At 42.6% G+C, this 288,358-nt stretch overlaps 2 protein-coding genes and 2 long non-coding RNA genes across 6 annotated transcripts; 2 read left to right on the top strand and 2 right to left on the bottom strand.

Annotated features, from left to right (window-relative positions):
- Positions 1 to 150,450: 150,450 nt before the first annotated feature.
- On the bottom strand, positions 150,451 to 191,284 carry SLC16A1 (solute carrier family 16 member 1). Of its 2 annotated transcripts, none has more exons than XM_081009865.1 (5): positions 191,160 to 191,284; positions 166,763 to 167,020; positions 157,107 to 157,250; positions 155,145 to 156,011; positions 150,451 to 154,484 (listed from the first exon to the last, which is right to left on the bottom strand). In XM_081009865.1, the coding sequence occupies exons 2-5, from the start codon at positions 166,977 to 166,979 to the stop codon at positions 154,207 to 154,209; spliced, it is 1,506 nt and encodes a 501-aa protein (XP_080865991.1). In that variant the 5' UTR covers positions 166,980 to 167,020; positions 191,160 to 191,284; the 3' UTR covers positions 150,451 to 154,206. The 2 variants fall into 2 exon arrangements, with proteins under 2 accessions (XP_080865991.1, XP_080865992.1); XM_081009866.1 differs by having other exon boundaries at positions 191,137 to 191,238.
- Positions 191,285 to 191,516: 232 nt separating this feature from the next.
- Positions 191,517 to 231,651, top strand: LOC308479339. 2 transcript variants are annotated; one of them, XR_013987616.1, is made up of 5 exons: positions 191,517 to 191,632; positions 194,238 to 194,340; positions 225,365 to 225,489; positions 227,926 to 231,195; positions 231,542 to 231,651. It is a non-coding gene; the product is annotated as an uncharacterized lncRNA (long non-coding RNA). The 2 variants fall into 2 exon arrangements; XR_013987617.1 differs by lacking the exons at positions 225,365 to 225,489; positions 227,926 to 231,195; positions 231,542 to 231,651 and adding an exon at positions 197,296 to 197,457.
- Positions 231,652 to 238,462: 6,811 nt separating this feature from the next.
- On the bottom strand, positions 238,463 to 240,546 carry LOC308479345. The gene is made up of 2 exons (XR_013987624.1): positions 240,365 to 240,546; positions 238,463 to 238,820 (listed from the first exon to the last, which is right to left on the bottom strand). It is a non-coding gene; the product is annotated as an uncharacterized lncRNA (long non-coding RNA).
- A 112-nt stretch (positions 240,547 to 240,658) lies between these two features.
- On the top strand, positions 240,659 to 287,495 carry LRIG2 (leucine rich repeats and immunoglobulin like domains 2). The gene is made up of 18 exons (XM_081009801.1): positions 240,659 to 241,004; positions 262,723 to 262,788; positions 264,085 to 264,159; positions 264,781 to 264,915; positions 266,272 to 266,415; positions 267,134 to 267,277; positions 268,078 to 268,221; positions 268,434 to 268,577; positions 271,139 to 271,219; positions 272,252 to 272,323; positions 272,450 to 272,518; positions 275,009 to 275,172; positions 277,170 to 277,490; positions 278,795 to 279,076; positions 280,653 to 281,105; positions 281,766 to 281,915; positions 282,628 to 282,912; positions 283,388 to 287,495. The coding sequence occupies exons 1-18, from the start codon at positions 240,760 to 240,762 to the stop codon at positions 283,615 to 283,617; spliced, it is 3,204 nt and encodes a 1,067-aa protein (XP_080865927.1). The 5' UTR covers positions 240,659 to 240,759; the 3' UTR covers positions 283,618 to 287,495.
- The last annotated feature ends 863 nt before the right edge of the window (positions 287,496 to 288,358 follow it).

Here is a 288,358-nt window from a genome sequence, read left to right as displayed (position 1 = left end):
TGGGTCATAAACCAAGGTTTTGTTTACTCAGAAAAGCAATGCTAGATCTTATGGAGTGTTATATTCCAGTATAGGAAATGGCATAGTTAAATGTCCACATCCTGAATTCTCAACAGCTTCTCCCGCAGTGCTGCTTAGCTTGAGAAGAGCTGAAGAATGGCCCACAGACTGAAAAGTTCAGGGCCAAGGCAAATGAGACACCTTTAAAGAAAAACATTTGAAAATTAGCATGTGCAAGAGCTGCAAACCTGGTCAGAAGGCGATACTAATGCCTTTCTACTTGGGCCATATTTCTGATTGTATAAAACACAAGAAATCATTGTTCTTTTTCAATTACCAATTTCAATTACCAATTTCTTTTTCAGTTATCAATTTACCAATTACTTATTGGTAAAATTAATTAGACTGGAAGGCATACAGGGGGGAAAGATATGGGGGCCCTGTATGTTTTATTTCATGGATAGAAAATAACCTGGTGAAGAGAGGGACTGTTATGAGACTGACCAGATATCTCTGGGCATATTGTCCAATTCAGCCATCAACTGTAGGTGCTAAGGTTGTCAGGGACAACTTCACTAATTGGGTCTCTTGCTTCTCATTACCTCAGTACGCTGGCAGAAGCCCATTTTCCCTTGGGCATTGATGAATGAATTGGTACTCAGGTCAAGGTCACTTCACATAATATATTTTAAAGTAATGTGGCAAACCTATTCATATTTGAAAAAGAACACATGAAACGTAGAGAAGCATTCATTGTGGAGCCATAATTGGGTGGAGTTCCCTACCCTCAATGGGAACCTGAGTTTGCCACTCTGTAGTGTTTGGAACATCCTTCATTTTGAACAGATGTACTTGAGGTGAGTTTGTAGCCATGGCTGGCCTTGCAAAGGTTAATGCAATAATCCCATAAGTCAACACACACTCTGTGCACTGTGTCACACAAACGTTTATTTCTCTGTGTTGGAAACCACAACCAATATCATAGATTTCATGAGTTATGCCACAGAGAGAGAAAATTTTGTGACAGAAACTCTTATCTTTTGAAGTGGTCAGATCTTCAGCTGCAATAGTGGAGACGAACATCTGCTGCCGTTGAGCATGAGAGACGAGAGAAGCGTATTGATTTGTGGTAGCTATACTCTCCACTGATCAGGCTGACATGCATCCAAAGTTTCTGGCAACAGAAGGCATGAGAGGCCGCAGAAAGGGCATCAGGAGAACATGCAAAAGATCTTCTTGTCCATTAAGCCAGAGGGCAATTGTACAGTTGAGGGGAGCTGTGACACGTATAGGTTTTCTATGTTTATAGGAAACATAGTGGCTGAATAGGAAACCACCTTTGAATAGACCTGTTCTTGCACCATGTGCAGTTGTTAATCTCAACTTCTTGACTCTTAACACCATTCACTAAAAGTGTATGATCAAGAATTTGTGAGCTGCAACTTGACAGGCACTGTAAATACAAGAATTAATTAGGAACCCTAAAATATGTTACTATCCTTCCTCCTTCCCTTCCTTTTTAAGACAGAAAACCAAGTAAAGACCTGCTTTTCAGGCTGAGCTGAAACACAGAAGAGGTGGAATGGTTTTCACAAGCTCTTTTCATGTTTGCAATTGTAAAGAGAGAGAAATCAATTCAAATTAAATGAAAAAGAGTGGCTTCCCTTGGGAACCACAGCTGGAGTTTCGTGGAGATGCGTTATCAGAAAGAAATGTCAGGAGGAAGGACACAGTAAAGATGTCTGCTTTATAAGGATTTTTTGTTGTTTTTTTCAATATGAGTGGTCTGTCTTTTATTCACACATTTATAAAACGAATGCCCCACCACCCCCTGTTTAAAATAAGTTAAACCTGTTAAAGTACATCCAGCAATCTCAAGGTACCATTTCTAGGTAGCCTCAATCAAATTCACTGCACTCCTTTTTACCATGTTTCCCAACTTTGTGCTGGACAGGTTGAAAGTAACGATTGGGAAAGTTTAGAGTTCTGTCTCAGAAGCACTTGATACTTTCCAGACATAAAGTGTTGTTGTAAAGGAGCAGCCATTTCGTAATAGATAGGAATCAGTTCACAGATTCAACCTTAGGACATGGAAATTGCAGTAGAATAAGACAAAGGCAGCTGTGAACAATACACACTTCATATGAATGAATAAATGAACAACTGAATGGGGCAAAGGGGGAAAGGAAGGCAGCACTGATGATCCCAATGTGAAGACTGGTCGCAGTTAGTGGTTGCAATCAGGCACAAGTGACAGAAAAGATAATCAGTGCTATAAAACTGTCACAATTATAGATCACTTCACAGTAAACAAACGAAAAAGAGATACCAAACAGGATGCTCATTGCAACCTGGCAACTAAACCCATGACCTTGGTTATAGCCCAAATACCATAGCAACCAACCCTGTCAAAAACATCTGAGCAGGGAAAGTCTGGCATGTCTTTGTTAACTTTTAAGACACTTAACCTCATGAATTCTCTCCCTGTGTCACTGGTCTCCCTTGCCTTTCCCTCTGTGTGATTTGAAAGCTTGTTAGGGTACTTTGCTTTTTGTTTGCCTAAAACAGATGTTGCTGGACTACAGCTCCCATCCTCTCTGACCATTGACTATGCAGGTTAGGGCTGATGGGAGTTGGAGTCCAACAACATCTGGAGGGCCACATCTCTGGTCTATCTATCCCTCCATTCATTTGTGGGCACATCTACTACACCAGTGACAACATATAGGGAATATGTTCACAATCCCCTACCATGTCTTGTTTTCCTGTGGTATGGTAGCTGCTAAATTGGAAAGATAATGCAATTCCTCAATAATAAAGGAGCCAACATCCAAGGTAATATGCCACTGCACGTTTATCACTTTGTGTTTGTTGTTTAGCACAAATTTAAAAACCCAGAAATGTCATCAAAGGTTCGGGCGGGGGGTTGAGAGAGACAAATTTCAACCATGAGTTTTGGTAGTCCACTGCTATAGATTTGGAGGGTTGGCATTTGGTCTGGAAAAAGTCCAGAAAGTATTCTGGTACTAAGAAGAAGTACTAATTTTGTTCTTTTTCTGATATGGGAAAATCTGCATCAACAAAGGGAGCACTGGGATGTTTACAACTCAAGCATGATGCCATGTGAGTATGCACACATCCACCCCCCCCCCCAAAAAAAATGAGTGCATGCAAATAGACAGTAAATGACTGGTGTGAAAGTGAAAGTGCCCTTCCAGCATTCTACCCTTCATATTGCCCTCTATGCAGTAGGATTCTGTAAAGTTAGACACTTGGGCTTAGCACACCACTACTGTAGCAGCCATTCATTTTGTTAATCCAAAGCTCAGGCTGGGATGAGCAAGAAATACATGTGTTTTTGGGATACCAAATTTATTTCTGGAACAAAACCAACTGGGTCTGCAAATCTCTACAAGGCTCTTCTGTAAATAAGTCCAAGCCAGTTGAATTTTCCCTGTTGAACAGCATTATTAAGAAATAATAAATTAAGGAAACCTCATTTGGGGAACACCCCTTAATGGTCATGGAGGGTGGGCAGAGTTATCGTTACACTGTTCGGGTTATATGCATAACTGTATCCCACAGCTGCTTTCACAAAAGTTATTGAAGGCAACTCAAAAAAGTTTATAAAACGTAAACAAAGACTATTAGAGCATTTTAAAATGACTTTTAAAAGTGCCTTTAAAAATGACTTGGTAGCAACAGGGAAAAACAGAAGCCTGCTAGTAAAGTTTATATTTAGAAAAGCAAAGTCAATTTGACATATGAAAAGTTTCTCTTCACAGGTATAAAAATTGTTTCTATCAGGTAGTAGCCATCTGTCCATCATAACCACATCTGAGCTTGTGTTAATAACTGAACAGCTTAAACAAAACAAAAGCAGACCCAGCTGTAAACTGAGTTGTGAAGAGCAATTCATTAATGCTTGCAAAAAGCTTTGTTGATTTCTGAGGAAGGTGGCATAGAAATGCAAATAAGCACTGTTGCCTGGATTGTTGCATAACTCCCGGAAAAAGCAGCCAGAGCAAATCCTCCATTTGAGAATAAGCCCTGCACACTTGTATCAGGAAGACACCAACAGAAATAAACAAATATGACCTTTCCTCTTTATGACTGTACTTCTAAAACCAAGAGTCAAGCAAAAGTCTATTAAAAACTCTCTTAAATAAGTATATGCACCAGCCATAGGAACACAGGAAGTTGCCGTGTACGAAGTTAGACCATTGGTTCCTATAGCACAGTACTGTCTACATTGGCTGGTAGCCAAAGACATTCTCTATCACCAACTATAGCTGCTCATGTTTCCCACCATTGTTTTCATTGGTAGGTCCAAAACAAGGATCCACAGACTTGATAGCTATTTAATGAGCGCTCACTATGAAGCTTGACAATATTGTATCACATATATGCAAAGTGCAGAACAGACCAGAGTCCTATCAATTTCCATAGGTCTTCTGTGCAAGCAACAAGGCACCTTTGGGAGTCAAATGTTCTGTACTTGATAGCCTTTCTGTTTCAATGGGAGGGTTTCACACCTCAGCATTTGAATGCTCCATTGGGGAAGAAAAAGAATATACACACCTTTGAAATTCTTTGCAGTTCTGATGGTGTTGTGGCTCCAAATGCAGTATTTCAAAAATGCTTCCATTAAAATGTCCTTTGAAGCCAGCATGGATTGAATATTTGCTATAGATTATGCTCCTCCAGTGCTCCAGTTGGTGTTTACAAGCAGATGTTTAAAATTCAAAGCCCAAGCCTATGTTTCAAAGTTGTTCTTTCTGGAGGCGGTAGAATCTATTTGAGCAGAAATTCCTCAGCCGAATGAACTTCTAATGTGGCATCTGTGGCTTTGCCTCAAACTAAAACGCCTTTGAAAATTTGCATGACCTGAAAAAGAGATTTAGAGTGATTTGTATGCAGATAGGTTTGTTTAACCTGCATGTATTTATGCAATCATTTTCAGATCAATTGAGAGAACCTTCTCACAGGTGCAAAAGCCCACCCACCTCCCACAAATTCCTCCCAAACTTCCTAGCCAGAAGGAAAATCTCCACATATATAGCCTAATAACATAATCAGATACACATTGGGAGTCTCCCTGGAGAGTTGGGTCTTTGAAAACCTTTCCAAAGGGAAATAAACATAGGCTGTTAGATTTCTGCCGTTTCAATAGAAGGACAGCGGAGATTTGAACAGGCAAACTTCCAATCTGTTTTCTATTTTCTAAGGGTTTGTTTTTGGGTACAACAGCAAGTAACAGTCAGGGCAAAGCAGTCCAAGTGGAACCCATGTAAGAAAAAGAAGGAAAGTCAAACTGCATTTTAAGCTCTGGAGACGAAACCTTTGGGACAACGATAGCCCTACAGTTTCCACTTTGCTGGCATTTTCTTGCCTTTTCTTTATATGTCACATTCTTCATTAGTTAAGTGCAGAGTAATCAGCATTGTGAAATTGTGGACTTCCTCAGTTCAGGGTAGTGCAGAAGGCTGAACACAGGAAAGGTCAGGGCTCTTTTTATAGAATTCCACTCACAGCAGATAAAATCAAGGGTTCCCTAAGCAATTAGTGGTTAGGTCCCTGTGAAAGTAAGTACCTTTCAAAATGGTTTTGACAGATAGGGGAAAGAAGTGAAAAGGAATTAGAGATTTATTGAATTTGGGGGAGAAGCAAGATTGCAACATACTCTAGCTTATCTCTTGGATGCAACTGGCTTTGCTATTTGGTATCTTCAGAAAAAGTGAAAATGAGGGTTAAACTCAGCTTGATGTGGTAGATTCGTGAACAGAATCTCCTGGGGGGTTGATATTTTTAATATACCTATAATGCTTCCACTACAAGGCAAATAGCAGCTTTACAAGGTGATTTATATAAGACAAATGGCTCACTTGGATTTTTTGAAAAACAAAAACAAACCTGTTAGGGCCCTGATCAGAATATATATTTTCAGGAAATCCTTTCACAAATCTCCTGCATCGCATCTAGTTTGACACTGATACTCTTGTGCCAGTGTAATTCAGAGCATAGAATGCTTGAATTCTGGAAGATGTGCTACTCAAAAATACATTTATTTCACTCTAGCAATAGTTTCTAGATCAGTCTAGATGTCAGATTCTTTGGCGATCACTCATAGCTGAGTAAGATTGTCTTCCATGAACACGGTCTTAACAGTGAGTCCATAAGTGACTGCGGAGGCCAATTCTGGATCCACACGTCCTTCCACAGCGGGTACATAGGTTTCTGGATGAGGGTTTGCCAAATGTGCCTTCCTCTTAGCACGTTTCTCCCTTTTGTCCTGAGTTCAAGTGTCTTCAAAGTCCATGACACCTTTGATAAAGGCTGTTCTCCAACTGGAGCACGCGCAGGCCAGTGTTTCCCAGTTGTCAGTGTTTATACTACATGTTTTTAGATTTGTCTTGAGAGAGCCTTTTAAACCTCTTTTGTTGACCACCAGCATTACACTTTCCATTTTTAAGTTCGGAATGGAGTAGTTGCTTTGAAAGACGATAATCAGACATCCAAACAACATGACCAGTCCATCGAAGTCTATGTTGAAGAATTATTGCTTCGACACTGGTTATCTTTCCTTCTTCTAGTACACTGGCACTAGTTCGCCTGTCTTCCCAAGTGATAGGTAAAAATTTTTGGAGATACCTTTGATGGAATCTTTCGAGGAGTTGGAGATGGAGTTTATAAGTGGTCCACATTTCACAAGCATACAGTAAGATTTGTAATATAATAGCTTTGCAAACAAGCATTTTGGTTTCCCCGGTCCTCAAACTCTCTGCACTTCAATCAGGATAAAGCTGCCCTCGCAGAGCTCAGGTGATGCTTGATTTCGGCATCAATGTCAGCCCTTGTGGAAAGACCAGGTAGAAGTGATCAATACTTTCCAACATTACACCGCTGAGTTGGATTTGTGGTGCTACAGAAGGGTTGTTTTGTGCTTGCTGGTGCAGCACTTTGGTTTTTTGGATGTCGAGCGATAGGCCAAGCTTTTCGTAAGCTTCTGCAAAGATATTTAGGATGGTTTGGAGGTCGTTCTCTGAGTGTGCACACACTATGTTGTCAGCAGCATACAAGTTCTATGATGGAAGTTATGGTAACCTTTGCTTTCAGCCTACTCAGATTAAAGAGCTTTCCATCTGTATGATATATGATTTCTACTTAGGTGGGGAGTTTCCCTTCGACAAAGTGTAGGATCATGGTGATGAAAATAATAAATAAAGTTGGGGTCATAACACAACCCTGTTTAACACCTGATCCCACTGTGAATGGTTCACTTTGAGAGCCATTGTTATCGGTGATTCTTGCTGTCATTTTATCATGGAGGAGCCGAAGGATGTTCACAAATTTATCTGGGCAGCCGATTTTCAGAAGGACAGTCCACAGGGCATTATGATTTACAGTTTCAAAGGCCTTAGTCAGGTCAATAAACACCATATACAGGGGTTGGTTTTGCTCTCTGCATTTTTCTTGAAGCTGTCGAGCGGTTAAAATAATGTCCACTGTCCCTCTAGAAGGTTGAAAACCATTTTGGGATTCAGGAAGGGTAGCCTCAGATATTATTAGGAGATGGTTTGCTAAGATCCTTGTAAGAATTTTGCCGGCCACAGCTAATAAAGAGATGCCTCGATAGTTTCCGCAATAGGTTCTATCACCTTTTTAAAAAGAGATTGATACTTTTGGCATCCATAAAGTCTGCTGGGATCTCTTCTCTCTCCCAGATTTTTTCGATGAGCTTGTGAAGTTGTTGTGTAAGTTCAATTCCACCCACTTTGGAGACTTTGGCAGGTATCCCATCAGGTCCGCTGGCTTTGCTGTTTTTCATTTGGTTAACGGCTGTACACAATTCTCCCAGATTTGGAGATCCTGCAAGCTCATCTCTAATTTGTTTTTGTGGAATTTGTGAGAGGACCTCAGCAGCTATGTGGGAGTTGTGGTTATGGAAATGCTGGTAATGTTCTTTCCAGTGCAGTGCAATAGCTTCTTTATCTTTTAGAAGTGTGGTGCTGTCTATTGAGTGTAGGGGGCATATACCATGATTTATTGGCCCATGGATGGTCTTTGTGGCTTTAAAGAAACTCTGTGCATCATGAGTGTCGGCTAAGTGTTGGATCTCTTGAGCTTTTTTTATCCACCAGGTGTTCATTAGTCCTCTGGTTCTTCTTTGAACCTCAGCCTTGGCATTGACATAGCTTTCTTTCTTAGTGGTGCATTTTCTCTCTTTGCCAGATCTGAAAGGCCTTCCTTTTCTTGTTAATAATGCGTTCAATCTCACTGTCATTCTCATCAAACCAGTCCTGGTGTTTCTTGGTTTGGTATCCAATAGTTTGTTCATAGGCTGAAATAATGGATGTTTTTAGCCTCGTCCAGTGTTCCTTGATGTTGTCAGGGAACTCCAAAAGCAGATGGTCCTTAAGATCACTTAGCCTAGATATCAGATTATGTCCACTGGCACTATGGGATAACCCTTTTGCAATTATAACAGTGCAATATCAACTTCCAGCATTTATTAAAAGTAATTTCTATAACACTTTGCCATCTATAAAAGCCATACAGTTTTCATGCTGCCTTCATAAGTTAGACTAGAAGTCTGTGGTTTATGTGTGGCTTCTTTCTTAATAGCTGAGCAGGTGCTTTGAGATTGGATCATCATTCAAGTAATCAAATCCAGTACCCTGGCCGCTACGCTAGGAAGCCTCCCCACCCATCTGCAATGCTGGTACATGAAAATGGCTGCACTGCAGATTCAAGGATAAGTGATCCCATTCTATATCCACTTTATTATAAGTACAGTATCTGTTTTCTCTGGATTTGACCCTAAAGGGTTTAGATAGAAATCCTATTCACACTTACTTGGACAACTGAACACAGTGCCATACAGACAAGCATAGAATTGCATTGTTAATATGTAACCCAGGCAGGTTTATTTGGGAGTAACCCACTTAGTGGTGTTTGCTTTCAAGTTTGTATGGTGGACCCATACACATGATGGGGCCACATGTTCAGGACAGTTATCAGCACTCACATTAATTATTAGGAGCATTGTGAAGTTGGACTTGGTACCAGAAGTCATAGATATGTTCACTTCCAATATTGCATTATGTATTGCAGAATACTGGTTTTTCTGCAAACAGCTTTCGCAGACTCCCAAGAAAGTGAGTTTTCATTTCAAAAACTTTACTTGAATCTAGTCCTCATGACTGCAACTTATAGGGGAAAACCTAAATCCACAAGGGCAGTTTCAGTCTTTCACTTAAAACATAAAAACTGGAGGAGGTATGGTTTCACAAGCTCCTTAGGATTAACCAGCCATTACTCAGGACAGTTCTCATTCTCTCTGTGTGGTACCCTGTCTCCACTGTTCACAGACCAGCAACCTAGGCTGAAATATTGAATCTGCAACAAATTCCAAATTAAGGAAAGGAAAGGAAAACTCCCAAAAGCAATTTGTGCAGCATAAACCATGCAAATTGAATAAAAGCATTGGTGAATATAACCGGTTTGCACAATATATCTCCATCTCAGCAGACTTTAGGGATTTGTGACCCAGAATTCCTGCCCCTTTGCCTATAAAGCTAGGCTGCTATCTTAGCCATGGGAGCCCTTCCCATAACAGTTTGCTGAGAGTTGCTGTCTGATCATGTTAAAGAGCTGCTACGTGTGTGCTGGTGTCACATCTCAAGTGAACCACGAGCATTTCCCCATGCCTTGTAGAAAGCCTAACACAGAAAGAAGTTTGTCAATTACATTTTTAATCAGCCTTGAAAAATCACTGTGTAAAACAAAAGAGAACCTTTGAAGAAGAAGAAGAAGAAAAGGACATTGAAAAATGGGCAAGATGTAATAGGGGAGAAAAAGTCTGTGATAAAGTGCTGTCTGGAGAAATGGATGAGGAAATATGCCCTGTGAAATAAATTGAGAAACAGCAGAAGATGAGAAGATCTCATTTGTCTCACATGCTCTCCTCTCTGTGATTGAGCAATAACAGTGCAATCAAAGGGCTGCTTTGAAATCGTCTCTCTTGTTCTGGATTCACAAGGAAGCTATCTAGGAAGGAGGAACAAGCACTGGACAACACCGGTGCATTCTTTAAAACTTAGTAACTCTCTTGACGCATCTGTTCATGTGTCCTGGCAGTGGCAGCACATCGTGGGAGCAGAGTTGTACTTAATTTGGAGAGCGAAAAGTCATATCAGTTCAGGTCTTTCACAATTGGTGACGTAAAATAAGTTCCTTGCTTGCAGGATCTGGCATGTGACTAAAATCGAGATGAAACTGCAAAAACAATGCATTCTGAATTAGCAGGAAAGCATGCTCTCTGGAAAGCTTGCCTTCAAGCAGTGGTCTTTAAACTTTGTACCTTTGTACCTATCTGGCTTCTCAGTCTGCCAAAGAACCCTTATGGGTCCACCATAATTCAGAGCCGGATATGGGGTGGTGTGGGTGGTTCCCCTGCACAGGGTGCTGAGCAGAGGAGGCGCAAAATTTAGAAGATCCATAATTGAGAAGATCTATTTGGGGGCCCTAATTTTGACCTTCACAGGGTGCCCTATTATGAAAGATTACCAAAGTCTGCCCCTGCATCATTGCACACTGCCAAGGCTTCTGTTATGTACTGAGCTTGGATCCTAGAACAATAGGCAGGTAGTATCTGAGAAGGCAGCAACCTGATTGGTCTGCAGGAGCTGCCCAATCCGACCCCAGGATGAAGTGAATCAGCAACCTGATCGGCCTGTAAGAGCAGCCCAATCAGGCTCCAGGAGAAAGTGAATCGGCAACATGATTGGCCTGCAGGAAGAGTCCAATCAGGCTCCAGGAGGGGAGCTGAATCAGCCAATCACACGGGACCCATTGTATAAATAATGTATATATAGCCAGGGGTTTTAGGGGAAAGCACTCACTCACTGTTTACCATGAGCTGAAATAAAGAGCGTGAAATCAGCACTCAACTCCGAGTATATTTCAGCTTCTGAGACTCTCTGCACTCTCATTTCACTGAGATTGTGACCCAGAGCACACCAAATATTCTTCTCATGTCCTACATACAGGTGCCCTTTAGATTGCAATACGATTTAGCCACAGCCAAATGGATATGATGGGGGCTGTTTGGAGGCCATCGTGTTGGCTCCCCCTACCCTACAACAACTAGGTAGGTAACCAGGTTTAGGCAGAGATAACTGAAACAATTGCATACTGTATTCTTCTCCTGTGTGCCCCATCTCCCCCTTTTCTCTGCTGTTTTTCTTTATAATTTTTAAAATTGTTTTCATGAAAGATTTTCTCGGGTTACAAAAGTACATACATCGTCTCTGTTTTCAGATCACAAGGTCCTTTCTAAAGATCAGTTCTGTTCAATGTGAGATGTTGATGTTGATGTTGTATACAGTCATACCTTGGAAGATGAATGGAATGGAAATCGACTTCCAAAACGTTCGGAAACCAAAGCGTGGCTTCTGATTGGCTTCAGGAAGCTCCTGCAGCCAATCGGAAGTTGTAAAAGCCCCGCCGGACGTTCGGCTTCCAAAAATAGTTTGCAAACTGGAACAGTCACTTCTAGGTTTGCAGCGTTCAGGAGCCAAAACATTCGAGAACTAAGCTGTTCTACTTTCAAGGTATGACTGTATAGTTCAAGGTTGGGAGAGAAGAGAGGTGGGGGAAAGAGAGCAGGGAGTGAGAGAGGGGGGTTAGTAAACTTTCATTCTTTTACATAGTGTATGTGCAAGGTTTTTGTCTCAGTGTCACGTAGGTAGGTTTTCTTTCTTATTCATGTATTAGTTTTTATTGGCGGTGAGAGAGATTTTGAGGGCAGTGCATGGCTGGTTGCCTATAGTTGAATGCAGTGAGTTTTGTTTGCATGTGGGAGGAGGGGTGGTTGTTGGGTTAGCTTATCCATATTGATTTGTATGCTGTCAGTGGGTTCTTGTTATTGTCTTGTTGAGGTGTGTGTGTAATGAAGAGGAGCCAGACCAGATGAAGGCATCCTCTTTTATTTGTCCCCATGCTGTTTCAGTTTTTGGTTAGGTTTTCTAGTAAGCCTATTTCCATACAGTTTGGTACCATTGGTCCATGTTCACTCCTGACAGGCTTAGACCACAGTTTAGTCCATTGGGTAGGGGTGCTACACAGCATGTGAATCAACTTATAGTAGCTTCCTACTGAATCGATAATTCCATTCTGTGGGCTATTCCACAAATACTGCATTATATCCAATGAAGTAGTTCCATCCAGAGGTCCACTAGGGCTGCCATATGTCCAGATTAATGTGAATTTCTGAAAGGTGGTGCTTTGTCCTGGATCTTAGGCAAGTCAATTGAAAAATTGTGGTTTGGGGGTGATTTTTGGGGGCGGGGACAACAATTTTGTGGTCTTCCTAAGGGTGTTCTGGTTTTTACCCTATTTCCTCTCCTCTCCCCATGTGTCCACCATGCCTTCCGCCACAAATGTATTCAAGAGGGTTGGGGGGAATGCAGAACGTATCATGCAAGTGTATGTCATTGCATTAACAGAACAACTTAACTGTATTCAACCCATTAATTTGGCAGAGAAATCAACCACCATTTAATGCATTTAGCACTAGCTCCTGAGCATGAGCATATGAAGTGGCCATCCCGTAATTAAATGGTAGGCTGGTGACAGTCATTGACTTTGCCAGCAAAGTGTTGTTTCCCCAGTTTTCTTATGCATTACTTTTAATAGTCCATATTGTCTATCTGTTCGTGGGTCCATCAGCAATCCATCACCTTTCAAGAGGATGCCTGAAGCCAGAAATAATGTCAGGATGTCTTCTCAAGCCCCTTTTCCCACCCCGCTCTTGCAGACCATCTAACTGTGCAACACTTAAGAGCAGACACAGTTAGTCGATGGTAAGATAATCCGTGGTTTGTCACTACTGAATATTTTATGTGCTTCTTCCACCAAAGGGATTGTCCAAGTTAGCAGCAAAACAGACAGTAGCAAAAGGGGGGGAAGGAGGGGAGCACTGATTATTGTACTGTCAGCTTTGACTCTCACTTTAGTGAAAGTAAGAAACAGCAAAGCCAGACAGTCGGTGCTTTGGAAGTTTCTTCCATTTTGACAACACAACATTTCCATCTGACTCATAAATAGATCCCATATTATTTTTCACCAATTTATAAAACGAGGGGATTTCTTTCCAACCCTATCTCCCCCCTCCCTTTATGTAGATTGTTTTGGTGGGAGATAAAAACATTAATTAGCCTAGCTCTCATTTTAGATTTCAACAATAAAATCCTACCCAATAATATCAGTTTAATAGCATCAGAGTTGTGGATTTACAAGAAGAAACATTCTGTGTCTCTGCACTGTGGAGAATATTGAACTTTGACACCATTAGCCAGAATTTATTTTCCTTTCCACATGTTGGGGGGGAAAGAGGAAAACAGCAAATGAAAATGCAGCGAGCATTAACTGTCAGCACTATAGAACAGGAAATGGAGAGAAACATAGTGGCAGCTAGCAAAACTCTTCCTGTAGACCATAAAGAAATCATTAACTTGTAATTCAGGCTAGTTGTGGTATTACTGCAGAGTAAAAGAGTGCTGAAAGCCTTTGCACAAAGAAACCTTATGCAGCCCAAGGAGACCCTACAAGGTTTCTTTGTGCCTTTCAATTGGCCACTATTGCTTACACCTACTGGCACACCCAGTAGGGACCAAGGAGAGTGGACTGGCTACAAAACAGCATTGATCTAAATTGTGTCTGTGAAAGCACTCAAACATTCAAATGATGAAAGCCTCCATAACAGAGCATAACAGAGCATCATAGTCACTGCCACTTCCACAGTCCCACTGCTGGCCAAGGGGCAAGGTGCAGGCAGAATTCATGCTACACCAGCATAGGCATAACAATTGTGCCTACACCAACATTAGGCATAACAATTGTGCCTACATCAGGGGTCAGCAACCTAAGACCCATGGGCCACAAGTGGCCCATGGGGGTCATTTAACTGGCCCACAAGCCGCCCCTGAACTGAGCCGCCCACTTGGCGAGTCGCCACACACTACACTAAACCAGCACAACATGGCATGGGGACTCACTTCTACGGCGCTGGAAATCGCGTCTGCGCAGACACAGATGCTGGAAATCGTGGGCGCACGCGCTCACTCACACACACACACACAATCAGGCCCACGGAGGAATCTCCACTGGAGTGAACCAGCCCAGGCGAGGTAAACCTTGCCGACCCCTGGCCTAGATCTAGCCCAATGTTGTGAAGTAATGACAGTGAAGCCAGCTGAGAAACCAGTGCATCCCGGGCCTACTCTCCCCTTCTACTCTTCTGGAGCAGCCCATTTGGGTGGGAAACCTGCCAGCAATACCTGAAGGGTATTTTCAACAAGTGAGACAGGAAGCTCCACATCAGTGAAGTGACTCTGGTTGAGTTCTTCTGGGCTGGTGAAGGGAGGCCTCCATCCGAACCAGCCACCAGCACCATGCAGTGTGGTAGAATGTGGGTTTGGACTGCAGCCCAGCTTTTTGCAACTCAGCAACAGAGAACCAGTATGGAGTAGTGGATGCAGCGCTGAACTGGAAAACCCAGCTTCAAGCTGGTGTTTCAGTTTAGCCATGAAGCTCGCTGGGTGAGCTCAGGATCGTCGTCATCTCACAGTGTAATGTTCATGACCGAGCTGTTTTGTGAAAATAAAAGGAAAGATGGATATCTACCTCTAAATTAAGAACAGAAGAATTGCTTTACAGTATTAGATCAATGTCCTACCGCACAATCTTCAGCAGTGATAAGCCAGATGCTGCTGGAGCCCTTAAAAGCAAGGCAAGATCTACTGCCCCTTGCCCTGTTGCATTTCCACAGCATCTGGGATTCAGGGATATGGATGTTTCATATGGTTATTGTTGGTAAGAGCTGTTGGTAAGAAATCTAAATAAACATTTATGTGTTTTTTTTTAAAAAAAAAAATCTTAGTTATAGCATAGCAGAGACTTTCCTGATCCACAACCACCACCATCCCTATTCATTTGTCATGCTGGTTGGAACTAATGGGATCTGGAGTCCAGTGAAATCTGGACAGCTGCAGGCTCCCCGTCGCTGGACCACATGATGTAGGGGAACACTTACATAGACATTAGCATAAGAAGGTGGACTTTGGGCAGGCTGGACAGGCAGAAGCCATCACACATTGGGACATCCTGCAACCCTTCTGTGTTTTCTAACTTGGCCGAGAAGTTAAATTTGACTTAGTTGATCTAGTTCTCATAGTTTAAAAATGCCAGTGGAATCTCTTTTTTTCCACTTCATCAGCTGCTTAGGCAAATTAAACTTTGTCAGAAGAGGTTATCTTAAGGAAAGTGAGGCTCTGAGGCAAATGCAGGGCAGCATAATAAATCCTCATAAAGGCAAGGAAGGAAATTGCCCACTGCACAGATAAAAATCAACGTGGGTTTTGCTCAGAGTATTAAGGAAGGAGAAACAAATGAGAAAGCAATTAAATGATTTGTCAGTGGCCACAATATCATTCCTAGGAGAGATTTTAAAATGGTAAATTAGATTGTAACCACCAAGATTCACAGCAAATGGTTCAAATGTTCGCTTAGTTGTGCTCTTCACAGGTACAGGTAGAGATTTGCAAACTTCTGGATGGAAACACTAACACTGGACCACATATTTGCAACATATGCAAAGTGGGCATATGCAATGAATCAACAAACTTTAGATTTATTAATTTGACACTGAACAGTTGTCACAAAGAGTTGTTCATCATACCGAATTAGCAACTTTTTATTCGATCATTCAAGAAGAAGTGAGAGGGGTGGGATCCCTGTTCACATTTGGATCTACCAAGAAGCTTGACATGCAAATACGTATTGTTATTCTAAATTCTTTGGAAAACAAAAACCCCAGTTCTATGACTGGGCTGTTCTATGATTGGTATTCCACTTGCCCCGACATAGAAACAGACACCTGCCATTTTAAATTGATGGGGAAATGAAGCTGGTAGGTAAACAAGTAGGTGGGAAAGGACTTAATATCAGTGTGTTTCAACATGGCTAACATACCTTTCTAATAAGAGAAAGCAACTGGCTTTGTCAAGCTTTAGACTCGCGCCCTTGTAAAAGGCACCAAACCATTCATGAGCAAAGCCACAAACCCAAACTGCTTAATGACGCACACAATACAGAGTGTAAAAGTTTACAAGCTTGGAGCAGAGTGCTTTACCGAATGCTTGGCTATCTCCTGCTATACAATGAGCACTGAAGCACAGTCAAAACTGCACCAGTGCACAGTAAGTCCTGAGAAGCAGTCTTTTAGCAGTTCGCCTCTATTTGCTTGAGTCATTAAACGAGATAAAAGTCACTTCAGTCGACACTTAATTTGGTTGCTTCCAGTACCTAATGCTGTGTGATTGCCACTAATCATCCTCCTTTAGAGGATTTTTTTAAAAGAAAAAGACTAGAGTTGGGTAAGCACGGGCATTTGAGGTAAGGTCACTAGTCCTTGCCAGGACTTGATTTTATTGCCAGTAATGTCCTCTTAAGGTGGTTCCTAAATGCCTAAAATCTCAGGTGTCTTTGCTAAAATGTTTTGAAAAAGAAAACAAAAACGTTGTGTGCTCCATGGAAATGTGCACCATGATCAAATATGACTTCCTACAGCAACCACAGTCAAATGTATTGTTATGGTTACTAAATATCATGAAAAACCCGTGAGCTTAAGTGTCCTTGACTCTGAATTGCATTGTGACCAATGGGTTTCTGTCATGTATGCAAGGTAATAACAGATGTGTATGCACTTAATGCATTAGTGTTTTTTTCTGTAGGCAAACATTATAGGCTTTTAAAACATACCTTTCGCCGTGGCAAATGCATGACCTGGCACTTTGCAGACATGCATAAACAATCACACCCACAGAGTTGTACTAGTGGGGGAAAAGGGAATGCACTTTGTCCCAAGATATCTACACAGCATTGTAATATATAGAGTTAAGGAGTTCAAAAACCAATATTACTGACATGCTGCATACTAGCATATAGTGTCAGATCAGATTAGGCAGTGGCAGCATGGTGGCGCACCTAATGGAGCCACATGCCTGGTGCCAGTGTTATCTTGCACTGACAGGGCTTGGGTAAGAATGAGGCATGTAGAATTCATTTTGCAAGCATGGGTGAGAAGTGCATGATATTCAATAGATACTCGGTTTGTAACCAAACTGGCTGCTTTTTTGTTTGAGATTCTAACAAGACTTCTGCCCTGGGTCGCAGACAAACTCTGCATGGGCCTGCTGACAGCACTGTAGTAATAAAAACTACCTATTCCCCCCCCCCCAAAAAAAATCATTCTTGTCCTCACAACAGCCCTGCAAAGTAGACCACATGACAAGCAGCTGCTGCTTCAGGTCTTTGAAATATGGGTATGGTCAGGTTAGAATCCATTATAAATGAATGGTAGAAACAGGAATCTGGGCCCTTGTCAGATCCATGTCTGTCTGTTTTCCCCACTTTACAAATACACAAACTGATGCCCAAATTTTAGCCACTTTCTCGCATGCTTCTTCTTCTTCTTCTTCTTCTTCTTCTTCTTCTTCTTCTTCTTCTTCTTCTTCTTCTTCTTCTTTATATCATGCCCATCTGGCTGGGTTTCCCCAGCCAATCTGGGTGGCTTCCAGCAAAATATTAAAAATACATTAAAATTGTGCTGTTGCACAATTAAACTGTTGAAAAAGGAAGTTAGAGTAGTCCCATGACAAAGCATGAATTTTGAACCAGATCTCCTAAATTCACTTGCATGCAACACACTTCCATTGAATCATAAGGGCAGATTGACAATGATGTTGCTGATGAACACTGATTGACTAGATTGCATGCCAGTTTGGCAATTTATGGTCCACAAGGTGATTTTTGACCATTTTCCAGTTCCAGTAATTCTAAGCAGATTGATAACTCTCAGGCACAAATGACACTTTTCATTTCCTTATTTATTTATTTTTATAAAAAGGAGACACAACTGGGCAGATGAACCATAATTTACTGATGAAATGTGGCAGCTTGTCTTTGGTGCAGATTCTTGTTTCCATGTTTCTTTTACACCCTGTGTGCCCAATGTATCCGAGAAGGCACAAAGCCAGGCCAATAACAGATCAATCCAACAATAAAACAAGTTGTGATGCTAGGAGGGTACCCTTGGTGCAGTTGTAACTGCATCATACGTTCCAGAATTCCTTTCAGATCTAGCCTACTTGTTTGAGGTGTTATGTGTTTCCGCCTTTTGTAATGACCCCCACTTTGAAAAAATCTGAAGCACTTGCATAAACATTGGGATTGTAGAAAATGGAATATATCTTTTAGGGCCCTGTAATGGAACAGTCCATTTTCTGCTCAGATATTTGCATAGAACTGTTTAGACCCCCAGGGTGTAGCCCTGTTTGTTCTACCATACGTGATAGCATTTGACCCAATCCAGGCCTGATCACTGTGTCAGCTTCAGGCTGGCACAGTGATCTCACTGCCTACTCTTTCACCTCAGTGACTGTAAGCATCAAGACTGAGGAGGTGGCAATGACCCTGCTGATCAGTAAAGTTTAACCAAGATGGGGGTGGAGTGTGGATTATGCCCGGAGACCCTGACAAGCTATTTTCCATCCAAGTACTGGGCTAGTTGGATCCGTGGAATAAATCATGCTTGCGTCTGGAAAAGTTTCACAATCCAGAATCCAAACCTGTGCTCGATTCTACCTGTTCATTTCCCTCCACTTGCTGGCTCCTTTCATTATTATTTTTCCTTCAGCCAGATGATAAATGCCGTCTTGGAGAGGAGTATATGATGAGGTTCTGCTGGGCAACTCATGTGAGCCATTATAATAATAGAGTAACATTAAAGGTGTTATAGGATGATGACAAATGCAAATGTGCCTGTGTCATCTATTACAAGGAACAGCCTTAGAGATTATTACTCCTTTGTTCACTCAGCAAGAGAAAATGCCTTGACTGTGCACTTGTAAAGAGGATTACCGTGTGAATTCACTAATCCTTCGATTGCCATGAAGCCAGTTGTTCTTTTGTAGTGAATAATCAGCATTAATTCTGGGAAGTCTTCTCTTCCTCCACCCTCCTTTCTTCCCATATTCCAATAAATGTCACAAAATCATTTATTAGACTAAAGGGACAGGCTGCAGAATCTAATTTGATTTCCCTCTGAGTATGCAGTGGGGGGGGGGGAGTGCAGCCTGCACATTTCCCTTGAGAGAAATAGTCATTTTTGCCACTTATTTTTAGAAAATGACATTGCTAGAAATGCCAGTAAAGCTTTTCTTTTCTAGTTTCAAAAATCGGTTCTGCCATCACTGGCACCAAAAGCAAGTGAAGCTTAAATGTCTTGCCTACATTTTCCATGATCCAATGATCATGTTACTATGATCAAAGAGTTCTTTAGTGTCAGGTATATATAACCGGAGGGGACAAACAAAATCTGACTGGCTTTGTTCCCAATGCAAGCAAATATTCTGGTTAACTCACTCACCACCCTTTCCTCCTCCTCCTTCATCTTTTAAATTTCTTAGCTCTCCCCTCTTCAAGGGGTAATCTAAATTGTTGGTGGGCAAGTGCAGGAGTTGCAGTTTTGTAGAGCTGAAAGGAACTTGGGGCAAAACATCCCCAATTTGTCTCCTATGCTAAATGTGCTAGCAATTTTTTATTTTTATTTTATTTAAAAGCATTTCTAAATCACTTAACATTTAGTGATCTCTAAGCAGTATACAAACATGCAACATAAAAAATGATGAAACGTTATCATAAAAACAGAGCTACAATATAAAAACCAGTAAAACAGTATTATAGAAACAGCTAAAACCAGACTTTCAGTAATAACTGGGTCCAGTCTTACAGTTCAGGAAGAGGCTGGAAGGGGAGGATATGTCTTTACAAGATGTCTGAAGCAACTGGTGAATGATGCTTCACATATGGCAAAGGGAAGAGCATTTCAGTCTTTTATGTATTCTCTTAATTTGAACTTTTTATACTATTTGTAAATTTGGATGCTTTTAGATTCTGCAGTGTTAAGGGGGAAACTGTGTGTTAAAAGTATCACAATCAAAATATGATACTTAATATTGTTACTTTAACTTTTCCCATCAGGAAATATTTTCAAAGCAAAATATGACATTTTGCAAAATTCAAAAATTCGAGAATTCAGATTTTGAAATATTGCCACAGTTTGAATGTTTCATTTTGCTCACAACTACAGAAAATCTGCTTTTAGACAGAGTATTGACATGGTTTCATCTGCTTTTCCTTTCAGTCATAAACTAGAGTGGGGTTTAGGTTGCATGCATGTTTGTCCTCTCAAGGGTTTGCATAGGCCTAATGTTCTAGAAAATGTATGTTTAAGAATGCTTGTTGGCATAAACCAGGGATGGGGTGCTCCAGAGGTTGTTGGACTCAGCCCCAGCAGCATGGCCAACAATAATGGGAGCTCTATTCCAGCAACATCTGCTGGGCCACAGGTTCCCTCTCTCCAGTGTAAACATTTCTGCGCTCAATGCTTTGATTAGCACTGCATAAACTACAAAACCCATAGTGGATGGGTATTTTCATAGTTGCTCCAGATCTTTGACATAAAATGTCTCTCAGCATATCATTTCAGGGAACAATTTTCATTGTGGGTCCCCCTGTATCTCCCCACCCCAATGGCTGGTTCCTCTGGGTTTTGCACAGTAGCGAATGGTGGGGTGGCAGAACTCACATGACCGCTGGTTGTTGCTGCTTATCTGGATGTAGAAGCATGGTTGGCATGGTGCGAACGCATTGGTGGGAACTCCAGAAAGGCTCCGCCACTGCATTTGCACCATGCTGATCTCGTCGCTCCCTCGCCCTTCATCTTCTACCACCTAGTAAGCATCTGCAATAGACCAATAGAAGGTCAGGAGAGCATTATCACCCCTCCATGCCATCCTCTACTTTGCAAAACCTAGAGGAGCCAGCCAATGGCAGCAAACAGAAGGACCCAAACTGAAAACTGTTCCTTGAAATGATATGCTGAGAGACCCTTCGTGTCAAAGGTCCATAGCAACTGTGAAAATACTAGATTCAATGTTTAAAGAAGAGAAGCATGACTACCTACTATTTACCGAGCCCTTTGCTGCATCAGCACAGGATGCTCAGTGTACCATGACTGAAGGTGAAGAAAGCTGCATTGTTCATGAAGGATTGAAGAGCAGAGCTTCAACTGATATTCCTTTTTCAGCACTGTATGCAGAGAAAATCATAATTTTACATTTAGATCCAGTCTAGACACCCACAGGAAACTGTAATAATTGTGCCCTGCCATTGAAGAAGGCTGACTTGTACATCAGCACTAAATGCTCATTGTGCTATTCCTCAGTAAAATAATTCTACACATTTGTCATGTGTCTCTTCTTCTTCACTTCATGTTTTGCTTCTGGCATGGCATCTGGGTTCAAACAAGGCATCTTCCTTGATTTATTTGATAAAACAATTTTGCAATTGTTTAGAAATTTTAGAAAGCAGGGTTGTCGTTCTCAACCCTTACCATCTAGTTTGCATTTGTACACTGTGTGGAAAGTGGATTATAATATTATAAATAAACGAACCTGAAGTTTATTTACATTTTTATAAAATACCTGAAAGAATCTAGCAATATACTTGCATGTAGTGATGTTTCTTTCCCTTATGTCTACATAGGGATTGAGATGCATTTCTTTTCCTTATTATGTTGAAGGCCATCAGCATGACCTTCAGTAACAATGAAGTATTCATACACTTTTAGATTCAGAATGCTAAAAGGCCACTGGAATAAATGAGGAGTATGTCCTTAGCTAACTAGCTCATTAACGGTCTTATATTTGTGAACCTCTCTGAGCATATTGTGGAGAAGAGGAAAGAAAACCTCAGTTCAGGAATACGTATGAAGACAGGTAAATAAAATAAACATGGCAATAAACTAAGGTGCACAGATTGCCATTGTATAACTGGTTTCTAAATAATAGTTTAAAATAGCTGGTGCAGGGGGAGGTGAGCATGGAAGGAGACCATGGTGTTGGGGTCTTGCCATCTGGATCAAAACTGGATATACACTTGTGTGCAAATATCTGCTATTCATAATGGGAGGAAAGCTCCTCATGGCACCAAATTAAATGGTGTAGGATTACAATTTTGGTTGCATTTGCCTCCAGGTTCCGCTTCGGACCAGAGCAGGATGCTGGTGCAGTGGCAGAATCCACATCTGAATACTGGCCTGAATACTGATGCACCTTGTGAAGTCCTGTCAATGTGACGTATGCTGGGAGGGGGGTACATCTAATACAGGGCCTCTTTCTTTTATCATTGTGCAGAGTTAATTAAGAGCTTAATAAAGAACAAGAAAAAATTCCAGCTTGCAAGTTTCCAAAGAGAACATCACCACCACCCTGCTCTTCCCCACACCTGGAGCTGGTCCTCTTTCAAGTCCCCTCATCCGGCAGCCTGTAGAACTCGGGGGGAAGGGCAGTGTTGGATCACTAAAGCCCTAGGAGCACAATGCCTTAGTTGCCAGTTACAAAGGCAGGCAAGGGGGTCCTGGGGCTTTAGTACCAGACTTTCTAGAGTCCCTTCGGCTTCTGAAGCACCATAGCTCAGTGGTAGAACATCTACTTTGCATGCAGAAGGTCTCAGGTTCAATACCCAGTATTTACACCTACAGCTGAGAGAAACCCTGGTCTGAAATTCTGGAGAGTCACTGGCAGCCACTGTAGACAATGCTGAACTAGAAGGACCAGTGGCCAGACTTGGTATAAGGCAGCTTCCCACGTCCTCTGACTGGTTGCATTGCAACTACTTCCCATGTTCTAGAGCAGAGAGGGAGAGGCAGCAGTGAGGTTAACACAATGGATTGCCAGTGCATTCATACTGCACCAAACTTGCCATTGACCAGGGGCGGAGGGAGGGGGTGCAGTGGGTGTGGGCTTCCCCGGGTCTCACCATTGAGGGGGGTGACAAAATACCGGGTGGCACTCTCCGCAGGGCCTGCAGTGCGCCCGAGCCACACATCTCTCCTGGGAGAGACACAGTGGTTTGGGCGTGCGCAGGCTCCGCGCTGCCCAAATGGTCTGCCCACTGCCTCCCCCCCCCCCCAGCTGTAGGGCGGCTGAGTGTGAGGAGGCAGGCAGACTCTAGAGGCCCCGTGGTGCGCCCTGCCCCTATGGGCAGCTCACTCCACCCCTGGGCGCGCCGCCCCAGGCGCCTGAACGGCTTCCTCTGTTGCTACCATTGCCTCATCTTTCCTAGTAAGCAACACATCAATATGGCCAACTAGAGGCCAGGTGAGCATTGCCACCACACCATGCAGTCCACCATTAGTTCTTATGTTCTTGAGTCACCTCACTGAGGGCCTCTTTGCTCTGCTGAAGGAAAGTAAGTGATAGATCACTTAAGCTGTTTCCCTTCAGTCCCCTGAACTTTTTAATCCTGCCGGCCAAGTCTGTGTTGACACATTGCTCTCTGATGCCAGGCAGCAGAGCCTATGTGGAATCTTTTCCCCACAACAAATTGGGGGTTGGGTTGTGTGGCAGTGGGACCATTTCCAGATCTTACTGGGTTATTGTTGTTTCAATAATAGGTAATCTCCACATGGATAAACTTCTTTCCAGCTCCGTCTGATCTCTCTCCCAATTTCCCACGCTGCACATCAACATGATCCGAGACTGCAAAAAGAGAAAATTACAATGTGCCCTCCATATTGAGCTGGTAACAGATATTTATTAATATAAGTATGGGTTTATATATATAAATTGCTTTTGCAGGAAAACTGTCACAAAATGGCTTACAATAGCCGAAAGAATACTAATATCATTTTAAACAATAACCATAATTAAACAACAATTTTTCATAAGAGTAATACAACCACAGTTGCAAAATCTGAGCTGCAGTGGTTGAAATAAAACCCTGTGCTGCACTTTAATAAACAATAAATTAAGCCAAAATTGATAGCAATGTGGATCTGTAAAAACCAAACATAGTACTTTAATTAAAAGATGATTGGAACAGATCAGTTTTCAAAGCCTATTTAACAGATAATAAGGGGGCCGTATGTGTATCCCTAGGAATGCGGCTGGCACTGTGTGTTAAACCACAGAGCCTAGGACTTGCCGATCAGAAGGTTGGTGGTTCGAATCCCCGCAACAGGGTGAGCTCCCATTTCTCGGTGCCTCCTCCTGGTAACCTAGCAGTCTGAAAGCACGTCAAAGTGCAAGTAGATAAATAGGTACTGCTCCGGCGGGAAGGTAAACGGCGTTTCTGTGCATTGCTCTGGTTTGCCAGAAGCGGCTTAGTCATGCTGGCCACATGACCCGGAATCTGTACACCGGCTCCCTCGGCCAATAAAGCGAGATGAGCACCGCAACCCCAGAGTCAGCCACGACTGGACCTAATGGACAGGGGTCCCTTTACCTTTACCTATGTGTATCCCTTATGAAGGAGTGCCAGTAGCAGTCAGCAGGGCAACACGAGAAGGCAGTGCTGCTCACCTGCTTTCCAGACACTGAGCATTGCTGCCAGTTCCTGCAAGAGGGGAGAGGGGAGAACTCAGGGCGGTGTGGGCACAGTGGCAGAGCCAGTCCACCACTCCTGCTGCTGCACCTGCACCACACCAAGCTCTCTCCACCTCATGACTCTCCCTCACAGGAACCAGCAGCGATGCTTAGCATTCAGAAGGCAGGTGAGCATTGCCACCCAGCCTGCACCACCCCGCTGACTGCTACAAGCAAATGCCATCATTGAAAAGGCTTCCCCTAGGTACAGTGGTGCCTTGGTTTAGAAACTTAATCTGTTCCGGAAGTCCGTTCTTAAACCAAAGCACTCTTAAACCAAGGAGTGATTTCCCATTGCAGTGGGGAACTCAATTTACAAATGGAACACATTCAACAGGAAGCAAAACATGTTCTTATTCCAAGGCAAACTTCACAAACCAAAATACCTACTTCCGGGTTTGCAGTGTTCTTAAAGCTAGTTGTTCATAAACTAAGCTGTTCTTAAACCAAGGTACCACCGTACTTCCAGATGGGGCTTTGTTGTGGGATTGGTACTCTTCATGTATGCACGTTTTTTGTCCGCACAGATTCAGCAGCATGAAAATGCCAGTCCATATACCCCTCATTCATCCACATTTTACCATTTTTCCCAACAGAAATCCAATAAGTAACAAACGAACAAAATCCCTATTGCCAATGACCCATTTGCAAATGGAGAGCCCCCGTCTGGAAGCGTCACCTTACAGCACTTCTAAGATATATACTTTGAAAGAGATTTGATTTTAACCAAAATGAAAATAATCTTATAATATGGTGAAAGTGGTAGAAGTTACTTGTGCTCTGTGTGTGGTATACAGAATGGTATGTTTTCTAAAGTGCTCTTGCTTCTAGAACATGCACAAGGCAAGTGTTTCTATCAATCCGTCTTTGCTTTCTTTCAAAATTCCTCAGAGATGTCTCACTTGAGCAAGAACTCCAAATTCCAGGAAACACACTTCAAGTGAAACTCTGCAGCTGTTCCACCTGAGCGAGAACCTCCCAGTTTACCTCAAACGTTCGATTTACGTTGAATTCCACTTAAAAGTCTTTCAACTTGCATTTGCTTCCTCTATTTTGAGGACAATATGGAGATAAACAGGAATGCAGGGGATCTTAAGTCATGAGGAAGAGAAATGAGAAAGAGCCCTCTGCCAGTTAGGCAAAATTGTAGCTCTCCTCATACCTGACTGAGGAGCAAACCAGGTGTCAGGATTGTTTCCTTCATTTAGCCATCATTTTTATGGTACCGGGAATAGCATCTTGACTGTGCTTGAGAGAGTTAGCAAACTCTGCCAGAGTTTAAATTGACTTAACAAGGTCCTGTAGTGTGTTTAACCTTTTGCCGATGGCTGCTCTAGGAAAGGGGTGGTAGAAACTCTTTTGAAGCTGACAGCTTTTGCTTCTACCAGGAGTAGGTGGGTTAAGTTATGACAATGAACACACTCCGCTTTTTTCTCTGAATATATTCATACTCAGGACTCCTATGATAGGTACAATGTTTGTATATACATATTCAACACAGAACATATTACTGACTAGGCAAGGAAGCATGGGATTCTGCCTGGGTTTATTTATTACACAGATATGCTTACATACTTATTTACTGTATTAATTTATGAGCCCTCCAGTAACTAGCATAAGAAGAGCCCTACTGGATCAAACCAAATACCTGTCTCATCCTGCAGACTGTTTCTCACAGCGGCCATCCGAAAATGTTGCTACATTGCAGATATTATATATATATGTGGGGAATAGAATTAGCACCTGGGCAGGATACACACAAGTCACCTCACAGTCTTTTTTCACTATGAAGAGATGTGCTGTATTTCTATTGTCAAAATTTTCTATAAATCTATATTAGCACATACACGTTTTCTGCAAATTAGTGTCCTCTTTTGGCTTTTTTTTTTTTTTTTTAGTGATGCACTTCCTCTTTCTTGGCAATGCATAAATGGCTGCCCTACCAATTGGCGCAGGATTCCTCCTTGTGTGGAGGTGCTTTATGTATGTCAGTGTGTTTTGATGGGCCACTTCACACACTCACCAAACATATAGCCAGCAGCGGTATGAATATTAGCTGTCAAAGATATATGTTTGATATGCATAAAATGCTATGTTTGAATGCATTGTATTAAAAATGCTATGCTGAAAGGTTTGCATTAGACAGTATGTTTAACTATATTATTATTATTATTATTATTATTATTATTATTATTAATTTAAACCCCGCCCATCTGGCAAATGTGGCAGAAAAGGTTGGGTGATTACTGGTTAAATTGATTACTCATCCCAGAAACCCAAGTAGGGATCTCTCTCAGCATGAGATGAAACCTGAGAACTCAGCATCTTGGTGTTGGGTTGAAAATCACGACAGACGAGTGGCAGGTGTCATATGAGAGGCGTCTGCCGGGGCAAGCCCCGGGAACTCTCTTTTATTGAATATTACAAACATTGCCACAGGTGTGCTTGTGGCTGATTGGTTGATACAAACACAAAGCAACTTGTTGCTGATTGGTTAACATAGGTACAAGGCGGGAATTACATATAACCATTTATCACTGATAGATCAAAGGCTGAGAAACGGAGCTGGAACTAGACAGGCATGAATCCTCCTAATTAAATTATAATTAAAGATTAATATTGAGAGAACATAACATGAAAGAATACAACAATCACGTTCCGTAGATGTGGTCAGCAAAGCATTAAGAACAGGTCAGGGTACACTGTTTCATGAACTCAATGGGAACTGTTCAGAACATTCTCAGACTCATGTGCAGAGGCAAAAACTTCCCAGCATCTTGGTCAGTCATGGAAGCTCAGCTCAGTGTTGTTGAACAAGCAAGGTGCTTAAGCAGGGGTCAGCAAACTTTTTCAGCAGGGGGCCAATCCGCTGTCCCTCAGACCTTGTGGTGGGCTGGACTATATTTTGGGGAAAAATATATATGAATGAATTCCTATGCCCCACAAATAACCCAGAGATGCATTTTAAATAAAAGTGCACATTATGCTCATGTAAAAACACCCAAAAAAAGCTGATTCCCGGCCGCATTTAGAAGGCCATTGGGCAGATCCGGCCCCGGGCATTAGTTTGCCTACCCATGTGCTTAAAGATCTCTCCCTGGGACCCCTGCCAGTTGGGATTAGATGACGGGAGTGAAGATCAGCATCTGAATTAAAGGCATTGGAATGAAAGCAGAGAGTGTAGATTAGGTTCAGAACAAAAGGGGAAAGTAAAGAGAAGCATTGGAATGAGAGGAGATGGAGGAGCAGGGGGTGGCAGAGGCAACAGCAGGCAGATTGGACACCCCTCCCAGCAGGTCCAGTTCCAGGGCCTGAAGCAGGTTCCTCACCCTCATTCTTGGGTGGGCCGCCCCACACACCCCATGGTTTGTTTATTTTAATGCATAAAAAACGGTAAAGGGATCCCTGACCATTAGGTCCAGTTGCAGACGACTCTGGGGTTGCGGTGCTCATCTCACTTTATTGGCTGAGGGAGCCGGCGTACAGCTTCCAGGTCATGTGGCCAGCATGACTAAGCCGCTTCTGGCAAACCAGAGCAGTGCACGGAAACACCGTTTACCTTCCCGCCGGAGCGGTACCTATTTATCTACTTGCACTTTGACATGCTTTCGAACTGCTAGGTGGGCAGGAGCAGGGACCGAGCAACGGGAGCTCACCCCATCGTGGAGATTTGAACTGCCGACCTTCTGATCGGCAAGACCTAGACTCTGTGGTTTAGACCACAGCGCCACCCGCACTTTTAATAATACAGCTTTTAATAATAGCTCTATGTCTCTTACCCATTGTATTGATTCTTATTTTTTGGTTTTGAAAATCATTTTATGTAAATGTTTTAGAAATTTTGAATATTAAGAGGTATACAAATACCTGGAAATAAATAAATAAATTTATTACTTATACCCTGCCCATTTGGCTGGGTTTCCCCCAGCCACTCTCGGTGGCTCCCAACAGAAAATTAAAAACACGATAAAACATCAAACATTAAAAACTTCCCTAAAAATATAAATGTGTGGGAGTGACTGGTAAGAACCCAACCATGTGGCTATTTTGATTCTTTCTTTTTCAAAGTAGAACATATGTAACTTGACATGTGCAAGCCCTTCATAGTTAATGAAGCTTATGCATTGCATACACATAAAGCAAGAATTGGTCCCAAATCCCACATAGGATGCAGTCCTATGAACACTTACTTGGAAAGAAGCCCCAAAGACACAGCAGGCCTTCCTTCTTTTGATTAAACATACATAAGATTGAACTGCACACCAGGACTTACTTTCTAGAGCACTGCAGGACATTTACTTGCTTATTAGATTCCGTTAGCTCTGAAGAAACTGGATGGCGGTGTTGCAGCTTGTCTTCACCGAATTGCATTTGCCAATAAAATAAATAATAAACTTCAAGCAAGTTGCAAAATAAAAACAGGCATGTAAGATACATCTATGAAATTCGAGGAGGCTGCTACTTTTTCTGTTTTCCCCTGTGTTGTTTTTTTAAAAAAACGAGACAGTGCTGGAATATTTGATCATCTAGTTTTGATCTTTCGTGAATCACCTAATTCAATTTACATTCCTCATTTGAAGAACTTAATCCCACCCAGTCCTCCTCCATTGTGAAATCTCAGACTCAGGTCACTGCATATATCTGAACTACTCTTGTGGATTAGCTTTTACACTTCTCACCCCTTCATTAAGTTTATTTGTCCTTTAGGGCTGTTTCAAAGAATTAATGAGAGAATTTCTCCTCACCAGCACTTCTCACTTCTGTCTCCTTTTTCTTTCCAGAGCCTCATTAGTATTCAGAAGCACTGTCTTTAGAGCTATGTTTTCAAGGTTAAAAAAAATTCTGATGGCAAGTAAGATTCCGGGTCTGAAGTTTTCCTTTGAAGTCTTTTTACAAGCCATTGGAGAATCAACTATAGGCAGTGGAGCAGTGCTCAGAATACTGACACTAGAAGGCAGTATTCAAACTGTATTCGGTGCTCATGTTTACTCCAAGTGGAACCCAATCAAATTTGACAATGATTCATTAAAGGAAATACATCTAATGCTGGTCTTGCCACATTTTAATATAATTTTTAATTGTTTTAAAATAGGCTTTTCTTTTCTTTAAAATTGCATTGTTTTAATATTTTGATGTTTGCCAACCTGGGCACCTTTTTGAGGAAGAGTGGGGCAGAAATGAAATCATCAAAGGGTGGTGGCATTGCTGGCCATTGTTCGTTTTTTTAAAAAAAATGCACATAAAATTTCCCACTTCTGGCTGCTAATGGCTGCTTTTTGCTTATCAGTCACCCAGATGTAAAAATGCACCTGCCTGAAGACTGTTCCATATCTGTACATGCATTAAAAATTGCCATTTTTTTCTTAGCAAAATATACAAAGGCTGGAATCTGATCCTGCCCTTCCACCCAACTTCCATATATTTTGCCAAGAGTAACCGTTATCTTAAATGTACAAATGTCCTTCAGACTGATTCAAGGTCCCGATTCTACTCTAAACCAGGAGTAGCAGATATAGTACTCTCCAGATGTTGTTGGACTCCAACTACCATACTCCCGGACCCAACCCATTATGCTTGCTGACCCTGATGGGAATTGCAGTCCAGCAACATCTAGAAGGCACCTCTGACGTATACATATTCATACATATGAAACTGACTTTGGAGTCAATTCATAATAATGTAAGAAGAGCCTGCTGGATCAGGCCAGTGGCCCATCTAATCCACCATCCTGTTCTCATAGTGGCCAGCCAGATGCCTATAGGGAACCCCCTAGCAGGACCTGGGCACAAGAGCCCTCCTGCCTCCAGTTTCCAGAAACTGATTTTCAGAAGCATTACTGCCTCTAGTCATGGAGACAGAGAATAGCAATCATGGCTAGTAACCATTGATATATATGTCATCCATGAATTCGGCTAATCCTCTTTTAAAATCACCCAGTTTGGTGGCCTCCTGTGGAAGCAAGTTTCATAGTTTAACTATGCGGTGAGTAAAGAAATACTTTCTTATTTCTGTCCCAAATCTTCCATCATTCAGCTTCATTGGATATCCACGAGTTCTAGTCTTAGGAGAGAGGGAGGAAAACTATCCTCTATTCCCTTTCTCCTTGCCCTGCAAAAGTTTGTAACCTTCTATCATGTTGCCTCCTGCCCACCTTTTCTCTACACTGAAAATTCCAACTCCTAAGCATACACTCCAAGCTGAGCCCCCCTCCATGCACATAACCCGTCAAGTGAAGAGTAGCCTTTGATTAGCCTGAAAATGCACACAATGCTATAAATGGGAGGTGAGAACCAGGGGTAGCCCATCCTGGTTCGCTGCCAGAGGAGAAATGGAAGAGGGTTGTCCCCAGTGCCCCTGCTCCACTGCTGAAGCCTTACTGGGGTCACGTGGTTGCGGCTTCCTTGTTCCAGTGAGAACTCATGAGATATGTCTGCGAGATCTTGCCAGAATGTGGATGCCACAGCCACTTCTCCTTGCTTCTTTGGCAGCAGCAGTGGGAGGGCCAACTGCCTCACTCGGCTATGGTAGCAGTGAGGAGAAGTGGTGACAAGATCTCACCAGAAACCGCCATCATTTCTCCAGGGTTGTGGCAGGGGCAGGCAGGACGCCCCCATGGCATTCTGTCACCTGATGCAGCTGCCTCTGTCAGCCTCATGTGCAGGCTGGCCCTGGTCAAAACAGTTTAAAACCACCAATATAAATAGTAACAACAAGCAAATAAAGGGGAAAGGGAGGGAGCTTAAACCCTCTCATAAAATCTCACGGAAGAAAATGAATCACTAAGGCTATGTTTCCCAACGACAATTTTTTTTCCAGTCTGTTATTAGTCTTGAAAGGTTTTTCAATATGCTACACAGAGCCAATTATAGGCATTGTTTCCGTCTCCTTTTCACTCTTTATGTCACATATTGTGTGAAGAAATAATTAGGATCCATCACTGTGAAAAGAAAGCAACATAATTACCAGTGTAGAAATAAATCATTTGGTCTTTTTGTCCTTAAGTAGGTGATTTGGCTTAAGGTAATGTACTTTGATAATCAATAACCAATAAAGAAAATAAGTGTCAGCCACACAGTACGTCACATAGCAAAAGCAATCAGGATGCATGCTTGCAAGTACAGCCATTTTGCTAATGGATTCACTGGCAGCACAAAGTAAAAGATTTGTAATGGTAACACACCTCAGCATGTAGCAATAGGAAGACATGCTAAATTAGAGATTCTTCTGGTCGAGTGAAGTTGAATTGGTGGCAAATTGTTATCCATTGTTTCACTGGGAAAATATACCTATTTTTTTATACACACACACACACACACACACACATATACATATATATATATATATATATATGTATGTATGTATATGTATGTTCAGAGCTCTCTAGTTTACAAATCACACCACAAACTGAAGATATGGAAAGCCTGTACCTTTTAAAAAGCAATCAAAGTTTGCTTGCCACGTGGTAAATCTCATTTCTAACAAATGACAACCCTCTCGGGGTGAAGGAAATCCACCTGCAAAAATAATAATAATAATCTCAGCCCAGGGGCCAAAAGTGTCCTATAAGCTTCTCTGATTGGCCTCCAAGACTCACCCCTACCCACTTTCCCCAGACGACACCCCCAGTGACCTTCCTTGAATGTTCTTGCCTAACTTGACTGTGTCTTTGAATTCTGATAATGCCCTGTGCTTGCCCGAAGAGAGGATAGAGAGGGGTGTGTGAGCATGTGTAAAACTAGTCTTCTGCACATAGGTAAAAAATTGCATTTGTTTCTCCACCAACATTTGCTCTGCCCACCAACTGTGAATTTGAGGATGAACATGTTAATTTCAGTATCCTATGGCCAAACTGATCGTGAGTCTCTTCACTGCTGTTCCTGGAGTCTAAATTCAGGTAGGTAGCTGTGTTGGTCTGATGCAGTCGAAACTAATTAAAAAATTGTCCAGTAGCACCTTAGAGACCAACTAAGTTTGTTGTGGGTATAAGCTTTCGTGTGCATGCACACTTCTTCCGATGCAGAAGTGTGCATGCACACGAAAGCTTATATCCAGAACAAATTTAGTTGGCCTCTAAGGTGCTACTGGACAATTTTTTATTTATTTCACCTGGAGTCTAAGGTTAGTGGTGGTCAGCAGGAGTATTTTAAATCATTTCTACTTGGTGACAAGATGATAGATAGATGATAGATAGAGAGATAGATAGATAGATAGATAGATAGATAGATAGATAGATAGATGATAGATACATGATAGATGATAGATGATAGATAGATAGATGATAGATGATAGATGATAGATGATAGATAGATATAGATAGATATGACACATACATAAACACACACACATCATATTCAGGCCTAGCAGTCATCAGTCATGTTTTCATGACCTTGAAGTTGGACTCATGTAAGGCAATTAAATGGATCAATTCTTGAAGACTATGTTTGTAAGCTTCAAAGGGCGTTTAATACTGGGGTCGCCTCCTGACACAGCTGGGTTACTGAGAGTACATAACACCAGTACTCCAGTGGCTTCCTATTGTCTTCTTCTGGAAATAATTCAAAGCACTAACTTCTGTCCTTAAAGCCTGAATGGCTTCAACCCTACATGCATAATGGACTTCCTCCTCTTTAATCTTATCCTAATTTCACAGATCAACCAAGAATAGGCTCATCAGTGTGCCAAGTTCAGATAGCATAGTCTGTTTGTCAAGAAGAAAGCAGTTTATGATTATAATTGTGAATAATAATAATAATAATAATAATAATAATACTGATAGTTTTATTCTGCCTTTGGCTTAAAATAAAATGAAAATGAAAAAGCTTACAATAAAAATATTAAGCCACAATAAAATCACTATTTCAGCAGCCTCAAAATCAAACCAGGTATTAAAGCTGGTAATAAACCTATGCAATTTCCTGAGGGTAAATACTACTGAACTCAGTGGGGCTTACTTATGAGTAGACATATATGGTCAGTACTCTGTTTACTGCAGGAGACACAGATCCATTGTTGATATTACTGGTTACATATATAGTGTTGCATTATTAGAGTGGGCAAAATGGTAAGTGCTATCTTTAATTGTCTTATACTGGGGGAAAATAACGGTAAACCATATTGCTTTTAATGCTAAGCAGAAGTGCACTGCCTGTCATTGGACAGATTAATATTCTAGATAGGGTGTTTGTGGATAAAATAGATACAGATCTATCATGAGTCTTTCAACACCTTTGTTTGCTGTGTTAATTATCAGTGCCCTGAATCAACAAATGCTTGATGATGTCAACTATATTGTGAAAGTTGGAGCAGCAGCTGTTTTCTTAATAAATAATATCTCAAATTCTCTTTACCCTTAAGCAGAATCAACAAAGGGAGGGCTATTGAGAATAACTGTGAATATACCAAAGAAGTGATTGATGAAATATCTTTCCTGTCAAGCTAGTCACTTACCAGTCTGAATGACAAATAGGGTTGCCAAGTCATGAAATCAAAAAGTCTGGTTACAAGTGAGGCCTGGTGACAGAACCCTCTGGGTCCTAGAGGGGACAGGCCAAAGTGGGATTAGGAATGGAACTAAGGGACAGAGAATGCGAAGGTTTGTGGGCAGGCAAAGGAGCAGAAAGGGTGGCCACTTACACACCAGCAAAAAGAGAAAATGCATACCCCCCAAAAGGGGACACACTTCTATATAAAATTCCCATGTGCTAATATTGTAGATGTGCATCATGGAGAAGTCTTTGGATCTGGTGGCTTCTGTGTCTGCTCAATTGGTTGTCCAGGTACTCACTGATGATGGGGCAACTTCAGACTTCTGTTCTCCCTTCTGATGGTTCTTTATCTTTAAAGCAGACTTGGAACAGGCTCTGCATCAAACATATGTGTCCTGTAAAATTGGGCACATGCCTATCCAAGGGGTAGAGCCCAGCACAAAAGCAATTTAATCATATAAGATATACAGCTATTAAAAATGCCCAAATGGGGAAACGGCCTTGCTCTCTTATAGTCTTCAAATGGGCACGAACGTTATGGAGAAAATACGGCTTTACTCTCAGCAGAAGTTGATTCAGTCTTCAGTCAAGCATCTACCCAAATCCTTCAGTCCCTTGAGCCTGATGAGGGCAGTAGAGGTGTGCAATTCAAATACTGAGAGCACTACCACCCTTTCTGAAGCCACAGGAAGTTAGTGTGTAGTTGAGATACGAGAGCAGATGGAATGAATGGTATCCAGCTATCACGGGTTGCTAAAGCTTCATACTTATTCACAGGGCCGTCTCTAACATTTAACAGGTGAAAATGGCAGCATTCATGTGCGGCTATAATGCCTATGTTCATCAAGGATCACTATCAAATCATGCAACTACAGTCATACCTTGGAAGTCAAACGGAATCTGTTCCAGAAGCACTGGCAGAGGAAGGGGATGCAGTGGGGACGACCCACCCCGGGTGTCATCCCTGAGCGGGGTGGCATCGCCGAGCCACCCCCCTGGGACGCTTGCCCTGCCCCCGGGTACACAGCATGTGCGCCACTCCAGGTGCCGGAGCAGCTAGCTCCACCTCTGTCCAGAAGTCTGTTTGACTTCCAAAACGTTCGAAAACCATAGCGCAGCTTCCAACTGGCTGCAGGAAGTTCCTGCAGCCAATTGTAAGCCGCAGAAGCCCCATCGGACGTTCGACTTCCAAAAATAGTTTGCAAACCACAACAGTCCCTTCTGGGTTTGCGGCATTCAGGAGCCAAAACGTTTGAGAACTAAGCTGTTCGAAAACCAAGGTGTGACTGTACACTGTTATTGCACATTGCTAGAGGCTCTTTCTTGACAGCGAGAAAATATGTGTTTCTTCTGCAAAATAGTTTTTTCCCCCCTCCACCAATAATACAATGAGTTAGCAAAGTGTCCATAACAGTTTAACTTTAAAGTACACACTATATTCCTCCTTTTCATTCCTTTGGGATTTAAGTCTTTTGAAATGTAAGAATGTTTTTAATAGAATGTACTTGTTATAAGGGATCTGCAATTCCAACACAATCGACAATAGTTACTAAATGGATAGGCAGTTAAGAGATTGGGGGGGGGGGTAGAAGCTGGTGTACTTTACACACACATGTGCATATGCTACAAAAGTTAAAAGACATCCCAGAATCTACCCTAAAGGCAATAGGGTCAGGATTCAAAAAACAGGGACTATTGGTACCCAAGTATAATATATTCAAGCCCAGGACAAAGCTGATGAGATCTTTGGCTGCATTATCAGAAGCATAGTTTCATGATCATGAGATGTAGGCTCAGCTATACCGCTGCAAATAAAACGTTTTAAGTGTGTTTTAAGTGCAGTATACAATGTGACACTAGATGGCGATGGTGAGCCTTATGGAAAATTCAATGTATTTTTTAAAACACTTTTTTAAAAAAGCATTTTCAGAACGGTTTTTATAGGTGTGTAGATTCCACCGTTATAAGCCCTATATGGGCATTATTTCCTTGTGTTGAACAACATGGGACCACTCATCATCATCCCACCACCAATTCCCAGGCTCTGAGTCTTATTCCCTTGTTAATTCCCCAGCTGGTTTCTCCCACCATTCTTTGGCATCCAACCAGTCTGTGACAAACATTCTTCAGACAGCTATGGATGGGTATCAGGCGCTTCTTAGAAGAAAGCTATAGCTGAAGAAGATTTTTTGCATGTTAGAAATTAATGACAATATTAGAGTCGAAAAATTCTATTGGCTTCTTGTAGTCTTACGCATTTTGTCTACACCACTCAGTCATAAACAGAAAAGTAGAGTAAGTGCCAGAATCAAATTAAACAAAATGAGATCCCCTACACTTATTTGTGTGCGTTTGTTTTTTTTATCCCCATGTGTCTGTTTCTGCCTACCTATTCAGCTGCACATGTGAAAATGGGTGTGTGTATACCTGGAAATCACCCACTCTTCTCTATTAATTTATTTCCTGCAATTTGCACTTCAAACAATATCTCTCCTCTTCATATCTTCATGAGAGCATTCTGAATTCTCTATAGCTGGAAGCATGGACAGAAATTAATCAGGGCTGATTGTTCCTCAGCAAGGTTAGAGTGAGGAGAACTATACCCTCCCTGTGGGGTGAGCACCATGCAGAAATGTTTCAAATCCAGCTAGATGTTAGAGATACAAGGAAAGGAACTGATTTCCAAGACCTTTAGGGCTGCTTTTCATGTACACAAAAACCCTGCCTGTACTTTGCACAGTTTCCTAACTGTGCAAATACTTCACACGTGACTATGGTTGCATCCACATTTAAAGCACCTGCCATCCCCCCAAGAACCCTGGGAATGACAATTTATCCCTCACAGAGCTACAACTTCCAGCACGTTTAACAAACTACAGTCCCCAGAATTAACTGTATGGTGCAGAAGTGACCAGTGTCCATGTGGGGCTTGACACAATTTCACTTTCATTGTGGAATTGTTTCAATGTGAAGCAGCCTTTAGATGGGTCGGGGGGTGGGGTGTTGTTCCTGACTTCGGTGACAGCCTATTTTCAAGTAAACATGTGACAATAATGTACAGCTGGGTGCAATCCTTTCCAACATGATCTTTAGCAAATATATATTGCAGACAAGTCAACAGAAAGACAAATATTCTGCCGGTGTCCCTTCAATAGCAGAGAAAGCTAATGCATCAAGTGGACAATAGGGAATAAATCACATATCCACATAAAAATATGAGAAACTTGGGGCTATGCTATGTATGCTACCTTTTGCCTGGTACTGACACTGCTTCTGAGCCAGTGGCAGAGATAGCAGGGCAAATGGTGTGCCTACAGGGTGGCCGCCTTGAGGCCTTCTGCCTCAGGCAGCCACTTCAGTCTGCCTAGTGGCAGAACCGGCTACACCCCATCACGGGGACATTCCCAGGGGAACTCAAGGAGGCAGTGGTGCGCCCGCTCTTAAAGAAAACATCATTAGATCCTTTAGATCTATCCAATTACCACCCGGTTTCGAATCTTCCGTTCCTGGGTAAGGTGATTGAGAGAGCGGTTGCTGAACAGCTTGGTGGGTTTCTGGATGAAACATCGGCTCTGGATCCATTCCAGTCCAGCTTTCGCGCTGGTCATGGGACCGAGACGGCTCTGGTTGCCCTAACAGATGATCTTCGTAGACAGCTGGATCGAGGCGGGTCGGGGCTGCTGATTCTCCTAGATCTGTCAGCAGCTTTCAACATGGTCAATCACGAACTTCTGGACCACCGCCTTGCCGATGTGGGGATCCAGGGCACAGTCCTTCAATGGCTGCGCTCGTTTCTCTCTGGTCGGGGACAGAGGGTGGCGCTTGGGGGGGAATTGTCATCGCGCCACTCCTTGGTGTGTGGAGTACCTCAGGGTGCGATACTCTCCCCTATGCTTTTCAACATCTTTATGCGCCCCCTCGCCCAGCTTGTTCGGAGTTTCGGGCAGGGTTGCCATCAGTATACCGATGACAACCAACTCTATCTGTTGATGGATGGCCATCCTGACTCGGCCCCAGACACACTGACCAGATGTTTGGAAGTTGTGGCTGGATGGTTACGTGGGAGCCGGTTGAAGCTAAATCCTTCGAAGACAGAGGTCCTGTGGCTGGGACGGGGCGATATGGGATTGGGGGGGCAACTCCCATCTCTTGCGGGGGCGCAATTAGTGCCAGCATCGGCCGTTAAGAGTTTGGGTGTAATCTTCGATACCTCCCTCTCCATGGAGGCGCAGATTGCAGCTATAACAAAGGCGGCATTTTTCCATCTCCGCCAAGCTAAGCAGTTGGCTCCTTACCTCTCTCGCCCTGACCTAGCCACTGTGATCCACGCGACGGTCACCTCCAGACTGGATTATTGTAACTCGCTCTACGTGGGGCTGCCCCTGAGACTGACCCAGAAACTCCAGCGGGTGCAGAATGCTGCAGCGAGACTCCTTACGAGGTCTTCGCTGCGAGATCACATACACCCGGTGCTATACCAGCTGCACTGGCTCCCGGTGGAGTACAGGATCAGGTTTAAGGTGCTGGTTTTAACCTTTAAAGCCCTATACGGCCTAGGACCCTCGTACCTACGGGACCGCCTCTCCTGGTATGCCCCACAGAGAAACTTACGGTCTTCAAATAAAAACATCTTGAAGGTCCCAGGCCACAGAGAAGTTAGGCTGGCCTCAACTAGAGCCAGGGCTTTTTCGGCTGTGGCTCCGATCTGGTGGAACACTCTGTCACAAGAGACCAGGGCCCTGCGGGACTTGACATCTTTCCGCAGGGCCTGCAAGACAGAGCTGTTCCACCAGGCCTTTGGCCAGCGCACAGCCTGACTCCCTCCCTCGGCAATCTTCGCGGAGCTCTGGCCCAATGGTTGCCAGTGGCTTAAATTAATTAATTTTATAATGAATGATTTTAGAGTGTTGTTTATACTGTACTTTTGTATTGTTTTATTGCTGTTAGCCGCCCTGAGCCCGGCTTCGGCTGGGGAGGGCGGGATATAAATAAAATTTATTATTATTATTATTATTATTATTATTATTATTATTCCAAAGATACAAAACACACATGTAGGGCATAATTTTTGAAAGATGCCCACTCACTGGGTTTTGGTCATACAATACAGACAAGTATCACAGGGAAAGGATGTTCTCTTCTGAGTTGTAGGCAACTGAAGTCCTAGTGTCCTCTAACACCCAGCTACCAAATGTGTCTTTAGCTCCTTTTGAAAATTCTGCCCAGTAAAGATGTGACTTTGATGTATGTATTCAAAGGAGAAGCACTTTTCTCAGGTCCAGAAAAGAATGGGCTGCTGCTACTTGTTACAGAAGAACAGTATCTCTGACAGCATAGAATATTATGGCTATGAGTGCCATGCATCTCGTGACTGAACAAGCACAAAGAATTTTAATTTCTATATGAAAGTGAGGACCCTGGCAGATTAGCTCTTGATTGAAATGGCCATTCCACTTTCTCTCAGACAGTTTGATTTTCCTGTAGACCGGAGAAGGCTGGCTATTTAAATGCTTTTTGATCAATTCTTTCTTTCCCTCCCAACTGTTATTTGCTGAAATTAAGTGAGTTTTGATTGGAAAATAAGCTTAACCAACTGCTTTATTAGTCAGCGGAAATTGCTTTGGCTAATTGACAGCGGAAATATTGGAAGAGAAATCAAGACCTGGAAAATGTTACTTAACAGGAGTACTTCAGCCTTCCTTAATCATGTTAGAATACAATTTTGCAGAGATATTGAATGCAGGGATGCTGTACTGTTCTCTTCAAGGCAAAAGAGTAAAAATTCTCCCCAACAGCAAAGAGTAATTGCATTAGACTTACCGAAATAAAGGTGATTTATCCAAGTTTATGCCTGAGCATATGAGTTCTGGAAATGGAGAAGAAAATTGATTATTTGATTCTCTTTCTCATGCAATTAAATTCCTATTTCTTGAAAATGAACAGGATCAATCCCCACTAGGTTGCCAACATGCCAACAGGGGAATTGCCACCTAAACTATAGAGCTAACCAAATTCTTCAAGATTAAAGTCTATGCAACTTGGACACAGCCATTTTGATTCCTGACATGCAGACAATTGTAGATCTAAAACAGATCTATCAATGAGACACAGTGGTTGGCACAACCTCTTTGAGACAACAGGGAGAATTGAGTGGTGATAATGCCCAGTTATGCAAACTGGATAATATCTTACGGATAGGCTGCCTTCACCCAGCAATTTATTCCATTTCCTTGATGTTTCCCTAGCTGTTGATTTCCACATTGTATTTGAGGTTTCACACGACATAAAAGCCACTTCCAGAAAACTAATGGAATATAGTGCATGTTCAGCATTCATTTCCACATTATTTGATTCCAGAAGAAATCAGTTTGCAGCCCCCTTAATCCAGAAAATCATGGAAGTAAAGTGACAAAATTAGGAGCATAAAGTTCTGTCCTGCTGTTTTCATGGAGTAAATGTAAGGGAACAGAAATACATATGTGTGGAAATGGTGGAGGAGTTGCAATTTGGTCCAATGACGTTTGTTGCTGTGTCACATCATGTCTACAGGAGTCAGTGAAATTTAGCATGGCATGCCTGTATATCAGTCAAAAAAGCCACAGTACCATAACACAACAGTGAAAGGAACTTTAGAAAATGGGACAGAAGCACTAACATTATAATCAGGAAAACCAACACAATATTCTCCATGTCTCAATTCACCCAAAGATCCAAAGATGCACAAAACTTTTCTTGTTTCTAGTCCATAATTCTTACTAGGGGGAGGCAGGAATGAAATTTGCTCATTTTAAGACAAAACGACCTAATTCACATTTCTCAAAGCAATGTGACAAAACTAATTCACACTGCTCTAAATTTTGCATTGGTGCATGGTGTTAGCATTATGTTTGCAAAAATAAATTCAAGGGTTCAAGGATTTAGAGCAGTGGTTCTCAAAGGATGTAGCATGCCACACTGGTGTGGCAGGAGAGGATGGCAAGTGTGGCCCAAAAATACGGAAAATCAAACAAAACATATATATGTAGTTGTGGTTTGTAACAAATTATGTGAACACCCAGCAGGTAAACACACACTGCTGAAAAGTTTTTTTCTCATACAGCTGCCATGCCACCAAGAAACAAGCCAGATTCCGGTATCAAACCCCAAGCTTGTAGTTTGTTTTCCCCTGCCTAAAAACAAACAAAACAAACCAGTCACACACAAGGAGTAAACAAACCTTGGTTATCACTCATGGGTGCTTTTTTCAGAAAGAAAGAAACCATGAGCCTGAGTTTGGATATCACAATAAAGACAGACTCTGACTTATTTCCTGGCAGTGTACCAGCTACAGGACCAGATTGAGAACTTTTCATTCACATCAAGCCAGAGCTTGTTTCTAATTAACATTGTTTTAATGTGATGTGTGAACTGAGCCAATGTGAAGAAAAGTGATGGTGCAAGTTCCTTCTTCTTCCCCCTTCTGAAAGCTTAGAGGAAGTGATGGATTCACACGTTCAAAACCTTAATCATCTTTCCACCTCTGTCACTGGTGGGGTGTAAAAAGGAAAGAGAGAAAAAACCTCCACAGACAGTTCCTTTCCAAGGTAACTGATTCTTCTGGATTTTGCTAGCAGCAGGTTGCCTTAATGAAAACAAATCCCTGGTTTTGGCTTCGAGCACAGCATCTGACTAAAGAATCGTGGAAGGCACTAGCAGTGCAGAGAGGTGAACTAGAAAAAGAGAGAAAAAGAGAGATGAAGAAGAGAAACAAAACCGCATTTCCGAGCGTTGACTTTCAAAGCTGATGGCTCGTCCTGGTGTTGAGTGGGGGCTGCCCGTCTGGGCATTCTATCATGCTGACAACCTCTTGAAAAACTGCCTGTGCCAGCTGCTTTGCATTATTGTTAAGCTCTCAGTCTCCAAATAGCCCCATCAATCCAACTTGTCAAGGTTTGTTGTCCCCTTATAGTGGCCAAAACAAAAAGTAAATCTGGGCAGCAGCTGTGTTAGGAGGGGGGGAAGGCAAGCAAGAGAAAGGGAGGAACAAAATCAGAACCCTTGTTGCATATTCCAAAAATGTGCTACTGTTCAAACAATTCCAAAAACTCAGGTTGGCAACAAGACCAGAGCTAGGAATGAGGGATATTACCCAGATTGACTGTTGTAAATTTATCTTAAGGTTTCTGTGGGGTCTCTGTGGAGCTCCAGGTACATAATAGGAAGGAAATCTGAAGTCACCAAAGCTGAACAGATTGCAGAGAACTCCAGTGAAATCTCTCCAAACATTATTAATTGGGAACAGAACAGCAATTGAGCTTCAGTATAAGCGGAAAGTGATAGAGACGGGGGCAAACAAAAAACCCCACAACTTTATTTTGCATAAAGTACAAAGAGAGCTTGGGATCATATTGAAAATATCACACACAAAAAGGAAAAACCACATCTACCACCAGCTCAGTGTGCTGTAGCAGTGAAATGGGAAAATTCAGAGTTGGGAAGTATTCAGGAAAGGGTGGAAAATAAAACAGTACATACCCACATTTACAATACTGCTTAGGATTGCTTTCACCACTTCTCTGAGAGAAAATCATAGAGCTGGAAAATTTGTAGAAAAATGAGGCATAAAATGATTGAAGGGTTGCAGTGTCTTTCCAAACAAGGAAAGGCTGAAGGCAGGTGGGATGGAGGGGAATCGAATTTAGAAAAATATATACTAAGTGGAGGTCACAATAAAGGTTTATAAAATTACAAACAAAAAAGAACAGAGAGGGTGATAAAATTACAGAAAAAGAAAAAGAACAGAGAGAGTGGATAGAAAGAGAGATCTTTCTCTCTCTTTTGCATACTACCAAAACTCAAGGTCACCCAGTGAAATTGATTGGAAATTGGTCCAGGGCAGACAAAGGAAGCACTTCTTCACACAATGCGTAATTAACATGGAATGAGCTACCACAAGATGTGGTGAGACACCCATTAGCTTAGTAAATTCATGAGGACAGATCTATCAAAAGGCCATTAGCCATGACAGCTAAATGGTCTGCCCATGTTGGGAGGCAGAACACCTTTCCTGGCTACCACAGTCGTGCCCTGCTTATGAGCAACCCATAGCAACCCATGGCCATCTGGCTGGAGACTATTTGGAGACAAAATGGTGAACAACATGAGCCTTGGCTTGATCTACCAAGACTATCATGTGCTCTTTTTCAATTAATATTTTACTATTGAAACAAAGTTAAAATGCAATGTAAGTAAAATCTTTTTCTTTATTTTTGTAGAAGTAGCTTTCTTGTATTTCAGCCATATTTTAAAAAACATGTTATATGCCTTGAAGAATGTGCCGTGTGTTTTTTCCCTAGTACTCATTAAATCCTAACTATGTCAGAGAGTTTGTTTGTTTGTTTGTTTGTTTGTTTGTTTGTTTGTTAAAATAAAACCACCTTCAGTGGTTAATTGTAAATTTTAAGAATGGTGTTGTATTCTGGTTGTATATGTTTAAGTTATGCTGGTCTATTTTTGTACTGGCCTTTAGTGGTATTATCACATAGTAGAAAGGTTTGCTTTTTTACAGGTTTCTAAATTAAGTATCTTTGTCTCTTGAAAAGTGAATTCAAGGCCAGAAATTTCTTCAATAATGTTCAAATGCAAACCAAAGCTTTATAAGTCTCTGCCTGCAGACTACCTGTCCCAGGCTCCTCGCCCTTGTGGAGAACTTACTCTTAAGGAGCCAACCCTCTGCCCTGAAAATGAGCATTCCTCCTATGTTTCCATGGCCACCAGCACGGTCCCTGTGGCAGTGGACCAGCAAGGGAGGTATTTGGTTCCTCAGGCTCAGAGGGACACACCCATAAGGGTCTTGCACTGGCTCTACAGGCCCTGGTGCTATGGGAGGTTGTTTTGTGGTCTCCTGCCTGCTAGCATCAGTTTCAGTGGCCTTCTAATCTCTTGCAACCTGCTCAAAGCTCTGAACCAGCTGGGGCACTACAACCTCAAGACTCTGTGTCCAATTTGCTGCTAGACTTGAAGGTTGGTGACATGAATGTCCAGCCTCTGCTTGAAGACTTCTAGCACAGGATAGCCCATCATGGCTCTTAGTGGTGGTTATATGGTTTAAAAGCTTTGAATTGAATGGTCTTGTGGCAATGTGCAGTTGTTCACTTGTGGAAGAAGAAGAAGAAGAAGGAAGAGGAGGAGGAGGAGGAGTTTGGACTTGATACCCCGCCTTTCACTCCCCTTAAGGAGTCTCAAAGTGGCTAACAATCTCCATTCCCTTCCTCCCCCACAACAAACACTCTGTGAGGTAAATGAGGCTGAGAGACTTCAGAGAAGTGTGACTAACCCAAGATCACCCAGCAGCTGCATGTGGAGGAGCAGGAAATAGAACCCAATTCACCAGATTACAAGTCCACCACTCTTAATTACTACACTACGCTGGCTCCAGACCTGCCACCTTTGGGGACCCTCCTGCTTCTTCTGATAAGCAGGCTTTGGATTTTTGCCTCAAAGTCCTGCTTCGAGAGCACCACTACTGTCAAGATGTTTCTCCTGACATTCAACCCCCCAAAAACCCTACCTCCTGTAACTTAAGGCCAATAGCTCTAGTAGTCAGCTGTGTCACATCAGATGGGCCACCACTGCTGTGCCACCCTCCCAGCTGTTGTAGTGCTGGTGTTTCTCACTGGAGTCAGGATGGAATGGGACAGGGAGGCAACAAGGGTAAAGGATCATTGGGTTGACAGCAGATAGCACAGATGCATGGACATATGCACCCATTGCTTCTAACCAAGTGCTCCCCTGTCCTTACTGCTGTCCTGCCCTGCCCCACCCCATCCTGGCACTGGTGGTCAGCAGCAACACTACAGTCACATGGCATGATTGGCTCTAGTCTGTTCTCTGAGGAAACAGAGAAGATGTGTTTTCCCAACTCTATGAGACAATTCTTCTGGACCCAAGTCAATGCAATTAGTCAATGTTAACATTATTGCATGATCATATATGCTGTTTTCCAATTCTATAATTGTATGAATTGATGGTGCTTTTCATATTTTAGAGTAACATGTTCTTACTGTAGGTTTTTTAATTTATTGTTTCCCCTCCCCAAAAAAGTGAGTCATTCAGTAAGAGTAACAAAAGGCCTAAATCTAATTTGATATGAATTTTTATAATGATTGTTGTATTACACCTAAGAAATTGCATAAAATAAATAATTCAAAGGATTCTAAATGTTGGAAATGTCAAAAAGAGGAGGAAGTTATTTCCACATATGATGGATGTGCAAATTGGCAAAGAAGCATTTTGAAGGGATGGGGGGGGCAGATAAGAGTAATTCTACTGTTCTTTGAATGCATTATGCAAAACAAGTAAATACTTGCAAATCAGCTAAATTTGCATTATTTATGCAGGTTACAAATTCAACTTTTCTCAACAGAGAATTTGGATTACTAGCTGCAAAATTTAGAGCTCTGGTTATAGTGAATCTTCTATATAGTGAATCTTCTATAAAGTGGATTTTGGAGCTTATAAAATTAAGGGAGGTATCCAATTAAATCATACACAGTATGGGAATCAATGGGCAGAAGTTAGTTATGACTAACTTACATAAGAAGTTGTCTTATACTAAGTCATATCATGCATTGATCCATATTGCTCAGTACTGTTTACACTGACTAAAAGTGGCTCTCCAGGGTTTCAATGGGGAAAATTTCCAGCCATACCTGGATATTATGTGGATTGAACTAGGGAACTTCTGCATGTAAAAAAGATGCTCTGCCACCCCTAAGGTATGAGTCCGTTGATTTTACTGGGTCTGCTCTGAGTATGAAGTAGTCTGATACCACCCATACTAATTCACCTTAAAGCCTTTATCAGCCTTCACCCAACCTGATGCCCTCCAGGTGTTTTGGAATACAGTTCCCATCAGACCTATTCACCATAGTCAATGGTCAGTGATGATGGGAGTTGTCATCACTATTTTATTTATGAATCACATCCCAAGAGGCATCACTTGTACTCTAAAATACTTGGAGGGCCCCAAGTTAGGGATGGCTCTTCTAACTCAGGGCTAGCTAATATGGTGCCCTCTGGATGTTGTTAGACTACAGCTTGGACCACCATCCTTGAACATTGGACATTCTGATGGGAATTGTAGTCTAACAACATCTGGAGATCACCACATTCACTATTGCTCCTCAAATAAAGTTCTGCATTATTGAAAACCTGCCCTTGGTTTTCATTGCTGGATGTGAAGCAGGCTCTCTGGAAATGCCATTCTGAGCCAAACAATGTAATCAAGCCATGTGTTAAGTAGACACACAAAAGGAATATGAAAGGGGAAACTATTATACCTATATCACAGATGGACTACTGGCTGGCTGAAATCTTGAAGGTAGTGGCAGATCAGAGAAATACAGTAATCCAGATTCTAAAAATACCAGTCAAGAGATTTCTAACACAGCCCTTATCAACACAAGTGCTCGTTGTTACTTATTCCTGCTTATTTTAAATTACATAAAAGATTCTAATCCATATAGGGTTTTAATACCAGCTATCCCATTTGGATTAATAATGAGATGTGAACAAAGTTCATGAGAGATAATATCCTATAAATGGTTCGCACCAACAGTTAGGCTATGTATTTAATCATATTCTCACCCTAGAGAAATCATTAAAATGTTCACTATTATATCATGCCTCAAAATGCCATTGTCTCTTTATAACATGTGCTGTTTTATGGTATCTGCTAGATAAGGACAGACATTAAATCATCATTGGGCAGCTGAAAGCTGTTGAAATGGAAGACATAGATCTCATCTTCCCTTCACACTAATGCTAATGGCTCTTAAATCCATCGAAGTATGACCCATGTGGTACTTTGGACCCAACAACCTTAGGATAGCTCATACGTCTCAATGGAAGAGGCAGAAGCAACCAGTCACTGGCCTACTCATCGTGAGTAGGAAGAAACTGAAAATTGTTGACTTCATTTATGCAGTTAAATTGTGGAAATCCCTCCCTGTAGGGGAGCCTCTAGCACAGCCTTTCTCAACCTTGGGTCCCTAGATGTTGTTGGACAACAACTCCTATCATTTATAGCCAGCATGGCCAGTGGTCAGGGATGATGAGAATTGTAGTTCAAGAACATCTGGGGACCCAAGGTTGAGAAAAGCTGTTCTAGCATCTTCACTGTACAGCTTTAGCCATAAGCTGAAGAGATGTGTCCGTAGCCTGGCCTTTGATGGTTAGGGTATTTTGTTTTGTGCGACACAGCTCTTTTGCTAAATTTATACTGTTCCACTCCATTTGGAATAGCTCTACTTGCTTTATAATTGTGATGATTTTATCTGTTTTCATAGTTGTGTATTCTATTGTTGTAACCCACTCTGAGACCTTTTGGTGAAGGGTGGGTAAGAAATCTTATAAATAATAAAAATATTGCCAAAAAAAAACCCCTACAGACTGCAGTGAGCTATTATGTAAACAGCTGCAAAAGTAGAGGTGTGCTTGAACTACTCAATTTTTGCCAAAAGTCCATGGGGGACTCTCAAATGATGCCCAGATGCCTTTTTATTCTGCATTCATGATTATCTTTGTTCAGGATGGTGTCAGGGAAGTTATACACAACCCTACTTTCAGTCTTATTTGCACCTGCAAAAGTGTTGCACCTGCTTCATTTCCCATTTATGCATGTCCGATAGCTTCCTGCTGAAATCCTGCACATAACTTTTCATACTGCAGATGTTCTGGAGGCAGGGAGTGAGGAGTGTTGTCCTGCTTTTGTTGTGTTATAGAGTTCACCTCAAGAGGGCAATGATGCAGTAACATGGGGAAGCATCACAGAACAATTTAATAAAGTGGAATGATGCATGGATGGTCCAGGATTAATCCACCACTAATATACTGTTATTGCAGCAATGACATATTGCAGAATAAACCTGCAAGGAAACAAAACCCACTGGTGTGTAGCGGCCCTGTATCGGTCCCAAGTACTTATCAGGCATCTGCTAAAATAGTCTCTTAATGCTTCTCACAGATCTGGCACTTGATACTTGAAAAAGCATTTACTAGATATGTAAATAAGTCACAAAGAAATCCAGAGGTTCATCCAAATGAACTCAGGTGCCTGCAAAGGCACTAACAACTGGCCACCCCCCTTGTACCCTCTAAAAAAAATTCATCTCTATTCATAATGTGTAGTTTGGTCCTAAAATCTTAGAAGAGTGAGTTATTAGCTGGCTGATAAATGTAGACATTGTCATTTTCTACACCATAAACATTTATTTCCTGCACTAATTAGTAGAGATTCATTGTTGCAGAAGTTATAAGTATCTCTAAAACCCTGCAGTTGTGTCTTAAGTGTTCTCCATACAGCTGTGCCCCCCTCAAACCTGGCATATAATAGCAGATGGCAGGTATTATGGTATAATTAGCAAGAAACACAGGGCTATCAGCTTACCTGTATAATGAAAGAGGATGGGGAGAGGGAATTAACTAAATTAGAGACTAATAGTTCATTTTCAGCCCAGACCTTGTGTATGTGTGTAATACATATCAAAATAAATCTTGAATGAGGGTGTCTAGATTTCTTTTTTAAAAACTTCACATCATAAATAGTCATTAATTTTTAGACATGTGAGTATGACATATACAAGTTATTCTTCAGCAACGTATGTAAGGAGCGATGACAGATAATGGTCAGCCCAGTGCAGGAAGTTCCTGCCTTATCATTTTAATTACAAGCCTAATTTTATGTCCCAGGAAAGGCCTAAAAATATCCAATTAGGACAAGAGAGTATGGGATCTTGAAGCATGAGTATTATAATGAAGACTAACTTTCCACGAGAAGACAAAATAAAGAATGTCACTTGGCCGTTTCTGCAGCAGTGCCTGATTAAATAGCTAAGGCGGGTGGAGGAAACTTGCAGTCTCAAAAATATCTCCCAAATCAGCATATGATTGGCATGGTTTCTGTCCCACTGACTACACACTATTGGGCATACGCAGGCATTTGAGGACTTGCTTTGGAATGCCACAAGCCTATGCCAACCCCCAAACATGTTCCATACTTGAAAATAAGACCTACTTTCTCTTACTTCAAATTGTGACTGGGAACTTCCTAGGTTACAAGAAAGGGTGGGATCCTTTCTCCCACTGGCTCTTTACACCAAACTACACACCACATTTATTTCCTAGCTCTCCTCCCAATTGTGTAACTTAATTCCCCTCTTCTCCCTCCTCTGGTTTTCTCTCTGTTCTTTATTCTTATTTGAACAAGATTTCCTCCCAACTTCATTCATACTTGCATTTCTTTTATCTCTCCTTAGATCCTCACTCCTGCTTTTCTCTCAGCCAACATCTGCATACCCTCCAACATTTCTCCAATGAAAATAGGGACGTCCCATTCCATAATGATAATTTTACTATTTATATCTCATACATCTTACTGGGTTGCCCCAGCCGCTCTGGGCAGCTTCCAACATATATAAAAACATAATAAAACTTTAAACATCTTTTTAAAATTCCCTATACAGGATTGCCTTCTGACCACTCAGGAGTCAGATACTCCATATGCTACAACATTTCTCCAATGAAAATAGGGATGTCCTAAGGAAAAGCCTGGACGCGGATGGCGCTGTGGGTTAAACCACAGAGCCTAGGGCTTGCTGATCAGAAGGTCAGCGGTTCGAATCCCCACGACGGGGTGAGCTCCCGTTGCTCAGTCCCAGCTCCTGCCAACCTAGCAGTTCAAAAGCACGTCAAAGTGCAAGTAGATAAATAGGTACCGCTCCGGTGGGAAAGTAAACGGCATTTCCGTGTGCTGCTCTGGTTTGCCAGAAGCGGCTTAGTCATGCCGGCCACATGACCCGGAAGCTGTACGTCGGCTCCCTCAGCCAATAAAGCCGCAACCTCAGAGTTGCCCTAATGGTCAGGGGACCCTTTACCTTTAAGGAAAAGCCAGACATTCCAGCATCAAATCAGAAACCAGGGCAGCTTCTCTAAATCAGGGACATCCCTGGAAAATAGGGGCACCAAGAGGGTCTGCAACTGTGCTTTTGCTCCCAGTGGCTAACCTTTTATGCAGCCATGGTGTTTGCAATAACATCTTTTCTGACTCACCTTCACTTCAGCATTTCCCTTTCAGCCCAACCACATTGATAATCAGAGGGATGCCCAAGCCACCAAGAGCAGGTGGCTTTGCTCGTCCTTCTCAAGCACCATGATTTGAAGTTGGCTTGTTTTTTTAAAAAAAAGCTATAGTTATGATTAACTGCAATTTGTTGGGTTAAACTGAATAATCTACATCTAAAAGGCTCCTTCTTCTACCTTTGCCAGAAGGGAAACTGTGCAAGCCAAGGTCACTGTGTCACACTCTCTTCATGCTCAAAGTTTAGCATACCTCCAAACCAAGCCATTATCTTTCATCACAAAGATAAAGGTAAAGTCTGGGCAGTCTTAGATACTCCACTGTTTATGTTTAAATCAACATCCTCAAGCCTTATTTCAACAAGCTTTGTAGCTATTATTTTCTTTGAGGCTCTGTTTTGGAAAATTTGACAGGTCATCATGTTCTTTCCTCATATTATCTGGCATTTCATTGATGCTTTCTGACCTTAAGACGAGGATTAGTTTTTTAATCAGCAAATTATGATCTCTGCCTCACTCACCTCTTCAGTAAATGTCAGCAGGAGAGATTTCCCTTCCTTAATGGAGTCCAATGCTGGTGTTTGTTGCCTTTCATTTCTTCATATGAGAGTGAATTCACAGATGTACCCACTTGAAATAAGCATTTTGAAAAATTATAATTGTTTCCAAAGTGTGACATTCAAAGGATTTCTGCTCACCTTTGAAGGTTGCCTGTGAAATATGTTTACTGCAATGCCTAGAGTTTGGGTATGAAATATAAACTTAGTTTGCACTGAGCTAGTATAGCTCAGTATCTGCAACGCTTCAAATGGAGCTCATATATAGAAACTCTAGCATATTATGTCGAAGGCTGGGCTGGACTCTGATTATCAGTTACTAGAGAATACTTACTTACTTACTTACTTACTTGCTAGCCACTCATTTTACTGGGGTACCCCAGCCACTCTGGGCAGCTACCAACAAAAGAGTAAATGGTTTTTACTTTTTGAAATATGGCAACCCTATTCCTATGTCATGATCACAAGACAGTGGCAGGATTCAAACCAGGACTTCTGCAGAATGCTCTGCTGAGAAACTGCATCCAGCAATCTTTGAATGCTATTTAGGAAAGGAAAGAAGAGAAAGTCAGGACATATAGTTAAAGCTTTGCTCATTTTCAGCTAACAGGAACTGGAGATGTTGAAAATGTGATTCCTCTGATCCATTTCTAGAAGAAAGCTGCTTCTTAAATAAGAAGACTTCTTTACATAAATTCCCAGGAACATGATCCTTCAGGCAATGTGCATAACTCACTTTGCTGCTCATGAAACTGGCAATGAATTTCTCGAGAATTCTGGCATGTGTTTGGAGCTGGACCTGGAACAGTTTCTGCTTCTGAGAGCTCAAATTAGATTTGCCAGAGGTATTTTAAAGGGTTGTCCTCCTTTATCCTGAACTGTCCCAATACATCCTTTTCAATCCTTGGTACATCAGGACAGTAGATTTCAATCCAGATGTCCCTTCTATCAAATAACACAGTCTCAATATCCTTTCTTTATTTTTGACATTCTCCCTTGCTTTCTGGTTCAAGGAAGAGGTGGTGATCTCTTGCTTGACATTTACAACAGTATCTGTTCCTGAACCTATGACTCAGGTGTGGACCCTCCAGTTATTGCTGAACTACAACTCTCACCATCTTTGGCCATTGGTCATGCTTGCTGGAGATGATGGGAGTAATAATTCAGCAACATCTGGGAAGCCAAAGGTCCCCCAGATCTGCTATAACCCATCACTACTTCTGTCTTCCCCAAGGAAAGCTAGAGCTGTGGCCTCCAGTTTGGCCATTTATCATCTTTATTTTTTTTATTTTTTTATTTAAAATATTTTTATTTGTTTGCAATACCTGTATACAGTGGTACCTCAGGTTACATATGCTTCAGATTACATACGCTTCAGGTTACAGACTCCGCTAACCCAGAAATATTACCTCAGCTTAAGAACTTTGCTTCAGGATGAGAACAGAAATCGTGCTCCGGCGGCGCGGCAGCAGCAGGAGGCCCCATTAGCTAAAGTGGTGCTTCAGGTTAAGAACAGTTTCAGGTTAAGTACAGACCTCCGGAACAAATTAAGTACTTAACCTGAGGTACCACTGTACAGTCAATATTAAGAAAAAAAATATCAAGGTGCTGAACAATATAAAAATTCATAGAACAAGTAAAAAAAAAATCACAAATCAGTAGATCAGCTTAATACATCAAAATCAGCATAGCTGGATCACATTCATTTCTGAATAAATAAAGTGGTTCACAGCATATCTTAAAACATCACTTACAACATTTTATAATATCAAAATGAAACATTACAAATGAAAATCAAATAGAAAATACAATAATGAACCACATTTAAAGCAGCATAATGGGGAAACAAAATATCCTGTTACGTGTTTTAAAAAGAACCCAGCAGAGCTCAAATACCAAAATTAAAAATAGACCCATGTATTAATTCCACATATTTTCCATCACAGATGGAAAAGGTGGCAGGTACTGCAATCAGAATTGGAGATTTTAAAGGCTGTGCCCTTTGCACACAACAGCTAGCAGAAGCCAAAGGCCAAACATAAGAGAATTTCCTCTCCTCCTCTTGATATTGATCTTCTGCACAAAGAGTGAGCATAAGGTTTTGGCAGTGCTTCACAGGTACGGATGACACTTTTTAAAAAAGGCTTTAGACCGGATATTATAAGGGCATGAATATGTGAGCAAACAAAATGTAGGATATTAAACTGCTCAAGATCTTGTTAAACAGTTGTAATACACTTGGGTCATGATTCCCGGTAAGTTGCATGTACGCCTGCAATTACATTTGCATTGAACATGCTGTACGTGGCACAGATGCTAGTGGATATCCTTCACCCATAACTTGCTTAAGGAGAATTGTGAAACCCAGTTCTGGCCAGAGGAGTGAACCATCAGGAAACCATCCAGATCATCAAGGAAGCATCTTAACAATTGGCTGCTGTACATGCCAATTAATCCATTTAAATATCTCAAGTATTGCTGGGAAACACAGGTGTGCTTTCGGTTGTTAGAGATCCTGGAAATTTTCTCCTCAACCAATTCTGTACTAAGCCAAACAGCTTCCTTAATTATCTTTATGAGAAGCCATTTTACCCTTTATCATAAGCATGCATAATTCCCTTGACCTATCATGTCTCTGCCTAAATCTTCTCTTTAATATGAAGTAAAGTCTCACATGGCCTGCCCTATTTGCTCAAAATCCCATTGTAGCCAGATCAATTAATTATCTCTGTCCTGCAAATATCACTGTTAAGCATAAGGTGAGACTCTCTAGGCACCTGATACACCCTGGAAACAATTCCTAGCCGAAAACTTTGTTCAGATCTGTACAGTGGTACCTCGGGTTACAGATGCTTCAGGTTACAGACACTTCAGGTTACAGACTCCGCTAACCCAGAAATAGTACCACAGGTTAAGAACTTTGCTTCAGGATGAGAACAGAAATCACAAGGTGGCGGCGCAGCAGCAGCGGGAGGCCCCATTAGCTAAAGTGATACCTCAGGTTAAGAACAGTTTCAGGTTAAGAACGGACCTCCAGAACGAATTAGGTTCTTAACCCGAGGTACCACTGTAGTTTGAAAGCTAAGCCACTCAAGCAGACCTACAAATATGGGAGAGATTCAAAGAACGTTTATTTCCCCCTCATGTATGAACAGTTGTGGGGAACATTTTTTCACGGTGAGAACCACATTCAGCATATTGTTGAAAACATACTCCAAAGCTCTCGGTGACCCCACTCAGCAGTTTCATGTAGATGTTAAACAGCATGGGAGATAAAATCAAACCCTGAAGAATCCCACACTGAAGGTTCTACAGGACCGAAAAGCACTCCTCAAGCATCACCCTCTGGAAAAAGCCATCCAAGTAGGACTGGAACCACCACAAAGCAGTGCCAATGAGCCCTAACTCAGACAGCCACTCTAGGAGGCTATCAAAAGCCTCTGAGAGGCTGAGGCAAATTAACAAGTCTAGTCTAGCATCCTCCCTGACATGCCAGTTTTCTATGTGCAGAATTATATTTTATTGTTTGGCATCAGCACATGCAAAAACCCTTCCTTGCAGTTTGAAGCAGTGCAATCTAGAAAGGTTTGCCTGACATTTGTGAGGCCATAACCATGGCCTTTTAAATAAGAGATAATGCATGCAGGGTACATATTCATGCAGTATGATCCTAATTATATTTACTCAAAAGTAAGTTCCCCTGAGTTTATTGAGACATTTCCTAGTCAGTGTGCTTAGGATTACAGCCTTAAGTGATGGAGCACATGAGATGCTGGAACTGGCAATCATTTAAATCTAGAATATGAACTTTACCATTTCAAGCCACGTTTGGTTGGAAGCAAGACAGTTGGAAAATCTTCGGTGACCCTTTTCTTTTAGAAAATGCTATTGCATTAAGAATCAAAGCTGTCTGTCATGGAAAATCTTCAGCCATTTCCTCATGTCGCTGACAGGGTGTTTTTTCACTCTTGATTCGCCTGCTGTCTTGTTTATTTGCTGAGAAGCCCGTGCATCCATTTTGGAGAAAGAAAGCATATGTCCATAAATCTCACTGCAAAAGTGGCATGTTTCCCATTGAGACAGTCAGTCATTTCAACTGCTGCTTTTTCATGCTGACAGGGTCCAAGTCCATGTCTCTTCCAGCCTGTATTTGCCTTTCTATCACACCTTGTCATCCATCCTGAAAGAAAGCCTGAGGGGTTCAGCTGGAGTAGATGAGGATGTCCAGACCAAAAGGAACTCAAATCTGTGTGCATATTTTAGACTCCTCTGTATAGGTGTCATAAGGATAGTAGGCTCCTGGCTCAGGTATGAATGCATGTTTGGTTCCTTGCACCCTTGTCAGATAAGAAACAAAACTGTAATTTAGGACCCAGAAGATATTAGCAGTGCAATCTTATGTATGTTAATCTGGAAGAAAGTTTCACTGCTTAATAAGGCTTACTATGAAGTAAGTGTGCATAGAATTACAGTCCTAGACAAAGTCATGCTCCTCAGCCTAGACTTCAGTCCCTTGCACATGGAACTTAATGTTCCAATCAGCCAGTGGTGGATATTCATGAAGTCTGATGGTGCAGCAGCAAGGCCAGCAACCCAAGGAGGGCAATGAAACAAAGGCAGACAATGCACGATGGGCAAGTTAGTGGTCACAACATGAAGGGCAGCTCCCAGTAGGCAATTTGCTCTGAAGAGGCCCAGACAGAGGCCTTTTGAAGTTTCTGCCACCAGTCTGCCATTCTTATTCTCAATCTCCTTTGCTGAAGTACTGCAGACTCTTAAAGAGCCTACCTCTGGCCTGAAGATGGGCACATCTCTTTTGAACTGTGGTCCTTTGCTCCACCTGGAATGTTCTCTGTACTGTTGAACCAAAGAGATACTTGATTCCTTGGGCTCAGACGAGGCACCCATCAGTGTATGCCTCTAGTATTTTGGGCCATGGTGCCATGGGATCCAGGTTGATCATTTTTCAATCTCTAAATTTTCTCCTTGTTGTTATTCTCAGGCATATTTTGATCCAGTGATACATACACGTACAGTGGTACATCTGGATGCAAACGGGATTCGTTCCGGAGCCCCATTCACATCCTGAGTAGTACGTAAGACGCGACTGCACGTCTGCGCGTGCACGGTCATGTTTTGCCGCTTCTGCACATGCACATAACATCATTTTGAGCGTCTGCACATGTGCGAGCAGTGAAACCCGGAAGTAACGCACTCCATCACTTCCAGGTCGCCGTGGAGAGTAACTTGAAAACACTCAACCTGAAGCATATTTAACCTGAGGTATGACTGTATATTTTCCCATTTTTATTTATTTTTTTATGTGTTGCATTCACTCTTTTTTCTCCAAGGAGCTCAAAATGGTCACATGGTTCTTCTCCTCTTCATTTCATCCCCCACCGTAACCTTGTGAGGCAGGTTAGGCTGAGAGGCAGTGACTGGCCCAAGGTCACCCAAGGAGTTTCATGGCCAAGCAGAGATTTGAACACTAGTCTCCCAGGTCCTAGTCCAACACTCTTAAGCACTACACCACATCGGCTCACCACAGTATGATTGTACCAGCATTTGCTTGTCAATATTGTGTTTAAGGACATTGTTGTGAAGTGTATCCTAATATTCCTAGTTCACACATAATTGCAATCCAGAGGAAAGTTTGAAGGGGAGGGGGGAGCATCCACACAATATTTCCATCTACACATGAAACGTCTGGCAGCAGAAGGGTAAAAGTCAAATGCTGATAGCAGAAGCAGCCATGTATTGAGACAAACTGGCCAATAGGCAGGGTCCATATAACGGCTGATATTGCAGCTCTGCCAACCTGTTATCTGTTCTATTGAAAAATACAAGAGTTCAGTCTCCAGGGCTATCAACCCAACAGCATTTCACCAGCAGGGAATGCATTTGAAAGTACAAACTGTACTATTCTCAGGCAGTTCTGTAATGCTAATCAGCACCTGCAATGAGGGTTAAGCAGTCCTGGCAAATGAAAAGGAGCAAGACAAGAAGGAATGATTAAAACAGACAAATGAAGGACAATAGGAAGGGGCAAAGAGAGACACATGTGAAGATCACACTTTCTTTTGGTTTTTGCTACCTGTACGCATGCTGAGACACAACAACTGATAAAATAAACATGGATGCAGCCTTGACAAAAGTTGGTGTGTTCCCTGCACTCTTGTTGGTAAAGCATCGCAGGTGAACTGATCATCAATCAGAAAAGACCATTAATTAGGCAGAAAAGAGTTGTGTAGCTTGTAAGGCTCAGTTGGTTAATGTGAGGATCAGCATGGTGGAGAGAGAGAACATCTAGTCTGTACCAGGCAGTTGTGAAATTAGAAAGCAAGTGGCTGTGAATTACTTATTGCTTGGCTTTTTTCAACAGGAAACAGCAACTTTGTGAAAAGTGAATTTTTCAATTTAAAAGCATTCACTTGAAATAAAGATATTGATTCATTGTGGCATGAAAGTTCTCCAACTCTGGCACACACTGAACATTTTTTAAATTGGTGGTTTGATTTTTAATTTTTACCTCAGGAATCTGACATCCAGATCCTTGAATAAAAATCTGAAATGTGTCTGTTTCGGTTGACTGACTGAATAAATTAATACAACATTTACTAAATGTTTACTGCATGTCTGTTGTCAGATATTGTCAAATGTTGATTGCTGCATTTCTGATATAGTCCAATGTTGACATCTACTATTTCATGTCAAATATACTAAGACTGCATGTTTGCTGTCAAACACTGGAAGTTGCTGCATGGCAGCCAACATGAGGACAGTTGACTGAACTACTGAAGATTTTAAAATAATTTTATTTTCCAACTTATAACATTAATCAGTGTGGATGTGATTAACGTGCTTTGTGAGTAAAGAGGTGAGACAAATTCTTTACTTTATTGTTATTACAATCATACATGAGCCATTAAATTACAGTGAAACAAGTACAGTTGCAATTCACAAACAAGTATTGAAGGATCGCCAATGAGATGAAACTTTAATTTATATGTAACCCCTAACCTCATAGGATGAGACACTGCAGAATCTATCTCCATCTTCATTTCCTTACATAGTGGAGCCCGCACTGCCTCAGAAGTACAAAGGAGTAACCAGTTCTGGCCCCTGATCTTCACAGCTGATCTATCCAATATGTGTAGGACAGGAGGCCTGTCTGAGTTACCATCTTCCAAGCCTCATGGCCTCAGACAGCTGGCCCCAAATGAATTCGTGTCTCTGAACCCCCTGAGTTTAATTCCCCTGAGAGGCAAGTCTGGATAAGTGCCTTCATCCTGAAAGTGATGACTCAAGAGCGCTCAACATATGTCTTCCTTAATCAAACCACCCTTTAAATTGCATGGACCCTGCGCTCTGTGACCTATTTGAAGGGTATCTCTTAACTGAATTAAAAAGCAAGCAAAAATGAAGCACAAAGGGATCTTCCAGACATTCATTCATTCATTCAGAATATTTTTCTCGCTCTTCGTCATACAAGATGATCCCGGAGAGGGTTGTGATTGCCAGATGAAATATATAACCAACAATAAACCATTGATAACACATCAACAAACTGTAAAATTGTGAAAGAGTAGCAGAATAAATAATCTACATAGCAGCAGGCAGAGAGGCCAATTAATCACCCAAAGGCCTAGGTTAATACGGTAAATAACTTTTTAATTGGCTCCAAAAACTTAGAGAAGTGGTGCAGCTTAAATTTGTGAAGGCTCAAATTTGTGGAGGGAGTCATTCCAAATTTGGGGCACTTGTACCCTTACTGTGTCACTGCACATGTATGAAGGAATCCTTTTCCTGTGCTGGTGATTTGTTTTAACTGTTTTTCATGTCAAATTTTAGATTATTGTAAGCCACCCTGGAGCCTGCTGCTGAATGGCTAATAATAATAATATCCCCAAAGACAGGCAATGCCTTATATGGTATGGCATGAAAAGTGAAATTAGAACTAGGACTGAAGTCCAAGGCAGGTCTGCATGTGAATTTGCTAAGGCCATTGCATCATCACTTTTAGACAACAAAGGAGCTACTGTCAATCTCATACCCTCCAGCATTTCTCTGATGAAAATAGGGACGTCCCATTCCATAGTGATAATTTTACTATTTATACCCCAACACATCTTATTGGCTTGTCCCAGCACTCTAGGCAGCTTCCAACATAACAAAACATTAAACTTCATCCCAAAGAAGCTCAGGTGATAAAGCATTAAAAACACTAAAGCACTAAAAACATATTTGAAACACCTTTAAAAGACCTTAAAAACAATGCCAGTACAGATGTATACGAGGAAAGAGATAAACTTTAAAGTCTTCTTGAAAGAGGAATGCCTTCCATAGGTGCCAAAGAGATGACATCTGTCTAGTATTCTAAAGGACAGGTGCCACAAGACTAAATGCGCAATTCCTACACTGAATGGAATGGCTACTAGGCTTCATGGCAGCTAGCCATGACAGTTATACCCTGTCTTCACAGTTGGAGGCAGTCTGCTTCTGAATGCCAGTTGCTGAAGGAGACAGGGTACTTGTGCTCAGGTCCTGCTTTCAGATTTCCCACCTGTACCTGATAGACTGCTGCGTAGGGCTGCCATACGTCTGGAATTTCCTGGACATAGACGGGAACCGGCCATCAGAAACAGTGTCCAGGTGGAAATCGCTGAAATGTCCGGGAAAATGTCGGAAGTATAGATTTTGTCAAATTTCCTTTAAAATATCTCAAAAACTTCATATTTTTTTTAAAAAAATAGATTTTCTTCTTATGTTCTTATGGACCTCCTGATAAGATGGTATCTGCAGGAGGCCCTCACAACATGGAGATGGGCCTGGGAATAAATGAGTGCCAAACTAACCAAGAGCTGCCCAAGGAGCTAGAGTCAATAACTTGGCCATCTGGACTTCAGTTTTCATCAGCCCTGAAGTCTAGCCATGCTGGCTGGTGCTGATGGGAACTGAAGTCCAACCACAGGCCAAATATTCCCCACCTCTACTTTACACCCTTAAGCATCCTAGTTAAATACCCACCTCCCACTGCCAAGGGAAGGCAAAAGGGCAAAGTCTTTCTCCTCATCGAGAATAGCCACTTGCAAAGTCTTCCTCCTACCTCCACCTGTTCTGTGGGAGGGGGCAGGAGTTTGTAGGAATAAGTGTTTAAAATAAGCAATTCAGAGTCAGTTCCCAACGATAAGGCACCGACTATGTATGTTTATAGAGCACTAATCCTTTTTTTAGCTTAGAATCACTCTCGGTAAATACCAAAGAGGTCCTGGATATCTCTAAATTGTATAGCAGCTTCAGGCTTTCATCGCCGAGGTCTTAGAAGGAAAAAACAACTAGCATTAATGCCGAGGAACGGATTAACTCCTCAGCTAGCTTTCCTAGCAGAGCCACTCTTAATTAATTATATGTCTAAGGATTACATAACACAGACATGTTATTCAGAGCTTAGCTAAAAATGCAAAAGAGAAATGAGGAAACAATGCAAAGCTGTAATAGGGAAGAAACTGTAAGGAGGCAGAGAATGAAGGGAAGAGACAAAAGGTCCTATTATCAATGGCATTATTTGCATTCTCAGTGGCTTAATTCATTTTTCTTTTCTTTCTTTCTTTTCCCCAAAGCTTTAATCTCTAAGCTCAACTTATTAAAACTGAATGCAAAAAGCGGCCTACACAAAATTTACAAAGGGAGAGTGTCATTGAGGACTCCAGGATGGAAAAGAAGTGGATCTTTGCATTTTAGTAGATGAATTGTCAGGTGTACTTCCTTTAAACTGACACTTCCTTATCTCAAAGGGTTGTTCTAGCTTCAAAACATCACAGCCCCTTAGAGAGAACATTCATTCATTTATTCATACATACATACATTTAAATGGCTTAGAAACCATCCTTCGTCCAAAAGGATTTCAGTGTGGTATATGCGATGGGGAGTGCCATTTCCCAGACACCGGCAGTTTCATGTACAAATGGGCGGATCCGTCTATGTGTTCATTCATAGAATCATAGAATTGTAGAGTTGGGTAAATCCATTATGCCCTAGCTCCACATGTATCAGTATTTTTTAAGGGGAAAAAATACAGGAAAATCGTATTCAAGCACATATTTCATCACAAAATACATATTGAGATAGTATTTCATCTCAGTGTGTGCATTTCTAAATACAGTCATACCTTGGATCCCGAATGCCTTGCGAGTCGAACGATTTGGCTCCCGAATGCTGCAAACCTGGAAGTGAGTGTTCCAGTTTGCGAACATTCATTGGAACCCATTCGTCCAACGTGACTTCCGTGGCTTCTGATTGGCTGCAGGAGCTTCCTGCAGCCAAACGGAAGCCACGCCTTGGTTTCCAAACATTTTGGAAGTCAAACAGACTTCTGGAATGGATTTCATTCAACTTCCAAGGTACGACTGTATATTGTTATGAGTTTGTGGGTGCTAGACACTCCTGTGTTATGAGTTTCTGAGTGCCAGACACCAAACCCCTGGATTCAGCAAATGTGAAAAAATAAACTAGGCCAGTTTTCTGATGAGGTATTTGCTTAGGAAATTAGCCATTAGTTCCCTAGTCCAGATGGATGGGAGAATGCCTGCTCCTCAGGGGGTTACACTCCCCCTTAAGGAGCTTGGGGGATGCTCCTGGACCCATTACTGTTGCTTGAGGCCCAGGTGACCTCAGTAGCAGGAAGTGCCTTCTGTCAGCTTTGGCTGGTGGCCCAGCTGTGCCTTTATCTGGACAGGGATAGCCTAACTACTGTGGCCTACGCTCCAGTAACCTTCGACACAGCCTTGAAGTTTACCCATCAACAGTTAGCACCTGGACAGTAGGCTCAGCAATTACCCAGGTCACAGTCATCCTCAATATGGTGAAATATTGTGCAAACATTATGCAGATCTGCAACCTCTCTTCTGCTGCTGCATTTCCTGGGTTTTGCCTGTGCATACGTGGCTGCCCCACCAATCAGTTATATGCCTTTATAGGGGTGTGCATTCATTTTTAAAATAAATGGGACACAGTTGATATGGCCCTGTTTTATGCTGTGTGACAGCACTTCCTCCATGAATTCTATACATAGTTGATTGAACAGTTGATGCATGCTTTTGACAGCTCTTAGACAGCACAAAATCTCGAATCAGCTCTATATTTACTGCAAGAGTGGCTAAACAAGACCAATTTCATGCTGTGTTAAGGTACCCCCAAGTTCCTAGATTTCTTATACACCTTAAACAAGGGGGAAATGCTCTCCAATGAGATACCTTGCACAGCAAAACCAAGATATTGTTTAGTGAGGTGCAAACGATCTTTTTCCAAAAAAATTTCTTCTTTCATACTTCAGTGAATCAAATAGCAGTTCTCCACATGCCAGAAAAGTGTGTGACATAAGCCCTATTTGAGCATTCAATTCCCACCCCCATCCCACCCCTTGGCTGACCCCACTCCTCCATCATGCTTCCATGCCTCGCCTCACCGTCTCCATATGTTAATCGCACAGGATTCTGAATTGCACGGGGAGCCTCCATGATGAGTACAGAAAGCTTCCCATTGCAGTCATTTTACATCCAGCAGGGGGATGCAATCGAAGGAGAGGGGCCAGAGAACACAGCCTTGCTCTTCCCCCTCATGCGACTGGGAATGTACAAAGCTGAACACCCAAATATGGTTTTGTGTCACAGTGTATTTAAGATAAGGCTTGTGTACTTCAACAATGTTTGTGTTTATAAAGCTACATGCATGCAATGAACAAGGTACATGGTTCTTCCTGTTCAAGCCAACTGCACAACTACCACTGATTATAAAAGAGCTGAAGTGCAAGTATAGTTACCGTATTTTTTGCTCTATAAGACTCACTTTTTCCCTCCTAAAAAGTAAGGGGAAATGTGTGTGCATCTTATGGAGCGAATGCAGGCTGCGCAGCTATCCCAGAAGCCAGAACAGCAAGAGGGATCGCTGTTTTCGCTACGCAGCAATCCCTCTTGTTGTTCTGGCTTCTGAGATTCAGAATATTTTTATTCTTGCTTTCCTCCTCCAAAAACTAGGTGCGTCTTATGATCTGGTGCGTCTTATAGAGCGAAAAATACGGTATTCTCAGTTGTCTAAACAAAACTACAATTTTATCTGGTGCACTCCTTTCAGAGTCTAGAGGGAGCCTCCAGCTAGATGGATCTAGCAGTGCAGGGACTTTTGAATGCATGAAGGATCTTCCCCTCTCTCTGTGCCCTCTAAATCTGTTCTGTGAGTTTCCCGAACACTCTGGAGCAGATTTGAAGAGGATGCGATGGAGGTATGTGAGAAAAGGAGATGGAAGGCAAGTTCTTCTGTGTAAGCAGAAATCCTTGCACTAGCAGATCTATTTAGCTGGATACTATCCTGGATGGACAAATACAGTGGTACCTCGGGTTACAGACGCTTCAGGTTACAGACTCCGCTAACCCAGAAATAGTACCTCGGGTTAAGGACTTTGCTTCAGGATGAGAACAGAAATCGCATGGAGGCAGCGTGGCGGCAGCGTGGCGGCAGCGGGAGGCCCCATTAGCTAAAGTGGTACCTCAGGTTAAGAACAGTTTCAGGTTAAGAACGGACCTCCAGAACGAATTAAGTTCTTAACCTGAGGTACCACTGTAGTCTGACCTATTAAAAAGGTAGCTGACCATGTTCACTATCCCTTATTCATATGCAAGAAGGAAGCTGAGGGGATAAATGTAGCCTGGTGAGTTATAGTGACATGTTTTGTATGCAGAAGGTCCTAATCCGATCCCTAGCACAGAAATGAAAATAGCTAGTGGGTGAAAGGGAAGATGTTAATAATAGTCTGACCTGGTAAAAGGCAGCTTCCTATGATGCAAAAAACCTTGGCCTCACAGGTTTTCTTGCTGTACACACCGTATATTTAAAGCACAATTTCCCCATTTCCAAGGAATCACGAGAGGTGTAGTTTACACCTCAAAGAGCTACAGTTCCCAGCACCTTTAACAAACCTCAGGTCTCCGGCTACTTTTGGGGGGCATGGGGAATGTGTTTTAAATGTATGTTGTATACACAGCCCTCTTCTCTCTTGGTGGAGAAGAGATATGAGTCCAGAACTTTACTATTTGAAAGGCTAAAGGTATTTTGAGTAGAATCAGCCACCTCAGGAGGACAGAGCCCATATTACTATTTGATGATATAAAAAGGTTATGGGTAAATAGATTTTTTCCCCTTGTTATTAGCTATCTTTTGTCCTTTCACCCTAGAGATTACACAGATGTTCTTATAATTTGCATTTCAAAGTAATATATTCAAAGGTAATAATACATTTCGGCCTCTACTATATTAGCAGATTAAAGCAAATTGACTGTGGGTCATTGGCATTTATATGAAATCCATTCCACCTTTCAGTTTCCCAAATGCATTTACAAACAAACTGAAAAGTAGCTCTGCTTTACTGGGTGAGAGGGTTTTGGTTTTCTTTTCTTTTTTGCTTTTTTAAAAATCATGTATTAATGGATTGCACTAAACCTCCTGCCCAATGCCAATCTCACTGTGTGCAATTATTGATTCTCCAGAGGGGAATTTCTCCCAGAGGATGAAGAGAAAGAGAAGCATACCAACCATTAAAGTCAGGCTGTGGATTAGATGTCTGATGAGCTCTATGGATTCACATGGCCTTAGACTGTTATATGACAGGGGGTGGTGAGGCTCAGAGACACAAGATGAGAAGGAGCCAAAGGAAAAATAATGGACAGAACAACTTCAAAAGATGTAGGTTAGTTTATGAGACCAGTGATTTGTCTCTCACTAGTTATCGTTTCATCATGCATCTGATGTAGTCAAGGAAAGGTTATGCCGTAGTAAGTTTACCAGTCTTTAGGGTGCCACAAGACTTTTTGCTGGTTTTGCTGAAACAGACAAATACAGCAACTCCTCTGGAACTCATTACTGCAAAAGGAATAACTGTCAGTGTCAGGTGCCATAGATCTCAAACCATGATTCCCAGAGAAGGATCTAAGAAGAAACTACTGTACAGCGGGAGACAGCGATGTTGTTTTCTCAGAGTGTTGAAGGGGATTTGAAAGACAGATAACTGCCTGTGGTGAATGCACTCATTTCACATCCACTTCTGATAAACAGGTTTAACAGGTTTTGATATGGTTTCAGGAACCTGCAAAAATTGTTTGATCAGAGATGACTGTGAGACAAAAGAAATATGTGTGTATTTGAGGGGAAGCAATGCCTCTCTCTCAAATCATTTTCAACACTGTCAAGGAAGCAGATCCTTAGGATACTGATGCATCTCTAAAAGTACCCTTACTCTCATCAGTACCTAAATGTACCGATTGCTTTCTGTGGTCACTGGGGGTGAGAGGTGGGTGAAATGGATTCTGCAAGTTTGAAGCAGAACCAAGCCAAGCAGAGAGGCTGTGTTGACAGTCCCAGAGCACTTTGGAAGTCTGGCATCAGTTTTATTTTGTAAGCAGTATGGGAGAAATGAAGAGATAAAGGTGGAAATATTCAAGCAGCCCTTTTAAAAATAAAAAGGTGGGAAGCATCATCTGAGTGCAGGGAGAGACAAGGCTGAGTAGCATTTGGCTTTGTCTGTACGGGACTCACTTTGTGGCTTACAGGTCTTATCAGCTCTCTTTGATATCGTCTCTGTTTTCACCCTTAAAATAAACACTCTTTTTCTGTCTGCAGCCTAAAAGAGCAAACCAGCCACCCCTTATGTTGGGGTGCTGGGGGCTTGGGTTGAGCGGAGACGTCCCTTTGCTCGGCTCCCTCAGTTGAGACAGCCTTCTGCTCTGTGAGTGGGTGGCAGTGCCATCAAGGGAAAGAGATTTTGAGAGCAGGGAGTGGGTGGGGCTGAGCTGAGCTGCCATGAGATCCACTAGATCCTGAGCAGGTCTCTGACCAGCAAAGGCAGATTTAGGGCAATGTGAGTGGTAAGGTTGCAGTGGGCTCGCGGCCGTTGCCATATTTTGAAGAGCAAAAAAGAGGACACATTTGCCAACTTCTACTTTTAACTATGGGTGGATCGCTATAATGACTCCACCCATGAAAAAGAGGATGTGTCCTGGAAAAAGAGGACCTATGGCATCCCAGGGTCCTAGTGTCCTCACACCTCCTTCCCAAAGCCATGCAAGCACTTAATGGGCTTTGGGAAGGAGTTGGGAGTGCTCTAGGGCCCTGCCAGAATCTTGCACCTGCTTCCCAAAGCCTGGCTTAAGCCGGTGCCATGAGGGTTGGGGGGGAGGGCATCAAATGGCCTTGCACAGGGCAGTATATTACCAAGGTCCACCCCTGTGGCAGACACTGGGTCCAATCCAGACCTGATCATTGCACCAGGCTGAATCTGGTGCAGGGACCTGGCCCAGTTGTCTTGCCCCATGCGCCTTCCACCACATATGAATGTGGCGGGGGCTCCACCACTTTGCAGAGCCCCAGAAGCAGAAAACTGTGTCCTTAAACTTTCATTGTTGCTGTTTTTTCCTAAATGTACTTTTGTTAGCACACCCAAGGGCTGGTCATGGAATTGGGCGGAAATAGGAGATTAAATACATGAATTAAAGGAATGCATGATGTCATCAGAAACTAGAACAGTAATCTGCGGTTACTTTTTTCCAGGCAGAGGCTACAGCACCTGCAGCTGCTGACATCAGCTGACCCACATCCAGCCAGTCTCCTTGCAAGCTTCTTGTCTCAGCACTTTTATCAGAGACCCAGTCGCGCTTGCTTAATCTGCTGGCACCACAGATGGAGTACCAGCCTGCCTATTAGTTCTGCCATTGGCCTCTGTCCTATCCTCTCTAGTAGCTTGCTTTGCCACAACAGGATTTGTCATGCCCAGTCCTAAAATGGTCACACTTCTCTTGAACTCCCGACTGCATATTACAAGCACCATGGCAGTCATGGACTAAGCTGCCCTCCTAACATTCAGCCCTATGGCACAAGGCTATGTCCTATTGTATAAATAAGAATCATTGTCATTTCTAGCTCCAGCAGCACCTGTTTTGTTTGTCAGTACATCATACCATTTTGCATCTCTTGTTTATTATATATTATTGAATAGTCAGCTGGGTGTTGTGTGAAAAAAACACTCAATTTGTAATATATTTTTCCTTTCTTTATTTTTCCTTTCCCAGGTTCTATACAACAGCAATCACCATAAAACACAAAACAAGAAGAAATGGAAGAACTGCAGTATTTAAGACTCAGTTCAAAGACTCTCTTCGGTGATGTCATCTTAAGGGCCAAACGTGTCTCTGCCATGGGAACCTGGAAGCCATCAATTCTATGTGATGTCCATATAGGCAATAAAGTCAAACAAAACCTCATGAAAATCACCTCTTTCTTCATTGCCTTCTGCAGCTCTAATCCTTCCCATTTAATTTCTCCAATAGCTCAATATCCCACACCTGATATGCCATCTTTCCAAGTAAACTGATTTCCAAGATCTCACAATAAGCATACTCACTTCTACAGTAATAAAAGTTGCCAGCTCTTTTCTATGGAGGTCTGCCCATTCTCCTTTAAAATAACAGCAGCAGTGGTAGCCCAGGATTAGCTGTGTAACTTCTTGGCTTCGTCGGATACCTTCTTTCGTATGGAAGTCTTGGATGCTGACCTTAGAGTACAGGTAGGTGTCCATTGGTGTCCAGAGCTGTAAAAGGACTCAGCTATAGAGCTGCAAATTAAACATTTTGTGTTTTAAGTGCAATATACAATATGACACTAGATGGTGATGGTGAGCCTTATGGAAAATTCAATGTGTTTTTTTAAAACTCTTTTTAAAAAAAGCATTTTCAGAATGTTGCAGATTCTACCTTAGTCTGTATATTTTAAACCAGCACTTTGAATTGGCTCTAGAAATCTATAGGCAGACAGTGTAATCAGATCAGGATGTGTGTTTTATGTTCAAAACATTTGGTCATTGCATTCTGCACCAGCTGCAGTTTCCAAACTGTCTTCAAGGCAGCGCCATGTGTAGTTCATTGCAGTAATCTAATCTGGAGCTTGCCCGGGCACAAACTGGTTTAAAAGCTTGGTTATCCCTGTCCAAATAGGGACACAGCTGGGCCACCAACCAAAACTAGCAGAAGGTGCTACGCACCCACCTGAGCTTCAAGTGACAGTAATGGATCCAGGAAAAACCCCAGGCTATGAATCTGCTCCTTCAAGGAAAGTGCACAACCCATCCCAGAACCAGTTGAGTGCCTTCTGTTTTCATTGAAATGATGGCAGACGGAGATTCAGAAACACAAGGGTTTAAGCAAATGTGAAGATGGAAGAGATGTGCAAAGCTATTGGTGGGGGCTGGAGGATCATGCAGTGCTGGCCCTGCGAAGGAAAAGGCTAGGCTTTTTGCCAGAGCTAAGAACCAGCTGCAGGCAAAATGACAGGGGAGATGAATTAGTGTAAAGATGTGAGAATACATGCATTAAAGTGCATGACACAAAACGAGGGAGCAAAGTGCAGATCCAGCTGCAGATAATATCCAATTGCCATGCAGAGTGAGGAACCTGCTCCCTCCTTAGCTGAAGCTGATTGTGCTTTCCAATTAAGAAGCACACTGTTTTCCCCTGCTGATTAGTACTCACCAGCCAGCATGCAAATGCCAACAAACCCTCAGTTCATCATTTCCCAATCTAATTACTGGAGGAGAAGGCCAGCAGTGAGCACTGGAATTGAGTGTGTTATTGACTGCCACATACTTTGCCTGCTGTACATACAAGGCAAAGATTACACATTAATCCTCTGGGCAGCTGATGTCTCTTCTAGCCTGTCACCAAATGAAATACTGCTTATAGAACTCATGTTCCATTACAAGGCGTTTCAGTTCCAGAAGGATTGTTCCTAACCATTTGTCATTAAGCTTTTGTTGTTAAACTCTGACTTCTCAAAGCCCATGAGTTATGTACCACTATTGTACCCATTTCCCAGAGAGTTAAGAGTATGACAGGCGATGGAATACTGAGTTTAACCCAACCCTTGAGAGCCCACGGCTAGATCAGCTAACTGTTGGTTCACCCTGAATGAGCCGTACGCTCTTATTCTGGCAGACACATTTTACCTAGAAACAAGTAATGTGGTCTTGGGTGCTGTTTCTTTGAACATCAGAGAAATATCATATTATACTCTGTTTTTTGTAGGATAACCAGCCTCATATAGCCAACCTGCTTAAGTCTAATTAATGCATAAAGGGGTTTATGTGTTGCTTAGCTATGGCACTTCCCCCTAAATGGGAGGAAATAGGTGATCAAGCCTTTGTTCCCTTCCCAGTCTACCTGAGAAATCATTGTGGTCTGGTTGTTCCAGCTTAGCCACGTGGCTTTCACCAGCCTCTTTCCAGTTCCTATACCAATAGTTAGGGAAATTTTAGAACTAAGCTAAGTTATTCTGCCTGTGCAATTTTTCTGACTGATCTATAGAAAAGCACATGAATCGGACCTTTGAAGAATTTGTAAGCAAACCATTTTTAAACTTACCAAATGTGTGGTCTTTTCTTATGGTGGGAAAAGAGTGAAACTTTGGAAGGAAGTTCTACAGAGTTTTGGAACTCACTTGGAAGGGCACATCTTAGAGGCTTTACAGCCTATAGTTCCATGCTTTTCTTTGCCGCCTATTTTATGAATTTACTTTTTATAATGCAGCCAATTTCAAAAACAGTTGGTCATCACTACTGCTTGTGGCAGTGAATTCCTTCATTTAGCTATACACTAAGAAGAAGAAAAGGTGCCTCTGATTAATTGGACATGGAAGTGATATGAATATATGTATTTTAAAGTACTTATACCTTGTTTTTCTATTCAAAGTTGAACATCCAAAGCAGCTGCTTATAAAAACTGTAGATGGCAAGTGTCTTCTTAGAAGCAGCATTCCTTGCTGTGTGAGAGAGCAGAGATGTCTTTTATAATACGAGTTCTGCTGCAACCACATGTATGTGTCACCTGAAGACAGTCTCCTTTCTTAGAATTATTTCTTTTTTATTTTATCTTCTCCTATCATAATATTTATATGGCACCCTTCTTCTGGCAAGCTGTCAGGGTTACTTATTGGTAAACAAAGTTAAATAAAATATTAGTGGTCTAAAATATACAGGTCTGAATAAATCAAAAGGTCTTTATCTGGTTATCAAAACTGGCACTAGATAAGCCTTTCTGGGAGAGATGTTCCACATTCTAGGGAGCCACAACTGCAAAAGTTCTGTTTTCCAGTCACCACCTGCCTAAGGTGGCCTCAAAGAAAGATGATGGACATAAGAGTTGGGCAGGTTCTTGTGGGTGGGGCCTCTTTTATGTACCAAGATTCTAAGCCATTTAGAATTAGCTCAAAAAACTTTCAATTGTGCCCATAAATGGACCAGCATTCAATGAAATTGCTTCAAGTCTGACCTGGTATGTTTCCTAGGGATGTCCCAGCAAACTGCCTGGCTGCCATGCCTTTAACTGAGCAAAATTCCTGAACTTTTTTTTTTCATGTACAAATGCATGCAGATTAATTAATAGTTGAGTAAACTAACATCCAGAGGATTAATCGGCTAAGGTTTCTTTAATCAGGTTTCAGTCCTACTAAGGCGTATATTTGGGAATGGATTTGTGTACACATATTGGCATTCTTTAAGAGTGCATGCAATCCAGAACATGTGTCTCTGTACAGTGATTATGTCAATGGGAGTGAGTACATGAAGATTTGTGCAATAGATGCCCAGTAAAAACCAACAGGGTCTCATTGATAGCCATTTGTCTGACAATGTGACTATTTCAATTTATGACCATCTCTTGCGGTTCAGAAGAATGCTGTTGATGTTGTTGTAAAAACATCCCAGATTTAAATGAAAACAAAACACACACATACAACTGAAGAACTAAATCAAATACCATGACACAATAACCACTAAGTATTTGTTTTTTCAGTTTAGCTTCAAGAACAAATGAGTATCTCTGAAGGAATACGTGAATTCAAGATTCCACTATAGGGAGAATGCAAGTCAATGAGAATTCACCTTCTGTCTTTCCTGCTTCTCCTCTCCCCAGTTGGAGGCACCCCTAGCTTGCTCCATCTGCTCTGTCAAAAAAGTACCTCACACTGCCATCTAGTGACAGAATATCTTCAATATCTGTCCTGAATCACTGTAGAAAAGAATGTATTACCCACTAAAAAAATAGATGAGACTAATCCAGTCTAATGACAGAAGGCTGCCTAGTTAGGGTGTGCAGATGGAAATATAGGATTTCCCTCAAATCTTAAAGGAGAATTCATTCTAATTTGCCTGAATCAATTCCATAAATGATCTAGGCTTTTTGTTACAGGTGAAGACTAAATATAGCTATAGACAGATATCAGAGATCAATCTCTGTAGAGGTCTTATGGAGGAAAAGTTTAGGAATCTTTCATGAAATGTTTTAAAGACAAAGGACATGAGGGAAGTGTGTTGGATAAGATCAATGGCCAATTCCAGTCAAGCATCCTGTTCTCACAGTGGCCAACCAGAAGTTCTACTCCCATCAACCCCAGCCAGGATGGCGAATGGTCAAGGATGATTGGAGGCACAATATTGGCTATTATATTGGTGTAAAGAAAGGGCCGCAGCTCACTGGCAGAGAATCTAATTTGCATGTGGAAGCACCCTAAGCTAGATGGAACGAGAATTTGGTTCTATAGAAAGCAGCTTCCTGTGTTCCTAGTGAACTCACAAGTGATTGAAAAGTTCTTGTGTTGACAACGAACAATTAAGCTATTCTTACCAGTAGCTGAGAAGTTCCAGGAATGCAGCATTTGGCTAGAGGCTTATGGCATTTTGTAACAATTGAGTTGAACACAACTGGAGCCGCAGCTTAAATACTCCAACAGACACTCATATACAGTACACTACTAGATGTAAGATATGTAGAGACAGGCAGCCAGCACCCCCAAATGCTGTTTTCTTACAGAACCCAAACTTAGCTTTCTTTGACTTGGTCCATCTCTCATGTCTGCCTTAAGCACTATTCAGGTGTTGAATTCATGCCATCAGAATCATGTGAGGGAGAGAGAGGGTGTGCTGGCTGACCCCACCACAATGATGCATATAAGGAACCTGTTGTAGTTGTGGAGGTTCCCTGCATGATTTAGAACCATACGTGTTCCCCTGTACAGCAAGCATCCTGCTGCAGATTTTACCTTCCAGTGTCTGGAGTATGGTGGGGACAGGTGAGACTATACGAACCTTAGCTAAGAGTCAGGGGAAAGAGGCAGGCCCCCTTTCATTTCCTATTTGTCCAACAACAAGCTCCCATGGAAGCACATCCACAAAATGTCCTGGCTATGAACACTTCTTTGTCAAGTCCAAGATTCTGGCCAGGTACTACCTCAAAGTATCTCACAATGATCATCTGACAGCAAAACTGATAGCAGGATTCATTACAATACATAACATAGGGATCTTGGTTTTGCTCATAACTATGACCCAGAAAAAACTGTCTGCGGAAGCAGACAAACGTCGGCTCCCTTGGCCTGTAAAGCGAGGTGAGCGCTGCAACCCCAGAATCGTTAGCAACTGGACTTAATTGTCAGGGGTCCCTTTACCTTTACCTTTAAGGGCTTCCTTTGAGCGAGACCAGAGGCTGATTTCAGTGTTTAGGTGCAGTCTTGAAACATGGGAAGGCATAATACAGGCCTCTGCACATGGCCTATGGGCAGATACCAGCAAATTCAGCTTGAACAGTTAAAGTTGATTTAGAGCTCATGCACAACAAACCTGCTTCCACCTGCTTCCCCCACCTCCATCAGACTTTTTGCAATAATAAATGATAGGAAAATACACTGGAAAGTGTGGGGCAACACTTGCTTGAGGCAATATCATGTAACCTCCCTGAAATCAAATCACAATGAATGCTCAATGAATAGCCAAAATTGTGTAGCCTCCCTGAAAACAAATCAGAATGAATGTTCAATAAACAGGTCATACAGAAGTGCCCTGTGGCATATGTATCAGGCAGGTATCAGCTCCAACTTTATTCCAGAAAATATTCTTGGTGGTGTTACAGTGATCCTTGCCCTGCTCTGCCACCATGCTGTCTCTGTTTGCAAATTGTTGACTATACTGGTGGGGCTTTGGTTTCTGGCTGATGTATTACACATTGATAGGATGTATATATATATATATATATATATATATATATATATATATATACACATACATACAGAATATGTTGCATGGTGATATGTGTGAGATCAGAACCAGCAATGTCCCTTCCCTGCGCTCTTTAATGAGCAATAATGAGAGCCACACCAGCTGATACCTTTTCCTTAGCTGCTGGCTCTCTTCCAGCTTCACCACTGGCTCTCTTTTAAAAGGGCTGGGAAAGGGACATTTTCTAATGAAAAGCATCTTTTGAAATGAAAAGGGAAAGCCGCCTGCATAATGACTGCAGGGGGATAACATGCTTAATCCTCGGAAGCAAGGGAAAAGATCACATTTAATCTATACAGTGCCAGGAGGAGAGTATAGAAGAGAAAGCGGAGGCCAAGCGAAGGAGCAGCGAGAGCACAAAGGAGCCACGTCTCGTGACAAGGGATTACGGTGCCCTCCAGGGCTGACACCACATTGTACCCAGGCCAGGATGAAAGATGGGATTCCCATGTGGAAGTACAGTTATATTGCCCTAAGTGCATCTTCTGGACACGAGGTCCATAGAGTTGATACACTAATGTAAGATGAGGGGGTTTTTTTCTTTGCATGTATATATTTATAGTCTTGCCAGTTCCATATATCAAGTATTCAGCATTACTTGTTAAGGGGGGGGGGAGGGATAAGTTTCATGCAGTTCCCAAACAGTTTAATATTGCATTAAGCAGCACACCAGCTTATCCAAATATCTTGTTATCCAAAGAAGCTAGTTACAAATTACTCTCTGGTCTGATTTGTTCTGCCAGTCATCAAAAGCATATTTTATTTATTATTTATGAAGACATTTATAAGGCGCTCTTCAGCTTAAAGACTCAGAGCTGCTCGCAAGTCATTATAAAAACTAAAACACCGTCGTATAATTATATTCATGAATAGAAAATGCAGCTGAACAGGTTTAAGAACACCAGTTAAAAATACACATCAGAAATTTTATCAGATTAAAACAATGTAGTTGATATATTGGAAGGCAGTGAAAGGATCTTTGTTGGGAAATACATGATTAGGCTCTCTCGAAAGTTCCCCAGGAAAAGCATTTCATATGCAGGGGTGCCATCACTGAAAAGGCCCTTCCTCTGGCCACCAGCCACCTAATTTTAGATGATGCGTATGATTAGCTTTCTGGCTCCTGCAGGATGAGGCAGCCTTATGGAAGCCCTGTATGGGATATTTTTAAAAGAAAAAAAAAACCGATAATGCAAGGGTAAACTAGTTGGGCCATAAGAGGAAATATGATCAAAGTGACTGGCAGGATGGCTGGGTTACTCTTGATATATTCCGCCCCGCGCCCCGCCCCCCAAAAATTGAAATATTGTAAATGAAAAAGAAGTTGTTATCACAAAAAGAACAACTGATGCAGAATAAACCCTGTTCTGATAAAAAAGACAGAAGCAAACTAATCAATTGAATGGGTAGCAATGTTTCTTCAAGATGGTTACCATCATCTGCATGTATTGCATGTAGCTACACAGCCAGCTGCTTCCTCTTGTCTTTTGTTAAAATCAGGCACCTCCTGGATATCTTCTGACGTGATCTTGTAACACTTGCCTTCATGGGTTGAAAAGAAATGGCATATCCTGGGGTTGTGCAATAGTCTTTGCCTTTCCTACCAAAAAGGAAACTGGCCTTGTTTTGCTTTTAACTTGATGGGCCAACCCCAAAGAGTGCTCAGGAGTGGCTTCTCATCAAACTACAAGAGATGTGGCAAGTGAGGTGTCATGGTCTTCAGTCCTAGCACCATTGTAGTTCAGCATCCATACAACTGCCTTGGACAAAGTCATAGAAAGGTGTTTATCAAATTTTCACATGATACCAAACTGAGGGTGGAGCCAATAGCTGGGAACTAGGAGTCAGGAATCAAGAGCAACCAAGAGACAGGGTCAGACACAGGAACTGTAAAGGACAAATAATGACCAGGAATGGCAGCAATTTCACAGATGCAGAATCCAAAATTTGAGGAAGGGATGGGCTGCTTGAAGTGGACACGGTACCATTTGTACACCTGAGAGTTGCATGTTGTTTTCCTTTCTCCTTTCTGCAACTCACCAAAAGGGGCACCAGCCCATAGAACAGGAAGCTCGTGGTTCAAATTCCTGCTTGGTATTGCATCACCCTCTTCATTTTGTTTGTCCTCACAACAACTCCTTAGGACAGGAGTGGGGAATTTTTTCAACCCGGGGCCTGCATTCCCTCATTGGCATCCTGCCAGTGAGCAGTGGAACCAGAGGCAAAAGTGGGTGTGGCTAGAAGTGGGTAGCGCAATAGATATGTACCTTACCTTTGCACAGCAGACTACATTCCAGCCTCACAGAAGTCAGAGATTTCTATATACAGTGGTACCTCAGGTTAAGAACTTAATTTGTTCTGGAGGTCCGTTCTTAAGCTGAAACTGTTCTTAACCTGAGGTACCACTTTAGCTAATGGGGCCTCCTGCTGCCACCATGCCGCCGCTGCACGATTTCTGTTCTCATCCCAAAGCAAAGTTCTTAACCCGAGGTAATATTTCTGGGTTAGCGGAGTGTGTAACCTGAAGCGTCTGTAACCTGAGGTACCACTGTACATTCCAGCCAGGCAGAAGCACTCAAGGAGAGCACAGAGCAGGGCTGGTGAGTTGTGTGGTCTGGGGAAAAGAGGTTTGGTCTAGGAATCTGGGCATGGCCTCAGATCAGTCCTGAGGAAAATATACTGAGGCCTAGAGAGGAACATTCTGTCCTGAGGTTCACCCCCCTTGCTTTAGGATAAATCATTATGGTCTCTGTTTACAAATGTGGAAAGAAGGCTGGAGAACAATGTCTCATCCAAAGCAGAATAATAAGCCTATGGCTGACTAGAAACTTGAAATAGCTTTTCATCCTCAATTTTTCCCTTTGATCTGACACCAGTTTTTCTTCCAGGGACCCAGAGGGAGGGATAAGGCTGATTCTATCAAATAAGCCTACAGTGCTGTACCCCAGCTTTTCTCCCAGTGGGGATGTGCAATATTAAATTTTAAGCACCAGCTACGAGCCCTTTGTCTCTGGCAGCCCAGAATCCTAGGCAAAAGAAATTCCAAACACACAGCTTGATCTTTGGACCTTGGCCTCTTAGCACTCCTTTTATTATAGCCCCAAAGAGCAGCCCTCGTGTGCTCCCTCCAGCTGAATAGCCTGGCGCTGCGTCTTCAAATAGGGCATTTGCCTCACTCTGTAGGCAGGCGATGCTGTGAGAATGTACCTTAATGAGGAGAGGAGTTGTGGAAGGGAAGTGCTGTTGGAACTTGGCAGGCATCTTACTGACTGCACAATTAGCACCGAACAACTCCCTAATGATTGTTATAAACTTTTAAACCAACTAATGGGTCCTGGGAAAAAGAGGTTCATGGAAAGTACAAAGCATAAAAGAGTGAACACAAGCTGTGACATTTTAAATGAGAAAGCAGAAACCAGTCTCTCTGAAAGTGATTATGGAATTATAGTTCTGCAGTCGTTATCTGGTAGTCAGTGATGTGCTCAGAATTCAAAGCCGAGACTCTGTCCTCATTCTGAGTGTAGTCAGTGCAGCAGGAAGCAGTGATGTATTGATGGTTGTCATGGCTGGGGAAAGGGTCTTCCCTTGAGTCAAGGGGCCAGTTTGAAAGGGACACAAAAATACTCCCTTAGTCACTGTGCTGATACAAGGGGCACTACTGAAAGAGCAGGACCCATCTTATTTCCTTTCATCCTTCATTAGTTATTCCTGTGAACATGCAAAGATAGGTGAATCATTCCCCGTGTGACTACCCCAAAGTTACTGTTTCTGGAATTTGGATACTAAATTACTCGTTGTGTTTCTCACTGCGGTAAATTTGACATTGGAGTGGGGAAAATGGTTCAGTCATGCCGGGGGATAATGAGTAAATATATTGTTTCACATTAAAAATCAATTTGTTTTTCTAAATTAAAATATTGTAATATATTATTGTACTGCAACCAATACCATCATATTCTTTTATGTTATGTCATGCTTGTTAGATACAGTCTATACTGTATTGGCCTGAATATAAGCCTCACATTTCCCCCCCAAATTCTGACTGTGAAAAGTTAAAGTGCGGCTTAAATTCACAACCTTATGCGAATTTATGAATTGGCTTTTACGATATCGCTACTGAAAGAGACATACGGTAAAATGGAACAGATGTGAGTGCCTGCAGAATTTTAAGGGAGCAGCTTATTTTCAAGTATTGTCTTTGTTTTTTTGTCGTCCCACCCCCTTTGAATTTTAAAGGTGCGGCTTATATTCAGGTGCGGCTTACATTTGGGCCAATTTGGTGTTTGACTTAGCAATTCAATATGATCCAGAATTGATGTAGTTCTGGACCTGCATGTGCCAAAAGGTATAGTTTTGTTTTGCCTGTTTATTCTGTGATTGAAATTGCATTGCAGTTATTATTAGCAGAGATAGTTGTGTACACTAAAAACTGAGAGAATAGCCCTAATTTATATGCTGAATTTATCTGATTTTTTATTAATAGCATTGAGAACAAGCCCTCTTAATTGCCATTTAGCATTTTCCAGTATTTAAAGTGCTTCACATGCATTATCTCATACCTTACAATATCTTTATAAGACAAGGCAGTATTATCTATCCCTCACATTGCAGATGGGAGGACTGAGGCAAAGACCACCTAGTATGTTCATGGCAGAGGTGATATTCACATTTAATATCACTTCTTGATTCATAGCTCAGTCTCATAGTCACTAGGCTACACAATATTACTAAGCTAGTGGTCTGAAACCTTTTTGATTTGGTACCCCACAAGTCCAAAATTACTTAGTATGATGCCCCATTGATTTATTATCATATAAACGTTGGACCTTGCTCTTTGGCAGCTATCAGTTCCGTGTGTTTTAGCTGCAAGATTGCCTGTCTTAAAGGTAATCCAAGCAAAAAAAAATAGGTATAATATGCCTATTAATTTACAAAAAGTTAGTCAGTTTTGTTTATGGGAATTTAAGAATACCAAGAAACTGATTGCAGGATAATCAGAGAGTTGCAATAGTCGCTCAAAACAACTCCCTTTATGAGCACATTCACCACATCTGCCACCAGCCGGCAGAGAAAAGTCCCAAGTGTTAAATGCAAGACTGGAGACTTTATAATGCTCAGTTACAAACTATAAAAGGTTTGGTCACTTGTTGTAAATGGTACTTATCATACTCATGAAGGATTAGAAGAAATTATTTGAGGTTTGCTTCTAAAGCCTATGACCCACTTGCACATGGTTTGTGACCCACCTGTGGTCATGACCCACAAGTTGGAAAACACTGAGGCAAGCACAGATTCCAAGCTGCTGCTGTCATGATGCTGTAAAGCTGTGATCTATGTTCAGAGGAAATATAGCACTCTGCCAAATTTTGGGGGGAGTAGGGTTTAAGCAATAGGGAATGGCTATTTCCATCTAGCTCTGCTTGTGAACTTTCCAAGAATATTTGGTGGACCACTGTTGTGAACAGAATCCTGGACTAGGATTAGTCATCTTCATCCCAAGCAGACCCAAGATCAACTTCTCAATGTCTTACCATACATTTGTATGGTGGAGGTGGTGCTGTGGTCCACCCTAAGTCAGGCTGAACCCAGTTGAAGATCCAAAATCCTACATCCTGTCCAAGATGAGAATGCATCCTCCACTCTGGTTCTTGCACTAATCAATATCTCCACCTGGTAGTTTCTGTGGCAACCAGTCGCCTGCACCATTAATCACACAAAAAGATATGTAACACTGGGCTGGAGTCATTAGCTTATCAGTGCAACTATTTTGGCCCATTTAACAGTCTCTTTTTTCTGCATATTTCCATTTTACAGATATAAATCACTGGCTTGGAGACAACCCCAAAGATGCCCTCCCACCCTAGAAGCCTGTAATAATACATGTGATAAATTTTCCACACCTGCAGACTCTCACACACAAGGCCTCATGCAATTTCCTACCTAGAAATTATTTCTGCACAGAAAATGTTGCCACCTGCAAAGTGGCCCTAAGTAGCTTAGATCTCTGGCATTTGACTCCCAGGGTCAGAATGTGGGCAATGTGGCACGAGTCCCTTTCCCTTTGAGTCTCTTCCTTTGCCAGCCTAGGGCTATTGCACAGCACTTCTTTCAGCTACATCTTGAAAAGCTTTTCTCTTCTTTCTTTTCAAAAGCGCTTCAATGGCTTCTGGGAAACTGAAGGCAGGGAGAGAGAAACTCTCTCCTGCTGACATTTGCACATTTGCTGTTTCCTCTCTCCTCTCTTTGTCAGCATGAAACTTTTGGTCCCTGTGCACATCCTCTGATTCTTCCACTCTTCTCCCGCAGAGTCTGTCTTCCTCGTTGCACCTGGCACCAAGGAAGAAGATAAATCCTGACCCGGGAAGCTGATACTTTGTACCTCAAGCGAGATGAGATGAGATGCACACTCTTTGGGGAAAGGTTACAACTTTGGGGACTTCTTAGTATGGAGAAAAGGGAAGTAAGACGTGACATGATAGATTACGAAATTGTGCATGGCTTGGTGAAAGCGGAGAGGGACAAGTTTTTCTCCTCTCATAACATTAGAACTCATTGACATCTACGTGAAGTTGACAATATGTATAGTTGAAAAGAATGTTTTATTTAAGTTTTTTATGTATTGCACTTTTATGTTGTCTGTTTTTTTTCTTTAGTTTTTTCGTTTTTGGAAAACCTAATAAAAATCATTTAAAAAGAAAAGAAAAGAAAGAACTCATTGACATCTAAAGGAGCTGAATGTTGAGAGATTCAGGACAGGTTTAAAAAGGTACTTCTGGTCATGACGACTATGTTCTGCCTCCACAGCTGCTGTTTGTGTCACAGGTGACCTCTCTGCCTTCTCAGGCTTCTGCTGACAAGAAACCTCAAGGCCCTGTGGCGACCACACAGGATCCCCGGACGTTTCACCGTCTAGTGAACCCTGTGCCACCACTTTATTTCTCGCTGCCAACACCCAGGCCCTACCTGGGACAATACTGAGTCCAGTCAGGGTTAAATTGAAAAATAAACTTTTATTTATTGCAGTTTAACAAGCGTGTGGTTTCATAAACGGTCTCAGTCAATTACATTCATGGGGTGCCTATCCAGACCTATAACTTTCGCAACCTGCTCTCACTCACTAAACCACCTCTCAGATATTTACTTGTCTGCCTAGCCCCTAACTGTTCCTGACTCAGCCTATTTCGCTACACTAACTCAACCTACCCACAAACTCTATCCCAATTCACTCCCACTCCAACCAACCACCCAACTCCCAACGAATTCCTCCCTGAACTCTCCCCAGAGCTGGTTTTATAGTTCCTCTGACTCCCCCCCCCCCCCGGTCCTGACTGGGTAACCTGTTTAACTATTTCTCCTCCAGCACTCTCATGTTAATGTCACAGCCCCTGCCCTTTCCCTTTTTTTGTCCTTGAACTGGGCTTGACAGCCTTTCCAATGAAAGACTCCTACAAAGAGATAGATGCCTCTCTTTTCAAATACACGTCCATCCTGTGTAAGATGGGACTCATGGCCATCCTATCAGCAATGGGTCAAGGAAAGTAGGAATGAACTACATAAGTGTTGTTTACACATCACATGTGTTTGAATAACATACTGTTGAGTGCAGATTGGCAGAGCTGTTTCATTTTTTTAAATAAAATTTTCTCAAAGCTTTTTCATAATACAGTAAGATAAAAGAGACTAATCTAAATAAAAACAAAAACATAGAGAAAAGAGAAGAGAAAACAAAAAGTCCTATCTCAAAGGTAGTTCTTAACCCGTGTCGCACACAGAAAGTGGTGGGCCCTCCCAGCTCTCATCTAAGAACTTTCCTTTCTTCTGCCTGCCTCTCACCCAGGATCCTTCCAACAACTATCCATCACCTTCATGTGTGTGTAATCTTTGGACCCCAACAACAGGCCAGAGCAGATGACACCAAATGAGAGAGAGAGAGAGAGGAAGAGAAGAGAAGAGAAGAGAAGAGAAGAGAAGAGAAGAGAAGAGAAGAGAAGAGACTTCTGATTTTCCATACACCAGTTCCATAAAATAAATTATTCAAAACATTCACTCTAGGATGACATCACAACTGTTCTACTTTCTGTTAAGCAATATTTCCCCAATCTTCAGACCAAATGTCTCAAATTCATTCATTTTCCTTTTCAGACAAAAAGTCCAAAAGAGGTTCTTGAATTATTATTATTAATAATAAATGTAAGCAATGGTTTTCTCTGATCAGACATATCAGCTTTGCCTCCAAACATTTCTCCCTATTAACAATAAGAACTCTTTCTGTCTGTCCATATAAAAGTCTCTCCATTGTAATCATATGTTGAGATATTATTTCATTGTTCTTTTCTTGTTCTGTACCCATTATTTTGCACCCAGTTCTGTATCTGAATCTTAAATTGGCAGAGTTGTTTCAGAGCTCTTTGACAGAGACAATATTAACCATTTCACCCATGTCATTTTCCCACTGTAAATCCATCCTGTGCTCAGTTTGGTATTATGTTTTGAAATTTTTTCTGTAACACTGCTTCATTTTTAGCCATTATCATTTTCATCCAGCCATTATTGCAGGTGTCTGTGAGCTTGCTTGCAGTCCTAAAACCCGAAGAGAGCCAGTTGGGTTATCTGCATCGGCAGCTGGTGCCATATTGGACTGTATATGTTCACTGGGGTTTGTAATTTCTGCCACTGTTCATTGCACAAAATCACCTTATATGTTGTCAAATCATAAAAGGGTTTTCAACCTTGCCTTTTAATGCTCTACTCTTATGTTTAAACACACCAAGGATTCTCTCATTAGGTGGAATCATGTACCAGGATCCAAATGAACCATGAATTTCCTCGGTTCAGTCACAATAACATCAAGTTCCAGCATTTAGTTTCTCTGAACTGGACCCAGCAGTACCAAGAGTTTTGAATTAACTCAGAGGCATAGTTAACCTCAAAATTCAGTATCGGAACTCTTATCAAATCTGAATGCATTTGCCCTCTTTCCTAGTTGTCATAGCTATCTTACAGAGATACAGACAGAAAATATATATATATATATAAATATTTAAAAATTGTCCAGTAGCACCTTAGAGACCAACTAAGTTTGTTCTTTGCTTTCATTGGTCTCTAAGGTGCTACTGGACAATTTTTTTATTTTTATATATGTATTTCTACTTTGTCAGACCAACACGGCTACCTACCTGAAGACAGAAAAAAGTTAGCTGCTCAATTCTGACAAGAAATAGTTAACAAAGCCAACTAACTTCTCTACCTATGCACCTTACCGCATCTCACGGCACACCTCAAAAAAACAGTCCTAGAAAAATCATTGCAGCCAAAGGACTCTCCCTTTAATTTCTGCCTCTAGTTTTGCAATTCTTAGATTCCCCACCCTCCTTGTAAAACAAAGGGAATAACCAGTTTGGGGTTCCTCAAGATAAAAGCAAGGAGGTGAACGATCCTGCTCTCAACCCAGGGAAAGCCAAACCAACAAGGTGAATCAATTGATAAAGGTAAAAGGTAAAGGAGCCCTGACGGTTATGTCCAGTCGGAGACGACTCTGAGGTTGTGGCGCTCATCTCGCTTTACAGGCTGAGGGAGCCACTGTTTGTCCGCAGACCATTTTTCCGGGTCATGTGGCCAGCATGACTGAGCTGCTTCTGGCGCAACAGAACACCAAAACCAGAGCAGCACACAGAAACGCCGTTCATCTTCCCGCCAGAGGGGTACCTATTTATTTACTTGCACTTTTTGGTGTGCTTTCGAACAGCTAGGTTGGCAGGAGCTGGGGACAGAGCAATGGGAGCTCACCCCGTCATGGGGATTTGAACTGCCAACCTTCTGATCGGCAAGCCCAAGAGGCTCAGTCGTTTAGACCACAGCGCCACCCACATCCCAATCAATTGATAAGAGACCTGCAATAGGTATTAAAGCAGGAAGGGAGTGACAAGAGAAGGAGACCTTTCTTGCCATTCCTCCCCACCTTGAACCCCATCACTGCTCATGCCTTTTTGGAAGGCATGCTTCACACTCTGTGAAACATAGGTTTCTTAAAGCTGACAAATGATTCATTGGTTTGCCTGTCCTTTCTTTCCTTTTTAAATAGTAGCAGCTGGAGATGAGAATAGAATCCAGTTTAAGGAGGTGGTGCAGAGGGAGTGGGATTAAGCCTTTCCATGCACTATATTTTCAAGCAAATATCCCCTCCCCCTGCCCAGCCTGCTATTTGCGATACTGTTTGCTGTAAATACCAGCTATAGGGAGCCATTTTCAGTGGGAGGGAAAGGGTTAAGAGTTCTCCCCACTTCGGCTTCTACTTTAAGGGAGGGAAAACACAAAAGAGACAATGACATAAGCCTAGTTTTGTCCTGACCCACTGTGAAATTCTGGATTTTGACAGCTACAGCATTTCTGAGTCCTGCACTAAATTCCCTCTTCTAATCCACTGTTAATAAGCTCTGTCCTCATGGGGTGTTTTTAGGGGGTGGCTTAGGGGTCCTGCCCCACATGTCTTTGTGCTGAGCCCCAGATATCCTCCCCTCCCCCTTCTGTTTAAAACGTCCACATAAATTTGTTTTACAGGGCAGCTTTGTGCCTGAAAATTGGCCTAGATTTGCACCTTTAAACATTTATTTTGATTTTAAATGATTATAAATCACTCAAGTTATAAAATCAGTGGTGTATGGGGAGGAAGGGATGAAATATAAGCAAAAAATAATACAATTAAATAACAGTACAACATTAGAAGACAATCAACAGACAATATTTTTTAAAAAATGAAAAGGTCTTGAATTATCATAGGCAAATACTATGCAAATATGTGCCCATGGGGCTGCGCCTCTAATAATGTAAGGACCCAGCAGCACCTCTTCCTCTCCTCTTTTGCCTCTGAGTACCTTTTCTTTTTCATTGGCTCCACCAAGATGTGGCTGGCAGACGTCTAGTGAGGAGACCTGTCTAGTGACACCACTAGCTAAACTTCAAGAAGTGCAAGGTGTCTGAAGGGGCAACGAGAAATCAATCGTCATACTGGATAGATTCATTGAAGTGAAGGAGCCGGGAGAGGGAGGCAGGCTTAAGCTGCTTTGTTAGATAAATTGGCCTTGGCATTTTAAATAAGGAAAGATGGATGTGGGGATAATAGGGTAAGTGTGGATTATTCTTCATTCTCCTTGGCTGCTCCCCCCTTTACAGTGGTACCTCAGGTTACAGACGCTTCAGGTTACAGACTCCGCTAACCCAGAAATAGTAGGTTACAGACTCTGCTAACCCAGAAATAGTACCTCGGGTTAAGAACTTTGCTTCAGGATGAGAACAGAAATTGTGCTCCGGCGGTGCGGTGGCAGTGGGAGGCCCCATTAGCTAAAGTGGTGTCTCAGGTTAAGAACAGTTTCAGGTTAAGAATGGACCTCCAGAATGAATTAAGTACTTAACCCGAGGTACCACTGTACTTGGATGTTTTGGGCAATGGGAATAATCCAAGCAGGAGAACCACTCAGGAATTACAGGTGCTTTTAGCTGTCATCCCGATTCATGGGAAAGGTTTACCTCTGATGTCTTCTCCTTGTAGTTCCATACACTATACCTCCACTGGCAGAAACAATATGTCTTAGAAGGCCAAGATGGTTCTGGCCTTTGTTCACCACCTTCTTCCCAGTACACCCCTGGTCCAAGCAACTCCTCCCCATCCGTCTGCTACCCCAAGCCTTACTTTAAAGAGGCATATTTCTCCTCTGAGCACAGCCTGCCCCCTCCCCGTCACCTTGGCAACCCTCATCTGCCCAGGCCCAAGGATTCCTCTTGGATGGGCCCTCATGTTAACACCTCCATCCCAGGTAAGGCCCTGGCTTGGAAAGGAAGTTTTCCACTGGACTGGAATCTTTTCTTCAACACTCCAAATATTAACTAGATTCTGACATTCGTTAATTTTGTTATTTCTTGGGTTTAGGGGGGTTTCCCCACTAAAAAGCTTGTAACCAAAAACTTCACTAGGCTATGTTTGAATGGAGGCAATTGCTGGTCCTTAGTGGTTAGAAACAATAATAAAACAGCAGAAATTAGAAACTTAGTCGTGTTCTCAGAATAACTGAGTAGATGGGTGGGAATAATTTTGGCTACAACTATTTGCCATGTAATAAGCAATCTCTCTGCCTTCTGTCTTTCTTGCCAATGATCGTTTTTACAGCCCAGATAACTAATGGCTTAATGAAACTAAGTCTCATATATGCTATCTCACATGCCACTGCCAGTCTCAACACACTCACTAGTAATCATTTCCTCTTCCAGGGGAGGGTGGGGGAGCTAAATGCAGAGGTAAATGCATTTAATTAGTAGTGATGCCATTCCACTCAAGGCAATTTAACTTCATTTGGCCATGAAGATGTTTGCAGCTGTTATTCCAAATTCGGTTCTCTAGCACCAAGGATGTCTCATAATTGTCAAGAGAGATGCTTCTGAAACTTTATCAAGCTGTGCAGTTACCTAGAGCAGATTTAAAACAAAAGATAAAAAAAAACCCTCTGTGGTTCAATTTGGGCGGGCCCTTTTGCCTCACCGAATAAGAGGACAAAAGAAGACACAGGTCCCCATGGGTGGAATGGAGTCCCTATGGTAGCTTCCCAGCAGGTGGGTCATATAGCTTACTGAGAGGAGGAGGAGGGATGAGGGCAATAGGATAGTCAGACCACTGCCTCCTTTCTCTCCCTGTAAGCAGCACTGACCCACCTGCCAGGAATCTAGCATAGCAGCTCCACCCCACTCAGTGAGCTACTTGTAGATCTGCATATAATTTGGATACATACATACGTATGTATAGATGCACATTTAGGGGGAAAATACTATAATTTATATAGACATGCAATGCATCTCAGCACACTGTGGAAGTTTGGGACCAGGCAACCTGTTTGCCTGCACAGTCTGCTGTCTGGGTGCTGTTAATTAGCAATTAAGAGGTTCTCTCCCTTCTTAGCATTCTTTATATTTACAGCAGATGTTGGCCTTCAAATAAAGAACACCTTCAAATAGAAACCATCTGTATTAAATCAGCCATTCAAGTACTCTACAAAGAAGGACACATAGCCACCATAGATGAAATCTCAAGCAATCATGTGGGCTTTTATGAAAACTCTTAAATACTTATCTGGACATCTCTGGATATTGAATCTAAGTAGCCTAAACATTAGAACGTTTCCCCCCCCAATGGTTTTGCAAAATAAAGAAACATGCAAAAAAGGAAACAGAGACGATCTCAGTAACATATGTCAGAGCTTTCCAAACTTTTCATGTTGGTGACACACTTTTTAGACATGCATCATTTATTAACACAGTAATTCTGTTTTATGAGCAAACCAAAGGTTAAGCTAACCCCTTTCCAGCCTCTGGAAGAGCACAGGGAGCGTTCACATGACATACCTACATACTGCAGCCAACACACTAACATGTCATGACACACGCTTTGGAAAGCTCTGATATAAGTGGTTGAACCAAATGATTGGAATGGTACCTCTGTGACTTGATGCAAAGCATTTTGAGGATAAAATTGCTTGCATCCACCAAGACCTTGACTATGCTGTTATAGCAGATGAATCTCATGGGGTGTCAAGAGCACAGTCTACTCCTGTTGTGTTGGATGAGTTTCAGTTGGTAAGGCTGGAGGATGTGGACAAGGTCCTCGGATCAGTCAGGGTGACCACTTGCGCTCTAGACCCTTGTACTTCTTGGCTGATAAAGTCCAGCAGGGAGGGAACAGCTGGCTGGGCCAAGGAGGTGATCAATGCCTCTTTACGAGAGGGGGTGGTCCCTGCCTGTTTGAAGGAGGCAGTGGTAAAACCACTCCTTAAAAAACTTTCCCTGGATTCAGAAAACCTAAAAAACTACCGGCCAGTTGTTAATCTCCCTTTCTTGAGCAAGGTTCTGGGGCAAGTGGTCGCAGACCAGATTCAGGTGCTCTTGGAAGAAACTGATTTTCTGGATCCATTTCAATCGGGGTTTAGGCCTGGTTTTGGCACAGAAACTGCCTTGGTCTCCCAGTACGATGACATCTGTCAAGAGAGAGACAAGGGAAACATGTCCCTGTTAATTCTTCTCGACCTCTCAGTGGCTTTTGATACCATCAACCATGGTATCCTTATGGAGTGACTCTCCAAACTAGGAGTGGATGGTACCGCTTTGCAGTGGTTCCAGTCCTACTTGGATGGTCGCTCCCATAGGGTGTTACTTGGGGAGTGCTTTTCAGCCCCATGGAACCTCCAATGTGGGGTTCCGCAGGGCTCAATTCTATCGCCCATGTTGTTTAACATCTACATGAAACCGCTGCAGGGTTATCCGGAGGTTTGGAGTATGTTGTTAGCAGTAAGCTGATGACAGTCACCTTTATTTCTCCTTTACATCTGCAGGTGAAGCAGTGGAAGTGCTGGACCAGTCTCTTGCCTTGGTAGTGGACTGGATGAGAGCCAACAAACTCAATCCAGCTCAATCCAGATAAGACTGAGGGACTGTTAGTGGGTGGTTCCTCAGACCAGATGGCTGGGAAGTCGCCTGCTCTGGATGGAGTTACGCTGCCCCTGAAGGAGCAGGTTCATAGCTTGGGGGTACTCCTGGATCCTTTGCTGTCACTTGAGGCTCAGGTCGCCTCAGTGGCCCGGAAAGCCTTCCATCAGCTTCAGCTGGTGGCCCAGCTACACCCAAATCTGGACAGGGATAGCCTAACTACTGTTGTCTATGCTCTGGTAACTTCAAGGCTAGGGCTGCCTTTGAAGACGGTTCGGAAACTTCAGCTTGTGCAGAATTCAGTGGCCAGGTTGCTCAGCAGAGCAAGACAGTTTGAGCATAATACACCAAGCCCGGTCCAACTGCACTCACTACCAACTAGTTTCCAGGCCCAGTTCAAAGTGCTCCTTTTGACCTTTAAAGCCTTAAATGGCTCAGGACCACAATACCTCAAGGACCGCCTCTTCCCATATGAACCTACCCAGACCCTGAGATCATCTTCTGAGGCTCTTCTTCATGTGCTTTCTACTCGAAGGTCAGGAGGGTGGCAACACGAGAACGGGCCTTCTCTACCATGGCTCCCATTTGTAGAATGCTCTCCCCAGGGAAGTTCACCTGGCGCCTTCACTATACACCTTTAGGCGCCAGGCAAAAGCATTCCTTTTTAACCAGGCCTGACTTGATCTATATCCTATACCCTTTTCAAAATGCTGCCTCTTTTGAGGGGGGGGTGGCTTTTATTGGGTTGTTATTTTTGCTTTGATTTTATGTATTTGTTATTTTATGTGAACCGCCCTGAGACCTTCGGGTATAGGGTGGTATAGAAATTAAATAAATAAATAAAATAAGTATCATTGGAAATAATTAAAGATGCTTGCCACCTGCATCCAGCCAGGATGGGTCCCACGTTCACTGATGCAGGTGCTTCCAGAATGCCTTTGCTCTGATCTAGTGACAGATATTTGGTGGCATGCTGCGTCAGTGCGCATCTTTTCACTTGGGTTTATTAGTCACTTTGAATTATATGCCACAATAGGAAACCAAGAATGCAGCTTGCCTGAAGGGTGTGCTGTGCAACCCCTTTGTCTGTCCTTACAGAGTCATTCTCAAGGTGTCTACCCTACTAACTTCAGCTGGCTTAATAATTCATCTTGGGACTCCTCCCACCCACAATTCAGAATCTTAAAATCCCTATTGGGACCAGGCTATCTGAAAGACTGTATGAACCTGTCCAGCTTTTGACATCTTCTGAAATAAGGAATTTTCTTTGTTTTGCCAACATCCAAAGTTAATGATTCATCTTGGGAACCCTCCCTCCTGCCATTCAGAATCTTGCAAGCCCTAAATTGCTATTCCAGAGGGGAAAGCAACATGGCATTTGGCAACCATATTATACATTGGGTTTCAAATAACCCATTTTGAGAGTCCAGCAACTAAAAACAGTCTTCATAGTACAATGTCTGTCTTTGAAACTTGATTTTGATTTTACTGCACAGTCACTGCCATCTTCTTATACTGGTTTTAGGTGTTGTATTTATTGTACAATTGTTTTATGTGTCACATATGTGGGGGGTGCATTTTTGTAAGCCCCCTTGAACTCCAACTAGCAAAAAATGAGGTTCTGAATTTAACTGGAAATAAGCAAAGAAATAATAACAACCAAACTGTAAACAACAGCTGTTTGTTGGCTTTCCTTGGACATACCATATTTTTCCGTGTATAATACTAGGTATTTTCCTAAAAGATAATGTCAAAAATTAGGGGGTGTCTTATACAGGAATATTGCCAAGGGTGGACTGGCGATTGGTTGTTGCCGTAAAAATAGGGGGCGTCTTAAACATGGGGGCATCTTATAGACAGAAAAATACTGTAACTCACCTCTATGATTCTACTTTTTGCCTCCGTTTAATAAGATTTACTAAGAATTTCACATAGTAAAAGACCAGAAACATATCTTTTGGGAATATTGAACAGTGATATTCCAAAAGAAAAAACTAATTTTTTTCTGTACATGACATCAGCTGCGAGAATTTTGGTGGCTAAGTACTGGAAGGGTAACCAGGTACCGACCAAAGAGGAATGGTTATGTAAATCATGTGAATATTTGGAACTGGCCAAATTAACGGATATACTGTAATAAGACTAAAGTCAATGAATACAGTCAAGAAGGAATGGAATTGCTTGAATGACTATTTAGAAAGACAAGGTTCAAATGTAAAAATATGGCTGCGTCTAGAATGACCTCGTGAATGGAAAAGGGCAAATATACATATATACACATCTATATATTAAGATGAAAATAATACTGAAATACAGATAAAATATGAAAGGTGAAAGGAAGTGTTGTGAGAGTGGTGGAAGTCTATTATTATTATTATTATTATTATTATTATTTTGTAAAATAGTGTTTATTGCATAATATTGAAATATTATACTTGTCTTTATTCATTTACTGTCTACTTTTCTTTGCATTTTTTCTTTTTCTTCTTGACTTTTCCTTTCTTTCTGTTTTATTGGATATTATTCTTTATGTATGGTTTTGTTTTGATGTATTTACTTTGCAATATAATAAAGATTTAATTTTAAAAAATAAAAAAGATTTGCACACACCAATATATTCAAGGTATATTTTGGGTCACAGAGAGTGGATAGTGAACCCATCTGAGCAAAAGCGCCATCTGTGTTGCACACTAGGAGAGCATGACATTATCACAGTGTGGAAAGACTACAGCCAGGTCAACACAACACACATGAGCTAAAAAATAGCTATTCTTCAAACTCTGCGCTTCTCCAAATCTTGCAGTACCATTTTTTTCAACAAGAAAATGTATGCAAAAATGCATATATTAGAGGGAAGACGACATTATATAAGAGGGGAATGCTTGAAAGAAACATGCACACCAGGCAAGATTGCATTCAGAAATTTGTCTATTAGGTGAAGTGTGCACTAAAATGCTGGTGAACTTTTGTGATGACTTAAAAAATAAAATCACAGTATGATGCAGAAATGTGGTGAACCTAAGACTGGGAAAAGGAGAAGCAGAGTAAACCTGAAATGCACAGATTCTCCCACTCCTACCACCCAGCAAGGAAGAACAAAGAATAAGGTTTGGAGGTTTGATTCAGCTTTGCCTAACTCCTCTGGAGATTCGTGAAAACTCCCAATGTAGATGTCTGCCTTCAGCCTCTACAGATCACCCATTATTTAGGCAGCACTTATTTCCCTGCCTACACACAGTTCTATTCTTAGGTCTTTTCGTTCCTGTGAAAGTTCACTGCCTCCCCCAGAACATACAGTGCTGTTTGGGGGGCTTTGTGAGGCTGACTGTAAAGGGAGGCAGCTTGCACACTCCTCCTGACCCACCTTTGCCACCAGGCCATCAGAAAACAATCAGCTGCACAAAGCTGGGTGAGCACCTGCTGCTTGGTGACACGGTCGCTCTGACCTCCAGAATGTCATGTTTGAGAATGGGCCTCCAGCTAAATAACATCCCTTTAGCACCGTCTCGTGTCTTCCTTTGTTCTGTGACCTGGAAATGGGTAAGGGGTGGAGAAGTTGCCAGGATATATACCACACTTTTCAGTCTTAAAAAAAAACCAGTTTTAGAAAATCCTGTTAACTCCTCATTAGTTTCTGCTCTTCAGGCAAGGCTCTTGCAGCCCAATCCTACACATCTGCCACTGAACCCACAATGCTCCCAGGTAAAATCAACTGGGGAAATTCTACTCAAAGTACCACACCCTAAGGAATATCATAGGGTGATGATCCAAAAAGGGGTATTTTGCTGTTGCCTGGGTACTGTGGAATATCCTTCACTCTCTTCAGCAGTTTGCCCTCACCCCTCTCTTCCTCAAGGAGGACTCAGGAGAATGGCTGTATTGGTGCTTAGGAATCCTCCTTTGTCTTTGTCTATTAGTCTTTGCCATTGCCTGATAGAGTACAATGAAACTAAAAAAAAAGTCCAGATGGGTGGTGTAGGAGGCTGGTGAAAGATAATGTACTGAGCAGTACAGGGAGGATTTAAGTAGGAGACATGGAGGTGGAGCAGGAATGATAAACGTGAAGCAGAGGAGAGAAGTGATGATGTCTAATGATTACAAGTAAACCAGAGACCTTGGACAGCTCCGTCTCTGATCCCAAACAACTTGTAACTCAAAGGCAATGTACTTAACATCTTCCTCTCTTCACCATTCCCCAAAAATAAAACAACAAAAATTAATCATTTAGCTGCTATTCACTTCCCAGGGGTGCTGTAAAGATTAAAAATGCCTCTAAATATTTTGACACATCAGAAAAACCTTCTGGTGTTAGGAGTACTGTTACGGTCAGCAGCTGCTTGCCATTTTGATACACCATGTGGGCATTCTGGATTGGGGTACCAAAATCTACTTTAAGCATGTCTAAGAGACACCACCCAATGGGGTTTTTAATTCCACCCCTCTTCCAAAAAGTAGATCCTCATGTTCTGCTTCTAAGAAGTCCTCTCAGTTTCAAAAGCACTTTCTGTTTGGCCTAAGGTGCTACTGCTGCTTGAGAAATACAACCCCCTTGGCCCTGTGGTTGTGGGGGCATTTGGGGCATGTCTCTTTGCCCACAGTGACAACAGCTAAATCAGTGGTTGGCAATGTGGCACCTGTGGGCACAATGGCACCCATGATGTCTTCTCCACCACCCACGAAGTTCCCCACACTCACTACCCCCTTAGCCATAGGATAGTTAGATTCTTTTTTCCTTGGAAAGTACATACAGCTGGAGGAAGTTGGGTGCTCTGTCAAGGTTCAGTTTCATTTGACTCCATCCAGCTTTTTTCAGATTCTTTGGGAAAGTGAGGTGTGTCCACACATTCTTTCTCTCTTTCTGTATCAGGAGGCTCATCCAAGAGAGTGAGGGAGAGAAGTGACAAGCAAGGGTGGCCCGCCACAGCGCTCACTCAGAAATCCAAAATATGTCCATGAGTCTAAAAAGGTTAGCAACGCCAGAGTCAAATATAACTTTTTACATGGGCCTAAATGGAAAATAGACAGTTCTGGCTAAGAGCCACACAAGAAATACGCGCTAGTCTTGCTTTCAAACTACCTATCATTTCCCCTGAAGACCTTTTGTCCTTCCTGCTGCTCACACTGCAAAAACAGTTGCCAAGAGTGGCTGCTTTGTCATGAAAAGGAAGAAGCATGCTTTATAGCTACAATCAAGATGGCATCAGTAAACCAAAGTGACACTCAGCAAAGGCCAAGGGCTAAAGGGTGGATTCTTGAGGAAGATGCCCTAATATTTATAGTGCTAAACAAACCAGGTTTCAGAGCAAGCGGCAAATGTCACAAGGAGAAGATCAATATAATAGTTAATGGACACCGAAGGGCAATTAAATGGGTGTTGTTTGATAAATTATTAGCGGGGTTAAGCTCACACTGAAAGCATCACAGGCCTGCCTGCTCTGCAGCTAACTGAGTTAGCCAACACAAATTGAGCCCCCAATGATTAATGTTTATGGGCTTCATTGTTTACTCAGTTGATGAGTTGTAGGGAAGAAAGACCCAAATTGGAACTTCTTCTTTTTTTAATTGGGTTATATATGTTTTGCCATCAAAGTTGGTTAGAAGAGGAGCTTCTATTGCATAGGACTCTCACTACAGGACAATTGTGGAAAGCCATTGCAACATGGAGGATCCCACTCCTCCTGGCTACTACAGCACCAGCGTGGAGCTGCCATCACCAGCAGAAGTTGGCAAGGAGACCACAAGAGGCTGATCAACAAGGAATGGGACAAAGGGTAAAGCCAGAGTTGCCTGGGCAAATCAAAAGGGAGGTAGGAAGTCAACAGTGTTGGAAGTACAACAGCAGAAAGCATTCCATTATGTTAGTATTAAAGTCAACTAACCAAGAGGGGGATGTGTGGAGGTCTTGCTTACCAACCAGGGAGAATAGCATGATGTTTGCCAAGGTAGCACAGCCTCTTATTGGCTGTGTAGTTTTGCAGGAACTCTGTATGTTTGGTTGAATATCTCCCTGCTACATTCAAGGAATGAACTCTGTTCCTTTATCCTCAAATTATACACTTCTCTTCTGGGTTGCATATGGGTGCTTCCAGTGTGATATCCCAAGGCTGGCATGTTCTGGACATTGTGGGGCTAAGATGTCAACCCCTCTCCCCAGGAATGGCCCATGCCTCACTGAAATAACCAGTACTTTGCAGTTCTATTATATGTATAGAAAGCTCTGAGATTTTACATGGGGTTTTCAGTTGTCTTTCAGCTGGTGAGATGTGAGGCGAGGGACAGAAAGGTACAATCCAACCATCACCAGAAATCTGGCTGAGAGGCCATCGGAAGTGGTGTAAGTGCCCCACCAGAAGGACAGCACATACACTGAACAGAAGTACTTGTGCACAGCAGGAAAAAGCTCCAGCAGGGTGGGAGGGAAACAGAGTGAGGTCAAGGCATATTTCTCAAGCATGCCCACAGAACTGGTGCAACCCAGTGCCTGCTTGGGGGCTGCCACAGTTCATTCCCTTCTATGAAAGAGAAGCAGAAAAGGTTCCCTTGCTTGGCCCAATGACTGAAGTGGCAGGACAATGCATGTGGCAATTGTTCTGCAAGCGCATTTGCCACCACCACCCTGCCACAAATATATGCTGAGATTGCTCTGCCCATTAACTAGAAGCAACCTTATCCCTTTGGCCCTGCAAAGCAATTGGCCATTAAACACCTACGTTGTGTTTTTCTAGAGCTTCTAGATGTTGTAAAAGATGGATCAAAGTAACCCTAGTCCTCTTCAGGCACCAAATACTCACATTAATAGAACACATGGGAAGGTGCAATAAAGACAAGAGCACTAAGTTCTGCCCCCTTCCCCACCTTCCCTTCCAACAGCCCTCCACAAGTTGGAAGGTGATTTTCTGAAGTGAGAAAGCTCCTGGCCTCATAGAGGTTCCCCAGGGTAGAAACCCAAAAATGTGCAGGGAGCCTCCAGAAATTCAGAAGAACCTCTGCATCAGACAACCACTCTCCTACTTGAGAACAGCAACAAGCATGGGGACAGGGGACTGAGTTACCATGCTCATCCCCACTGTTCCCTCATATGTATACTTAAGGCAATACATGAAGCTCCTGTCTTTACTACTGGGATAGATGACTTTTCGTGATGTGTGAAAGGTGTGTCGTTGCAATATGGTCCTATTGTAGGTGTGATGGATGTGTTGGGTGCCCTGGGGAATGAGATATAATAGGGAAGGATGGTTCTGGCTTTGAGCATCTCTTGCGTCCATTCATGTCCCTGCCAGCCAGCTCGTACAATGAGTAATTCTGCAAATAATGTGTTTACCTGTTATTATATTTATCATACACTTGCAGTTTTATTATGTAGGCAATTAATTCATTACATTCAGTTTCCTTTTATTTACTACGGTAAATTATACAATTGGGAAAGTCACTGCATGTTGAGGGTGAGCACTCCACTGGTTGCAGTTCTATTAGTGCATAACTTATAAAAACATCGATTTACACTCCGAATTAGCTTTGAGAAAATACAACAGGCAATTGATTGCTTGGAAGAAAGTAGCAGCGCTTTGGTCTCACATTTAAGCCTGTAAAAATGTTGCAATATATTACTCAGAGTACAGCCACCATGGGAATTGAAGCCAAACGTAAGCCAATTAAAATTTTACACTCTCCCCTTTTCCTTCTAGTTTCCCCTATCATTAAAAATGACACCTCTTCTTTTCAACCCTTGACTGGCGTTGAGAATGTTGCTACAGAGGCAGAAGCTGGTTTATGGAACCAATTACGAAGGTCAGACTCACACTCTACGGTGGAGGGAGGGCTACGTAGCTTTTTTGGAGAGGGTTGCATTTGGCCTCTGGTCTTCTGTGCTGTTAAAATTCCCACTCTCTATATCCGAAGAATGAAGAGGCAGAAATGGGTTCTCATATACCATGTCATAGGAGAAGAGAGCTAGATATCAGGACAGAGTAAAACCAGGGGTTTGGACTAAGGGCTGAGGGCACTTATTACAGGATAGAATCTGTGGGTAAGCAGGGATGCTCAACCTTTCTCTCATCCACCAACTCTCCATGTCACCCATCTGTCTTTAAATTGATTACTACTCAAACAGGCTCCAAACTGCAAGTGATGTGCAAGTATGTGGGGCTTTTTTATACACTCCAGTTATATAAAGGTAAAGATAAAAGGACCCCTGACCATTAGGTCCAGCCGTGACCTACTCTGGGGTTGCAGCACTCATCTCACTTTATTGGCCGAGGGAGCCGGCGTACAGCTTCTGGGTCATGTGGCCAGCATGACTAAGCTGCTTCTGGTGAACCAGAGCAGCGCACGGAAACGCCGTTTACCTTCCCACCGGAGCAGTACCTATTTATCTACTTGCACTTTGACATGCTTTCGAACTGCTAGGTGGGCAGGAGCTGGGACTGAACAACGGGAGCTCACACCGTCGCAGGGATTCAAACCACCAACCTTGTGATCGGCAAGTCCTAGGCTCTGTGGTTTAACCCACAGTGCCACCCGCGTCCCACTCCAGTTGTATAATTGCTGTTTATTAAGATGATATTTTTTCCTCTTGCAGACCAAACAGTATATTCCTTTCATTATGTGGCAAATGCTATTGAACTGCTACATAAAGAGGGCTGTAAATGCTTTTCAAGAATTCATACTGTAAAATTATTCCAAATGGTGTGCAAAATGTCATTCTAGCCAGCAGACCCATCACATGCCATAAAGCAATATCCATCTGGAATATTAAGCAGTGCAACCTCCTAGGCCATTTTCACAAGCGAGGCTTAAGTCAGTTCTAATAGTTTGCAAATGTGAAGCCTATGTTGACTAAAATGTACATTTGATTTAAAATTGGCCATCTTCCACTTTCTATCCCATACTGCCAATGTTTGCAAGTGTCACATTCCAGATTCAGCAACAGTCCTAGAGGCACATAGGAAAGTGACCTAAGGAAGCTGATGAATAGTCACTTCCACTGCAAAGAACCTACATCTTCTGAGCTGTCTGAGTGCCATGCACAATCAGTGGCGTAGCGTGGGTTGTCAGCACCCGGGGCAAGGCAAGTAATTTGCGCCCCCTAACCCGTGGATTTTAGCAGGGGGCAGAGAGCTGCGAGTGAGAGCGCGCCCCCCCCAGATGTTGCGCCCGGTGTGGCCGGCCCCCCCTGCACCCCCCACGCTACGCCACTGTGCACAATGCAGATATATGGTGTTGCAGGGTCCAGCATTGCACTTGGGGAAAGACAGCATAAGCTACCTATGACATTTTCTTCTATCAAGCATAACTGTAATGGAAGTCTTACCATTCCTGTTTTAATAGCTATAACATATATATTTTTAAGCACTCTACAGTGTCCATGTGTGAAAGTGAAGTTGGAAGAAGATGAAGATGGAAGAGTCAGGTAGCTGCCCATCTCACAATAAAATATCAAAATATTCACATCTTTACCACCTTACAGGGACTGCCAAGAATAAAATACAAATAGATGCCTCGATTGTAGCTTTCTGGTGTGCTGTGAGTGACCTTGGGGCAGGGAGCAGGGATGTGCACTAAGTTTGTCACCATCCTCCTCTACAAGCTGGAGGGCAAACATCTAAGATGACATTGTGAAGACTCTCCACACATGCAGTCAGAAGTGCTCCTCACTGCAGAAGTTCACCAACTCATAGAGGGCAAGGGGTATGGGGACAGGGTTTCAGCCTATGCTAGGGGTCACTGAAGCCAGCACACGACATGCAGTGTTGACAAACCTACCGAATGGGCTTGGAGAGAATAGTGTCAAGGGTGCCTAGAATGAGGATGCCTAGAACGTAAGTGGCCTGTGGCCAGACACCACAACAAGTCTCACACAAGATTGAGGATGCACTTCCTTCCATAATTGTTGAGCCTCAGAATGCAATGGATGAATCACATATTTGAATGATTTCTGTCCAAAACTGGAAACCAGGAGCTGATGTGGTAACTCTATGTCAGAATAATTTACTCTGGCATGCAGGGTTGTTGCCTACTTAGCAACTGGCCTTTGTAGCTGTGCCTTGAATTTCAGCTTGATGCTTAGTCATGAGCAACATCTGCTGGCAATCGCCTTTCTGATTATCAGCCTGCTGTTAAAAGGCACAAGCGCAGATTCAGCCACTTTTTTTTCAGTCAGTTGGCAAGACTACTGACATGTTAGCAGTCAGTGGCACGGAGGTTTTGACTATCCAATATGTGATCTCTCACCTGTGTCCTCTTTTGCCCTCTTTTTTGGAAAAAGCATAAAAGACCACCCTAGTGTCATCACACAGGTGTCCTGGGGGGCAGTTCAAGCCATCAGACTCAGCAAGGGAGAAAGAGTAGGCTCTTTTGATGGAACAGGAGACCTTCAAAAATGTATTTTCAGTATATCTAAAAACCAGGCCATGTTTAGAGGTGCCTGTGTACATCAGAAACCTCCTGCCTTTAGGCTTCCTACCTTTGAAAATATCATCTCCAGAACAATGGTGAGCTGAAACAGTGATTTGTGCTGCTGAACTCTCTGCCTGTTCATTGACATTTGAATTCATTTCATTCTGTTCAGCGCATCTCCGGCTCCTAATTCATTTACAAAATATTACTCTTGTGCCTGGACATTTTTTAATCTGATTGACCTTTATGTGCTGATCACAAATATCCTTTTCATATTGGGTTGATATCTGAATGATGAAACATTTGTAAATGTTATTCTCACCCCCCCACCCCCAATGATTTTGGACAATAATAACGTTAGGGCTGGTTTCAGTCATAGATTTAAAAATTACAGCAGGTGCTTTCAAACAAAAGGACTAGATAATAGAATAAAGGTGATGGCGTCCTCTGTTGGAATTACTGGAGCCCCCAGGGCAGAACACAATATCGGAATGAGCTTGCAGACAACAAAGGTGTCTAAAGCTTTTGCAGAGTTCTTCTGGCTCCTAATTTATATTTTTAATTGGCAAATGTCAGTGGTACTGTATGTTCAAGGAGTACAAGCCATTTATATGTCTCTAATGAATGTAAACTGTATTAACCTGGCACTTGAGTATCCTTATTATGTTTTAGGACTGCAAGAACATGCAGAGTAGCATTCTTGGTGGGTACCTTTCCACTGCAAAATACCTTTCCCCAGAGACTCACCAAAACTAGAGCATCTTCCAGGAGTGATATCCTTGTGCAGATGAATTTTTGCTAAAATGGAACGGGAAGCAGAATTAGAATGACTTGAAGGTTTAATCATCATCATTGGGATTTTGGGTTGCATTCAGCCCTACTCAGAGTAGACCCATCAGCATTAATAGACTTGACTATGGAATGTTTCTTTTAATGGGTCTACACAGAGTAAAATTTTGTTGACTACAATTCCTTTAACATCCCAAGCCTTTGAGGCTCAATAAGCCACAATCAAATCATTTAACATTTTTAGAAGATAAAAAGAACTCTGCTGGATCAGATCAAAGGCCATATAGCCCAGCACCCACACAGTGGTCAGATGCCTGTATGACTCTTGCAAGCAGGATCTGCATGCAATGGCATTCTCCTCACTTGTGATTCCCCAGCAACTACCTTCATTAGCTTCATTAACGTATGACACCTGTTTGGAGTTACCGGTAATCTGACAAGTTTGGATTTTTGGGCATCAGCTTGTGACCCTGATTTGCATTATCAATTACTCAGTTGGGGGGGAGGCAAAAAATGTGGGGTTTGCAGTACAAAATGGCACAAAACTTTGGCATCAATTTGTGGGGGATCCAGAATTTTGGGGTCACACATTATTGAAGCTCCAGCAGCTTCAATACAGGGGCATACTGCCTCTGACAGTGGAGGGGGAACATAGTCATCTTGTCTTGAATCCTTGATGCGTTTGTATAAATCTATTTGAAAGCCTTTCAAGTTGGTGGCCATTACTGCATCTTGTGGTAGCAAAACCTATAAATTAACAGTGTGTTGTGTAAAAAGCTACTTCCTTCTGACTGCCTGAACCTTCCAATATTCAGATTCATTTAAGCAGCGCTGCCTTTAGCATATGTGCCGCCGGGGTGCAAAGATCCTCCCAGTGCACCCGAATTTAGTTTAGCCCCCAAATTAACTTTTATTATGATGTAAGAGTTAATTTTGCGTGCACGGCGCCATTGAGAACGACAAGCGCTGCCGTTGTGAATGACAAGCGCCACCGCTAGCGCAGCACGTCTTTGGCAAATGAGCCCACAAAGTCGCAAGTCCTTTAGTGAAACAGTAGGTATACATTTTGGTAATACCTAGGTATGTATGTATTTAGTTTTTCTAGTTTGATCAAAATTATTTATTATTTCATAACAGGTAGATAGTTAAGAGCTTAGGCGGCTTAAGCGGCGGGCACCTGGCACCCCCCAGAATTCGGCGCCTGGGTGCCCCGCATCCCTTGCACCCCCCAGGTAAAGACGGCCCTGCATTCAAGGATCTTGGGTTCTAGTATTATGAGAGAGGGAGAAAAACCTCTGGACTCATTTCATTAATTTACCAAATTTCCATAAATACATCAGCAAAAATTCTGTTGCAACTACTATCTAGATCTTCTTGACAATGCACTTGTCATGGCCCCTATCTTCAGGTATTAACCTTCTTTCAAAGCTTGGACTTCAGGTATTATTATTTTTTACCTTTGGTGCCACTTACACCAAGGAACTGCATTCTCTCCTCCTGTTTCCTGCTTGGAAATGTAAAACGAGAGTCAGCCCTAATCTTTTAAGAGCAGTGAAAGTTTGAAAGTTTGGTGAAAGTTTTTTGGCTTCACAGGCCAAATCCAACACTGAATGCAAAGTAAAATTCAGTAACAAAATTTAAAATGGAGGTGGAACAAGCATTAAAAGCAATTCCAAGCAACAGAAACTAGGAAATCCAATAAAAGCTTTCCAGTTGGGGGGCGGGGGGGCTTAGATGACACGATAAAAGACCTGGACAGTGTTTCTTGGGGTTGAAAAGGTATAAAATTTAGCATCAAGCAAACATCTCTAGAGAGGGCATTCCACATGTGGGGTGCCGCAACTGGAAATATCCTCTCTCTTTTCACCACCTTCCAGACTTTAGGAATTAATTGGTAAACCACTCTGGAATGACAGCTCTGTGATGAGATTAAGGGTCTCCTAGCCACTCTGAGCACCCTTTAAAAACTACATTCCCAAGGATTCTTTGGGAGAAGCCATGACTGTTATATAATTCTGCTTTAAATATATAGTACAGATAGGGACCTGGCCACTGTAGGAGCTGCCCTGGGAGTTTTGCCAAAGTGAAGAGTGGCAGCATACAGATGTTTTAAATATATAGATGTTGTATAATGTCCTAGTTATATAATGATATCAGAGGAAGTGCAGAAACAACTGCATCAGGCACACACAACTCTGCTATGGAAGTGTTCTATCAGCATGGACAGAACAGCTGGTCCTCTTGATGTGAGGTTGGGGTTTTTTTAACATCTTCCCAAGGCCAGGCTGAAACGCTAATCTCTTGCTCAAAAGCAGGTCACTGTTAACAGAACACCTGCAGAGAACACCATGGAAAGTATTAATTCTCACAGAGCACTTGAGTGAATGTGAACTACTTTCTCTGGTTGAAGCTTAACATAATCCCATGGGACACATTTATCTACCACCGGCCTTTTCGTCATTATCAGGACAGCACTTTTGTTTGTTTGCGTGCTTGCTTGCTTGGTTCGGTGTTCCTTTGCAATAGACGTTGCTGCTCCCATGTTCTGACATTGCTCTGCACCAACCTGCACTTTGTGATGGAGGGTGTGAGCCAGGTTCGAGTGAGTGATATTTGTGTCAGGCTGGTGTCAACTCTTTGACTAATAGGACATGGTCAGTTCACTGGTGCTGTGCTGAGCCAAACCTGGCGAGGGCCCAATCATTTCAAGAAATACTTATGGGGAATTCACAGCCAAGGATTGAGCTTTAATTGAGTCCTCTCCAGCCCACAGACATTTATATGGCCAGTGTTCTTATGCCATCATCAAAAAAGTTACCAGTCTGAAGATGCTTTCCCCCAGAAAAATAAGTTCTGGAACTATCCAGGTAACAATGATAAATTATCCCCCCACTTATATGAGGCTAGAAATAATTATCATGGGATCTGGGTCTCATCAGCAAAATAAACCCTAATGTTGTCATCTAAAACCCTAATTCTGTTGCAGGGATGTAGAAGCAGGGCTTTTTTTCCCCCAGCCAGAACTCAACAGAACTATTGTCATTATATGAGAACAAGCAAGGTGTTCACGGTGAGTTCCAGTACCTCTTTTTTGAGGAAAATAGCACTGTGTAAAAGTGTGTGTTTGCATAAACTCACTTAATTTATGTTAAGTATTTTTTGCATTTTGATCACTGTGTGAGGAACTATAGATGGGAAAGAAATCCCCAGCCACTCTTAACCAATACACTACCCAGAATTCTTTGAGGGAAAGAATGTGTTTTGGAGGTATAGTGTGTACACAGCCTGAAAGGTACATGGCCAATTTTTGCATCTATGCATATAAATTAATATATTCAATTTTATGGCTTTGTGTCCTGAGTCTTTTAAGGACCCAGCAATGCCCCTGGACTACCCATACTAGGCTGAGCAGATGAGAACAAGAGCCAAAATTTATAGCAGGCTATAGCTTTGAGCTACACAGAGATATGGGAGTCCAGAAATGACTTCATTGCCTTGAAAAGCAATCTCATCATCTCTCCTCCTCTGTGCTGGACACACACACACACAATGCTATCTCTATTCATCTTCATAGAGCAGAAGTTTAATAGCAAGCTCTGATGCAGAAAAGCTCCTGTTTCCAAGATGGAAACAGATGATAAAAATGATAAATCATTTCCAAAGAGTTATGATAATGGATTATTGATTAATAGGAGAGGGCAAAGGAAACATGGAACATGATGGAGGTCATAAATCCTGTAAATTAGTTAACCCTTACAGCCCCTGAGAACTCTGTGACTGTTGTGTTCAGAGCAAGGCAAGGGAGATGCAGGATTCCCAGGTATTAATCTTTGGGATCAAGAGGTGATAACGGACAGGGATCAAAATTAATGCCTGTCCTTCTTCACCTTAGCTCTTGAACTGCTTATCCTATGCACCTTTTGGAATAAACCCCATGAAAATATACTGCTTAGGCAAATTCATATTAGACACAGTATCATGTCAAAAGGTACTCCTGACAAGTTTACTGCATTTCTTTTCCCTTTACTCCTACACTGTACTGGTACTAATCTTCAAACTACTTTTCCCATATTACATACTTGCCTCATTTTCCCAGAATTCCAGATTGGCAGCTTGCTTTTGTTTTGCTTTTACATGGCAATAACTGTAGGCTTTGCATCATTGTCTTTGTGCACAAACCCTGATGAATTTGTATCGGCTTTGCCAAATAATAAAAATAAAGAATAGCAGAATCATACAACAGAATACAAAGATAGCTAGGCCCTGGGATTCTGGAACAGGCAGGCTTGTCTGCTGCTTAAAGAATTTCAGCTCATCAAATGAACAAAGTGTTGAGGTAAAGGGTTGCAATGGCACTAATGCCTGGAGTTTAAAGGTTCGGGAGGAACTGGTATTCCTGTAATAAAAGCGAAAGGATGGCATGCACAATGGCCAAAACATAGAGTTGGGTCCTAAGAAGTTAACTTAACCTAAGAAGGAAAGTTTCCCATCTCCTTTTTCCTCTGCAGTCCCCTGTAACCCCCAAAAGGGTTCTCTGAAGAGTCAGGGACTGTGCTAAACAATGGGGCACAGGGGTTTGGTAGGAGAAGAGGGGTTGGGAAACTTTCCTTCAGTGAACTTCCCTTAACTTATCTTAGACTTTAAGCTGAGGTTGGGGTGATTCCTCCTCCCCAATCGACACCCCATCTGACCTTGATCAGATGTGGGTCCAGATCCTCCAAAGAAGCTGGAGGGGTGACACAAGTTGCTGCAGTAGGGAGGAATAGATGAGAAACTTTTCTACTAGGAACCCTCTTAACTTATTTTAGCATCCAATCCACAGAGTATATATCTCTAAAGAGGCAAAAGCTTTTTATTTTATTTTTTTTAAAAAGAGGAACACTGTTTATGGTATTGTCACGACTCATGACAGACTCTGAGATGCAGTGTGGACTCCTCATACAGATGTCAGCAGCAGACTGGGCAATATATATAAATACCCTATGAAAAGCTAATTCAAAAAACCATGATTGATCCTCAGTTTTTCTCAGTCTTGCCTTTCTTCTTTGCCTTCTCACCTCTTCTGCTGTTAGAGACACACATTTTTTTGGCCCCTTCCTCCTCTCACTCCATTTCTCTTCCTCCACTTTGTGACAAACGTTTGCAAATCATTTACCAAATGCAACGCTGTAGGCTGGAATTCAAAGCTACCTCCTGTTCCAATTAACTTGAAGGACAGTGTATGTTAGAGTGTGTCATTGCACACACAACATTCCGTGTGGTGCCAGGCTAGCTAACAGTAGCCACTGATTCCTGCTTAGAAAAATTCTTCTCTCTTGCTGTAAACTACAGTGTATAATTTTTACAACCCTTCAACTCACATTTTATATGCTGTTGGAGTTATTTCCAGGTGTCTTAGCTTTACAAGCTTATAACTGTTGCTCTTATTTTTGTTTTTATTCCACACATACTCATATTTCCTCAGTTTGCATATTATTACATGCACCCAACTTCTCCAAATACTGGGAAGTTCCAAGGATGTGGCATTTACCCAGGCTTCATTTCTTTTGGGAGGAAGTCACTGGAGGCTTATTGGCATTCTGTAACATTTATGTTCATTTACAAATCTATAGGTTGAACATAGGTGGAGGAAAGCTTAAAATACCCCAAAAGACAGAGTCTATGCTCTCACATCAGATATCCAGTGGGACAGTTATCATCCCAAAATGTGACATAGACAGCTGAATTTTTGGACTCTGTAAACTATGTCTCTTCATCTCTGTTGTTACATCATGGGCACTAGCCAATAAGTGCTTATGATACTTTCATAATCAGAGGCCAAACTGCACAGCTACTTGAATAGGAGCTTCCTCTCCAGGAAAAAAACTCACTTCCCCAGCAACAAAATAGCATGCTTTGAAACTTTAAACCCAGTGTCATAGCTGGGGTGGCTACCCAGATTTTTGGCCCCAGGTGAAGCCCCCAGAGGGGTGCCATTGAGGCTCCCAGCTTGTGTGTGGGTGTGCGTGCACAAATGCATGTGGAGGTGCCAAACTGAGTCTTTGACCTGGGTGAAATAAAGCTGATGCCCTCTAGAAGTTTTGGACTACAGTTCCCAACAGCACCAGTAAGCATGGCCAGTGGTTAGGGATGATGGGAGTTGAACTGCTAAATATATTGAGGGCACCAAAATTGATATGATTTCTTTGGACCAGAAATTTCTACTAGTGGTCTATGAGCTTCATTCAGGTGATCTGCAGCCTGCCTGGGAAGAACACTTTGTACAATAAAATGCAATGTAAGAAATAAAAGGAGTGATGCGGTTTAAAACGTGCAGCATCTAGCACAGCATGTTATAATTGCTAGAACAAGCAGAAAAATCTTTCAGTGGTCTGTCAGGACTCTCAGTAATTTTCAAGTGGTCCGTGGGGAGGGGGGAAGGTTGGGAACACTGCTTTATATAATGCGGTTTCCTCTCACCATAAGCGCTAAAGAACATGTTGCAGTTGTTTGAGTGTCACACCAGAATTGGGAAGACCCAGCGGCAGAGGAACCCTCTCTGGCACCTGGGGCGGCGCAGCCTGTACAGACTGAGCATGTACAGCATCCCATACAGACTACAGCCGCTGCACGCGAGAGCGGCACCCCGTACGAACGGCACACATACAGACTGCGGGCGCCCTCGGCCGCTCTACAGCTAGGGGGAGGCAGGGGCCATCTTGTCACCCCTCCCAGAGTGGCACCCAGGGCGACCCTTCCCCTCCACCACCCCCCTTCCTACGCCACTGGGAAGACCAAGGTTCAATTCATACTTAACCATGAAACTCACTGGGTGGCCTCGAGCCAATCACATACCCTCCAACATTTCTCCAATGAAAATAGGGACGTCTCATTCCATAATGATAATTTTACTATTTATATCCCACACATCTTACTGGGTTGCCCCAGCCACGCTGGGCAGCTTCCAACGTATATAAAAACATAAATGAAGCATTAAACATTTTTTTAAAAAGCTTCCCAATACAGGATTGCCTTCAGACAACTCGGGACTTGAATACATAACTCCATACCTTCCCAACATTTCTCCAATGGAAAATAGGGACATCCTAAGGAAAAGCGTGACATTCTGGGATCAAATCGGAAGCCGGGATGGCTTCTCTAAATCAGGGATGTCCCTGGTAAATAGGGACACTTGGAGGGCCTGGAATCCCCTTCTCTCAGTCTGACCTGCTTCACAGGATTGTTGTGATAATGAAATAGTGGGAAGATGATGGACACCACCCTGAGCTTCTAGGAGTAACAGTGGGATTGATTTGCAGAAGAGAATGTGGTTCAGATATGTATTCCTTCTTTTCTTTTAAGCTAAACTCAGCTGTCTACAAATCTCACATCTGGCAACAGTGCTTCTGAAATTACAGCTTCTCATCCTGGTTCTCAGCTATGAATGTGAATGACATCTTTTGCCAGTGATTCTTATCAGTCCATTCCTACTGTAAATGTTCGTCGCTAGTGATACTGGAAAGAGGGGAGGCGAAATCACTGCTTCGCTTTTGCTAGAATTAATCCCCCTGAGTGGAACCTTCCCACTTTCTCCCCAGCACAGCTATTTTTTGCCAATATAATTTTCTAACCTGCTGACATTAGACAATGAAATCAATGCAACAATCAGTCTGGAGATGTTTGGGACTGTCTTAATCACACTTTAAAGGAGTATATTAGCATTGCAAATGTTAGATGGCGAGCATTCTTCCCCCCTCCCCTTTCCCTTGGGTAGATCGTTCTGGCACTACACTGCCCTCTTGTGACTTCCTGGCAAAAGGATTGCAATAAAGGACCTGACAGTCAGCAAGGAGAGGTGTTAATGTTTCCTTGACCCTGTGACCTGCTGGAATGAGCTATTTTTCCTCCCATGCGACCTGCTGGATGTTGAGCCCAGCCCAGCTCAGAAAACAGAACAAGCTATGTAAGAACAAACAGCAAAGAGAATTTTCAAGAAGAGAAGAAGCCTTCAACGAGATGTGAAGCAAGCATGAATCTGATGGATTTGAAATTCAAAGCCTGGTCTATGGAGCCATTTTGTGTTTCTTCACCCCTGTATCCCTAGATATGGTAAGATAGTGTAGGGTATCTCTTTGCATCTTAAGGACTGGTATCCATGCAGATTTTATTACGTTAACACCAAGCCTGCATTGTCCTTCTCTCCTGCCCCCAATTTGCTTATCATCCAGCCTGATTAAGAGTTCTGTAGAACCTGAAAGCTCGCTCGGTATTTTGTAACATTTTGGAACACTGTGGATTTTTATATTATTTATTTATTTGTAAAGCAGAGACATACCTTGCCAACAAAGGTCTGTATAGTTAAAGCTATGGTTTTCCAAGTACTGATGTATGGAAGTGAGAGCTGGACCATAAAAAAGGCTGATCGCCGAAGAATTGATGCTTTTGAATTATGGTACTGGAGGAGACTCTTGGGAGTCCCATGGACTGCAAGAAGATCAAACCTATCCATTCTGAAGGAAATCAGCCCTGAGTGCTCACTGGAAGGACAGATCCTAAAGCTGAGGCTCCAATACTTTGGCCACCTCATGAGAAGAGAAGACTCCCTGGAAAAGACCCTGGTGTTGGGAAAGATGGAGGGCACAAGGAGAAGGGGATGACAGAGGACGAGATGGTTGGACAGTGTTTTTGAAGCTACTGGCATGAGTTTGACCAAACTTCAGGAAGCAGTGGAAGACAGGAGTGCCAGGAGTGCTCTGGTCCAGGGGGTCACGAAGAGTCGGACACGACTAAACAACTAAACAACAACATTTATTTGTAATGCCTTCCAAAGGAGAAACAACCTTGCGTATGGAAGATCTATGATGTATTCTCCTGACATCCTTTTCTTTCTCAAAGAGCAGTCACACACACACCATTCCCCCATGGCCAGGGGAATACATAGGCACTTCCCCTTCGCGCTAGGTCTGAGCTAAAGCACACAAGCACACCCCATGGTTGCTTTTAGGAAAATAGATAGTTTGCATGGCAAGGAGGAAAGAGTCAGCCATTGCCGTTAAGGGACAGGCAGTGGCCTTTTTTACACATCACACTAACCATAAGCATAACTATTATGCATAACTAATCTGCTATGCAAGTAGCTCAATGGTGGTGGGCAATTTCAAGACCTCTGCTCTCCCTTCTGATGGTTCTATATCATTAAAATGGGTTGAACTGATACAACTCTTCATACAGAGTACAGTGGTACCTTGGTGCTCAAATGCCTTGTTACTCAAACGCTTTGGTTCTCAAACGCCGAAAACCCAGAAGTAAGTGTTCCGGTTTTCTAATGTTTTTCGGAAGCCGAACATCCAATGAGGCAGTTGGCTATTGTTTCCGGGACACCTGCACCAATCAGAAGCCGCGCCTTGGTTTTCAAACATTCCAAAAGTCAAACGGACTTCCAGAACGGATTAAGTTTGGTGCTTTAGTTTTTGCCTTTTATTTTGCGTTTTTGTTTTTGAGGCTTTTTTGGTTAATTTGTTTTTGTGACTATGTGGAACCCAGTTCAGCTACTGATTGATTGATTGATTGATTGTGTGACTGTGGAAATGGATAAAAGCCCTCCATCCAAACAATGACTGTCATCAGTGCATGTAAGAAAACATTTAAATTTAAATTTTTATCATCTACAATACTGTCTTATTTATTTATTTTATAGTACAGATTATTGCTTTCATTTTATGGATCAATGGTCCTGTTAGATAGTAAAATTCATGTTAAGTTCCTGTTTTAGGGGTTGTTTTTAAAAGTCTGGAATGGATTAATCCATTTTGCATTACGTTCTATGGGAAAGCGCACCTTGGTTTTGGAATGCTTTGGTTTTGGTTTTGGAACAGACTTCCGGAATGGATTAAGTTTGAGAACCAAGGTACCACTGTATCATGTTTTGTAAAATAGGACAGTTGGCCACCATAAGATCCCCATCCAAATGTAGCTATTTGTGCTTGGGTACATTTAGAAGTCTAACCCTTGCTGGTTATTTCAGGCCCCTTCCTGAATATTCAGTTGCTATTCATTTAAGTAGCCCCTATGTGAATATAAGGAAAACAGAGTGGGTCGTATTTTATCCAATTCTTCACAAGGAAGTAAACTCCTCCTAGCTGTCTTTGATCTGCCAAATGAATGGGAAGGCTCTAGGATGAATGATAAGCACTACTGATTAGATGCTCTTTTGATTTTAAGCATGCAAAAAGTCTAAATGTCTATTTGTTATTCACATAATTATACTTATGTACTAACATCACCATTTGTGATTTCATATCTCTTTTCTATTATTCCAAGTCCAGGATCAAAGATTTTTAAATTGTTCCTGCCTCCCCTCCATTAATCATACACATTTTGTAAGTTTGGACATCATAGCAATATGCCATACTATATGAAATCACTCTCATTCTGTGGGCATTTTTAGTGTATGCCATTTAGCAGTTGATTGGGTTTTTTATGCAGTTAATACGTTTCCCACCAAAATAGAGTGTTCTGGGCGTGCATCATTTTTTTCAAATAAGCCAAAATAATCTGTACTAACTTTAATGGTATAGGACAGCGACGTCCAACCAGTTGACCGCAATTGACAGGTCGATCCCTGGATGTTTGTGGTCGATCGCAGTATCCCTCTTCATCTGTGGCAGTGAAAACTAATGCAGTGAAAGTCCCCGGCCCCCTCCTCCTTTGCTTTTTTGCGTCAAATGTGTGGTTTTTAATTGTAGTTTGCCGACGAGTCTGGAAACGAAAGTAGTCGTTTCAGCTGCATTGTTGTTAAAAGTGAGCGGTTCCCCCAACAGAACATCAACAGCTTTTAGTCCATCCTCCCCTTAAAAAAGGTCAACAACTTAGGCTTCCCACCCCGTAAAAATGGGTAGATCACTGCCAGTTTTTTATACTGGGAGTAGATCGCAGTGTCTTTGGAGTTGGACGTCCCTGCTATAGGATAACCAATCATATCTACTATATTCTTTATAATTTTCTCCCTGACCTCATCACAACCCCACAAAGCAGGCAAATTTTCCTCACATAGATTCCAACATAGATTACTAAGATTAGGATGAAATAAACACCAACAGTAAAGCATTTTTTGACATGTATGTGGATTTTTATGCTGCCTTTTGATGTATTTTGATGTATCTTAATATATTTTGACGTTTTGTGTAGGATTTGTTTTTGTTGGTTGTTTTACTTATGTAAACTGCATAGAGATCTTTATATGACTTAAAATGTGACATGATGATTAGTAAATATAGGACTGTGCTTGGTTTTGAACATGCAATCTTACTGTACAATATTTCTTATATTGTTTCCTTTTTTGGGGATCTGTAAACTGCTTAGAGATTTCTATTGACATATGAAGTTGTATATAAATTAAATAAATCTCCTAAGGAGTTATATTATGCTTATACATGGTGATAAAGTCACATTCGTGGGAAATACATTGCTCCACACCTCCTCCGCAATATTCATCTGTAATAGTCCTTCCTCTTATTTTGAGAAACTACATTTTATCATTTGATAAGAAGGTCTCATATATATTTTATATCCTTTTTTGTATTTTTCTTCCTTGACTACGTGTGGGTTTTTTTCAAATGATACTTCCAACGGATCACTCCATTTCAACTACTTGTTCTTTTTAAACTCAGCTCCAGAAATGGTCAGGCAGACCTCCTCGCTCTCGCTTCTGAATCCACCAAATGAGCTTGCCCAAGGGGAAGCCCCCTCAAGCACAATTTATAATTATTCCTCTTGCCTTGGTATGCCATGGAAATCAACCCACGCGGAAATGCTCTCTGACTGTTGTTCTGCTAGGTTTTCCTCAAGGTTGGTCACACAGCCACAGCTGGGAGAAGACTGCAGACTGTCCAGGGAGGTGGAGATTCACCGAAATTTCTTTGGAGCCTATCTCCACTGCTCCCTGCATCTCCACCTAGATTTTCATAAAATTAAATGTAAATTAATACACTTAAATAACTTTAAACATTGTGGGTGAGTTATATTTATGAATCTAAGTTCCCAGTGCTCTGCAAATATTGCCTACCTCCATACATTGGCCTACAGGCACTGGATATGGGACCAATATATAAAGGAACCCTGCCTCCCTGGATCGAGGTGAGGAACCTGTGGCCTTCTGGGTGTTACAAGGCTCCATCTCCCAGCAGCCTTGGCAACCATAGCCAGTGATCAGGGATGAGGGGAGTTGGAGTCAATGACATGGAGAGCCATGGGTTCTCCATCTGTTTCCTAGAAGGTTTCAGACAATTCCCCAGCTGACGGGAACTGGAAGAGGCAACTAACTTCACTCTAAGGAGAAAGGATACCATGAAAGCTGCAAATGACATCCCAACAAGCTGCAACCCACTGCTAAGTGTTTCTGAAAGCTAATTATATGACACAAAGCAAGTGTAGTCGTCTACAAAACAATCTATGAGAGGTACTTCCCTTTGTTCCTCTGGTGCCTGAATGGATACGTTCAAGAAAATTAACAGGAACTTCAAAGAGACTTGTAAAAGCCACCAGGACAATGAAAAACAGAGCCTTGACAGCTTTCAGATGTAACCAGGAGGGAGCTGGGAGGACTTTCTTTCCACAGATGTCTGTGCCTACTCATGCCAGGAAATGGCAAGTGGAACAAGGATTTGTTATTAATGATGGTGGTGATTTACCACCCTACTTGAAGGGAATACTAACTTATCAGCAAGATAATGGAGATTTTCCATTATCATTTTCAAGCTTTACATGCAGTTCCAGGTAAGAATTTGATTCTGCTTGAATCAGATTTCAGATCCAAAATCCTCAATGCTGCTGGCTAGGCAGATTTGGGTTGTTTCCTATGTTAACAAGTGTTTAGCAAGTATTATCATTTCACTGTCAAGCTGAGTATCGTGCCAACCCCTGCTGAGCCAAATGCTTGGGAGTTATAACTCTTTTGTTTGCTATGGACCATATGCGGGGCTGGTGGCTCTCCAGATTTTGCTAGACTACAACTCTCATCATCTCTGACCATTGGCCATGCTGAGTGATGGAGCTGGAGTCCAGTAACATCTGGAGGACTACATGTTTCCCATCACTGGAAGTTATCTAAAAGTTTTCTATGTTGAAGACTGTTTTAACTCTCATGGCTTCCCACAAGGAATTGTCACTCCCTGAAGATGCTGAGAATTCTCCATTAGAGATTCCTCCCCTGGGGGGAAGACAAGAAGGCACTCTGCAGGGGCTCATGACAGCGCGAGCAGCCATCATGCCACTGCAGCCTCAAGTGGAGGATCCTCCGTTCGCGGCTACAGCCACAAGCAGAGGATCCCGGCACTGGCGGCAAACCACTATGTACAGCGCATGTGCAGCCTCTGTACGTTACAATGCCACACATGCGCTGTACATAGCAGTTTGCCGCTGGCGCCACTCAAGTGCCATATGGACGGCAGTGGAATCTGCGAGCAGAGGGTCCCGGCACCATCTGTAAGGCACTGGAGCGACGCTGCCGGCAAACTGCTATGTACAGCACATGTGCGGTGTTGCTACATACGGCACATGCGTCATACGTAGCGACGCCCCGCCCCAGGTGTCACAACGCCTTCATTCACCCCTGTCTAGTCCAGCCCCCTGCAATGCAGGTATCACAAGTAAAGCATCCTTAACAGATGACTATACAACCTCTGTTTAAATGCCCCCAATGAAGGAAAGTCCACCATGTCCCATGGGAGTCCATTCTACTATTGAACAGCTCTCACTTATGGAGTAATAAGGCTATCAATAGTTACTAGCCACTGGAGGGAATGGCAGTTTTTCAGGTTACCTGGTCCAGAGTTGTTTGGGGCCCTAAAGTAGCAGGATCTTAAAACTGGTTTGGTGGCAGCCAGTCTCAGTCCCTTAGCACTGGTGTGATATGTGCCTGACAAGGAGACCACTCAAAATCATAATCATCATCTCTGGAACTGATGGCCCCTAAATCTGGCCCTGACTGTAGCGTCATAAGAAAAGCAAGTGACGCCTGTGACCTCCCCTGCAAAGCAAAGTCTGCTTGGTGAATTTGCTCAGAGGAAGCTCACCAACCTAGTTCTTTTTCCCCCTCAAAAGGGAACTTCCACAATTGGCTTCAGCTGCCTGTGACAACGTTAACTACCTTGTCTCAGAGAGTGCAATGTGCACTCACAAATCATTACAAATAATTATTGAGGCTGATATTCCAGTCTGATATCCCATAATTAAGCATAATGATTTCATGGGGCTTTGGCTGACCAAGAACTAGGCATTTGGAGATAATGGCTTTCCTTGCCTTTTATTCAAAGTGTATTAACTTCCTTCACTGCCTGAAAGGCAGTTATTAACACAAGTGCATTTTATAATTGGGTTTGTTCTGACTTGCATGCTATTCATTAAATACTTACAGTCAAACCTGATAAGATCCCATTTCTTGGACAGAGAAGAACTATGTTCTTCACTAATGGGCAATCTTATCCCTTTTGACATGACCTTTTATCACTGAACCACCACCACCATTTTAACATCTAGATAACGTTTGTAATTGGGTTACAAAATAGATATGCCACACCAAAAGAGGTCACCAATGAAGCAAGCACATATAAAGGATAGGAGAAAAAAGAGAGATAAAGATTTAAGGCAGGGCCCCTGGGCCAACTTGGGCCCACTAAGAGTTCTAATTTGACCTGCCAGGCCATTCCTGGCAAACCACATCCATCTGTCCCACATCAGGTGACATCAGGTGTGGGAAAGGGGCAGGTGTGGCTTTAAAGGAGCAATCAGGTGATTTTAGTAAGCTCCTGGATGTTCCTTTGCTGGAGCAAGGCATGTTGCCACAACCCTTCAGCTCAGGGGATGGGTGGTAGGACATGCCTTCCTCCAGGATTAGGAAGAGGTTTGCATTAAAACTCCTGCTAAAATGGAAGAAAAATCTGCAGACCCCCTAGTAATGTTAAGTACAAACCCCATGTTTGACGTATAAATTACTCAGTTTGTGGGGAGCAGCAAAACGTGGGGTTTTCCATGCAAAACACTGAAAAAGGTCAGCAAAACTGTGGCACAGGTTTGCAGAGGATCCCAATTTTGGGGGTTCATAGTTAATGGGCCCATCTGAGGAGAGTCCTGGGGTACGAATAAGGAGGCTTGGAAGGCTGTATTTAGCCTGTGAAGCTGAGGTCCCCCACCGCTGCTTTAGCAGGAATGGGACCCTACTTTCTTGAGAGCAAGCTTGCAAGCACAAGAATACAAATAGAAAACTGCAAATGGAAAAGGCTACCAACATTTCTGCAAATGATGCCGGGATTTTGTGAGCAACGTTGCAGGCATTCAAGTGTAAAAACAAAAAAAGTTTTAAGCTGCAGCAGGAGTGGTTTTTTGGGACGCGGGTGGCACTGCGGGTTAAACCACAGAGCCTAGGACTTGCTGATCAGAAGGTCGGCGGTTCAAATCCCTGCGACGGGGTGAGCTCCCGTTGTTCAGTCCCTGCTCCTGCCAACCTAGCAGTTCGAAAGCACGTCAAAGTGCAAGTAGATAAATAGGTACCGCTCTGGCAGGAAGGTAAACGGAGTTTCCATGTGCTGCTCTGGTTGCCAGAAGCGGCTTAACCATACTGGCCACATGACCCAGAAGCTGTCTGCGGACAAACACCGGCTCCCTCGGCCAATAAAGTGAGATGAGCGCCACAACCCCAGAGTCGGTCATGACTGGACCTAATGGTCAGGGGTCCCTTTACCTTTACTAGGAGTGGTTTGTCCTATGGGCTGGGGCTGCAGAAACAGCCTCTTGGCCGGAGCATCACTGCCACTTCCTGTGAGGGGAAGGGGCAAGGGGTTGGCAAAGTGGGAGTTGTGTGGGTGCACTGGTGGGAGTGCCAGATACAGTTTGTACAGTCCCCACCTCATCTCCCTCACCCTTCATAAGCAGCAGTGCCATTACTGCTGGAAGATTATTGCTGAGGCTCTGCCTTGCTGGGTGAGCAGCAGAGGCCGCGAGCTTTATCTGCATTAGTCTTCATTGAAAGGGACATGAGAACATGAGAAATGCCTGCTGGAGCATCTCAATGGCTCCTTTAGTCCAGCATCCTGGTCTCACAGTGGCCAACCAGATTCCTGTGGGAAGCCTGAAAGCTGGACTTGAGCTCAAGAACCCTACACCCAGCAACTTCAGTCCTACAGCAGACGCAAATCCTTGCAGTGACATCGTGTCATAAAAGCTGCTGGGGCAGAAAACTGCAGCAGCTAAATCTCATAGATGACAAGCTTCCTCATGTTGACTTTGGCTCAGAAATAAGCCAAACTCCTCCAAATACTGGGAAGATGCTCTGCTTATTTTCAAGGCAAAGCCAATTTCTATACCACCCTACAAATCCAATACATTATCCCATCCAGCAATACTGCAATGTCAATAGTCCTTGGGAAACTACATTTCCCAAGAGCCACTGCAGTATTTTGTCCTGGCATGCTGAAACTTAGCATGCTAGGGACTAGAGAGGGAAGGGAACAGATTGCATGAATTGTTCAGTTGCTTCTGATCTAGCAATTTTTATTTTTTAAAAAGTCTATTGCAAGGGTAGCAAACAAGATGGTGTCCTGCAGTGGGCATTAGACTCCTGTCAGCCCCAGCCAGCAGGATCCATGGTTAGGGAAAGTGCAAGTTGTACTCCAAAAATACCTAGAGGGCACCACATTGGCCACTGATGGTTTTATTGCCTCTTTTTTTCTCAGAATATCTCACACTCTGAGCATCTTTCCTCTGCCTTTTTTCAAATGGGCAGTCGCAGAAATATTGTTGACTTTTCAACTCAGCTAAGCAGTGTGGGGAGGGAATAGTGCTGTACCACCTTGCAGGTCATATCTAAGTAAAACGGAATTATTCGGGAAGGCCGTGTTCATTTCACAGTAATACCAGCTTTATTAGCTTTCTGAATTATTTAGCATAAGCCCCCCTTTTAAAATATTGAACCATTAAAAATGCTCATTGTTAAGTTCCTAGTGATATAAGAAACCAGCAATCCTGTGACCTCTTATACCCGTTATGTTCTTTCCAACCCTGTGTGACGTATCTTCCGAAACATAATCTTGGGCCGGGATGGTTCGGGGACTTTCTTCATCCATTTTTAAAGTTGATTTCAAAGGCCCATTTGCAGAGCGACGGCAACCGAGTTAAGTCTGTGCTGCAGCTTCTCATCACAGGATGTCTCTGAGAAATTGCACCACTTACTGACCTTTGTGCAGCGTGCCTTTGCTTTGAGCTGCAACAAGCTCAATAAAGAACTTCCTAAATATTTTATAAAGCCTTGCAATTGTTTCATTAGATCCTGTGTACAATTTGGCCGGGACATAATGTTCAAAAGGATATGCTGCTGCCTGCTGGGAAACTCCGCGGAGATTTTTATTTTATTTTTTAACTTCTTGTTTGATGCTTTGCAATTGTCTCTGGTGCATTAATGCTCAACAACAAAACAAAATCCTGTTTGCTTAAGCAGCCCATTCTAGTGCTGATCTACCCGCGTTAATTGCCTGTCTTCGGAGTTGTGGGGCGGGCATGACTTGCCAATGCTTTTTCAAACAAAGATGCTGGGCCTTCAACAGGTGCGTGGCAAGCTGAAAGAAATGCTGTAGATTTTCTTGAAATGGAAATGCGATGTTGAAGACGCTACTGAATGATTTCTGACATCATTGAGTTGTTAAAGATGCATACCTTCTTGGGTGGGAGCAGAGCCGCTGACTTGAGCCTCAACCCATCGGTGCCAGCGGTGCATGTGAAATGTGACGTCATGACCATATACACCACCTTGAGCTACTTGCCTCAGGTGTCAAAATGCTCTTGGACCAGCTTTGGGTATGAGTAAACACAGGTGACTGGCAGCGCAGTCTCGTACATGTGTACTCAGAAGGAAGTCTCAGTGCTTTCAACAGGGCTTTCTCCCTGGTTAGTGCATACAGGATTGTAGCTTGAGTCTTAGATTCTTTAGGCGGACCACAGAATCAGGACAGAGTCTCATCAAGCGCCTAGTGTGCTCCAACACATGGCTGTCATATTTTATACAGCCTGGGGCCACCCTTTGTACAGGCCTCCCAAACGCAGGTCGATTCAAAAGTGTGGTTTTGAGCATTAATGAACTCTCAGATCAGCTGCACCCATAAATTTTCAGGGAAATCTTTCACATCTTCCACCCAATCCATTTTTCTTTCCCAATCTCATAAATATCAGCACTCAGGGCAGAGAGCATTCATAAACAAGCAAGAAACCCCCTGGGATCATTCTCATCATTCTCACTTCCAACTTCTACACCGTACAATTAGCCGAGATCCAGCCTTTTACTCAAGGCCAGGAGGCAAATGAAAGAATCTGTCCATTGGGACGTTTTTTCCATAGTTGGTATGGGGAAAGAAACACTGCTGGTGAAGAAGGGCCTCGTGTACTCCATCTGCCCACAATTAAATCACTGTCCAAGTTTTTGTTTTTGTTTTGCCTTTGAGATATGCCTTTTCTAACATTGTCCTAGCATGAGGGGGAGGGACAAGCTAGAGGTGTTTTTAATTCCATCGCTATCAGGCATTTCCCCCCCTGGGGTGGAGGAAGGGGGGTGCGGTGGGTGCGGACCGCCCTGGGTGTCACTACTGGGGGGTGGCCAAATGCTGGGCAGCGCGCCCAAGCCACGCGTCTCTCTAGCTCCACACTGCCCAAACAGTCTGCCCGCTGCCTCCCCCCCCCCCAGCTGTAGGGCGGCTGAGTGGGAGGAGGCAGGCAGGCAGGCAGACTTCGGAGGCCCTGCAGTGCACCACACCCCTAAGGGCGGCTTGCCCGGCCCAAGTGGCTTCCTCTGCCGCTGCCCCCCCCCCCTTTACTTTCAAATGCTGGTGTGTGCGTGTACCTACGGGACTGCCTCTCCTGATATGCCCCGTGGAGGACCTTAAGGTCCATAAATAGCAACACTCTAGAGGTCCCGGGCCCTAAGGAAGTCAGATTAGCCTCAACCAGGGCCAGGGCCTTTTCAACACTGGCTCCAGCCTGGTGAAACACTCTGTCTTATGAGACCAGGGCCCTGCAGGATCTGATTTCTTTCCGCAGGGCCTGTAAGACAGAGTTGTTCCGCCTCGCCTTTGGCTTGGAATCAACTTGATCCCCTTCCGCTCTTTTCTTTCTTCTTCTGTGATGGAACTCCTATTTGGGGACTTCCCTGGCTTTTTTCTGGCCCACGTAGGACCAGTCTGGATAGTTGGCCTTGGTGAAGATTTGACGTTTTCATCCCCAAAAAGTTTTTGATTTGAGTTTCTACTGAAATGAGGCTGCATTTTAATGTTGTATTTCAATCTTGTTTTTAAGTTGTATTTTAATCAATTGTTTTTATACCTGGTGTTAGTCACCCTGAGCCCAGTCTTGGTTGGCTAGGGTGGGGTATAAATAAAACTTATTATTATTATTATTATTATTATTATTATTATTATTATTATTTATTAGGAAATGCAGAATGCAAGGAGAAGAGGCTTATTCCTGCCTTCCCTAAATGCAGTGCTGATGAAGACTGTCCACTTGCACTGCAATGAGCCTTAGGAAAATAAAACCCCTTGGTGCCAGCGTAGGGAGGCTGCCTAAGGTTAACTAGCTGGGTGGGGCACTTCATTGGGATTGTGACTAAGGACAGAAGCATTAAATTCTCCCTCTCTAGGTGCTGCCGTTCTGATGCAAATGGAGGGGGCTGTTCTCCACCTGTAATTAAAGAAGACAAAAGAAAAACCATGCTTCCCCTCTGTGCATTTAGCATAACAGTGTCGTTTGACCCTGAGATGCTACAGTTGCCCCTTGATATAGATCTGCCTCCTCCCTGCTCAAGCTGAGAATTAATCCATCCATAGCGGAGGCCTTCCATCTCCTCACAGTGTCTAATGGTGCCATTTCCAGCAGCATTACAGGGCAATTTCTGCAAATCCCTGCGAGAGAATTTGCAGGAATCGGCAAATAACATCTGTCACCGCTCACTGCACAGCATCCAGCAGAATCACAGGTATTTTTTAATATCTCTATCACTCAGGACCCCACGCTTTGCAAATAAAACAAATGAGAGCAAACCCCAGCAGCTGGAATCCCTCCTGCTGCCAGATACACTTTAAATAAAGAGATTTGGAGCCACTTGATCCTGGCTTATCTCCTCCTGAAAGAAGGGATTTAACAGCCGGCTTCCTGGCTGACATCTTCTTCTCCATTTTTCAATTGAAAGCTACTTCTCTACACAAAAGTCTCATCCCAGCAGCAGCCCCCTCCTCCCCTGCTGGGCAGTCAACAGCTGGCCCAGGGTCATCTCCAGCCCTTGTTTATTAAATGTCTACCTCCCGGGTACAAGAAAACTCAGGGCGGCTTATAACAGAGTGGTAAACTATTCCATAATATATAACATAATTCCAAGGCTGTCTGCTATGTAGTTTGGCTATGTGAAAAAGCATACAGGACTTCAGCTGAAATCACAACTATTTTAAAATGTATGTAAGAGTAAGATTTCTACTCCTTTCTAGGGGTTTAAGGTGGCTTACATAAAGTAAAAGTCACAACCATAACAAAACATATTAATAAAATACAATTTAATATAAAAAGACTGGCATGAGTGACAGATAAAAGAGAAGAGAGTTCTCAAACTTTTATCTAATGTGGCATAGCAAAAGCCTGCCAATATAGAAAACTCTTCACTGACCAATGAAAAACAGCAAGAGAGAAAGAGTCATCTGAGCCTGAAAGGACAAGGTGTTCCATTATCTGCTTTGTGGATTTTTTCCTGCCCTTATACAGTGGTACCTTGGGTTAAGTACTTAATTAGTTCCGGAGGTCGGTTCTTAACCTGAAACTGTTCTTAACCTGAAGCACCACTTTACCTAATGGGGCCTCCTGCTGCTGCCACGCCGCCAGAGCACGATTTTTGTTCTCATCCTGAAACAAAGTTCTTAACCTGAAGCACTATTTCTGGGTTAGCGGAGTCTGTAACCTGAAGCGTATGTAACCCGAGGTACCACTGTACAAGGAAAATATACAGCCAGAAAACTATCTGGATGAAATGGTGGACTTGGGTGTGAATCCCGAAGCTTGGCAAGATTCTGTGGGTGTTTGGTCTGCAGGTCTGGGTCTGGGTAGCAGTCAGTGTGCGGTTTCTAACGCACCATGATCCAGTGTGAGTATAGTCTCACCCACTTCTCTCGTGGGCATCCAATGAAGCTGGATTCATGAGAAGTAAAAGAAAGTACTTCTTCACATAGTTAAACTATGGAACTTGCTCCCACAGGAGGAGTGATGGCCACCAACTTGGATGGCTTTCAAAGAGGATTAGACAAATCCGTGGAGGATAAGGTGACGAGTGGCTTGATACAATATGCTTCTGAATCCCAGTTGCTGGAAACCAAAGGAGGGGAAGAGTGCTGTTGCATTCAGGTCCTGCTCAGGGGCATCTAATGGCCACTTTGAAAACAGGATGCGGGACTACACGCCTGATCCAGCAGGCTCTTCTTATGTTCTTAGGTGTAATATTTGCCTGTTGAGTTCAGCAAAAGGTTTGTCAATTATAGTTTCCAGCTCAGTTCCTCCCTCCAAAAAAGTAACTAACACGGACAAGTCCATCAATAATTGAATACATGCAGCACACACGCACATGTACGTGTGTGTGTGTGTGTGTGTGTGTGTGTGTATGTGTAAGCTGCCTCCATATATTACAAGAAACACAAGGCACTTCTAGACCATCCTTATTTTGCAGGTGAGATTTAATTGCATACCAGCAAATGTAGGTCACAGAATTAAAGTGGATTTTGCTCCCTTGAGGAGCATACCTGCTTTCAAAACAAATCACACTTTCAAAACAACTCAAAGTCTTTGGAGTAAGAAAAGTGTCAGGAAAATGAGAAGTTGTGAGATAGCAATTGCTTGGCACAACTTTGCGTAACCTCCCTCAGCCTGAGGGCTGGATTCAAACATGGCTGACCGTCCAACGGCCACATTCCAATGCAGATGGGGCCAAAGGTGAAAGGCGACAGGGCCAAAGACTAATAGGAAAGAAGAAATGTTTTTTTCCCCTAGTAGAATAAATTAAAATAAAGAAAAACAATGCTCTCTAGGGAAACCATACCTTCTCCAATCCCCTCTGAACATTTGCCTTTCCCCTCCATTTTGCCTCACTCCCTGCTGCTGTGATTAAAAGCCGATCCCACATCAAGCTCACCTGATTCATTGGTGATCCTCAGCACCTCCTGTGAACTTTGTGCAAGCTAATCAGGATGAAAGCTCAATAAAAAGGGTCATTCGGAAGTGACCAGAATCATTAGCTGAATGATCAGCCACAGTCACTGGTGAATGTACTCATCTAGCTGCCATTCCAGAGCTCTGAAGGCTATGCTTCTCTGGGCGCCCCTACCAAGTGCCATGTGACAGGGAAAGGGAATTTCAGCAGTGACATCTGGTTACAGAATGCCCTCTCCTTCTCAGGCTCACCTAGGGCCCAACCTTAAACTCTTATTGGTGCCAGGTGAAGATTTTTTATTTTATTTTGCCAGGCTTTTTAGATCTGGGCTTTTTCAATTCTGAACTTTTAGATCTGCTTTTAGTCACACTGTTTTGAACTATTTATACTCTTTTATTTGCGGCTCCTATTTTTATGTTGCTGTTTATTTACTGATTATTAATTGTTTTTTTTAAATTGTGTTTTGATTTTGTAAGCCACCAGAGAACACTGTTGTTACCCAGATATGTAGAATGTGGACGTGTGTTTTAATCTGTTTTCAGTTTATCACTGATTTTATATATATGTATGTGTATATGTGTGTATATATATATATATATATATATATATATATATATATAAAATAAATAATATATGTATATATATTATTATATATATATATATATATATATGTTTGCCTTTAACTGGTTTTACTGATAGTATTGCTATGAAGCTTTTTGGGGTGGGGGGGCGTAGGTAGACTATATGCAGAAACGTTCCTAACCCCCGGATCCAGCAAATCAAAATGGTTAGGAAAAGGTATGCTGCACATGCCCAGAGGCACTGGAGCATTTAGCCTTTTAATAATACAGTCTCAAATTAAGGTCTACCTGGGCACTAAATGGAGAGATGGAAAACCCATTGACCCCCATATGTTGCTGTCATTGCTGAGCATAGGCCATCTTGGCTATGGCTGGTGGCAGGCGAATTAACATCTGGAGGACCTCAAGTCCTGTATCCTTGTTTTAATGCATTAAAGTGAAGTGAAATATTCATATGTATTCCAGTCACAAATCCACCATCAGTCGTTACACACACATGCACAAGGAGAACCTTCTAAAAAGCCAGTTCCAAAAATCGGTGCCCTTTCTCTCCTATCCAATTCTTCAGCATCTCTGGGATGTTGCTTATGCTGAAGTTCTAAGATTCTTCATTCACCCTTCCCAGAATGCACTGTTGTTCTTGTTAAATAAACAGCATGAGAGTCGCTCATCCATATGCTGCCAGTGCTAATCCTAACTCTCCAAGGAATCACGCTGGATTACATTCGGGGAAGGTCAAGACCTGCACTATTCCTCTGCCTGCAGCAGGAAACCCTGTCCAAGCTGCAGATCACATTTAGTGCCTGGAAACTGGAAGAGCAATAAGCAGGTAAGTGTGGCACACCTTGCCAAATATGTTTCTGCAGTATTGTTTTTGGTTTTTCAACCAACTGCAGTCAGCTCGGTTTCAAAACTGATTCAGCAAGAATTATCAGCAACAAAACAAAACATAATATCTAGGTGGCTAGGTGGTTCTCCAAAGGAACGGAAACCAATAATACCATTATTAAGGAAGAAGGAAATGTGCCTGGATTGTTTGCAGGGCATATTACATGATACATTTTAGTAGCAAGCTGGCCACAATGCTGTATTATCTCTCATTATATTCTCAGGTATCTCAATTACAGCATGGTGCAAATGTAGCGTTTGAAATCACGTTAAGCTTGCCTGAGATTTTACACACACACTTCGCCAAGAGTATACAGGCACCTTCTATACTAGTAGCAAAGTGGTCTTTGGTGGACCAAGGAGTTAGTTCTAGAGCAGAGGTAGGCAACCTAAGGCCCCCGGGCTGGATGCGGCCCAATTGCCTTCTCAATCCAGCCTGCAGATGGTCTGGGAATCAGCATGCTTTTACAAGAGTAGAATATGTCCTTTTATTTAAAATGCATCTCTGGGTTATTTGTGGGGCATAGGAATTCGTTCATATATTTTTTTCAAAATATAGTCCGGCCTACCGCATGGTCTGAGGGACGGTGGACTGGCCCACAGCTGAAAAAGGTTACTGACCCTGTTCTAGAGTCTCATTTTACTCTCATGGGTTCAACATTGGAGAAGTCCCACACCTGCTGACCCTGGCCCTGTCATCACATTCCCACAAGCCCCTCTCACTGAGAGATACTGGGATGGGAGGTCTGAAAGGAGAAGGTTACTCTATGTGCATATGTCCATTCTTCCTCCGAGGAGATTCAGAACCCTGATCATGCAGGAGAACCTGTAGGGAGAACCTGTCCTAGATAAATAGAGCAGAATCTCCTCTCCAAACCTTCTCCCAAAGCGTAGATGGGGTCAGGGCGGCACAGTAGTATTATGGAGCCAGTAGGCATGGCCTCACTCTGCCCTTCATCCAGCTAATTGTGTGAGGGGATAACAGTCCAAAAGAAGGGCTGGCACCATTATGAAGCATGCACAGGCAGATGCCAGGGCTCCAGTGCCCTGGGAGGACTCCCCCGCCCCTCACTGCATCCTTGCTTATTAAAGGGGGGAAAAGAAATAATTTTGTATTTTTGAAAAGAAATCAGCACTCTGGTGCTGATTTGCCCCCAATGTCCTGGAAGTTGCATTGTTTGAAGCTACGGTTGGGTAAAAGATGTCTGCAAGCACAAACACATTTCAGCCACCATACTTCTGCGAAGGCAACCTTCTCTCTGCCACTCCCCCCCCCCTAAAAAAAGCCCCACACAAATGCTCCAGAAAAACAGTTTCTGTGGCATTAGGAGCAAGGCCAAGCTAGTGGCCGGAGGTCACTTGTTAATGGAGTGGGCAAACATGTTAATTGCACATCTTTCTCTTATCAAACGTTACTTGGGAGATATGTGAGAAGCAAGGGGAAATGAGCAGGGGCACCAGTCCCACATCCCCTGTGATGTATAGTAAAGTTGAAAGCGTTGGATCTGTAACTACCGTATTTTTTGCTCTATAAGACTCACTTTTTCCTCCTAAAAAGTAAGGGGAAATTTGTGTGCGTCTTATGGAGCGAATGCAGGCTGCGCAGCTATCACAGAAGCCAGAACAGAAAGAGGGATTGCTGCTTTCACTGTGCAGTGATCCCTCTTGCTGTTCTGGCTGCAGAGATTCAGAATATTTTTTTTCTTGTTTTCCTCCTCCAAAAACTAGGTGCGTCTTGTGGTCTGGTGCGTCTTATAGAGTGAAAAATACGGTAACTCCTCTGTTGCCATTCTGCCTAACAGTAGGGCAGGCCCTGCTCCATCCCCATCACAGAGAACATTAGCTCAGGCGGGACTTACGTGGCACCTTCTGCCAGCCATCTTCACATGAGTGAGTTTAACATCCTTAAACCTCCTCCAAATTCCAGCACCAGCGTCAAAACCATTCATATTCCTGGGGGAAGGCATACACATCCCTTTTCTCTCCTCTGAAAGATTAGAGAAATTTCTCTCAGCTAGCAATTGAGGCAGCAGCGTTTTTCAGAGTATCTTGTGGGGCTTATTATTAGTGAATTCTGCTCAAATATTAACTAATAACTCTCTTCAGAGAGACAGTAACTTTCCCAAATGCTGCTTGGGGCAATATTCATTTTCCCCGCAGACAAGGAGAAGAAGAGCCACTATCACACCTAGGCAGACAGGCGGTAGGAAAAATCTGGCATTTCAAAGAAATGGACTCATCATACTATAGATATAAAAGAGATGAAAATGTCCATTCTGTTTTGGACCATTTGGGAGCCGTGTGCATATTTTACAGGAATGGGGTTAATGACATTTAAGGGATGGCAATAATCCAGAAAATGAGCTAGAGAAGAGGCTGTATTATTTAGAAGCTTCTTTCTTTTTACACTTGATGAGACTGTCTAATTACCCCAGGTTTCAACCTCCCCTGTTTGAGACTGTGCATGACAAAGGAACAGATTCTGTACAGGTCTAGGAAATGCAGAGAATATTTATAGGAAGGGTTGATATCAGGGACCCTCCAAATGCGTTTGGACTCTGACTCCTATCAGCGCCAGCCACTATGGCCAGTGGTCTGGGCTTATGGGAGTTGTACCTGAATGGCATATGAAAGACCGCAGGTTGCCACAGGATTTATTGCTTCGCCTCTGACAGGATAGTCGTTGGAAAGTACCCAAAGGAATGCTGTTCCTAAATAGTGCTTTGGAAACCTCACACCAGTTACGGGCCAGAATGCATCTGCAGCCTAACCTAAGATTTGATATCTGAGCTGAATGTGCCAATCCATTCCAGTGCTGCCCTGTGTTAGGAGGATGTAAATAGTACCTGGTTTTGTTGAGAATAACACATTCCGCCTCCAGTTTGGCCGTTTTAACATGATGTGCTACAGGCTTTAATGCATTCATCCTCACAACCTCCCTGCCGCTTGGATGTGTTGAGGCAAATAAAGGGCTTAGCCTTTAGGACTCCTGTGGGAAGGGAATAATAAGCAGTCCATTTGCTGTGGCCTCAGCAGCTCCGCTACCTCCTCCTGCCATGCAGATGAAGACAATGAAGACATCAGAAAGGTGACACGCAGTGGTGTGAGACTTGACTCTTCATTACTGACTCATCAAGCTGTGGGATCGATTCCATTTTCCCACAGTTTATTGTAAGTTCAAAGCTTGGTTAGCTTTAGCATTTCATTTTCTAAAGGTTCCCTGCACTCCTAAGACAGACATCAAAGAGAGAAGGGTATTAGAGAGGTCAATGAAGCACTCGGAAATGGCAAGAGCACCTGTGGAAGTGGATCGCTCTGTTCATTAAGATGTATCACCATAAGCCTTTGCTCAAAGAAGACTTGCAAAGAAAAACAGCTGAGGAAGAAAGCGCAGGGGGATAGGTTGTGAAATAACCTGAGAACTGCCGTAATCAGACATACTTATATGGCTGTCTTCTGAGGCCTGGCCTGGAAAGCAGGAGAATGCTATCAACTTCCCTGTACAGTGGTACCTCAGGTTAAGAACTTAATTCATTCCGGAGGTCCGTTCTTAACCTGAAACTGTTCTTAACCTGAGGTACCACTTTAGCTAATGGGGCCTCCTGCCGCCGCCGCGCAATTTCTGTTCTCATCCTGAAGCAAAGTTCTTAACCTGAGGTACTATTTCTTAGTCTGTAACCTGAAGCGCCTGTAACCTGAAGCATCTGTAACCCGAAGTACCACTGTATATCATGCATGGGGGGCTCCTTTGCAGACTGAGGGGCACATTTCCATCTGGGCAACCCCCTGGTGGGCCAGGATGAAAGCAGGCAAAGCAACAAATTAAAATTCACCTTTGTACAGGAGACTAGTTTCTACAGACTGATGCTCTAACCTCCATCCCAGCAGCCAAGAGGCATTATTAGACAATGACACTTTCCAGCCTGTCAAAAATGCTCAATGAAGCAGGGCTGCTAAGAGTGTGTGGCTGAGGAGGGGTTGTAGCCTTGGATGGCCAGATAGAGAGCCCTAATGGCCACATTTGGACCCCAAGCCTGAGGTTACCCACCTCTGCTTTAAACTGCAGTACAGCAAATGATGGAACTGGAAACTTCTCCACATGTTATCAATTGTGTATTGCAGAAAGTGGCTTTGGCTATCAGCACAGTACTTTTCAAACTCAACATTTTTCAAACTGTAGAGCCAGTGCAATATAAGCAGTTAGAGCGTGAGACTCGAACCTGGGAGACCAGGGTTCAAATCTCCACTTGGCCAAGAAGCTTACTGGGTGACCACATCACAGCATAACCTATCTGACAGGGTTGCTGTGCAGATAAAATTAGAGGTGCCGTATGTCCGGAATTTCCTGGACATGTCCAGGATTTAACCGGCGAAAATAGCATCCGGGTCTGGGATTTTGAGGTTGATTGCTTAAACAACTGTTGTGTCCTAAGAAGAGGGAGAACCATGTACAGCACTTTGAGCTCCTCAGAGAAACAGGTGGTGTATAAATTCAATAAATAAATGTAGCTGGGGACCATAGGCCAGAGAATGGCCTGAAGAGTCCTGGGGTCATTGTGTTTCTGAAGCTAAGCAGGCCTGGGCCTGACCAGAACTCACATGCCACTCTGAGCACCAACCACACATTATGTTAAATACATAGCATGCGCTTACATCTGTTTGTTTTAGAACCAATACAAAATTTCTTACTAGCTTAGCCCAAAACAGCTACAACTTGAGTCCCTTTCTGAAAGTGAGTAAGGAGGTAGAGCTTTCCACCTCAGAGGTCATCACTGTAAAGGTCTAGATACAAGCAACTACAGTTCTAATTTTCCACAGTACTGGAATGTGAAGCAGTGGATTTCAATCTCTTTTTTTTTTTAATCATATTTATTAAAATTTCCAATAATAACAGAATAAAGAAGATAGAAAAGATAAAGAAAAAAAAGAAAGAAAAGAGACCAATTTTGAACCCTTATTTTCATAACCTTCTTTCTGGGACTCCCTCCTTCCCCTCCCGACTGTATTCCCCTTTCCCTACGTTGGTTCCACAAGTATTCCCAATTTAACCTAATATGTTATGCCTAATAGCCAATTTAAATTACAATCTTAACATCACTCCTCACCTTTAACAAAATAGAACAAAGATTTTTTTCCCCAAAATCTACCCCGTTTCCTTCCACGAATTCCCCCTTTTCTTTTTTTTTCCAAAACTTGTTAAATCAAAATACCAAAGTTATATATAAAAAAAAAATTTAAAAGATAGAAAATAGAAGAAGGTTCCAGAAGTTGATTACATAGCCTTTGGATTCTAGAATTCCCCCTCCCTTCCCCGGTTTAGATTCCCTATGTCCATCAGTCTGTATGTTGTCGGCCTGGAGGTCTCAAGTCCACAGCCAAACTTTCTCAATTCATCTTGCCGGTTTTCTTTAAATTTACTTGTTTTGATAATGTTTAATTTCAAAAGTCCAGTCTAATCGAGGCCTTTAATTTCCCTTGATCATTGTTACTCCTCCCATTGTTCTTGCCGTGGCGTAGTTGGTCCTTTACTCTTTTGTTTCTTACTTTCTCAGGTTTCTGTCTTGTTCAGCTGCAAAACCATTCTTATTCTGAAATCTAGTATCTCTACAGAGGTTTGTTATTCAGGAGCTTACTTAAATAGAAAGATTCTATTGTGTTGTCACCTCTGTAGACAAAACAAATATTTCAGTTTTGCTACTTTCCCAGGAGCTAAGACCAGTGGTACACATCCCAGAGTAGTTTTCCATATACGCCGCTTGTAATGTCCCAAAGCCCCTCTAGAGGGATTGCAATAACTTTGTGTCCTCTCATCCAAAAGTCAAATTGTTGTTTCTTTTTCCACCCGACATTTTGTATCCATATTTATATCCAATTGTATCAAAATTAACCAGCAAAATACTTGTAGCAAAGTCCTCTTTATATTCTCAAGATTTGACAGCTACTTTGACAGCTGTCAAACTCTCCATCTCTCTCCGCCAGGTTCTCTGAATCGCCCCGGTTCCCGGGGGGGGGTTGCCTTTTCCCTCTCACCCTCGACTCTCCTCCAGCACAATTCTTGTAATGATTCCATCGTGGAATTTGGTATTTTTAGTCAGCAATAAACTTCTGAATTGATCTTGGTTTCTCAGTCCTTGTTTTAGCATGTTTACAATCAGGGAGGGGACTGACTTCCTTTTTAGATCCCCCCCGCTCGTGCCGAATCCGGAAAAAAAAAATTCCTTTTTTTTTTTCCTCCTTTTGTACCCGGTTACCCAATTACTCACGGGTTTTTGTTAAATGTCCGAATTTCAAATGGAAGAAGCCAGCGCTCTCCGACGAATGGCATGCGGCTGCACTCGGCAGGGGAAGCGATAGACTCAAAGTACCACGCCACTCCCAGGCACCCGATCCGTAGCCTTTAAAAAGGCTCCTTCACGAGTCGGGAGGGCGCTGACGGTACCAGCCGAGTCCCCATGTCCACGGGCCCCGTGCCCGTGGTTTTTAAGGGTCCCCGCGTCGCCGGCGCGGTAGGACCCAGCCCCTGCCGAGCCGACTCCCTCCGGAGCTCGGAGGGAGTCCGCCATTCGGCGATGGCGCCAACCCGGAAGTTGTGGATTTCAATCTCTAGGTGTAAAGATATCTGGGCGGCTTGTAGATCTCACCCTAAGTGACATTGAGAACAACCTACTATGAACTACAGTCCAGTTGATGTTAAAGGAACACTGGCAAGGAATGCTGTCGTGCTCATGTCCTGGGCATCTGGTTGGCTACTCTTAGGGGAGAATCTTCTTGTGTTCTTCTAAGTCTGGTATATGTCCATTTTATACACAAACACATACAGTGGTACCTCAGGTTAAGTACTTAATTCATTCCGGAGGTCCGTACTTAACCTGAAACTGTTCTTAACCTGAAGCACCACTTTAGCTAATGGGGCCTCCTGCTGCTGCTGCCGCGCCGCTGCTGCACGATTTCTGTTCTCATCCTGAAGCAAAGTTCTTAACCTTAGGTACTATTTCTAGGTTAGCGGAGTCTGTAACCTGAAGCGTCTGTAACCTGAAGCGTATGTAACCTGAGGTACCACTGTAGATGATATGTAAAAATCATATCTGCTCCTGCTGATCAATATTGCTGTAAGTGATCATGAATGGCTAAGAAGTTTCACCTTCCCTTGTAACATGTAGTTTCTATATATCGATTTTGGTTGCTTGCTTCCTTTAGCAGCTACATAGCTGGCAAGGAAAGGTCTTCTGCCACTCTTAAAGGTAAAGGAGCCCAGAGGGGAAGGTAGCAATCTTAGACATTGCTGCATTTTAAATTGTTTTTTGTCTGCTGCCTGTCTGTTCAAAGCCTATCACAACAGGATGCACTGAGAATGATATGGATCACTACTTCCTCATGCATATTCTTTCAGCACCGTGGGACATTGAGCCCATTCCTGCTATCAGTCACTGACTCTTGATTTCACATCTGGAACAAGCCTCATCATCGGCTGAAATCTGCCTCTCTGCTCAACTTCCATAGGTGCGTCTTCTTGGAACACGGTCAGCTGTTCCTTGGCTGCAGAATCCCTGTCTAAATGTTCAGAGTCAGGGCACAGCTGGGGGAAATGGCACATTAGCATAGAACTCATTTTATTTCTCTGGCTCCCTGTTGTGCTCTTGTCTGCAGCCATTAAGGATGAAGCAATCTCCTTGTTGCAGAGGCCTGCCACAGGAAAAAGGCTGCTGGTGCAAAGTTAGGCTCAGCATTTGACAGGTACAAGCTTCTGAAACCAGAGTTCTAGTGAAGGAATCACTCTTTGAAATGGGAGCACTGCTTTGGATATCAGTAAGAGACGCAAAGGGACGCAGGTGGCACTGTGGTCTAAACCACTGAGCCTAGGGCTTGCCGATCAGAAGGTCAGCGGTTCGAATCCCCACGACGGGGTGAGCTCCCGTTGCTCGGTCCCTGCTCCTGCCAACCTAGCAGTTCAAAAGCACATCAAAGTGAAAGTAGATAAATAGGTACCGCTCCAGCGGGAAGGTAAACAGCGTTTCCATGCGCTGCTGTGGTTCACCAGAAGTGGCTTAGTCATGCTGGCCACATGATCTGGAAGCTGTACGCCAGCTCCCTCAGCCAGTAAAGTGAGATGAGCGCCACAACCCCAGAGTCGTCCGTGGCTGGACCTAACGGTCAGGGGTCCCTTTACCTTTAAGAGAAACAAAGCTGTTCACAGTGCATTTATTCATGTCCTGATTTGAGGTCCCCAAACTGCAAGGAAAATAGGTTTGGGGGTTCAGAAATCAGACAGGGTCGCTGGAGGAGTATATGGCTAACCTGTCAGGGGTATATGGCTAATCTGAGCCAACAACCCCAAACAAACAAAACTCACTGCAACCAACCAAATGCAACCAACCATTCCCTCCCCCCTCTCCACTCCCAATATCACAATGCCTATGATAGCAGTATCTCACACCAAATGTAACTGACCTGTAGAAAAGACTCTGTGAACTGAGAACAGAGACACTATTTGTACCTTTGTTATCCATGAAAATCTTTCAATAAAAATAAATAATACAAATAAATAAATCAGGCAGAGTGAGTGTGGGCAGGTTAGTGGGGAACCACATAATCTGATTTTCCTTTGTTCACACACACTCCGCTCTCAACTCTGAAACTTGCACACCATCCTATTAAGGCAAGCTGATTGGGAGCTGTGATTGCCACCGTCTTCCTGACAAAGCCCCTTTGCCATGAGCAGTCAGTAATTCAGCAGGTGCAGCTGCTTCTCGCTAAACATTTGTCACCTTCTTCCGGCTTGGTTCCTATACCTTTAACAGCTGCATGCTAGGAGGAAGTCCAACTGATGAAGCTTTCCCCATCACTGCATCTGAAGCTTCTGTTCTGTTCATACATACATCATTTTATTTGTATGCCTCCTTGCCAGCTTACGTGAAAAATAAACAAGTGCAAGCACAACAAAAGCAGACATAAACAATAAATAACACATCAATAAGTACACAATCAAATTGAAATAATTTCCACATCAATCATAATAAGATCTAAAATAAAGATAGAAAAAAAAATATATCAATACGAGCAGCAAACCCTCCCCCCACATAAACCCCCTAAACAATACCCCAGCCCAAGAGTCTGTTCAGCAGCCTTAGCACCCTACCCTCCAAGGCCATGTACAAAAACCTAAGGCACAGAAGCCAAACCAGGACAAAAAATAAACAGGCAACACTATTTCATGGTAAAATCTGAGGTATCCAAGGCAGATAAAAAGGAATCTCATTAACATGTGGAATAGGTGGGTCATTTCTTAGATTTAACACATGGAACTGATTCCACTTTTTCTGGCAAGGTTTGTGCCAAAATTCATCACATGCAACATTGCATAAGGATGGTGTGCTTTCCCGATTCAATTTTCAGCTCAGATGCAGTAGCTAAGGGCTTGGGACTCTAGCCAGGAGGAGGTGGGAAATAGGACCACAGAATGCTTAGGCGGTATTACTAAGGGCGCTTCCACGTGGCAATTAATTGTGGACTCAGCCAAGTTAACGATGGCCTCATCAAAATGCCATCTCATCTTATTTTCTTATTTAATCCAGATGTTTCCCCTTCAATCCAAATCCATGCTCAGCTTCGTTTGCGAAATACAGTTTTGTTTTCAATCTCATTTTTATCAAGCTTTTAGGAAATTTTATAGAATTGGTTTTATATGAACTACTTAGAGATTTTCCACATTATGTAAGCATTATAAACATTTGATAAATAAATGCACCATTTCCATGGAAAAATCTGATAAGGAAAAAATAAACTCTGGGGGAAATCCGGATTTAAAAGTGAGGGGATGGCACAGGCCAAGGGGGGAGGGGTGGACTTGCATGCCTGTGCAGCACAAAGTCCGTAATAAATTGCCTTCTGTCTTGGAATGGTACACACTCTCTGCACGTTACCAGGAGAGGAATATGTCGCATTCCAATCCAAAATGCGACGTGCAAAACTCTTAACATGGAAATAACCTGCACCTGCTGAACTTTGCTGTTACTTTGCAGTTTTGGCATGTTTCTGTCCCGCTGCACTAAGCCTTTTTGTGCAATGACATTAAAATCCCAGTAACATTTGTTAAACAGGGCACCTGGGGAGGGTTGGCAGCTTTCCTCTTCACCTGGCTCAGTGGCACGATACCCGCCAAGCTGCACCGCTCGCCAGAAGGTGAATGGATGCGCTGAGCCAAGTGGTACTAGAGAAGGGAAATGGCTAATTGCCTGACAGGGACGAGATGAATATGAGATGCTGATCTTTAATTGCAAACAATTACATTTGCAAGAAACAAGCTCACCCACATGCATGACGTGCAGCTTCTAATTAAACGTTAAACACATTCATTTTCCCCCTTCCCTTCTTCCATTCCACCCCTCCCTTGATTTTCTGTAGAAAGTAATTAACTATCTTGTCTACAGGTAAACCATTAATTAATACTTTGCTCATTATGATCAATATCAGATTGTTTTGATTTATTCAGTGCTACTTTTTTTCTTAATGCAATTACTCCCTGATCCTCGGGAAGGTACAGTGGCAGCTGATCTTTTATGCATGGGAAGCATCACCTTGGAAGTGCACAGAGTTGGAAGCAGCGTTCCAAAGACTCATCTTTGGACTGAAAATGCATCACTCTACAGCACAACATTCATATAGTAAACAGTGAGGTGATAAGGGAATAAAATGAAGTTCAGAAAATTACATACATTCGTAATTATGTAATTAATGGGGTAAATCACAAAACAGCTATTGATAACATAAGTGTGTGTGTGTGTGTGTGTGTGTGTGTGTGTGTGTGTGTGTGTTTGCCTCTAGCTTTGCATGCAGAAGGTCCCTGGTTCAGTCTGTGGCATCTCCAGGTAGGGCTGTCAGAGACCCCTCCATGAAACGATGGGAAGCCTCTGCCAATGCCATAGCTGTCAACTTACAGATTTGAAAATAAGGGACCAGCAGCCTTGAAAATAAGGGACCAGCAGTCAAAATAAGGGACCTGCAGCCTCACCTGTTCCAGGCACTCCAGTCTTCCTGTCCTCCTGCAGTCTGGTCAAACTCATGCTGAGTAGCTTCGAGAACACTGTCCAACCAGCTCTGTAACCAGAGGTTCAACTGAATAGAATCTGAATTACATGCACCACAAGGCCTATGCAGCCTCAACTTAAGATGGCTCCCTGGCCTGGCTTTGCACTGCAAAGTTTGCAGCAGCACGTGCAACAAAATGGCGTCCAGCATTCAAAAAACCCCTCAGCTTGCATTAACTAGCCACACACAAGGCATGCAAGCTCCACCCCCCAGTCGTTCTTAGACTTCTTATTGGGTGAGCAACACAGCCAAGCAACACAGTTGGAGCCTCCCTCCTCCCTGGCCGGCAGGGAGGGAGGGAGAGGAGCTGTTTCCTTTGAAATTTAAGGGACATCATTTAAGGGACATTTAAGGGACATCCATCAATAAGGGACAGCAGCAGGACATGGTGCTGGAATAAGGGACTGTCCCTTCAAATAAGGGACACTTGACAGCTATGGCCAATGCACTGTCTCAGTATAAAATAGTTTCCTATGCCTCCTCTCTTAGAAAGTCTCCCACTGCCTGACACAGGGAGGCTGAGGGAGTGAAATGGCTCAGGAGCCCAGTACCTCAGGACCCCAGTACCTCTCCAGGACCCTGCAATCATTATCTGAGGCTCTTCTTCATGAGTCTCCTCCACAAGAGGTCCAGTAGGTGGCAACACGAGAACAGGCCTTTTCTGCAGGGGCTCCCTAGGGAGACTCACCAGGTGCCTTTGTTACATATCTTTAGGCTCCAGGCAAAAGCATTCCTTTTTCACCAGGCCTTAGGCTTTTAATTAGTTATAACCTTGTTGTGTGGGTGTGATGTTTTAATCTAGTTCTTTATTTTAATAGACTTATCTTTTGGGGGGGTTTTAAATGCTGGTTTTAATGTAGGCATGTGTTTGTTTTTTGCTTACAATATTGTAAGGCACTTTGAGTTCCCGAGCAAAAAAAGTGACAAATGCATTATTATTTTTATTATTATCACTACTACTACTACTACTACTACTACTACTAAACGATTTTTTAAAAGGCATAGGAGCTGGTCCAGTCAAAAGATGACAACCATTTTTGTCTTCCAAACTCCTAAGTGCCTATCTTAGAAATAAACTCTCTTCTGAGATCTACATATTCTCACCGTATTAAAGCACATTGTTTGCAACTCATTTGTGCTGCAGAGAATTGTTCAAGCACCAGCAATAATGTGGTAGTTTGCCGGAAGCACTACAGTACAAGCTAAAGCAGAATAAACACACTACCAAGGCGCTGTTATTGTGTCAAGAGTGTGCTGCGGAATACACCTGCAATAAAACATCAATCTGGAGGGGCCCTATGACCATCTGAATCTTTCTTTGACCTTTAGGTTGCTGAGAGATGTAATCAGACAAATTGCCACTAGAGGCTGCCCTAAACTGCAAAATCAAGCCAGGCCTCAGGCAAAACAAAAAGAATACCCTCTGTACAACAATTGTCAGAAATACGAGTCTTGCAGTTCCTTCCATCTCAGTTCCTAGAAGTGTGCAGCCCAGGTTCTTTGCTAATGCTGTCTAAACAATGCAAGGCATTCCAGAAATGCATTTCTAGCTATATATATATTCTAGTGGGAGCAAACATTTGTTCCAAGTTTAAAAATGTCTAATTTGCACGTCCTCTCTCTCACGCACACCTGGTCAGCACAACCTGCCACTGTTTGTGATATGCAGAGAAAGGGCCTCAAGCTTTTCTCACTTTCCACCCATCATTCCTGGGCAAAGAGGGAGGATATGACAGCCAGATAAATGAAACCTGGATTCTTCACATATTTACTAAGAACTTTCCCTTAGCTTAGAGGCAGAGAAACTCCATTTATTGATCATCCTGAAAGTTATAGTTGCCCTGTTAGTCTGAATCCATTGAAACTGGATTTTCAACTGTGGCTAAACTTCAAAAGTGGGACTGAGACACCCACTTCTAAATTAGAAGCCTTAATAAATAACCATTTTCTCCCTGTTGCATCAAAGCACAAATATGTAAAAAAGAAAAAAGAAAAAACTTTCGAATTATTTGGACTAAAAAAACCCAAGGATTTTAGCATGGAATAAAATATCCTCTATTGGTAATAGGTTGGCATCCTGAGTGCCAGCCCTACATTAAGGGAAGGATGTAAAATACTGGTTGTAGGAATGTCATTTAGGATCCCTCAGGCAAGATGTCCCCCATAGCCCCATCCCTTTCATGGCAATCCCTTCTTCAAGCCATTTAGTTTAGGATTGTTCTTTGAACAATATTCTATCATCATTTGGGGCACAGTGCACCTTGCTTCCTTGTGTTTCATTTGGCACACGCTGTAGCCTATATATTATACACAAATTTGGTCAAACAACTGTTTCCCCATGTAAGTGATTGGATTATATGACTTTCAGTTCTTCTCTAGCCATGCAGCAAAATCCTATGCATTTTCACATGGAAGTAAGCCCCTCTGAGTTCAGTAGGGTTTGCTCCCAGGTAAGTGTGCATGGGGTCGCCACCTTAGATATCTGTGATTGAAGTAAAGCCATTAAAACAGCAAAGCTAAACACATATATTAGGAAATAAGCCCCACTGAACTCAGTGAGTGGAAGTCAACATTGTGTGATGTTGAATGTTCCATCTGTGCAATCATAGAAGCTTTGCCAGAGAGAACAACCCCCCTCGCCCCTTCCCCTGCACACTGTTCTTGGTGTTCTCTTGATGCCCCCAGAGCTAATTCTAGGAGACATGGGGTGGGGGGAGTGAGGGGAAAGCCCCATTGCACAAGTGGAAACCTCTGTACAGGGCTTCTGCTGATGAGGCTCATCTGGTGAATCCCAACCAGTAAGACTTGCTTCTAAGTAAATATGAATCGGATTGTGCAATACACTCCCTGAGTGAAGATGGGAGTGATGCAACATGACCGAGTCTGAGGTGATTTAGTCTGAGGTCACTCCCTGTCTATAACAACTGAGAATTCAGGGGTTCTCTTTATGTAGTAGCATATAATATAAACCCACAGCAAAGACTCTTGATATTGGGGGTTGCTGTAACAACTTATTCCCTCCTAGGCTTGCTGATCAGAAGGTTGGCAGTTCAAATCCCAGTGACAGGGTGAGTTCCCATTCCTCTGTCCCAGCTCCTGCCAACCTAGCAGTTCGAAAGCACACCAGTGCGAGTAGATAAATAGGTACCCCTGCGGCGGGAAGGTAAACAGTGTTTCCGTGTGCTCTGGTTTCCGTCACAGTGTTCTGTTGTACCAGAAACGGTTTTGTCATGCTGGCCACATGACCCGGAAAGCTCTCTGTGGACAAATGCCGGCTCCCTCGGCCTGAAAGCGAGATGAGCACCGCAACCCCATAGTCGCTTTTGACGGGACTTAACCGTCCAAGGGTCCTTTACCTTTTTAAACTTTTTATTCCCTGAACTTGGTATCAATTAAAGCTGAGGCAAGATGGAAACAAACACTCAGAGGTATAAAGATTGACAGATTCACTATTAAAGGCACAGTACTTATTTTCTGTCAGAAACACTGTTTCAGGTTTAACCAAGATCTTATAAGAAAATAGAACTGTTTCTATTAAAACTGTCTGCTTCTAGGCTGGCTATCTGCTTTTACTGTTCATGTAATAGCATCTCTAGCCCCTTTCTAGGTCCTTTTCCTCAATCTGAGGCAAGGAAACAGGTTCATCCTGCCTGACAAACCCCTAAGCGCACTTATCTACTTCCATAGCCAGGCCCTATCTCTCGGTCTGTCACAGATTGTACTGCATGGTCTGTTTCCAGGCCTTTGCAGGGATGAGTTATAATCCAGCGACATCTGGAAGGCCACAGCTTACCCAGCCTTGCCCTTCAGGTTTTACTCATTCACCTCTTAACACCTCTTTCTTCCTAACTAACTCCTTCAACTAACCATTTTTGTCACACAAATTTCAGGTCCAGATTTTTGTTGAAAGTTTACAAAGCACCTAACAGCCTATGAGGGAAAAAATGGTGATGTTTCTGCTCTTGGGAATAGCAGATCCCAAATGAACTTAAGACATTTTTGCTGAGGGTGAAGAAAACCCTTTTGATATGTAGCTTGCTGAATCCACTCTCTCCTTGTGGTATGTGTGAATGGGCAAGCAGATATTAATGTTTTCTAGACTGTTGTGTTTTGGGTACTTACCTGCAAGCCAGTAGCCCATTAATGAATACTAGATGTTTTCCTCACAAAGATTTGCTCCTATTAGCAAAATGTTGTGTTGTGGTGGGGGGTTGCGTGCGCAGAACACCTCCACTGCAACAACACACAAAATCTGGTACAAGATGTGGTGACAGCAGAAACAAGGGGAGCCTCACCAGCTTGGCTGCTCCCTGCAATAACTGAGAAAACGCCTGAGCTTTCCAGTGCAAGGGGAATGAATGGTTTGCAATCTGCTGCTACCGCAAGCCTCAATGCCTGTCTGTGCCTTAAAAGTCTCAAGATGGAGACAGCCAATACTGCCAAAAGCTCTTCCTTTAAGGAATCACAGAGGCCACATTCATGGGACAAAGCCTGCTGGCATTGGACCAGACACAGAAACATCAATGCACTGTCTGAAACAGCAATTGTTCTATAATGGGACTGCTCCCAGTGGCAGGGTGGAAAAATAAGAAAATCATGTATGCTTTCACATAACTCAACTATCCAGGCTGATTTAGGTAATTCCTTGCATCTCATATTCATTAGTAGAATATCTGCCAAACTACTCAGCTGTTCCAATGTGTGGCATAGTATACATACCGCCCAAGTGCCCTGGGAAAAAATGGGACATCCAATTTTTTCACAAGAGATGTTGGCAGCCATTTTGGGTGCTGCGATCTCATGGTCCCCCAAAGTGGGGGGTTTTTCAGGGCCGCAATCTCACATGGCACAACAAAACACATGTTTTGGGGCACTGTGTGAGATCTCGCCCCAGGGTAAGAAGGAGACACAGGCCATGTGACCCACCCGGGAACACATCCCAGTTTTGCATCAGATAAAGTTGGATGGTATGCAGCCTACGGTGTATAAAACATTTAAAAGATATTGACTACAATCATCAGTCTATGTATGGCTCATTTGGTGAGGTAATGTTTGTATTATTTCCCTCCACAAGCACTTGTTTTATGTAGGCAAGCTCCAGAGCCAGGGATATAGTTTCTTCCCACCCACAAACACATCTGGGGCCAGATGTGTTTCACTTTCAACATGGCACATCAAAGATGGATGGGACAATACTTGTGTAGGCAGAAATATAGGCATGGAAGATGTCAAGGCCTACCCTGAACCTGGGGTGCAGGACCTAATCTACTGTAGTTTTCATGAGAGAAATATCCCATTTATCCAAACCAGTAATAGCATTTTAACATAGCAAGAGGGCTCTCATTAATATAGCGCAATCTGCGGGAAGAATAATGGATGATTAATTTGTTTTAGATTGATTATCTTTGCCCTTTTAGTGATGCTTGGTTGATATATTAAGAGAGGGCTTGTTTGTTTTGTCCTTGCTCCGAACCAATTGGAGCAAGCACCCACTGCTTCTACAGCCCTCACCCACTATCCTACTTCAGGAACAGAAAGTACACAGTGTATGACTGCTGACTAAACTACGATCCTTGACAGGAAGGCTTACAGCCTAAGGGTTGCCTCTACGGGGTTCAGTAAACCTTCTGGAAAGCAGAGTAAGTTGTAAGCCCTGCAGCTCTGATGGCACCTGAACTTTCCCCTTGAGCAACAACCTTATGACTGTGTAAACTGACTACAGAAAGAGGCCGTGCTGCTCCCAGCTTTCGGAGATAGATTTCCTGCTTGTGGAAATAATGGCAATTCAGTTATGTATATAGAATGTAAATACAGTTCAGCCATAATTATATAGTATGTAAACAGATCACTGACAAAGCAGCCCATACTGTGTTTAAGGCTGATAAAGCAACAGCACAGAAGTATTGGTGGTGTTAAGAAGGCATCACCAACCTGGTACCTTTGAGGGTTTCCAGGGGTGCCATTGGGCAAGAGCCCCAGACTCTGATCTTTCACATTAGTTTTCAAAGTAAGTCACTTTGGGGTGTTGGGGGGGGGTAGTACCTCTGGTAGGAGACACATGCTTTTTCTAGGGTAGTTTGTCCACCTTTACTCCCCACCCTGCACTCAGCTCTCACTTGTGGCTCCTAGATGCTGTCAGTATGTGACAGCAGCCACACCTGGGAAGCAGCTTCAACTGGCTAGCTAAAGCAGGTGAGGGTAGCTGATGGGTCAATGAGTTAGGGACTTCCCCTGCATGTGAAGACAGGTTCCAGTATATTGAGCACATGAGACCAATAGTAGATGCAATGGTCAATAAGACAGTTTCTGTATGTGCTGTAGAGGGAAAGTGAGGGGCAGATGAGGCTCATCAACTTGGGAAGGTAGCCAACTAGAATAAGGAAAGCTCTGATCCTAAAACTCAGCTGCCTTGCAGCTATACACATTTGTGAGAAAGGCTTTGGGAGTAAACCCCGAGGAAAAATCCATACCCACTGCCCTGAACGACATACCGTACTTTTCGCTCTATAGGATGCACCCGACCATAGGACGCACCTTGTTTTAGAGGGGGAGAACAAGAAACAAAATTCTCCCCCTCTCTGCTCAGCGCCCCTTCAGTGAAGCGGCAGGAGAAACAGAGCCCCTTCCATTTCTCCTCCCGCTTCACTGAAGGGGCGCTGCGCAGCTCTCCCTCTCTGCTGAAGCCAGGAGAGTCTTGCTCTCCCGGCTTCAGCAAAAGGAACCCGAAGCCTTTGGAGCACAGCGGGAACTCGCGCTGCACTCCAAAGGCTTCAGGCGGCTATCCCTGAAGCCTGGAGAGCGAGAGGGGTCGGTGCGCACCGACCCCTCTCACTTTCCAGGCTTCAGTGAAAGCAACGCGAAGCCTCCGGAGCACAGAGGGAGCGCTCCCTCTGCGCTTTGGAGGCTTTGTGTTGCTATCGCTGAAGCCAAGGAGCCTGCATTCGCTCCATAGAACACACACACATTTCCCCTTAATTGTTGGAGGGGAAAAAGTGCGTCCTATAGAGCAAAAAATACGGTATTCTGGAGAAGAAATGGCTAAGGAATAAACCTTACACAAATCCAGAGTGTGGTCCCTAAGATGGCATTGGATGGTGTCTTGTATACCTCCCTCCATCAACTCCTTCAATCAAGCTGGTGTCTAATGTATTGCTCAGCTTTACTTTGAATCACATCAGCAAGGCTGAGGGGTGGGTGGGTCTTGTCATCTGGGCAGCCCAGGTCCTCCATACATACTGCCCAGGCTTGCACCCCAGAGAGGTCACTTTGGCTCTGCTAATGCACCAAAAACAATGCAGGATGCAACAGTCAAGAGTCACTGCTCTCTGCAGCCACAGAAGACACTTGATTCTCCAGTGGTTTGACTTCAACCCCAGAGGCGCATGCCATTGTCTCTCCAAACAGATGGATGCATGCCAGCAACAAAGTAAGTCATTAGCTTTCCTAGAAAGACAGTTATGGGGCAAAATGTGCAAGTACCTTCTAAGCAATTTATGTGAAGTGAGAGTGGTATGCCAACCTTGTGTACTGTATTTTTAGTGGCATTGAGACAGCAAAAGCATCCATGTGTGTTATCTCCATAATCAGGACCAGCAAGACATAGCTGATTTCCCATGGTATACATAAGCTTATCCAAGGTGATTGTCTCTCTAATCTTGTGTTATAGTATGGCAGACATTTTCCTGTTATTCTATTCCCTGTCCAAGGCAGCCATTTTGCAACCAGGACCCCCAGCACTCTCAAAGTTCAAAATATGCCCACTAATCCAAAAAGGTTGGTGACTTCTGTTTTAACAGACAATCTCTCTGCCTCCCTCAACTGCATGCTCAAACTCTGTTCAAAAGCATGCTGCTGATATATACTTATATTAACATTAAAAATGGATTATAGTGTTAACTATTGCTGTGATATCATAGAATCAGTTGTAGAGTTGGAAGAGACATCTAGTCCAACCCCCAGCAATGCAGAACATATTCTTGTATGTTCTGTTGTAGACGGGGAAAATGGGCCTGAAAAGGCAGCATCTCAAAAGGTAATGCTTATAAAATGGATGAGAATCACTGGTCTATGGGAACTATAGGATACATACTCCAATCGACACATTTATGGATATATGCCTTTTAAGTTACTTGTCCTTCAGTGACTGTAACCTGAGCGGCCATAACTGCCAAGCCTGCTAGTCTGAACCCTTTTGTTGTACTTTTTGTGGTGCAAGCACTGGTACACCTCCACTAGTTCCAAAGAACTGAAGCCCTGATGGCCTATTTGAGTCCTTGCTTGCACTAGTGCTAGCTCACAGGCTACTGTTAGAACAGCTATTTGCTCTATGGCTTCTTTTGGGTGTGCAAGATTTGATCCCGCTCACAAGCTGCCCTTGCAACTGTTTTTTTAAAACAAACAAACAAAATGCATCATTTGCATTTCCATAATATCGTCCCCAAGCCAACATATAATTTAATAATAATAAACACAGAACAAATTAACAATATACTGAAGGAACAGGTGCTCTAAGGCAGGAAAGCATATTAAGCCTGTTGACATGGGAGCTTAGTGACTATTTGTCCTGTGGCTTTCCTGCAGCTCCCTCTAGACCTAATTTTCCCAAGACATAGAGCTTTGGATAAGCGGCTTTCTCATCCTTCATTTTCTCTGGGGTCAGTTGGGTCTCATTCGCCTAAAACCTCGCAACACCTTCGCAAAAAGCAGTTTGGATGCAGAAGGAGCCCCTGACTCAGCAGAGCTCAAATCTTCTGGCAAATCTAAATAAAGGGTCCCTGGGCTCAAGGCGGACATGCAGGAATGCCAATCCCCTTCTCATGGCCATCACATGAATGCGCTCAGCAGAGTTCCTGTCTTGGAAGGGGATTGAAGTGCATTATGGTAATGATTAAGCTGCTTTACCCTTTTTCTTTTCTTTTTTTAAATGCCTGCCTGTGTGTGTCAGGGGATTGGGGGAAGATCACAAGGACAGGCCTCTTCCATGCCAGAAAGAGGAGTGAGGGGGAAAGCCATGCCATCTTCAAACCAAGTCTTTGCAGTCAACAGAATGCACAAAAGAAGTTCTTGCAGCAGCAGTTGCTGCTGCTGCAAAACCAACAGGCCAGGCTAGCAAGAAGTTGGCGTCAAGAATCAGATGCCGGGATGGAGATAACAGGCAGTTGTGGTTACAGCCGCTCTAGTAATGTTGGCGTGCTATCGTGTTAAGTGAGAAGCAGTTCAAGCACATGTTACAGGGAGAGCTACAATTTCAATACACGGAAAGGCAGGCTGAGCTGTGTGTGCCTCATGACCCAGCAAGGGGAGGTGGATGCTCCCAATGCTAAAGTGGTCAGGTTTTTAATAGAATTGTAGAGTTGGAAGGGACCAATCCCCTGCTTTGCTGCAGGAAAGCAAATTAAGACAAGACAGTGAAATTTTAAAAACACATCCCACCAAATGTATATGTCATGAAAGACAAAGATTTAGGGTGTTTCCAACACCACATTCAGCAATTAATTGGATTCTGAAGAAAGGAAGCTTCAAACAGCATGAACTCACAGGCTGCTCAGCCACTTGCAAAAAAGGAAGGGGGGAAGAGGCCAAAAATCCATTGTAAGCTACTTGCAGCAATGTGAAGATATGCCATGCATCTAAAGCTAAACCACAGGGCAAGCTGGTACAAGCCAATGGCTCACTTCAGAGAGCAGAACTGTTATGTAGCCGTATTATGAAAAGATGCTAAAAGTTTATGGATGTTAACAAGACATAAAGGCAGTGTTGCTATGCCACAAGCAAGACATAGCATAAACTGCTCTACATTTTGCAGCAATTGAAAGTCAGGAGGGACCTTTGATCTCTAACAGTGTTAGAGGTCTGTGTGCGTTAAGAAAATTTTATTACATAAGGAATTCAAAGTGCTGCTTTTGACTGATAGAGTCTTAAATGGTTCAGGACTACAATACTTCAAGGATCGCACCTCCCTATATGAACCAATGTGGACTTTGTGAACACCATCTGAGGCCCCTTTTCACGTGCCTCCCCCATGATAAGTGCAGAAGGTGGCAATACAGGAACAGGTCTTTTCTGTGGTGGCTTCCCATTTGTGGAATGCTCTCCCCAGGGAGGCTCACCTGGCACCTTCATGACATATCTTTAGGTGCCAGGTGAAAAATTATCTCTTCAACCAGACATTTGGCTGATTAACATTCTATGGCCTTTTAAATGTGTCTATGCGAACAGGGCTATGCGAAATGTGTCTATGCGAACAGGTTTGTTTTGCTTTTGTTTCATTATGCATGTTGTGTTTCAGTTTTCTATTTTTATGCTATGAGTGGCCCAGTGATCTTTGGATGAAGGGTGGCATACAAATTCAATATATTGTAAGCTTTTTATTTGCAACTGGTACGACAGCCTATGGCAGAAAATGAATCTCCGCCTGAGATAACTTTAACCTAGGAGCAGATGAGTGGGAGAAGAGGGTTCTCTACAGTCACAAAAGGGTGATGCACATGCGAGTCAGTGGAAAAACATGCCCTTGCTTGTACTCAGATAAGGCTAAATAATGTGCCCAGGCTAAAGTGTGCCCTGGCCATCAGCTGAAGTTCCATGCCACTTTGTGCCATAGCTCTATATTTAGATAGGAAGTTATTTTAAGGATGCAACATTTCTCGAATGCCTAGAAATAAAAGGCAATGAAGAGAAGTCTTTCTGCAGTAGACCAAAGTTTAGCACAGGGGAAATCATCAGCCTTAATGTAGGCTGGTTTGAAAACTTAGCTACATGTTTCAAGAGAGGGTCCTGTTCTGTTCTGTGGTTATGTCACAGATTGGGGAATGTGGTTTCCATTAATCTGTTGCATCTTTGTGTCTGAAAATCCTCTCCACAAGACCACTGTAGAAAGGGCTCATCATTACTTTCTGTTCAGTCCCAGCAAATATATCTTTACCCGCTAGATTACACAGACCAGACCAGGATCAATCTAATCTGGAAGCAAAGAAAGACAACTGGAGAAACAGCATGCTCATACTTAAGCCCCCAAACCAGTTTCATGCCAGCCAGGGATTTGTTTACTTTTTCTAAGTTCCAGCCAAGCAGAGGAAATAGCTGATGTTATTTCCATCAGGGTGGAAGAAAAATAAATCATTGGTTGCCTACGGGGTCTTGACCTAGTGATGGCTGTACCAATCTTTCACTAAGATGCCATTCCCTATCCACACAAGACAGCATGCAAAATTAAGTATTGGAACAAGTGAATTTGCTTTCTTAATCTAGTTTGTTCCAATAAAAGATTTGGGGATTTGTAGATATAAAGGGAGCATGTATGCACTTGGCTGTTTGAAAATGCTATTTAAAAATAGGTGGGCTTCTGCAACTTGGCAGTAAGACCCCATATTTTTTTCCTGACTCACTTCCCTCCCCAAAGAGCTACAGGATTCACAGGTCATTATCTTCGTTCTCCAAATTATAAAAAGCTTGTTCGTGTTCCAATATCAGACCACTGTAAATTGTTTTACAACATCAACATGTTTGGGTTTTAATTTGCTGGAAGCCACCCAGAGTGGTTTGGGTAACCCAGTCAAATAGGCAGCATATAAATTTACTGATTCTTTCTTCCAAGTTTGTCTACAACCCCAATTCTATTGGTGCTCACTCACTCAGTTTCCAGCCACCACTCCTCAGTGCGGTGCAAATTTTTATCCAAGCAGTGGTGGGAGGATAGGGAAGATTTAACCCTCATACCTCTTTCCGCCTGCTGTCATTGCCTTAAAAAATTAAGATAAAAATCCAGAGGGAGATTCAGTCACAGATCTCTTGTGCAACATGCAGGTGTGTGTTGTCCCAAAAACACTAGGAAAAAAGAAACTTGAAACCAGAAAATTCTCTGTATTGCATAAGCTTTTCACCTAACCACCTTAAGATGGAACATTCATGACCGACATTCAGCACTCACAGTGGATACCGACCCAGAACTGGCCGAAAGAACAATCCTGAAAAAAAAAAAAAAGGTATTACTTTCTCTACAAGTAGAGCATAAATATCCTAGGCAACTGAGAAAGATGAGGGGGGAAATGGATAAGGGATAGTGAACTGGCCTCAAGTTTAAGAATAGCCTAGAAATAAACGGGCCAGGCTGGTGAAGAGGAATGTTTACGATAGCTGCCTATGATGGAATTTGGTCGGGAGATGAACGAGAGTCATTTTGCATTGCTATTAAAAGACATCCTTGACCTATGCAAGATTCACATTGGAATTCTTCCTTTTAGTAGAAACTTGCCCTAAAGGCATGAACACTTAATCCAGGATGCTCTGATGTTCTCAGCTATCCTAGTACTAGTTGCAGAGAGCAAGCTCAGCACTCTCCTCTGACTCCCTCCCTCCCCTCGAATACTTCCTCCTTTTTTTTTTTGGTGCTGCAGAATCGAGGAATGCCACAGAAGAGTCCCTTGGCATCTCCACAATGGCAACCTATATGGGAGAGGGGAAGGAAAGAAAATAGCCAGAATCTGGTCCTCAGTGATCAACCAGATGCCCAAAGAAAGCCTGAAAAAGCAGGACCTAAGCACAATAGCACTCTCCCCATCTGTGATAGCCAGAAATGGGTATATAGAGGCCTGCTGCCCCCAATACTGGAGGGGCTAGCTCAGTTGGTAGAGCACGAGACTTCAAATCTCAGGGTTGTGGGTTCGAGCCATAAACATATTTCCAAGGGGTTGGACTAGATTACCCTTGAGGTCCCTTCCAACTCTACAATTCTAGTACACGGCAGTGAGCCATTGATAGTCTTATCCTTCATTAATTTGCCTAGCTTCCTTTTACATATTTGGGGGGGGGGGTGAGAAGCAGCCACGATTTAACGGAACAAGCTGCAAGTAAATCCTTTTCATTGGTTTCATTTGTGCAGTTGCAGCAGCTACAGAAGGAAGCTTGGCAATATCTCTTTCCCGACCTCCTTGCCTCTGTAAGCAGTAAAGCTATTAAACAAAATTACGGGGAGATTTCTGACCTCTAGATGCTCTGGTTTCCTTTTTAAGACAATTGCTTGAGCTATCTAGTTTACTCTGAGGCACTTATGTCTGGAGCCAAGGCAGCAAACAAGTTGGGATTTAATTTTTATTTTTAACACCCCTGTACATGACCTGGTAGAATGGAGCAGTTTCTTCTTCTCTCCTGCATGCCCACAATCTAGAATTCTTTTTTATAAAATCTGATAGTTTTATCTCTCCAGTATTTGAAATTTTTTAAAACATATTTTCCCACTTGCTTATTGCTGTTTGATTTTTGAGGTTGGATCTTCTCCCCGCCTTTTTTCTTTTGCTAAGGAGAGCAATTCTGCTTAACAATGGACTGTTATCAGCACTTCTTAGCTTTGTACCAGTTAGACTATCACTCAGTGGCGAGGCTGTAATCACAGGAATGTGACAAGAAGCAAACCTGTCGCTCAAGAATGGAGATACAAGCATTGCACATTGCTAAATACTAGCAGTACACAAAGGCCCCATATCTGTCTTACTTGTGTTACTTCTAAATCTACAGGTTACAGAGAAGACAAAATAAGGACTGGTCTTAATCAGAATAACTTTTCCGAATGCTATAAAATGAAAACATTTCATATATCAATTTCTGTTAGTCAAACGATTTGCTTGTTTCAAAATTAGCAGTGCATACAATGTAATGGTTCAGATGCCAAGACAGAAAAGGTAGTTTGTTTGGCAATAGAGAGGCTGTTGGCTTTTGAATGTTACATTACTCCCTTTCTATATTTCAGGCTAGATCTGCAGAACTGGATTCCTGCCCAGCAACCTGGCCTACAGAAGCAAAAGAGGACAGATGTACTCAGTTACTAACCTTCCCAGGCGCAACCTATCACAGACATCAAGATAAAGGTGTGCTATTTCCACACCTTGAGCTGCTCACTTCAGTACATTTGTTAGCGGAATCTTATCTGTTGGGACAGTCTGTCATTAAAGTCAATACAGAAGTGTTTGGGTTTGAAGACTCCTCTCCCTATTACCGATAGATAGATAGATAGATAGATACCGTATTTTTCGCACTATAGGACGCACTTTTTCCCCTCCAAAAATGAAGGGGAAATGTGTGTGCGTCCTATGGTGCGAATGCAGGCTTTCGCTGAAGCCTGGAGAGCGAGAGGGGTCGGTGCGCACCGACCCCTCTCGCTCTCCAGGCTTCAGGAGAGCCACACCGCCAGCCCCACAAGCTCGGGGGACAGCGGGAGAGGCGCAGCACGCCCTTCCCGCTGTCCCCCGACTTGGTTAGAAGGCTGGCGGGGGGGGAGCCTGCTCCTCCCTGTCGCCAGCCCCGCAAACTCGGGAGACAGCGGGAGAGGCGCAGCGCGCCATTCCCGCTGTCCCCCGACTTGGCTAGAAGGCTGGCGGGGGGGGAGCCTGCTCCTCCCCGTTGCCAGCCCCGCAAACTCGGGAGAAAGTGGGAGAGGCGCAGCGCGCCCTTCCCGCTGTCCCCCGACTTGGCTAGAAGGCTGGCGGGGGGAGAAGCCTGCTCCTCCCCGTCGCCAGCCCCGCAAACTCGGGAGACGGCAGGGGCGCAGCGCGCCCTTCCCGCTGTCCCCCGACTTGGCTAGAAGGCTGGCGGGGGGAGAAGCCTGCTCCTCCCCGTCGCCAGCCCCGCAAACTCGGGAGACAGCGGGAGAGGCGCAGCGCGCCCTTCCCGCTGTCCCCCGACTTGGCTAGAAGGCTGGCGGGGGGAGAAGCCTGCTCCTCCCCGTCGCCAGCCCCACAAACTCGGGAGACAGCGGGAGAGGCGCAGCGCGCCCTTCCCGCTGTCCCCCGACTTGGCTAGAAGGCTGGCGGGGGGAGAAGCCTGCTCCTCCTCGTCGCCAGCCCCGCAAACTCGGGAGACAGCGGCAGGGGCGCAGCGCGCCCTTCCCGCTGTCCCCCGACTTGGTTAGAAGGCTGGCCCAGCCCCGCAAACTCGGGGGACAGCGGGAGAGGCTCAGCGCGCCATCCCGCTGTCTCCCGACATGGTTTGGAGGCTGGCGGAGGGCTTCCTCCTCCCCCAGCCCCGCAAGCTCCCAGAGCGATGCCAAAGCTGCGCGCAGCTTCGGCATGGCTCTGGGTCCCGTTCTGGGGGAGGGGGAAGCTCGGGCTTCCCCCGCCCCAGCCCCGCGCCTGGCGGGGGGGGAATAAATTTTTTTGCCTTTATTTCCCCCCCCCAAATCTAGGTGCGTCCTATGGACCGGTGCGTCCAATAGTGCGAAAAATACGGTAGATAGATGATAGATAGATATGGTATGTATTTACATATTCCCCAAGCAGGATCCCAGGTCCTAAAAGGAGTCCACAAAAGGATTGCCAGTACAGTCATACCTTGGGTTGAAGTAGCTTCGGAATGAATATTTTCAGGTTGCGCTCCGTGCCGACCCGGAAGTAATGGAGCGGGTTACTTCCGGGTTTTGTTGCTCGTGCATACGCAGAAGTGGCAAATCGCGACCCGCAGACACGAGTTGCATTCGCTTCAGGATGCGAACGGGGCTCCGGAATGGATCCCGTTCGCATCCAGAGGTACCACTGTACTGAAGAACAATATTCAAAGGCTCTTGTTAACCTAAAGTGCCCACCCAGCTGCTCCAGGAATGCCTCCTTCCAGTCAGGAAGCCTGCCTAGAACAGAAATTTGTGTTCATAGGGTGCAGATTCCAATGAAAGTTTAAGAATGTGTCTTTAAAAGGGGTGTGGGGAGAGTTATTAGGAGCTTGTGAAACTGATCCATTATGTAATTAACCAGGCAAAATTCAAGTCGGGGGGTGGGGACAGTGCTCAAAGATGGGAGTTTTTCAGTCCCCAGTTAGGCAACATTATTGACCAGCTACCTCTTGCAAGTTTAAAACTGCACTGTGAAATTAAATGCATTTATTAACAAGCAGGTAGCCACAATGAAAGATTTCTATGCAGTTATATCCAAGACTCTCCCAGTGCCTTAAGTTGTGGTACAATGAGTGAATCGTGCCATCAAGTGATCCAAGCAGGATCCAAGCACAAGAGCACTCGCCTCTCCCTGTGGGTTCCAGCAAGTGGTATTCACAAGCATGACTGCCTTCACCTGTGGCAGAAGGGGTGTTCCATGTCACTGAAGGTACCTGGGCTTCTAGTGACAAAGATGGAGACAGGAGCATCGCCAAGCTACATATCTGATGCCTCTGGGGAGTACACCCCCATTCAGAAAAGCTGACTGCCCTATCTTCAGCACCACTCATCTAGATGTCCTCTATATTGGCAGGATTCACCTGTTCTATATACCCTGAAGAACACAGGCTCTGAGATAGAACTTTGTATGTACAATGTGCTTTACAATAATCTTTGCTGATCCTTATATAAGTTTTGCAGTCCAGACCATTCTTAGCCCAGTTATTACTAAAACGGGTATTGGCTTGTTCAGGATGATTGGCAAAATGAATCAACTGCTAAGCTTCACTCCAAATCATTGCTTAGCTCAGTGTTCCCCACTGGTCTATATTTGCTCTCACAAAGCTGGCCTGGTGCTTAGGTGTTGAATGGCTATATAATTACCTGCAGGATCAGAGGCCTCTTAATAGCATGCATTGGAGAACAACAGGAAGTAGCTTGTGTTCTGCTGGAGGGCTTCCCATAGGCTGTTGTGGGAAAGAGGATGCCTATGGAGTGACCCAGCAGGATTCTTTATGTTCCCAAAGAGCTTCACTACAAAGCAGACATCCACCTCCACCCTTGCTAAATTAAAATACAGTTTCATGAATGAAGAGTGGAAGCCATTCTAAATGCCAAAAGAAACAGTAGCAACACAAATTAGCTGGGGGTGCCAGCGTGTTCCTTACACTAAAATAGAGAATTCATTTTATCTTTTCATTTTATTACAGGCATTTTTACCCCACTCTCCAATCATGTTCCCAGGATGGCTATAGCTGCAATGGTTTGTAGCCACTGGTGCATGTATGTGAGTGCAACAGACATACACTCATGCACCAGGACTTCCACTTCATAATGCTATCCCCTCCTTCAGCTCAGTGCATGTTCCCACTAAGAATCTGTTGCAGAGTGTTGGAAGACCCTCTGGAGCAAATTTGGGGGTATGTGCACGGCTGTGGGAGAAAAGGAGGAGGAGGAAGGGAAATCATTGCATGAAAGTCCAGTAAACATAATAACTGAGAACAAATACATCTATACTGCTGTAGTCATGACTCCTTGTACTAAAAAACACTGATCACACCTGAAATTTTTCATTGTTAGTTTATTGCAATGTGAACCAGTTATTACGAATTCTTGACACATGGAACTTCTGAACATATAACTTGGTTTTATGTCGCAGCTCAATACAGTACAATAAAATCTGTTTATACAAAATACTCTATTGGCTTTATAAACAAACATATTCTAAAGTATGAAAATACCCTGACCTGTTCCTTTTTGTACAATTTTAGAGCAGAATGCAATTACAAAAAAAAAAAAAAAAATTAAAAATCCAAAACCTAAGCAAACAAGACAACAGAAAAGGATTTCACAGTGCATTGTGTAATACTGGCAAGAGAGTTCCAGAAACTTTTTTTAAAAAACAAAAAAACCAACAAGGTTACTTGTCAGAATCTACATATTTGGGGTGAGCAAATGAAAAACACAAAATCAATTTGTTCAGCTTTATTTGCATAAACCAAAAGTGTGGGCCAGTTATTAGAACTACTATTTGCGTAACATTCTAAGAAAGCAGACTTGAGTTTCCACAAAACGGTAAGAATTCTCTCTTCAGTATGAGCTTTGACAAGGCAAGAGTTTCACAGAGAAGTAATTTACCTTCGATTAAAAAAAAAGTAGGATACACAGTGAAGGAGAATCAAAGGTTTAAAACTTGTTAATCTATTTCCTACACTTTAATGAAAAATGCTGGCATTAGTAAGTGGAGGGAAACTAATAGAAATGGGGTGCCTATTCTATGCCACCCCCCAGATGTTATTGGACAACAACTCCCATTATCCCATTCACCATGCTGGGATATACCAAAGGGAGCTGGAGTCCATCAACATCTGGGGAGCCACTGATTAGCCACCCCTGCAAGAGCATCGTGTTATATTTCGCCTCTAAGGATGTGTATGCATGGACTTTTTGTGGGGACTGACAAATTATTGCTAAGTGTTACTAATCATAATTCATTTCACCACTCATATTAGCAAACTTTCAGGTGCTGAAAGCTTGTAGTTGCATATTTTCCTACAATCTGCCTACCTGTCAAAGGACAAACTCATGACAGCACATATTACACATTACAGGGATAGTTGCTGTTACTAACTCTTCACAAAACAAGCCACACAAATGTGTGCTATTCATCCGAAAGGATCTGAAGGGTCCTCCTTGTTACAACTTGAGGCCAATCACAAGATAAAAGCTCTAAGTACAAAGTCTGCAGCTGTAAGTGGAAATGTGGGAAGGGAAACTGATGTGCCACACAGCAAACCTGCTTTTAGGTCACACAAAGCAGTCCCTGCAGAGGAAACTCCTGTGCTTATGGCTTATTACGAAACTGCTAAATCAAAGGCACAGGAAGTTCCTGTGCAGATGATCATCAAAATACACTACCCTAGAAGGGAAAAACCCAACAGAATTTCAATTTATCTGGCCAAAAATTTGAGAACACTAAGAACACCCATTAATACTTAAACACCAGCTGTTTGGAATGGAACACTATTTTGCAGGAAAACAAGAAGCAACCACTGCACAAATTCACAGAATCACAGAATTGTAGAGCTGGAATTTGGTTCATATTAAGCGGGGTTCAGATTCCCAGAACACGCTTAAAAATCTATTTCTTTTCCATATCCTAAAAAGACAAATCCAGTGCCACAATATTATGAACTTTATACATTGAGGCTAGAACAAGACATTAGAATATTTGCATCTCCCACCAAAAACAAAGAGCATCTTCTCTTCCTCCCTAATAGTACAAAACATACAACAAGGTCATTATGCTAAGGGCTTCCTGGCCACTGCAAGCAGCATCCAATGAAACTGAGTAGTGAGGGACTAACAAGGAGCCCAATGGCACATACAATGCATTTTGTATTACTAGACATTACCAGAGGAGACATTGCTGTTTTCAGTGTTCCCCACATATCTTTCTGGCCTAAACATCAAGCAAGGTGCTAATGTTCGCTTCGGCAGTCACACACTGAAACACACACCGTTCACACACACAAGCATCAGGTACATTCCAAGAAAATTGTGCTTCTGTTACTTATACTCCTCTACAGGTTTTCACAAGACTGGGTGACTCACAACAGTATGTCTTAGACTGAAATTCTATATATACACTAATCTGTGAGTCCCATTGAACTATGTGGGCTCAGTTATTCGAACTTAACTTTACAACCCACAGAGATCATTTGCCTCTATCTTCTAACTAGATGACTCACAAGATATATGTCAATATACTTGTGCACTTTGGAATGTGGCTATGAAAAATTGTTGAAAGTAACATGAAAAACTACCAGCATTTGATGGGTGAATGAGATGATGCAAGTTTATGTGAAAAAGTAAATGTCTTACAGGATTATTTATTAACTTTTAGTAGGATTTATGACTAGCAAGAGGCTCTGCTATCCTCCCAAGTGTGGTTTTCACTCTCACTAATAAAAATGAATAAATATATACAAAGGATTCTCCCATCTTTTACCAAATAAAGCATCTTGCAGCTGAGCAGCTACATCTCATTTCGAATTATTAGCCCATTTGGAGTAAGTTGCCACATCAGAAAGCACAAGGAACTGAGAAAAAGTAATGTCTCTGTTCAGCTTTTCCACCAATCTATCCTTATCACAGGTTAGAGAGAAGTATCTGCTCAACAGTTTAGCTAGTGCTGAGGCACTGTTCTCTGAGCATTAATCTCCACAAAATGGGGTACCAGATTTCATCGCCACCCAGTCAGATCACTACTTATAAGAGGAACATGAGAATGAAAATGCATCCCTTTGGAAGTGGTGGGGTTAGTAAGCAAGCAGCTGTGCTTAGGGTGACACCCTTAGTCTTTCCTATTCCAAAGGTAGCTCAGACACTGAATGAATCAAACGGGTATAGAAAAACTGTATAAATGAGGGTTCTCTTGATGCACAAGGCATGCGCAAAGTAACCAACTCTACTTGCACAGATACCCGTTTCATTTTGAAATGTTTTCTCAAGGCAGACATTCTAGGCTGATGACAACCAGTAAGTAAAGTAATGGTGACTAAAAGGTAGGCTTGACTCCATAATAAGTCAAGTGAAAGACAGTGGAAATGTCTCTTTGCATATTTTATTCAAATGGCGAGAACTCACATTTAACCAAGAAGGGACTTTAACAAAACAAAACAAAAACCCACAACAATGAGAAAAGTTTTCAAAAACTGTTAGAAACACAATCAAGCTGGCATGTACCTGGAATCTAGAAACAGCAGGACTGCAATAATATTGATTAAAACTCCACCAACCTTTTCATCACCTATGCTCCAAAGCTATTTGTACTTCTACCAAGTCTGGCCGTAACAGAATTTAGAAGCATGTGAAGTAGTGTTTATTTAACACCCAACCTTGAAACCTACTGCATAAAAAGTAGTCAAGATATCCTTTACAGATATAGCCTAAGCAGACTACAAAATTCTAAGTAGAACAGTTTGTAGAACTAAGGTAAGGCTTTTCCAGCAGAACAGCCTAAATGTGGAAGCTCTAAGGCACATATTAGTACATTCACATTATTGTTAAAAAAGCCAGAGTATAAAAATTTCCCTCCCTCCCCACCCAATACCCAATAAAAAGATGGCACTGCCCATTGAGCTCTGCTACTGTCAAATGCTGATAAAAAGACAATTTGCAGCTTTTTAAAAAAATCACCTGATTTATAAACATCTCCCCACTGTTCACTACCAACAGTGCTCCCCACACCCAAGCACAACATATCATATTGATAATCTTTCATCATGCCCTCCTGGATTTAAGATACCAGTCTCTCTCACATGTGGCTATCCTCCTCTTTCACACTATCTTCTGTGCTTTTCTGAGGCAGACTGGCCACATCATTACTGGGTTCTTTTTGTTTTTCAGCCTCATCAATGTTGGTTTCTTCTTCTTTCGCTTCAGCCCTCTGCTTGTCCTCAGCCTTCTGCTCTTTTGCCAGCATCCGGTAATTGATGCCCATTCCAATAAACAGGAAGATCCCAGAGACAATCAAGATGATGCCACACGCCCAGTAGGTGTATTTGTAGTCATCATACATATCATTGAGTTTACCTAATAGGACAAGAAGGGGGGGGGGGAGTACATTAAAAGACCATTAGCGTTTTACTTCATGGCTAGACGAGAAAGTCTCTGCCTTAATACCAAGGAGTGTGGGACCGTCCTCCTCTCCCTTTTTAGGTTATTTCCTACACAGGTAAAAAAAACCCATGTTTTAAGCTGGATCAGCTCCACCATAAATATGTAATACAGGGATATGGGAACTGTACCACAGGCTGATGAGATCACTGTTCTGGCATTTGCAAAGTGTCAGAAGCAACATAATTCTGACTCTGGAGGAGAAGGAAATCTTTTTCAGAATGAAGGCCCTATTCCCATCTGGACCACCTTCTGCGTACAACTTGCCTTTGGTAGGTGAGACCAGATACAAAAGTGAGCAAGGCAACAAATGCAAATGTTACCTTCGTAGCATAGGCTAGTTTCACCACACACCCCTCTATTGAGGCAACCATGAGGACACATTCCAGCCAGGCAAAAACACTCAAGGAGGTACTGCCTGGGGAGAGTTCAGCAGGCCAGATAGAGAGGTTTGGAGGGCAGCAACTGGCCCCCAGAACTAACTGACTAACCTTCTTTCCCCCTTCTCTCTCACCAAAAGACAAATGCATCCCCATACACAACCCTCTGCAAGAGAAATACAGAAAATACTCTTACCTAGGAGAGGGGGTCCCAAAAGAACAGGGCAGCATTCCACAATAGTCACCAAACCAACAGCACTGGAGAACCGTTGCGCTCCAACTAGATCCATCAGTGTTTCAAACAAGACAGAGCTGAGCCAGCCAAAGGCAAATCCGAAAAACCCAGCATAGATGCAAAAGCCGGCATAGGTGGTGGATATAGGGGCCAAAAGGTGGCACACTCCATTATAAACGACAGACACAGCAAAGAAGTACTGGATCCTGGGCCTCACCCACTTGGTGTTTGCTACCAAGCCCATGGATGGCCTGGCAACCATATCTACAAAGGCTAGAATGGAGAGCAAAAAGGCAGCAGATTCTTTAGAGAAATGCATACTCTTCCCATAATTACTGAGAAAGACTAATGGAGTAAAGAGTCCAAAAAACATGACCACGTTGCCAAATAGGTAGAGCAAGAAGCCACGATGCGTGAAGAGAGACAAATCCAAAAACTTGTTAACAGTCCCCAAAACTGTGCTTTTCTGCTTTTTAGACTTCCCAGCAATAAGGTCTGCGCTGACATCTCCTGCACCATCTTCTTTTGCCCCTGCTTTGCCAGCCTCCTGCAACACTTCCTTAACTTCTTTCTTTGGCGGCTCCGGCTTGGGACCTATTGGTCTCATCAGAGACCCAGCAACACAACAGTTCAGCAAGAGGCCCCCGAGGATTAAGAAGCTTCCTCTCCATCCAAAAATGCTATAGAAATACTGGTTCAGGGGAGCCAGTGTAGACAAGAACACAGGACTGCCTGCCATAGCCAGTCCATTAGCCAACGGGCGCTTCTTGTAGAAGTACTTGCCAATCATGGTCAGGGCTGGGTTTAAATTAAATGCAAGTCCAAGGCCTGGGAACAGAAAAAAAGTTGAATTAAGGGTATGAGAATGGCTGCTCTGCAAATCCACTGCTTTAGAGAACATATTTACTGAAGCAGGCTGAGTGAGAGAAACTAGGTCTATGTACTCTTATTTGCTGTTTTGAGCTACTAGGAAGGTGGGGGTGGGATTTTCTGACTCAGCTTCTACACTGTTGACGTATGTATGAAACAGAGATTCAAAGAATTTATGGAATAGGCGATTGAGGTTATTAAACAAAAACAAAAAACAAGCACACGCTGAAAGAGCCAAGAAGCTAAATAGTGTAGGGATAGACTGTGAGTTAGGGGTTCTTACCTGACAAGTGCCCCATTTGTTTCCCGGGAGGGGCACCTGCAAGGTAAGAAGCAGTGCTGCTGTGCTTTGCAGTCAAACTCCAAGGTTGGAAGAGGTGGTTGTTATATGCTGCATCTTCCATGCAGAGCTTCAAAATGAGACGTCAACACAGAAGTCTCTGTGGTGACACTTGGTTTCCCGAAGAGGGGTAATTGCTAGGTTGAGGGCAATGCACCCTCCTTCCCTTTCGGCCCAGTGCCTCTCTTCAAAGCACAGTGGACTCTGGCCACCCTCTTGCTTCCTGCCGAGAGAGGTGCATACAAAGAAGAAGCCATGCAACTCTCTCCTGGACCGCTTTGTATCTTTCAGCAAGCTTACTTAATTTTGAGCTATTTATATCACACCTTTCAGGGCACTTAAGGCAGACAACAATTAAAAACCATAAATTTAAACAGTCTTAAATATTACATTATAAAAAGAGCAGAACATTAAAAATGAAAGTATTAGAACCACAGAAAACCCAAAGGAGGATTGAAAAACGCAACAGCCAAAAAGCCCGAGCAAATAAAAAGGTCTTCACTTGAAACAAAAGGGAAAACAAAAAATAACATAGGTTTAGCCTTTCTAAAAGCCTGGGCAATTACTTGTTATAATCCTTTCAGTTCTGTTTCATAGGCTACACTAGTTTCTTTGCATCCTTCTCAGGATCCAGTATCATGACTTCAAAGGAAGAGAAGAGTTCCATAGATTGGGCGAGGAAGAAGTAGATGTTTTGCAGCCGTGCCACTCACCTCCTACAACCCCAACACAAAAGTAAAGCTCTTCCACTGTGTTACAGAAAGAGGCAGCAATCAAGCCACACCCTGAAAGGCAGCCGCCTGCCATCATGACTGGCCGGCTGCCATACTTGTTCACCAGGATACTGCTGATGGGACCTAGGAGAAAATCGAAAGGACAATAGTTATCTAGATGTGAAAAAGGGTTTTACATTTCTGTTCATTTCCTACACTTTGGAACAGGTGCCTGCCAAGCAAAGCATGAACTTTTGAAGGCTGTGGATATTATACATGAATCACCATGTTAAAGATTAGCTTGCTTGTCCCAGGCTGATCCATATTTGGATCGAAGAACTGCAACTGGAGCTCTGCTTGTGGAAAAGCACATTCCCACTCCAACAGCAAGAGAAGCTGTTCCTACAAGTTGGGTGACTTTTGTAAATGCCCCCCCTCGTGTGTGTGTGTGTGTGTGTGTGTGTGTACGCGCGTAGAAATTCCAACTTCCTCCTTCACTCTATGTACCTTTCAAGGAAGAAAAAGGTAATCATTATCACATCTCATGACCAATGGGGCAGTGAAGGAGGTGGTTAGATGATCCAAGGGCGTCAGGAGTAGACCACTGCACCCACAGGAGTCATGCTGATGACCCATGGGTTAGGGGTGTGTACAGTGGTACCTCTGGTTATGAACTTAATTCATTCCAGAGGTCCATTCTTAACCTGAAACAGTTCTTAACCTGAGGTACCACTTTAGCTAATGGGGCCTCCCACTGCTGCCGCGCCGCAAGCATGCGAATTCTGTTCTCATCCTGAGGTAAAGTTCTTAACCCAAGGTACTACTTCCGGGTTAGTGGAGTCTGTAACCCGAAGTGTTTGTAACCTGAGGTGTCTGTAACCTGAAATACCACTGTATTATGGGCATGTCCACACAGCTGAACACTCTACTTTAGAACTGGCTGAATTAGCATTTCATAAACAACTTACAAAATGAAGAATGGGTAGCAGAGTTGGCATACATAAGAACAATTTGCTACAGGCTAATACAGGTGACAGCAGGATTTTTCCTATGACAACCACACACTGAAATGGTTGTGAGGGTAGGCAGTCTGTAGTAAACTCACTTTTTTACCAAATATGTAAATGTATGATTCAGCTCCAAAGCAACTCCTTGAGTGGTAAAAAGTAGTTTGACGATTGGCATAACAGATGAATTGAACAGTTTCAACCAGATATAAAACAGTGATAACAAAAGAGAGGGTATTTTAGTATAACTTGTGAATCAAATTCCAGGCTAGTCAGTAGCTGAAATCACAGCTGAAATCCTCTCTAGTCAATATCTTTTATGTATATACTATATTCTTTTAATTACCAACCAAAAGGTATGAGTCTGATAAAGCTACACGGCAGTATTTAAAGTACTTTCCTAAATCCAAAGCAAACAGTGACTAAGGACCAATAATAAAGCCCATTTAAATAAACCCAAATGTGCACGCCCTGGATATTAACTGATCTGGTTTCTCCATTAACAGATAACAAGGTACTCAGCCCCATGGTGACCCTGGATAACTAAATAGAAGTTTGCTGGCCTTGATAACAGCATCCTAGTTTTTAGAAAAAACAACAACCAAGGCATTCAGAAATCCCAACAAGTTCCAGCTGGGTCACATCTTGTCCCACTTGGTACTGTTCCAATTGTTTTTAGAGAAGTACACAAAGTACAGCAGTCTCCTTTCTGTATGTCAGTTATTATTTTCCTAATAAAGCTTTTTTTAAAAAATCATGGTAAAGTGATTAGTGCACTTTACAGCTGTGTAGCCTATTCATAAGAAATCTCAAGAATTAAATATGGGGCTCCCAAATTCCAGGCCTGAATACATATGAAGTTGCCCTGTCTAGCCAACCAAAATTCAAGGTCTCAGGAATAGGTCTATGCAGTGCTTTATTTTACCCAGAAGGGTGGGAGAAGCTTGAAGAGCTACAGTTTGATATTCCTGGGGAGGGTCCCAGTGGATTAGGATGAGCCCCATCTGGTCCCCTGGAGGTCTCAAGAGTCAGCTGGGAAGGAGGTTGTAGGTAGAGTTATCGATTCTGAGGAGGAACCAAGTAGATTGCCAATCCAAAGATGACTCTCACCTTCAGTGCTGAAGTCGTACCTGTTCTACTCTTCACAAGCTTGTTGGATCTTAGTTTGCTCAACCATGCATGCAATCTACTGTGCCCGTTAACCAAAATCATACTGATTTTGGCAGAAAGACAATATGGGACTCTTCATATGCACAGCATATGTTCTGCCACTGCACCATGGCACTTTGCCCATCATTTTCTTTTTACAAGGCAAATGTAAATAAATCACTGAAATTTTATCCCTTGAAATTTTGCCTGTAGCAGGGGTGGGTAGACATTGTTTCCCTCATGAAGTACGTGCTATCAAGAACAGTATATTGGGGGCCGCATGCAAAGAATGACCAAGAACGGATGGAGCTAGAAACAAAAGCATTATGGATTAACTAATCTGAAAGGAGATTGCTTCAATTTTCACTGTAGCTACCCTTGGATGAGAATGTCCAATCCTATGGAGGTCTACTCAGAACTTAAGACCTGCTGGGTTTGACAGTATCACTCAAATAATTTAGATAAGAGGATTTTTAGTACAACAAACCAAAATAACTATTGTTCTGGAAAACAAATAAAATTAATTCCTTTCAGACTTAAATGTGCCCCCCCACAGCAAGTAAGTAAAAAGGGTAATTTAAAACAAACCCCCATTTATTTTCATCAAATAAAGTAACATCCTTTCAACTTCTACTGAAACTACATAAAAGTGGGTCACTGTTAAAAGCCAGGAAAACTGAGAGGGCATGCAGGAAGGAAGGAATTCTGATCAGATGGAGGAACAGGGCAGCTTTAGGTGGTGTCAGAAGGAGCATAAAATTAGGTTGGAGCCACATGTGGCCTCCAGACCACAGTTCACCCACTTGTTTTATATAGGAATGACGCTAGGCATGCAGTGTTCTGCAGCTACTGCTTTTGTGCAGCAGTCTTTTCTTATATCACTGCAACATCCAGATGCTTCAGCAGCTGCAGAACACCTACACAAAGCACACAATAGCTTCAGAGTGTCACATGGATATTAAACACTAAAGTTCTGTGTTTGTTAAGAGGACACTACTGAATTGTACCATGTTATAAAAGGGAGAATTGGCAGAATTCAAGTCCAGTTGACAGAGTGAGCACACAGCCAAATTACATTTCACTTCATGGAGTAAAATCTCATCTATCAATGGAGCGGCTTATGTAAAGTTTTGCAGAACATGAACCTTGACATGTGGTTATATGAAACTCCTAAATGGCAGAGCTTCCACCAAGTTTTTAATCACTACCTTGAAAAAGAGCACTGTCCTTTTCTGGACAAATATGCAATTTTAATTAAAAAGATTCATTTTACTGGAAAATGGTTTAAAGGACAACAGTGCAAACAAGCATATAGACTAAGTAAGCCACATGCTTAGCAAGGCCAGCCACAAATAAGCAAAATAAAAAATAAAACATTCACGACACTTACAGCCAAGTGAGACCAGAAAATATTGCTCTTTGGAGCCTGGATATTTTGGAAGTATACCAATAGCTAATGAAATAATTATGTCCCATCTTAGAAACAAACATCTCATTTTCTCTTACTATTCCAAACAAAGGAAAAGCCAATCTTCACCCGCCCACAACTTACATGCATTTAACTTGTGTGCATTCAGCTTTATGCACAATAACAACAACAATAAAAATTAAAAGCAGGAGGAAAGGGGACAGGCATCCAAGGGGAAAAAAGACTTTGGCAATCAGAGGCTAAACTAGAGGGTTGGCAAAACTGACCCCTGCTGGGGGCACAGAAATCACCTCAGAAATCTGTGTGCGCTACTTCTCTGTGCCTTAGTTCCCCTCATGTTTACACAGCCCACCTTCCCTCCCTTACAGGGAAGTGTTTGTTTAGCACCTCCTGAGGGAAGAAGCTGCAAGGGATTCCCATTTTCCACCCTCCTCCATTTGCTGTTTGGGCTCTGTTTGCCCTCCCTCAAGCCAACTCATGTGCTGGGCAGGAGCAGCCCCGAGAGAGCTTGGGAAGGCTGGCCAGGGAGCTCCAGGCTAAGCCTGGAAGACCCTGGGCGCCTCTCCCCTCTGCATCCCCAGCCCATGAAGAGAGAAGAGAAAGGGCTGGAGGAGCACAGTTTAGAAATAGGGTGTTTAGAAAACGGATTATCTAAACCTTTAAAGCAAATAATCACAGACGTCTCATTAAGTCAGTTTACGTGCTTGTTGTAACACTGAAGCAGGGAAGTCTGCTGGTTGGCTCACCAACTGAATAAGGACAAAGCAGAGACTGTTCCCTTCCAAGGAAAAGTCTCATGCAACAACGTCACTTGCTTTCTGAGGCAAAATGCAAAACAGAAGTCTGGCCCACCAACACTGTAGCAGCATTGAAGCCACAAATACCCAGCTCTGCTTCCAAAGGAGGAATTTATGCCGTGTCATCCCAAAAGGGAAACATCAGGTTAGAAAATGAAGAGAATCGGAATTCAGTACACATAGACGTGTTTGTGTGTGTGTATTCAGTATGTCCTGTTTTACAAACTGTTATAGTGCTTTTTTTTACTTGAGTAATATATGATGGGGACACGGGTGGCGCTGAGGGTTAAACCACAGAGCCTAGGACTTGCCGATCAGAAGGTCGGCGGTTCGAATCACCGCAGTGGGGTGAGTTCCCATTGCTCGGTCCCTGCTCCTGCCAACCTAGCAGTTCAAAAGCACGTCAAAGTGCAAGTAGATAAATAGGTACCGCTCCGGCGGGAAGGTAAACGGCGTTTCCGTGTGCTGCTGCTCTGGTTCGCCAGAAAAGGCTTAGTAATGTAGGCCACATGACCCGGAAGCTGTATGCCGGCTCCCTCAGCCAATTAAGCGAGATGAGCACCGCAACCCCAGGTGGCCACAACTGGACCTAATAGTCAGGGGTCCCTTTATCTTTTACCTTTATGTTAGCTTCACCAGTACTTGAAGGTATCTCGTTTTGAAATGAACTAAGTTTAAGCCCTGATCCCCGATTAAGACAACTCAGAAAGTCCAATTATGAGAAAGCAAAAGCTTCCAGACTTCTCACAGCCATGCAGAACAGGGGAAGGGGAGTCATGGGGCAGACTAGGCTTGCTCAAATAGCACTCCTTCCATTTAGTACATGGGTAGGCAAAACTAAGGCCCGGAGGCCAGATCCGGCCCAATCGCCTTCTAAATCCAGCCTGCGGACAGTCCGGGAATCAGCGTGTTTTTACATGAGTAAAATGCATCTCTGGGTTATTTGTAGGGCATAGGAATTCATTCATTATTATTTTTTCAAAATATAGTCCGGCCCCCCACAAGGTCTGAGGGACAGTGGACCGGCCCCCTGCTGAAAAAGTTTGCTGACCCCTGATTTAGCATCTCATCCAAATGCAGCCAATAGGTTGATTTTTATCAGTGGTTTTAGGGTTTTTTAAGAGATGTTTGCTTAAGTATCAGTAGCAAATGGGATATATAGATATTTGTTTTCTATTTGCCCTGAGAAAATCTCCTGACTCAGCATAGCCTAGCCCCCTTTCTCCATGGCATGCATCAGTTTTGCTACAATTGCCATGGCTGAGATTCCTATTCGGCAGTAGCTTGGGAGGGGGGTGTCTCTACCTTCTCCAATTACAGGACAATATCCAAGGTCTGGCAACATACTGCACCAAGACAGCCAAAACTCAGTCTTGTAAGTTAGTAAAGGGTACAGTTTACATAACATTCTGTTTGCACTGTCTGGAGTTTTGTTGGATACAGAGAAATGAGTTGGCATGGTTGAGTGAGAGGACTACTGAGAATATGAGCGTTGAGAAAGAACACCGAGAGTGAGGGGGGCAAGATACAGAGTACTATTCACTAACCAGGACCACTTCCTGAAGGGGGGGGGGGGATTGTTTTAAAAAAGAAAACTGGACACTGCACTCCATAATTGCCCCAAGCCTTTCAGATCCTGTGTTTCAGATGCTTATGACAAAAGAATGGGATCTTTGTCCTGTAGCTTGAAAGCAGACTGGAAATAATTCAGTTCAAATAAAATTTAAATCAGATGTATCTTGTTAGCTTCTCTATACACAGACCATTCTAATCAAAGACCTCCAGCCACAGCCATTGAAATGCTGATGAACAGGTAATTCTGGTTCAAATGTCATTTTCCCAATCAAATATGATTTGTTGAATCAGGAAGAAAAAAAAAAACCCAGCCAGCTAATTTCAGCACTCCCTCCTCCTGCCTTTATGTGCCCAGCATCATAGAATACACCTTGAGAGTTTTAAGCAAGGGGTTTTTTGTTTTGTTTTTGCAGTTTTCATAGCAGGAAACTTGTGGTTTTAAGTGCACCTTACACACCAGGAAGTGGGGGAAATGCTTGACCTCACTGGTCACTCCCAATCAACAAATCCTACTTTGTTGGAACTAGGCATGTGAAGTTCAAACCAGGCCACCATTGCCTTAATGTTAGTATATAATTCATGTGCTTTCATGCAAGGTTTATACACCTTGCATGGTAGCACATAAATTATATGCTAACATTAAGGCAATGGTGGCCTGGTTCAGATTTCTCTTGCATAAAAGTATATAAAAAATTTCCACACTCTCACATTCTTCATTTCTCAGCTTTATTTGTCAAGATCCTGCTTTATCAGGTCAAAACCTCTGAAAATAGTTAACCATGGATCACACATGTTGCACAGTGCAGATGCCAGTAAGAAACATCAATGGCTTCTAACAAGAGATGAGCATGAACATTTATACTGAACTATTTGGAAAGTGTAGTCATACCTCGTGTTGTGTTCTGCTCTGGTTACGGACTTTCAGGTTACGAATGCAGCAAACCCGCGCATGTGCAGAAGCGCTCAATCGCGCTGTGCACATGCACAGAAAAGACGCTCTAGTTGTGGACTTTTTGAGGTGCGAATGGCACCCCAAAACGGATTAAGTCCTCAACTAGAGGTACCACTGTACTTTTTTTTTTACCTTTTCCCCTCCTCACCAAATTAGAAGTCCCATCCTCTATTTCCTCTTTCTATTAACAAAGTAGATTTTGTTTCATAGTTACAATTTTCAGAGAAAATGATTTATTGAATACTACCTGTAATCCACCCTCATTATGGAAAGCAGCAAGGGAGGAAATATTTCTTATCCTTGTACCTTAACCCCCACTTTGGAGCCTTACAGGTCATTCTAACAGAAGAAAGTGAGAAAATTCACAGCACACATTTCAGTTCCACTTGCAAGAAGCCAGGGTGGAAGCAATAACTCAGCCAAAGCTTCTACCCTGGGCAGGTTTTTCTTACTACTGTATTTATTTAGCAGCATTTCAAGACTACTTAATATTTTTTTAAATCCCTGAGCAGTCTAAAAAAACCTAAAAGCAACTAAAATAATATAATAAAAACAGTAGAATCATGGAGTTGGAAGAGACCCGAGGGCCATCTTGTCCAACTGCAATGAATAAATCTCAACCCACAGTCCCCCATCCAATTTTAAACCATACCGGACCCTGCTTATCTTTGCAAATGGGCAACCAGTTTAATTTTATTCTTACTAGTATGTAATAAAAAACAGGAAAACACATGAATTCTGAAATAACAAGATCTGATATACATATAGTCAATGCTTTATTTGCTCTTACAATGTATCTTCCTGTGACTTGCAGTGCTGAGCATCTACTGTCTTTCCTTAACCAGGCTAACTCAGAAAAGCAGTGCACTTGCCCTGTATGATGGCCTCTGCCAGGAGAAACCCAAGGAAAATATGTCCCTATTGATTCTCCTCAACTTCTCCTTGGATTTCAATACCATTGACCATGGTATTCTTCTGGAGCATCTGTCCAAGTTGGGGGGTGGCGGCACTGCTTTGCAGTAGTTCTGGTCCTGTGTGAATGGTCATTTTCAGAGGTTTATGCTTAGGCAGTGCTCTTTGGCTCCATGCAGCTTTCAATGTGGGGTTCCTCTGGATTCCATTTTATCCCATATGCTTTTTAAAATCTATATGACACCACTGAGTCATCTGGAGCTTTGGAGTGTGTTGCCAGCAAGTAGCTGGTTGGTGTCACACAGCTCTACTTCTCCTTTACATCTGCGGGTGATGTTGTAGACCAATGTCTTGCCTCAGTAAAGGATGAGAGCCAACGAACTAAAGCTCTATCCAAATAAGAGGGAGGGACTGTTAGCGGCATGGTCCCCTAGACCAAATAGCTTGAAGGTTGCCTGTTCTTGATGGGGTTTCATTCCCTCTGAAGGCGTGAGCATGTAGCTTGAGGGTACTGATGGATCCTTTGCTATCGCTTGACGCTCAGATGGCCTGGTGGCATGGAATGCCTTTCATTAGCTTCAGCTGGTGGCCCTATCTGGACAGAGAGAGCCTAACTCCAGTTGTCTATGCTCTGGTAACCTCTAGGTTAGATTACTGCAATGTGCTATATGTGCGCTGCCTCTGCAGATGGTTCGGAAAATTCAGCCGGTACAGAATTCAGTAGCCAGGCTGCTGACCAGGGCAAGATGGTTTGAGAATATTACACTGATCCTGGCCCAACTGCACTGGCTGCCAATTAGTTTCTGGGCCCAACTCAAAGCGTGGGTTTTGACCTATAAAGCCTTAAATGGTTCAGGACTGCAGTGTATCAGGGAGTATCTCTTCCTATATGAACTGACCCCGACCCTGCAGTCATCATCTAAGGCCCATCTTCGTGTGCCTCCTCCACAAGAGGTACCAGAGGGTGGCAACATGACAACAGTTGTGAAATGCTCTCCCCTGGGAAGCTCACCTGGTGTCTTCATTATTATCTTTAGGCACCATGCGAAAACATTTCTTTATAACCAGGCCGCCTTGGGCCGATAGAGCATTCTATGGTTTTAAAATATGTATGGGGGGGGCTATTGGTTTGGGGTTTTTTTTGTTTTATTATGCATTTTGTGTTCTCGTTTTTTATTTTTATGTTGTGAACCACCCTGTGATTTTTGGACGGAGGGTAAAATACAAATTTAATAAAGAATAAGAATAATTAGCTAACTTGGAGCAGCCTCCTTACAAATGATGTCAGAGAGGCACACCAGAAAGACTGCCAGGTCAGAAATAGTACCCCGGAAATATTTTATTTTCAGCTTTGTAAAGGAGGAAGAAAAGTTAGCTTTGGAGTTGGGTTTTCTCCACCCCACCCCCATCCCATTTTGGGTATCAAGAATTCATTCTACCACATGGGAGACAAAGGGTCACATCCATACCATTTATTTAAAGTGCTCCTATATCATTTTAACAGTCACTGCTTCCCCCCCCCCCAAAAAAAATAATAATCCTGGAAACTGTAGTTTAAGGGACTTGAGTACTATAGTCCTAGCAACTCCAGATATCCTTAACCTACAGTTAATTAGTTTCCAGGATTCTTTGAGGAAGCCATAACAGTTAAAGGTGGTATAAGACTGCTTTAAATATACAGTGTGGGTGTAAACGAAATAAGGTACCCACAACAAATCTATTAATGAATCTTTTGCCTCTGATTAAAACAGATTAAACTAGGAGTCACAATTATAATTAAGCCTCCACATATGACACAGTAAAGGCATGCAGCTTTATTTTGCTTGCAAACTTACCTCCTGCATACATAACTGCCAGCATAATGGAAGAGATCCAGGACACTTTGCTGCTAGATGCTTCGAAGATGATTTCTATCTCTTTAAAGAATACCGTGATGGATTTTGGGAATGCATAGGAAAAGCCTATAGAGATAAAGGCACCAACAACTACTGCCCAGCCCCACCCTCCTTCTGGTGGCGTGTATCCCACGGGGCCTCCAATTGCTGGTGGCATCTTGATTGAAGTGGTAGCAAATTCAACTAGAAATCAAAGATCTGTGAAGAAAACAGAGTAAGATCATTAGGGTTGCGGAAGCATTCCATTTAATTTTTTTCTAAGTCTCTTGAAATGAGACACATTCTACAAGCTGAAACTTCCCTCTACTCCTACACAGAAGCTTCTGAGAGGAACACTCCATCTGAATGAAATCCAACATTTGAATTTTGACTCACAGGGCTGTTTTTTAAACAGCTGAAGAGTATAAAAACCCATAGAAATTAACACTAGTTTTAGGTTGCATTTGGATGCAATGCTTACACATGGTTTAGTGCTGTAAGAAAAAGCCTTGCCTCCCACTGGACTCCCCCTGCCTCCTCCAGTGCAGTCCTAAAAAGTTATTTGGAAAGTCTATGGGACGCTATGGCCTCCAAACCCAGGCGTGGTTATTTATGATTAATGAAAACAAAGAAATCAGTTTCTTAACTGTGCTTTGAAGCTGGCTTCTTTTTCACTGACCACTGTGATTAACCATAGCTTGTACAGTGGTACCTTGGGTTAAGAACCTAATTCGTTCTGGTGGTCCGTTCTTAACCTGAAACTGTTCTTAACCTGAGGTACCACTTTAGCTAATGGGGCCTCCCGCTGCCGGAGCACGATGTCTGTTCTCATCCTGAAGCAAAGTTCTTAACCCGAGGTACTATTTCTGGGTTAGCGGAATCTGTAACCTGAAGCGTCTGTAACCCAAGGTACCACTGTATGGGTTTGATGCTATGGCAAGCTGTGGTTAATTTAAGACAAAAAACAAAACTGTCCAAATTCCTCTTTGTGGGCACACTGGAGGGAAAGTGTGCGATCCCAGGGGGAAACAAGTTCATTCTCATTATGTAAAACAATGTTACAGCATTAAGTTCAAATCAGCATTTATTCTTTCTGGCAATTAGGTTTCTGAATTCCAGAACCAAATCGTATCAAAAGCTTCTTGTTTATGGGCATTTGCAATGCCAAGGCTGGATTTGAACAGCTCAAGGTTATGCCACCCTGAAACCCATGTCCATTTAAAGGCCAGAGACCACTACTGGCATTTCTTTCTTCTGAAGTTATTTACCTATTATAGGAAAAACTAGTTTATAAAATTTGCAAGCTTAAAAATATAAGGTTCGCTTTTTAGGATACATGGTCTGAGCAACTAGAAATAAAACAGAATAGATTAATTGTTGGTAATCTGGGATTTTCAAGTAAAATGAGTTAGTAATAACTAGAAATCTCTGGTGAGTCTCTTTGTTCGGCATTTTCAAAAATACTCTACGATAAATTATGCTGTGAACCACCCTTTTTTTAGGATATATGGTTTTATATATATATACAGCCTTAAGAAAGGATGCAGGGGCTCACAGTACAAACACTGCTGTGAACCACCTTGAGATCTTTGCATGAAGGGCAGATACAAATTTAAACTTAAAAATATGAAAAATATACATACTGTTCCTGCTGGATAGCTAGGTCCTGAAGTCAGAGATAGTTACACAAAACTTCGGCAATAAAACAGATGCATGAAGTATAAATTACAAGCAAGGACAAGGACCTAGAAGTTGCATAATAGTTGCAAATGTTTCTCCCACAAGACATATCAATTACAAAGCATTTGGCTGCTGAAATGGTTACGAAATTATTGCATTTCCAGTGAACAGCATTAGTTCCAATGAGCATGACTTTCACAGAGGTTTATTTAGGCTACATCTTCTTAAAAGGGCCAACAATCAGCACATACCATCAATCAAAATTATGGGAACCAAATCCCAAAGAACAGTTGAGTTCAAGAGTGTTGGAGTGCATCCTGGGTTCACTACAAACATAGTGACACACCAATTCAAACCATGCTGCCCCACTTGACCACCATAACACTACCAAGTCAGCCTGGTTTATAAGAAACCATCCCAACCTCAGCCACAACAAAAGTTTGCATGAATCACACTTTGGACTGGTGGTGTTCAGCAGAGAGAATATCCTCTGGGGCTATTCCAATATAAACAACAACATGTTTTGAATTTTAATGTCTACATGTTCACTATCCCTTAGTATCACAGCAGAAAAAGCCACAAGTCCATATTCCTAAAAGGAGTATAAGGAGGCAGTATGGGAAACTAACCCAGCACTTCAGTATTTTTTATCGCTTATGCACAGCTATGACCACTTAATAAATAAAATTGTTTTTAAAAAAAGACAGAAGGAAATTGCACACACCTTTTCTTCAACTCTGCCTAAAACATTCCACATCCTATTGTCACCGTGCACCTTCTCCTATAACCCTTTTTCAATTATTGGGACTCCTATTGTTCTACATTAGTCCACTTAACATTAGTTCTAGAACCACACTTTTCCATTTGGTGCTTTGAGGGACCCATTCTTAGCTACTTTGCCAGAAGCTCTCAGGATCCCTAATGGTCACTGCTCTCCATGGTAACATTGCCCAAGATTTTCTGAACCGACACCAGATACTCATCTATTGCCAAATGCTCTGCAATGCTGCTGTTGCTCACTATTTCCTGCTACGCCTTTTGGGGTCAGAGGAATCACATTACACTGGGCTCCTGCTGCTCTGTATCTGTATAGAGCTGTATACAGAAAGATTTCTCCAGCTACATTTCAGAAGTGGCAGACTCTCTCAGGGTACTCCTATTCAACCAAGAACTGCTGTTGTGCTTAACAATGATCATTCCTCAAGCTACAGAACTTAACACAATCTAAGTGTTTAAATCTAAGACTTTTAACATGTCCGGAGAGCACACTAATTAGCTAAAACATTTTCTGAAAATGTAAGAAGTCCTGTATTAGTATCAAATGAGTTCTCTTCATCCTTGAGGTCAAAGGACTGCTTTCTTAATTAGATGGTAGATGGGTCTTAGAAGGTATCAAGACTCCAGAAAGAAAGGGTCTGAAAGGGCAAACCTGAAAGAAGGAGAGACCAGAAGCTGAGACTGGGAGTGGACAGGATTTTAAAGAACACATTTTCTGGTGTAGAAAGGTCCAAGAGCCCTAATACCAAACCCTTTACAGTCACTCTTGAAAAGAGCCCTGAAGGTCAGTAGAAAAGTCTAAATTTAGCAGTGGTAGATAACAACAGAAAGTTCTGATAGGTGCTTCTGTGCTTTGTATAGGCTTCTTGAGTTCTGAATTCCTGACTGTTTTGGAATGTACTGTAGCTCATGCTGCAGATTTCCCAGCATCACAGTGCCATTCTTGCCACTTTAGGGTATGCTGACGCCTTAATGGGTGCTGCAGCACACTATTTGTCAACATAACCCAATAACTATATTTGGCATCTTAACAGCATAAAAATTACTCCAAATATTATAAGCACTTAGGGATGAGGAGATCCATCAGAAGCACAGCATTCTGACCTCCTCCTCCCATTTTGCAGTCATTCCAGAGCAATGAATCAAAATGAGGAAGCAACAGTTATTTGCTTTAACTGGGGGGGGGGGGGGGATACTAATTCTGTAGCAAACTTTGTACCTCTGGTTTTCTGGGTGGAAAAGGGGAGGTTCCCAGATTTACTGAGCCTGCACAAACTAACAGGCTTGCACAAACTTCCGTCTCAAGATAGTTATTTGTTTTTTAAATAAGCTCTACCAAAAGCTGTATCAAAAATCCTCACCATACTAGTACTCAAGTAGCCAAATCTCATGAGGCAAGGCAGCCCTCAAAAGAAAGAAAAGTTTGCCCACCCCTGCTTTATCAGATGGCTGCAGAAAAAGGATCTTTATCTCAGAATTTAATTGCTGCTTAAGATCAGCCACATATATTATTTATTGCACATACTTTTCCTAGCTAGGAAACTATTGCGACACTCAATGAGGTTTGTGAATTTAGTTTTAAGCCTGCTTCATGTTTTTTACATTTTTCATTAGGTTAGTTGAACTTTAAACTATAGGCTTTTGTTTTGATGGCTTTATACGGTGGTACCTCGGGTTACATACGCTTCAGGTTAAAGACTCCGCTAACCCAGAAATAGTACCTCGGGTTAAGAACTTTGCTTCAGGATGAGAACAGATATCGTGCAGCAGCAGCAGGAGGCCCCATTAGCTAAAGTGGTGCTTCAGGTTAAGCACAGTTTCAGGTTAAGAACGGACCTCCGGAACAAATTAAGTACTTAACCCAAGGTACCACTGTATTAAGATCTGGGCCATAAAGCTGGGCCATAAAGAAGACTGATCACCGAAGAATTGATGCTTTTGAATTATGGTGCTGGAGGAGACTCTTGAGAGTCCCATGGACTGCAAGAAGATCAAACGTATCCATTCTTAAGGAAATCAGCCCTGAGTGCTCACTGGAAGGACAGATCCTGAAGCTGAGGCTCCAATACTTTGGCCACCTCATGAGAAGAGAAGACTCCCTGGAAAAGACCCTGATGTTGGGAAAGATTGAGGACACAAGGAGAAGGGGAAGACAGAGGACGAGATGGTTGGATGGTGTTCTCAAAGCTACCAGCATGAGTTTAACCAAACTGCGGGAGGCAGTGGAAGACAAGAGTGCTTGGCGTGCTCTGGTTCATGGGGTCACGAAGAGTCGGACACGACTAAACGACTAAAGAATATTAAGATCTTTTACTTTAAGGAGGTTAGGGGCATTATTCTAACCACTATCTCCTGATAAAAAGGATGCTTTTGTTCTTATATTTAACTTATTTTTATATCAAAACAATGCAGAACCAGAATTTACAATGTAGGCCCCCCCCCCTTCATATAGCCATATTGGTTTTACTGTTTTTAATCAAGACTACCACAACACACAATGACAATGCATACAGCCAAGTCACATTTGAACCTTAAGAAAGAATTCACAAGATGCACACTAACACAAAACCCTATTAACTTAACTATTCTCTCCAGCCCTCTTCCCATTGTGTATTAGATGATAGCAGTTGTTTTTACCTTCATTCACCAGTTAAGAAATCACAAGCAGAAGTCTTAATGCCAGCTAAGGTCAGTGTTCGAAAATCCCATTGTTCTAGGCACATTTTGCAACTGAGAATTTCATTGAGCTCTGGGCGCAGTACTGAGCCTAAGATTTCAGATTAAAACTGCAGAATGGAAGGAGAAAGGAGGACCTTTTTTTGCCTCCCCACTTCCAGCTACACTCTGAAGACTGGAGAAGAGACCCTCTTAAGAATATTAAGGGGGTGGGCAGCGGAAGGACTATGCCGTGTGAAAAATGAACATAATATTTTAGCTGCAGTTCATTCATTTTCAGCTTTGTATTCTTGTTATTAAAAAGTGTGCCTAGACATTCTGTTGTTGCGCCCACAACCTTGGTTTAAGGTGCCATTTAGCTCCTAGCTTCCGTATGTTCTAACACTATCTAAGGGACACAGTAGTCTGGAATACAGCTCAGATTTTTGATACAGATGCCCATAAGTATAATATGCAACAGACATCCTTGATCATTCCCAAGTTCTATTAAAAAAAACCATACATGGCAGTATGATGTACACAAGATGCTTTATGAAGTGATGAGATGCTCTTCATGTAGAAGAGATAGCCCTATTTTGCATATAGTTATGCACTGTACACAGTCATGTTCAAAGTGAGCTACTGATCAAAGTCAAGAGCATTTAACACAAGGACTTCCCTGCACTACAGCTTGCTATATATATATTCTGTTTTACTTTCACTGCTGCTCTATCACTGCCTAATATCAAAAGGGATGATATGTGAGGCAATTGCCTCATTTAGGGGGAAACAGTCCAAAGGCAAACTTTGAAAGTCTCATTACTATACACATTTGAGGATCACAGCCCTCTTAAGTTGAGCTCACGCTGCTTTATACTCATACCAAGACATCCTGAATTCCACTTTCGGTCAGCTCCATATATAGATTCATAGTAAGTGGGCATCAATATACGTTCCAGCAGTTGCACAGTTTTCTATCTCCTTTGGCTGAAACAGACGCTCCCATGAAGAGCTACTCTTTTTCTCCCTATACAGAGATAATTTGTGTATGGGAAGAATGTCTTTCATGAAGTAACTCTCTTTAATAACCACAGTTCTGTCAGCCATGCCAATGCATCCATTCTCTGCTTCAGGGTGGGAGATGAATAGTGCAGGCTCTTGGAAACTAACTAATAAACAATGTTGCAGAGAGGCAGAGATATCTTCAACATCAGAGGGAAAGCGTTTGCTGACCAAAGGTAACAATTTAGGAGACTTACTTCTGTGTTTACAAAAGAAATAAAGAGCTGTTGTCAGTCAGCTCAGCAATGCCCAACTACTTTTTGTACTTCCACTGAATCAGACACATTATTGCAAAATTGCAGTGAAGAAAAAAGCGCTTTATTAGGTGAGGTGTTGACCCACAGTTGTTAAAACTTGCTTATGGCTTAATGTGCCAAAGCATTGTCTCAGTAGCACTAAAAGGCAGGGAGCACCCATAAGGAGTACCTCGGTTTTAAATCTTCTTTTGCTGTGCAAATACTGACACACTGAATGCATTAGAAATTTTCCTGAGCTGGTCACAGTTTCAGTAAATTCAGCTCAAGTAACACTGTGCTAGTTTATTGCTTTAAGCCCCTAAGGCAAATTAGATGTATACACTGTTTTGCAGGCTTATTTCCATGAGTGTGGGGCTCATTTCCTTCTCCATCCTAATATGAAAGAGAAAAGGCAATAGCCAGTTCAGACAGCAACTTCTACATGCAAAAGTTTCCTCAAAGTTTAAAGCAGAGCTTGTAAAGTCTCCAGCTTTGTTTGGAAAACACTGCTACGTGTCAGACGTGCTTGGAAGTGGAATTCAGAGATACTAGCCAAGGATAGTTATTTTAAAAGCCACATTTACAGTAAATAAGATGGTTGAGTCAAATGAGATGCTGCAAATGAATAAAAAGCATTTTTCCAGGCTCTATGAATAAGGACTAAATGTTGGTACAAAAAGAAGAAAATTGAATTAATTCTTATTTAGGCAATGAGAAGTATGGGTCATTCACCAAGTTTCTACTTCAATTAGGGTGTTGAAGCAAAGCAGAAATTCCCAGGATGTTGCACAAATTCCCAGGATGTTTTTTTAACTGTGCCACCTTATGAAGAAGCAAACTTTATAATTGTAGAATTACACAGCACTTTCAAAGTACTGTAAATTCAGCAACATAATTATCTGACATAGGATTCTCTTTACGATTCTTTATGGAGGACACAGTAACAATTTTCTCATATCTAAGTCCAGGAAGGAACATTCAGCTCCACATCTTGGAAACACACAGTTGTGTTTCCCACTCGCTAACTTACAGGGCAGTGCCACCACAGAATATGGTATTCAAGAAAGCTGCTACCATCCATCCATACATTTATTTATTTTACATTAGATTAGATTTATATACCACCCTTCATCATAAGATCTCAGGGCAGTTCACAAGATAAAGTCCTACCTCACAAGGTTGTTGCAAGGATAAAATGGGGAGGAGAACTATGCATCCCCCCTTGAGCTCCTTGGAGGGCAGGGTGCGTTATAAATGTAATCAATAGTAAGATTTCTACCATCCCAGTGAGAATCATGATCACCATATGAGCAGTTAAGTCTCGTGTTCCTATGAGTTTTTCCATGAGATGGAATAATCTTGTTTATGGGAAGGAGTTAGTGCTGTCACCCAGTAATAGAGATAGTGTAGCACAAACCTACACAGGTTTATTCAGAAATTGGCCCCCACTGTGCTTGGTGAGGCTTGGGGTTAGTAAAATATGCACAGGATTACAATGCTGAGAAAACACATGCAATTCTTAAGGCTGGAGATAACTAAATGCAGTCTTCTACCCTGCCAGCAGGAGCCCTACCAGGTTATTAGAGGAGCAAACAATGCACTTCCTCTGTTCATTTGCAGGGTTCCAACACACACACACACACACACACACACACACACACACACACACCAGAGCAACAATTTCCCCCCCATGTATAACAATTAGAAGGAAACAAACACCAACAGCTCCTAGGCTAGGATAATGCTCCCCTGGTTTAGGGGGGTTATTGTGGAGGGGGGCACTGGGAAGGAATTTGACCCAAGCCTCCCTGCTCCCCGCAGCTTGCCTCCAGCACACCACCTTTTTGCCTTGCCCTACTTACCTCTGTGTTCCATTGTCACTCTCCACCCTCAGAGAGATCCCACATGTCCTATCCCCCTCCCCCCACCAACCCACCCTCCCAGGGACCTTGGAACTGCAGTGCCCACTGACTAAATCTGCATGCATCTGCATACAAACAAAGCTGTTGGGAAATATATCCTTTGTTTCCTTGTTACAGTGGTACCTCGGATTACAGGCGCTTCAGGTTACAGACTCCGCTAAAACAGAAATTGTACCTCAGGTTAAGAACTTTGCTTCAGGATGAGCACAAAAACTGAGCAGCAGCAGCGGGAGGCCTCATTAGCTAAAGTGGTACCTCAGGTTAAGAACAGTTTCAGGTTAAGAACAGATCTCCAGAACAAATTAAGTTCTTAACCCGATGTACCACTGTATTCACAGGCAACCATATTAGACCAAGCACCCCCTCCTCTGCGGAGAAGAAAAGTGAATTCCTCATCCTAGCTGGTGCCTACCACCCACTTTCTTAAATAGCTGTTTTCCCAGTTTTTCAGCAGGAGGCTCAACGGTCTAGTTGTAGGAAGTGCTCAGTTACCCACATACCACCTGTTCTTGTTTCACGTTAGCCAGCTAACTAAAGCCAAATGTTTTGAAAAAGACTTGCTGATGAGAGACAGCAATGAGAAGAACTGAGCCGGCACTTCTGCTCCCTTTTGGAAAGCAAAAGTTCAACAAAATATGAAGAATTTTCATTTCCAACAAGTCCTCTTCAGGTTAGCCCACTTCGTTTCAAATTGTTCCAAGCTCTTCAAAACCAAAATATTAAAATAGTTGCATATTGTTTATAGATCTACTGTATATCTGGTCAGAATTATTAAGACAGGCCTAAACACAATTTAGGGAATGCAGGTGGCGCTGTGGGTTAAACCACAGAGCCTAGGACTTGCCGATCAGAAGATCGGCGGTTCGAATCCCTGCGACAGGGTAAGTTCCTGTTGCTCGGTCCCTACTCCTGCCAACCTAGCAGTTTGAAAGCACGTCAAAGTACAAGTAGATAAATAGATACCTCTCAGGCGGGAAGGTAAACGTGTTTCCATGCGCTGCTCTGGTTCGCCAGAAGTGGCATAGTCACGCTGGCCACATGACCCGGAAAGCTGTACGCCGGCTCCCTCGGCCAATAAAGCAAGATGAGCGCCGCAACCCCAGGGTCGGTCACGACTGGACCTAATGGTCAGGGGTCCCTTTACCTTTACCTAAACACAATTTACTACTATTGTCACTGGTTTCTGAGAACACTTGCCCATTTTCAAGAGTCCATCTACATTCTACAATCATGAATGCCAGAAACTGATCTAACATCACCACAAAGATGCAAGGAAGCTAAGGAACAGCAAAGCCTGTACCAGATGAACAACTGCTGACCAGCATGCACCTGACACACCTGTTCGGGCAACTGTAATGTTTTTCCAGCTCCTCTGTGGTGCAGAGGGAAAGAGGTGCAAGTATGAAGTACCTCTCTGTCACCAAATGTTTTAACAAAATCCAGCCAGCATCACTTGCTCCTTCATTAAAATATTTGCAAATTACAACCATATTTATTAACAGCTAGTAAACACCTGATCAGTGCAGGTACACAAACACACATGTAAGCAGCCTTCATCAGGGCCCAATACCATATTTAGTTGCATCATTTTCTCTAGAGAGTGTTGTCCTGCATTTGTCAAGTATTTTGCTCCTGAAGCTTAGCTTTGTTTGGACCAAAGTTTCCCAAAGCTCCAGTAGGTGCTAGCTGTACATAAGCCAGCTATTGAACATGGAGCATAACATGCCCATCTCCAGGAGCCCAGCTGTGCATGCCATTCACAGCCTTGATTTGCAGTAATGTTAGCTAGGCACTGCTCATAACATTGCTCCATAACTTGGCTGAACAAGTGGAACAGTTGGAAATTTTAAGTATCTGACCAGGCCTATATATTTAAAAAAACAAACGAGCATATAAACTTGCAAGCATTAAACCTGGAGGAAGATATTTCAGCAATAATACCCAGGCCTCTGCTAAAAAAAGGGAGAGGGTCTCCATGGACCCTCATACACTAGGAAGTTACAGAACAATGTCTAGCTTCTCCTTTCTAGTCAGAAGTCATTATAGTAAGCTATGGCCAAACAGCCTCAGGCACTCATGGATGGAATGGATTTTGGCTGGACTTCAGGGCAGAAAGTGCCTTTGTCTTCCTGGTCAAAAGTCTGTATTGGTAGATAGGGGAAACATGGAATAGTTACAAGCCAATTGTGCAGACGAAGTGCAGGGGTTCTGCAATGCTTCCGCTTCTATTTTTCCAAAAGGTTGATCTTGAAGGTGGTGATGAGAGACTACTGTTCCTTTTCATGGGAGAGATCCAGGAAGGTTCCACAGGGATCTTTTATGAGGCTAACTGTACCTGGAGACTGGGGTGAAAGTCTATTTGGTGTGCTCCCTTCTTGTATTCTCATCAAAGACAGGTGAGTCAGTGGCTTCCCTGAACACCTTTCTAAAGTCTAGTAGCGGACTAGATGAATGAGATACTCAATCCAGACTTATAACCGTTGGCGCATGCCTAGAGTGGCAGTTCATACGCTGATCCTGTTTGATGTCACAGTAGCTTAAAAATCAGATTCACAAACCAGGAATTCTCTAGGTCCAGGTTTGCTTCTGGCATCCAAAGCTGTAAGGTTTGCTTCCTGGATACTACTTTGTTCCACTAGCTATAATTTTGTTTCCAGCCAAAATTAAAGGTGCAGGCCAACAAATTTAAGTCCAGCTATGCATCTTCGTATCACACACACAGAGAGAGAAACCATTGGCATTGAGCGACAAGACCCTTCTGTAGGTGTCACCAGATTTTGAAGCAGTTAGTTGCTACCAGAAACTGGACTTTTTCCAGTGCCTGCCCCTTGAGAAAGGTCTCCCGAAAAAACTTGGCCAGATTTGCTCTACTGGCCCATTCAATAAGATAATAAACATTTTCAGCTTTTTATATAAACAATTTGGCCACAATGTACACGATTCAAGTTGCTCCATTTGCTTTATTTCAAATTATGGCTATGAAGTCCACCCTAATTAACTATTGTTGGGTTTGGGAGAGTCAATTTAATTGCGAGCATTAAACTAAAAGACATTGGAATCGATATTTACCAGACACTGGCAGTAGTATCAAAATAATTAAAACATGAAAACATATCTAAAGTTTTACTGGAGTGGGTAAATAACAAACTCTGTTCTATATGGCAAGCAAGGTCTTTCTCCTATCAGTTCATAAAACAATTACCCTATACTGCCTCTGCTGCACAAGATTGGTTTACATAGTGCTTCTGAATAGGTTTAAATGCCTTTTATCTGGCTATGTGCACTTTTCAAATGGAGCTGTGTCACCACCCTATCTACAGAGGAAAACCTCTCCCCAGTTAATTGGATAGGTTAAAAAAACTGTAAGGCAGTTAAAAGGGGACAAACTTCTTGCTCAACAGGAAGAAAACGTCTGAACAGAACAAAATCTCAACAGTATTTATCTGAAGAGGCACAAGCTTAAATAAAACTCATCATAGTCACTTTCCCCTCTTGTTTCATCTGACAAAAATAATTTGTTTCAAGTGGAGTTTTGCTCAGTCCCCTTGGCTAGAAGAAAATCTGGCTCTGCCTGGTATACGTGACTATCTGGGGCTTGTAAGGGCTCAGCACCACACAATAGACAATTGAGGGCCTCCTTGGTTATTGCAAAGCTCACAGGGTGAACTAAGGTCAGCAACAGGCAGACAGAGAACTACTGAGGGTTTTTCAACTAGTGGAAACGACACAACATTCCTTTTCACATCAGCCACAGCATATCCCATAAGCAACCTGAAAAAAGAGATGTTCTTTGTGTGGTCAGTCTCTGAACTTGGGTAAAGGAAAGACAGAAGACTGATAGACTTCTACAAAAGTGGCAGCAGTGCCTCTCCTTCACAAGAACAATGCAATTTGCCAGCACTTTAGATTCATAGCAGGTAAATATGTTTTTAGGCCACCCAATGTGACACATAACAGTGACCAAGCTTTCCGGTTTTCCTGCTGGACGTTAATCTAAGCAGGAGTGGGGAGGGAAAAGGTGGCTTGGTGTTAAAATTGGTCTGTCTTAAGATGAAGTGTAGGAAGAACAACCTTAATAGATTAGGCCAGTGGTTCTCAAACTTTTTAGTCCGGGCCACACTTTCAGAATAAAAATTTGCTCATGCCACACTCAATTTTTTTATTGATGAGAAATACCATACATTGGAAAAGGAAAAGAAACAACTCCTAGCAGTGCTTGATTTATAACACAGAACACAACTACTTTATAATATGACCATGGGACATCCAGAAAGTATCCCCGGATTCATTGAAAAAAATATGGTAAACTTATTCTAGAACAGAGATGGGGAACCTGTGACTATACCGCTCATCATCCCAGAGTACTAGCCAATAACACCACAAGTCCCCCATCCCTCTATGAGAGATTAATTTGCACATATTTGTGCAGTGCTGGTTGTTGCTGGCTGTTGTTAAAATGACACTACTTTTAAGGAATTGCACATACTTCCTTCAAACAGCATCTGGAACAACTATTTACTTCTCAGCCAACTGAAACCAAAGAATTAGATCACAGTAAAAGCCAGATTCTGTTAAAATATCAAACGATTTCTTGAGAAGCAAATAAGGAGCTATTTATTTGTTAGTTGTTTTGGGCATCATCTGCCAGAACATATAAACTATAACTGGTCCCTCAAAAACTACATAAAAAGAAAAACCAAATTCTTTGACTTCTCCACATTTGTTGCTGGACAGTGTTGAGATACTTTATTTAAACAGTACTCTAAGAATTCAGAATATATTGATTCGAATGGATTAGTATATTTTTAAAGATTATCTACATAGTATTTTATAAACGTCTTGAAATGTTGTTGTAAGTTTTTTTCCTGGGATGATAAAATTGGACGTTTATGAGGGTGACAAGGAGTTCCTCCATCTAGTACATGTAATGCACTATAAAATGTATATTTTAAGGAGGGTGAGGAACAGGTTCACAAATGCATATTTAAAATGCTCTCCCCTGGCTTAAAAACAAAGAATGCAGAAATGGGGTGGAATGGGCTTACAGATAAACACACAAGTGGCACAGACCAAAAGTTTCATTTAGCAGCCTTCCAAGCAAGGTAAAGGTAAAGGTACCCCTGACTGTTAGGTCCAGTCGCGGACAACTCTGGGGTTGTGGCGCTCATCTCGCTCTATAGGCCGAGGGAGCCGGCGTTTGTCTGCAGACAGCTTCCGGGTCATGTGGCCAGCATGACTAAGCCACTTCTGGCAAACCAGAGCAGCACACGGAAATGCCGTTTACCTTCCCGCCGGAGCGGTACCTATTTATCTACTTGCACTTTGACGTGCTTTTGAACTGCTAGGTTGGCAGGAGCAGGGACCGAGCAACGGGAGCTCACCCCGTGGCGGGGATTCGAACCACCGACCTTCTGATCAGCAAGCCCTAGGATCAGTGGTTTAGACTACAGCACCACACGTGTCCCAGCCTTCCAAGTAGTTTCCTTCCAAAGTTATGCTTAAACATCCCTCTCAGGGACACCTTTAAATTCATACTTGTATGGTAAGTGTACAAATCTTGAGTTGAGAACACTAACAGTTTGATGCCAGGCAGCATTAGAAACTGAGATGTGAAAGCTAGGAGCTAAATGGCACGTTAAACCGAGGATATGGCTGCAATAACAGAATGTCTAGGCACACTTTTTAATAACAAGAATACAAAGCTGAAAATGAATGAGCTGCAGCTAAAATGTTATGTTCATTTTTCACATGGTCTAGTCCTTCCCCTGCCCACCCCCTTAATATTCTTAAGAGGGTCTCTTCTCCAGTCTTCAGAGTGTAGCTGGAAGTGGGGAGGCAGAAAAAGGTCCTCCTTTCTCCTTCCACTCTGCAGTTTTAATCTGAAATCTTAGGCACAGTAATGCGTCCGTTGCTCAGAAACTGCTTGCGCTAATGAAATTGCCTATCACAAAATGTGCCTAGAACAATGAGAGTTTCAAACACTGATGCTAGGTGATTTTAGTACTAAAATGAACAGAGGGCGGAAAACTCCACACAACTAAACTCACATCTAGGTGCCAAGATATGCAAGTTAGTCAAATTTGTTCTACAGCAGCATTTCAGATAGTGGGCCTTGGGCTACTTTCAGAAATGTTACTTACAGTGCCACAGCCCTGCCTCCTCATTTGCCTGTTCCCCTGCTCTCCCAGACATGCCTTAGTCCTGTTATAGTGGTACCTCTGGTTACGAACTTAATTCATTCCAGAGGTCCATTCTTAAGCTGAAACCGTTCTTATCCTGAGGCGCGCTTTCGCTAATGGGGCCTGCCTCTGGTGCATGATTTCAGTTCGCATTCTGGGGCAAAGTTCGCAACCAGGAGCAGCTACTTCCGGGTTAGCGGAGTTCGTAACACGAGGTACCACTGTGTTGGGTCAGCACCTCCTTGCATGCTCTGAGAGGAAAGGGCCAGAGAAAGTGTTCAACTTATAGCAAGTGATAAAAAGTTAATATATAACAGCAGCAAACAGGAACAACAGGCAGGGAATGGTTAAGGGGATGCGAGGGGAAAGAAGTTATACAAGAAAGAAGAGAATGTAAAATGATCAGGAAGGAAAGAAGCTGACACTGGGGGAGAGTGGGTGTTAAGGTACAAAATGAATGGGAAGAGAAGAAGCTTCATGCGGTGGGTGAAAATACTTTGAGAATCATATGGGGGTAGAAAGGGAACAATAGAGCTTCTGGATTAGCAACTCTGCCTAAAATGAGGAGGCTGCCACAAGAACTGCAGAACAAATGACTGTGCTTTTCATGAGTTGAGTAACTCCTTGCCAGAGGGAAAAGATGGAGCAGATATCAGTAGGAAATGATTATTATGCCAAACGCTTCTTCCATCTGCCACCACTGGCTGCCCCACTGACAGCGGCTTGATGTACCCCATCTCTATCTCCTCCCACTCAATCCATCAGTGGAGGTGACTCTGCTTCGTCTCCTCCCCCCAACCCCCATCTGATCTGCACTCACCCCACCTGCAGGACCTCTGCAGCTGCTTCTTCCCACATCCCCAAGCCTGATCTACACACACCCCACCCATCTGATCTCTTGTATTGCTCCTTCCCTCATCCCCATACCTGATCTCCAATTTCAGACATTGTGATTGTGATACTTAGCTGCTGATATATCACAATGTTGAAAACCAGATATCGCTCAGCCCTAATCTGTTATTATTTTGTATACCTAAAATTGTTGCTCATTATCTTTTGCTTAATATCCATTGTTTTTTGTTCAAAAATTGCTCTCTACCAGAGAGTTATCAAAATTTTCAAAAGTAGGGGGTCTGTGGCTTGGCTTTTGAAAAACAGAGGTCCTCAGTAATTAGCTAATTGGGAACCATTGACCTAGATAATAATGAGGTCCTAGAAGAGGAAGACTGTCACAGAAGCTAACCAAAGGAATGAGGGCAAGAGAAGGCAAACTGGAAAAACGGAATAATCAGAGGAAAGGTGCATACAGGTAGGAGCTGCAGGTGAGAGAGGCTGAGGTTCATGTGAAGTTTTAAAAGCATGTGACAGAGGCTATCATTGGCTACTAGCCATGATGACTGTGCTCTTTCTTATTGGAGGCAATATGCTGCTGAATACCACTTGTTGGAAACTGCAGAGGAGGATAGTGCTGTCCTCTGCTCAGGCCCTGCTCAGGGGTTTCCCACAGGCATCTGGGTGGCGACTGTGAGAACAAGATGCTGAACTAGATGGGTCTGATCCAGCAGGCTCTTCTTATATTCTGCTATATTACCAATCCAGCACAATTGCTGGAAATCAAGTATGAAGTAACATTACTCTCTACCTCATTCAAGCCGAAATCAAGTTTTAAGAATTTTAGGTTCTGAAAAAATATTCCAAATCAGAAAAATAAATCTCCATTGTATTAATGGGAAATCTCTCAGGTAGCAGTTTAAAGCATACTACTTGGAAGTAAATTGAGTAAATCACTGAGATCTTCCATTATGACACACTACTCATAAATGTTCAGCCCCAACAGAGTTCACACGTTCTTATCAATACATACATGAATACTGTCCCATCCCCAGTTCACCAGGCAGAAAGTCTATCTGTTTTGAAGTAACATAGGACTTAAACCTCAGATCTGAGAAAGCCACTGTTTCATCAGTTTACAAAAGTGATTCCTTCCCCTGGAAGTTCACAATGATTCCCAGTCACCCTCTCACATTTCTTCCCAACCGTTTTCTTCCTAATTGTTGCTCCAGTCTTTGAACTATGGACCATCTGCAGTCTGTCATGGAACTATGGACCAGCAAGGTCAGTGTTAAATCACTTATATGTGACAGTGCTCAAGCTCAGCCCAAAATGAAATATCATAGAGAAAAATAAAATTGGAACCTCTCAGTTTCAAAACTGTATTTTTCAGATACTAATCATGTTAACAATTATGACAAAAAGCACCCCATTACTTACTTACCAACGCTAAAACAACAAAGTCAGATTGCAATGTATTGTATCTTACAATGGGACTCATTAGATTGCATGCATACAAAGTTAAAGGACATTAAAACGCACAGTCTTGCCATATTAACTTTACCTGCTCTGAGAAGTCAGCACAAGATCAAAGTACAACAAAGTGTGCAAACAAATCTATTTTCATCTCAAACACTAGGAACTGGCTCCAGATCAAGTGAATAAGGCTATGAATGTTAAAAAGATATTTTTAGATTTCCCCCCAGTATTATATTATTGTTTAGTTAGGGTCCTATCCATATGTTAATTCTCACAATGATTACATCTAGTGCGCATCAGGCTAACGGTATCCAAAATGACCCAGAGAGAGACTCATTCAATACAAGTCTAAATTACTCATGATTGTGACTAGGAACTAAGGCAGTTTTGCAAGCTATATGCTGTGGCACAGAACAGCTAGCCAAAAACAGAGCCAGTCTGAATTGAAGTCCCTTATCCTGCTGGTTTATAGCAGGAGCAAGAGTGTAATTAGGATGAATAGTGCAATTTGTTTTTATAACTCAGTGTGTTCAAAGTTACAGGGAATGAAATAAGAGATTCAGATTTTCACTAAAGAAAAACTGACTTAGAATCAAGATACCCATAAGCAAAATTGTATTTTCCCCATCAGTTGTGAAGCATCTCAAGACATGAGTTCAGGACTAGAAATCATCACCAAGATGGAAGCATTCACCCTGTTTCCAAGGTTATGGTACAATTCCAAAGTACACTCAGAATTCAAATATATTAATAAAGATAATCTCAACACGGGATGCATTTATGTTCATGCTATCCCACAAATCTCAAGATGAGCGTAGGACAATAAGTGGCAACCACACAGCTGGTAACAATTGAGGAAAGATGTCCTAGTATTTCATTCCCATGCAATGCCTGAAGAGGACTGTGGTATGTTAAGATGGAATCCTTTCCCATGTAAGTAATGTTTTGTTGGCTGGGGCTGAAAAGATTTGTAGTACAGACTATCTAGAAGGCACCAAGATGGCAAAGCCTGCCATAGGTTGTACATGGGACAGTCTATCAGGTGCAGGAGAGAGAATGAGCTCTGTGCTCTGTCACTAATGTATAGAACCTTCATATTGCAGTTCTATTTAATGAGATGTTCAATGCATCTCGTTTAAATTACTATAGATTTTTATTTGATCTTCCATGGTTCTCATTTCTAGATTTATTAGAGATTATGAGCCAATAGATTCATTTTTATGTGGATATACTGCAGTGTAGCTCAACGCCCTGACAGAATGTTTTTATCTCGTAGAGCCACTCAGTACAATTGTTCCCATCAGCAGCACTTGATTGAACAGGTTGGTTTTAATTAATATTGGCACATCTTAAATATTAGAAGTAAATGGAGTTAGCACTGATTAACAAAAAGCTAACCCATTCAGGCACCAGCTAGATAGATCTCCTATTCACAGAACAGCATCCCTGTAACCAGGCCTTTATTCCACACAAAAATTAGAAGTTTCTCTGCCATATTAGGACTGACTTCTAGAACAGTGTTTTACACCAGTTCAGTTTACTCTGTGATCTTTACAATTCAGCTCGGTCTATTCCGATAGCTTAAAATGGGAAAACGTAGGTAACAGCTACCAATACCTTATATAACCCAGTTGCATCATGCAAAACATGCTGTCAGTTCAGGAATTTATTTGTGCTAGGACTCACTAGACTTTCCAAATTACTCATCTAAACAAACCCTGTTCATTTAAATAAAAGACTTGAAATGCTTAGGCTTCCAGCTCCAGGAAAATTAAAAACAGTTTTGTAGATCCATTCCCCCACAGCAGAGGGATACTTTTATGCAATGTTGAATAAAGTCAGTAAATTAACGGATACTGATGTATATCCTTAAATATTTTGCGTAGAAAATGATGCAAATCAGTATAAAAACAGTATACATCCAACAGTAAAAAGGTAAAGGGACCCCTGACCATCTCACTTTACTGGCGCTCATCTCACTTTACTGGCCAAGGGAGCTTGCATACAGCTTCCGAATCATGTGGCCAGCAGAGAGTCATGTGCCAAACCAGAGCAGCATACGGAAACGGCGTTTACCTTCCCTCTGGAGCGGTACCTATTTATCTACTTGCACTTTGACATACTTTCGAACTGCTAGGTGGGCAGGAGCAGGGACCGAACAATGGGAGCTCACCCCGTCGCAGGGATTCGAACCGCTGACCTTCTGATAGGCAAGCCCTAGGCTCATTGGTTTAGACCACAGCACCACCCGCGTCCCTCCAACAGTAAAAATCTTAAAAAATTAAAAGAATAGGCATTAGGAGAACCTGCTATCCTGAATGCAAAAACATGGGTCAAACAACAAATCCAACCACTGGAAACAAATAAATAAACCAAAGCAGGTGCCTGGCCACCCAAAGCCTTGAAAACTTTTCCCTGCTTTATAGTGTGTGCTCCAAGGTTAGAAAGCAGCATGAATAATTTTCCACAGGGACGGTTTCTTACAGTATATTCTGGTGTACAAGTTATCTTGTTTGAACTGTCTTCCTGGTCCTAGTCAAAACAGCCCTGCTTCAAATTCCTTCTGCAACACTATGCTTTGAACACAGATAGTTAAGGGTACAGGCAAGTATTGCGGTGGGGGCACTCTTTATCTGTTATGACCCTACTCCTTTTATTTAATGTATGATGCCACTATACTGTGGTTTCTGCCACAGTTATGCGCAGGAGAACTATAGGATCGGGCTGCCAAAGTGTTATATAAACCCTCACTGCTGTGGGTTAGTATTCAGTTAAGTAGCTAAGATCAAAACAGCTCTGTTAAAGAAGTTAATCCACTGGCAGCTCTAGATTGCATGAGAAGCACAAGATTCATGGATAATGCTCCATAAGGAGCAGGAAGCTTTGCTTGAACAGTTCTCACTGTACAGAATATCAGAGTTTCGTTTGAATTACATTTCAAGTTGATCTACTGTAAAATTGTGAGAGTGGGAAGAAGTGAGCGGGCTTTTATTATTTTTGAATGTAATAATACAAAGAAATAATGTGGTCTATATCTCCATGATCCATCACTGTGAGCAAAAACGAGTGGATTGCATCTCTGCTTTCATTTAAACTTTCCAAAGGGTTGTTGAGAGGTCTGCATTTGGATCATAGCATAGGGGAGAGGCTTAAACCTTTCCCCTTGCATCAAACTCCTAATGAAAAATGGCAAAAGCTATTATTTTCCATATTACCCAAAACATATATATAGCCATGGATTATTATTTTGTCAAGAAAGTCTTATCAGTTATTTGCAAAAGTTTAAAAGGAGTAAAGATGTATGAACACCTCAGACCAGAGGTCCCCAAACTAAGACCTGAGGGACTCATTTATGCGGCCCGCGGCAACCCCCACCGCCCACTCTTACCGGCACTGCGCTGCGCAGCTGCCCACTTTCAGGTCGGAGGAGCACCGGAAATAGCTTGTGCGCATGCGCAAGCATTATTTGCGCATGTGCATGCGTTATTTCCAGTGCACATTGGGGTCGGAGGACGCCTGTGCACATGCGCACAAGCTATTTCCGGTGCTCCTCCGACCGGGAAGTGCGCCGGAAATAGTGTGTGCACACGCGGATGGGCACGCGTTCCCCCGCCCTCCGGCACTGACCCATGCCTCAGACCATATCTAGCTTTACTCTCATTGTCCACAGTTTACCTTCTATTGAAAGAGCTGATATCATCCCATGATCAGCCAGATCTAACTATTTCATGGTATCTTTCCCAGCCACTGCCCTTTCCCTCATTATGGAAACTTTCTACATAACAATTTTGCCAAAACATGCCTATTCACGATACACCTCACTAATGTTTTTTACTATTCATTAGGAGATGAAGGCTTGTTTAAAGTATAATTAATATGAATTAGAAGCTATAGAGTAGGAAAGAGATACTTGTTCTAGCCTTGCACAGGCTCAGACACATCCATTTCATCATAAAGTTTCCCCTGTCTTCTATTATTATGCTATTAACATGCATACAATTATGAAAATGCAGCTTTACTTTAGGAAATGTTTTCTAAAGGAAAAAAGCTGAAGCCACCAGTCTTAAAAGGAGGAAATACATATATAAAAGATAATGCGAAAAGATTAGTACCAGGGCAATGGGGGGGGGGGGGACTAGAATGAAAAGATAAGTTGCAAAGTACACAGGTGCCAACACACCCTTATTTGTTCAGAACTCAACCAGCAACACCAAGGAGAGCAAGGAACTCAGAATGTCAGGATGCAAAAAGCTATATGGTACTATGGGCTACAAGAGAAATGAAAGAGAAATAAGGAAAGTGTTTGGTAAACTGAAATAACAAGGTTGGTGGAAAAATATAGGTGATGCTGACCAGGTATGCATGCCTAGAGCCAAGGTGGTAGACTCAAGGACACACAAAACATACTACACACTCAATGCTACCTTGATTGACACTTGGCCAGCTTATGATTGCAGGATGATGCAACCAGAATGTATTTGAGAGAGTTATCTGCAACTATGAGAAACGAAATGCCTCTTGGCACATGCATATCCACAGCCAAGCTGTTACAACAGGATTGGAAATATGGGCCAGAAGTTATAAAGAATGCCTGCCTAAACCAAGGCTGTTCCTTCTCCCTTCACTGGCTTGGCACGCATTCGTCCCCAAAAGGTTGTACCTGATATGGCAAAGTGCAAAGGAGTTGTTTTGTTCCTTCTTTAACAGCCAGCTGCAAAACCAGAAGGTGAACAGCACTACTATATTCTACTTGGCAGTTCTTCTTAAAGCAACTGCAACATTTCTGAAATGTGCAGAAATAGGTGCTTAACCACCATCAACATGGCTTAATCAAATGCATGCAGAACTCAGACAGACACACATGCTGAGGCAAAGATACACTGAACAGATCACGCAGCAAAACAATGAGCAATCATCCCATTGCCTTAAACATAAAAATGAAATGGGTCTCCAGTACTGCATGTACATTACGGCCATTTGTTTTCTGTGGTATTATCATAGATATCATTTGTTGTTGTTTAGTCATTTAGTTGTGTCCGACTCTTCGTGATCCCATGGACCAGAGCACGCCCAGCACTCCTGTCTTCCACTGCCTCCCGCAGCTTGGTCAAACTCATGTTCGTAGTTTTGAGAACACTGTCCAACCATCTTGTCCTCTGTCGTCCCCTTCTCCTTGTGCCCTCAATCTTTCCCAACATCGGGGTCTTTTCTTCTCATGAGGTGGCCCAAGTATTGGAGCCTCAGCTTCAGGATCTGTCCTTCCAGTGAGCACTCAGGGCTGATTTCATTCAGAATGGATAGGTTTGATCTTCTTGCAGTCCATGAGACTCTCAAGAGTCTCCTCCAGCACCACAATTCAAAAGCATCAATTCTTCGGCGATCAGCCTTCTTTATCATAGATGCATCCATATCTCTCCAGCTTTCTAACTGCAGTCATGTTCCCATGATTGGCTGCTGTGTAATTAGAAGGTTCTCATCATCAAATTTGCAGGAAAGCAGTTACAAGCAGAGGTGACAGAATATAATAAATGTATTTAAGGTCACCCAATCACATTTGCTAGTATAAAATTTTAATAAAGTTTAATAAGTACTGAAGCTGTGAAGAAGCAAAAAAGTTTGGAAACACCTTTCTGTATCTGGAAATAGTGTGCTGCATAGCAACCAATTAATATTTTACTTAAAACTGAAGACATGAACAGCTTGAAAATGAAAAATGCAAAAGAATATATCATAATCATAACCCGATCAGCTTTCTCAGATGGCAGGAACAATGATTCAGTCCTATTGATAACTGTGCCTCCAGCTATGTAACCATCTGTAGTACTTTTCAAAAGATATAGAGACCTGAACAACTCCGTAACATAGTTTCCTGACATAGAACTGAGATTCCATATGACAATAGGTCCATACAACAAAACTCAGGTCATTCAAGAAATTGTTACCAAGGAAGGTGGTCAACAAATGCAAGAAATAACTAAAGTATTAAATAGGTGGGTAACTTTCTTTATTAAAAATTGTAAACAGAGAGGGACACAGAATTACTGGTTCCTTACTGGGAAGGTTTAACTGCTGAGCCATGCTTGTGCCTGAAGAAAACAACAGACAGTATGCCAGTTCAGCACAATTGCTTCTGTACCCAAGAATGCTTTAAGCTAACCTGATGTGTCAGCAGTCTTTAAGGTTCAAAATGTCACCAAAAGAAGGCACAGTAAACTAGGCAAATCACATTGTGAGAAAGTTGTCCTCCCCCAGTCCAAAGAGTGCCTATTTTGAAATGCTGATGAGCTCACACAAGAAACAGGCAAGGCTTTATTCCTAAAGGTTTGTCTCCTTTTCGAAAGATACAAGAGGTGATGCACTCAAGGAACAATGTTTGTTCATTTGCCACAACCAGAACTGCAAGCAGTCCCACATACCTGTTAGCATCATCTCACAAGGCAAGCTCACATCCTTGTATTTCACTGTAAGTAATCCACTGGTTCTAGACTTAAGAGTTGATTCACACATGGTTGCCATCACTTGGAGGTTGCAACATCTAGTGAAGACATCAGTGTGTGAAAGCCATCAAAGATAGAACTTTTAATTTACCACCTCACATTAAGTCCAACAAAAGTATTTGAAGTGGAGGCAGAGCACACATTGAACTACAACCAAGCAGTGAGAAATCGAGGATTGTCAGGTATAATAGGACATTTAAAGGAATATGGTAAGCCCTCTCGCACTTCTGCTGCAAATCATTTTGAGGTGAGTTGCTAGGGCTACCCAGTGTGGGCTAGATAGGCTTATCTATATTCAAAACCTGCATCTCAGCGCTGAGAGATGCACGCCTGTGCAACAGGGAAGTCAGATATCCTCTGATCTCTCAAGACGAATGCAGGCATGCAAAGCAAGCAAGCCATGCGCGCAGCTGCTCATACCCAACTCGAACCCTTGTAAGATACATAGCAGAAACATTAAAGAATCCTTCTTCGCCATGCACCCCAAACCACCACATGCTGAATTCAAACAAAGAAGCTAGCCAACCAGTCCCCTCTCCTCCCCGCCAGCCCAGCAAATCCCCAGGAATCAGGAAACAGACGAATGCAATGGCCCCTGACCCAAGCAGTCCTCACTTAAAGATAAAGCGATAAACGATCAGTAACGGGACCCCCTTCCCCATGGCCAACGTGGCAGGATGGCCGGCTACCTTGGGCCTCGGACCTCCTCGCTTTAGTGCATCCCCCGGGGCTTAAAACCCTCCCCACAGCTCTGTGCCAGCACCACCCCACCGTCGCCCCGCGCCCCTTCCACCTCGTGCCCGGCTCCCCAGGCTCGGGTCGCCCGTCCGCGCCCCCCCCCCTCCATTTCCCCGCGCTGGTGCTACTCCGGGGCTGGCGGGCAGACCGAAAAGCTGCCCCCAAGACGGCCGGCGGCCACCCCTTTCTGCCGCGCCACGTGGAGCGCCGCGGGCTCCAGGAGCCCCGAGAGGACTTTGCCTCCCGCCTCCCCAGCCGGGCAGCCGAAGCCCTCCCTACCCGTTGCACGCAGCGGCACTCACACGACGCGCTCCTGCCCTTTCCCCACGCCGCGTCTCTCGCGTCTCTCCTTCCAGACAGTCTCCAGAGCGCTACTCGCAGGCGCTCCCGCCCCCTCACGCACTATAACGGGCCGGGCGGGGAGCCTGCCTGCGGCGAGGAGGAGGAGCCGAGAGGCAAAGGGCGGGCTCTTGCGCTGGCGGGTCAGAGGGAGAGAGAGAGCGCGGCTTGACCAGCTGGCCTCCCCCACCGACTGCAAAGAGCCAGCGGCTTCTCCTTATAGGAGAGAGAGAGAGGCGCCTTTGTGTGAGAGAGGTTGCCTGAGGGAGCCTTTGTAGCGGGGGCGCCGCTCGCGAGGAGAGGCGGGGAAATATCCACCAGGGGCAAATGGAAAGTGGCGTTTCTGCACGTAGAAGCTGGCGGCGGCGTTGCCAGAAAGGAGCGGGGCTGCCTCGGGTCTCCCTGGGGCCGCCAGTGGGCTCCTCAGTCTCGCTCAGTAAGGGGTCGACACAAGGGCCCCTTATTAACTAGTATTTAAATATATATATATGGTTCTGGGGCTTCAGCAGCCCACCTAAATGTAACGTCTGTCTCACTCCCGGGGTACTTTTTATATGCTCAGAGGCAATTCCCACACACACATGCCCTGCCCACTTCATATTTTGCGGGGAGGGAGCAAAATTGGAAACGGTGCTTGTGATACGGTAAGCCGTGACTTCTTAGCCCCCCCCCCCTTCTTGGCAGCTGAAACTCAGCCAGGTTCGCCTCAGCAAATGTGCTCCTTAGAAGTTAGCACACTGTTCCGTTTGCTGCAGAGGGGCAGGTGGATCCCTGCCCTGAGGGTGTCTGAGCCTAGCACTCCGAATTGCATAGAAATTGTGACACCCTCCAGACCGGTGCCGGATTTACTTACAAGCTATAGCTCAGGGCCCCGCTCTCTTGGGGGCCCCCCAAAAGTATACTTCTTCTTAATTGAATTTCACTATTAATATACTTATTAATTGTATTTCAGTTCAACAATTACTTTGATAAAATCCATATTCTGTTATGTGCAAATGGCTTTAGATACCTATTAGGCCCATAAATTACCATGTAGCATATATTCAACACAAAAAACAGCAGCAATTTGTTGTTGACAAAGGGCCCCATTACCTTCAGTAGCTTAGGGCCTCCTCAAACCTAAATCCGGCCCTGCACACACCCTCCAGACATCTGTGCTCCCTACAATCGATGAACCTGCAGTCCTGAACTAGGGTCCCATTCAGGGCAGTGGGAGTTGCTTCTTGAACAAGCATGTTTATGGTTGGTTTTAGTCACTTACATTAAGGACGTAAAATCAGATCCAAGTCCACAGTGCCAAAGCTGGGGAAACCAGGTAAAGAATATCTACGAAAGGTGGCCTGAGAGCAGGAACAATCTCTCTGAGTGCTATTATTCCCTGTTTAGGGAAGCTTTTAATGTCTGATGTTTTATCGCTTTATTATTATTATTACAATCATCATTAATTCTATTGTGAGCCGGCCAGAGTGGCTGGGAAAACCCAGCCAGATGGGCAGGGTATAAATAATAAATTATTATTTTCTCTGAGGGAATGAAATGTTTGGAAATGATCTGTACAAGAGCAACAGCGTATTTATTTATTTACACATTCATACCCTGCTCTTTAGCTAAAAAGTCTGCCAGGTAAACTTACAAAAATCAGTAATAAGAGAGCCCCTGCCCTCAGTCTCATAATCTAAAGGACATGATGTGAGGAAAGAGGGATGGGGAGGGTAAAAGAAGAAAGCAACCCCAGACATCAATTATTAGAGTTATTACAATGCAGTTATATAATTCTGTATTGGAGATTATCCCCTCTCCAAGAAAATTCTTCACCCACCCCAGGCAGATCTGGGAGCAAAGCAGGTCCAGGCAGAAAGAGCAGAACTCCTCCTGCAGCATAGGAGCGGACACTAGACTTGATGGCGGTTGGAATCCTTACAGGAAGGAAATGGATTGAGTTGTCCTCTTCCCTCACCAATGACAGTATTGGTTCTCTAAATGATACAGTACACAACACCATAGGGGAAAGGGTAGGAACTCATATAATACATTAACATTTCATATAACATAACATTTGTGAGAAATCAAAAACGCTCCCTTTTTTCAAGCAGCCATGATGACTTAATTTGCATGCATTTTGCAGAACTGGCAAAGCTGACGGGGGAAATCCAAAACCGACGAGTAAATTTATACAATATTTGAAAGATCATTGTAAGCAATTAACAACACTAGTAGGGTTATCTGAAGATTTCTAATGAGATTTTTTTTACCTTTATTTATTTAAATTTTGAGGGATTTTGTGATAGTCTTATTAGAATTGGAAAATATATAAAATGCTGTGATATAAAGGTTAACTTTGAAAGCCAAGAGGTAGGAGGGAAGGAAGTTGATAGGCTTTCAAGAGCCAAAGAGGTAAAGTGGACAATAATGATGTGATTATATATGTTTAAATGGGAAATTAATAAAAATTATTTAAAAAACAATTTACATGCATTTTTATAAAACATTTGCAAGGTCCATATGTCACTTAAGAGAAAACATCCAGTTAAATGAGCCATCATAGGCACTTCCCAGTACAGTGTATAAAGCCTGGAAAATCAGGTATTTGTAAACGTGACCTGCTATCAAAACTTAAGAGTAGCAAGATACTGTCACTATGTAAAGACCACTTGAAATACTAAACTTTTCCCGAGTAGTAAGCACACACACTGGCAATCAGGGTGGAATGTTGTTTGCCAGTACGTGATTTCCATGTGTGCACACACTGATCAAACAATTGTCCGTACAATTGCCATATAGTGATTGTGCTTTCTCCTAACCAAAAGAGTTTTCTGTCTATGAAACCTAGACAATTAAACAGCTAAAGTATTGTGTACCAAGAAACCAAGGGTAAAACTTATTTTTGAGATGCATTACAATTCTTGTCAAAGTGCTGTTTGCCATGAGCTCTCTTAATTTGTGATTCACCTGTCATTGTACCCTGAAATTGACTAAGGCAGACCAATTTTGCCTTTCCCAGAGGATAAATGTTTAATATCTTGTCATTTGCTCCATATTAGAAAGAAATGGGGAACAAATCCAGTGACACTAAACAGATGGGAAACGGTTCTTCTGCCACATCAAAGGGAAAAATCATCCTTCTACCAGGCATGATCATTCAAGGTACGCTTCATAAATGTTAAGGCACTTAATGATGCTGAGAAATAGAAACAGAACCTTGTACATTGGACAATAACACAATTATTTTAATCCAGGGATTATAACCATTCCACTCATCCACTTTTAAAATCATATTACGTATAGACATAAAGACTGGTGGGTTGACCAAGGTTCTTTTAAACATTTATTTGAATTTTAAGTGTTTTACTCCTCAGTATTGCATCTTGTGCAGAATTTTTAAAAGATATTAATCCCAAGGCTTTACTACACTTTCCCCCCAGACCTGAGAGACTGTACTGTACTTGAAAGAAACGTTAATTGCCATTAGGTGCTGGCACAACCATTAGACATCTTTGAAAACTGTTGAAGCTGCTGCATCTTTGAGGAGGGGCAAGTAACACTCATCCCCATTTCGTCTCAACATTTCGTCCCATACACTTTGGCCATTTTGCTAGCTCTAGAAGAGCTGTTTCAATTGCTTGGTAATCATAAGGGTGAACTTTGGACAGACCTAAAAATGCTGAGGACTGAAGCACGGTGGGCCTCCTGGCCTGTGGGAAAGTAAGCTTGAGATCACTCTCATAGTTTCTATGTGTCAGCAGGTGGCCAAACTCACTGCCTCAGGGTTCTTTCATTCTAGAAGGCCAGCACACGCAGTCAAGTATGCTGATAGAGTCTCAGTGTGAGTTAGATACAGCTTGGCCAATTTTCGTCAAAAGAAATACTCCATTTTTATTGTATTATTATTGGGTGACATTCAACTAGGTTTTACTCAAAATAAACCTAATGGGAGGAATTCAGTACTGAGCTCCTCTGATTTTTGCATCAGCGCAAGCATTTCTGCTTGCCAGACAGAATTATCCCCCTTCCCCTTCTAGGCATGTGAACTAAATGGTTAGGCACCTGCTGTTCACATTTTACTTGTATTAATATACTGGTGCAGCCATGATAAACACAATGTTAAACACAAGCACATGCATCTTCAGATGGAAAGGTGCATTGAAAAGCTTTGGATGGAAAAGTGTTGTATAATTTCGCTAAAGAAAATAACTATAAATAACTATGTTTTTATTGCAGCTATTTATATACCACTTAATCACCAAAGTTGCCAAACAAAGTTTCTCAGCTACTTCACACTTTTGGGAATAATATGGTGGTGTTGGGGGTTGGAGAACCATGAAAGCTGCTCTGAGTTTGTTAGAGGAAAGATGGGATTAAAATATTGTAATTAATAAAATATAAAGCATGTCTGAAGGAGACTAAAAACAGGAATCATGTTCCTCTGAAATTATCAGCTGTTTCCTCATGCCTAGAAAGTATTGAAGAAGTTAGTTAATAACAATTTCAAACTTTTAGTTTCTCACCCCCTCATGGAAATGCTGTATCTCCTTTGTTTATAAGCGTTGACATTAAAAAGTTGTAGACTAATAATTCCTATGTCTGGAGACAGGACTTCCTTCTTGCTTTTCACTCAATGTCAGGTAGCCAAAGGAGACAGTGAAGACATGTAGGACTTCATTACATCTTTAATTTGGCAGCAGCATCTCTTCACTCCACTCCAAAAGTTTGCCCTCTTTCAAATTCAGTTCATTTTGTTTAGGGGGAAATTTGTTTATTTGTTTTTAAATTTATAAACTTACAAATTGCCCTACTAATGCTTTTGCACCAGGAGCTGAGAAATAAACTATACAATATTGCTCCAAACCCATCTCCATTGGAGATGGGGATTAGGGTGAGATTGAGATATTTTTTCATAGTGTGAGGGTTGGAGGGAAGTAGTTTGAAATTAAGAGATACTAGTTGTCAACAACCTTGTTGTACAGACTGGATTTATCTCCATATTGGCAATTGATGGGTGTAATGTAAACTCTGCATTATAATCTTCATATTTTGTATGGGAACTGGTGCATAATGGCTTGCAATTACTAGAAAAAATTCTAGTAAAGACTTGAAGAACCACCTGCTTGATATTTTTTGGCAAGATGTGCTATAGTACATCCCAGTTTTCTAATGCACAATCATGTTATTAAGATACAATTATATCTGTATCTTATAAAACTTATGTAATTTCTCCTATCTGCAGCATGTGCCTAAATCCTCTGAAACCATCACAGTCATGTAGAGAACAAATAATGCATCCAAAGCTGGCCTATCACTCACATAAAAATACCTCAGCTTTCAATAGAGCTTAAACTAATTAAATTACCTTCCACAACCCTAGCAATAATTAAATGCAGGTGTCTTGTGTCCTATTTGCATGCAGAGACATTGTGCTTTTCTGCCCAATGTTATCAAATGCAGATCCTAAACAAAACAGGATCCCAGGAGCACTTGTTACTCCTGGCTTTCCATCTCCACATATGAAACTATATTACTATATGATTTAATTAGGCACTTCTGGTGATACTTTGAGCTGATGTGTTTGTTTAGTCACCAGATGATAAAGAGATGCTATTGTAAGATGCTAATTGCAGAGTAATAAACTTCCTTGATTGTTCAGAGAACTACCAACGGAAGAAAATCATCATTGCTGATTCAAAATATACAAACTTTTTGTTGGCCGTTTGTTTGATGTTTTTATACCCTGCCCTCGTAAAATCATTACGTGAAAATCATTCATTACCTAAAAGGACCAAACATCTAATGTTGCCTCTCCCGAGTATTTCCTTAATTAAGCCAGATTAAAGCAAAGGCTTCAGGTACTTTTTTCTATTGTGTTTTCTACCTACTATCAGCTTAACAAACATTTCCTCATTGAAGAGTAAGCCAATCCTTGCTGAGATCTTATCACAGAATTGCCCTTAAGTCTCTGTATTCACATACTGATGTCTCTGGTTTTTATTTATGCCACTGCCTGTCAGGTGGACGCAAAGCAGGCTTTCCCCCCATCCCTTCACGCTGATAAGATTTAATATCTGTTGAGCATTTACTTCATAATTCAAATTTTTTGCCACATAGGTGAGGCAACTATAATATAGAATGGAAAAGAAAATATCTGTGTGAGAAACAGCAAGTTCATCCAGTTCTAAGAAAATCTTCTCTCAGGTGATCCTAATATCTGTCTTCCTGAGTAAAGAAAATCAATCAATAAAAATATTGCAAGTATTGAGCTGAAACAAACATGTTTTGTGCATATTTTTTTACCCCTTTCAAAAGGATGCATGACTGGTGGAAAGGAAATGTATCCCTACTGCCAAGACAATTTGATCAGTGCATAAAGGTAGAACTCAGCTGAATGGTCCAGGTTTCAAGTCAAAAGCCAGACAAAAGCTACTTTCTGTTTTAAAAGGAACCTTCCACAGAGAGTTAATCCTCACACAATCACCATCCATTCCTCACGTAATCACCACTCCTTATCTACTCCCCTGATAAGATTAAAAAATCTGGACTGATTGGTGGCAGTTTATAACTGGGTACCTCAGCCTGGAAGAAAGGACCACATTTTTAGGATGTATCTGTATAACAGGATTGTATTTAACCGACGGCAACACAGACAAGTGCACAGAACATAGGAAGCTTCCTTATCCCAAGCCTTATCTCAAGTCAAACTACAGGTCCAACTAGCTCAGTATACCCCACACTGACAGGCAGTGCCTTTCCAGGAGATTCAGGCAGGGGATTCAAGGACTGAACCTGAGACATTCTGAACATCAACTACCTACGTCATGGAATGCAATGCAGGCAAGTGTGTGGATTGGCAAAAGAGGGACGGATCATTCTGCAGGCCTGCTATTTACTTGTTAGATGGGCCCGCTTTATGAGTAAATAGCAAAGTTAAAGAATAAAAATCTAGGTCAGTATTTTTAGGAGGCTTGCTGTATCATACATACTAAAAACAAAATGTGCAATGCTTACAAACACAAATTTAAAACAGCAGTTAACTCTCAACTTAGATACCTCATACAGGCACCCAAGCACATTTTTCTGCTGCCACCCTGCAACAGGCCAACAAAAAAATAAAATAAATGAGTACACATGGCAGTGGCTTGATAAATCAGTCAATTCATTAGGATAAAGGCTGAGTGTCCTGTATGAGTGGGATACTGGTGGCCACACCCACTTTTGATCACACCTTCTACTTGCATGTGGTCCTAGAGCCAAAAAAATCAAATCAAAGCTGACTCTTGAATTTCTATCTCTTGAACACAGCTTTTTCTGTTTCCCAGCTTTTAATATTCTGTATATAGGATGGGAAGTCATATTATTGCTGCATGTATACTGCTACTAAGAATGATTTCAAATACACTGGTGTTGTTTCTTGTGAAACTAAGCAAGTCTGGTCCTGGCCAGCAATACCAGGAGTCAACTCTTAGGAGCCGAGGTCCCTTCGCTCCCCCCAATAAAATATTTGAGTGGGCTGCCCCCCAAAAGTTGATGGGCATTGCCATTCAAATGGTGTATGTGTGCCTCATCTTGTGATCAATTATGTGGGGTGGGACTTATCTGCCTCCCAAATATTTTATTCAAGATGACACCCCTGCCAGAATGGGAAAGTAGTTGGCAATTCTTTAACAGCACTTTCTCTATGGAAAGCTAGTTAATGGTAGTCATCACCATTGTAATAATGTATTTCTCTAAATATCGACAAAACACTAAAAAGGGAGTTCATGTATTGAACTCATGATTTTCAGTGATCCATGAGGGATCAGGCACTGTTTGGGCATCAAAGTATTATAAGCTGATCATTGTAAGCTGGCCGATATAAACAGCTTCTGTTGTTTCCAATGGGCAAATTTCCCTTAAAAATCAGAGTAAGTAAATGACAATTCACCCCATATGTGCCAATGGTGCAATTACTTTTTCCACCTCCTTTCCTGATGGCTTGCAAAGGAACTGGCACCCAGACTAAGACACAGTGATCTTGCCAGCTCCATCTTTCCCCCCACAAAAATATATTACTTGTATTCTTTTGCCTCATTTAAATGGTGGGCAGCACGTTTTGCTAGAATCTCTAATGCTGGCAGAGCTGGTGTGATAATTTCCTCCATAGGGATGCTACTGACAGTGTTCCCAAGAAGAAATACATGTGGAAAACGTGTCAGAACTGAAAATCAGTGTCCATGTTACAGCTTAAAGATCCTCAGGCAGAAGCCAGTTGCAGGTATATGGTACCCCACTCCTGGACCTTTCCTGGGAAGCCATGGATTTTTATTTCTGTCACAATAGTTTCCACAAGTATTCCTCCATGGGATTCATTCCAAGAGCACTCTTATAGGGCAGAACATTACACTGGAATTGGGTCTCAGTGTAAACTCTGGCACAGGAGTTTTGTGACTGGCTTATAGCACTGGCAGTTGGGCATTGTGCCACATATATAGCTATTCCAGCCAAGGGGCATTCCAACTTTGTCTGTGAGTAGCGGCCATGCATGAGAACAAGCAGAGGATTTTCAACTGGGAAAATCAGATCTAGCAGCTGGGAGCATGCATGATTGACAGCCAGTAACTAGCTAAGCAAATAACCAATTACTATGTGTGAGTAAGAATCATGGCTTCACTTTGGGACATTATCAGTCAGGAGATGCATCACTGATGGGAATCACCAAGGCATAGATTTTAAGCAGGCTATTGGGGTGTTTTGTCAAAATGTAATTCTCTTTAGTGCTTCCGAGAAGAGAGCCAGATTACCTGTTTATTGGGCATTCACCCCGATTTACTTGCACAAAGTTTATGCTAACTAAGTTTGGTATTGGTATGAGCTTTCGTGTGCATGCACACTTCACAGATCTGAAGAAGTGTGCATGCACACAAAAGCTCATACCAATAACAAACTTGGTTGGTCTCTAAGGTGCTAATGGAAGGAATTTTTTTATTTTGTTTCGACTACGGCAGACCAACACGGCTACTTACCTGTAACTAGTTTATGCTGTGGTTGCACTGTACCACTGGCCATCAGGACTGGCCCACCCATGAGGCAAGCTGAGGCAACATCATCAGGTGGCAGAATTCATTGGGGCAGCAGAGTCTGATACCAATCCTTCTTTCCTTCTTGTTCCTGATGTAGATCTTCCCTCACCAGTTCTTTCCTGGTGGGGAGGGAAGTACCATTTTGCCAAATTATAGGGCTGGCCCTACCCAGCCTTCTTTGAACATTTGCTCTGAAATATTTCCAAGGAGGTTATGTGACAAAGAGCATTAATTCTGCATTCATTATTGTGTGCTGTTTATACATATTTCCATACTTTTCAGTGCTTTCCCCTGTTCCTTTCCTAACCTCAAAGGTCCCTTAGAAATGGATTTCTTGCAACTAAAGCAATAGAGTGCTTTAATCCACTATAACTGTGCAAACTTGAATTCCCCAGTATGCGCTGGAACCTTTCCTGCAAAATGCTGACAGTCTGCAGACACTCTGAAAGTCTGGTTGGAGATGATAGATGTAAAATTGCATTATAACTTACCTCCCTGTAAGTTGGTATCAGGTGAGAGTGTTGCCTCTTGTGGAAAGTTAAGTGCTGTGCGGAAGAGTCCTCACACATCCTTACTTACTGTAGTTCACTTCTTCTCAGGGAGAAAAGAACTTAGCATCTCAGTTTCTGAGGGAACTATTTCAGGCAAAGGAAATCAAACAGTAGCTGTACAAGACAGTGTGTGGGTATTAATTGCACAGATCTCAAATTGCAGTTATCTAAGGTGGGGGCTCATCTTTCTTTGACTATGCTGCGTAAACCAACTCAATCATATTTCAACTGGAATTGAACAGTTCTTTAACAGAGCATGATAAGCCCATATAACGCAACAGTGTTAGTCTAGCACTGGGGAGACCTGGGTTCAAATCCCCAGGCAAACATTAACTTCACTGGGTACCTTGGAGCAATCACTTTCAGCCTAACCTACTTCACAGGTTGTTGTGAGGAGAAACTGTGTCAGAGGTGTGCCACATATGCTGCCTATACTATACAGCACTTCTACAGGAAAAAGGGAAATCAAAAGCCTGCTGCATGCTTTCCTTGATCCTCCTTCCACTGCAGTTAGGCTGTGGGGTGGGGGGCAGCCTTCTACTGTAGGCAGTAGAAAGCTTTTTTCAAGCCTAATTGTTGTACAGGGGTACTTTGTGGCGAGGATTTCCAGCTGGGGAGCAAATGGTTAATTCTTGAATCTAATTAAAATACAGTAGTGTGTCTCTGTTCTTTACTCTGTCCCTTCTGTTGCTGGCCTCTCTTGCCATATATCAGTGTATTTCATATTCTTTATCAGCTGCTTTTCCTAAACAGCAGTAATGCATAAACTCTCTTGCCATATATCAGTGTATTTCATATTCTTTATCAGCTGCTTTTCCTAAACAGCAGTAATGCATATCCCAAACTGGCTGTTACAGGGGCAGGGTGTGGGTGTGTGTCCTGTCCCCAAGGTTGTTGCCACTGAGCAAAGATGGGAGACCTCAGTCTCAGGGGCCAGATGGGGCCCTCCGGTCCTCTTTATCTGTTAGGGACCAGGAGTGAGATTCCTCTTCATCAGCTAATAGAGGCAAGGACTCCAAACCAAAGGGCATGTGGGGTCAGCCTCAGAGATGCAGCTACCAGAAGAAACAACAGCTACAGCTGTGAGTATTTTTTGCTCTATAAGACTTACTTTTTCCCTCCTAAAAAGTAAGGGGAAATGTGTGTGCATCTTATGGAGCGAATGCAGGCTACACAGCTATCACAGATGCCAGAACAGCAAGAGGGATTGCTGCTTTCACTGCGCAGCGATCCCTCTTGCTGTTCTGGCTTCTGAGATTCAGAATATTTTTTTTCTTGTTTTCCTCCTCCAAAAACTAGGTGCGTCTTGTGGTCTGGTGCGTTTTATAGAGCGAAAAATACGGTAGTTAGTACATGCAACACTACATGTTTGGATTTACTTGCCCTTTACTATCAATTGTGAGTTTATATGCTTGGACATGAAGATTTCAAGCAACCTTACTGGCCACAGGAGAGACATGGATTTTTGGTCAACAGACGAAACGCCACCAAAGAGGCAGATGCACCAATCAGAATGATGTATTGATGACCAGAATTCCAGGTTCAATTTAGGTTCTGATGATCCACCTAAGAAGCAATAAGGTAGTTTAAGTAGAAGAAATTATGACAATGTTGTGGTAGCTAGGCGGGTGGCAAGATGAGGGCCTGAAGGTATTCTTATGCCAAAACAAAAGGTCCAGAACCCATTGCTTTAATCAAATAATCATAATCTGAGGATTATCACTTTTCTGATACCTCTAATACATCAGTCTTAAAGCACAGATACATCAACCAGATGGAAGGTAGATGGTGAAATGGAAAAACCCCAATGCTGTAGACTCTAAAGTAGGCAATATTTCACAAATCTCCCAGTCTCCTGGCTTTGAGCCCAATGCAATTATAAGCAATTATTTCTAACTGTTTTTGAAGCTCAGCATGAGATACATTGGGCCTGCTTTTCCACCAGTCACAATAGGGCATTCCATTGATTTCAGCAGTAGGTAGCGAGGTATGTGATTTTCCACCCAAATCCGTAGTTATATTCATTGGCCTAAGAGGACCAATTGTACTACTACAGGTAAACTGTAGATTGCAGAGGAATGCCACTGAGCTCAACACCTATCTTGTAAAGCAGAGGTTTTCAGCCTTTTCTGGGTCCACAGCTTCCTTGACCAACTACATTCTTTCTGCGGCACCCCTGTGGGGCTCAGGAGCCCAGTTATATCACCCCTTGCCTGCAGAGCCAGCAGCCCCTCACCCCTTTTCGAACACCCTCCCTTGTGGAGTGTTCCCTTAGCCTCCTCTCTCCTCCCCTCTCCTTGGGAGTTCTCTGAGCAGCCACAGATGCTGCCCTTGGTCTCTGAGCTGCCCCCCCCCCCCCGCTCCAAAGAGAGGTGCCTCCTCACACTGCCCCACAGGAGGCAGAGAGGAGGGAGACAGAAAGCTGGAACCATTGGTGGGCTGGATGTGGGCCTGTTAACCAAAGCTGAATCCTGATAATGCAGAGGTGTTATGTGTTCCATGTTCTTGACTCAAAAGGTTGGGGAGACAGGCCTGTTCTGTGTAGGGTTGCAGTCCCCAAGAAGGAGCAGATCCATAGCATTGGCAACAGAGGAGGAGGGAGGATGCTTCTCCCTTAATTCCAACCACCAAGTTTACTGTCTCCAAACAGATTGAAACAAACCCAGTTGATATTTTGGTCTAAAATAGGCACATTTCTTTATTTGACTGGAGGGAGTAGGACAGCTTTTTCAAAACACAAATATAGCTGCTATCTTGTGCAAGAGGGACTTGGGATTTCCTGAAATGAGTTAAGTGGCCCGCAGAAGCCAGGAGAAAGCTGCACTTTCTTGCTCATTTTGGGAAATCCTGACTCCCAGAGCCACTGCATGAATAAAGATGACATGTGTGGTGGGAATAGAGCCATCAGCTCAGCATCCTGCTCCAGCAGTCCCTAGAGTGACCATGAACTTGGCAGGGCTGATGTTGCATAAAAACAGCAGAAAGAGACTTGTGAGGCTTTCTGCATCTCTGGGACACTTTCTACATGCAATATGAGAACCAATTAGCAATCCATCCAGGGCACCATCCGGATGAATAGTGAACCAAATCAGTTAGCAACTGCAGAACAGCAAAAGGAATACAGTACATTTCCAGTTTTCAACAAGTTTGTAGAAGCCACTTCTTCCCTATAGCAATCTACACAATATACAAAAGTTCTCTTTTTACAAGACAGGCTAATTTTAAAAATACCCTTTCAAATCAGCAAGCGTTAGTGGCAGGTCAAGCAACTTCTGTGCTGTCAAAATAAGGAAATATGAAATTCCTCAGTTGGCTATTTGGAAGGTAATTTTAGAATGTTTTGATGGATACTAATCCTGTGTGTCACTCTAGCATCACCCAGTGTCTCCTAACCTGATCACAAGACACTCAGAAGTGTAGCCTTTGTCCTCTTCATGCTGTCAGGAACTGACAATCCAAAACTTCTAGAGGCATGAGGTTGCCAGATACTGTTGGTTCTGTTTGTCAGCTCTCTGGGGCATAAGCACAGTCTTTGATCAATGCTCTTTGATCAGACATCTTAACATTGATAAATGCTTTCTCTCCTGTTGCCCACTGCTTTAGCTTCTCATATGCTGTTTAGATATCCTTCAGGGAGAAAGCTGTGTAGAGAGCCCAAATGTGTCAGTATAATTCCAAAGGCAAGGGTCCAGAAGGGGTTTAACAGAACCAGATAGAGCTTCCAGGAAGCGGGTGTTAGCATGCCAGTGGCAAGTACCTTCCAAAGATATAACATCACAGAGATGGAAGGCACTTCAAAGGCCATCTAGTCTGCTCCCCTATCAATGCAGGAAATCCACTGCCCGGTGACTCTTCAGCCTCTACATGTGATACTGACATGCTACCACAGTACATGGTGGAGTGTAGTTCCAACATTAGGAACGTAAGAAGCTGCATAACACCCAAGTCTCAACATTCTCCATCTTGCTGAGTACTGTCTCTGCACTGATGGGGAATGGGTTTCCTGGGTTTCAAACTGGGGCATCTTCCAGCCATATTTGAAGATGCAGGGGATCCAGCCTGGTACCTTCTGTATGGCAAGCATGTTTTCTACTTCTGAGCTGCAACCTTTCCCTATTACATAGCAAACTGCCTTATACCAAGTCAGACCATATGTCCATGTAGCTCAATATTTTCTACACTTATTGTAAGTGGCTACCCAGGTAGGCATTTTCCCCAGCCCTATCTGGAGAAATCAGGGGTTCAGCCTAAGACCTTCTACATGCAAAGTGTGTGCTTGACCACTGAGCTATGGCCCTTGTCTATTATTCCTTGTATTCTGTTCTGGTTTATTGATATACCATGTTTTGGCCAAAAGGCACCCAAAGCAGCAGATAGAGAGGGGTAATGGATACCTGGGTGCTAAAAAAGACACACACATGACCAAAGATGGACACAAGTGGTTCCTAAACCTGATATTTGGTAAAGGTGCAGAGGACATTAGCAATTTAGCATCCCAAAGGTGGCTTGTCATATAGTTCTTTTTTCTTTTAAAGAAATCTTTTTATTGAAAGATTTTCATGGATAACAACAGTACATACAATGTCTCTGTTTTCAATTCATAGAGTCCTTTCTACAGGTTGATTACATTCAGTGTGAGACATTGCTGTCATAGACATTGTGAGGTTACGGGGGAGAGAATGGAGGAGTAGGGGGGAGAAAGAAGGGTGAGTAATGATCTTTCATACTTTTGCTTAGTGTATGTGTAGGGTCACGAGGATAGGTTCTTTATTTGTCTATTTGTTTGCTTTTGTTGGCGATGCAAGAGGTTGGAGAGCCCAGAGCATGGTTGGTTGCATTCAGTTGATTGCAATGAGTTTTCTTTGTGTGAGAGAGGGGGTGGGGGTTGTTGGGTCAAATTACAGTAGCTATATTGATTTGTATGCTGCTGGGGGTTTTATGTTGTTGCATTGTTGGGCTGTTGTGAGCCAGTGTGGTGTAGTGGTTAAGAGCGGTAGTCTCGTAATCTGGTGAACCAGGTTCGCGTCTCCGCTCCTCCACATGCAGCTGCTGGGTGACCTTGGGCCAGTTCTCTGAAGTCTCTCAGCCCCACTCACCTCACAGAGTGTTTGTTGTGGGGGATGAAGGGAAAGGAGAACGTTAGCCACTTTGAGACTCCTTCGGATAGTGATAAAGCGGGGTATCAAATCCAAACTCTTCTGTATACCTTGTCATATAGTTGTGAGCATGATCCTGAGAGAACAATCCTATGCACACTTAACTGTGGTCATGATCCATTAAACACAAAGGGGCTGGCATCTTCAAAGCTTTAATTATCTCTTACTACCACCTTTATAAGACACCCCGCCCCTGCCATTTCCATTCTTGTGAAATAATTTATCCACACTGCTGTTTCATCTACTCACATCACACAGATTTAATAGGGCTAATTCATGGACGATTATGACTTTCTTGCAGCTCCAGGATTTAATCCAGTAACAAATTTATTAAATGTGTATCATCATAGCTAATCTATTACTCGTCTATCAAGGTCACAAGTTGAGTTCACAGCAGAGATCAGACTAAAAAGAAAAGATTCATTATTGCACCACCCACCCAACCATTAGCGTTCCAGCTTGTTACACAACATTTTAAATCCAGATAGGGAATCTAGATTAAACCTTCTAATCTCTGTGACATGCCAAAATTCTGTTTTTCTTCCAATATCCAGCAAATACAGATATCAAGCAAATTCCACTAACAAAAAAGTATGCCAGCATCTGTCATCAGTCAACCACATTATGAATACTATGTTTCAGAAGGAACACTGGCTTCTGCCTCAAAACTAGCCAAAGAGAGACATTCTTCTGGCAGCGCTCTGGATCTGCACTGGCAGGATTGTCACCAGGCAGTTGGCAACTTATTTTACAGGCCCTGCCTGATTCTAGTTCTCTCCCTTCTCCCCACGACCCATGCGAAAACAAGCAGCCAACCCAAGGCATTTTGCTGCCTGAGACAAAGAACAAGATGGTGACACACACAAACCAAATTCCAGGTACAGAAACTGGCAGCTGAATTTTCTTTCCATCCCGGGAACACCTATGAGCAACAGGTTAGTTTCTGCCACTTGAGCCTACTGCCTCACTTTGCCTAATGGTTGGGCTGGTCTCTGTAAGATGACAGTAAAGTGAGAGGAGTCTGCCGGAATGTACTTTTCTTCCAGCAGGAGGCACTGTACTATATAAATTATACTACTCTGTAGAGCCAGCCCCATCAGTGTCTCACTGATATTCCACTTTAATTTGTTGTTCTGGACATCAAACTAAGTATTAAACTTAAATTAATCCACTGCAACATAATAGCCTGCATACAAACGGTGCAAACACATCTTAATCCACATAATACTTCGATGCTTCTTGCAAACAATTCCTAAAGCGGCTTACTGTTGCCCACACCCTGAGCACCTTTCTATTTAACAGGCTCCACACACCAAGCAGCTTTCTATTACACCATATGGTGCTAAATGGCTGATGACCTTCAGCAGCTGTCGAGAGAAAGCCACCTCTAGTTTCAACCTTAGTTTTACCGTCTGCTGTAAAGGAGAAGGAAACAAACACAACAGGAATTCAGTTCATCAGACTCTTGCAATCTGCCTGCCTGCCTTTATCTTCAACCTTGGTTTTCTAGAATCTTGCAAAGTTCCATCTTTCTCCCTTCAGGTGAAGAATGCAAGTAAATTAGGTACTCCATCTACGGCTTTCTTGCAGTTGCATCAGTGGGAAATCTGAGCTTGATCCAATGGCCACCAGGACACTATGAGGATGTTTCTTTGCCTCAAAGGAGAAAGAGAAGGTACACTGGAAAGACCCCCACCAAGCGTGTCACCATTTCCCTCTTTACATCCCTCCATTAACTGAAGGATGATTGTCTGCAGCAGGGAGCTTCCTCTACTTGTAAAAGCTCCCTGCATTGGTTCTTGATCATATACAGAGGCTCCCTACAGAAGACAGCCCTGTAACACCTGGAGGAGTACAAACAAGAGGTAAGTGGCACATGGAGGCAGGCAGGGTTTGGCAATGCACTCTTGGTCTCCCTAACAATTGCCTGAGAAGCAAAAGCATCCACATAGTGTTTAAATCTAATAGGATTCTTGCTTTTGGGACTGAAATCAACTTCTCAGGCTGTGTGCCACACTGAATGGTAGAGGTGAGGTGAGGAGCCCAGCCAGAATTTCAAGACATATAATATATCATAGAATCTTAGAGTTGGAAGGGACCCCAAGGGTCATCTAGTCCAAGCCCCTGCAACGCAGGAATCTCAGCTAAGAAGAAGAAGAAGAAGAGTTTGGATTTGATATCCTGCCTTTCACTCCCTTTAAGGAGTCTCAAAGCGGCTAACGTTCTCCTTTCCCTTCCTCCCCCACAACAAACACTCTGTGAGGTGAGTGGGGCTGAGAGACTTCAAAGAAGTGTGACTAGCCCAAGGTCACCCAGCAGCTGCATGTGGTGGAGCGGAGACACGAACCCGGTTCCCCAGATTACGAGACTACCGCTCTTAACCACTACACCACACTGGCCATCCAACCTCTGTTTAAAAACTTCCAAGGAAGGAGACTCCACCCCCTCTCATGGGAGTCTGTTCCACTGCTGAACAGCTCTTACAGCCAGAGAGTTTTTCTGAATGTTTAGTTGGAATCTCCCTCCTTGCAACTTGAAGCCATTGGTTTGAGTCCTACCCTCCGGAGCAGGAGAAAACAAGCATGCTTCCTAGTCCATGTGACACCCCTTAAGATATTTGAAGATGGATATCATATCTCCTCTTAGTCTCTTCTTTTCCGGGCTAAACATACCCAGCTCCTTCAAGTGATCCTCATAAGGCTTAGTTTCCAGACCCTTGATCATCTTGTTTGCCTCCTCTGCACAAGTTCCAGCTTCTCAACATCCTTCTTAAATTGTGGTGCCCAGAACTGGACCAAGTGGGGTCTGACTAAGGCAAAAAAGAGTGATACTATTACTTCCCTTGATCTGGACACTAGACTTCTGTTGATGCAGCCAAGAATAGCATTAGCTTTTTTTTGCTTTTTTTTGCTGCTGCATCATACTGTTGACTCATGTTACGCTTGTGGTCCACCAAGACCCCTAGGTCCTTTTCACATGTACTGCTAGTAAGCCAGGTGTTGGGTCCCCCATCCTATATTTCTGCATTTGGTTCTTCCTGCCTAAGTGCAGAACCTTACATTTGTTCCTACTGAAATTCATTTTGTTAGCTTGCGCTAACAGTTCTCCATCTGTTAAGGTCATTTTGAATTCTGATTTTGTTTTCTGTGCCATTAACTACCCCTCCCAGTTTGGTGTCATCTGCAAATTTGATGAGCATCCCTCAATTCCTTCATCCAAGTCATTAAACAACACTGGGCTCAGGACAGAACCCTGAGGCACCCCACTTGTCACTTTCCCCCCAGGAAAATCGGGAACCATTAATGAGTACTCTTTGGATTCAGTCGGTCAACCAGCTACAAATCCACCTAACAGTTACCTTGTTCAATCCATATTTTACCAGCTTCCTCGTGAGAATATCATGGGGGACTTTGTCAAAAGCCTTACTGAAATCAAGATACACTATGTCCACAGCATTTCCCTGATCCACCAAGTTTGTAATTCCATTTTTTAAAAAATCAGATTGGTCTGGCATGTCTTATTTTTGAGAAACCCATGCTGGGTCTTAGTAATCACAGCATTCTTTTCTAAATGCTCAAAGACCGACTGTTGAATTATCTGTTCTAGCACCTTCCCTGGTATCGATGTCAAGCTCACCAGTTGGTAGTCACCTGGGTTTTCCTTTCCCCCTTTTCAAAGATGGGGACAACATTTGCCCGCCTCCAGTCTGTAGGGAGCTCAGGTGTTCACCAAGAATTTTCAAAGATAGACAAAGGCCCTAAAATTACATCTGCAAGCTCCTTTAGTACCCTTGGATGCAGCTCATCAGGTCTTGAAGATCTGAATTCAATTAAAGTAGCTAGGTGTTCCCTTGCTATATCTTTTCCTATCTTGGACTGTAGCTCCCTCCTTACATCATTTGGAGTAGTCTGCCTTTTCTCTGTCACCCAATAGCATTTCTCTATGTTCCCCACTCAAAGGACTTACCACTATCTTGTTCTTCCTCTTACTTTGAGCATAGCCAAAGAAACCCTTTTTATTATTTTTAACCTCTCTTGCAAGCCTGAGCTCATTCTGAGCTTTAGCCAGCCTGACACCCCCCCTGCAACTGTTGGTTACTCAGGTATACTCCTCCTTTGTTATTTCCCTTTCTTCCATTTCTTATACATGCCCTTCTTGACTCTCAGCTCATCTGTAAGCTCCTTATGCAGCCACACCAGTTTCCTTAGATGCCTCCCACTTTTCTTTCTTGTTGGTATTGCCTGCATTTAGGCCTTCAGTATTTCTCCTTTTAGAAACAACCATCCTTCTTGAACTCCCTTCTCATTGAATATTTCTGACCATGGGATCACACCCAGTAGCTCCTTCACCTTTTCAAAATATGTGATTGTGTCTTTAAGACACGATTGGTTAACCTCCTCTATCCATGGCATAGGTTTGGAGGGTTTGCCAAATTTTGTGGTTTTTAGTTAATTATCATCTGATCAGTCAATTGATTGATCAATGGATGAATGTTGGGGGCTGATTGCAACCCCATCAGGGTGCTGGGCTGATTTATTTATTTTTGTTCTTTTTGCCACCAAACTCAATGGGGTCTTGCTGAGAGGCTAGAAAAATTTGCTTGGGGGTCTGATCAGGTCCCCTGGGACAAACTTTAGCCATCCCTGTTTTAAATTCTCACTAATCACCATGAGAAAGCGGAAAAGTCAATTGTAAGCCACATTATCTGCCATAAACAGCATGGTGTTTTATAGCACCACAACAATAAGAGAAACACTAAAGAATCTTGAAGCAACCATAAAACATGAATAAGTAGCCAGAAAGCAAATACAAGTTACTTGCCAAAGGAAGGTTAAAATCATCCAGTCAGCTTTCCAAAAAAGCTTTTTAAAAATGCCACATTTTGCCCTGATTATGAGCATTCATTAGACTATGGACAACAAAGAAAAAAGTCAGATCATGTCTGTGCTTCAAAATGGATAGATTGCACGACAGTTTAACTGCAATGACAGCAGAGAAGCCCAATTTCATCTTTGCAAACTTTAGTCAAGAAAGGTCCATGCTCTGGCCTTGTTCCCAACAGACTTTGCTCAGGCCAGAGCATATATAAGGTGTGACCATTCTCCTTGCAGTTTTTCCTGTGAAATGGAAACATCACACATTTTTTTTTATCTCAGCCTTTGTTTTCCTTTGAGTTAAGTGTTCTCAAAATTCCCTTAATAGCTGGGCAACTTTGCCTATTTCCTCCTGTTAGCCCAACCCTCAAAGCAGACATCCTGTATCCCAGAGGTGTGATGGAAACTCTTTAAACCCAGATAATCCAAATTACCTCCCCCCTCCCCCACAACAAATGGAAGGTAGAGTTGCATAGTTTATCAGAGTTCTGAAGAGGAAATTCACCTTTCATAGAATTCACTTTGTTCCTGGGGGGTGGGGGGGGGAGAGGTGGCAGGAGACAAAGCACTCTGGGGACAACAAAGACCCCTTTGTTTGCTAAAGAAAAAATACGTGACCAGCATGCAGTTTAAAATGGCTTAAGAATTTGGAACCTTTGAAAGCATTTGAAACACCCAAAAGTCATAGTAGGCAGCAATACCTAGTGTTTTTCTGTCTTCCCCATCTTTCATGCCTGCAAAATTACTTATTTCCTTAATAAATACACATATACAGAGTTTTAAAGGGCTTAAGTCTACTCTCCAACCTACCTAGCCTCACAGAACCAGAGAATTTGGACTTTTCCCTAGAAACAGGATGGGTGGGTTCTGTGGATGCCCACGTGTGTTGGGATCCACTCTTGATTCTTTTTGTAGCTGTTGCTGTCTTTTTGTGATGGTTACTATTCAGTGGTGACAGCTGGTCAATTAGTCTTTGGATTTAATGACCAATACACCCAGCATGTCTCCTTGATGAGTTCTTCAGCGACTGTGAACTATAGTTTGCTGAAGGAGCTGAAAATTCTGTTAGACAGCTTCTCTCTCTCTCTCTTTCTCTCTCTCTCTCTCTCTCTCTCTCTCTCTGTCACACACACACATGCATTCAAACTACAATTATCATCACAAAGGGAATATCTATTAACCACCCACTGTAACTATGTCTCATAGCTATGCTCAGATTTCACTAAGGAGTAGTTAGGCTTGCTAGAGTTCCTAAGGAAATTCATCAAAACTCAGCTGCTTCCCCAGATTTCAAAGAGGTTGTCATGCAGCCAGGGAACCCCAGAGAACAAACAGCTAAGACACAATCAAACCAGCTGGCATCACACTCACCAATAAATATTTATTTGGAAGATACTTTGTTTTTATTTTATTCCAAGGCTATGGCCTACGATTTGGACCCTCTTCCTAAACTGTTCTAAAGTAAAGCAAAACATTTGCTGCTGAGTTTAAAGACGCCCTGGTTATAGATACTTACAGATAATTCAGTGGGACTGTCTGTATGAGTATAAAATACTGTAGGAGAGTATTATTACCCTTTCCCCATCCCCTGTCAAGGCTGCAACATTATACCCCAAGTTCAAAAGCGCAAGGTCTTGGATCTGGAACTTTTCCTGCTATTGAGGACAAAAGCTGATCCAGCACTTCTTTAGAGAGCTCTTATGCTAGTACCTCAATGAAGTCTTTTGTAAGTTGCTCTTTGATCACAGCAAAGAATTTTGAAAAGTTGCAAGTTTTGTTGAGATCTGTTTTCCACAAAGGTACTCTGTTTTTCTAGCAGAATGTAGGCGAGCAAAAGAACGGATGTTACGCGAGTGGCTAAGAATGTGTGCTGTGAATGACAACAGTCCCAGTTCTAAACCTAATCTCAGTCAGGAATTGACTTAGATGATCTGAGGTTGCCTACCTTACAGGGATGTTGTGCGGGTTACACCTGGAATGAGTTAGATTAGAGCCGAATGTGATCATTGTGTATGAACTAGAATGCAGGGCACTCTGTCAAAAGACACACACGCAAACGGATACCCAAATTCTACAGGTTCCTATCCATGCATTAAAAGTACTGAAGTTGCCCATTGCACACAGATAGCAAACCTGGCTGGGATGCTGAGAAATCAAACAAAGCTTGGCTTAAGATAACTGTAGCCTTAAGATGGATCATGTGCAGGATTTCACAATTAATACATTTATCTGAGAATGTCCAGTTTAGGATGTATCTGCTCTGCAAAATAAATTCAAAACGTGTCGTGGATGCACCACTCATAAGTGGCTGGGACAGACTAATTCCAGTCCAGTGATGTCTAAGCACCAGTTTCCCACCAATTTAAGCTGAGGAAAAGAGTAAGACCTAAATTAGCAATGCACATTTTATGCAAACTGGCATTCTCTTTTGTACTTTTTTTGTGATGGATAAACAGGGAAATGTATGGATTAGAAGAAACAAAAAAGTGATATGGAAATTGGCTTTTGGAAATGGAATGAGTGAAATACAGATCAGTCTTGCTGTGTCCCAGCATGAGTTGGTTAGAATTAGATTGTAGATGAGAGGACTGAGGTTGGATCTTAAGAAGAGCTTGTCATTCACAGTGGGTGCTTTGTTCATTTTTTATTTGCCAGGAAATGACTGGCATCTATCTGTGTCAGAGGCAACAATTATGAGGCTCATGAGATGGGGAACTTGTGGCCCTCCAGATGTTGCAGGACTCCAGCTCCCATCAACCCTGACCTTTGACCCTGCTGTCTGGGGTTCTTGGGAGGTGGAATCCAACAATATCTGGAAGTTTCCCCACCCCTGATATAGAATCACTAAGATCCGATTAGAATTAAGAATTAATATAAGCATTGTTCCAGACTTCTGAGCAACTGTTTCCTAGGAAAAGTTCCTGAACCGATCCTCCTTGCCTCATCTGCTCCGGAACCAAGATTCCCAGCTACCCCAGGCCTCAGCAGTCTGTTGGTGAGCTTGGCCAAGACATGACAAAACTAAGGCAAAGCAGAAAACATGACAGACTTAGTCAAGCACGGCTAAGCAAAGGATAAGCAGCACTCATACTGGAACAAGGCAAGAACATGTCAGGAGGGCAACAGGTTTTTATTTTGCTGTTTTGAGATTTCCGTCTCATACCAGCTACTCCACAGGAGAGTCTCAATGCGTTAATACCACTGAGATGGTTGATATTGCGGGAGGCAATCTTTCAGTACTTGGGCCCCAGGCCATTTAGGAATTTGGGCCCAGTAACTCACTGGCAGCTAGTGTAGTGTTTTCAAGACTACTGTTCCCATAAAGCTGTTCCACTCACCAAGTTGGTAGCTGCGTTCTACACTAGCTGCAATTTCCAGACCATCTTCAAGGACTGCCCCACGTACAGCACACTGCAGTTGTCTAGATGGGAGAGCACTAGAGCAATGGCTAATGAGACCAGCTGCCCCAGTGCAGGAATGGTTGCCGATGGTGAACCAGCCTAAGCTTGGACATAAACAGAATCCACTTGGCATGCCAGTGGCAGAATGGAATCGAGGGGCTCTGCCAGACTACGAACCTGTTTCTCAACAGGGAGTGCAATGCCTCACAGAGGTCATCCACCTAATGAGAACCACCTGGGGAGAAGCACCTCTGCCTTATCAGGATTCAGCCTCTGTTTATTGGCTCCCATCTCATGTATGTTCAGAAACCCAAACCTTTGTCAGCTAAAATCCAGCTTAAATTCCCCTTCTATCTATCAGAACATTCCTTTACTATTTGGTCAGCCAAATAGCAGAAAAGCAATAAGATAAATATGGTTAAGAAGCCAAAGAGGCTTGAGGCTAGTCTGATGCTCTTTGAATTTAACTTCTCATCCACCATGTGATCCAAGGATATGCTATTTTAAGAATTTTGTGCTGTACAGTGTTAGAGAATTAGAGCTGTTCTCAAACTTTCCATAAGAACAGACACTGCAACTTACTAATGGATCGCAGTGGTTTATTTTACTATAAAACACCACTTATCACTAATGCAAAGAATTACAGGGGTCCTTCTCAGGCTGCCTCTGGAAGGTGGATGGCTTCTCCCATAATTATTAATTCTTCACTCCCCAATACACCTTTTACCATATTTTGGACAATCAAATTTATGGTTGTTTTTAAGACAACAAGGATTTATTCTTGCTCAGAACAATAGCCCCAGAGAATCATTTCCCAATTTGTCAAAACTGGCAAAGAAACATTTTATCAGGGTTTTTTCTCTGGTTTCAAAAAATAATCCTTGTATATATCACATCAGTCATGTTTCATTAATGATTATCTACTATGAGTCAATATGGTTAAGAAATTTCCTCTCCATGTATGTGCCAAATGCTGGTGGCAAGTCTGAAAAAACAAGACCCTCTTTTCCAGTGGCTCTAGCTAGGTGCAAGCAATTTAGCTGCAGCTCCTGATCCAAAAGACCAAAGACCAGGACACAATAAAATCCAAATACTCTCCAAACAAAATTATAGGCACATGAGGTAAAAAAACATCTTTAGACCCGGCCAATTTGGCCAAATATCGCCCAGTCTCAAATCTGTCATTCTTGGGCAAGGTGATTGAGCGGGTGATTGCTGAACAACTCCAAGCATGCCTGGAGGAAACGGACCATTTGGATCCCTTCCAATCGGGATTCAGTCCTCACCATGGGACTGAAACTGCCTTGGTTGCGCTGGTTGATGATCTCTGGCGGGCTAGGGACAAAGGTGAGAGCTGTTTCCTAGTTCTGCTGGATCTCTCAGCGGCCTTTGACACCATCCACCATAACATCCTTCTGGACCGTCTAGAGGGGCTGGGAGCTGGGGGCACTGTCATACAGTGGTTCCGCTCCTTCCTCCTGGGCCGTGTCCAGAAAGTGGTGGGGGGGGATGAGTGTTCAGACCCCTGGGCTCTCACTTGTGGGGTGCCTCAGGGTTCTGTCCTCTCCCCCATGCTTTTTAATATCTATATGAAGCTGATGGGAGAGATCATCAGGGGGTTTGGACTGGGTGTTCATCAGTATGCAGATGACACCCAGCTCTACCTCTCCTTTAAATCAGAACCAGTGAAGGCGGTGAAGGTCCTGTGTGAGTGCCTGGAGGCGGTTGGAGGATGGATGGCGGCTAACAGATTGAAGTTGAATGCTGACAAGACAGAAGTACTGTTTTTGGGGGACAGGGAGCAGGTTAGTGTGGGGGATTCCCTGGTCTTGAATGGGGTAACTGTGCCCCTGAAGGACCAGGTGCGCAGCCTGGGAGTCATTTTGGACTCACAGCTGTCCATGGAGGCGCAGGTTAACTCTGTGTCCAGGGCAGCTGTCTACCAGCACCACCTGGTACGCAGGCTAAGACCCTACCTGCCCGCGAACTGTCTCGCCAGAGTGGTGCATGCTCTAGTTATCTCACGCTTGGACTACTGCAACGCGTTCTACGTGGGGCTACCTTTGAAGGTGACCCGGAAACTGCAATTAATCCAGAATGCGGCAGCTAGACTGGTGACTGGGAGTGGCCGCCGGGACCACATAACACCGGTTCTGAGAGATCTGCATTGGCTCCCAGTACGTTTCCGAGCACGATTCAAAGTGTTGGTGCTGACCTTTAAAGCCCTAAACGGCCTCGGTCCTGTATACCTGAAGGAGCGTCTCCACCCCCATCGTTCAGCCCGGACACTGAGATCCAGCGCCGAGGGCCTTCTGGCGGTTCCCTCATTGCGAGAAGTGAGGCTACAGGGAACCAGACAGAGGGCCTTCTCGGTAGTGGCGCCCGCCCTGTGGAATGCCCTCCCATCAGATGTCAAAGAGATAAATAATTACCTGACATTCAGAAGACATCTTAAGGCAGCCCTGTTCAGGGAAGTTTTTAATATGTAACGCTGTACTGTTTTTAACACTGATTGGGAGCCGCCCAGAGTGGCTGGGGAAACTCAGCCAGATGGGCGGGGTATAAATAATAAATTAATATTATTATATTATTATATATTTTACTAAGACGCTTTGTTAAAATGAAGAGGGTTTTCTGAGGTGTTGCCACAGCATGCTGCTGCTGACACAGGAAACTTCTTTAAAAGCAGGCATGTCCAACAGGTAGATGGTGATCTACCAGTAGATCACTGGATGTCTGTGGTAGATCACCAGTAGATCAGTGGCTCCCCCCAAAGAAGCAAAAAAACTTTGGCTCCCCTAAAAAAAGCTCAACATCTTTGCCCTGCACCCCTAAAAAGGGAGTAGATCACTGCCAGTTTTTAACTCTGTGAGTAGATCGTAGTCTATTGGAAGTTGGCCACCCCTGTTTAAAAGCAGAGTAAAGTCTTTACAAAACTTTCATGCTGAGTCTGTACTGCTGTTACTCTCTGACACTGTCTCTTTGAGGTACAGATCTTCTTGCAGACTCTCTATCTGCAGTTGCAACCCTGATTTCTTTTATGCAGGCTCCCAGCACAGGTCCAGACCCCCCAGCTTAATTCTCACCCTTCTTGCATTCCACTTCCCCATGCTTACTCTTTCACACAAACCTGGCTTGATGGTGTTCAGCATCTCATGCCCCCTCCTTTTCCACTGCCCTTTGTCTCCCACCATCCTCCCAGAACGATTTTTGCAGGAGCGGTCCATATACTCTTCTGCTGCCATGGCAAGTCCTCTTAGGAAACTCTAGATAGCACCTCGAGCTCCAATCTGAAAAGGGGATTGTTCATCTGACCAGAACACAGATAATATATTTTCAGGGTGGCTCCAATACTCATTCTTAATAATTTATTTATTGGATGCCCTGCCCTTCCTCTGCAAGTAGACCAGGGCAGCATATAGATATAAAATTTAAAGACCAAAAACATTCTAAAACAGATTAAAATGTTATAAAAACAATTATAAATAAAAACATCTAAACACAGTTATAGTAAAATACAATCTAAAAGCAATTACAAGTAAACATACTTTCATTCAATGATCCGTATTCTTCAGCCACCAAGTACATGAGTAAGCAGGAATGTTTTTAAGTTCCTGCTGATGGAGACAGGCAAGCCACACTAGGGAGGGCATTCCACAATCAGCAAACCACCACTGAAAAGATCCTGTCATCGGAAAGCAACATGGGAATTTGTATCTCTCCTTCTTCTAGCCAGGCTTCAGGCTTTAAGGAAGGGACTAGCATGATAAGGAAGTGTAATCATTTTCAACGTTTTCTTTAATAACATATTTTGTGCTCCAGTCTACTTTCCAATTTACACACATCTCTCTTGAATTTGTTAAAAACCCAGCTATTTCCTACACCAAGGCCAGAGATGGAAGGCTTCCACATCATTCCAACCTGCTATAACGTACATCTACTTTAAGAAAATAAAACATCACTTGTCCCATTAAGAATATAACTTCTCTGGGGAAGGGTATTTCCCCCCAGAGTCACCTCCTGGTCCTCAATTTAGTGTGGCAGGCAGCTTAGCTAGTAGCTTGGCAACAGGGTGACCTTGTGCTCTGTTGGGTTTCAAATGTTTTATTAGCCACACTGGACTCTCTCCATCTTTCTCTGCCCTGCTTCTTATTGCTGAGCCCCTCATTAGTGCAATTAATAAGCCGCTTCTGTCAGGGCAATCAAATGCAGGGCTCTACAGCAGCCAAAGGCTTTGGCAGATCAAGTAGGGGGGATTCTGGGTCGCACAGTGGAATTATAGGGAAGGCTTTCATCTCTCCCCACAGGCCCAAACAGGACTGGAATTGTAGGGCTGGGATTCTCTCAGGTCACGTTTATTTAATGCCACTTTTTTGGTAGAATAAATCAGTCCCCCCCCCCGTCATTTTGGATAAAGTCACAGGTTCGTTGGAGAACTTGGCAGAACACCCTGATGTTATTAGTGATGGGTTGCACAAAGCCCTATGCAAGATATAGTCTTGGACTCAGCTTCCCTTTGAGATCTCTCTCTCTCTCTCTCTCTCACACACACACACACACATGCTCACATACACACTGAATGTGTGCGCAACAGGCCTGCTTTGTTGTGGTTCATACCAGGGCAGGGACTGTAAGGTGTCATCAACTCACAGTGCCACACAAGCACATGGGGGTGGGCGGAGCACTGAGGAATGATGCACTCAGATGCTGACCTCAGATGCCTCTAGGCCAATAACCCAAATGTGTCCAACTAACTAACCTACCCCTGGGGAATTATGGGCATGCCCAACATCCTACCAGATCCTGGGAGCGTTGTGGCCTGAACTCATTGAGGTTATTTGTTATCTCTTAATTCCAGTGATTCCCCAGCGGAATCCAAAAATAATACAAACTGAACACACACACAGAGAGAGAGAGAGAGAGAGAGAGAGAGAGAGGGAGCGCTAATAAAACGTTTGGGCTGTTCCGGGTTTGTTCTTTTCCAGAGGCCTTGCAAACACCATTCAGATGTTGTCTCCGTGTGTTAATCGGGTAGCCAACAAATGTTGAACTATGACTGCCACCATCCCTGACCATTGGCCATACTGGCAGGGTCTGATGGAATTGTAGTCCAACATAATTTGGATGACACCATGTTGACTACTCTTGCATTAACTAAATGGAATAGGATGGAGCAGAGCTGAGCCCAGTTGGCCCTGCCTCTGTGCATTAGGTAAGGAGGTGGGGTCAGCAGGATGCAGTGACATCAGGGGTGGGGATAGCAGACATGCCGCCCTCCCTAGCCTAGCTTAGTTTAGCATAGAGCAGAAATTACTCAAGTAGCTACAGTCAAACCCGTACAGTGGTACCTCTGGTTATGTACTTAAATCGTTCCGGAGGTCTGTTCTTAACCTGAAACTGTTCTTAATCTGAGGTACCACTTTAGCTACTGAGGGCTGCCGCCACGCGATTTCTGTTCTCATCCTGAAACAAAGTTCTTAACCCGAGGTACTATTTCTGGGTAAGCGGAGTCTGTAACCTGAAGCGTATGTAACCTGAAGCATATGTAACCCGAGGTACCACTGTATTTGAAAGGTATACTAACCCCATTCCACCCAAATCAGCAAAAGTGCTGATCTCCCCATTCAAGTTGGGGACAATATCTATTTTAAACTGATCCACAAGGATCTATGTATTAAAGAGCATGATGACACAAATTGTACCTCAATTTTTTGGGATGTCACCACACTGGTTGCCTTAAGCAATTTGGTGAAAATCAGGGAGCGATACCTTTCTCTGCCCACCCTTTAGAAAAGAGACTCAAGCAACAGTAACTGCCTTTGTGGTAGGCTGGTTACAGCATTCATTACTGTGTGATCATGCGAGAGGTAAGGGGGTCACCAACATTTTAGTTCCGTGGGCATATTTGGATTTTTGAGCAAGTGCCATAGGAAAACCCCTCTGGTTTCTGCTCACTCCAACCCCCGCAAGAGACAGGAAGAGAGAAAGTACATGCACGTATACAGATTTCGCTTTTTCAATGGACTATGTAAAAATCAGATCCAGTTGAATTGATCTTAGCCCTGAAAAGCACAGTGAGCTGAAAGTGGAAGTGGGAAAGAGCATCAGTCTTGAACTCCTTCCTTCTACTCAAGGGAGAAAAAAGTAATACCTTTACCACCTCATGCGGGGGGGGGGTAGTGGACCAGCGGGGGGCGGGGCTCAAAGCCTTCATGGGCACCGGGAGAAGACCTCAAGAATGGCAGGATTAAATAGCTCAGACATAGAAACAAAAGGAGAGATGGAGCAAAACCAGCAGAGATTAAACTAATGTAACAGCAGCATAACCAACTGGTGTGCCTCAATCACATCTAAAGCAGGTGGTAGGAGTGCAATTTAAAGTATCTATTTAAAGGAGTGCATAGATAGGAGCTGAAGCTTCTTCATACCATTGATGCACCTATTTTTTCTCCTGAGTGGAGATGGAAAGTGGCCCACATGCCACTTTAAATTGCAGTGCAGGTGATTAGGAAGATGCTCATTTGAAAACACAGCTCTCCCTTCATTGCGTGTAAGTTGGTTCCAAGTCAACTAGAAAAGAGAAGGCAACAGGGAAATGTGCCTCTCATTCTGCTGAAAGCTCAGGGTCTCCTGTCACAAGTTATCACAAGTTATCTCCTCCCTACGATTGATGCACAACAGACTCTTTAAGACCCCATGCTGATTTAAACAGCCTTGTGCATTTCAAAGACTGGTATAGTTTTAACTAGATTTTTTTTCTGAAGGAAATAGAGCAATAAAGCATGTGAAGATGTCAAAGACAGGTCTTGGGATAAAGAATAAGGGCACAACAAGAATTGCATTTAAATGCTCCCTAAGAAAACAGTCAACAATCTGTGCTGAGATCCCCAAATACAACTAAAAGAACTTCAGGAAGTAATTTACCCTTATTTCTGGATCCAAGTGCTTTTTAAAAAGCTGTGAGTCTGTTCGTACCGTGACCTTAACAGTAAGGCTGGAAGATCACTGTTAATACTTTTGTGAAAGAAATGTAAAGTTGTAAGCAGTGCACCTTGCAAACTGGTCTGAACTTGCTGATATCCAGGAGGGAAAAAGTTAAAGCCCAAAGGCCAACTAGCTACTGCAACTTGTATAATGTTTAGCATTTGGGCAATGAGGAGCAAAGTTTGATCACACTTGGGTGCAGAGGGGAAAGGAGCATCCAGCAAAGGCAGAGAAAATGGAAGATGAGGCAACCCACTTCTCTTGGGGTCAGTGCTGAGTACTTTGTAATGTTGCTGTCAGATGGTCGTCATCGGTACGAACAGACTCACAGCTTTTGCGTCCAGCTTGTGCCAAGTGTGTGTATCCTATGTTTGGCTGAACTTTGCTCTGGCTTTCAAGTTTGTAAAATAAAATGGCCTTTGAATCCTGTTGCAGCTTTAGGACATTTTTAAACCAAAGGGCCTGACCTTAGCTTAGTACATCCCTGCTGGCTTCCACAGGGATACCCTGTGCCCCAGTTGGAGTACAGCCTGTTACTCAGAGGCCTATGCGGTTCATGTATGCAAAGAAACAACATATCCTTCGACTTTCTGGCATAGAACTTCCCAAACTAGAGTTAGCTTTTTGGCATGTCCAGACAATGTATCTGTTGATCTGTTATCCTGATCTGTTTTCAGGAAGATTAAATGATGTCGGCTATTTAATGAGCATTCACTCAGATTTGTTCATGTGGAGGCTACACAACATTGCATCAAAGCGGGTGCTATCCTAAGCTTTCCACTGCATTTTTCTATCACTTCCTTATCACAAAAATCTGATTTCTGGGGAGGTGGGTTTGTGGTGCAAGAGCTCTAAATCAGCTTTAATTGCGCAGTCTAAATTTGTTAGTAGGCCACTGAATCCCATTGAATCTGAAGGCATTTTTGACTGAGTACATATTACCCTTTATTCCAGCTCCAGTTCCTTCCTACTTTTTACAGTACAGTCGTACCTTGGATTCCAAATGCCTTGCCAGTCAAAGGTTGTGATTCCCAAACGCCGCAAACCCGGAAGTGAGTGTTGCAGTTTGCAAATGTTCTTTGGAACCCAAATGTCCGACGCAACTTCCACAGCTTCCAATTGGCTGCAGGAGCACGGGAGGCCATTGGGGAGAGAAGTAGCAGAAATCCTGTTGCACAGGCAAAAGGCTTTGCACTAATAGGATGATGTTGTTGTATATAACCCATGAATTCTGCTGGTTTTTAGAGGGGGAAAATGGTGGTGGTACATATGTTTAAATATGATAAAATGGGTGTGGGTGTGGGTGTGGGTGTGGGTGTGTTATGACCCTTGGTCAATCCTTTGGTTGTTATATGTGTCTAAGAGGTGTTATTTGGCATTGTTACATCAATTATATATTTATATATTGTTTCAAAGAGTGATGCACGATTTTTGAATTATTTCACCTTTATCTGTAGATTTTGAGACTGCAGTTCTCATTTTCATTCAGTCAGGATGGTGGGTTATATTTGTTTACACAAAGTAGATACAGTACACTGAAATTTATGGCCATGACTACCTTAGGTCCATTAATTTCAATGGGTCTATTCTGAGTAAAGGTTAGCTGTTTGTGTTTCTGCTTTGTGGTTCCTTGAGGGGAGCCTTTTGATCTTGGTTTTCTGAAATTTACTTCAGCACTTGACCTGCACACTGGGCTAAATGTTAAATTGTACCTAATTTCTTGTAAAATCCAATATGGGAAGATCATTATTTTTTCTTTATTTCATGCTCCCTGAGAGGCATATTTCCCAAAAAAGATAACTACATTGCTCAAATTATTCTGTTTGCCAACCACTATTAATCTCTTTCACCAAACAACTCTTATTTAAGTTTGAAGAGCTGGAAGCATACTAAATCTCTTGTTGTAATTAATAACAGCACAAGCACAACTTATGCAAGTTTTGTACATGTAGCCAATTTCATTTTAGAAGATATTCTTCTAAAGATGCTCATCCTTTCTCACAGCTTCAGGGCACACAGCTGTGCTAGAATGGCTCAGAGATTAAGATCTAGAAGTCACTGGATACACTGCGCACAATCCCATCAATTTGATAATAGTTTCTTCCTGAGCAATACTTGGCTACTTACACAACACTTGCCCTTTCTGTGCATTGCAGGTCACTTTTCCCATGGGGCCTCCACAACCTTACACCCTATATGTTTTGGGATGTACAGATCTCATGGTTGAAGCCTATACACATTTGCAATGTATATTTGGGGCTCTATGTAAATGTGATGTTTTAACATGTGGACATTGTGGGGTGGAGTGGCTATCCCAGCAGAGAGCTGCTACAGAAGTTCTGGGGGAGTTTGTTTTGTCCCTAAGGAGCCCTGACGATTAGGTCCAGTCGTGACCGACTCTGAGGTTGCGGTGCTCATCTTGCTCTATGGGCCAAGGGAGCCGGCGTACAGCTTCCGGGTCATGTGGCCAGCATGACTAAGCCGCTTCTGGCGAACCAGAGCAGCGCACGGAAACGCCATTTACCTTCCTGCCAGAGTGGTACCTATTTATCTACTTGCACTTTGATGTGCTTTCGAACTGCTAGGTGGGCAGGAGCAGTGACCGAGCAACGGGAGCTCACCCCGTCATGGGGATTCGAACCGCCGACCTTCTGATCGGCAAGTCCTAGGCTCTGTGGTTCAACCCACAGCGCCACCCGCGTCCCAAGTTGTTTTGTCCCTAGGGTTTGACAAATATGCCTAGATGCCAGACCACAAGAGGTGTAGCCTGTTACAAAATGGTCTGGGCTGAGGTAGGATGAAGACTGCCCCAGACTGCAACTTGCTTTGGTCTGATTCATAGCAGGATATGGGTTAGTGGAGCCAGAAATTTTAAGTGGGCAGAGTGAAGCTCTGCAAAGCACGCTCAGAAGGCTTCTAATTTGGAGCTGCCAGTGCATGAGGTTGGCTGGTTTTCTTTTTTGTGTACCTCTTGGTTCAGCTCAGAATTGAGAAAAGCATTTTAAATCCTTTGCCCTAGAGGAGGTGACTTACCAAGGTGTGCTGGCTTGGTTACTGCATTTTTATGTAAATCTTCCTGCAGGCAGCTGCTTCTGCTGTCCTGGGGTCTGCTGGGACATAACAAGAACCAAAGAAGAGCCCTGTTGAATCAGACTAGAGGACTATCCAGTGCAGCATCCTTTCTCCCACCATGGCTCAACAGGTGCCTATGGGAACCCACAAGCAGGACATGAGCAAAGTAGCACCTCTGGCTGTTGTTTTCCGTGTGTGGCAAGAAACAATAGTGACTTATCTCAAAGAGCTTAGATTTCGGCTATCTCCAGGATCAGAGGCAGCTTGTCTCCGAATACCAGCTGATGGAGATCTCAAAGGAGTTGTGCCACTCAGGGGCAGGAGGATAAGACTTACAGCAAGGTTTAAATATGTGTTCTATTGTAAACACACACACCACAAAACCTGTGCCTTTTAAAAGCATGTGCTGTGCCTACTTATTATTTCGCTGATAGAAACTATAGCAATAGAATCAATACAAGTCAAAGCAGTTCATCAGCAAATACACACTGAAAGGGAGTGGAGAAAAATCTACCCCTCTTACCACCTTGATTGTGAATTTGACTGGGTGTTCAATGAAGTTGTGAGATAATTAAGCTACGTTAAGCGGTCTTGAACGTGCACACTAGTGTTTCTTTACTTTTTTATTACATTTATATCTCACCTTTCCTCCAAGGCTGCTCAAGGTGGCATACACAGTTCTCCCCCTGCACATGTTATCCTCATAATAGCCCTGTAAGGTAGTTTAGGCTGAGAGACAGTGCCTGGCCCAAAGTGAGCTTCATGGCTGAGTAGGGATTTGAACCCCGGTTTCCCCAGTTCTAGCCCAATGCTCTCAACAACTGCACTGCCACCGGCTGAATCAAAACATGCTTGATAAAAGTTGTTCTAGTTTTTTGCAGCAAGTAACCACTATTTTACAGAGACGTTGCTGTGTCGCAGTTTTCCAGATTCACTTTGTGTGTGGTGTTTGCTACAGGTGTTGGGGGTCGATTTTATCGGGGGGAAAGGGAGACAGCAGTCCCCTCCCTGTCAAGCAAGAGAAGCTTTGCAGGCATTTCAAATGAGCTGACATTCTTCTACCAATTCACTTTGACTTGTTAGCAGGTGCAACGGTGAGGAATGGACAAATCACTTTGCTGAAGTGGGAAATGGAACAGCAGTACACCATTTAATCCCAGCTGTGGTGAAGGCAAGCTTTGTCAGCATCTCCTGCATAAAGCTCTAAGGTGGGAATCAAATCCAAGACCAAGTGGCAACTTTCTCTCTCATGAGCAAGAACCTAGGTAAAGGTAAAGGGACCCCTGACCATTAGGTCCAGTCGTGGCTGACTCTGGGGTTGCGGCGCTCATCTCGCTTTATTGGCCGAGGGAGCCAGCATACATCTTTCCGGGTCATGTGGCCAGCATGACTAAGCCACTTCTGGCGAACCAGAGCAGTGCACGGAAACACCGTTTACCTTCCCTCTGGAGCGGTACCTATTTATCTACTTGCACTTTGACGTGATTTCAAACTGCTAGGTTGGCAGGAGCAGGGACCGAGCAATGGGAGCTCACCCCGTCGCGGGGATTCAAACCGCCAACCTTCTGATCGGCAAGTCCTAGGCTCTGTGGTTTAACCCACAGCGCCACCCGCGTCCCAAGACCTAGCAAGAACCTAGGTGCACTGAATGAGCCCTGGCAGAGCAGCGGTGGGCTTTGGTGTCTCAAATTTCAACGGTGCCCTGTGGAACACCAAAATTTGGTGCCCCCACCTCTCGCCTTCTATTTCTCATTACAGTTGTGAGGCCCTTGAGGCCCCGTGCGCAGTGCAGCTGAACTGGTCACGCTCCCCTAAATCTGCCTCTGGACAGAGGATCCTCAGTGATCCGTAGCAGATTGTAGATGGCTGCAGTTTCAGTGCCCTATCATGCCAACATGATTTGAGAAGAAGGTGGTTCAGAAAGAGCTGCTGCTTTGCCTTTAGGCTTTCTGAAGCTTTAAGAAGCATCTATGCCTTTTCTAATTCCAGTGCTCAGATTAATGTCCTCATCCTCAGGCCCTTGCACACAGCGGTAGGCTGTCTGTACAGAAGGGCACGCAAAGATCTCTGGGTTCTTACGCGTGGTACAAATTCATGCTGGGTTGGGTAGGCCCAGGAGGTACAGCCCATTTTGAAAGTTCAAAAAGTCTCAGAAACCTGATTGTTTTCAGAACCTCTCCAGGTCATCAAGACCGCCAGGTTAAACCCTGTTGCTTAGCCTTCTAGTGCCATCTACTGGTGATGCCTAGAGAAATCAAAGAAGTTCATGTCAGCAACTGCCATACACTCTCAAGGCCACTTTGCATGCTATATTTTTATGACTAATACCACATTGCAAAATATTGCAATGGAAGGTTTGATACACGCTGCTACTCAACAACAACATTATGGGAGGTGGTTCAGCTGTGGCCATGTCTGTCTCACAGAGTACAACACACTTTTTTTTGTGTATTTCATTCATATATCACACTTATCTTCCAATGAATATAACTAGTCACAATAGTCCTGTATCAGGAAAATGTGGTGTTGGGAGGAACATTCAAGTAAATGCTTCAGGAGCAAAGCTTTCTGTTATCCAGAATGTGTGTAATTCTGAAATGTCCCATGAACTGTAAGGGCTGGTTCACATAACACATTTTCCAGATACAGTACAGACTTTCCCCTAGAAAAATAACCTTCCTTATGCATTCAGTGAGAAACTGCAGCTACATGTTGCAGTCTGTAGTTCTGAGTTCAAGATTCCAGCCATTCTGTTCTTCTAGGCTTGCCATACGTCAGGAAAATTCCTGACGTCCTGGTTTTTGGGTGTAAAAATGGGGTCAGGGGAATTTTGCCAAATTTTTGTCAGGAATTTTACTTTTGAAATATGGCAACCCTAGAATCTTCCCTTACAACAGGCTGCATTGAATATAATCAGTACTCACTGAACTATTTTAGAAGGCCCAACTTCCAAAGAGGATTTTTTAAATAAATGCTTTTTGTACTTCTGCAAAACCTTCCGTTTTCCCCAAGCCCGTTGATACTTCAACCTTGTTTATAGGTCATGCTGTTTGATCTACATTCTCAATGGCAATCACAGCCTAAAGGAAATGCAAATCTCCATATCCGATTTTGCAAGCCATGAGTTGGTTGGGAAGTGATTCATGTGCCCCTGTCTCAATAAAATCTGGGGAGATGTCATTGGAGTACATGTGCATTCTGTACGTGGCCTCCTTTGTAATGTTTTGCTTTAATATCTTTAAGATAATATTTTAGTTTCCTGTTAGTTATGCTGCTTTGAATATATCCTTTATATTTGACTTTCTTCTTTAATGTTTTATTCTAGATTGTTTTAGAATAATATTTGCAAGGACCCCAAGGATCATCTAGTCCAACTGCCGGAAATACAAGAATTCTGCCCTCTGTTTAATGTTGTACTGTAATGTAGCTTAGAAACTGCTTTGAGATTTTTTTCTTAAAAATATAAAGCAGTATAGAAATTTAATAAACAAACAAACAATTTATCAGAAAAGCTGGTATACTAGTAAGACACAAGGCGTTAATCAATATGAAGCATCTCTTCTGAATCTTTAGTATCTTATGACTTGGTCGCTGTATGAACCCAGACTATAAATGACAAGGCATTCTTCCCCCTCTCGTCTTAGATCAAAGGAAAAAAATGTTTCATAACACCAGCTATTCCAAGTGTTCTGTTGTGCAGAATGGACCAAAACAAGGAAGACAGACAACAGGCTCATACAAACAACTGTGACTTCAAGGTTCCAGAGCTAAAGAGCACAGGTGCAGACAGCATGCAAATCTGAAGGATGTTATCAGCTTCCTGTCAGTCAGAAAGTAACTCATTTACCAGAGAAAGAACATGTCCAGAGTCACAGGAAAAAGATCTTCTAGCAGGTATAGATGATATACTGTTAAGACCTGCCGATTTATGGCTGGGTTTGTGTTCAAATTAGCAAACAGCTTTGCTGGGGCTGGACTATGAAGCTTCATTTTCTCTCACGCCTTGCTACGGTGATAGTACGCAACATCAAAAGACAGGCCTTCCAAATAATCCAAGTCATTATTGCCTTAATATCATGAAAGGCTTCATGTTTTCTTTAATGGTAAAAGTGTTTGAGGCTTTCAGTATAGGAGGTATATGGATATACAGGGAATCAAACAAGCTGAAATCCTAATAGGCACACTTAATTGGAAGCTAAATATGCAGAGGACCAAGTTTTGCATGGTTTTCAGTAACAGAGGCAGTTGAGTTCAGCAGCAATATAGGTGCACTTGCTCAAGTCCTGCGGCTCCTGGGTAGCAGCCAGTTATTGGCACCAGGAATAAAACCAGGCTCCACCAGGCCTTGAAATAGCCATGGTCTGCACCACAGCCTACAATGCTCCCCCAGTTATTTGAGGACAGTAGATATGTTTCTCATCATTACAATTTCCCACCATCAATAAAACATTACAATGAAAACTAAACATCGATTTCCCTCTCCCCCTTCCATGGTTTCCTTGTCCCGGGTTCATTCTCCAGCATCTCCAAAAATGGGATTGAAGCTGCTCTGTAGGCATGTATGTGTATATAGATAGCTTGATGATCCAGGTTTTTAAAAAGCAGCTGCCGGGGGATCAGAATCAGTTCCAGTACAGTGGTGCCTCGGGTTACATACGCTTCAGGTTACAGACTCCGCTAACCCAGAAATAGTGCTTCAGGTTAAGAACTTTGCTTCAGGGTGAGAACAGAAATCGTGCAGCGGCAGCAGGAGGCCCCCTTAGCTAAAGTGGTGCTTCAGGTTAAGAACAGTTTCAGGTTAAGAGCGGACCTCCGGAACGAATTAAGTACTTAATCCGAGGTACCACTGTATGCAGAAGGTTAACCCTTTGCTCTCATACTGTAGTCCTAATGAACTTGCACCTCCCCCAGCTGCTTTTTATCCAGGAAGAAAGATTCCCATTGGATCAATCTGGGGGCAAATAACAGGTGGGGGCAGGACATCAGCATGGGAGGAAATAGTTTTAAAACCCTCTCCATACAGCACAGTCACAATCCTGAACACTACAACCAGCCCACAGATGGTTGCTATTAAAAAACAACAGCCAAAAAACATATGAAATGCATTGTATACCTGCATTGTCTTTTAATGTAAACCAACTTGGCACAGCTATAGTTTTCAAAGGCAACTTAGAAAGATGCATAAATAAAACCTGCCAACTGATGATAAAACTTTGTACACCTAATGAGGCAGGCTCTAGTCCACAAATGCTTATTCTGCAACAAGTCTGCTGGCTTTTAAGGAACCACAAGGCTCTTTTGCCGTCACTTCTGGAACAGGCTGACACAGCTATCCCTCCAGAAAGTTATACAGCATGTTGTTTGCCCCAGAGCTGGAGCAAAAAATGGAATGCTCATGCCATCTAGTGGAAATCTAACCAAAGAATTCCAAAAAGAAACTGTGCTTCCATAAAACGATGGAAGCATGTGCTGAGTTGTTCACACATTGTGCATTAGTAATACTGGGTAGAATAGATTAGCAACATTAAAAGCACAACAAGATTCCAGGATGAACCAGGCAGCTTGAAGCCTAATGCTAGAGTGGGTAAGATGGACCATTTTGGTAGTTAGCATTAAACTGAGACAAATAAACCCCAAATCAGTATGGCACAGAAAGAGGGAAACTGTATTCTGGGTAATTCTATGTTTTTGCCACAAGGGACTACCATGCTGCCTGGGGCTGATAAAGCCAAACAGCTTTTGGAGGGACAAAGGTTCCTTTTTTTTCTGATTTACGTGAATAAATAGGTTGCCAGGAACTTGCCTCTTGTCTTTCAGTGCTCTGGGGTACTGAGACAGGATATAAGCATTGTGCCCCTCACCCCACCCTTTCACGAGTCCTTATGTTCATCCTCTTCTCTGCTGCCCCTGGGTATGGCCTGATGCCAACTGTGAGGGGGACGCTCAGCAAAATGTCTTCTGGTGGCATCCCTGGCATCAGCGAGACCCTCATGATGCAGCTACCGGTGATGGTGGCAGGCAGCAGCATTGCTATGATCTGCAGCAGGTAGCTGTGAATTGTCTGCCCTGGGTTGAGGGCAACCCAGAGCATTTGCAGTCTGATTTTCAAACGTGTTTGCCAACACCATTTGGGACAGAGCTCAGAAAAACATCAGGTATCAGACTGTGAGCTTTCATGCAGACACTTGGTGGCAGTATAGGTACAGGTATCTGTCAGTGGTAGGCAACACCTAATTCTAATGGAACATTTCTCCATACAAAAAACCCTCCCTATAGAAAACTAGATGATAAGGAAAATAACCTGGGCTCAGTCTTCTCCAGGACATAAGAACTTGCTTTTTGCCCCTTTGAAGAAATCAGGTTTTATTTCTGGGGTAAAATATATAAAAGAATGGACAAGGAAATTCACTTTAAAAAATTGAAGAGTTAACCGGCTATAAAATGTCTCAGTTCTCTGTTAAGAGCTGTGATGTATGCAAAATATCAGAGGGGAGATTGCTGGTGGCTGTTCAATTAACTGCCACTTTGTGTCAGAACAAAAATTGTTCTGAGATTGAGCTTTCAGTCTTTAGACACAGTGGATTGAAAACCAGTGAGTTCTAATTGATTAAGGCAGTGAACATACTGCTTGATCCCATCAGTTTTGGCCTGACTGGGGAGAATGGGGTCTGAATTCCATTCAAATTTAAAACATTTGGCTGGAGAGACCCTTTTTCGGGCATAAAAGACAGGTCTCAGACCTCAATAAATGTTGATCTGTGTGTGCTTTGACCAGTGCTTTGTTACGAGAAAAAATGATGCCTATACTCTGGGCTGTTGCCCTGGGTACAAAAATTCATTGGGGCCAGGAAAAACAATTACATGTAAAACAATTACATGCTTTACTGGAACTTCATTAAGATATTGGTACAGTGGTGCCCCGCAAGACGAATGCCTCGCAAGACAGAAAACCCGCTAGACGAAAGGGTTTTCCGTTTTTCGATGCGCTTCGCAGGACGAATTTCCCTATGGGCTTGCTTCGCAAGACGAAAATGTCTTGCAAGTCTTGAGTTTTTTTCCGCTCCCCCCCTTTTTCTAAGCCGCTAAGCCGCTAATAGCCTTTTAGCAGCTAAGCCGCTAAGCCTTTAATAGCCGCTAAACCGCTAATAGCGCTAATCCGCTAAGCCACTAATAGGGTTGCTTCGCAAGACGAAAAATCCGCTAGACGAAGACACTCGCAGAACGGATTAATTTCGTCTTGCGAGGCACCACTGTATATAGTTATTACATGAGGCATGATGATTAAATGACTTGCTTCAACACCATACCTTTTTCTGTAGTCTCAGTACCTGACTGTGCATGCCTATTTTCACTACAGGGTCATACTAGTGCCGGATTTACATATAAACTAAACAAGCTATAGCTTAGGGCCCCATTCTCTTGGGGGCCCCAAAAATTTTTAAAGGAAATAAAAAACTGGATGCACATTTCCAAAATAAAGATAAAAAACAAATAAAATAAAATTTACTTACAGCAACAGTGTTTTGTATTGTGTAGGCTTCTATTTGTTGTGTGCAAATGGCATTGGATACCTGTTAGGTCCATAAATTACCATATACCATATATTCAACACCAAAAAACTGTGACAATTTGTTGTTGACAAAGGACAGCTGGACATATAAAGGGCCCCATTACCTTCAGTAGCTTAGGGCCTCATCAACCTAAATCCGGCCCTGGTCATACCATCCGACAGTCTCCTGGGACACAAACTCACGGCTCCTTCTCCAAGCCCGGGAAGCATTTGCCTAGCTTAGGGAAGGAGCTTGATGCTCTGAAGGGGTTAGAGAACCCTCCTGCCACCTCCCCCCTGCAAGGTGATCGTACTGCGTACCAATGTGTACAGCCAGAAAAAAGCACCACTTGACGGTATGTAAGGAAGAGGATGGAAAATTTGACTGAAGAAAACATCTAGGCCTAGAGGCTTCAAACACCTGAGGGAAGACAAGAGCTGAAACCACTAGCTGGATTTGAGGAAGTCTGCACAGAAAAGGGTCTAAGAAACAGCCTTTGAGAGAGTTCTAAAGCCAAGATGCAGCAGCCTTGCTGAATACCTGAGCTAGCAACGAATGCTCAACCTAGAATGCAGCAGAAGTACTGAGAGATGCCTGAGAGACCTCAGAAGAAAGATGCCATGGACCTGAGTGAAGACTGCAGGTATAGTCCCCAGTGCCTGATTAATGAGAGAAAACTGAGTTGGAGTGATTTAGGGAAATTGGCAATAGGTTTAAATGGGGGGAGGGGCTGGATCGCTCAGAGCTATCTTCTTATGGAAACATTTACCTTATAGTGCAGTGATGGCAAAACATTTAGAGACCAAGTGCCAAACTGCAGCCCAAAACCCACTTATTTATCGCAAAGGGCCAACACGGCAATTTAACCTGTATATCCCATTTTTTGTGTGTTTCACGTTTCTTCTTTATGACTGCTATTGTAATAAATAATCTTTCATAAAAATTATTACATTATATTCTTCATTAAACTATCTTTTCATTGATATATAATTTTATGGTATAACTCAGTGCTTTTTTCTAAAAAATGTTTAGGGGTACTCTCATTTTGACTCAAGAAAATCACCATGGGGGGAGGAATAAATACAGTTCAAATTGGGGAAAATAAATACAGTGGTACCTCAGATTTCGAACAGCTTAGTTCTTGAACTACTTGGAACCCAAACACTTCAAACCTGGAAATGAGTGTTCGGTTTTGGAACTTTTTTTGGAAGCTGAACGTGCACTGTTCTGAGTATAGCTTTCGTTTTGAGTGCCACACTTCCGTTTTCAGAGTGTGGGTAGGTGGGCCGGGCGGCAAGCGAGCAGGCACCTGCTGCCCTCCAGTGCTGGGTCCCTCCACTGCTGCTGCCCCTGCTGCAGCCGCAGCCGCAGCCACAACCACCACCCCCTCCTCCAGCTCCGGAGGCACTGAGTGAGGGAAGGCTGGGCTGGGCTGGCGAGCGAGCAGGCAACGAATGTCGCACACACACACCCAGCCTGCTCCTGCTTGCAGGCAAGTAGGAGTGGGATTGGGCTGCTCCACTAGGCAGCGTTGCTGCTTGCATGGGAACAGGAGCTGGATTGGGGCTGCTCAGGTGGGGTTGGGGAAGATGGAGGCAGCCTGGAAGCTGCATCTGAGAACCCCTGCATCACCTGAAGGCAGCCGGGTGCTCCTCAGCTGAGCTGCCCAATCCCGCTCCTACTTACGTGCAAGCAGGAGTGGAGACAGGGATCTCTCAGAAGTGAAGTGGAGACTTTGCGCTGAGATTTTATGGCTCGGAAACACAGATGCCGCTGGAAATACAGTTAGTCTATGTTGAGTTCAATCTGGTAGCACATTCTCAGAGGGAGGTTGTATGACTGCTGCTAGCACAAGCTGAGCTCAGCAGGCACTGAGCGGGTTGTGTGACTGAAGTGTTAAATAAACGTTTTGCTTTGTCCTCACTGGAAAGATAGTTTCTAACTAGAAGATGATAAATGTGTTTGTTTGTTCAAAGAATTTATGAACCATCAACCATTCAAAAATATTGTGGTGATATAAAAACAAAAGCCAAAACCAAGCCCAGTAACATGGAAACATGAAAAATACATTTAATTTATATGTAAAACCAACAGGAACGATATCCAACAATGCTACTCTGAAAATGCCTTTATTTAACAAGAAAATCTGAAGGAGGCACCTAAAAGAATAAATTGTTGGTGCCATCCAAATTTCCAAGCGGAGTGTGTTCCAAAGTGTGGGTGTCATTAAATGCAGGAGACAGTAGTATGAACAGATAGAGGAAGCTCCTTTCCTCCTCCTTCTCCATCTCCCCTTCATTTATGATGACTTTCAGAGAAACAAGGGTTACTTCTAAATGACCTGTTCATGGAGCAATCATCCTGATTTTATTGAGAGGAGGCAATGGTGCTTTCAACATGCACAAAATGATAGTTGCCTATACAGCAAAAATGAATTTTTCACCAACACAGGCACTATGGATTCAGTACCTAGCCAGCTTTTTCCGTTCAACTTGCTTAACATCTACCTGATTATGAGTTCTAGGAGACTCAAAAGCTTGACATTTTGGTTGGACTTTGGAATTTTTCAAAATACTAGTAGCCTTGCATGTTAGTGTAACAAACCTCTTCTGCTGCTTAGCTTATTTGGAAGAGCTTATTTACTGGGCATGTGGAAGATTGGCAAATAGCACCCGCAGAGATAACATAATTGCCCCTGCTTTGAAATAAGAGGTGCTACTTCATCCCTGCTGTGATAAGACAAAAAGTACAAGCTTATCAGAGTCAGTAAACACACCAAGTCCACACAGACAACCCTCAAATCAACTTTCCACTTCATAATAGCCACTCAAACTGATGGAACATCAGTTTTTTCTGAGGGGGGTGGGAATTGCTGAAGTCCCCATGATTCAGCAGACACACCCAGAAGCTCCTTGAGCCAGGAGACAAACTGTCCATTTTCAGAAAGAAATACAGCAGGAATTAATTTTTTTTTTAAATGATATTTATTAAAGTTTCAAAAGAAGGATACATAAATAAAAAAGAGAAAAAGAAAAAAAAGAAAAATACAAAACACAAAACACAAAAAAAACAATTAAAAACAATTCCATCTTTTCATCACTTCTCTTTCATTTACATGTTTCCCGGACCTCCTCATACCCCCATTTTTTGTATTCCAGTTCAATTTATTTAGTCCCGCAATTCCTTTCCCTCCTTAGGAATTAATATTTTTCTTTGGTAATTCAGGAAATACAAGGTTTTTGTAGACGTCTTTATCTTCAAAAGCTTGGAAGATGCCTCACTAGGAGAGAGGGGCGGTAATGATGGGAAACTGAGCTTGACCCAGAAAAGAGAAAGAGAGAAATCAGCTAGCAGAAATGAATCTGTACTGTACAGAAAGGCAAGCATGATCACAATAATAGTGGAAGTAGGGGATCAAACAGAGGGTGTTGTCACTTCCTGGGTGGCTTTCCCCCACACCTGGCAAGCACCCGAGGCGGGGGGGGGGTATGTTTTTCTTGCATTTTGGCAACACCTGTCTAACTGGTCCTGCCAATAAACACTTGTAGAGAACTGAATGGAATGTTGCCTGGGAGGTTCTCAGCAGGGCTTGCACAACAGGAAGTAGGCTGTAATGACTAACTCTTCCATCCTACCTGTGGGTAGTAGGGAGTACACACCAACAAATATCATTCATAGAGGATACTTAATAAGAACAGAGTTTCATTTTGGGTTTGGTTTTCTGTCTTGCAAACCCTAAGAAAAACCCCTCCATACCTTAAAAGATAAAGGTATCCCTGACGGTTAGGTCCAGTCGCGGACGACTCTGGGGTTGCGGCGCTCATCTTGCTTTATAGGCCGAGGGAGCTGGCATTTGTCCACAGACAGCTTCCGGGTCATGTGGCCAGTGTGACTAAGCCGCTTCTGGCAAACCAGAGCAGTGCACGGAAACACTGTTTACCTTCCCGCCGGAGCGGTGCCTATTTATCTACTTGCACTTGAAAGTGCTTTCAAAATGCTAGGTGGGCAGGAGCAGGTACCGAACAATGGGAGCTCACCCCGTCACGGGGATTCAAACTGCCGACCTACTGATTGGCAAGCCCTAGGCTCCGTGGTTTAGACCACAGCGCCACCCACGTCCCATACCATACCTTAGCATGCCCCTAAACATTCACTTTCAGCAGACTACCACTGGCTCCTGTCACAAATCAGCATAGCGAACAGTGTGGCTAGATGCTTCCTTTACAGCTATTCTTCTAACATCAGAGGATGTGAAGGTCTACATAGGTGATTAATTTTTTAAGAAAAGGAAGAGTTATACTGCATATGAAAAAATCTTAACACCTGGAAGAGAAGTGTTGTAGCAAGCTCAGTCTTTGACATCACATTTCCAAGTATTTTTTTTACTAAAAAAAATAAGTATAGGATTATATTTGGAAATGTGATAACTCCTTTTTACTATCTACTATGGGTAGGCAACCTAAGGCCCGGGGGCCGGGTCTGGCCCAATCGCCTTCTAACTCCGGCCTGTGGACAGTCCAGGAATCAACGTGTTTTTATATGAGTAGAATGTGTCATTTTATTTAAAATGCATATCTGGGTTATTTGTGGGGCATAGGAATTTGTTCATTTTTTAAAAAAAATATAGTCCAGCCCCCCACAAGGTCTGAGGGACAGTGGACCGGCCCCCTGCTGAAAAAGTTTGCTGACCCCTTTCCACAAACTTGTCAAGTAGTTGGGTAGTATTGAACCCAAGTTGCAAATGCATGGCTGAGACCAAGAGACAGGGATTTGAGGTCTCCAAGTAAGTTCATGCCAAGGCAAGATTTGAACAAAGGGTTTTGTAGCTAACAACTTATAATTTCTTGCACAACAGTTTCTTAGTTGGTGGCATAAACCTGTCCAAAAAGTGGCTTATACACTTTTGTGTTTCCTCATTCCTTGAGCAAATGTTCAGCTTTTACAGTCTGGCCTCTCTGTAGCTTTACACAGAAGTAACTCCCAGTGAGTTCAGTGGGATTTACTCCCTAAGGTGAGATAGGGCTGCAACCCCAAGCAACTACCAGTAAATTTCAGTGGAATATTCTCCCACATCATAGGCTCACAATCAGGTCACTTGTTCCTGTAGCTTTAGTAAGAAAGCACTTAAAAATAAATGATTTCAGTTGAGTTTTAAGAGGACCACTTTCCATATTATATTTTAATCATATGTGGTAGCTCACATTAAGTTGTTCCTCTGTATATAATGGAAAGAAGGAACATAGGTAATTGTGTCAGTGAATTACAGGAAACAGGTACTTAAACAGTGCCACAACAGTGTCTTTCTCTACCTAGTTATACGCATTCATTCTAGGGAGGGGCCTTAGCTCAGTAGTCTGGCTGTATCCCTTCTCTTCATTTTGCTTTTTCAAATCTAGGGATTTGTAAAAGTGCTATGAGATGAATAAGGAAATGGTTGCAAAAGGTAATACCACAAATATCTATGCTCAATTGTTTTTGCAGGTTGTTTGTTTTGACAGTAAGGTTCAATACAGACATGGTATGTTCCAAACCATGGCAACCTCATGTGTGCATTTTCCTCTTTGTCCTCATTGTTCCATGATTTGTTATATATATACAGTGAAAAATATTTTCTCTTTAATGTAAATTGACAGCAAACACTCAGATTCAGGGCAAACAGTATAGGAAGAATTTGTATTATTGCAAAAAGAGCACAGTTTGAAACTAGACTACTGATGAAATGACAGTGACCAAAATGTTTTGAAGATTCACCTAGAGTTTTTCCTATATTAAGTACATAGGGCATGATCTACCCAAAGTTGAACACTTTCATATTTCTGTTTTGAGTGAGAAGAATGTGTTTAATTTTCTCCCATTCAATATGATCTAGAAGTACTCAATATTGAATGGACTGTTATTTGGTACTGCTCTGTTTTGCCTGACCAGAGGCACTGTGCACAATATCTTCTCTGACAGGTATTCTGTGCCTTCAACAAGTACACATCAGACATAAATTCAACAGACAAAGTCTTTTCAAGTAGCATGGAGATGCTGTGATGGGAACAGAATGTTAGATTTACGGTTGTGTTGCAAATACTAAAAGGTACATGAGTCCTAAGAGTAACCCGAATAAGCACTGGTTTGTTTGTTTTCTGATTTGGAAAATCGAAAGACGGTAACCTTATTATACCGATATCATTTAATTTAGGGTATATTCTATTTCCAGAAGGGTAGTTGCATTAGTCTGTTGCAGCAAACACAAAAAAGACTCTTGTGGTTCCTTAAAACACACACTCTCCCCACCCCCATACAGTGCTTTCTTGGTGAAAAATGAGGTACCAGTGCAAATATATTGACAAAAGTGTTGAGTGTGCTAGCATAAAATGGCTGTCATGGGCAGCAAAAAAAGAGGTGGTGATACTCCGTAATGGTGAAAAGTGTTATTTTAAAAAAGCTGTGTAGGTGTGTGGGCTTATACAGCATTAACTCTTATGGACTACAGTTTACAGCCCTTCACTGTTTCTGTATTATATAGTCCAAGAAAGCTTATACTACAATAAACTTGTTAGTCTTTATAGTGCCACAGACTCTTTACTTTATCCTGTGACCTATGTATTCTCTGTATTATACTGGATTAAACCAAGGCCAAACATTTATCAGTTGTTCCAGGTTTCTTAGTTCATTTTATTACACTTTATTATTGGAGAAAACTACGTATGTGCCACTGAACACACCATTTACATGACTTTCAACAGCAGGTGTAACCCATCACAGTTTGTATCACACTTTATGTCTGAGGCCAACCCACCATGGGCACTTGGCATCTTTCTCTTTTTCTGATTCAGTGCCAAGTAAGTTAAGTTGTCTGATAGTTCTGCCCTTGCAGTTTCTAGGACTAGCTACCAGTTTCTAGGACACTTCTCCAAGTCATCCTCTCAAACTTCATAGCATTATAAGATGTTGCTGCAGGTTTAATTAACTTCACAGCCAAGATGAAAGGCGTCAGCCATCTGTAAAAAGAAAAGGGAAAGTGTAAGTTGGTTGGAGTCTAATAAAACACACGGAGCACAACCCCTGCTTAGAATCCCATCTCACTTGACACAAGAGGTGGCAACTGAGATGGCCCATAACACTTGGAGCCAGAGGCAGAAAGTATAAATGGCGCCTTCACATTGTGAAAATATTATAATAAGCTAAATAATTGGCAGTTTGATGCCCTTTAGTGGCATCTCAACCTCTGTTGCCTGAGGCAAATAACCTCACCCTGCCTAATGGTAGCACCCATTCTGACTGGCAAGAGTATGGAGAAAATACGGATATTTTTTCCCCCAAGAAGATATGGCCCTAATAAGGTCATTTAACAGCAGCTAGACCAGAAAGGGCTACAGATAGAATTTTGGGATGCTCTGTTACAAGAAGAAATGACAGCCACCTCTAGAGACTCCAGGATGGATTGTGTAGCAGTGGCATCAGAAAGTGATGTGTGTGTGATTTTTTTTGTGGTACACTCCATGGACACTGATACCTGCACTTTGATAGTGGTATTCGGGGGGAGGGGGTTCCTGAAGAAATTGAAAAGATCCATAGCACTGTTCAGGCCTAATGCAAGCTTGAGCAAAGGGCATAAGGGTTCTACACACCAGCCCTGCTCTCAGCATTTTGTGCTTGCTGGCCTTGCATGCTCCAGCCCTCACGTGGAATGGTCTGAAGGGAGTTAAGTGCATTTGTTTGGGATCACAGATAACACTGAGATAATGGGAGGGGACAGTTTACACACTGAGGGACACCCTTCATAGAGAGCTGTCCTTGGGGAGTGGGTTGAGTTCTACTTTGATGGTGGATTTGAAGAAATCTATGTAAGGGGTGGCGCTGTGGGTTAAACCACAGAGCCTAGGACTTGCCGATCAGAAGGTCGGCGGTTTGAATCCCCGCGACGGGGTGAGCTCCCATTGCTTGGTGCCTGCTCCTGCCAACCTAGCAGTTCAAAAGCACATCAAAGTGCAAGTAGATAAATAGGGACCGCTCTGGCAGGAAGGTAAACGGCATTTCCGTGCGCTGCTCTGGTTTGCCAGAAGCGGCTTAGTCATACTGGCCACATGACCCGGAATCTGTACGCCGGCTCCCCAGACCAATAAAGCGAGATGAGCACTGCAACCCCAAAGTCGGTCATGACTGCACCTAATGGTAAGGTAAAGGCCGCTTTACCTTTATGTAAATTCAGCAGGATCAATGCCTTAAATTCACATTTTTGCACAATGGTGACGCTGGGAAGTGCCAGGTCCCTAATTTTCATGGTTCTGTTCATAGACATGGATATAATGTGGAATTTGATGGGTGGATGTGTAGGGATTAAATATAAAAAACCACTGGACTCCTGTATTTATGAGGAGACGGTGAGGGTCGCACAGTTTCAGGGCTGACCACATCCCTTTAATCCCTTTAATCCCACAAGCACGGAGCGGGAGGGCAACGCCTAATCCCCGCAGCCCCGCTCCCATTTACTCGCGAGTAAGGCCCGCTGAAAACAGTGGGCTTTACTTCTGGGTAAACACACCTAGGACCGGGCTGCTGAAGGCGCTCGAGTCAACCTTGCCGCCGGCGGCGAAGGTGAGCGTAGAGGGCGGAGTTTCACCCCCCGCGGTGCAATTGCCCCGCCCTTTCCTCCGCCGACGCTCAAGCGCCTCCCTCCGGCGGCCCGAGACGCCTCCGCGGCCCCGCCCCCACTTCCCCCGAACGTTCTCCCAAGGCTCGGCGCGCGTGCGCAGAGCTCGGCCAGGCCTAGGTCGGATCCTCCCCTGTGGGCTCCGCTCTGCGCACGAGCAGGCCGAGGGGAGCAAGCAGGGGGCGGGGCGTGCGTGAGGCCGAGCTCGTAGCGGCGAGGCCTGGCTTGGCAGGGCCTTCGCGGGGGCGGGGAAGGGGGGGGGAGAAAGAGAAAGAGAGGGACGGAGGATGCGGTGGAGCTCCGGGCCTGGCCGGGGGGCGCCGCCAATGGCGCTGTTCCCGCCGGCGGCGCTGCTGCTGCTGCTGCTCCCCCTCCCGCCTCTTTTCCAAGGGGCGTCCGGGGACTCGTGCGCCGCCTCGCCTTGCTCTTGCCGGCGAGGTGTGTTGGACTGCAGCCGCCTCCGCTTGTCCGGCCGGAGCCTGGAGCAGGGCCTGCTCTCGCCTTTGCCTCGCAGCGGTGTCCCCTCCGCCAGGTGAGTCTCCTCTTTTCTGCGTCTCCATCCTCACGTTCCCCTTTTCCACCAGGGGCAGAAGGGTCTCCGCCCCGCAGACACGGCAGGTGCTTCCACCTCCCCCCTCAGTCGTCACGGGCAAAGCGGTATCCTGAGTGGAGGTTTCAGAAGTTGTCCTTTTCAGATCCTAAAGGGCAAATCTCGCCTCCCGTCTCGCTTTTTCTCCTTGACGCGGGGCAAAGCTGAGTGGGGGTGGTTGTATGCGTGGATGCTGAAGGATGGGCAGGTAAGAGGATCTTGTGGATCCCCTCGCTTGCAGGTGTCAAGTTCGTGTCTCAAAACAATGGGAACTGCTTATGAGTCTTCTCTCTCCCCCTCCTAACTCTGGATTTGTGTTTGTCCGCCAAATGGTGGGACGCTCACGCGCAACTCGTTTGTGTGAAGGGGTCCGCTTTGGGTTCTGCTGCTGTTACAACAGCATAGTTCGCCTGCCGGTTTCTGTTGTGTCGTATTATCGCTTACTGGAACTTTTTCCAGACAGTGTTACCACTTGCTCTTGATAAAAGTTGGCAGGAGTTGCTACTGATAGTCTGAACCTGGCCTTGGTGAATCTGTGGTATGGTCTGTTAACTTTTGCTGAACACACAAAGAAGACCAAAACATCAGTTGTGGAGTTTTGCTGTACTGGCTAAGTGTCCACAATCAGGGAAATCCGACAGTGTTGTTATTTTAAGGCAGGGGTGGAGAACCTGTGGCCTTCCAGATGTTGATGGACTCCCAACTCTCATCAGCCTAGCCAGCATAGTCAGTAGTCATGATCAAAACTGAGGTCTGACAAAATCTGGAGAGGACACCAGTTGCTCAGCTCTGTTATCAGATGATGTTTACTTCAAGGCAGGCAGATAGGAGACTGTTTTCAATGTCATTAAGGAGCTTGTGACAGTATTCCAAGAAGTGCTGAAGTATGTTCGCTAGAAGATAAAGGACTAGGTAGCTACTGTGCTGTTCCCCCATGAGTGGACCCTTTTATCATGTTACACAGATGTTACACTTGCCTGTCAGTTATCTCACTGAACATGTTGGACAGGTATCACTTAGTGGTATATTAGATATGGTTTATTGTGGAGCAATATATAAAGCTATATAGTATGACTCTTGTTTCCTTTTTAAAATGGTTGTTAAAGTTTGAGCATCAGTTACCATCATTATTTCTCTTATTGTTTCTGTAGTTCTGATTCCAACCTTTTCAAGAGTGTCCCTTTTCTGATTGGCAAATTTGGGGCTGTCTTCATGAAAATAAGTTGCCCCAGTATTCCTTTGCTTAGTGTCTATCCACTCAAATATACATGCTGGTAGTTTTTATGTCAGTGTAGTTGTCATGAAACATGTACACCATTTTGAGCTCATTGAAAGAAAAGATGGGATATAAATGTACCAAATAAACCAATTTGACTTCTAGCAATTAATTTTGGTAATTGTAGTAGGCTGCAGGTATTGGAAGTTCTCTGTGAGAAGTTCACAAGACCCCTTGATGGAATCACAGTACTTGGGAGAGGGACAACTGCTAAACTTAGTTGTCTTGCCTGGCTTGGGGAAGATCCTGGGATGTGTCTTTGTGTTATTCAGTCAGACACTGAAGCATCATTGATGGTTAAGGTAACCCTATGCTAAATATTGTTCTGTGTAGTCAGCTAGTGTCTATAAATAGCATACCAAAGGCAAGTGAAAAAGGTAAGGTAGTGCACATTTATGTATTTGTATTTGTATTGTTTTGACATGTAAAAATGGAATCTGTCTGCAATTCATATTGTGAAAGACAGAACTGGGATTTCTTTTTGCAGTGTGGTTGCTGTTTTTGTTCCTGATGAGACTCTTCTAGTCATTGGTCATGAGCCCAGGGCTGTTTCTGACCTCTCATAGTTGGCCTTAATGCCAAGTCGTTTAATTATGAGACTACTTCTTCCTAATAATGGTATTGCTACTGACTGTGGAAGGTAGTTGCTAGTTAGATGACTTTGAATATCTTGGGGATATTACAGTCAAGCCAGAGGAGTGTGATTTATTTTTTTGTCACACGTCTAAATCTGCACAATAAAGCAGAGGATGGCTAAACTTGCCATGTACACAAGAAAAAGTATTGTGGCACTTAAAATCCAGAACTTGGATCCTATTGACATCAGTATGAAAAACTTGCCATGACACAGTTAGGTCCTGTTGGAACGAAATACAGCTAATTTACATAGCAATCTTAACCCTATTTAGCTGGGAGTAAGCCCAGTTGAATTCAGTGGGCTTTTGAGTAGATTGCAGCCTTTAATTTAGGGAACAACAGATGTATTCCAGCATAAGATTTTGTAGACATGAGCTCACTTTGTCAAGATTCATGAAGTCTTATCATCAGTTGGCAGATCATATATACACATGTGGGTACAGAGTGAAAAAATGATTTTAAAATGATAAACAATGGGGTCTGTAACATTTCTGTGCAAAACCCAAATGTATACAGGCTCCTTGCTTAGAAATGTCACAGACCGTTTGCATTTTATGTCCTGTTGGCCCCACAGTTCAGAATTTCCATTAGTTTTGTATGCACAGATGTATATGTGCATACAAGACTAATGTGTTTTCCTTCACAACATGTCTTTCTAAATAAAGGAGCTGTAGCATCATTTATTTTTTTTAAATTGATCTTTGGAAGAAATTGGTTGTAAGTGTGTAAAACCCCCGTTTGAAATCTGATTACTTTTCTGCATAGATGTTTATGAAGTGTATGTAATCCTTTAGTGCAGTCTAATCTTAAATCTACCATTTAAAATTCATTTTTTGATACTTCTGAATATGATGCCTAATTTATTTATCCAAATTTATAGACCATCACACATAGTGTTTTCCAGGGTGTCATGAAATAAACAGCTGTTACACAAATAATGTATGTTAGTTAATAAAGCAGAAGAGCCTGGAAGTACTTAAACACAAAAGTGGGCTCACTACTTTACCTCACATGCCTGGAGAATATGAATGCTTTAGTCAGGGTCTCTGTCTTCTCAGCTTCAAGCAATAGCATATTTGACAGTCAGACCACAACAGAGAAAGCTCTCATATACCTACCTCACTGCCTAGTGCAACAAGCCTACCAACTGCAGGGTCCAGGATGAATTGTATGAGAGAAGGAGCTTTACCAGTCTTGCAGTCTGATCCTGTGCATATCGACTTGTAAGTAAATTCCACTGAATTCAGTGGGAAATGTTCCTGTGTAAGAGTTTGGGATTGCAGGCAGAAGTACATGAGATGCTTTCTGCTACTTTGCTTGATTAAGTAAATCTGGTGAACAGCTGCTAGCTGCTCTCTAAGTTTAATTGAAAAAATGTTTTTTGCTTTTAAAGGTTTAGAAAAGTGCTATCATTGCTTGTGGTTCCTCCTCTTAGAAAATGCTCTGCTACTGAGCGTGGGCTTTATTTAATCAAGATAAGAGAGCCACGTCATATGGCATTTAGCTTTCTATATTGTGTAATAAATGTGTGACTTAGTTCTGTTGTGCAAGACTTATACCAAACAGCATATAGATGGTAACACATGGAGCCCTAAAACAAAACATTACAGTGTGAAAATCCTTTGTTCAGGGTTCCAGTCTCTTCATTCCATTCCGCCCCTCCAAACCTCAACAGTTAGTCAGCATCCCATTTTCACTGAGCATGCTGAGTCCTCTAGTGCTTAATCCAAGCTGCAGGAAAATCTTTTATTCATTTTTTCAACTACTTATATACTGCTTAACACTATAGTTTCTAAGTGGTGTACAAAAGGGATATAGTGGGAATAAAATGGTTTAAAGTTAACTGTAAAATCAGAAACAATTATTTAAAATATCTGCTGTAATTTTAAAAAGTCTTCATCAAGCTCCAAGAGCATACTGATGACACTTTGCTCCAAATCCTGAAGTGATTGCTCCTTATGTCTTCACATGGACATTTAATAGCACCGAGGACAAAATAGTGCCTGGTGGCACCTCATAATACAAATGCCAGGTGGGTCAAGAACATGCCTGCCACATTGCTCTCTGGAACCAGCCTTGCAAGTAAGACCAGAAACACCTTAAAGCAGTGTTCCTGACACTCATCCTGCAAAATGTATGCATCTAGAATTTTGTTTGATCTAATTTTGAATACATCATTGAACTTGCTTTTTATTTTTTACATGAATGCTTTATGATTTCTAATCCTCGTTCCCTTTTAAAAACTGTTTAATGTTGTTGTTGTTCAGTCGTTTAGTCGTGTCCGACTCTTCGTGACCCCATGGACCAGAGCATGCCAGGCACTCCTGTCTTCCACTGCCTCCCGCAGTTTAATAGTTACTGTTTAATAGTTACTGTTAAACTAAACATTTTTCTTTCAGTTAATTCTGTTTTTACTTTATCACTTGATAGCCAGAGGATTATCACCATTTTCTTTTGCAATAGCAGTCAACTTAAAAAAGAAATCAGTAATATTATCTTAGCATGGTGATAGAGACAAGAACATCCCCCTCTCCCAAGTTGGGGCAGCTGGTTCATGATGACAAACCTTCACTTGCAGTCAATACCAGCCAAGAGTTGTTGACCCTGTGCATGCTGTACAGCAGCTAATGGAGTCCACAGACTATGGTGATATTAAAAATATTTATAGCCCACCCTTCTACAGAATTGTTAGTACTCAGCGACCTAACATTTTAAATAACAATGAAATTCAAGAGTCCAACATCAGAAAAAAAGGCAAGTGCAGAAGATGCAACCAGTCTTTAAAATAAGATTGCAAAAGTATCAGCATGTCAAATGCCTGTTGGACTAATACTAAAACATCTTAAAGTGGCAAAAAGCAAGGAGAGAGAAGGCCAAACTGGCACCCAAGATAGGGAGTTCCACAATCTAGGCTCACTTCTGTGATCTAACCAGCTGTGCCTTGTTCACAATCAAAACATAAAGAAGAGCTTCCCTAATGGATCTTAGGGTGGAGGCAAGTTGATACGGGAGGAGACAAACCCTCAGGGATCCTGAGCACATGCTGTTTATGAGTTCAATGATAATCACCAACAGTTTGAATTGTGAATAGGCAACTAGTGCAGCTGTTGTAAAACAGGTATAATATGCTCATGTAGACAAACATCAACTAGTTTTGTTGCTGATACATTCTGGATCAACTGACGTTTCTGTAGGCTCTTCAAAGGAAGTCCCACGTAGAGTGCATTGCAAAAATTAAGTCTAGTTGCAGTTGGTGCACCACCCTAAGCAGGGCAAAAGTGATAGATCCATTCACAATCTGTCAAACTGATAGTTAAATAAAACCTCCAGGTTCAGAGGCATTATATAATTTACAGTATTCAGTGCTGGTGACAAACTATGGAACAGCATTTTGCTTTTGTGCCCTGGCCATTCCCTGAAATGTATTGCTGGTCTGGATAGGCCTTTGATCTTGCTCATCGGGGTGCTGTTCTCTTTCCAAAGTATGTAAGGATATGTTACTTTTTTCTAACCTTTTTTTGGTCTGACTTGCTATATATAAGATTTCATCTTGCGTTATTTCACTCACCATGTTGAAGGCACACCATCTATTCTTTTCCTCCTTGCCTCTCTGTCTTTTAAATAAACATTTTTTTTTCTCATTCAAAATCTCCACTTGAACTTCCAATCCATGCATTTTAACATGGTGTCCATGTGGAAAATGGATGACGGTATTGTCTTATGGATTGACTGCTTTAACTGTGACTGGTTTAACTGTGATCTGTATATAGCCCAGGTGTCTTTCTGGGAAAGGATTATTCATTAACAAACAATGTCTGAGCATCATATTCCCCACCCCCAAAAAAGCATTTGCAGAGTACTCAAGTATTCAAATTTGCAGAGTGTGTCAAGTACTCAATTAAAGCCCATAAATTAGAAGATGTACCCTAAGATGAGCTATACATACCTGTCATGTATGATCTAGTTGAGATTCCTGCATTGCAGGGGGTTGGAATAGATGACCCTCAGGGTCCCTTCCAACTCTACAATTCTATGATTCTGTGTATTCGCTCGCTCTCTGGATTGTAGGTGTAGTGGTCATTGGATTAATGCAAAGCACTCAAATCCTGAGTCTTGTACAGAAGTTTAGTTGCTTTGAGTTTTCTTATAACAAAAAGGATGGGTGGTTTTTTGTGCTAGTGCAGTGTGCTTTCCTGTCTCTCCTCCCCTTGTGTGTGCCTTCACATCTGCTCTGGAGGGTTGGGGACAGAATCAGGAGATGCGGGGGAGGAAAGTGGGGATCATTCAATTGCTCCATAAGGTGTCCTTGTGGTGATGAAGTGTTAGTAGGAACATAGGAAGCACCCATATACCAAATCAAACCATAGCTCAGTATTGTCTATGCTGACAGGCAACAGTTCTCCAGGGTTTCAGGCAGAGTAGCTCTCATCCCTACCTGGAGAGACTAGGGACTGCGCCTATGATCTTCTGCACGCCCTTAGAGCCACCTTGAAATAAAATAAATGTTGAACGTCTTTGAGCACAATGATACGTACTTCAAAGTAAACATGTAAGATTTGGAATGCATATGTGTTAATTTCCTCAAATTCACTAAATTGAAGGGTGGAGATGAGCAAGAACTCACAACCTATAAGTGGTTTGGGATTAAATCAGTTCACACCTTGAAAATAAATAGTTATTGTATTATAGCCAAGTATTTATCTTAATTAAATTTTAAATGTTCTTAATGCCAGTCCTAGCCAAGACAGTTTATGATTTTACAATTACTTAATCTGAAACAAAGGAAGTTCTCTTCTGTGTCCCCTCCCAATCCCCCCCCCTTTTAACTCAGTATTTGGTTTCCAACAAAAAGAAGGGGGAGGAGGAGCTACAACACACTTTCCCCTTTTCTTGCTTGCTACATTATAAAATATTTAGCTTAAGGCTGCTGAGCCATCTAACTCCATATTGTCGAGTCTGCTGGCAGCTCCCCAGGGTCTCAAACAGGGTCTTTCTCACCTCTGGAGATGCCAGGAATTGAACCAAGGACCTTCTGCAAAGTGTGTGCCCTGTCACTGAGCAACAGCATTTCCCCATTACTATAACGTGCAGTGAATGAAACAAAACAATGATTTATCTCTTTTAAAACTATAAAGTCTGTAATTTAAAAAGTACTTGTTTTGGCAAGTGTATCGTAGCCATTCTTAAGAACATATGAAGAGCCTGCTGGATCAGGCCAGTGGCCCATCTCGTCCAGCATCCTGTTCTCTTTAGTAGCCATTGATTGCCTTTACACTCATTAATTTGTTTAATTCTCTTTCAAAGTTGGTGGCCATCACTGTGCACTGTGTGAAGAGTTATTTTGTCAGTCCTGACTTCTCCGATGTTCAGCTTCATTGGATGTTCATGAGTTTATCATTATGGGAGAGGGAGAAAAGCTTTTCCTCTATCAACTTTCTCCATCCCATGCATAATTTTCTGCACTTCTATCACTTCTCCTCTTACTCACCTTTTATCTAAACTAAAAGGCTACAAATTTGACATCCTTTCCTCACAGGGGAGTTTCTCCATTCCCTTGACCATCCAACTCCACTCTTTGCAATCCCTTTTTGTTTTAACAACTGAACAACTTAGTATCATTAGCATCTTGGCCATCTCGTTGCTCACCTCTTAACCCCAGATGGTTTATGAACAAGTTAAAAAGCACAGGTCCCAGTATTGATCCTTAAGGGATTCCACTGTCTACCTCCCTCCATCAGGAACGTTGTCCATTTATTCCTGCTCTTTGCTTCCTGTTGAGCTCCTCTTGGGGAATATGAACTACTTATTTATTATTTCATGATTGCCAAAGAATTGATGCTTTTGAATTCTGGTGCTGGAGGAGACTCTTGAGAGTCCCATAGACTGCAAGAAGATGAAAGCTATCCATTCTGAAGGAAATCAGCCCTGAGTGCTCACTGGAAGGACAGATCATGAAGCTGAGGCTCCAATACTTTGGCCACCTCGTGAGAAGAGAAGACTCCCTGGAAAAGACCCTGATGTTGGGAAAGATTGAGGGCACAAGGAGAAGGAGATGACAGAGGACGAGATGGATGGACAGTGTTCTTGAAGCTATGAACATGAGTTTGACCAAACTGCGGGAGGCAGTGGAAGACAGGAGTGCCTGGCATGCTCTGGTCCATGGGGTCACGAAGAATCGGACACAACTAAACGACTAAACAACAACAACAACAAACTTACTTGGGGGTCTGTTGAAAGCTTTTTTTAAAGTCCACATACATAATATCAAGTAGATCACTTCTTCCTATTATGCTTGTTGCTATTGTAAAAGAACTCTAATAGGTTAGTGAGACAGGGCTTACCCTTGTGGAAGCCATGCTGGCTGTGCTTCAGCAAGGCTTATTCTTCTGTATATTTGGTGATTTTGTCTTTAACAGTGCATTTTGTCAGACGTTAAGCTATGTGGCCTGTGATTTGCAGGAAAGGCCCTCCCCCCACCTGATTCCTTTTTTAAAAAATGGTGTTACATTGGCTGTTTCCAGTCCCTGGGTATGGAGGCTGAACTGCGGAAAGGTTGTTTTCCACGTGGCGTATTGAATCATGTGAAAACCTTGCTTTCATTCTAAAGTGGTACAAATAGGCCAGAGTTACATTTTGGTTCATTAACACTTTATGATAATTCAGAAAATAAGTGTAGTTCCTGATGGAATTCAAGTGAAACAGTAGGCTTTATTAAACGAGATACTCTTGCTTTAACTCTACAAAGCAGACTGGGTAGACCAGTCCCAGTACTGAAATCATCTTATTTGTGTTGTAACAGCCTATCAACACAATCATCAGTATACAATTGTGGTATATATATAACAGTTCTCTGACACTGACATGGGTTTCTATCATCATTCATTTCTAAGAAGCTGAAAAACTATTTTGCATCAGCTGCTAGACATATGATCGTTCAGAATCATCCTCACTGCAAAACATGCTAGCTAGGAAATGCTCTGCCTGTGGTACCTATGAAGTTGAGCTTAATATTACTTAAGTGCACTAATAATGTTCCACCATTTAGGAATTTATTACATTTAACAAGCCTTTCAAGTCTCTTTCAAGTCTCTTCCAGGTTACATGTAAGCCTTTGCCAAGAAAAATGGTTTCCTCATCAAGAATAAGTGAGGTGTTTCGTTAGGAAAACAAAAGAAAATCTTTCCTTGACATTTGTAATGAGAGCAGATTTTTAGCTTTTCCAAAAAAAAACAAAAAAAAAAAAAAACCCCTTATGTCCAAGCAGGCAAAGGATTGTGTATACAGAACAGCTTAGCAGCAAATACAGTGAGAAGGTGGGGTTCTCATGTTATGCAATCTTCGAAGTGCTGTAAATAACAGCATGGGTACATTCATTGTGATTGTGGAGTATTTTGACAAATAGCAAGTTAATAGTGTGGAAAATTATTACTTTTCACTTGAATTGTCTATAATAGGTTTTCAAAGACAAAAATCAGTTGCCAGATGTCATACTTTATTGTGATGTAGGGCACGAGGGCTTTGTTTGCCCTTGGCACATCTGCCCATTAGTTCATAACTTGCAGAATAGAACCTCAGGGGATTTTGTTGGCAGTTTCTGTTGGCATAGTGGTGAAAGATACCATAGGCTGTTTTTCTAGGGCTGAATTATGAATCATTCATGGCAAAGGAAAATAGCAAGTTGGATACCCCCATGGGGGTAGCTTTGTGCTAATAGCTGATGCAGTCAAACAAGCTCTGTGGTGGGGTATTCAATATAATCAAAGTGATTACTATTTTCTCTCCCATTTCTCACCAATCTGTCACCCTTTAGAGTGTTGCTTACAAGTGCCAAGTGAAGCCTTGCAGTGTCAAAATAAAAATGTGCTCAGTGTAGAACAAATGTCTAGAAATGTTTAACATAGCAAACCTCTAAAACTTCATAGGAATAATAATTTTAAAAATATTAATGGTAATTGAGTGGTGCTAGATGCATGGCTGGTAGTGATTCTGAGGAGTTTTCCATAAAGCTTACATGGCTGGGTGCATTTCTGCAGTTATATGCATATTCCTAGGTGGATGAAAATGATACAACTCCAAGTTCCAAGGTTGCCACTCATCCCTTTCACAAGCCCAAGAAAGCAAAGCTAGCCAGAGGAAGAATTTTATGCAAGCATCTTCTAAATGATATGGGCATGATAATGAATGCTGTGTAGCAGACTTTCTCAACCTGTACATAGTGCAAACTGCTGCTTAATAATATTATCTGAAAGTTCTACCCTATTTGCAGTTAACTAATAACTATAGCAACTGCTCGCTTGGAGCATTATTATTAGAAAGTCATTTCTGTTGACTGTGGAAATGATGATCTAATACCATACATCAAGCAGGATACTTTGCTGACACTGACTTAATGTTAGAAACCTATGGTGTCAGTTTGACCTTCTTGAAAGAGGAGACTTTTGACATCAGGCAGCTGTACCATTAATCTGGGTCTAGAAGCTGCAGACAGAAGGAAATTGGCAATGCAGTTTGAATTTCTGTGCAGCTAAGACAATCCCTGATCCCTTTTTGCCCTGGTATAGGTTGTGGTTTTTGGTTGGCCCTGATTAAGCATGAAAGGTTGCTAAAACCTTTTTCTTTTTACCATAAGTGATGATGGTGGGACAAAGATGTGATTAGCTTCTGTGAGGGTGCCTCAAGTCCGCTGGAGTCTGTTCTAGGTCTTAATGTTGCGAAGCTGTATCTGTAAAGTCACTGTGAGTATTTGTGTGAGTCTCTTATTTGCTGCTTCCCGCTGAAACATCTGCATTTTCACTAACATCACTTCTGGCACCAAGGAGCTGATGTTCTTCCCTCATTCATTGCCTCAGGGACCCATTCTAGTGTGAACAAGTCCCTAGTCAGCAATGCTTTTTTTTCCTACTGTGAAGCATGAGCCTGAAGGAATGTACAGTTTCTCTGGCAATTTCATACTGTGGAAGAAATACAAAAATAAAGGCCCCACTTGCAGTTTACAAATATAGCACAGTTACAGATTGCAGCACAGTTTTGTAGATGTCTTTGCCAAAGTCTGTAATAGCACCATTAATGTGTAATTGGTGTTCTAAGTGTTCCAAGCTAATATTTGAAGAGTAATGGTTTTTTTTAAAAAAAACAACAACAAAAAACCCTGCTGCCCTTGTTTTGATTGCTGAGGAAGGAAAGATCATCCACACTTCTCTGCTACTTGTAAAATTCAGACCTAACTGCTTCAAAAACGTGCTGTGATTCTTCATACCTTCCTTGAATTATTTACAGCTTCATGGTACCGAACAGCTACATTAACAGCACCTCTGACTACATGATACTGGTATTTTAATAATTCATTGCTTACTACAGCTGAATCCCTGTAGACTAGAATATGTAGATGCTTGGTTTATAACAGCAGTAAAAACCGCTTTCCCTGCTGAGACCAGCGTTAGTGTATTTTTCCTGTTGATAGTCTCATAGTATGTATAGTATTGAAAAACTGAAGAGAAGACAGTTTTAACAGGCTTTATCCATAAAATTTCATGCTAGTATCCTATCTTCTTCCTCCCTCCAGCCTCTTGTTTATTTCAGGAGTCCCTCCTGAACAATGTTTGATAGGAGGGTATTGGATGATTCTCATCCCAGCAGCAACCCATCCCATATTGTCCATGAAAGCCCTCTATTCTCTACCTCCTACAGAGGCTTTTTAGAAGACAAATGAGAGAACGGGAAAGTTTACTGATGCGAATTTCCTTATGTTTACTTACCTTAGGATTCAGGCTCTATATTAGAATCCAGCTGGGCTGGATCTAAGCATTTCCAGAAGGATACTATATTACCTTTTTGTATGTAAAGCAGGGTGGATAAAAATCAATGATTAAAAATAATCAGATTTTTAAAATTGGATTTTTAAAAAATTGGATTTTAAAAATAAAATGCTTTTGGAGGAAAAAAACTTTATAAAGATAGTTTTCTATTTAAGTTACATTATAGTCCAAAGGCTATTCATCAGGAAATAAGGATTACCGTATTTTTCGCTCTATAGGACGCACTTTTTTCCCTTCAAAAATGAAGGGAAAATGTGTGTGTGTCCTATGGAGCGAAGACGCCATAGCCCCGCGACCCTCTCCCGGCTGGAGAAGTGACGCGCGGCTATGGCAGGAGCCTCTACAGCCGCGCGTCACCTCTCCAGCCGGGAGAGCGCGCGCGGGGCTAAAGAAGCACCCTGCGGGCTTCCCCCCGCCAGCCCCAAAGAGCAGGTCGAAAGGAACCTGAAGCCTGGAGAGCGAGAGGGGTCAGTGCACACCGACCCTTCTCGCTCTCCAGGCTTCCAAGGTAGCCGCCTGAACGCATCTTAAACGGCACCTTGTTTTAGAGCGGGAAAACAAGAGGGGGAAACTTCTCCCCCTCTCTGCACAGCGCCTCCTGCCACTTCGCTGAAGGGGCGCTGGGCAGAGAGGGGGAGAATTTTTTTTCTTGTTCTCCCCCCTCTAAAACAAAGTGCGTCCTATTGTCCGGTGCGTCCTATGGTACGAAAAATACTAGTTTTAAGTTTTTCATGTGTGCTAAAACTCAGTCTCTTAAAAAAAATATTGTTTAATCACATCAGTTAACAAACATGGATACATATGCTATAATGTTATTGTCTTAGTTAAATAAATTGTTTAAATTGTTATTAAGGAAATGATTATTTTTCTCCTTCCAATAAAGTACAGCAGAAAAGTTGTCCAAATATAAACAGTTAACTTATTAAACCTCACAATAATTTCATAATTATCTGTCTATGTATTTCTAATAGTATAACCAAATCAGTAATTTTTGATATAACTATAAAAACTACTCTGAAAATTTATTATTCCAAAAATGAAACCTTTCTGTGGTTGTAAATATTAAGATGATACCAGGAAGAATAGGTCTTTCGGTAAAAAAATGATTTAAATCAAGTCTTACTGACTAGTGATTAAAATCATGATTAAAATTGATTGCATTTAAATCAAATCCACCCTGGTGTAAAGTACTTTAATGACTTAAAAAACCTGACATGAGCAATTTTCCATTTCCATTATACAGTAACAAAAATTGTTTCACTTCTGTGGTTTGTTTTCTATACAGTAAAACTTTGTGACAGGGGAAGGCTTTCTCTTTAGAGATTTCTTAATTGCCTTTTGTTTGTTTGTTTTGCAACTCTCCATGAAATCCCTATTGTAGACAGGTGTAACTAGATTTTATTAAGGCAGCTGTACCCTCCTATACAGGTTTAAGTTATACTTATTTTAGCAAAGATATATCTGCTTGATCTTGTAGTCAGCCCTTCAAAATCCACCAGCTAATGTCCTTGCCAAAGCAAAAACAGAAACCTACAAGATAAACAACCAGCCGTGTAGCAATGAATCTGACTTATTTGCCAGATTCATGTCATAACATTATAACTGGTTGTGACCTAATGACAAAATAGATTGCTTGATTAAGGACACTAGAACAGCCTGCTGGATCAGAAAAATGGCCCATCTGGCATCCTAGTCTCAGAGTGGCCAACCGGATGCCCCAAAGTAACAACTCTCTCCTCACTTGCGATTCCCAGCACCTGGCATTCAGAAGCACTCTGCCTCTAATAGTAGAGGTAGAACAGATTCAGGTAGGTAGCCGTGTTGGTCTGACACAGTCGAAGCAAATACAAAAATTGTCCAGTAGCACCTTAGAGACCAATTAAGTTTGTTCTGGGTACAGTGGTGCCTCGCAAGACGAAAAGAATCCGTTCCGCAAGTCTCTTCGTCTTGCGGGTTTTTTCGTCTTGCGAAGCAAGCCCATTAGCAGTTTAGCGGATTAGTGCTACAGGGCTTAGCAGGCTTAGTGGATCAGCTGATAAGCGGCTTAACGATAAGCTGATAAGCGGCTTAAGGATCAGCTGATAAGCGGCTTAACGATAAGCTGATAAGCGGCTTAGCATCAGCTGTTAAGCGGCTTAGCCATCAGCTGATAAGCGGTTTAGCGGCTTGGGAAAAAGGGAAAAAGGAAAAAAAACCTGCAGGAACTCGCAAGACATTTTCGTCTTGCGAAGCAAGCACATAGGAAATTCGTTTTGCGAAGCACCTCCAAAACGGAAAACCCTTTCGTCTAGCGGGTTTTCCGTCTTGCGAGGCATTCGTCTTGCGGGGCACCACTGTATAAGCTTTCCTGTTCATGCACACTTCTTCAGATACCTTCTTCAGATACCCAGTAGAGGTAGAACAGTTAAGCAGCAAAACTTGAGTCAGCTTCTTGTTTCCATTTAAGGTTATTATGAATTTCTTACTTGCCTTAGCATGACTTTTGTATGCTCTGACATGTTTGGAAAGGGGAGGGGGGAAATCATCTGCTTGAATATGATTATCACTTTGTTCCTAACCAGTTATTGATTGCTTCATATAACAAGGTGCAGTTATTTTTGCCTAATATGCATGTTGCTTTTGCAACATAAGCAGCAGAGCTGCCTTTGGAAAACCTGTTTGTTGTTACTTCTGTCTGTTTAAAACACTACTAGCTAAATACTGCAATGTCATGATGGTGTGGCAGGTTTCTGGATTACAGTATAATTCAAAATATGAAGCTGGTCATTGCAACATTTGGTAGAAAGAATAACAGGGTAAATTATTTTGAGGAAATGTTCCACATGTTTCATTACTAACCTGATAGTGGTGTGTGAATTGGCTCCTAATTGTCCACTGAGTTGCTTTGTAGTAAAAGGGTGTATCAGACTAACTAAGCCATATTTAAGAGTAGTGTGAATTTATGACTCATGACTAACTTAAGTCCATTATTTCAATTGGTCTACTCTAAGTATGACATAATCTGACATAACTCAAAGGTTGAAAGTTCAAAGCAACAAATTTGTATCCTCTTGCATCTGCTCAAACCAGATTTTTTTTAAAAAAATCACAATTAATGAGAATTTATTTTTGATCTTCTGTCTCCTGTTTAGCAATAATATAGCAATAATAATATTGCATCTTAAAAAGAGAGGTGCTATAAAATGTAAGTAGCAGGTGCTGTTATCAGCTAATATTGGGGACAAAGCTTTTAGAAAAATCAGGGGAGAAATAGCTACTACTTCATCGATAATAATAATAATAATAATAATAATAATAATAATAATAATAATAATTTATTATTTATACCCCGCCCATCTGGCTGGGTTTCCCCAGCCACTCTGGGTGGCTTCCAACTGAATATTAAAAACAGTACAGCATCAGACATTAAAAACTTCCCTAAAGAGGGCTGCCTTCAGTTGTCTTTTAAAAGTAAAATAGTTGTTTATTGCTTTGAAATCTGCTGGGAGGCCGTTCCACAGGGCAGGCGCCACTACCGAGAAGGCCCTCTGCCTGGTTCCCTGTAACCTTACTTCTCGCAATGAGGGAACCGCCAGAAGGCCCTTGGCGCTGGATCTCAGTGTCCGGGCTGAATGATGGGGGTGGAGACGCTCCTTCAGGTATACAGGACCGAGGCCATTTAGGGCTTTAAAGGTCAGCACCAACACTTTGAATTGTGCTCGGAAACGTACTGGGAGCCAATGCAGATCTCTCAGAACCGGTGTTATGTGGTCCCGGCGGCCACTCCCAGTCACCAGTCTAGCTGCCGCATTCTGGATTAATTGCAGTTTCTGGGTCACCTTCAAAGGTAGCCCCACGTAGAGCGCGTTGCAGTAGTCCAAGCGGGAGATAACTAGAGCATGCACCACTCTGGCAAGACAGTCCGCGGGCAGGTAGGGTCTTTTTTTTTTTTTTAAGATATTTATTGGAAATTTTTTTTTTTAGAGTTACAAAAGAAAACAAAGTAGAAAAAGAACAAAGAAAGAACAAAGAAAAACACAAACCACATCCAACAATACAAATTCAAAAAAAACAAAAATACACCACAAACATTTAAAAACAAATCCATTATTCTCAGATCCTCAACTGTCGTTACCTTCTTTCTTTGACCTCCTCCTCCTCCTCCCTTTTTTTGTATCCTAGTTGTTAATTGTTGCAGCAAATCCTTTCCATATTTCATAAAATTCTGTCATTACATTACCTTAAACTATTTTAATCTTATCTTACTATAAAAAACCTTGAAACTTAAAACTTAAATCTTATTTTTACCAACTTCTCATAACCATAATATTCTTACATAATTCTTTAAACATTTTTACTAAAGCCAAGTAATTTCATTCCAACATTTTTCTAACGTTCATCAATTTTATAAAACAATCCTAGTAGTAGAAAAAGAAATAAAAACAATCCAATCTTCATCCAGCGTCCCTTCCTCCTGGTCCCGGGTTTTGTCAGTCCTTATTATCCCATCGATCTAGCGCATTAACCTGGTAACCTTATATCCGAGGCCCTTAAGTCTCTTCCATGTCCCTTCCGCAGCTCTTCTTCATTTTTGTAACTGTATTTTCCCTTGTCTCCTGCTCGTTTCACTCATGGGAACTTCAGCTTAACAATATTTTTGACCCTTCTCGACAGATCAGCCCCTTTTCCATAATCCACACTAAATTCCATGTGGTATTTAAGAACATGTTTCAAAATCCCTCCAAAATTAGGAGCCCCCACAATCCCAGACATCTCACGGCCCATTGCCAGACTTGAAAAGTCCAAACATCCCTGCATGGGGGGGGTCTATCCAGCCCCCCATTTCCAAACCAAACCAAACTTTTTCTTTCCAAATTTGGCTTTTTCCAAGTTCATTTGTCAAATCCGAAAGCTCATGTTCCTGTTGGGCCTGTTCTGTCAGGGCACACTCCTGATTTAATTCCTGGGTGGGCTCCACATATTTTCCCACTGCCTGTTCAAAATTTCCAACTGCCTGTTCAAAATTTCTAATCGAATCAGCCATTAAATTCGTCTTCTCATGTAGCTGTTCCAGTAGGGCATTTGTTTTATAGAAAGCACACAACAGAGCTTCTGAATACATTGTCCTGCAAGGTCAGATGTCTATTCCCACGATTGTAATCTGTAACAGCTGCCAGCTCCCCGAAGTTGGTTACAGTTTCACAATCTCCCTCTAGGGGGAAAACTTCTATTTGTTTTTTCTTTTAAAGACAAGTCTAGCAACAAAAGTTTCCTTTTTCATATATTTTGTCAATATTTGTTCCTTTAAGAAGCGAAGGGGAACAATGGAGTCAAAGTTTCTCTTCTTATAGCTATCTGTCAAAAACGTTGTCTCTGGTCAATGAGCTTCAAAAAACGTCAGTCCTAACACCCCGCTCCAGGATCAGGACGGTGGAAAGTTACTTTACTTTACCCTCACTTTTGCAGGTTTAAACAGTCCGAAAAAATCCCCCCTCTTCTCCTGCTTCCGAAGGGGGTTCAACAATTTTAAATGATGAAAGTTAATCTTTTACAGGCGATTTTCTGAGCTCTAGTTTACCATGTCTTTGCTTTAATCTATCTACAAAGAAACGGAAGGCTGACTTCCTGTTTAGACCTTCCCGTTTCAGCGCCAAATTAAGGTAAACTTTTAAGTCCAATTTTCATTTCTGCTCACAAGTCCTTATTTAGAGTCCAATTGTCCGAGTTTAGGTACTCACGGGTGATTATTTTAGAAGCCAGATTGTCCCAGGAAAAAGGCAGCGCTCTCCGGCAACGGCTGTGCGGCTTCGCTCCACGGAAGAAGCAGTTGACTCTCAGCACCGCGCCACTTCCCCCTCTTCGCTCCGGAGCCCGTTAATGGGTTCTTTTGCGGGTTGGGGGGGCGCTAAGGGTGCCCGCCGAGTCCCATGGTCACAGGCTTCATCCGCCTGTGATTTTTGAATGGGTCCCGCGGGCAGGTAGGGTCTTAGCCTGCGTACCAGGTGGAGCTGGTAGACAGCTGCCCTGGACACAGAATTAACCTGTGCCTCCATGGACAGCTGCGAGTCCAAAATGACTCCCAGGCTGCGCACCTGGTCCTTCAGGGGCACAGTTACCCCATTCAGGACCAGGGAATCCCCCCCACCCGCCCGCCCCCTGTACTTCTGTCTTGTCAGGATTCAACCTCAATCTGTTAGCCGCCATCCATCCTCCAACAGCCTCCAGGCACTCACACAGGACCTTCACCGCCTTCACTGGTTCTGATTTAAAGGAGAGGTAGAGCTGGGTGTCATCTGCATACTGATGAACACCCAGCCCAACCCCCCTGATGATCTCTCCCAGCGGCTTCATATAGATATTAAAAAGCATGGGGGAGAGGACGGAACCCTGAGGCACCCCACAAGTGAGAGCCCAGGGGTCTGAACACTCATCCCCCCCCCCACTTTCTGGACACGGCCCAGGAGAAAGGAGCGGAACCACCGTATAACAGTGCCCCCAGCTCCCAGCCCCTCTAGACGGTCCAGAAGGATGTTATGGTGGATGGTGTCAAAGGCCGCTGAGAGATCCAGCAGAACTAGGAAACAGCTCTCACCTTTGTCCCTAGCCCACCAGAGATCATCAACCAGCGCGACCAAGGCAGGTATGGCTGACTAGCTGGGGCGGAACTTTCTGTTTTAATGGAGATAGTGTTCAAACATGCCAGGGTCCGTCAACAGTTCGCTCATTCTGACAAGATAAACTGCTTGCCATCTTTGTTATCTGGACTGTTTCATAAACTTGCTCTAGGTGCCAACCCTGCTCTCTCACATACTGTGCTTGAGCTGTCAGCACAAGCAATCTGGGTCTCATCTCCTTTCTGGAAGAGAGCCAAAATGCATTGACAAGGTAAAAATAGAAGTCTGCTTTGATTATTGTATGTTTGTAGTTGTTTTAGGAGCGCCAGTTTTAGGTCCAAGGTCTCCCTCTTAAGAATCAGCAGGGAAATTGTTCTTGCAATAAGAAACAGCAACTTAGTCCCCCTTTGAAAGTTCAGGTTGGAACCTTCCATAAAATGCATACAATCATGCTGATGTTGACAGAATAAGTTTCTTTTTTATTCAACTTTCAGAGCATTATTATTATTATTATTATTAATTTCAGTTCTATACTGCTTTATATTTTAAAGGGGAAAAATCTCAAGAGTGGTTTGCAGCACATTAAAACATCAAATAAAACATTAATGAAGAAAGCAAAATATAAAATTACATTCAGAGCAACATATTAGCAGGAAACGAAAATATTATCTTAAACAGCAAAGTTAACAAAAAAAATCTTAAAACATTTCAAAAGAAAACATTGCTTAAAGGAAGCCAGTTAGAAAATGCACATTTAAAACAACATAATTAACAAGAGAATAAAATATTATCATAACCATTGAGCATATCTGCTGCTGTTACTGCTAAACCTGCCATGGCAGGTGGCAGGTGAGGCTTAATGACTTGGGTCTGCACCAAGATGGTATCTGTCCTCTTCAGCAGTCTCAGCTTTTGTAGCTGGAGTCAGTCAGGGTCTTGCCCTCCTAGGCCAGGTGGGAAAAGGCCTGCAAGGCAGGGAGCAGGTCTCCCATGACTCACAGCCAATAGGTTTCCCAAATATATTATCACGGGGATAGTTAACATGGTGTCCACCACACATTTACTGGACTGCAATACGCATAGTCCCTGACCATTGGCCATACTAGCAGGCCATAGGAATGTCTCATAGGAAAAGTACACATCATAAATAATTTATATATCTGATAATAATCTTTTGACATGTGGTGTGATATAAAACAAATGGCCAGCCATATGAAGTATCAGAGTACAGGCCCACAACAACTTTATCGTGTAAGGAACTGCATGTTTGAATTGACTATGGTATTGGGTTATTTTAATTTATATTTTGTTAATTAAATAAAAAATAGTCTACGAATCAAGTGTGCCTTCAACAGTTTCTGCCCACAAATATTTAAATAATCAGTTGAGACTATTGTTCATAGTAAGTAACTTGAAGATGTAGCTTACTACTTTTGATACACGGTATCAGTCAGTTTGTCAATTCCTGCTACTTCCTAAACTTTGATTAGTCACTTTCTATTGTTGAGCCCATTCACCTCTTGTTCAAGCAATACATTCTGGAGTAATATCATAATTATAAGTAGTATTTCTGATTTATCTCAGGTTCTTCTTTAACCAGGTCTTTGACAGACTGATATTCTACTGCCTTTTAAATGTGTTTGTGGGAGGGGTTATTATTTTGTTGTTTTTGTTTTAACTATTTATTTGTGCCTTTGCATTGTATTTTTATCTTGTGAACTGCCCTGTGATCTTCTAATGACAGCTCCATCAAATGTGTTTCTCTACTTAAAAATTTCTACCTGTGTTCACTTCAGTTATACTGTAATAATATTTTATTTTATTGCTTCTTTCATAGAAGCTGATATTGAAAAATGTGAGAGGTTATATCCCTATAGTCAAATCTGAAATATTTTGTTGTAAATCCTGATTCTACTGTAAGTCAGGTGACTTATTTTTTAAAACATTGTATATAACTGAGACTATATTCTTTACATTCCTCCCACACTTATGTCTTGCAGTATGTTAAAAGGTCTTAGTTAACTCAGAATTTCCAGTATGTTGACTGCTTAATAGTATTTAATAATATAATATTGCTAATTTAAACCTTTCCTAAGTAATACATGTGTTATCTTGGCAAATCTTCACAAATTGAGGCTTTTTCTCAATAGGTTTGTTTAATTATTCCCCCAAGCAAAAGTTGATATATTTTGGCTTATTTTGTATTTATCTCAACATTTTTGCAGGTGATTTGGAGCTGGCATTTGTCTCAAATACATTTTACATTTAATTTCTTCAATCCATTTTAAAGCTGACATAGGGAGTGCAATAGATTATTGTTCAAACTAATAACAAACATTGGTTTTCTATTCAGTAATTGGTAATTTATCCAGGTGGCACCTGTCCAATTGGGATATCACAAGCAATCTGGGTTCGTTTCTAAAACATCTAGAACATCTAAAACATACTAGGGGAAAACCATGTTCTATCTAAGCAGTCTATTCAGTCAGTTGTATAAAAGAACCAAGAGTGCCATGATCCATGTTATCAGTGTAGATTAGGTAAAGGTACCCCTGCCGTAGAGTCTTGACAGACTCTAGGGTTGTGCGCCCATCTCACTTAAGAGGCCGGGGGCCAGCGCTGTCCGCAGACACTTCCGGGTCACGTGGCCAGCGTGACAAAGCTGCATCTGGCAAGCCAGCGCAGCACACGGAAACGCCGTTTACCTTCCCTAATCAGTGTAGATTAGTTTGCCCAATTTAATATCTTTTAACCAAACTATTGTACTTTTAGAGTATTTAAAACACATTCTGCCCCCTGTCCCCCTTTTAATGAGCATTTCCAGTGTATTAGGACTTTGCACTACTAGTTTGAAGTACAGATTGGCATGTGGTAGTTGCTCAGGACTAGAAAACGTGGATGAATTTTTGAATGAACGAATGAATGAATGAATTAAAAGCTGCAGATGTGAGACTAGAAGAGTCTCTGTCTCTTTGATGTAACGTTAGATAGTATGTAATCAATTTGCAAATACAGTGGTATCTCGGGTTCAGATGCTTCAGGTTACAGATGCTTCAGGTTACAGACTCCACTAACCCAGAAATAGTACCTTGGGTTAAGAACTTTGCTTCAGGATAAGAACAGAAATTGTGCGGTGGCAGCGCGGTGCCAGTGGGAGGCCCCATTAGCTAAAGTGGTACCTCAGGTTAAGAACAGTTTCAGGTTAAGAATGGACCTCCGGAACGAATTAAGTTCTTAACCCGAGGTACTACTGTACCTCTACCATCATTGAAGTTTTATAAATTTAGTTTTATACTGTCTAAACTATTTATAATCTTGCAATTTTCTTTTTCCATCCTCAGAGATTTGAGTCATTTATTATCTTCTAACTGGAGCATTGATTCATCGGGTCAAACACTACAAGAAGTGTAAGTTCTTCTAGCTATATTGTAATACGCCATGGGTTTGTTTTGGTGGTAGGCATAGTAATGTAATTTCCATCAGCAAACAGCTGAGCTGCCGTAATATTACAGGGGGACAGAACAGGCAGAGGTTTAAGAAAGGAGAAATAGAAAAAATGGGCTAAGCAGAGAGGGATGGCCAGCCCGGTGCCCTCAGTTGTTGCTAGACTCCCACCTCCCATCAGCCCCAGCCAGTATGTCCAGTGGTCAGTGCCAATGAGTGTTGTAGTCCTGACAATATATTGAGGGCACCAGTTGCCTGTCTTTTTGACAGTAGGGTTGGCTCAGGGAACAACCCAGAGGGAGGGTCCCAGGAAGGGAAGCTGTTTAGAAGATGTAAATGTGGCAGGAACTACAGAAGGTTGTCATTTGAATACTGATATTAATCGACCAGCATAATCTTTGGCTGTATCCCTCTAGTCATTATAAATGCTTTAGATTGAAGGTGAATAGTGTTGATTTCGACACAACATTACATATATTTTTTCATAAGCAAGTTCCATTGTCTTCAGTGGGTTTACTTCCAGGTCAGCATATGTAGATTTGTAGCTTTGGAGTGCTGTGGTGAATTTTTAAAATCTTTAATCCTAAATGTTGTGACTTGCTTCTGAGACCTTGGCAAACTACAGTTAGTTGGGAGTGTGCACTTTTTGTTGCACTTCCATTGCTTAATTTCTGATTATTAAGATAGAAATAGTAGTGCTGTGTTGTTGGGAATTTTGTTAATTTTGACTTCAAGATTTAGCAATAATTTCGACTCCCAAATATTTGCATGCTCAAGCGTCTTCAGAAAACAGTAGAGATACTATATTTATGAACATCAGGAGATTTTAGGTGTCAACAGCTCCTGGGATGCCCATCAGGGAAGGCAAATCTATAATCTAAATTCAAATAGTCATATTTTAATCTTCAGAATCTTTTATATGAACATCGTACCTTTACTTTTCATTGATAAGGTATATCAGGGTCAGTTTTATAGTACTACTACTAATCTTGCTAGCTGAATTCTTCGCCCAGCCATGATGATTGAAATTCTTGGTTTTGCTAATTTAAGTAAAACACTTATGTGCTCTGAATTGCTTAGCTTTCCAGACTGGTAATTATGTTCATAGTTGAGGAATATGCTAGCTTTGTGTTTTGCAGGTGTCAAACCAGCGTGAAAGGGTTGTGATGATATTTAAATACAAAAAGTGTTTAGGTTACCCTTTGTCTTTATTGACCATCTGTATATTCGAAGTGCCAGTAAAGGAATCTCTCTTTCAGAAAAATGAATTACAATGAGCTAACTGACATTCCGTACTTTGGTGAATTGACTTCTAATATCACGCAACTCTCGCTGTAAGTAAATATTTATGGGTTTTTTAAATCTGCAGTTGAGCATGAGCAGTGCACAAACATTGACTGGTGGGAACATTGTTAAAGGAAATTGAAGCATGCACTTCAGGTTTTTTTAATGTTTGATTTTTTGTTCATGTTTTTATATATACTGTAAGCTGCCCAGAGTGGCTGGGTATGGGCAGGTTATTATTATTATTATTATTATTATTATTATTATTATTATTCAGTGTAAATCTATGTGTGAAGTATTGTATGTCTTTACATTACAAAACACCAGTTAATAGCAGAATAGTGTCCATAATCTTTCTAACTTGCCCATCTGATTACTCTGACTTTTGTTACATTGTGTCCCTGGACAGTGGGCTGTTCAGTTAAGTTGTTCTGGAATCATAATTCCCAAAGAGAAATGTTCTATCCCTTGATGCTTTGCTGTAAACTCAACCTTACACTCATACTAAGAGAATGAGGTTCAGCTTTCAACTGGCTGTTTAAACCAGATTCCTACAGGCATCAAAATAACTTCCGTGTGTCTCATTAGAGACACATTGCATTAGCCTAAAATATTTTAAATTTTGCTGCTGAACTTCAGAAATGGTCTAGCACTTTTCTTTCTATTTTTAGAGTGCATAATACAATCTCAGAGATTGTCCCTGATCAGCTACAGCATTACATTTCCTTGGAGAACCTTGACCTCAGCTCTAACCTAATCTCTGAAATCAAAGCCTCTTCATTCCCACGGATGCAGCTGAAGTATCTGTAAGTAGGAGGAGGTTGCTAACCTGCTATGTTGAAAGCACATACTTTAACATCTGTATATCCATCTTCAACACCTTTCCCAAAGGATTCAAGAACTAGCATGGAATGCTGTGCAACAGAATTCTTTTATGTTTCATCTTCACATAACTTCTCAACAGCAGAATGATTTCTGAAACAAAGTTATAAATCTGTTCTGATTACTAATATGGTCAGGAAATGCTATAGTTTCATAATTCAAGGTCTTGTAACTGAGTCCCTCTGGATTGCAGGAACATGCAGTTCTGTTTGCTGGAGGGGGTAAGGAGGATGAACATGATAAATGTTTATATAATTGTTCATGGTGTGGATTACTCAACTGAAATTGATTTACACTTGATCAGGGGTTGCCAATGTTTTCTGATGAGTGGGCTCATTTTGAATTTTGAGAGAGGGCACCAGTTACAAAATGGCTGCCATGGAGGCAGCATGGCATAACACAAAATGGCTGCTGCGTGGAGTGTGGCATGACACAAAATTAGAGACGACCAACCTCAATAACCTCATTCTTACCCGGGGAAGTCAGCTATGTCCTGCTGGTGCTGATTATGGAGAACACACACAAACACAGATGCTATTTCTGTCTAATAACAACAGGGAACATTCCTCAGCACCAGGGAAAATATACAGCGTAGGCATACCACTCCAATTTCACGGAAATCACTTGTAAGGCACCTGCACATTTTGCTCCAAAACTATAAGAGGACTAGAGACTTAGGGTTTTTGTTTTTTTTAATGGCATCTGGGGCATCTGCTCAAGGGCACCACTGGAAGCTTTCATGGGTGGCATGACACCCACAGGTGTTGGGTTGGTAACCCCACACTAGATTCAAACAGACATAAAGAAGTGGAAATTAGTTCTCCCCAGGAGGCATTGATGACCACCAACTTGAATGGCCTTAAAATAGTATTAGACACATTCATGGAGAAGAGGGCTATTAGTGGCTACCTCCACAGTTGGAGGCAGCAGCGTTCCCAGATACCAGTTGCTAGAAACCAAGGGAGGGGAGAGTGCCCATCTGCTCACTGGTTTCTTACAGGAATTAGGTTGGCTAATGTGATAACAGGATGCTAGAATAGATGGGCCCTTGGCCTGATCCAGCAGGCTCTTCTTATATTCTTATGAACATAATTGTGCTTGATTAGCTCTTGACTGTAGCCACTCAGGATCAGTGAAATAACCTTCAATAAACTTTCTCCTTTTTGAAACTGGGCTTCCTCGAGGGAAGGAGTAGCAGGTCCTTTGAAATTATTGTGTAGTTTGTCAAGCAGGATTCAATTATATAAAGCTGTGTGTTCCTTTTGACTGTGCTTTAACAGGAATCTGAGCAACAACAGAATCACTACTCTGGAAGCAGGCTGTTTCGATAACTTAACCAGCTTCTTAATCGTTTTGAAACTAAACAGAAACAGAATAAGCATGATTCCACTGAAGACCTTCAGGTTGCCTCATGTACAGTTATTGTAAGTGTTTATACCCTATAATCAGTTCTGAACCTTTTCTGAATATGCCAAGCACTGTTAGCAACAGGACTTAGGGTGTGGGTGCTGCTGTTCTTCACTCACTGGACTGGAACAGGGTCAGGAGGAGCGCTAGGTCACCAGTGGTGTCCACCCTGCAGGTGCAGGCACATCTGCAGGGTTGCCACCGCTGCTGCCAACCAGAGTTGGCAGGATGGGGACAATTCATTTTGCCCCACCCTGCCAACTGGCTGGGAGGGCACTGCTACCATGCCACCCCCTCATTTGCTACTGCTAATCGCTATCAAAAAGATGTGAGATTAAATATATCTTTGCATTTTATGTGCACATTTTTTAAAGAATGAAAGTAGCCTCCAGTGGGATAATCATCACTGCAGGAGGTGGGGAGGGCAAGTTCAAGCAATTCCATCCGTGCTGTGGTCCAGATGTGTATTGTTCCTCCAAAACTGCAGAGAATTGGTAGGGAAATTCATATTGATAATCAGTGAATCCATGTTGCATGATTTTGCAACTAAGTTCTTGCTCACTTGCATTTGATTTTTTTGCAGTTCTGCTGCTTCCCTTTTGAATGGCTAAATGACATCCGCATAGATCAGAATCTTAATAGTACTACTAGTGTTTTTGTGAGACAAGAAGCATAGAGCAAATAAAGATTATACTTTGATTTCAACCAACTAACATTTATAATACTATTATTTAGGGAACTTAAAAGAAACCGAATTAAAACAATCGAGAGCCTTACCTTCCAAGGCTTGGACTCCTTAAAATCATTAAAAATGCAGCGGAATGGAATTAACAAGCTAATGGATGGTGCCTTCTTTGGACTGGATAACATGGAAGAGTTGTAAGTACACATTGTTATGGTTTCTTCATAAGAAGGCCTGGAGGATTGTACTTGATAATCAACAAACCTAGGACTGGATTTAACTAACCGGTCCTGCTAGCAGAAGCCCATGCAAGGACATCCACTCGCACAATGGGTCTCTTCCCCGCTCTCCTTCCTCCTCATTGTTTTAGGATGAATGGGTGGGAGAACTTCCAGAACTTGGAGGGCACAGAGAAGGAAGATCATTCCATCAGACAAGCCATCTCCTGAGCACTATGCTAAATTACTAGCATGTCTTCTGATTGAGTTGATTACTTCTCAGTTATAGGACAAAAGACATTGTTACGATGTCTTCGTAGTGTTAAAGTGGTCACCACTTTTTTAACTTTAGAAGAAGCAAAGCAGAACGATAAGTGGATGCCTCTAGAGATTTGAACAGTCTCCCAGGGTTGAGTAGTTTGGACCAAAACTGGTTTTGGTAGAGAGTATAATCATCACATTTAACAGTATGCTCCCTATTGTGTAACTTCTAGGTTTCCATAGAATGGTGGCAGGTCATGTTCTCCCAAATAATACAATCATAAACGGAATTGAGTTACTGAATTCATCAGCTAACCCTGTTCCTGCCTCACTAGGCCACTTTCCCCATGTCTCTTGCTTCCTAGTTAACCATTTTATTTCACTGTGCTCTCGGATTTTTACTTGTGTGTTGAGGACTATTATGAAGCTTAGTATTTGTAAATCACTCTGCATGTGTCCCCAGTAAAGTGGTAGAAAAGTATAGTGCTCACATATAACATTTGCTTTTGCTTCTACAGAGAACTGGAACAGAATAACCTGACAGACATAAACAAGGGTTGGCTGTATGGTTTGAAGGCATTACAGCAGCTCTATATCAGCCAGAATGCCATTAACAGGATCAGTCCTGATGCGTGGGAGTTCTGCCAAAGGCTTTCTGAACTGTAAGAACTATGATTTGATTCCTTGGGGCTTTTTTCTGATGTTAACTGGAGTAAAATCAGTAACAAAAATGATCTTCCTTTAGTTTCTTCAGGGAAAGTTGCTTAATTTCTCCAACAAAAAGGTCTCATTCTTCTTAAATAGTTTCGTGATGTCATTGCACTTCTACTTTTTTATCTATTTAAATTTCTCTCTCCATTGTGTTACATTTCAGTGATCTATCTTACAACCAGCTGACCCGCCTAGATGAATCTGCTTTTGTTGGACTGAGTTTATTGGAGAGATTAAATCTGAGTGACAACAGAGTCAGTCATATCGCGGATGGTGTCTTTAAAGGACTTTCAAATCTGCAGTCTTTGTAAGTGCGTAAAACAGATAAATAAAGTAGACATTTATTATGAAGAGTATAGCTATTCACTGTGATAGGTAAAAACCCAATGAAAAGTAGATTTTAAATTAAAAAACGAATTCAAATGTTAAATGTTGGTTCATTTAGCACATGCCTAAATAGTCACAGTCTTCAGAAAAGCTTATGTAAGCAGTTATAGTCTCTTAATCTTAATACAAACTTTAAATGATCCAGTTAAAACTAATCTTTAGACTTACAATAGCATGAAAAAGAGCAGCAGTTTAATTAGTGGATTTTGTTAGAATCTAAGGAGGTGTCAGGCAGCTGACCCACAGGCTTTTTGGTTCAGGGTCGCTGGCTCTTTAGACAATGGGATGAAAATGTTTAACAGGGCTCCAAGCATTCATGCCTAACCAGGCATGAACAGCAAACTCAGCTGGCCCACACAATAAGGGCCTGCTTTGAGTTTCTTAGGTTCTTCAAAAGAACTTGCCATGCTTCAAAGTGGGATGGAAATGTGGGAATTTTAACAGCCAGGAAAATTCTCATAAAATTGAATATATTCTATTTTTATTACTTTACCACTTCAAGGACCTAGTTCCAGGCAGAAAAGTGGGCCATGGAAGATTTGTTATGCAGTACAGTCATACCTCGGGATGAATACGCTTCAGGTTGAGCGTTTTCGGGTTGCGCTCTGTGGCGACCTGGAAGTAATGGAACGCGTTACTTCCTGGTTTCATCACTTGCGCATGCGCAGACACTCAAAATGACATCACGGGCATGTGCGGAAGCAGCAAAACGCAACATGCGCAGTCGTGTGTTACGTTTGCTTCAGGATGCGAACAGGGCTCCGGAACGGATACCATTCGCATCCAGAGGTACCACTGTACAAGCTTCTCTTTGCATTTGTAAGGTGTAAGTTAACGCTAGCGGACCTCTTGGCCGTGTTAATACATCACTCTAAAGCAGCTTAGGTCAGAGACAGCCAATGTGGTGCCCTCTAGATGTTGTGGACTGCAACCCCCATCATCTCTGACCATTGGTCATGCTGGCTGAAAGTACCACATTGGCTATCCCTGGTTAAGCACAATTTCAGTAACTAGAATCAGCCATAGTGAGCCTCAGACTCACATGATCCCCCCTCCCATCTCCTCTTCCCACAAGGTCAGCAAGAGGCTTTCTGAAGCTTCTGAACCAACAAACTGTGATTTAACTTGGCTTGTTTCAAACACACTAGTGTTAACCACAGCCTCACTACAATTTGATGATTTGGACAGAACAAAAAGCCACAGGGAAGCAGAAACCACACAGAAAAAGAAGAGCTATTATGCATAAGCCCATAGCTTGCTGCAACTTCTTTTAGCCTATACATATTTTGCTAAGCTATGGTTTAGCTGCTTAATTTTAGTGTGACCCTTGAACACAGCCGTTGAGAAAAATCTTTTTAGTTATGGAACCAGCCAGTAGGCAAGGCATTGGACTACAGACATTTATGCAGTTATGTATAAAGCATTGCAGATCTTCTTAAGTGTATTCTCACTTTATAATATTAATGAAACAAATGAAACAACATATTTAATGTTGTGATGTATACCAATAGATTGTATCAAACAGCAGAATCCTCCTATTTAAAAATGCAGTATTGATTGCGTCTTATATGCCTTGTCACTGATAAACTGATGGCTAAGCTCTAAATTCCTCTGTTCACTGAGCTGTAAACAAAATGAGAATTGTTGCTGTGATATATTTATGACCTGCCTTGTAAAGGAAATGCACTGCTGAATCTATTAGACCTTAATGAAGCATCTTCCCCTGCCCAAGAGGAGCTTGCTGAATTGGTTTTAAACAAGAGCCTTCTCTTCTGTGCTGGGGGTAGAAGTGCAGTGTAAGGGTCAGACAGAAATCCCATTAGCCTGTAACAGGATTTGTGAGCAGAACCACCCACACTTCTCTCTGAAACTCTACTCTTTTATGCCTAGCCGTTCTTCACCTGACCTGTATATAATCTCTTAATATGCTAACGTTATTACAAGCTTCTCACTCCAGAAGATTAAGCAATGTACAGGCAGCATTAATTCAATTCATAAGTCTCTTATGAAGGCTCCCCCAGTTCATGGTCAATGGCATATTGTGTTTACTAGATTAACAGATGTTACTCTGCTGAGGAAACAGTGCTGCGGGGCATGTGAATCCCAGGCATGCTGGTAACTTTAGTTGACTGAGCAGTTGCCTTTCACTTTGTATTGGTTCCATAGGGACATTTTCACATATTAAAAGTGACCAAAATTGCTTTCATGCAAAGATGTCTGATCGTAATGGGGTAGGGTAGAGTATGTACTATGCACTAATGTTACTGTCTCTGTGAAGAGTGCTGCCATTTTGAAGCCAGCAGATTTCTCATTATGAGGATTTATAGCCCCAGTCTAGTAAAACAGGCAGACAATCTCTTAGCAAAGATGACATCTTACGTTTCAAAAATCACAAGCCAGCAAAGGGAACAGAGGGGAGCTGGTGTTGGAGTTGTGGCTAAAGTTCTCATGTGTTGTTCTTTGGTGCATTTGTTTCTTTAGAGACTTGCGAAATAATGAGATCTCCTGGGCCATAGAAGACTCAAATGAAGCATTTGTTGGACTTGACAGGCTCAGTAAATTGTAAGTCTTACTCATTATAGAATTGACATCCCTACCAGAATGGAAGTAAAGACCCAAATATTTGTATTTAGTAAAAACTTCAAAAACTTATGCAACAGTAGCCCCACTCAGGCATGTGATTGTACTGGAAAGCCTCCCCACCCCCCTTGTTAGCCTATTCATCTTTACAACCACCATGAATTAAGGCATTCTTTTGAACTGGGGAGCCTCGTCTATTATTGGAAGCTCCCTGCTACACAATTTAGAGCTTTGATTATACTCATACAAATGATCACCTGAAGAGTTTTACTCCGAATTGAAAAATCTATTTAGTAACACTTATGATCACTAGTACATCAAGAAAAAAACTGGCTTGGACATCCCATATTTGAGCTAGGATTTTTCAGGTAATTTGTCTTTTATAATATATTCTTACAGGCATGGTTCAAAGTCATGCTCATTTTCATCCCACCTGGAAGGGAAGTCAGGAAAGGGGTAATTTTTAACCTTCTGATTTCAGGGTCCGAGGGCTTTTGTAGCCTTGTAGATAGCACAGTTCAGCTTGTATTCTTCCTCTCCCTTCCACCGATCACACTAAAGGTTTCTTACCCTCACAATTTATGAAGAAAAGGCCCCTGCACCACCATGTGGTGGGACACAAATTACTTTTCCCCTCTTGTATGTTTGCTGGAAAACAAATAGCTATGGGGAAAACTTCTAGCCAGAAACTTCTAGCCACTGTCAGGGACCCCTAACCTGTAATCTTTATATCTTTTCCCAATTCTGCCCATGCAATTTGCGACGTGCCTACCACTTGACTGTGCAAGTTGCCTTTCCCTCCTGCTGGTTATTTTCTGACCCTTAATTCTGTGCTTTGGAAATGTGTATACTCTCCTCTTCCTCCTCTTTTACAATCTTAAGGCCAGAGAAGAGTTGGCGGGGGGGTGGTGGTCCTAAACACTTATTTACCAGGCTCCCTGATTCTGTTGTCGTAACAAATGTTGGTTAATTTACTTAAGATTACTTAAGATTTTCCTTTGGGGTATATTTTAGGATTCTGCAAGGAAACCAGATTAAGTCAATCACAAAGAGAGCATTTTCTAGCCTTCAGGCTCTTGAATATCTGTAAGTATATGTTGCAACCTTTTCTCTGTCAACCAAGTTTTTTCTTCAAATTTGCATGCATCCCAGTTTTCAGAGGTGCAGAACACAATTCACTCATGCAGGCATGATTTTTACTTAATTTTGCAGAGATTTGAACAACAATGCAATAATGTCTATTCAAGAAAGTGCTTTTTCCCAGCCTCTTCTTAAAGAACTGTAAGTATCTAGTCCTACATGTTTTACTTCAATAGAAATGTTACAACTGGTATAAATATTTTACTTGCAAGGCGCTTGTGATCAATAAAAGTGTATTGGAACTCAGTTTCATTTCTTCATGGTCTTTAGTAATACATTCTCAAATGCTCCATTGGTTCTCCTCCCTTGTTCCTGCTGTTGCACCACAGATAAAACAAGCCAAAGTCTTACTTGTCCTGTCTGATAATACGCTTATGGTTAGTTTCCTTGGCTTGTTCTTGGCTTACTCCTCATGGTCTGAGAGAAGCAAACCACTTCTTTCAGGGTTTGGATGACATGACAAGACAGACTCTTGTTTCATCTGCAGCATGGGAGGCATTGGGAATGAATGCCCTGGGAATATTTGAGCAGGGTGCACCAGCACACTGCTTGTTCACATTGAACCATAGTTTGTTTTAAACGATGGCTTAATATAACATGCAAACTGGGCTAACAATATAAATGGCTTTAGAAATTTCCTGACAATTTCAGTTAATGACATAGTACTGGTCTGAAGTACACCACAATCTGTATACGAGTTCATTTTTGCTGTGGAGTATATGCAATACTCTAAAAACAGCCTTAAGTCATACATAAACATTTAAGCTGATAATAGAAGTTCAGGATGGGGGGGAGGGGCTGGTAAAGCTGGTCCTGAAAATATTTGTGGTGTTTCATCTGAGAGGCCAGTGGTTAGAGGACTCTTTTAAGAATGAATATGGAATACCAACTGTTTTCTTACAAAAGAAATGGCGGGATACATATACGGTAAGCCTGATATCTGAAGCAAAATGTTAATATGGTTTGACATCAGAAAACAGAACAGTCCCCCCTCTCTAGCTGCTAGAGTCAAATAACTCAGTTCCACACAAGTTAATTTTCAGGCAGCAACCATCTGTTGAAGCTCTGCATGAAACACAGATATGCAAACAGGTTCATGACACGCCCAGCAAGTCATATTTTTTGGTGGCGTGGAGCATGTGGTGGTTGGCTAGTCAGGTATCTGGTACACCATTCACAGGACTGAGTACCAAGAATTGGCATGAAATGAGTACCTGAAAGTAATACTGTTGAGAAAATGGACAGTGAGGCTTAGGAGAGAAAAATAAGAAAACATCTAGCCTTGCAAGGTAATGAGACAGCTTTGTGTACTTTGAAAGGGCCAAGGTCACAGTGCTTTCTGTGTAATTGGAAAAAGATGGAGAATGCTGTTCCACATTATTTTCTTGTGGAAATTAGTATTTTTCTCTGCCTTGTGAGTAGCTGTTGTCCTCTAAGCATCAGGCTTGTTTTTTCAGAACCCTGCTCTTTCCTTTACAAGCAATATCATATAGGCACTCTCTAAAATGAAGAATATGAAGACTGTTTGTTAAAACTGTTTCTCAGCTAGCTAATTCTTACCAGATGGACTGTAAAATGCAGTCTTGCTGAAGGTTCTTCCCTGCACAGGGTATAGAGATCAAAATTGGCTCTGCACTTGAGCAATTTAGGACCATTTCCTGTGTGTGTTCAGGAAAAAAATTATCAAATGGACTGATACATTACTCTGGGTTTTCACCAGTTACTTTCATACCTGCTGTCAAGAATGGGAGGCATTTTCAGAATTACAGTGTTTGCGAAAGGCATTATTATGAAATCAGTTATATAACCAATAAGATACATGTGTATAATGCAGTGCTAGAAATTGATTTAGTCCCAGAGGTATTCTGCTCAGCATCATCTAAACAGTCAAATTACAGTGTCATGTTTTATTTCTCATAGACTGCTCATTGTTTTGATGGAAATCTTAGGTTTATCCTTGGGGCATGATTGTGGGTGTGGATATAGTTTTTAAGGGTATGGATTGGGATTTATATTCTTTTGCCACATATTTACACTACAGTATATTTTATATTTAAGGCCTGCGATCCCCTGAACTATCTAAAACAGAGATAGGAAACCTGTGGTCCCCTGGAAGCCAGTGACCTTCAACTCCCACAATTTATGGCCATGTGGGGCCATTGGAGTTAGGAGTTCAACATCACCTATAGGGCCAGATGTTCCCTATTGCTGTCTAAAACATAAAGAGCATCTCTTAATCTCTTTTTACCCTCTTGACTTGGTGCATAGTGTGTGTGTGGGGTGTTTCTTCTTACTTGTCCTTTACGTGATTGTACTGCTACTGTCCTGCGAAGGATGCTTTAAAAAAAGTGTTTTGTAGGAAGGTGACCTTTTTGTGGAACAGCCTCTCATTTAGAATAACACATTATATGTGAAGATGGAGAAATGTGAATTTGTTTACAGCAACAAGAGACGCTGAAGCTACTCAAAATACAGTTAGGACTCATTACCAGGCAGTTCACGTATATAGTGTTACAAATACTTTAGCAGATGTATGGGGGAGCGGGGAGATCTGCTTGGTGACTGCAGATGAAGTGTCATTTGCTTACTTACAAAAACTTAGACATTTTCCTTTTGCCTTTACATTTTCAGGGTATTGAACACTAGCAGCTTACTGTGTGACTGCCAGTTGAAATGGCTGCCCCAGTGGCTTAACCACAACCATTTGCAGGATGCTGTCGGTGTCATTTGTGCCCACCCCGAATGGCTGTCTGGCCAGAGCATCCTCAGTGTGAACCCTGAAGACTTCACCTGTGGTTTGTGCTCTTAACGGCTTTATTTATTTACTGCATTTGTATCATAGCTTCCCAGGGCACATTGCCCTTATGACATCTGCCTTGGAAAATAATCATGTGTGAGAGTTGGGGAGAGGGGAAATGGCTTCGCTGACTTGTTCAGTGGATATATTACAATCCTATGCATGTCTAGTCAGACATAAGCCCCATTGAGTTTTGTGTGGCTTACTTTCTGTAAGTGTGTTTTGGATTGCAACCTGAATTGGATTTTCATGGATTGTGATGCCCTCCCTGCAGTGTTACAAGACAACATTTATGCTTCCTGTTTATGTATATTGGACACTCTTGTATCCAGATTCCAGAGATTAACAGGAACACTGGTTCATTTAAAGATACTTCTAGATCATCATCTGTAGGAGTTTTCCCACAGTGGAACCATTATAGCAAGTCACTGTAAATGAGGGGTGGAGAACTTGTGGGCCTCTAGAAGTTGTTGGACTTTGATCTCTCATCAGCCCCAGCCAGCATGACAGAATGTGGGGATTATGGGAGTCATAGTCTAGCAATAACTGAAAGGCCTATGGGAAATCTGTTGTGGAGGGAGAGAGTTAGGGGCAGAGAGTGTGAAAGAAGCCTTTGTTTTGAAGCCAGTGGAATTATGTCATGCTGAAACGTAAAAGCTCTTCCTTTCCCAGGATCTAAGCCAGGGGGTGCCAACCTTCATTTGGCCCATGGGCACATCTCAGAACATAAGAAACTATTGAGGGGACAACCCACCCCACACTACAGCCCCAGCAATTAGACTTGCAAAAAAATAATTGTTTGTTTGTTTGTTTGTTTGTTTTGTTTCAAGCCTAAAGACATTGCTACAATTAGGTTTGCAAGAATCTAATTTTCAAATCTAATTGCGGGTGGGCTACATTTTCTGGGGTTAACTCTTCCTTTCCCCAGCTGTGGCAGTCCTGAAATTTTCCGTCCTCTGTTGCAGAGACTGTAGCCAATAGAAAATTTCTTTCAAGGCTAATTGACAGGTGGGGGTGGGTGGGTGTCACAGTGGTGTCCACACCCAAATTCAGCCCAAGCTGTAATTAGCCTTCAAAAAAAGCCTTCTATTTGCCACAATAAATGACATTTTTTTCAAGGCTAATTGCAGCAGAGAGAGGAGGGTCCCCTCAGGGCTACCAGAAAAGACCTTGACATATGCATGTTGACTACCCCTTAATCCAAAAATCTATTAAGAAGAGGCTGCAGTATTGCTGTTTAGTACTACTGTTGAGTTTTTGCTACTAACTGCAAAGACTTTTAACTGGGTTTTTTAAAAAAAGCAATTGTAGATATTGTAGATATTAGCAATTGTAGATATTAACATTGTAGTCTGGATCTTCTTGAAGTCCTTTAGGCAGGCAGAATCTGAGAGCTTGAGTATCAGGAGCTTTATCTCTCTTCCTACGAAGGGGTACGAGCAACAATTGGCTGCACACAATATGTATGCATTGCCAAAATACTCAGGAAAATGATGAGTGTGTGTTAACAACTAAATTGTAATTAGGGAAGGAAATTAATATTGCCCAGTGAAGTATGGCTTAATTCCTGAAAGTAGGTAGCATTCAGATTGTTAGTTAGCAAACATTGTGACAAGGAAGTGGTAATATCACTTGTGCTGAATGCATAAAGTGGTTCTTTCCCCCTCCAATTGAGATCCACAACTGGGTTTTAAGAGACCTTGCAACTGTCCTTCTGCAGATTTATTCATGTTCATATTCCTTAATGGTGAGTTCTAAGGACTCATGACAAAATCCCTTCATCTTGCAGTGTACCTCTTGCTTATACTCGTAACACTGACAACCTGCTTCATACCCACATAGCCAGTTCTAGTGTGAACACATAGATAATAGAAATCTCTTAGTTTGAGGAATTAAGGGCAAGTGTCACCTCCAGCACAAGCTCAACTGTTACATTCTGCATCAGTATTTGTTAGCTTAGTTACATGCTGAAGAAATGTGATCTGTGTTTCACAGATAACTTTCCCAAGCCACAGATCAGAGTGCATCCTGAGACTGCCATTGCACTAAGAGGCACCAACGTCACCCTGACTTGCAAGGCGGTGAGCAGCAGTGATTCGCCTATGTCCACCACCTGGAGAAAGGACAGTGAAATACTGTATGATGCAGACATTGAGAATTTTGTCAGGTACCAGCAGCAAGATGGTGAAGTACTGGAGTACACCACTCTCCTGCACCTTTTCAATGTGAACTTCACTGACGAAGGAAAATACCAGTGTATCATCTCCAATCACTTTGGATCTAATTATTCCAACAAGGCCAAGTTGACTGTCAATGGTATGCAGTAGTTTTTGTTTTTCCTTTCTACACACACACACACACACACACACACACACACCCCACTAAAACGGTTTGGAAACTTTGGATAGTTCACTCAGAGGTCTAAAGGAAAGGCACCCCCAGAGGTCTTCTCTTTTGTTAATCCACTAGAGCAGGGGTCAGCAAACTTTTTCAGCAGGGAGCCAGTCCACCGTCCCTCAGACCTTGTGGGGGGCCAGACTGTATTTTGAAAAAAAATATGAATGAATTCCTATGCCCCACAAATAACCCAGAGATGCATTATAAATAAAAGCACACATTCTACTCATGTAAAAACACTAGGCAGGCCCCACAAATAACCCAGAGATGCATTTTAAACAAAAGGACACATTCTACTCATGTAAAAACATGCTGATTCCCAGACCGTCCGTGAGCCGGATTTAGAAGGCGATTGGGCCTGATCCGGCCCCCAGGCCTTAGTTTGCCTACCCATGCACTAGGGAAGCTGAAGACATTGGAATAGTTTTGGATGTAAAAAAGCTTGGATTGCACAAGTCCCCAGAGACTCCTCCTAACCAGACATAGAGAGCTGCCCAAACAGCAGCATTTCCCCCGAGCATTTTCTAGTTTGGAAATGAGCAGTGTTCGTACCAGCTGCAATCTCTTTGTGCACAGATTTATCAATCCAAAACTGCCTCTTTAGAACTAGTCCATGTCTAAGAAGCAGCTTCAGCTGCTTATTATGCTAGGCAAATAAAGATTCTCTCTTGCCTTGCTAAAGGTGCAGCCAGTTTCAAATTATTCCCTTGTGTACTACCCTTTACTAAATGAAAGCAGCCTAATGGGGTTGTCTTTGCCAGGGCAGGTTTTTACTTACCTTTGGCTGAATTAAAATAACTCACATCCGTTGTAATCAGTATTAATGGGTGTAAGAGGGACAGAAAGAGAGCTCTCGAGGGGTGGCATATTCAAAAAAGACAAAAAATCATTTGTCTCTCCTGTGAAAAAATGTTAAAACTTCTGCAAGCAACCTCATTCAAGAAAAAAGCTCAAACATGATGAGGACTCACAAGCTTGCTGTGTGCCAATTTATTTATTTCTTTTAAAGAAAGGTTAGGTGTAACATCCTCCTTTCTCGTGAGATCTGAATTGCTGTTTAGGGTGGTTTTTAAGAGCAGTAAGCTAGAATTCTTACAGATCTAAATTAAAGAGCTTGAAGAACTTAACAAGGGTTATGCCCATTCTTAACAAAGTGAGTTAGGGATGCTGTGATTAGTATTAGGAAACCTTACTTGGTTATTTTAATGTATGTCTTCATTCAGAGCTGCCTTCTTTTGTGAAAACTCCAATGGATCTAACAATCCGGACTAGAGCCGTAGCTAAATTGGAATGTGCTGCAGAAGGCCATCCACCACCTCAGATTTCCTGGCAGAAAGATGGAGGCACAGACTTCCCTGCAGCTCGTGAAAGGCGCATGCATGTGATGCCAGAAGACGATGTCTTTTTCATAGCAAATGTGAAAATAGAAGATATGGGCATCTACAGCTGCATGGCACAAAATGTGGCCGGGAGTCTATCGGCAAATGCCACATTGACAGTGTTAGGTAAGCAAATTATTGAAGCCTTCATGGGTTATTTGATTACTGTATATTTTCATGCTTGTAATTGGTGGTATTTTTGTGGGCTGCCTGAATGCTCTGACTGCAGGAGGAGTAAAGTTCACGCACTTCATCCTCATCTCCGTTCACCATGTGGAGAAGGTAACACCCAATCTTGAAAGCCCATGCTTATCTGAACATGGCATTACATTAGTACCCAAGGTACTCAAATTACTAAAGGATAGTTTCAATATCTGGGATTATAGTAGGCCAGATGTTCAGATAAGTACAGGATATCACAGTTTAGATGTTTCCTATTCTGATGAGAAGATAATTGAATCGTAGAATTGTAGAGCTGGAAGGGACCGTGAGAGTTATCCAGTCCAACCCCTTGCAATGCAGATACAGTGGTACCTCAGGTTACATTACATACGCTTCAGGTTACAGACTCCGCTAACCCAGAAATAGCACCTCGGGTTAAGAACTTTGCTTCAGGATGAGAACAGAAATCGTGCTCCAGCGGCGCGGCAGCAGCAGGAGGCCCCACTAGCTAAAGTGGTGCTTCAGGTTAAGAACAGTTTCAGGTTAAGAACAGACCTCCAGAACAAATTAAGTACTTAACCCGAGGTACCACTGTATCTTTTTGCCCAATATAAGACTCAAACCCATGACCCTGAGATTAAGAGTCTCATGCTCTACCGACTGAGCTATCCCACAGGCAAATGAAGGAAGCATACAAGGAGGAGGAGGAAGCCTACAAGTCTGAGAACTGCTCTAAGTCTCACCTTATTTGAGGGGTAGGAACAAACTTCGGAGATAGGTTAATTGAATCAGCTTCACCTACTGGTTTGGATTTGCTAAAGTTATGTGGTGCTTTTCAAAAGTAGTTTTGAGCTCATTCCAGTGGATGCAATTGCAGCATTGAAAAGGGACACCACAATTTTCTCCTTCCTTTTTTGTTTGATTTACAGTCTGGGAAGAAGCTGGTCTGGTATTTCCCATAAAAAAAAAATTCTAACACAAATAATTCAAGAGCATTTGTTTTTAGTATGGTTGCCTGCTGCTGACCCACTTAATTTTGGATAATTTGAAAGAGATCTGGTTTAATATGCTGTCACTGCTGTGCTCTTCTGTTCTAAGTTTTTAGATACAGACTCTGTATAGGGCATGCATGTGCAGTAAGAATTTAATTAAACAAATGATACATCCCCCTAAAACTGATTTGTCTTTAGAAAACCAAGAACTCTTTTAAAGGTGGCTGTTCTCATACTCCCAAGAGCTTTGGCTTATGAACTGGACAAAGTCTGTAATTAAGCAGAACACCCCCAGACACTTTCAGCAGAGGTAGTTAAACAGTGGCTGACTGGAGTTGTAATTCCACAATAATTTGAAGGCCACAGGTTAGCCACACCAGGCCTAAAACACACACATTCCCCTTTTATTTTGTTCATGACCTACATTGCTGTCAGATCAGTTTTCAAAATCACAATCTGCATATATGTAGCAGCGTATCTTTGGTTTCATGCAGTTGTCATTGTAATTCTGTAGCATTAAATTTAATCTGGTCCTTTTTTGTGTTCAGAAACACCTTCGTTTGTCAGGCCCCTGGAAGACAGGACTGTGGCCCAAGGTGAAACAGCAGTGTTGCAGTGCATTGCTAGTGGCAGTCCTGCCCCTCGCCTTAACTGGACCAAAGATGATGGGCCTCTCACAGTAACAGAACGACATTTTTTTGCTGCCGCCAATCAACTCCTCATCATTGTAGATGCTGGATTAGAGGATGCTGGAAAATACACTTGCATAATGTCCAATACACTTGGCACAGTGCGTGGCCATATTTACCTGAATGTCATATCCTCACCAAACTGCGACTCTTCCCAAACTTCTCAAAGTGGCATGGAAGAAGATGGTTGGACGACAGTTGGCATTGTGATAATTGTTGTAGTCTGCTGCGTTGTGGGCACCTCCTTGATATGGGTTATTGTTATCTACCATATGAGAAGGAAGAGTGAAGACTACAGCATCACTAGCACAGGTAAGGAGCACTCGACATAAGTATGTGTGTTTTGATAAGGGATTGGAGTCATTCAGCTCAGCATGACCAGAAGAAAATCCTGTGTTATGGTTAGGAGTTTTGGTATGTGGTCTCTTTGCCAAGGTGGTTCTTCATTTGGAAAATAGCCTGACAATCTGATGGAGAGGGTAATGGATATTATATGCACATAGGTATGGACAGTCTCTGATACCATGTAACAGTTAAATGAGCAAAGGGACAAAGTAGGGGTTGTATAGGAGAGTATTGCAAAGCAGTAAATGAGCATAGGCAGGATTTAGTCTGGCTGCTTGTGATGATCTTGTAGCTTTTCAACGAAGCCACAGAATTTGAGAGAGAAATTGCCATCATAAATGGCAAAGTTCAGAATATTGGTTCATTATGCTTTGACAAAGGGGTGTTGTATCGCAGTGGGGAAATTTCATTTTTGTGGTTGTGAAAGATTGCCATAAATCAGCATTAGAAAAGAATAAAAGGAAAATATTCCTAGGAACTGCATTCTATCCCCACAAGGTGACCGTTATTTACTTGTATACTGTGAGGTCTATGTGAGCACCATCATTTTTACAGACATCTGCTGGATGATTTTGTTGCCATAGCAAAAATGCAGTATAATATTGCTGTTGTTTTTTTCTCTTCCAGAGGAGGTAAATTTACCTACTGACATTCCCAGTTACTTATCCTCCCAAGGGACTCTGTCAGAGCCACAGGAAGGCTATAGTAATTCTGAAGCAGGAAGCAACCAGCAACTTATGCCTCCCTCCAACGGATATGTGCACAAAGGCACAGATGGTAAGCCCTGATTCTCTTGATCAGAGGTGGACAGAAAATAGATCATGGTCCACTGGCCAGTTTCTAGTGGCTCACCAAGTGCCTGCTAGTTGCTGAAGTTATTGCAAAGAATGCTGGACTTTGTGGTGCTTGATGTGATCAAGCAAAACACTTTTTGCATTCTTAAGCAAAAGTGCATGCTCAAAGCATAACTTATGTGTTAAGTGATCCCAGCATGAGACTTCACTTGCTACATCGCTGAAAGTCCCCTCTGCCTTCCTTTCTACTTCTGTTGGCTTATCACAGTTAGCCTCAAGGGAGCAGATATCTTCTCAAATAACCAGGTACTTGTACCAAATTCATGCTCACAGCTTCTATCCTGTGTAGGCAAATTGTCAAATACTGTAATCAACACACACCCACGCTCTCTGTTTTTTGTGTTCCTGTGCTTCTTTTAAAAAAAAACAAAAAACCCTAAGTGCTACTATGTTAACTGTGATGGGGGAAAGAGTCCTTTCCCTTTCAGCAAATGTGTAGAAGTGCCTCACTCGTTGACTTTTATTTTGAAGCTTTCTTCTTGGGGCTGTGACACTTGCTGATAAGCCAGCCAGTTGGCTCAAAGGACTGCCATCTCTGCAAGCTAGGCTTTATGCTTCTGCCATCTTGTAAGGGTCTATAGTGATGACCCATGCCAGAATATTCTGCTAACTACCCACTATTTTGCTTCCACTAGGTGGCACAGGGCCATTGGTAATCTGCTCAGATTGCTATGACAATGCCAACATCTACTCCAGAACCAGAGAATATTGTCCTTACACATACATCACCGAAGATGACCCACTTGATCAAACGCTTTCCAGCCTAATGGTGCAGATGTCTAAAGAGCCCTATCCAGTATGCCCCCAGCATGAAGCCATCACTCTGGATAGTCTCTCAGGTGACAGAGACATGTCTGTTTTCCTTAACAATCAAGACAGACTACATGAGAGGAAGCCATGCTCTCAACCATGCAGCAGTGGTAAGTGGTGTATTTTGATGCTATTGTATCTTGATTTTAAAATTATTCCATTTTCAGCTGAATAAGAGCAAGGCAGTCTGTCACAGAACAGATAGTTAAAGTACTAAGTGGCTGCATTACAAAATAAAATCAAACATTCTGCTTTCAATATGATATGATATGGTATGTGATATGATACAAGTATTCCTTAATGCGTATATTCTTAACACTTGCTTCAGCTCACTTAGAAATCTGTTCTGGTTTTTGCAGGTTCAAAAGAATATTCTTGTGGTTGTGTTTTTGTAGGGAGCCTCTTGTTTCTGAGGCTTGTGTTTGTTGGTTCTAGCAATAATTTTGCAATATTAGGAAGAGCAAAACCAGTTTGACTTAATAATGTGCCTCTCACTGCCAGAATTTCAGAGACAATGGAGAACCGTTGTGCTGGGAGCTTTCTTCATAAATTCAGTCTTTCTTTTTTTTCATTTTCCTTCCACAGATCCTTTTCAGCTGCCTTTATGGGGCATCAATAAAGATATGGGATCATTGCATCCTCACTTCTCAACTCAACCAAAGACCCATGAGGTGCCTCGAGTTCTGCAAAGTGAATGCATCACAGAGACTGAACGTGAGCAAGCTATTTCCCCCAAACCTTGCCACAGGTTACATGAACATAACTTTGACTTTAACAGGACTCGGAACATACAGGAACATCATGAAGCTACATAAAATGCATCAAAAGTAAGAAGCCTTAGCAGCAGGCTTGGAGTTAACAGTATCTTTACTACCTCAGGTTTGGCCTCATGGTCAAAGATGTTCCATGCTTGCAACAGAGGCTTACAGAACAATCTTAGGCATCTCTACCCAGAAGTAAGTCTCTTTCAAGTTAAATGGGTCCTACTCCCAGGTGTATGTGTGTAGCATTGCAGCATCAGTGGACAAAATCAGTGACTACAAGCTACAAGTAAAGAGGGAAAAAGGAATGACAGAGTCCTTTCCTTCTGTTCTGCATAAGATGTGCACAAGGCTCAACAGTCTAATGAACTGAATGGTGGGCAGAAAAGAATAAAGGATACATAGCAATGGACATGATAAATGAGAGGTTTTTGTTTGCCTGGGAGCAATCCCCTGAAAGCGTCACAGATGTTGTTTCCTGCTGAAGAAATAAACTTGTAAGAGCCCATTTTCAAGATCCCTCAGTAATCGTAAGCATGAAGCACTTGATTGACTTATATTCTCCTCCTGATGACTAGTAGGGACTCATATCATTGTGCCCAATCACAAACTTACTCTACCCTTTCTGTGAATAAATACTTCAGTTGTAAATACATTTGCATAATATAAATATTTTGTATACACTACTAAACACATTCAGGCTGAAATGTTAAAAAACACTATGCCAAAAACTACATATTGTCCTGTCATTTGGACGTTCGCTGACCAGATATTATAAATGGCTTGTTTCCTAGGATTGAAGGCTTGAGGGCCAGTTTATACAATCATCTTTTGCACACGATGGTTATACTTACCATATGATACTTGGTTTGTAGAAGTTTTCATTATGTGATGGCTCTTCACACATTTTTTGTCTTAGGTGTGGGTAGTAGCTGTCTTGCATGGGGCTTTCATGTGAACTGGTCCATACCAGGGCAAGCCCAAGTCATTGTGCTACCTGAGGTGGAAGGAAAACATGGTGCCCCTGCCCCTTTTCTGTACAGAAGCCAAATGGATTGATGGTTGAACACTGGCAGTGGGCAGCATCCCTGTCACATCTGAGGGCAACAGACTAGCTAAGAAGTGCAGGGTAAGCCATGGGGGCACTCAAATGTGTGTATTCCAACACTGCACTGCTGCTACCCTTTCCCCAGCTTCTGCTGCCTGAGGCAGCCATCTCATTCTACCTAATGGTGGGGCTGGCCTTGCAGAGGAGCAGAAACAAGGTTAGATATATGTAATTTGGGCACCAAACTTAGCTCAAGTGTTTTCCTGTGTCAGTTACTGTTGAAAGTCTCAGGTAAATGAGCTGTCAAGTTGGGTCATTTTCTAAAATTCACGACTGCTGTGAAAGATTAACACCATGGCAGCACTGTGTCCTAGAGATTAGAAAGATGGAAGTGATAACGTCTATATGTGGATGAGCCGTCAAAGGTTAGGTAGAACTTTTATATCTCAAATAATGCTTTCCGGTGAGATCTGAGAGAAATCAAGTGTCGGACATACATGGGTCTTCAGATTTAATGAGGCGAACACCTGTAGCTAACCAGAGGAAATATTGGTTATTCCAGCTGTCACAGCACGAATGGAAATGAATTTCTCACCCTTCAAACATGCTGTTGTACCCCAAATTGTCTCCTATAGCACATGATCAAAAGTAAGGGGATTTGGGGAGAAATTGCAAGCAAAGAAATGTTAACTCAGGGTAAAGAAGGTCAAACTATTAGTTCTTGCTAATCTTAACATGCTGTGACATTTTGGGGTTCTAGAGTGCAGCTTGAAGACATCCTGCAAGCTGTAAACATGGAATTAGATATAATTATATTATCTATGGCCTGGCATGTTCTTAAGTCGGAACAAAACACATGAAAAACTATATATGCAGATTAGCCACAACTCCTGTTCTGTGCAGCAATCTTTCCATACAGCCCAGTAAAAGGTGTTAACTGGACTGTTTGGGTGTCATTTTATATTAAGATGATGTGGGTAAGAAAGTCCTGCCAGGACAATCGAGATCCTAGTTAAGTTAACTTATTTGCATACAGCTCATTATGAATCAGACTGGGCCAGGTTGATTGCAGGCTTCCTTTTAGTAGTTAGAATTCTGGGATTCTCTTATGGCTGTGTATCCTCTTACATGAAGCCGGAGTTCTAGCTGAGAACAACTGTACTTTCTTCTTCCTTTGTACTTAAGAATCCCCAGAGGGCTTGTCCCAGTTACAGCAAGAGCCCAGCCAGGCACCTAAGTTATACAAGTGCAAACTCATTTCATGGCAGTTCCTTGCCTTTATTTTATTGGCAGTAGTGGATAGTGCCAACTCTCATGCTGCTTATACCTGCTTTATATTACGCCCAAAAGTCTTACAGGGTTCTAAAGCAGGAGCCTTCAAAAGTGTCTTAAACATCTAAAGCCAAGTCAGCTTGTGGTCCACAAGAAGCCTAAATCCGCTCTTTCTCGGAGCAGAGAGATGTAGCCATCTATCTTTGTCTCTGCCAGGTGTTTGCTTCACAGTACTGAATGTATATGACCAGCATTAGAGTATCACTGCTAACTGCTGCCTCCTTCACTGCTTGATGCCTTATTGTCTGTGATAGCCCATATCTGATCTATAGCAGCAAAAGTGAAAATACTGGATATGCAATATTTGGGTGGGGAGAGGGAGGAGGAGAGCCATTCTATCATTCACAGAACAAAGGCACTTTAGTCTCAGATGTCAGGGGATTTGGTCTTAGGCCAAGAGTTGTGCAAGAGAAGTGTCTTTCATTTAGACAGCCCCTTGTGAAGTACTACGTGCTTTTAAGGGTAAGAGTAATGCAGTAGCTAAAGCTGATCTGGTCTGCTTCACATCTTTTGAAGAAAGGGCAACTGGCATGAATTGCTCTTTTGTAATCCAAGTCAAAAGTGTGTCATGATGTCACGCTGTGGTTAAAATCATTCATTAATGGAAAGCTGTACTGCAGTGGTATCTCATGTTGCTGATTCTGCATGTACAGCAGCACATGCCTCCAGTTAAAGCATTCCTCTCCTGCCTGATATAAAGCTGTTCCAGTAAATGAGCACTTGCAGCTCTCTTCCCACCCACCCACCCCCACCCACCCCAAAAAAGTTAGGGCGGCTTGACTTTCCCATAGAAAATCCGGTATGCCTTATTCAGGTTTTAGGAAAGAGGCTGGCAAAGTGTACAGTGACAAGGTCTCATCCTGTATCAACATGCATTACTGGAGTGAGATATGCCAGGATTCAAATGAACTATGGCATAAATGGTGCTGAGTGTTCACGCTAGAAACTTAAAAGCATAAATACAGAGAGAAATTTACCAGCCCAAGCCTTTTCGTCAGTCACTCAGCTTCAGTTCTTTACCATCGTGGCAAGATTGTTGTGTAAAGTAATTCACAGAGGTTTAGAGGAGGGATGGGATTTAGCAGTAGAGCTGGATCTTTGAGCTGAGCTGAGAATACTCCTGCACGCAGAGGAAAGAATCTAAGAATTGTGAAGTGCCTCATTCTATGTGTGGTATAAATTGTGGGGGGTGGGGGGACTCCTTGGGTGAATTTTCCCTCTCATTCTAAAATAAGAGGCACTGTAAGGGATACTGTTTGGGGCTGAAGCAAGGGCACTTAATTTTGAAACATGCTTCACCCATCTCTTCTCTGTTTAAATTGATGGGAGGAAAGTTCTTTCCACTGACTAATACTTCGATTTTTGCCAATGCCAAAGTAATTGTAGCTGGACATTTCTAAGGCAGCACAAACCAATGCCTCCTTGCTTGCAGCTGTCATTTCCTTGTATCTATTTATATTTTTCTCACTTATCAGAATGTATATTTTGTATAGCATGTGTAATATGTTTGTCTATTGTAATATACCTTCATCCAATAAAGAGACACAGTGAACTCCTTGGTTTTTCATGGTAAATATAGAGGAAGAGGAAAGTCTTACAAATAACTAAGTGCGTAGTCCATTTCTTGTGTCCAGTATGAATATATTTTACACTTGTACTGAAGGAATGAGTTCCTGTTGAATGTTATTTCTGTTCCTTGGAATGTTGGTAACTTGTAAGTGGCTGTCCTGAGCATGCTGAATAACTAGAGTGAGTCTGAACTTGATTTTTATCCACTCCTGAGCCTTGATTTCCAGTGACATCATAATAAGCTACCACCATGAAAAAAGAGACTTTAGGTAGCTGCTACAGCCTTGAAATTACATTGGGAAGACATGGGTATTTCACTTATCTGTTAAAGCCACTGGCATATGTTGAAAAGAATTGTCTGCAAATGATATGAACATATTGCAAGGCTATGAGTACTAGGCTGTCAATGTTGCTATAAATAAGTTGCTACCCCATAATTACTTTCAGGGCTTCTCATAAGCATAATGAAGAAAGGAGGCAGGCATAAAACTTCAATATGCACCCAACGTCTGAGTACCAGTGAAAGTGTATACCAAAGTTTCTATTTGCTGTAATGTTGGCATGTGGACCCCAACAAATGAGAGTCCTAAAGAATTTTCTGGCTTATAGCACCCAGATACTTGGATGCTATGAAGCTGTGCAGCTCCTCACCTTCAGCTTGGATCAAGAAAGCAACTCACGCTATAGATTTAATTGGGCAAGACAGCGTTGTATGCAGAATTAGCCATTCAATTTGAAATATATGTGGAGGAAGAAGCAGTTCAGCATGTAACTAAAATTGGCCTTTAGTGTGGGTTGAGTTGTGCTTCGCTAACAGACTTTGCTCTGTGTTCACTTTGACATCTG

The sequence above is a fragment of the Podarcis pityusensis genome, assembly GCF_964106645.2.
Source record: "Podarcis pityusensis genome assembly, chromosome: 6".
Lineage (NCBI taxonomy): Eukaryota > Metazoa > Chordata > Lepidosauria > Squamata > Lacertidae > Podarcis > Podarcis pityusensis.
The sequence above is the reverse complement of the archived record's forward strand: the minus strand, read 5'-3'. Positions and strand labels throughout refer to the sequence as shown.

Coding starts and splice junctions, on each gene's coding strand:
- SLC16A1 (XM_081009865.1), bottom strand. CDS start 166,979: ATGCCACCAGCAATTGGAGGCCCCGTGGGATACACGCCACCAGAAGGA. Junction 157,251..166,762: donor GGCAGTTATGTATGCAGGAG/GTAAGTTTGCAA, acceptor ATTTTCTCCTAG/GTCCCATCAGCAGTATCCTG. Junction 156,012..157,106: donor TTGTGTTGGGGTTGTAGGAG/GTGAGTGGCACG, acceptor TTCTGTTCCCAG/GCCTTGGACTTGCATTTAAT.
- LRIG2 (XM_081009801.1), top strand. CDS start 240,760: ATGCGGTGGAGCTCCGGGCCTGGCCGGGGGGCGCCGCCAATGGCGCTG. Junction 272,324..272,449: donor CTTCAGGCTCTTGAATATCT/GTAAGTATATGT, acceptor TTAATTTTGCAG/AGATTTGAACAACAATGCAA. Junction 279,077..280,652: donor TGCCACATTGACAGTGTTAG/GTAAGCAAATTA, acceptor TTTTGTGTTCAG/AAACACCTTCGTTTGTCAGG.